The following is a 288,358-nucleotide window of genomic DNA, read 5'->3' as shown; positions in this document are numbered from 1 at the left end:
ATAAGACATACACAAAAGCATGATAGTGCGCATGCATAGCCCGATATAAAGACAAAGAAGCGATAGTTAATGAGGATGGGGGAAGCGATAAACTCGTATTGTGGGGGCAGGGGAAAACCAAGGTTACCGCACTGTTCTGTAAAGGATGGGCGCGAGCATGAGATTTAATAACTCAATTAGGGAGCGGGCTGTGGTCTAGCGGTTAGAGGGGCTTGTCTGTCATTCGGACAGGACACCCTAGATTCGGGTTCGAACCCGGCCTTGGACAGGATATTTGTAGATTTCCTCGCGACAACTACATGTGGGGCATAGTGACAATAAGCGGTCGGCAAGGCCCATGTTGCCAAGTACCTCCCAACAATATGGCGTGCATATCCTTATGTCACGTATAGGGAAGTTCGCCAGTAAACTTGCCAATTGTCACTGGTTTATCCCGCACACTCCGTTTTTCTCAACCTAAAAAACTGATCACCATCGAATATGTGAAACAATTCTTGATAGTGGCGTTAAATAAGAATCAAACTAAATATTTATTTACGAAAGCTTTGAACGACAAACTGCACGCGTGCCGTGGTAAATCACGATGTATTAGAAATGCTTGTGTAAGGGGCCTGGAGAAAAGACCATTTTTTTGTTTGCGTGAAACAATTTTGTTAACACAAGTATCCTTGTTTTTTCCACGTTTCTATGCATTGTGAAGGAATAGCTGGGAGATAAGACCTCAGGTCGAGGTCAGACGCGGGCATCATTTTGGGAGCCAAGGAACAATTTTCTACTTCATAGCAGATATTTACTTATTGATTTGATTGGGTTTTTTACGCCATACTGAAGAATATGTCACTTGTACGACGGCGGCCAGCATTATGGTAGGAGGAAACCGGACAAAACCCGGGGAAAACATAGGTTTCATAGCAGATAAAAACTACCTGAAGAGAAATAAAAGAAACTCTGGCATCCATCATGACCTAGACCTGGGTCTGTGTGATTTTGACCTCCACTATGCAGGAGAAGCGTTGCCATGAGGATGACATTGCGACATTCATCCAAAACCTTGGAAAGGCAATAAGATCTACAGACTATAAAGTAATAAATTTGATCATATAAGCTAAAAGCAAGTTACAGACCCGAATAGCGGAATCTAGGTTGATGTTCCCGGTATGTTATAATTTAGACAATATCCTTGAAGTTATTAAAAAAAAAAGGATGGTCAGTCCAACTTTTCATAGACGTTCACTTTGTAGCCTGTACTGAACAATTGTCCTTTATGGGTAGGTATGAGGAATTCCACAATTAAACCTGCCAAGTTTGCATATACTACCTTAGTTTGGCTTAAAATGGGTGTACGAGAAGCAATTCTTTATTTTCGTTCCATCAAGCAATCAGTCCTCAGCAGAGAGTAGCTGTTATCATCGAGGATACCACGTCACATTCATCTCTTCACATATATGTATACATCAGTGGAGTTAAACCTTGGAAATCAACGATGCTAAATTTCCACATTCTATTCTAACGTGTTAAGAAAGCAGTTTTTTTTTCTGGAAACCTGATTATATGCATACGATTCCAAAAATCGTTTTAACCGAAGAGCTTGTGAAGAAATGTTGTTCATAACAGAAAATTGGCACCATGCAGACTGATCTGTTGTAGTTCTGTTGTATGCGATTTGGTGTCAAGATCCGTTACATGACCGCCAAAAAATGTAATGAAGGCATATACATTGCATATAAAATTAGTGAACAAATTCACCAAAGAATTAGACACGAGACTTAAACCGACTTCATAATGGAAACAAACCTGATTGACTAATTTGATAACAATACCAATGAGTTTTCGTTTATATGATGACGGCAGTTGTTATGATTTTTGGTAAATTAAACTGACGAACTTCATGAAAGGCTAAACAAAGAGAGCACTATCGACAGTATTGCCGCTCAGAAAACAAAATGAGATAAACTTGAACTCGACGGTTGAATCACGAAAGTGTCACGAAACTAAACCACGAGGCTGTGTACAGGAGGTTATATTCCAGTTTGAAATCCTTTTGTTTTAAGTAGACAATTGAAGTTGGCGAAACGACAATGGAAAAGGTGGCAAAAAGGGGATTTGAACCAAAATTTGACTTTAGGATGCATTATTTATTTCAGTGATTGTTCACGTCATACCAGGGCTCAAGATGTCCAGTTCACTATTACATTTGTCCGCCAGATTTACGGGTTGAAGAATCCGGGAAGGGCTTACATTGAACTGCGGCCGAACAGACAGACTTGCTGATCGCCATATCTCCTTGTATTAGATATGGGGAGGGTAGTGACAACAACTATAAACTAGCCAACAGATGAGCATGATGTCCCCTGAAGGGGTCCTTATTTTATTGGTGTATAACGCCATAGCCTCTTCTTAGATGGGAGCCAGTTTTATAAGTGAAGGAAATAGAAATGCCCGGAGTAACCCACCCATATTTAGTAAACTCGTCCACGTCTGACATTGGAAAAAGGCAACACACTTCATTCACGACCACCTAAGAGAGCAACTGGAGGCAGCGAAATCAAGAAAATGCTCTCAGGCAATGGGTTCAAGCCCATCTCTAGTACGATCCACTGATTGAAAGCCAAATAAAAAAACTAACGTGAAGTACTTGTCAGATGAAAGACCAATAAACACTGTCAACAAAAATACTTGAATTTATTTTTTAGAATTTTTTTTCAAACCAGTAAAATGCATTTGAAATTTTGTATTCTACGGTGGCCTTTTCTGACCACACTGACACCACAACTGGTTTTTGCCACTCCCCAAACACGGACTACTAGATTTCATCGTTCTAAATGCATATACATGTAGAGATATGAATGTATTAACGGACTGGAGATTTCATCGTTCTAAATGCATATACATGAAGAGATATGAATGCATTCGCCGAATGGAGATTTCATCATTCTAAATGCATATACATGTAGAGATATGAATGCATTCGCCAAATGGAGATTTCATCATTCTAAATGCATATACATGTAGAGATATGAATGCATTCGCCGAATGGAGATTTCATCATTCTGAATGTATATACATGTAGAGATATGAATGCCTTCGCTGAATGGACACTGAAACGACCTATCGAACGAACAAGCAAGAAATATATGGAGGTGACGTTACTGATAAACTCTTGGTCAACACAGACCACCACAGGATCTGAGGTTTTAAAAGCATTTAACTCGGTTGGAAATATTCTAAAAAATAAATAAATCGAACTGTAAATAAACAGAACATATTTTTTTTTACTGAAAATGTTTTCTTTACTGAACAACTCTTTGTACAATACCATTTGTACACCATCTACAATGATGACAAAGATAATCACACCAATACACATTAAGTTATTATGAAGTGTTTACTATATTACAAGTGAGCCTTAAAACAGTACTGTACATCCCTAATGTAGTCCTCGAAAAGCTTCATTTGTCAGGTTCTACATTCTGTTATCAGTCACTTCGTCAGCACATAACTCACAGATTTATACTTGCGTGCATGTGCATACATTATACCCCCATTCCTTAAATAATAATAATAATAATAAAAATATAAAAAAAAATCAAGTGAAAGGCAAAAAGGGGAAGAAAGGTTTCACTATAAAGCTTTATATTATAAAGGTGGACAACATGACTTCATGCATGTGATGGGTAACTATACAGCGTTTCATACAATAAAAAGTTTTAGACTTCATTGGAAAGAGAATATAACTTTGTACACTACAGAGCTATAGACTTCATACAGGAGAGGGTTATTTAAACAGAATTTCATACAATAAATGTTTTTAGACAGCAATAGAAAGATAATATAACTGTACACTACAGAGCTATAGACTTCGCACAGGAGAGGGTCAACTAAAAAGTTTCATACAATAAAAGGTTTTAGACAGCAATAGAAAGAGAATATAACTTTGTACACTACAGAGCTATAGACTTCATACAGAAGAGGGTCAACTAAACAGAGTTTCATACAATAAAAGGTTTTAGACAGCAATAGAAAGAGAATATAACTTTGTACACTACAGAGCTATAGACTTCATACAGAAGAGGGTCAACTAAACAGAGTTTCATACAATAAAAGGTTTTAGACAGCAATGGAAAGAGAATATAACTTTGTACACTACAGAGCTATAGACTTCATACAGAAGAGGGTCAACTAAACAGAGTTTCATACAATAAAAGGTTTTAGACAGCAATGGAAAGAGAATATGACTTTGTACACTACAGAGCTATAGACTTCATACATGTACAACATGGACTACATCAACTCATTATGTACATGTGAAGGACATTTTATGCATTTATATGCAAGGTCTGTACAGTGACATGAACCATTATGTATATTATTGACAAATAATGTAATAATAATAAAGCAGAAAATGATTTTCATATGAGACAAGAAAATATAGGAAGTGGCTTGTGCAGTAAGAGTGCATACTGAACCAGACATGCCCCTTCCCACCCCGCTATCCCGCCCTCCCCCCCCCCCCCCAGCCCTGAGGGATAAATACTTCAAACAAAACAAAGGTTTCAAAATCCAAGCATACACAATACATACATCATCAGAAATTACCCCCTGATAATTTGTGCCACACTCCAAGATTTAATTGATTTAAACAAAACAGCATTTTAGACTTCATAGGTCCACAGTACATCTCAGCAAATTATTTAGGAATGACTTCTATCCTAATGTTAGTCACATTTGAGTTTGAGTTCAGTCTTTTTTTCGGTTAAACTATACATTTATTTAATTGTTGTTTAATACCACACTTTAATACTTGTATTAAAGTATTAATGATTGTTCACTATTAATACATTTACACAAGGAGGTAAACAGAGTCTCCCCACAGATAAGTTTGTGGGTAACATGAATGGCACAGAGAATTTAACGTGCACAGGCTGCGTGAAACAAATATAACATGCATGGAATGCCACTGCTTATCTGCATAAAAAATGATATCTGCATACAATCGACAGGAGGTTGCAGGAAACACACCTGGATATATTCAAATTACAGCTGTAGGAAATGAGACACTTCCATTCAGTGAGACACTTTAGAATTGCTAAGTGCTGAGAAAATAATATCAATATTACACACATCAAATTCATCTCTCTTCAAGACATATGCTGTCAGAACACCACCAGAGTTATGAGTGTGTCATACATGGACAGACAAGAGTGGGAATCAAATCAAAGCCACAATGACACTAAGCTTTTCCAAGCATTTCGCACAGCACAAAAAATTCATATGTGAATATACACATGTATAAACAATTTTCCAATCAAACACACCTGCATTGACAATCAGTTGACAGTCAATCATCCTTGTTGACTGGTTATAATTTAAGAGAGCAATCCAAATTAAGCTGTGTTTTCATGGACATGCACACATTTGCAACACTGTTACCAGAAACCTTTGATATAATTTATCTTCTTTAAATTGCAAAGGTTTTGGGTGTGCAGAAGCTCTGTGCAAACATGTGTCCACAAGTTTACAGCTGAAACATTTTTTAGTTTTCTACTCTTCCTTTGCACATGGCAACATCGTAACACTTTGCACACACGTACTTTGACTGTGTAACAAGAAGTCTCATGAAGAACCACGTAGACGTCTCATGACAAACCATGTAGATGCCTCATGATGAACCATGTAGACCTCTCATGATGAATCACGTAAACGTCTCATGATGAACCATGTAGACGTCTCATGACAAACCATGTAGATGTCTCATGATGAACCATGTAATCTCATGATGAACCATGTAGCTGTCTCATGATAAACCACGTAGATGTCTCATGATGAACCATGTAGATGTGTCATGATGAACCATGTACACGTCTCATGAGGAACCATGTAAACATCTCATGATAAACCATTTAGACATCTCATGATGAACCATGTAGACCTCCCATGATGAACCATGTAGACTTCTCATGATGAATCATGTATACATCTCATGGTGAACCATGTAGACCTCTCATGATGAACCATGTAGACCTCTCATGATGAACCATGTAGACTTCTCATGATGAATCATGTAGACTTCTCATGATGAATCATGTATACATCTCATGATGAACCATGTAGACCTCTCATGAAGAACCATGTAGACCTCTCATGATGAACCATGTAGACTTCTCATGATGAATCATGCAGACATCTCATGATGAACCATGTAGACCTCTCATGATGAACCATGTAGATATCTCATTACGAACCATGTAGACATCTCATGACGAACCATGTAGACGTCTCATGATGAACCTTGTAGACATCCCAGGATGAACCATGTAGACCTCTGATGATAAACCATGTAAACGTCTCATGATGAACCATGCAGACATCTCAGGATGAACCATGTAGACGTCTCAAGATGAACCATGTAGATGTCTCATGATGAACCCTGTGGATGTCTCATGATAAATCATGTAGACGTCTCATGATGAATCATGTAGACGTCTCATGATGAACCATGTAGCCGTCTCATGATGAACCATGTAGACGTCTCATGATAAACCCGTAGATGTCTCATGATGAACCATGTAGATGTGTCATGATGAACCATGTACACGTCTCATGATGAACCATGTAAACATCTCATGATAAACCATGTAGACATCTCATGAAGAATCATGTAGACGTCTCATGATGAACCTTGTAGACATCCCAGGATGAACCATGTAGACATCTCATGATGAACCCTGTAGACATCTCATGATGAACCCTGTAGACATCTCATGATGAACCCTGTAGACCTCTCATGATGAACCATGTAGACATCTCATGATGAACCCTGTAGACATCTCATGATAAACCATATAGACATCTCATGATGAACCATGTAGACGTCTCATGATGAACCGTGTAGACATCTCATGATAAACCATATAGACATCTCATGATGAACCATGTAGACATCTCATGATGAACCATGTAGACATCTCAGGATGAACCCTGTAGACATCTCATGATAAACCATATAGACATCTCATGATAAACCATGTAGACATCTCATGATGAATCATGTAGACGTCTCATGATGAACCTTGTAGACATCCCAGGATGAACCATGTAGACATCTCATGATGAACCATGTAGACATCTCATGATGAACCTTGTAGACATCCCAGGATGAACCATGTAGACATCTCATGATGAACCATGTAGACATCTCATGATGAACCATGTAGACATCTCATGATGAACCCTGTAGACATCTCATGATAAACCATATAGACATCTCATGATGAACCCTGTAGACATCTCATGATGAACCCTGTAGACATCTCATGATAAACCATATAGACATCTCATGATGAACCATGTAGACATCTCATGATGAACCATGTAGACATCTCATGATGAACCATGTAGACATCTCATGATGAACCCTGTAGACATCTCATGATAAACCATATAGACATCTCATGATAAACCATGTAGACATCTCATGATGAATCATGTAGACGTCTCATGATGAACCTTGTAGACATCCCAGGATGAACCATGTAGACATCTCATGATGAACCATGTAGACATCTCATGATGAACCTTGTAGACATCCCAGGATGAACCATGTAGACATCTCATGATGAACCATGTAGACATCTCATGATGAACCCTGTAGACATCTCATGATGAACCCTGTAGACATCCAAGGATGAACCATGTAGATATCTCATGATGAACCCTGTAGACGTCTCATGATGAATCATGTAGCACTCTGTTAAATGAGTTATATGAAGATTCCAGGTCAAACAGCATCTGCCTCACTTGAGTGTCATTCAACTCTTCTGATGCCTGCATGGCACTTAAAGTATCCAACCTGTAGAAAAGCAAAATATAAGTTCATATTCAAATTTCAGATGTTTCCTTGCTTGGTTTTCAGCATCAGAGAACAGACCAAGTATTGATTTGCACTGATGCTCATCTATTTTTTAACTGATTGACGTTTTACACTGTACTCTAAAAAAATTTCACTTGTGAAGTCAGCAGGAAACATGTTCAGTTGATGCCTGCTTTAGTGCAGACCCTATCTAACTTACCAACTCCTGACTTTGGATTTCCCGTCAAAGTCGGCAGGAAGCATGCTCAGTTGAGTTATTGTTTAGTGCAGACCCTATCTAACTTACCAACTCCTGACTTTATATCTGCCCATACAATTTAAAAGGAAGCATGCTCAGTTGAATTATTGTTTAGTCCAGGCCCCATCTAACTTACCCACTCCTGACTTTATATCTGCCCATAAAATTTAAAAGGAAGCACGCTCACTTGAATTATTGTTTAGTCCAGACCCTATCTAACTTACCAACTCCTGACTTTATATCTGCCCATACAATTTAAAAGGAAGCATGCTCAGTTGAATTATTGTTTAGTGCAGACCCTATCTAACTTACCAACTCCTGACTTTGGACTTGCCCATAAAATTTAAAAGGAAGCATGCTCAGTTGAATTATTGTTTAGTGCAGACCCTATCTAACTTACCAACTCCTGACTTTATATCTGCCCATAAAATTTAAAAGGAAGCATGCTCAGTTGAATTATTGTTTAGTGCAGACCCTATCTAACTTACCAACTCCTGACTTTATATCTGCCCATAAAATTTAAAAGGAAGCACGCTCACTTGAATTTTTGTTTAGTCCAGACCCTATCTAACTTACCAACTCCTGACTTTGGACTTGCCCATAAAATTTAAAAGGAAGCATGCTCAGTTGAATTATTGTTTAGTCCAGACCCTATCTAACTTACCAACTCCTGACTTTATATCTGCCCATAAAATTTAAAAGGAAGCATGCTCAGTTGAGTTATTGTTTAGTCCAGACCCTATCTAACTTACCAACTCCTGGCTTTACATCTGCCCATAAAATTTAAAAGGAAGCACGCTCAGTTGAATTATTGTTTAGTCCAGACCCTATCTAACTTACCAACTCCTGACTTTACATCTGCCCATAAAATTTAAAAGGAAGCACGCTCAGTTGAATTATTGTTTAGTCCAGACCCTATCTAACTTACCAACTCCTGACTTTGGACTTGCCCTCAAAGTCGGCAGGAAGCATGCTCAGTCTACTCATTGTCTCTGTTAGTTCTCTCAAGTCAGGCTGAATCTGCATAATATAAACAACAGTGCAGTGAAAACAACGGAAGTGTACTCAAATAAATGTGCACTACAGGCACGAATGACCATAAATACTTTTCAATACTGTCCCACCAGAAGAGTTCTACTCATTTTAGGAGGGCGTTTTGTTTAGAAGGTAGTATTATATCCTGTGAGGAAACTATGGGTTTCAGCACTGAAAGTAAAACTTCAAGACATTATATGCCTCTAAAAATGTGTCTCACCAATGTGGTCACTGTGAGTTCAAGTCCAGCTCATGCTGGCTTCCTCTCCGTCCGTACTTGGGAAGGTCTACTAGCAACCTGCAGATAGTTGTGGGTTTTCCCTGGGCTCTTCCCAGTTTCCTCCTACCATAATGCTATCCGCCGTCGTATAAGTGAAATATTCTTGAGTAAGGCGTAAAACGCCAATCAAATAAATAAATAAATAAATCTAAAAATGTGCTTTAACAACTGGTCTTTTCGTATCAATATTGTTACCAGTGTTATAAAATAAAGAAAGGAATTCTCCAAAAACTAGAGTACATAAATACACATATGGAATAATTTCAGCTGATTTTGCTGAATGTGAACTACTCATGACTTACCTCATCCATGGCTCTGATGTCCAGACGAAGCTTATCCATTATTGTAATAAACAACTGAAAGAAACAAAAATTTCATAATAAATACAAAACACAACTAATTCTGTACTCTGTGCACACTTATATCTAAATGGTGGCAAAGTACATGTAAATCTACATTCCTCTACAAAAAACAGGCAGTTGATAATCTGATAAAAAATTACATTAGCAGCTAGCCTGTTACCCTGATTTAATAGTTGATTTCTGTGTGTATGTATGCTTAGGGTACTACGTTTATTGTTTGAGTCGTATGACGATAAGGAGTCATTAGGTGTATGTAAATATATTGTCTTTCTTGTGTCAGGGCGAGTCCATGCTGCCACAGTGCTGCTGCCACCGAAGTATCATAATGAAGACACCAGACATGACACCCCACCCAGTCACATTATACTGACACTGAACCAACCAGTCCTGTTTCTCCTAACCTCTCAGTGCAGAGGGCCAAGCAAGTCAGCAACTAGTACCATTTTTAAAGTCTTTGGTGTGACCCAATCAGTTGATTTATGTGTTCATGATTTCTATGTTTTTTGATTTATAATTTACTCACTTAATTCATGCTTTACCACAGTCTAGATTATTTGACCTATATTGTATCACTTGTGATGCCCTTAAGACCTATTGCCACCAATGTCAAGAACAGTGGAGGAGGGTTATTCCTTGATTGAGACTGGGATAATGGGAATGAACTGCCTGTCCTAGCAAATAGAGTAAGAGTAGTCAGCACTCATTACAGGTCAACACACATGAAGAATGAAGAAACAATATCTGTAATTTATCTGCATGTATTTCCCTCATCAACGACACCTTCTTTCCTCCTTTATACAGGCACTTAAAATATCATAAAACTTTACCGACACAATATCTGCAGTACATCCCCTATACTTTCCTTGTTGTCCTTTAACTGAAAAGATACCTATTTCACTGCTTTATGCAGGCACTTTAAATATCATAAAAGCTCACCGAAACAATATCTGCAATACATTTGCTTGTATTTCCCTTGTCGTCCTTGATCGTAATTGGTCGGTCTTCTTTGATTCTCTCCACCGCAGCAGGACAATCAAGCTGTAATTAGAACACTACTTTTCATGACATGGAGGTAAACATTTAACAAATATGCCACCAGCTATCTCCGCTTTACTGGTCAAGAAACAGTGTCCTGGTTAGTTTTGTTGATCACCAGTTATCTTCCCTTACATATTGGTCCAAAAATTGGCCCAGTTAAATTTTTGATTTAAATGATGGAGGTCAGATGTATATCAGGCTCTGTCAGAATATTTCCAGCACCAGTCACATATGGGAACTTGATACACAATACTTTGTGAACTCTTTTGACTGAAAGTCTCATCGATCATTTACAAAATTTAAAAAATTTCTATACCTGATTTGTTTTATTCAGACAATGCCATGACTTCATTTAACACTTGTTCAATTAGGATGAGCCTGACAAAGACATTTATCAACAGTGGTCTTAAAACACAGAGAGGTTAGAACTGAACTTACTCTGTATTTTTTCATGAATGATTCCAGTGTTGGGAAATCGCTCTGCACCTGTTTAAACGCAGCCTTATACTGGACCAGCAGTTTGGAGCAAGCTGCAGTATACCTGTGGGGGCACATCATGAAGCATGACAATTTAGGAGATTTGCTTACCCCATTACAATACCTAGTCTTGGTGAATAACTTCACTTGTAAGAGTAAATACTTGTAAGCGCTTTTTTCCTTTACTCATGGCAGTGAGTGAGTGAGTGCTTGGGGTTTAATGTTGTACTTAACAATTTTTCAGTGATATGACGACGAAAGGGTCCTTAGAGTGCATGTAATGTGCTTCCTTGTTGCAGGATGGATCTCTCTTTTCTAGTCCTGCTTCACTGAGACGCCTTACCGAAGGCAAGTAAGCCTCGCCTCAATCCATTATACTGATACGGGTCAACCAGTCATTGCACTATCCCCTTCATGCTTGAACGCCAAGTGAGGAAGTTACAACTTCCTCTTTTAAGATCTTAGGTGTGACTCTACCCAGGACTGACTCTGGATCTACCACCTCCCAAAATGGATGCTCTACCAACTGCGCTATTGGGGCCGGTCATCATCATGGCAGTGCCTCTTTCAGCTGGAAGCAGGGTGTTTATAAATACAGGAGTCAAGAAAAGACCTCTAAGAATTCACATCACTCACTCTATCCACATCGTCAGCCATGTGTTCTTTACTTACTTCTCAGTAAGGGAAGTTTAACGGAACAATAATGTCAAAAATAATTATTTTATTAACCATTATCACACTTCCACTGTGGAGAATTTCTAAAATTGTTACATTAACTGAGTACATGCCAGGCAGTTCCAGATCAGGACCATAAATTATTCTTGGCTTAATCTCTCTAATTATTAATTCCACCTGCTCACTGTCCTCACCATACCTCCTATTACCCTCTACACCACCCTCCTTCTCCCTAGAACAGGACAGAGACAGGACAGAGGACAGAGGCTAAATGACAATTCTTTACACTGAAAACATCAGTGGGACTGAGACATGCCAAATGTGTTATAAAGAAGTTACTGCATTACTATACAGGAGACTTACTCTTTAGGGTGAACAGCATCCTTAATATAGGCCTTTTCCAAGCTCTGAAGGGTGTTGATTACTGCATATAGATCAGCCATGTTATCATACCTGAAAGAAAAGAACAAGCAAATACAGGACATATTAAAGTTACACTCACATCTTGGCTTCATCACAAAAGGTTATTTGCAAATAAAAACCAACAAAATTCCATTTCTGTGAAAAAAATTTTTGAGTCAGCTGAAGTTACTTTAAAATTAATGCCTGAAAACTGAAGAGTGAAAAGGCTTAAAATTTCACTAACTTACTGATCTCTCATTCAGTACACTTTATTGTCAATATCCTAGAATTCAATTATCCTAGAATTCATTTGTCCTGTGGTGTACAATGGCCGTCTGAACATGTACCTAAATTTAGAAAACTTCAGAAAATGATATCGAATTAGAAATAAATGATAACACATACACAATGTATCAAACACTTACTTTTCTCTTTCTCGAGCAGTGCGAAACAGCTTCACCTCCTTTGAACAGAAAAAACATGCATATTTACAACTGACACACATGACATGGGAGACAAGAAAAAAAACATCAACATAGACAACCAGTTTGAACAGCTCTTCTTATGCTTAAGAAATCTTTTTAGATAGCATCAGACACAATATTCCACTTTACACGGGACAACAACAGTCACGTGGGGTACAGATACATTCTTGAATCCTGCAGACGATGTCAAATGTGTCTGCTGAGTAAGTTATCTCCCTTTGTTGGGGGCCAACACTACTCACATCCCTGAAGCGAATGGCCAATACATCGGTCTTCTGCACTGAATTGATGAGTCATTGCAGAACAAATTTGTTGCAGGGTTACTCAGTAAGAGGATATGCAAATTACGGTGTTAATAATCCTCATACTGGGTAACTGAGTAACCATGGAACTAACAATTCTGGTAATTTACAAAAATGAAAACACCCAATAATTCTGATGGTAATGTTTTAAAGACATGCATGTTCATGTGCGTAGGTTACCATGCCTACACAAGAGAAGTTAATACTGCAGAGTAAAATTTATGTATAAATTATGTATAATGTATACAGTGTGTATGTGTAAGCTTATTTGGTGGATTACTCCAGAAAAATATTACAGATTATACACAACTCTGACACACAAAAAATGGGAAATGACATATATACTTGTACAGTACTATCCTTCCCATAAACTTAATTTTGTGTGACCTCTGTAGATTCAAGCCCATTCAACCGCTCTCCAATCATGCCCATATTTGTACAAGCAAACTGTATACATTCCAAAGCATGTATATCCCCATGATCAAATGACAAATCTTGTGTGAAGGACAAACACGTTGACATAAAGCTCACCTCATAAAGTTCTCGCTTGTCTGCTGGGCCTGGAAAGAAGAAAGAAACATGTACACAATACCTTCTAGAACTATAAAAGAATATATTACAGACAAAATACTGTGCCAAATAGTACAGCTTAATTAAACTCTGCAAACCAATATTTTGGAACATTCTGATAGAATTATGGGGTTTAGGTAAATACCATGCACAGTTTTATGAAGCTTGCATATTCAGTGACACAAATAAATCATTTTAGCATCACTTTCATAATAACTGTGTGCAAAATTCAAATGGAAAAAGCACTATAGAGGTAACAAAGGTTGAAGATTTACAGAAAAGTTTACTGTCACATTATTTGGCCACATTAAAGGAAAAAGAAATTTTTGTTACTGGGGCTATTATATAAGGCTGAGCGTATAGTGATTTTTGTGAGCCACTTGTTACATCTTGTTCCACCGAGAATCAAACCAGCCCGAGATGCTCTAGCCATGAAAAAAATTAACATTTCACAACTTTTGTTTATACCAGACTACATGAAATCAATTCACTGACACTAGATTTACATTTTGTCATCTTCTTAGAATATTGGTTGGAGCGCAAATGTACATAGTCTTGTAACAGATCGATCAAATTTTAATCCTTGGGAAAACAAAGCTCAAGCTGACTGTGTCCTGTTTAGTGTGTGTAAGCAACACACATTTAAGTGTCCAAACATGCCAGAGTATATAATCTCATCAGAGAATTACGCCAAATCTGTGAAATCTGGATGTTCTCATAAATTTCCCACAAACTGGTGAACTTCTGCCTTTAAATACAAACTGTAAAAAGATTCATTGGTGCAGTTTAATACTCCAGCACTGCATGATGGTCCATTGGTTACCTTCACACCAACCTATACCTGATTCTCACACGGCTCTTTTTACAGTCTCTTATCACCTTGTCTGCTCGAAAAAGTATACACCAGAAACATTCCAGAATGCTGGCATCTTTACATACCTCAAGTAAACCCCAATTCCTCAGTTTCTTGTCACCAAATATGTCCTCCATTACTGTAAAGTGTTATCTTATCATAACGTCTAGCCGAAAGTTTACCTTTGAACGATTTCCCCACAGACTGCAAACATTTCAAATTCCCATGAACTCTGAATATTCATGACAACATGGAGACAGACCAAATCTAACAATTCTAATATTTGAATGCTTCGTGCCATAAAAATTATCTTTAAGCTATCAGTCAAAAATCAGGCCAAGATTTTTTTGAGCTTTTACTATTGGGTAAGGTCAAGTTCACAGCTGCAAAGCCATCCACAGTACAATATGGGTATGGGAACAGAGACCTTCGCTGACTTGCTCAGCGGAGCGAAAATATGAGCAACAACTTACGAGTCATGGGCAAAAGTAAGGTAAATTACATCTGTCATTGGTCTCATGGTCTTCTAGACAATTACCTCATTCCCTGGCACATAAAAGGTAATTCCATGATATCTGACTTTTGAGCCCTGTTCACAAAGTCATCACAGCATCATTTACCACGTGCACCTATGGTTTTCGGCTATGGCATCTTTGTCCACCTTTGAGTGATCAACTGATTTGAATACTTAAATAATGTTGTGACATATTTTTACATTATGTCAGATTCTCACACAGACGTTAACATGACTGATGTACCAAATTGTAACACTCCTTCTCGCCTGTATCAAGACGGTTCAAAGATGTGTCACAATTATTGGTGTATGTGTGCTCATAAAACATTTATGAAGAACATGATGTGTCCTACCATCATTTGGACCTTCTGTGTATATATAGCTCATCCTCGAGTCTCCCACTGAGGTACCTGCGGATGGTCATGGGTTTTCCCCGAACTCTGCCCAATTTCCTCCCACCATGATGCTGGCCGCAGTCGTATAAGTGAAATATTCTTGAGTACGGCATAAAACATCAATGAAATAAATAAATAAATAAACCCCACTGAGGTCAGTTGGTACGTGGATAAGACGAGAAACGACAAGTTTCTCCTACTTAAATGTGTTTGTAGTAACGCAACAACCATCGATTGTTTTTCAATAATGGCACGGTGTCATTCCAAGGAAATAATAAAACGTTATGTCACAATTAGCATCAATGAATGCTTTTTTCTGCCAGCTGAGCCGAAATATTTGGACAGTTGAAAATAACATGTAGCACGGTTGATCTTTTGCGACGGTGTTACATGAAGATTTAGCACAACAGCATTAGGCTTTTATCCAATGGGAGCTCAGTCAGTTGTACTCTATGCAGGTCACTACTTCAGCATACATGTAATATCATGGACGGTGAATCGGTCTATAATTGGTTATGAAACAAAGTAAATCAGAATTGATTGAAGCTTTACATATCATCTTTGAAAGAAGATTACACAATTTCTATCACATTAATATATAGAGATATGGCCTCAAGATTTCCAAAATGTTCGTAATCAGAAAGCCATATATTAGACCCACCAATTCACCTTAGCACAAACTGTTTTGCTGTTCAGGTTTGTGCCTACTCTGCCTTTTCTCACACTGTAACATTTGGTGTATTTTAAATGAAGACGAAGAACAAAACTGTCAGAAAATAAATTTTACATTGATTAGAAATGAATGAAACTTTCTTATATAACATTCTCATGTTAGGCAAAGGATTGATGTGACAACAAACGATTAAAGTCATCAAAAAGGATAAGGTAATATGGTTTTCCTGGATAGCTCAGTGGGATATTGGAATGTTTGAAAGTCTTGTGTTCGTGGTTTCGAATCCTGCTCTACCATATACCAATCGAAGGCATACTCAGGTGGTACAAGCTGTCACCCATCACCACTCAAACCACAAACTTGCAAGTGTGGATTCTTGAAAAATAATCAAATTACAGACAATAGCTTGCAGAGAGAATTAGACGTTGTATGCTAACATTTGCATCTAATTCATGCAACATCTAATTCATGCAACATCTAATTCATTAGACTAGGGTCGGTGAAAACTGTTGAAACGTCTCACGGACACTTGACCACAGTATTACAGTTCTAACAAAACTGCGACAATGTTTACATTTGGTCAACTTAGCTGTATCTTTTTTGAAAAAACAATACTCAGTTCCATACAACAAGGTAATCATCATTTAAACCTTTGACGATAGCTTACTAACATAATGACTATCATTCCATACAAGTGATATTACGAACTCCTTTGATGTAGGCTTATAGTTGGGCGTTGTTGTTGTGATCTTACATCTGTCTGCACTCAGATTACGTCAAAGTTAAACGAAAGCCACTTCAAATTACCTGCTCCCATTCCTCCGGACTGGATTTGATGAAACATTGTGTCTTAGAACAGAGGGACACGGCTAAAGCAATATGTATGTCGGCTGCTGAACAATCAAACTGGCAACACGGGAGTATTTGTCATTCTTAAAAACGAAACTTCCGTCAACACAACATAGTTTTCACCAGATGGCGCTGTTCTTAGTCCAGTACAAAAAGGAGAAGACAAAATACGGAAAACATTTAGATAAATTCTTTGTTTGTGAACATAGAGGGAACCATTTTTACGTGATTGTCCTGATCAAACTACAAAGTATCATTTATTATTGTTAAATGTTCAGTTTAAATGTGATTTAGGTATATATATGGCGGCGGTCGGTGTTTTTTCCGTTATATATCCGGGTTATGGATTCCGTGACGGCACTGTGACACTTGCTAGGACAAGTTGTCATAACAGAAGCAAACAGGGAAGTGGGTAGAAGTTTTTGTACCACTTTAGTTTTTGACGTGTGTTACTTCTTTTTTTTAAAAAAAGGACTCTTAAAACTATGGGTTCTTCTCAAAGTGTATTTACTGAACAGGAGCTGGAAGAGTATCAGGTAAACTTAAACCACGTGAAATCTTGTTTTCCAAGAGAAGCTTCGCTGGCACTCGCACTGGAACTAGCATGCAGCGTGGTAGTTGTAACTTTTGCGTAACAGTGGCATTGCAAGTCAGTTTTTATTTTTAGTTAATTTTTGCGAATCTGAAGCTTTCCAGAAGTAAACAGTTTGAAGCTTTTTCATGGCATTAGATCTCATGTTTTCTAACAACACTCAGATGTTTTAAAACTGCGCTCGTGTGACCGGCCATCCAAGAAAGGGTTGTTAAATTTTTATTTAGGCCTATTTCTTTAACATCCTCTCTTTTTCAACAGCCACAATAATAATGAGAACAACCCCTTAAAAAAACTGTTTTTAAGGATGTCCTGAGTATTTCCAGAGGAACACTTTTCATAAAAACTAACTTTTAACTTGTTTTTGCATATTAATGTTCTTTCTGTTTGACAGGAGCTTACATACTTCACTAAAAAGGAGATACTGCAGTGAGTAAAGTTTTTTACTTATCAGTATTTTCAGATGAGATGATAGTCTGACTATATAGAACATGGTACAAACATGTAGTTCCACAAAGGTTGCAGTGTGATATAGTTAATTCAAATACTTATGTAAAACACAACTTAATCAATAAATTTTGTAACACTTTCAATTGGCATGATTGAAACCAATAATGTCAAAGTATGTTTTTTGTATTACCCAACTGCATAATCAGCCAATGAGATGAGTATGTGTACTTTATGTGAGCATATAAATAGAAATTTTAATGGTGCCTATGTATAAAGCTACGATGAATAAGTGGTAAATGTTTTCTCTTTCTATTCTGGCAGTGTTCATAAATGCTACAGACAACTTGACCCAGCATCTGTTGACACGGACAGAAATGCAAAATTGCCAATTGAGAAAATCAGAGATATTTCTGAGCTGAAGGTAATGTATTTTTATAACATCCTTTTGTTATTACATAAGAACTTTGATTCAGAGTACTGCTCATGTGCAAATTTGCCCCCCCAAAGTGGATGTCTTGTTTGTTAAACATGTTAAGATATCTTTTAGAATCATATTATTGTGTTTTTATATCATATTGTAGTTTTGCTTTATTACTTTGTGTTGTTACCGCCAAAAGTTTAGTTAAGACCACCATCTTGCTATCATATCCACAAAAAAGGATTGTCATGAGCCATGAACTGAAGGTTCTCTTTGACTCTAGACTTTTTGTTTATTTGTGTAGTTTATTTTCCTGTGTAATTGTGAAGGCACTGTTAGCATGTTTAGATAAATTGATTTTATACTCCGTTATTAGTAAATTGTATTTACGTAGGTACAAATAGAATTTTACTTTCTGTGAAGTGGTGGAGTTGGTTCACCAAACCAATGTAGTTGTATTTTTGTCACAAAATTATTAAATTCCTGAATTGAATTCAGGGAACTCTCACAGAAAGTATTATTGCTGCTGTTTTAAAGCTGCATTGTACGCTTCTTTATGCTGCATTGATTTGTGCTTTAAGCTGCATTGCTTGGTGCTTTAAGCTGCATTGCTTGGTAATTTAAGCTGCGTTGCTTGATATTTTAATCTGTATTTGGTATTTCTGGTCTGTATGCAGGTGAACCCCTTCAGTGACAGGATCTGTAAGGTGTTCTCTTCTAGTGGAGATGGACAGATGACATTTGAGGATTTTCTTGACATGATGTCTGTGTTCAGTGATGCTGCTCCCAAATCTGTCAAAGTGGAATATGCCTTCAGAATCTATGGTAAGATTATTTAATTATTTATTTGAATGATGTTTTGCATCGTACTCAAGAATATTTCACTTATGGTGGGATGACACTAGGCAAAGCCTGGTGGAAACCCTCAACCATCTGCAGGTTGTTGGCCTTCCAATGTATGGCTGGAGAGGAGGCTAGCATGAGCTGGACTCACAGCGACCACATTGGCATGCTAACCACATGGCCATGAAGGCACCAGCAGTGGAATCAAAACAGGATTTCTATGGGCATCCTTTCAGGTGATTTACCATAGACCAGACTAAATGAAAAAATATTCCACATGAAGTTTAAAAAGCATAACTTTTGTCTTTGTGATGTTGCATAACTTAGATATCACTGTTCATAGTAGGCAAAATTGCACTGTTTGAAAAATTCTTTGCAATCAATTTTTTATCAATCAGGTGTGAGTTACCTCTATTACCTGAGCACACAGCTGCTTAGCATGTGCACCTGAATCCAGATTTGCCTTTTGACCACGTGCGTGGAGTACAAGTAATGTGACATCATGTTCCCTTTTGCTTTATAAACATGGTGCATCATATTGAAGGCCTCATAAGAATTGAAGATTAAAAATTGATTTATTGAGTTGAAATGACAAAAACATCAAAAAAAAAAAAAAAAAAAAAAATGGCTGTGATGATTAAGGTCTGTTTTCACCTTTCTTGAAAAACCGGTTATGTTATTCATGGATGTCTTTTCCTTTGTTTTAAATGAATGATAAGAGTAGAAATTTTCCATGCTGTAGACTTTGATGAGGATGACATGATCTCAGAAGAAGATGTGAAGGAAGTTGTGAACCGCCTGACCGGAGACCAAAGACTCTCGGATGATCAGCTGAACCAGCTGGTCAAAAATGTATGTTTTCTTCAGTTGACACCCTCCACATGTGTTTAGTTTGTTTGTGTATCCACTTATTTTGTAATCCCCTGTCACAGCATCTGTGACTGTTGACAAGATAAAGGTGGCATTTTTTTTGTTCAGTATAAACAGAAATGGAAGTATATGATTGTATCTGTGTAAGAATGCTCATTATTCGTATTTTATGAAGTATTGAACTCAATTCAGCAATGTGTAATGTTATAACTGCAGATATTTGATGAAGCTGATCTTGATGCCGATGACTCCTTGTCTTTTGCGGAATTTGAGCATGTCATCTCAAAAGCTCCCGATTTTGTGAAGTAAGTTGACGAAGGCAATTACGAAATGCACACACATGTACATCTTGTAGGGAGCTAAATATGTAAAAGATCCTAGCAAAACAGTCATTTTTTTCTGACAAATATTTGAATACAGCACAGAATACAGAAAAGTTTGTCTTTGAGTACTACATGTACATGTACATACTGTAAGTTGCATCCACATTTCTTCCATGTCCAACAAACAGTAGTTTCTGCTAGTATTTATTTAAAAATAACACATAAATGAATACCATCATAGGTCATGGAGTTTCTGAGGATCAGTTAAGGAAAAACTGGAATCATTGACAAGCTCTGTTGTCTTTTACATGTACCAAACAGATTCATTTAATACTATATAAGTTTAGGATATTGTTTATACAGTTATTGCTTTGGCTGACCATCTTCTACATTTATCTTTCAGCTCCTTTCGAATTCGCCTGTAAACAAGACTGGATCACATATCACAGGAGACTACATATGACCAAAGACGAATTTTTTCTTTTTTTTGACAGCAGATACTTGCTTACATGTCTATAATCATGTTTGTTGTGAACTCTTGATCTGCATAATTAGAGTATTATCTATGCATTTCTGCTTTCTTCTTTTGAGAAAGTTCCCAAAGTAATGCGTCTTTCAAAATAACCAAAGTATTGTAACTATTATTCAATGGTTCAGGATGGCCTGATAGTAAAACCCAATGTTTAATTGGCATCTGTATGTCTCATGCTATTTCTACTGCTTCAAAGGATACCAAAATAATTCTACACACACACTGATTTCACAACTGAGGTATTCTCTGAAGACAGTTACAGATTCGTGTAAGGTTGTGGATAACTTAGACATCACATTTTTTATTTTATGTAGTGTGTCACATTTTAAATGGGTGCCTACATATGTTTTCATGTAATGTGACATGTTTTAGATGGGTGCCGACATATGTTTGCATGTAATGTGACACGTTTTAGAAGGATGCCTACATGTGTTTTCATGTAATGCAACACGTTTTATAAGGGTGCCTACATATGTTTTTATTTAATGTGACATGTTTTAGATAGTTGTATACATATGTTTTAATATAATGTGGTAAACATTTTAGATGCACATTTTCATAGTTTTCATTTAATATAGCAGGTTTTATATGCATGCAATTGTATACAACCAGAAATTAATATTTTCATTTAATGTTGCATACATTTTAAATTCATCACACAATGACAGCAATTTTCCTCTACACATTTATTAGATAAAGGGTATTTGCTTTAATTTAACCAGAAAGACTAATGAAAAGGTATGTGAAAATTATCTCTTTTCTAAAGCAATTGATGCAAGAAAAAATAAGATTTTTTTTGTTTTTTTACCTTAAGTGTAAAATAGTTTGGTTAGACTGATTACTTGAAACTGCATTTTTGCAATAAAATTCGGTTTAGGCTTTTTCACAGTCTGTATTTTACCAAAAACAACATATTCCTTCATGTAAGGGTCTACTGTGTTTTCCATCGAATGCATAGAAAGCCAGTTAGGCTTTGTTGTGTGTTTAGGAGGGATAACTATACTAGCTATCTCTAGCGGGCCCAGGGGAATGATCATGGTTATCCGGGGCTAGAGCTGTGGGCTTCTGTCCCATACATCATTAGTCCAAACATGGTCACCTAGCCACACTGTGTAGGCGTTTCCATGGATTCTTAATGTCTTGCACTGGGAAAGTTTGAAGGGGAGATTTTGTTTCTGTATCCCTATAGATCACGTGACCTATAGAATCAGTATTTTTGCTCCAGCTTCGGAAGTCTGGAAATACATTAAGTTGTTTAAATGATTTCTTGTGTTCATTTTTTGCTCTAGGTGGGATCTTATTTGATAATTTTTACTTAGTTCAAAACTTTGAAATTAATCTCCAGTTGCGTTTTTGTTTTCATCAGTATTAAAATGGATTGAGGCACTGAGCAGTAAGCTGTTGAAAGTGTGTTTGATGTGAAAATAGGCTTATATAGATTTCAATGTATTTGATGTTTATTTTTCTAGAAATCCTACATATCCTGTTGTTACCTGTTGTACTTTAAAAAATTGTTTTCTGGGACCTAAGTATTTCAGATCGGGGTTAAGTTTTGGTAGTGTCGAAATGTCAGGGAATTGTCTGTTACAGTTTTAGTTACAGACTACATTAAGTTACGTCACCGTATATTAAGTCGTGCAAGGACCGCTATGAAAACACTAGCGGCACGAAAGAGGTTCTGTCAATGTTTGATTTTGATGAGGCAATAATTAAGCTGGTTCTGTTCGACATGACGCTTTCATTGCATGGTTACCTCCCTTTGAGGATAACAGCCTGCAACTTTTTGGTATATACGCAAGGTTGGCAGAATTTTCAGCCATCGACCCAAGCCCACGTGCATCTGAACAGGTGCTGCAGCAGTTTGTCATGGCGTCATGACAAAAATTACCGGGCAAACACGCCTAGACAATAATAAGTTTGCAGTCACTTACGTTCATAGCATCCTTACCAGTAGATTCACCACAAGGAGGTCCACAGCAATAATAGCTTATTTCTAAAGCCGCATAATCGCGTGATACTTTGGTAATGGTCAGACTTACCCACCGTACAGCCAACTCGACATATTTGACAAAACAGGTGGTAGCTTTCTGGCGTTGGGATGAGGGTAATCTTTGGCCGAGAAAAAATTTGCTAAACCTGTAACGTTATAGTAATCTCCAGACTAAGTGGATACCAACATTTTGCTCCAATATGACGTGCTGCGATAATTTGTCCACACATTTTGTGATGTGCTTTGTTGCTATATTCCAAATGCTTATTACAAGCTAATAATTTATCGTGATAAAACAAGTTACTAAAATTTTCCAGTAAGACTTATTATAAGTATATTATAAGTGATCTTATTATCGCATATGCATTTTGAACATAGCTGTCTGAGGTTAATTTTCTACATTTTTTATAAAGCTCGTACAATAATTTCTTATCAATTTTCACACGCTTTTATTATAACATTTATACAAATAATGTTACAGTACCATAGTTTTGGGTTTGTCTCATGAATAAAGTAAGGTATCTCTTGAGTTACGTCAATCAGTTTTGTTCATATATGATTTGGAATACTATCACATTGAAAAGGCTGGTTTATCGTCACTATCCTGATTAATATCTGTTTACAAACTAGAACTAAGGTTTGGTTCTTTTCTTCCTCGACCTTAAACCCGGCACAGCCAGGTGGAGAATGTTGCATCCTTGTATATGCCAGCATTTGTCTTCACGTTGGGGAATATTCCATATCAAGGAACGAAGCAGTGTGTGTATGTTCAACGGGCTATGGCTTGCTTAATGTCTGGGATATGTATGCCAGTCATGCTTATTTGAGTGAATTTACTTTGGTTATGCTTGTAGAAAATTTTATAATTTTCTAGCTGAGCGCCTAGGAAAGGAGAAACAAACAGTATTTAGCATGACCCGACGAGGGTTTGATCTCGTGCAAGTCTTCCGACTTCGAGGCGGACGTTCCAACCATTAGGCCACCGAAGCGGTCTAAGTGACGCAGAGGTGTCAGTTTATAAACGTATAAGGAGGTTATCTACGGTGTATTATTTACTTTATGATTTTAGACATTGTCATAAGCTAAAAAGTGACACAATATACGCTACATATATTCTTCAAAACAGTATTTACCGAGTGTTAGTTTTTTCGTCATGGCCTTAGATTATTGTTATATGATACAATGTGTTGTGATATGTTGACTGATCGTTTCGATGATCCACAAGTAAGTATGCGGTTCTTCAACTGTAAGAGCTAATATCTTCCCTTCAAAGTCGAAGGCAAACCAAGCGCGTACATCTACTAAGACCCCACAGCATTCGCAGATCCCTGGAGACTAACATAACGGATACCAGTCCCAGGTTAGAATAAGCGGTCGCCGTCACAAATGCAGCGTGGTGGGCAGTCTGACATTTGTTGAATACACTAATATATGGTATAAGTAGTTTGTTCATGACAGGTGGAAGTTGTGCGTCGGTGGCTTGCCAAATACAGATTATCACTTACGGGCACTCCGGTGTCCTCCGCCTATATATAAACTGGCCGTCAGCTTGAAAGTGTAAGATTCTGCAGTATGATGTCAAAGAACAATGAAAAAGAAATAAATGACATTCATGGCAAAGTGACGAAAGGTCTGCGGAGGTCTGTCAGTTACCTGCCTAAGGTCGATCGTTTAATCCAAGCACTCCGTTGTCTTCCACCCATAGATTTGACAGCAGTTAAAATGAATATGATTATGAATATCCATGACTACTGTACGATTTCCTTGCTAATACAATTAATCATCTAGCAGTAATTTTATAATTTATAATGTATTATGTAATATTTCCGGTCGTTTTGTGTGTCTTGTCTACCCACTCTTTGGTTAAGAGAGTATCAGTGCTCTCTGTTACAGATAGACAGATGGGGATGGCTTGCCAAATTTATCAGGCGGTGGATTTACATGTGAAGGCCTTTGGCCTACCCTATTTTTAAGCTGTGAATGATCCTTGAGAGCTAGGACAAACTACTTAACCAGATTATTGCGTATTTGTCCAGAAACCGCCGACTGAAACTGGTGATGAAACCTTTGATGAATTTGCTCGTTGACTACTATCTTGAGATAAGCACAGCCGCTGTACGGAAATATAATCTGGTTTCGCTCATTTCAAAATAGATTAAGGAAGCCATCGCGAGTCACGTTAAGCAAGAAACAGGATCGACATAGAATTTGTCCCCATTGTCTGGAAGAAGGTATCACTTCACCGTCCTTGTGTAGCTGTAGAAAAACCATATCAATTTATTTACTCGAAAGCCTATTCAGATAGTGAGCCACCGTAAGAGAACTTCCATCCAGCAAAATGTTTGGGTCAGCCTACGTGTGAAAACAGACAATCTTGTAAGATCATGGCTGCATAGACAGATGAAGTGCTCACGATGTTAATGCGGAGTAAACTGAGAAACCTGCAACCCTCTTTGATTAATAAATTGACTGCAAGATTGTTTTTCGCTAGAATTTTTCATTTATAGCACGGTCGCCATGTTTATGGAATGGTCTCGTTATGCATACACGTTGATAGTTGATTTTGTTGGTTTTGTAGGAGAAATAATTTGTATATTTTCACCATGCTTATTATCCACGTGTATATTGAGTCCGAAATGTACATTGTTGAAGAAATAATGTTGCTGCTATGGGTGCCTAACGGGAATTTTAGTGAATAAGGAAGACGAGATTATTATTTTTGATAAAAAAAAACTCCTCAAAACGTTCAATGTTGATTACAAGGATTCAATAAGAAAGAGTTGCGCCATCCCCTTGTCGTATTTGAGACCGCGCACATCCGGGCGCTTTATTCGCATGAGACAATGGCAAGTAGACGAGGTTAAAGATAACTTAGGAAGGTATGAGGAAAAGGCTAACACTGGACGTTATTCTGAAAACAACGTTTACAGCTAATAATAATCGGAAATTATATACATCTGGTCGAAAGTATCGCACCACTATGGCAGCCCGGTAAGGCCATCATTTTTCTATCGTGCCATCCTTCCGTCGCCCGGCGATGGCACGAAGCGACGATATCACTGCGCAAAACGATGGCACGATGACACGAAGCGATGTACCATCATACTATCGTTCTATCGCCCGGCAATACTACGAAGCGATAACACGATGTTAGCTTCGCTTCGCGTCATCGTGCCATCGCTTCTTCCCATCGTGCTATCGTTTTGCATCATCGTGCAGTCGCTTAATCGTGCGATCGCCGGGCAATGGAACGATGGTACGACAATCTCCTTATTTAGTTTTCATACCCAAATAGTTTGATAATTAAAAAAATTGGGTGGGTAGAAACTGGAAAGGGAAACAAAAAGAGTCACCAAGTGTTACATAAGAAGATTTTTGTGAATGATAGGAAAATGCTTATGGTGGTTGTAAGCAATGAGATGGGCAGATCAGTATGCATGTGTATTATTTATATTTTACTTATATTACAGTTCAAAGATCAACAATGTGTGTCTATATCTGGCGTAACCACCCCTCACACAGATCATATCCGCAACGTTTTCTCATGCTCAACAGCAGACGTCTCATCCTCAACTGAGGGAAGTATTGCCTTTCCTCGTGCAATGGCTGGGCGAATTCTTGGAGGTTCTGTACTGGACGGTCCAATGTATGTTATATATATGTATATATGCTTGAGGTTTTACGTCGTACTTATCAATTTTTCAGTCATATGATGACGTGAAGCCATTAGGTGTGTGTGCATATATTGTACCTTCTTGTGACAGGGCGAGTCCATGTCGCCGAAGTGCTTCTGCCGTTGAAATAGCATGCCGATCCAGGCATTACATCCCATCCAGTCACATTATACTGATACTGGGCCAACTAGTCTCTGCGTATTCACGCGCCAAGCAAGGTGGCAACAAGTACAAATGCTATTTTGAAAGTCTTTGGTGTGCCCATCGAGGGCGCTTTTAGCAATCTGGAAGTTTCCTGTCCCTAACCAGTCGTCCACACTGATCTAACAGATACTCGTATGGATCCAGAGCCGGGAATGGAGCTGGCCACCACAGCCCCAATGGCGTTGTTTCGAGATTGTCAGTGACAGCTTATTCTCGGTAGGGTATTGTCGTCCATGAAGGCATGACACATGGCACTAGCATGGTGATCGACATGGAGCACAAAAAACATCCAATATGGTATCTTGGTATCTTTGTCCATTTAGTATCCACTGAATTGTGACCACATGAAGTTTTACAATTAAAAAAGCAACCACCCAATGTCATCACTGCATGGGTCCCCACCAAATGTCACGTTTTCCTGAATGTTGCCCAGAGCATAAGGAGACCCCCATTAGACATGATGTCATACCATAATTGTAGTGTAGGCCGATGAATTCTTCTCCATGACATACATCAAGTTCCTCAGTTCAACGACAACGATGCCAATGATTTGCCATCTTCGATTTTCTGGGATGGTACTTTTGAGATTTCACTTACAGTCATTTCCAGCATAGACTTCTAATTGACATAGAAGTTTCAGTCAAGAGTAAGAGCACAACTGCTTCACCGAGAATGAAATGAAAGGTAAAGTTGTCACCAGATGTGAGACATCCCGTGTTAGGGATCTATTCAGTCCGCTCTATAGATCCGTTTGTTTCATTTACTCCATTGCACGAGTGTTTGGAGTGCCCAAAGGGTAATTTTATTTATGTTATTTATGGCCTTTGGCCGACTACTCCTTAAGTAATAGCAAAACGGTTAAGCGTTATGAAATAAAGTATTTGATATAATGTGGTATCCAAGTTGGGGCCAATCTCGTTGATGCCATGCCTGCACTGTTATCTGTTGTTCAAGATGTTAATCATGCTTCGTGAGCTAAGCTAAATGTCACACCTCATTATATTGTCAATCATACCGGACGGAATGACAGAAACAGGTTTCAGGCTACATAACGCCCACGGATTTAGAGTTCTGATATGCAGCGTCTGTTTTTTTCACCGCCGGATAGTTCACTTCAGTTAGCTAAATACTGAAATGGGCCCAGTCTGTGATCGGAGGAAGTAAAATGTCTACCAATTAGAGAAGTTCCTTTTCTTTCCAGATTGACTTCTTCTGGTAATTTATATTCAAACAAATGTTCGCCATTCCGAGGGTATAAACTTATGACCGAAGATTAAAGATGATTTTTTTTTTTTTTTTTTTTTTGATTGGTGTTTTACACCGTACTCAAGAATATTTCACTTATACGACGGCGGCCAGCATTATGGTGGGCGAAAACCGGGCAGAGCCCGGGGGAAACCCACGACCATCCGCAGGTTGCCGCAGACCTTCCCACATACGGCCGGAGAGGAAGCAGCGTGAAGCTGGACTTGAACTCACAGCGACCGCATTGATGAGAGACTGGGTCATTACGCTGCGCTAGCGCGCTAACCAACTGAGCCACGGAGGCACCAAGATGAAGATGAGAAATACTCTTTTTTTCTGGAATAAGATTGATGGGTATGTATTTGTGAACATATTTGTAACGTTTCAAGGTTGGAATGCTGAAACGCAGAATTATTTTCAAATAAATGTGCCATTTGTGCCTCCATTGCACCAAGAGGGATGTCTGTTGAAAAGGTAAGTCCAGGAGAAAAGAAATAGTGTCACTAATTTATCACTGCCTGTCATTCATTCAATCATTTTATTGGATCACCCAGGGTATAACTCCAAGTTGAGAAATGAAAAGCCGAGGGATTTCAATGAGATGGCAATAGTGAATTGTTTGTGGTTTACAGTGCTGTGTGCAGGTTACGGAAAAACACGACTTTTCGTAAACACGTCATTTACTTGTAGACGATGGTCATAGTGAATCACTATCTAACTTGATCGTCCGTCGTACGTCTGTCCTCCGCTATCGAAGCGCCGAAACAGACATTCGGATACCAGCCGTCAGCCAAAAAGGACGTTCCGGGTCAATAATCGCAAGGCCAATTAAACGTTAAACGTTAGACGTTATCTTTATTCTTAAAACAAATAATGAAACTACCGTGTATCAGTAAACAAGAAATGCAGACTTTTTAACCAGGCAGAAGGGATTGTTTACCCGGCGAAAGCGATGCCCACTCTCCAAGCACAGGCACTATTCTAGTTCGTAGAGCAATGACGGTATTCATTTCTTTATTTGATTGGTGTTTTACGCCGGATACTAACAATATTTCACAGCGTTCAGCATTAGGGTGGGAGGAAACCACCACCATCCACAAATGCTGGCAGACCTTTCTACGTACAACCTGTTAATATGTGTTTTTTGAGGAGGTGTCAATGCATTAAAGTGCACTATTGGTTTTTCTCGGCCACGCGGACCACGTGACTCGAAAATTCCCGTTTGCAACAATGCTCCTATATTACAAATCTCGCGGATAGTCAACCTAGCTTTACAAGAGAGGATATATATACCGGTATATATAAAAAGATAGGCGGTGTAGTGTGAGCAACATTAGAGGAATTCTCAAAGGGAACCAGAAACGCGAAATTAGACAAAATTGTGAAGCCCAGCAGCAATGATTCTGGACGTATTTCCGTGCCGTATCTTTACTCACAGACGAATTTTACTCATAGCAAGCTGAGGGTGTGTGATGGTATATCCTGGACACACTAGCCTTTGTAGCAAACACGTTTAGCTTTGATTGAAATCGTACAACACACCTACATTTTTTGTCAAGACATGGCTGAAATATTGCCGATGTGACGTTAAGCCATAAGGGCTCATTCACATACATTTTTTGCCAAGACATGGCTGAAATATTGTCGATGTGACGTTAAGCCATAACGGTTCATTCACATACATTTCTTGCTAACATATGGCTGAAATATTGCCGATGTGACGTTAAGCCATAAGGGCTCATTCACATACATTTTTTGCCAAGACATGGCTGAAATATTGCCGATGTGACGTTAAGCCATAACGGTTCATTCACATACATTTCTTGCCAACATATGGCTGAAATATTGCCGATGTGACGTTAAGCCACAAGGGTTCATTAACATACATTTTTTGCCAAGACATGGCTGAAATATTGCCGATACGACATTAAGCCATAACGGTTCATTCACATACATTTCTTGTCAAGGTATGTCTGAAATATTGCCAATGTGACGTTAAGCCATAACGGTTCATTCGCATACATTTCTTGCCAAGATGTGGCGAGGTAGCTGTACGAGTCCGTGGCTCTATATGGATAGTAATCATTCAGTATATTCACAAAAACAGACGTTAAAATAGTCATGTTTTTATCATTGTGAAGCTGTTTCTGTACACAAACAACAATAAACTGATCCCATCCTAAAACTAGTAGCTGTCGCACAGCTACTAGTTCAAACTACTAGTTCAAACCCATTTGAAACACGTTTGATTTGGCGGGGCTGTCTTCTCTACTTACAGATATTCCGTTGTTTATTACTCAAGTCAAATACATGGTATCAGTTGTATTACGTCTTATTACAGTTCATTTACCGACGGTGTGTGACTTACCCGGCGCTTATAAGTATAGAGCTAATTAAGTTTTTCTTCCCAATTCACCACATCGCTAAATTTAATTGAGTGTATTGTCTGACTCATGCTAGACTGTTTTCTACTATTGCTACAGAATATCTGTTAAATACATCAAGCACAAAAATTCTATTAAACCAGCATAAATATTGTATGAAACTAACAGGATACTGTGTCGAATATGACACAGTATGTTTTAACAACACAATACATTCCAGCATCACTGAAACAATAGACTTTCTGCTAAAATGAATAGATTGTTTTCCTGAGTGTGTATCAGGCCATGTATAACAGGCAGATTAATCATACGACATTTTGTATAGAATTAGCTCCATTTTAGGGTGAACTGAAAGGAGGTGGTACGTTAAGCCGGACAATCGGAAAGTGCACATTTCAAAATCTCAGCACAATTCTGCAAAATTTCCAGATCAGATGTAGAGATGATCGATTTATTTATTTATTTGATTGGTGTTTTACGCCGTACTCAAGAATATTTCAATTATACGACGGCGGCCAGCATTATGGTGGGAGGAAACCGGGCAGAGCCCGGGGGAAACCCACGACCATCCGCAGGTTGCTGACAGACATTCCCACTTACGACCGGAGAGGAAGCCAGCATAAGCTGGACTTGAACTCACAGCGACCGCATTGGTGAGAGACTCCTGTGTCATTAAGCTGTGCTAGCGCGCTAACCAACTGAGCCACGGAGGATCCAATTAGAGATGATCGAAGCACCCATGAAAGTTATATGGCCATAAAAGATATGGTTGCTTAGAAATAACCCACCAAAACTGAATTCTCGATCAAAACACAAATTTTTCGTTCAAACGAGGCACTATGTTTTAATTTCGAGTATGAAGATAAACGTTAGGCAAAAAAATATCCTCACTGAAACTTTTATGTGTGTATTTCTACGTGCTGTCAAAGTTTCGTTTTGGTTAACGTTTATCTTCATTTGTAAAACATAAACTTTGTAATGTGATCAGTTTGTTGCATTTTGGCAAGTTTAAAATCCGTATTTCTGCAGTAATTTCTCCAGCATCCTTCATCGTACAATGAACAAACGAAGTTACTGTTAAGAACAGGATCCACATCAAGAAAGAGATCGAATCTTTGTGGTTCTTTCCTTTTCTTTCAAAACACAGAGACTTGTGTGAGTAAAAGAATAGGCCGTCTTGCATTAAATATGTGTTCTCATGAATTAGAATGGGTAATTGGTAAGCTAAGGTATTACGTAACGTGTGGCAACTATAGCGAAATCATACGTGAATTCTGGTTGAGAGCACATGTGGTCAGTGCATGTTTGGGGCTCTATAAGTGAGATGCTTGCCATATAACAGGAAAAGAAGAGTTAAACAGAAGTGAAAAAGAAGTAGTCTTACGGGTGTGTCAGCAAGTCACTTACAGCAATAGTCAGTCTCACTTCCTGAGGTGCACAGTTTCTTGCACTGGGGCCAATTCCCTGCCTTACATAAAAAATGGTAGAGGGAACGTCACTTCTCACAAAAGAATTAATCCGATATATACTTTGATACAAACAGCCACATAAGTAGGTCATTCAGTCGGTCGGTCGGTCGATCGGTCCTTCTGTCGGTCACTCGATCGGTCGATCAAATTTGTAACATTCCACATTTCAACCCCAGTTTTGCTGAATACAAATAGGCCTACAAAATCCAGTTCAAGGGAAGATTCCAACCCTTTCTCCAGGTGTGCGACACGTCATCACTAAAAATATGTTTATAAGGTTAGGATATAGGGTTAGGGTTAGATGTGTTTCGTTGACCTTACATAATAGACCACGCCTACCAGAGAAAGGGTCGGAATCTTTCTGCTACCTTCAACTTATTGTGTTCGTAAATCAGGAAAACAACCACAAACATCCGGGTTTTAACATGTCCGTATTCTAACAAGTTTACTCCATCCATAAACTTGACTGCCGTGATATAAGTGAACAATTCCAGAGAATGGTGCTAAACAGTAATTAATTAGTAACTCTATAACGACATGAATCGATCTTGTTAGGAAGTTAGGAAGACGGTGAGCTTGTTTTCTTGAATCCAGTGGCTGTAAATTACCAACTGACAATTTAGTGTGCCATTGAGTAATTGGGTTCATAGTTTGGACTTCGTGACGCCAGTTTTAATCAGGGCTAATAAAGATAACGAAAGTGATTATTCACTATGATGAAGTTTATACGTTTGAAGATAAGAGGTACTGTCAATGCCTACCCATGGATAATTTATGCTTGTCTTATTGTAATAAAGACGTAATTAATGTAATATTGGCATTTTATATAAATGTTTGAATTGATAAGTTTAGTTTTAGTGAACACCATAGCCTCTGTCCAGATTCCTCGCACCATAATGCTGGCCGCCTTCGTAGAAGTGAAATGTTGTTGAATATACGGCGTAATACATCAAACTCTATAGCAATATTTTCCAGAAGAAAAATGGAAAAGCATGCTGATATTTCACCTAACAATGGAAATGGACTAACCAGTTTCCTACTGGACAAGGTAATGTGACAGAATTCTCACTGGCACTTTCAGCATTCAGCTACCGCTTTATGTTAGGATGTTTGTCAGGTACCTAGCGAAGAGCGGCGGTTTCTCCATGCTCCTCTCAGGTACCTGGCGAAGAGCGGCAGTTCCTCCATGCTCGTCTCGATCTCCACCACCCATGAACATGGCTGCTGCAGTATGAGTGAAAAATTAGGCTCTGCTCGTGGCGTTTCGGTAATGCAGTTATAAAATATTAATCCAACCAAACAAAACAAATTACAGGTCTAATTCTGGATAGCAGTTGCATTCTAATATTAGATGTAGACTTACTTTAGGAGTTTCAGGAATCCGGGTTTCTAGGGCCCTTGAATATTACGTGTTTCGGAATTTTCAAGATCTTTTAGCCAGAAAAAGAAAATTGCATCAGAAGAAACCCGAATCTTCTTGCCCAACAAAATGGCATACATATACATATCAAGACTACGTTTCATATGGAAACTTACAAAAAAAGGTAATCATTTCTACAGCTTTTACAGAACTTTTATTTTATTATCACTGTAAAAACAAAATACAAGTATCACTTTCAACGTCACATGACATCCTTCATAGGCACAACTCATTTATTAAAGTAGCTAATGAAAATCATGGATTTGTTGTTGCAATTTGTTTACATTCCACACGCCAACATTTGTCAGATATTGGCAAATCGAGTTATATTTAAGTTGCTTTTATCCCTTCAAGATTTTAATGTTTGATTTTAAGTCGGATTAAATTAAATGCTGAAAATTAACTAATAAGGATGTATTTTTCTGAATTGTTCTTTCACATAATTTGTCCTATATCGATATATGTTTTTTATTAGTAAAACATATTTTCTTCCCTGAATGAGGATTTGTCTTTGAAGGTAATATTAACAGGATGCTCTAGCAGTTCATATGGATACAAGGCTTTTTGCGCAGTTCATGTGGGTTGTTTTTTCGTCTATGAAGAGGGAGACATTATTTATTCATTGATAAATTAGTTATTTATTATAATATTTGATTAGTAGGGAGGTGGCTCTGTGGCCCGGTGGTTCGCCTATTAGCGCAGCACAATGTCTCAGGAGCCTCTCACCAATGTGATTGCTGTGAATTCAAGTTTAGCTCACGTTGTCTTCCTCTCCAGCCGTACGTAACAAGGTCTGACAGCAGCCTTCGGATGGTCGTGGGCCTCTGGCCTGTTTCCTCCCACTATAATGCTGGCAGCCGTTGTATAAGTGAAATATTCTTGAGTTCGGTGTAAAAGACCAGTGAAATAAATAAAACAAAAATTGACAACAAATAATTAAATAAATCAATATATCATTTTTGTGGTTTACCCATACATTTATATAACTCCAGCCATGGTGGCCATTGGAGGAACCCTGGGATATATTCACCGCTTTTCATCAGGTACATGTACATGTGCCTTCGGTGAAGGGCCCATAGATTCGAACATGGTGATTAGTTGGTGAAGGCATGGAAAAATTCCAACTAAGGTAAATCCTTTCTGCTTCCGCTGAATCAGCGGTGTGTAAACGCGCCCATAATGGGAAGCGACGGTCCCTAGAATCAATAGTATAGGTTATGGTTGGTGTAATTCTGACTGGTCTGCATCCTGTTAACGGATATGCCTCAGACTGGCATATGGTCTTCCCATAAATCTCAAGTCAGCTAACATAGCCCAAGCTCTTTGAAAGTCACCCCGTCTAAACATCATGTCACAACTGTAGCTTAGAACACAGCAATATTCTGATTGGAAATATCCCTTAATATCTGAGGCTAATTAGAGTAAAGGCTGGGGTAAAATTCAGTCTCAAATTAAATTAGATTAGGTGTACAAATTGCCACGTCAATGAATATTTAACTTGCCAAAGGTACATTTTATTTCCATCATTTGTTTGATACAGATGTAAGGATGTTAAAGGCAAGCCGCCTGGCTTGAAACCTCAGCCGATCAGCTGTGGCGACAACAAAACCGCAGCCGCTTGAGGCTGTGACTAGCACTCCAATAAAAAGCTTGCTTCATTTGTTGAATGAATGAATGAATGATTATGTCTATATAATCAGCCATATCGTTGCGACATTTGGTGACACGTGTCAAGAATATTGCTACGATAAATTCCATCGGTGTTGCAAGTGGCTTAGATCGTTGTCAGTGCATACCATTTACACACATCCTTACTTAGATCGAGGCTATTATTGTATTGTATCAAAGGAAATTCTTGATGGTTCATAATGGTTAGGGCGCCCAGGCTTACCTCGTTGAACTTTAACATCTATGGGATTGAAGCGTCTTTCGGTTAGTCGGCCACCAGGATGAGGCTTCTAAGAAGCGTTTGCCAAATTGAAGTTTGTCAAATAACTTCACAAAGGAATTCCCAAGTCCGTAACATGCAAATAGATCTTAGGTGCGACATACAAATCCAATCGTGTTTATCATTTATGTTCATTATCTGGGAATTCATCATCCGTGAATTCACCATTATATGGTAGATACGCTTGACTGACAGTAATTAAGTTAGAACTATACATGAAACGCTTTGTTTTGACTTCTAAATATGGAGTTCTGGATTAGGCCTAATGCACAGAAGTGCAAACAACCTTCTCAGTTTTTTTTCTTGAATCATAAAATTGGTTTTAAAGTACAGTTTTCCTCAGGCTCCTGCGGTCAGTCCGGAAATTAAGTAGCCTGCTGTGGTGAGGTCAACGGTGATAGCTGTCAAACTTTGTAAGTGGAGAGCCGCATTTGGCAGCGCTAAGCTAGCACTGCGTTCCCGGTATGTTCATCGATGTCGGCATTTCCGAAAAATTTCCCGACCTAAAAGAGAGGAGTTATTGAGAAAAATAAAATATCCCTCAAAAATAAAATTTTTTTGCTAATTCTTTTGGCGTATCTTTTCAGTGTCATTAAACCATACTTTTCGATGAATAGTGCCATTTCATGTATTACCCTATTAACCCGGGTTTCACGAGAAGCTGTCATATAGATTCTCTCTTTACTTAACGTCAGTAACAAAGGAGAAGGAGAGAGTGTTCATTGTGACACGTTTATGTGGTGTCATCTCTAGTGCTAATGCAGGAAAGCAAAAAGACTCCTCTTTCTGTCGTTATACGATTGAAACAGATACATCTGTGTAAAATGTAATTATGTATGTTTATCCCCGTAACAAGTTTCCAGTCATATAACGACGAGGAATCATTAGGGGTGTGTACACACACTGTGTCTTCTTGTAGCAGGGCGAGTCCATGCTGCCAAAATACTGCCGCCATTGAAGTATCATGCTCCTAGATATGACAATCCATCCCCTCACATTATACTGACACCGGGCCAACAGGTCCTGTTTCCTTGCTCTATAACCGGGCACGACAACTGGTAGAGCGTCCGCTTCGGGAGGCGATAGATCCAGGGTCAATCCTTTGCAGGGTCGCAACTAAAACCTTAAAAGAGGGAGTTGTAACTTCCTCGCTTGGCGTTCAGCATGAAGGGATACTTCAACGACTAGCAACTTGCCGTGGTTAAGTCGTCTCACTGAAGCAGTACTAGATAAAAGAGCGTTGGAAATCGATCCTGTAACAAGAAGGCACGTTATATGTACTTCAAGCACTGCTTCGTCGTTATATGAGTGAAAAATTGTGAAGTACGACGTTAAACCCCAAGCACTCGCTCACTTCTTTCTCTGACCTCGATAGGGATAACACTGCAACATTCCGACAGGATTATGGCGCCAGTTAGTCAACTATGTGAGATTGAGACGGATGTCGCTAGTATCTCGGCTAAATCTCGCAGTGTAGTTCGTATATAGTTATTGCTAGTTTGGGAGTCGAGCCGCATCCGGCTTCCTTGCTGAAAATCATGCGTGGGAGAACAACCCAAACTTCATTAAGCTAAATATAACATTGCTCTAAGGCATCATTGATCAAATTGCGTTGCCATATTTTTGCTCGTTCTACTGTTTACTATTACGGGTTACTGTCTTCAAAAATAGATTGGTGATACATTTTCTGCATTTCCGGAATGTTTTTAGGCCTATGTATGATATAATCAGTTATGTAAGCCTTTTGCGGAAAGCTTAAAAGCTCGTACTAGCAGCTGACTGAATTGGTCATTTTTCTGTTATGGTATCCCCTATGCTATATACATACGCCTACATTTATCTCCACGGAGACAGTTTTTGAACCGGTCGTCCCTCGAGACATGCATTTTAACTGGTATTACTTAAAAGAGAATAAAATTTAAATATCAATCAAATACCTTTGAAAAGAGTATGCATTTCCTCGCAGGTGCATGCCATAGAAAAAATTGTAATATGTACCTCAAGCTGATAAATTATAAATGGAACATAACCTGTGGGCGACTGAATTTTGCCTAAGAACTAGTCCTGAAGTCTTCTGTGTAAGGAGGAGAATTGCCGTTGGAAACCGCCGAAGTGCAGTTCGTACAGTTCCTGTAGAGCTCTTCTTCCCAGAAGGTAGCGGTTTGTTTTCCGCTTGACGATCGGGAAACCGGAATGTTGGACGTAGGTTTCGAGTTTACACGAACAAGCCGCCATTTTTAACTGGCTGAGAGGCTACACACCCCCAGCATAAATTACAGGGTGTTAAAGATGGAGGATGAGATGGACTCACCGATTTATGCCAGCTTTGCCGTTTTCAGGCTTTGCGTGTATGGCGAGGAAAAATCGCAAAATTATGCAGCAGGCAGACAGTGAAACAGGACAGAAACAGAAAAATCCTCCTGCGATACCCCTGTTTACCCTTGTCAATCGAGACTACTGGTATAATTATTTATGTATTAATCTGGTTGGTGTTTACGTCGCCCTCAAGGATATTTCACTTATATATGGAAGCCGGATAAGGCTATCATAGTATACCATCATGATGATGCCAAGCCATGACACGATATCAAGATCGCATCATCGTGCCATCGGCCTTAAGACAAGTGACGTGGTGCATTATGATCCATACATTTTATTACTTCCTGTTCTCCTCCCTCTATGTACATGCTTAATGATAAACACCCGTGATCGGTGAAGCCACAAAGAAATTTGTACATTTATAATATATATTATTATATATAATATATATATATATATATATATATATATATATATATATATATATATATATATATATATATAATAATAATAATAATATAATATAATATATATAATCTATTCTTTTGAATTTTGACACCCCCCCCCCCCGCCCCCAACATGGACAAACTACGATGGCGCGGCGTGTATTTGAGCTGTAGTTTTGCCATCTTTGTCATACTGGTGCTCCTTAAAAACAAGCTGTTTGGAAAGATTTCTGTTTCTGGTGGTGCCAAAACCAATCTTCTCTTGATAAGTGGAAGACTAGTAGTATCAATTCTGGGCCCCTACAACACCCGTAAATAGGATAAAAAGGATTTCACCGTGATTCAGGTGACATCAAGCAGGGATACTGTGCAAGGGGTGCGGATCTGAAATATATCAGCCTTCAGTTAATGTCTATCGAATTCGATTTTCAAGGAAGTAAAATGTAAAAACTGTGTGCAAAGACGGCTTGAAAGCCGTGAAACTGCGAGCTGTTCTGGTTCTTGTTGAATATCATATTGAAGACATTTACACTTATAACATGGCTGTCAGTGTTATGGTTGGCGGATACCGGATTTGAACCCCATCTCGTGAATCCTGCATTAGCGACATTAACAAGTTTTTATATGAGTAGAGACAGCCAAAAAAAAGGGCAGATTTAAAATGTATAAATTTCCTATTCAAAGAATGAATGAGTGCCCGTGGCAGTTGAACTGTGTGGTCATCATTAGGCATGTATTGAAAATTTCATACTGTTATCATATTGTTGTCGTCAAAATAGCTCCTGATCGCATTTGCTAGCGTAATGTTGCGTCCGGGTGTAATACGTTATAAAAAGCACAACATCACGTATTTGAATATGAGCATAGAACCACTTGTAATTTCCTTCTCCACAAAATACACAAAGTTAAATTTCCGCTTCAGTATGTGCGCTCAACAATATAAACAATTTATTTCAACAATAAGAACGTGAAGAGAGACTTGTTGTTAATCCACGCAGAAATGGTTTGACAGAGGCTTTGCCGAAAGATAGCAGGAAATTGGGAGCTAATGAAACACTATATAGAGGACGAAAACAAAGCAGGCATACGCCGGCTGAATGGAAGAATTCTCGAATGCGTATGGCGATACTATAAACTGAAACGCCTGAATTCCTCAAGCATATATAAATACTATCGCGAAGGTACAATAGTCTTTTGTACGACATAAACAACACGAGAATGTCTCAAGAATTTCAGTTGAATTTCATTGTTACACAGGTATTTTGTTTTAGAAAGGACGGAGGCAACATTTTAATTGCTTTATGGATTTATTCACTCGTTTTGTAATGCCGTTCTCAAGATTTATACGATGGCGGTCAGTTTTATGAGTGGCTCGGGTAAAACACCGATCTTACTTTTTCCACACAACCACTTTGACTTTCATGCTTTGATAGGCCAACGGTTCCAAAGGGAAGGTAAACGTGTTCAAGTGGTCACAAGAAAGTTAATCCCCCTTACGAAATGTGAGATTGGTTTTCATAAACGTCCATGTACCTGACAGCTTACACTTGCTGTTGGCTAAAAGAATCGTGTACCAAATTGAATATGCTACCTCCCACTTCCGGCCACATTTTGTACGCGACGAAGCATTCGTTTAATATTGTACTGGTATAGTGTAGGGCATTTTTGGAATAGTTCTTTTGTAGCGGCGCGGAAGTTAAGTGGGGTGAAAGTACTCATTTTAACCTTATTCGTAATGTACTTTTTTGTAGTGATTGTGCCATCGGTGAAAATCACAGGAGAAGTACATCACAGAAGAAGTACATTTCCTACAAATAGCGGACTCAAGCTTGAAAACTGGTTTGGTAAACACATGACGCAATTCGGTTGTTAATCATACTGTAAATTTGCATTCCATTCCAGAGCAAAACCTATATCACAATCCATAAGTGCAGGCATTCATATAAGCGATGAATATAAATACACAAGCTGTTACTAAAATAATCTCTCTTTATAAATATTTCTGAAAGGTTTTGTCAGTGAAGATGTCTCGTCGAACTTTAATAGAATTTTATACGCGAGTTTGTTTTACTTTAACAAGGTCTACACTCTTACATCACAGGACCTGTGCTGAATAGACCTATCCTTGATATCTACAGAACTGCATTGGCGTAGTAAACAAAATTGTCTCCATCTAACCGGGAATTGCAAAAGGGTGTGTTGTTGTGTTATGTAACAATAACATGATTTTGCAAGGCGTTATACAGTTTTTATTGTCCAAACACCGATAATATGTGCAGCACGACATGGCCATTAGTAATCCGATAGTTGGGAGGCAAATGCGCCATGGAGGGATATTGATGATTGATGAAAGGTTAAAGTATAACGAATGCACAAAACTGTTCTTTTACTGTCTATCTATTTCTGTATCTCAAATGGCCATATTTCTTTACTCAACTTCGGAGAGGTCGTTTTCAGCCATTCTGTCGTGTTCATGTTTTTTTGTGGGTCATTTACCTGAGCGTCCGGCTTTTATGGAAGTGGGCATGTCATCATCGGCCCGCTTCTTAGTACCATAGTGGCATAAGAAACTCTTAAGGTATTTGTGAATGAGAAATGCCCAACTTTAATAAAGACCAAATTCTTGAGCATGGCCTAAAATAACAATCAAATGTCGAATCAGTTAAAGCATGCGACACTACTATATACTGGTGCTAAACCAACCGAATCCATGGAAGCATAGGCACATGTATCGGTCTGTTACTTCAACATAACTCTTCATGTAAACTACGGCCTGAAAGTTACGATCCATTTTGAACGAAGTAAATCTCCACCAGGCATACGCGAGACAGGTGTACGCAAAAATATCCCATGTTTTCTAACGTGCCGCGGTCATAATCTATAATCTGATAAAGTTTGATTGGCTGACAATTCATGTCGCTCAACAAGAAAAACGCGCTTTTATATCGCGAGATTTATTTATTCTCGTTGGACAAACGCGCTTTTATATCGTGAGATTTATTTATTCTTGTTGGACAAAAGGGCAGTTTCCACTGTTGTTGATGCTCTGGTTTCACTCTCTATGCCGTAAATTTTTTATTATTTTAATTATGCTCTGTAGTGGCCTTCTCACAGTAGTCGGCTAACTGACCTTTAACCAGCTAACAGGACTTAGACGGCTGATAAAGTTTTGTGAAACAGGTCCCTTTAATGCTATGTCCTCACAGTGTGCTCGAGGATACTTACAGGATCAGCATTGGATCAGCCAAACAAAGTACGGTTGGAGAAAAACACCTATGAAATAGTCGGCATCCAGTTACTCGTAGCCAAACTTGAATGCATTGTCGATGTCTAACTCGCCAATATTTATGGATTTATAGGTTTCTTCTTATTCAGGTGTTGATTAAAAATATGTATATATTTGTCTGAGACCCATTACAAGATTTTACTCCTTACAGTTACATAAGATGCTGGGCTTCCTGACATGGTTAATGGTGATACATGATCCGCTGTTTCTTCTGGCGACTGTCGGCGAGCAAATAAAACTAAAATTGTCAGGATGTAGACTATTTTATACATCCATTATTCATGTGGCCTGGCTTAACGTCTGTAGAATCACCCATTTATCGGTACTAAAGTGCCTTTGATCGGTCACTTCGTGCTGATTTCATTAAAGCGTGCTGGGGATACAGAACCAACAGCTGGGGAAGAGACAACAGTTATGCTGTAATAGAGGCGATATAGAACGAGCATTTGACGGAAACATTTGGCCTAGAGCTCACCAAAACGTCCAACGCTGAATAATAACTTTGTCTTTCTCATGGAACTGCTCACCGAAGCAGATATCGATGTTCTTACATCAAAGATAAGGATCGTTGACACTTGACTTTATATACCATAACTGTTTCTCTCGGGATAGACATTTTGTTCTGTGCTACATTTTGAATGCTGGGTTAGATGCTATTATTTCCATGACATCTCGAAGGTTTCTCCGTCTGGCAAGCAAATGGTATTTGTAGTGCTGTCTAACTGGAACAACAATAAATTTTGAGCCAAAACTGTTAATTACTTAAATCAGCGTAATTACAAATGGTGATGATGACGACACAGTTTTCTATTTATTGTATATTAGTAATCAATTTGTAGTTTACACTTAGCCAGAAACAAATTGATCACATGTGAACAGTCTATACTTTGCTCGAAACGCCATTGCTTGCTCCTGTTGGAATTTAGAACGTCGAAAGACGTAAAGGCAATCTACAAACAGAGAGATAAGCGATGGACATTTTCTGTACAACTCTACGATAGACATGAGTAAAGATTTATATAAAATTACTTAATGAACTATTTTCACAGAGGAAACTTCCACAGCGCTTCTTAAAATGCACGAGAAGCCTGCTGACAACAATTTAAAGCGTTGAGTTTGACATTTAAAAACTAAGAACAATGTCATTAAAGCTTGATCGCTCTTGTGAGGGAAGAATGTCCCTTCATCGTCATTTTGGTGCCTTCATTAAGTCAGTCGCAGCCCGTCCGACTAGCGAGCACAACGCGATTTTGCTGGGATATCTACGATTCCAAGATACGCACCAGTACAATATATCACGATAATGGCGCGATGTTGCTACGTATATACTTGTAGACACGAAACTGTTACAAGCAACCAAGACATCGGTACGATATGTCATGACATGCAAAGACGAATAATCTCGAGTTAAACATGACGTGTTCATTTGTAAGAATTATCATATTAAAGCACTGTTTCCTTGATTGATTAAAGCACGAAAAAGATTTGTGAAGATAACCTTACGAAGGTGCAGAAAACCAACAGAACAGCCACGATATCCTACGAATCACGAATAAAGCCGATGTATCACCACATATGAAGATGTCCCAAAAATTAAAACAATATTCATTGTCAGTAACAGGCAGTGGTTTTATTTAAAATTAGCGTCATCGGTGACTTAGTGATATAAAGCAACGAAGGTTTGTCAGAAAGTTTGTTATGTATCTGCTGAAAGGCTGTGGCTTTAATGCGGGCTCTGCCAGCTTTATCAACCAGTAAATCTAACCGCCATGATACAAGAGCATTATTCTTAATTACCTCGATCTAAATATGTCTGTAGATAAATAAATAAATAAATAAACAAAATAATAGTTATAAATAAATAGAGATAAAACATTTGTACCAGTAGAATCAATCTTCTGTTGATTTATGTAAGATGTAACACGGCAGACAGTGACAGAACGATGGTATTCATATACATTAAAGGAGAAGTACAGAGCCAAATTCTGCTATAACTATCTAACTACTACAAAAATGTTCCCTGTAAAACGATCACTTAACTTGCAAAGCCCCTATATTTCAGAAGAAACAAATATCGCTGTCCGTCTGCCGAGCCTACTCATTTATACCATTAGTCTGCCATTGTGGCATAAAATAATGATGTCATGTTGTCATTTGTACAGAAACTGTTTTCAAAGAAGTGTTCTTTTCCTTCGGGTCCGGAACATTGAAACTTACCCTTTATACGAAGACATTTGTTCAAACACTCATGGCTATCGGTTCTGACGGTACGACACCATAATGTCACAGTGACATAAGTTGTGTGTCACCAAGTACGCTTACACTGATTAGGTGCCAACAACTGTCACAGTGGAATGGGTTGAATGACATCAAGTATCACGCTGACACGGATTCGGTGCCACAGTGAGATAGTCTCATCAAGTATCACGCTGCCGTGATTTATGTCTAACGACTACCACACTGTGAGGGATTGTGTGCCATCAAGTATCGCATTGCCATGAAATGAGTGCCACAAAATATCAAACTCCCAGGGATTATGAGAGAGTATCACAATGTAATAGGTTTGTGTGAAATATATCAGGCCTTCATGGGTTTTGTGCCATCGCTATCGCCCCAACGGTTTACTCGAAGTGCTAAAAGTTTTTCTGCAATGTATCACGCTAAGTTATAACGCATGAACAGGTTCTTCCAGAAAGATATACTTTCATGTCACATTGTCGGTAATGACGAACCGTGAACATAAACCAAAATGAGCATAAAATAAACCACACTCCCCTTTTCTAAGCTTGATCTGTATAAAGGTTCCGTAATAAGCCGGATGACTTAATTTGTCCACCTTCCATCCCACAGCTGGTGCTTTTGTTTTCAAATCGAATTTTCAATTTGAAATACTAGCTCTAAGGTGTAGTTCGAGATACGCAAAAGCTCATTATTTGAAAGCTATAATAAGCATTACTTTCATAATGAACGTTACGAAAGTGTGCTGAAGTAATTTCTGGCTCATCCACCTGTTACTGTCCCCTGAGAAATGGCAATAATTCGAACGTGGCTACAGTAGTGTGAAAAGATGTGATAAAATATGCTGCTAAAATCTCAACTTAAGAAATAATTTCGCTTTTGTGGTGTAAACCTTTCACAGGTAACAAAAAATGCATGAAAAAGAGTGAAAACCCGTTTATTGGTAAACTCAATGAAAGCCTTTCACCCAGAGAAAACTTTATTTGAGGATCGTCATGTACTTAAGATCTAGGGCCATTCAGAAACTCGCCAGCCATAGCGTCCACAAAAGTAAACATTTCACCGAATACCGATGACTTACGTGTATTGATTTCCAATTTGTGGTACTCCCAGTGGAAAGATCAATTTCGATTTCAAATCTGTAAAGGAATTTTTCGGTGGAAAGCAGCGATTCAAGAAGCCTAAAATGTTAGACATTGGGATCATTCAAGCAATATTTCAATCAATGTAATGTTTTGAAAGCAGCACAAGGAGTATCCTGAGCTTAGTTTTTGTAAGGCCAGTCATTCCACTTCCAAAATTTCACACCAAACGGGAATTTGCATGGCCTAATGGACGCGGAGCAAAAAGGTCAAAACTCTTGTTTGGCACATGTCTACGGGCTAAAACTCAATTATCTGTTTCTTTCAAGGGAAAACGGGTATGAAAGCAGTTTGTACCCCAAAGGATTCTATTTGACGTTTGTCACTCAGCTATAACATCGACCATAGTGAGAAAAACGATATACACGCGTAAGTGGATTGTAAAAGCTGTGGCCACAAGGATCGTAGTTCGGGTTAGCGATCAAAAGCCACTGGCATCCAACAACCACTTAGAGTTTTAATTGATTCCCAAAGTGCTTTATTTCTACATACCTCAGTAGACTTATCTGGCTTTGTTCATGGCGACGGGCGTCGCTCTGCTCGTACATTTGTTAGTCTACATTTTTCAGACCACGTTAAAGGCTTGGGTGAAATGAATATATCTTGCTTAAATTGAGATATTCCAACAATATGTTTCTGCTTTTCGAACAAAAATCAGCACTACCTGCTCATTTAGTATTAAGGAATTGTACAAAAATAATGACGTAAATCAGGTTTAACCATCTTGGTATCTACATTTCTTGGAGATTGCGAAATGATATGATTTCATAAATGTGGATTGTTATATTCAGTGTCTTGGAAAAACCCCCGATCTGACCGATGAACTGAAACTCCCTAGTGATCAAAAAATCCCAACTTTAGATACAGTAGGGAAGATTGAAAATTGGCTGGAACAAAATAAATCTTTAAGTGTAATATGATCGTCTATTTACGGTTATAGCATATGTGGTTGTATTGGCGGGGACATATGATGGCCAAAGTACGATGGTTTTTTATTTGCTTAAAACTTTCAATATCGTAAGCATGAAATAACATTATGGACGATTTAAACCACAGAGGAAATGAATAAGCAAACCAGTGTAGCGAACTTACTAATGGGTAATATTTATGTCTTTTCTGCATATGGTCTGATCAGCCTTTTATAACCATCTATCCATTTGGTGACATTACAAATAATCAATTGATTCAGAACAAATCTGATAAACAAGCGACTGAAAATAGCCGTAGACGAGTTCTGTTCACTTGCAAACATCCGCAGATAAATGGCACAAATCCTATTTGTGGACATCGGTCAGAGACAATGTCCAGCTCGTATCGAATCATTTCCCTTTATACCAGCCTCTGCGGCTTTTCAGTTTGTATCAACGAATGGATTAATCCTGTACGGAAGCCTTCTTTATGGCGAAGCGTCGTTGACATATTTATTGTCCTCGTTTCATAGCCTAACACAGGAAGACGATGCATCACGAAAATGGATTTTCATCTATCGGGCCGGGTGGAAAACATAACGCTTTGGTCAATCTGGACAGCGTCATTCCCCTGAGGGTATCTTTTAATTGACTTAATTTATGATTAAGGGCAGATTTGGTGGATATTATCAGGTTATTTTACACTCATTTGCTGGCAACTATGATGTGGTTAGCATGTAATCTGCAAGAGTTTCGGATTTTCCCCAGTTATTCCGGGTGTGTGACAGATCTAGTCGACCTAACGACGTATGTAGTGTAAGTAGGCCTATATAGGTAACACCAGGATAAATCGGTACTGCTTTGTGGCAGTTCAGAAAAGATAGTTATGTTAGATGACTGCGTCATTCCATCGTTTGCCTGCGCTAAATAAATTATTCAGGCGTTCATTATATGGTAAGAAAATAGTTGCCTAATATTTTTGACCGGTCACATGATACAATGTGCTTCTCAGGTGCTTGGCACCGCGGCTCGCAATGTGCTTAATAAACCTAATGCAAACATGCCGCGGCTAAGTCACCATCATTGACGTCACTACTGCAATAGTTTTATTTCTCATGTAACACTGCTTAAACCATTTTGCAATTGGTTGTCCAAGTTCCTAAAATTTCAGCATTTGCGTGAACACTAATTACGTGGCAAATTACGAGAGGCCATTATTTTATGCTCTGGTTTTACTCCCTATGCTGTAGTCTTACACAGCGAGGACCGGGAAGCTAGTGACTTGGGCCCAGTTGTTCGACAGTGTATTAGTAGTTAAGCCTGGTATTAACTTTAGTCTGGAGTATCGTCCCATTGGGTTTTTATTCGGCCACGATCGATATGGAGATTTAAGCCTTACTGAAGTTTTAATACAATTTTGAAGAACTGGCCTCAGTGAAACCGAAGTGTTTATGTGAATGAGTAGAATGATTGGAAATTTCATACACAAACTAATGCTGAGAAGAATTGAGGTTTTATCACATTTGTTTCTCTTGTATGGGGTTAATTCATTCAGAGCAACCACACCAACAAGGTGTGGTTTTCTTCTGCCGCCACATCATTACATCACAAAATGCCGCAAACAAGACATGAGCACTAGATTCCGCCAACCAAGTACTATTACAAAATACCAGAAATGTATCAGTTAAAAATTCTCGAGTATGGCGTTAATATATATATCACATGTATGTATATCACAAAATGTCACGAAGATATCACCGTCACAACATGCCACCAAGAGATCACATCATAACATGCCACCAAGATATCACCGTCATGACATGCCAACAAGGGATCACCATCACACATGCCACCAAGAGATCACCATCATAACATGCCAAGAGATCACCATCATAACATACCACAAACAGATCACCATCACAACATGCCACCAACAGATCACCATCATAACATGCCAAGAGATCACCATCATAACATACCACCAACGGATCACCATCACAACATCCCACGAAGAAATCACCATCACAACATGCCAACAAGAGATCACATCACAACATACCACAAAGAGGTCATCATCATAACATGCCACCAAGAGATCACCATCATGACATGCCACCAAGAGATCACCATCATAACACGCCACCAAGAGATCACATCACAACATGCCACCAAAACATCACCATCACAACATGCCACCAACGGATCACATCACAACATGCCAAGAGATCACCATCACGACATGCCACCAAAAGATCACCATCATAACATGCCAAGAGATCACCATCATAACATACCACCAACAGATCACCATCACAACATGCCACCAAGAAATCACATCACAACATACCAAGAGATCACCATCACAACATGTCACCAAAAGATCACCATCACAACATGCCACCAAGATATCACCGTCATAACATGCCAAGAGATCACCATCATAACATACCACCAACGGATCACCATCATAACATGCCAAGAGATCATCATCATAACATACCACCAACGGATCACCATCACAACATCCCACGAAGAAATCACCATCACAACATGCCAACAAGAGATCACATCACAACATACCACAAAGAGGTCATCATCATAACATGCCACCAAGAGATCACCATCATGACATGCCACCAAGAGATCACCATCATAACATGCCACCAAAAGATCACATCACAACATGCCAAGAGATCACCATCACAACATGTCACCAAAAGATCACCATCACAACATGCCAACAAGAGATCACCATCACGACATGCCACCAAGAGATCATATCACAACATGCCATCAAGAGATCACCATCATAACATGCCAAGAGATCACCATCATGACATGCCACCAAGATATCACCATCATAACATGCCACCAACAAATCAACGTCATAACATGCCCCCAAAAGATCACCATCATTACCTGTCACCAAGAAATCACCATCACAGCATGCCAAAAAATAGTTAAATAGTTAAAGATAGACTAATGAAAATTAATTATTGTTTGTTTTGAACGATTCCTTTACCTGTAAAAACATGACTGGCATCCACGGGGAATGAGCTTCAGGCCACATTTCATCTGTCAATTAGCGGACAGGAATGACATGTAGAGCGTAATTGACCAACGCTCTTGGTGAGCATTGCGTTAGGGCTGTTATTTGATGTGAATGGTAACTGGCATCTTCTAATCTCATTTGACAGATTGCTCTGTTCATGGAGCTTGAAGCTGGCTGATGCTTCACACTGTCAGCTTTCACCCCGTAAACCTCAACCGTTGTAGTCAAGCTTATTATTCAAGTGGGTGCATTATATGACAGCCCGTAAACCGGTTTTCTGATTTAGAAGATTGGCTCGCCGTACATGTCATGGCGCGTTTATGTTCGTACCCGGGCATTTGCTTTATCTGTCCCATGTCAAAGGTTGCAAGTAAGTTCGAAACAATTCGTCTTTTTCGTTCAAACATTCAGAACAACCATATAAGTGAAAAAACAAAATGAAATTTCACAAAGATGGCTTCTGTAGCCGTACTGGTCGCTGTGGCAGTTATGGGCTTACGTAATGCCCATATAGTATTGTGAAAGTGGCTACAGAGCAGCTGTGTATGTAATAGCAGTTGGAAGGTTGTTTGCACAATAAAATTCATTTGTGAAAACATTTCTTAATTGCAATTACTTGATAAATACCAAACCAGGTGTCACAGTGAAGTCAACAGAACTTTGTTTATAATGCGTTTATAATTAATTGCATGCAAAACAATGTAAACTGTACAGAAGTAAGTAAATGTAGTCTCAGACGAAGTTTTCTCGAGGTCTGATATCAAACCCGGGTCGAGTCATACCAAAGACATTAAAAATGATACTTATTGTTACTTCGCTTAGCGATCAGAACTGACAGGTAATGCAAGGAAATATGACTTGCCGGTCCTACGTCAGTATAATGTGACTTGGCGGGGTGTCACGTCTGGTGTCTTCGGCCTTATATTTATGTGGCGTCTGCACTTTGACATCATGGACTCGCCAGCTGAGTAGACACACTATGCACACACACCTAATGACCATATGCATGAGTGAGTGAGTGAGTGCTTGAGATTTAAAGGCGTACAATCATATGACGACGATCATACGACTGAGAAATAACAAATTATATGTAAAAACGCAAGCAAACATATATACATAATTTAATTTGATTTTAGGGTCAGGGTGATGTATTTTTTATCTTATAGTTAATGCTAACCTAAAGAGATAACTTTAGGTGACAAATACATGTCAAATGATTGAAAAGCATTTACACCAAACGGGATAAGACGGAGGTAAATGTTGCATGTAATTCACAAAAGATAAGATTAGTATTGTTTGCTATATATATATATTTCTTAGATATTTGCTTGGGAATTTTTGGTTGTTTCGGAAATGGATCATGCTTTGATACTTTATGGTTTTGAAGTAGTATACGATTGTCGGAAGATTAAATTTAAAGTTTTCATACTAAATTCTACTTCGTCCCAGGTATTAAAACAGTTCACGTTTTACGTAACGGGGAAGAGATGGCGGATTACACAACATAGACACAGTAGGACATTCACCTGGCGGAAAAACTCCATACAACACTAGATTCTACTTCATTTCAAGTATTGAATACAGTTTAAGTTTTATATCACGGGAAGACGAGGGCGGAGGTATTGCATGCGATTAAACCACATAGACACTTTGGACATTTACCATCAGTCAGTTTTATGTGCTCATTTCATCATGAGAATGCACATGTTATTTTCTAAAACAGATACCTGCACTTCACGTTATAAATGATCGAGTTTCTATGATTACATTGGAGTCAGACGTGAGTGATCTCATTTAGGAAAGCCTGTAACACTGCTGCTAGTCACCTACAGGCTTGTAGCCACCAATTGCTTTTGACAAGATTGCCCAATAACCAGATTCACTGCCTCACTTGATGGGCTCTGCAATTATGATTTATTTAACGTAATCAAATATTGGTCAACTGTAGGACGGATTCCGGTTGAGCAATTCTACTTTTTTACACAAAAGCTTATCAAAGACCTTTTAAATGTGGTGTGTTTTTTTAAAAAAACAGCGTTATTTTTATTCTTTCAAAGCGTGTGTAATACGGTTTCAGTGTCTGTAGAAGTCAAAACATGGATTTATTCATTTGAAAACATTTGTGTCATTGGGAGATATAAAACCGTTAACGACCTTGTGAAATTCGGGTTAAAGTTTGTCATTCACGTTCTAAGGAAATATTTATTTATTTGATTGGTATTTTATGCAATACTCAAGAATATTTCACCTATACATCGGTGGTCAGCATTATGGTGGGAGGAAACTGGGCAGAACCCGCAGGAAATCTACGACCATCCGTAAGGGCCTCCATGGCTCAGTTGGTTAGCGCGCTAGCGAAGCGTAATGACCCAGGAGCCTCTCACCAATGCGGTCGCTGTGAGTTCAAGTCCAGCTCATGCTGGCTTTCTTTTCGGCCGTAAGTGGGAAGGTCTGCCAGCAGGCTGCGGATGGTCGTGGATTTCCCCCGGTAAAACACAAATCAAATAAATAAATAAATACGACCATCCGCAAGTTGTTGCCGGACCATCCCACTTACGGCCGGACCTTTGTAGGATATAACATGTTAATATAAAGGCATTTGTGATACCATAGTATACAAGAAAAATCAAACAATGAAATAAAATAAAAATTAAGGATCCAGAATTAGACAAAACCAGGAAACTGTGTATCCGTTCCACAGTTGCACGTTATTTTTCTAATAGTTTATGTTTTCAGACAATCTCATGTTTTGATGAAGTGATTTTTGTGAGGAAAACAGATTTTTCGCTGATTTTACACTGATGAAAAAAAAGTTAAATATAACATGGAATGAATAAGTCAGAACTAAATTAGCATGAAACAGTCGTTATTTGACTGGTTAAACCAGGAGTATTAAGTCTCTGTACGTGTAATGTGAGTTAGATTACATTGCATAACAGGAGATATCGGCAAATATTCATAATGCAAAGTCTATAATTCCTATCTATAAGTTATTACGGCTACACGGCAGGCCTGTAATGAAATGTTCGAATCATTAATTGCCCGTTGCGTGGGGGATGAACTTTGAGCCACAGGGTACCAAGGATACAACTGTTTCAAGATGGCCTCATGGACACGGACAGCATGAGGCACCGTGATTATGACAATAATATGTTTTCGGACAGACGTTTTACTTACTTTGGTTCTTCATCGACCAATGACCATCACCCCGCCATACCTCTAACAAGTCCATGTTGTTGTTATATTCACGAATCTATAACGGGCCACCTTTATTCCTCACTATTTATTTCACAGTCTCAACATTATGGCTTGTACAGCTGGTGTACAGGAAGGATTTACAAATCTTTTCTGTATTTTCTTTTATTTACAAATGTAAATTAAAATGAATACCGGATCAGTTGGTTAGCGCGCTAGCGCAGCGTAATGACCCAGGAGCCTCTCACCAATGCTGTCGATGTGAATTCAAGTCCAGCTCATGCTGGCTTCTCCTCAGGCCGTACGTGGGAAGGTCTGTCTGCAACTTGCGGATGGTCGTGGGTTTCCCCCGGGTTTTGTCCGGTTTCCTCCCACCATAATATTAGGCGCCGTCGTATAAGTGAAATACTCTTGAGTACGGCGTAAAACACCAATCAAATAAATCAATAAAATGACCCATGTTAACAAATGTGTTAATTTTTAGTCAGAATGCTATCCTGTCATTTCTCGACATGCAGCTAATATTGGCGAAGCAGTATGAAATTAATATGTCTGACATCCCGAACCTGAACGTACGGAAGCATTAGGTCTGACATCAGAGTACCGTACCAATGAGAATTTGTTCTACAATGATGTTTTCTGGTTGTATGGACACAAGGCAAGCGACCTCAAAGGGCTTAAATATCCAAATTTAGACGTATTATCGGACATTGGTGGAATTGGTGAAAGAATGACAAGAGGATGTAGACAATCTGAAGTAATAACTACGCCCAGATAATTTACTCTTCCTGGCAGAGCTTCAGATATCAGGTTTGCGTAGGATCCACTTTGCACACGATGGACGTCGAAACCGAGGCAATTTCGCTAATGTAATTGACTTGCATGTAGACTGTCAATCTAAAACAAGTGCTCATCCTTGTACATTTTGTTCTTGCCGCTAGGTTTCATCCCACTACAGCCATAAACGTAGTCATAAGAGAAACATGAAGCAAACCTAATGTGAAATCCTCTGGGTGTTAGTCACATAACCTTTGTCCAACAATCCGTATTTTCTTTTCATACCCACGCTTACGATCTTATAACACCAAATATAAACAGCTCTCAATTGTGAACTCATGTTAAGCTCAGTTTTTGAGTAAATCAATCATCGAGCTGAATTTTTACCATTTAAAGCCGTTAAAATTACAGCATGATCAGATGGCTTCGTTTAACCACTGAACTGGACAGCTGAATAATATCATCAGTCTCTGTCACTTCTGGCACAGTGTTATTAAATGAAGAACTTACGAAGTTATCAGCCAGACCTTACGTCCATACATATACTTTAAGTTTGTCCACAAAAGATACACACCCATCAAATAAACACACAGATACGTTATATATAGAGGTTATGATAGTCATTTGTTAACACTTTATGACGATGACCAATTAACATTGCTTTATGGGACTGAGGGCATTAATAAGGTCAGAGCATTACCCCGCCACTTTGAAAACTTTGATTTCATTGGCTACTTTAAGCTAGACAGCATAATTTCACTTGATTATGACAATAATAGGGTATTACTCGCGGGTGGTAATATTGGCATCGTGTGCAAGAAGAAAAAAAAAGCGTTATCCGTTAGGGTACAAATAGTACACACTTTATCTCTACAGGAGCAGTCGCTCGCTCATTCCGTGTGCCATCTAAGTCTACTTAAAGTCGAGAAATACATAAGATATTTAGTGAAGTGCACTTCCATTTCCTACTCACATCAAACCTGACAGCCGTCACACATAAGTGAAATACTCTTGAGTATAGCGTTAATAAAATATGTAAATATGTGTCGAGACGCTAAAACATTTGCTGAACAAAATTTCAATTTATTGTGCAGCTCACTTGTTTGTTCTGGAAACTCTACTACACATTAGACAAATTTCCTTTCAAACTGTCACGTATGAGTTTCCATTTGAACTACGACGATGTACAGCTATAGGAAAGCCTGAATTACAAGTGTTTATGGGATATTCATAAATATATTATTTTTTACAGAGCGTTAAAATCTGCCACACTTCAGAAAATATTGTAAAAGGATGATACATAAGAAGAGGTCATCAGAAAATACGTTGCTGTAAATTGATAACATACACTCTGTGGGCTAAACGAACACTGAGTTTACACGAAAGTATATACATGCATCGAATGTGTCAATTATTTAACACAATCTGAATAAGTGCTATGAGGTACACAATATATAAATCAGAGCAATGGGATGTTATTCAATGGGTATAAGATGTGCGTTATCAAGTATAGCCATATGTAGACCTGTACTGTATTGAAAAATCTGGGCAAAGCAATACAAATCGAACATTTCACCACATTAGAAATGTGATTGTATGTTAAATGTGATGACAACACAACATTTGGAGTAATTCTAGATCAGTGATGTCCAATAAATTGTAATTAACATCACTGCAATTTTTTTTACCTAATTCTGCTTAAGCCATGGTGATAGGGGGTGTGTAATTTTCTACTTTTTATGCATTTACATGAACAGTTAGAATAAAACTCCAACTGAGGTTAATTGAGAAGAGGCCATATTTCACAGGTTATGTGTGACCATTTGCTAGCTATCACACTGTCGTCGCTGCTCTGGTTTTTCTCTCTATGCAGTATGTCTTAACCATATCGATCAGTGCTAGCACGCTACCAACCACTGCCACGGAGTCCCCTATCAGTATATTTATGTAAAATCCCTAAATAAACAATATTAGGAGACTTAATTAATTAAGCTTGGACAGTGAACAGTCAATGAATTTAAACATGTATATAAAGCTACAAAACGAATGGGTAGCATTATTTATTTCCCTACCTAATGTTGATGGTATTGAGATGTAATTTTATAACACAAGTAAACATTGATTATTAATGAGGAAACTGACTTGGACAGTGTGTAATTCCCCGTGTTCCTTAAATCAAATATAGTTCTTGTTCTTGTCTTTGCATATAGATAGTTTGATAAGATAAAGATGATGTTTACAATTTCATCTAAATGAATGTAATAAATTTGAAACTCTTGACCACAAACATTTGATTTTTGTCGATGAACCAGAACTCTTGTATCTAAGACAACAGCTACGATGAAGTGAGCTCCATTCTAGAGTCATTCAGAAAATACAGGAGACGTCAGAAAATTGGACAGCGGAGGATAAAATGCGTGTAATATAAAACACTGTCCACATTGTGTTCTGCCATTTACACGAAAATGTTACTTCCATAACATCACTTTGGCTTATCATTCGTGATTTGTGGACCGTAGTGACAGCAATCAACATGTCATGTTGTTTTTGGGTTGCGTATAAATGAAATGAAACTGTTTTTATTTTCTTTAGATGACTACAGAACAACAATTACAGTCGCTCAAGAAAAATGACTTGTTGAGTCAATGCAGGAGAATCCATAAATCATTACTGTGAACTTCTCTCCTGTGCATAGATCCGTGACTTGCATTTGGACGTTGGTGGTGTGCGCACTCGTACCTTTACAAGCTTTCATTGGCAACGGGACAATACCGAAAGCGCGGGTTTCCACGCTAAATATGCGAATTATACATATCTAGAAAACACGGTGCAGCATTACTAAAAGGACGCATAGGGATTGCCGTTAATAGGAACCATAAACGTCTTTCCAGTAATAAAACAAAATAATGTGATGACTGCAAACAGGCGGAAAACAAGGAAGAAAGACGTCAGGGTTGATTTTAGTAGAGTGGTGTCTGAAAACCGTCATATAAGTTCAGGGCCAAAGCAATAACAAATGTCAGATCAGAGAAGTAATGAAGTCTCGGAACCCAACCTCCTCTTTACATTGTTGTACGAACAAGGGTAACTTTCAGATAGGATTCCAGGAATCAGAGCAATAAAAAATCGGCTTCACTTTTTATATCAGCAGCATGTAAATTGCGAAGTGTTAAAACAGGCTATGAAAACTAAGAATGATGTTCAATATCTTTATTTACAATTGTTTCAGTCTTGTTAGGCCATATTGAAAAATCTTTTGCTCATAAGCTAACGGTCGGATTTATGGGTGAAGGAAATCGCTTTTCGGCGTTAAGGGACTGAGCCAGCGTGTGCTCTGGAATCTAATCACACGACAAACACTTACTGTCACTGTATTTCTCCTTATTACTACACTATAGTAATACAATGACTTACCATCGTAAAGTTCAATTTGTTGGAGACTTCTGTTTGTTACATTTGTACAAATTACTTAGGCACTGAAATTCAAGTGTAATGATACAATTCACTGGATGTTGGATTGCTCTTTTATGGGGTTAGCTGCAGTTTATGTCATGAGTATGTTCATGTCATGCAAAGTGAGAAATGAGGGTGTTTGTCTTCATGTTAAAGCTATTTTCTGCATTTTGCATTTTGTGAGATGCTCAGATATCATGTCTGGTGTCTTTGACATGCAACTTCAGTGAGACTTTTGTAATGAATAGTCGACATTCAAGACAACAAAGTGAATTGCACAAGTATGGATGACGACGTGTATGAATAACTTGAATGCAAACACAAACAAGAAATTCCAGGCCATACGTTAATTTGGATCTTTGTGTGGAGTGGTTGTGTTTCATGACACACGCAGCCAGTCGCTGCTCTTAATTATATTGTATTCCTGCATACACCAGGATTCTGCTGGTGGACTAAGCATACCCGAGTCCTGGTCCCTTTGTATTGTTTTAATGAGATTGCATATTAAATCTGTGACAACACAGCATTTTGCGTAATTACAGACCAGTGACGTCTAATAAATTGTAATTAACATCACTGCATTTTTTTTTTACCTATTTCTGCTCAAGAAATGGTGCTAGGGGGCGTGTAAATTGTTACTATATATGCATTCACATGAACAGTTAGAATAAATCCCTGACTGAGGTAAACTGACTAGAGGCTATATTTCACCAATTACTTATGACAATTTGCCAGCTGTCACACTGTCGTCGATTCTCTGGTTTTTATTCCCTTTGCTGTACGTTGTTAATTATAGTTTACTATAGGCCAGATAAAAATCCTATCGGTTTTATTCACTCTTGAAAACGTGGGAATATTCAAACAGGTTTTGATATCGCTTTTATCGAAGAATCCATAATATGGTCCTAAACATCGATCATTCATTCATTCTCCGAAAATCCAGAACCCATCTACTCTCTATATTGTGTATTGGGAAAACAGCTTTTATAAAATCATATTTTTTCAATTAAATATACAAACTGGCCCGTGGAATAATAGATTTCCATTCATGTTCCATAAAACTTCTTTCGAATGTTCATGATGTTAATATTACAAAGAAACAAATTAATAGGGGTGAAAACGTTTGACCTCGAAAGAGGTCGTTCTGGTCCACAGAATACCGAAGAGATCCAACCTAACATTCTGCAACACCCAACACTGGTTGTCCATTTGCTACCTAGTGAAAGGCGTCTAGAGCCATTGTTGCTCTTTCAAAGGGACAACAAAGGGAACTAAGTCTTTTACTCGGTGTTGGATGGTCATTCCAGAGGTTCTTTAAGAACAAATCCTCGCAATACAATGATAATGAGCAGCTGTCAGCTGTCAGGATACGTAATATCAAAGACCTGTAGAACGAAAACAGACCAGCTTCCTGTACATCTGTTACTTCAGCTATGTATGCTTCCCTGCGTGATCCAGTCTGTGGTGGTTAGCCACGCAGTGTTTGTGTAAGCGCCGCAATCAGGCTTTCAAAGACAGGTTAAGTTTGGCAATTTCACCGGCCGTTACAGTGACCTGGCTGCAGGCCTGTCGGCATATAATACCAGCAATTCAATTAGATTTTGGATTTCGGAAATTGCCTACCATCTGTATAAGGGCAAATGTCGAGTCAACAGAGAAACACATCAAAGCCATTTATCTCTCAGCTTGAGAGCAACAGGCCTTTGTGACATGTATCGCTGGCAAGTTCCTTCCAACCCAGATTACACCGACCCGATCCGGCATGTCAGGGTTAGACTTTCACACAGAGTCAAGTTCAATCTTACTTTAATTTAAGCAGAATGCTACTCTCACTGAATCAAAAAAAAAATCAAATAATGTTTTACAGCCAATAGCGTAATGTATGAAAGCTTAGACCTTGGATCCGTGCAATCAAGTGATCATAAACTGTGTCCTGGTATTAGTTATTTCGTTCTTAACTGGACATGACAAATTCTCTACCAACCTCTTACACCTAGACAGTAACGAATTTGCATTGGCATACGGAAGTTTGTTTCACGTAAACTTCGAGTTGAAGTGATATAAACGAGTATGTTACAGTGAAGTAAGGTTTGTCTCGAGGTGAAGAATCATTGATATCACAGTGAAGTAACGTTGGTTTTGAAGTGATAGACCATTACTATTGCCGTGACGTTGTGTTGAGGCGAAGTACCATTGGTTTCACAGCAAAGAAGCGTTGCTACTGAGATGAAGCACCATTGACATTACAGTGTAGTTGCTTTAGCCTTGAGGTGAATTGCCACGGATATTACAGTGAGGTTGCGTTAGCGTTGAGTGCTTGGGGTTTAACGTCGTACGTTAGCGTTGAGGTGAAGCACCAGTGATATTACAGTGAAGTTGCGTAAGCGTTGAGATGAACCACCAGAGTTATTACAGAGAAGTTGCGTTAGCGTCGAGGTGAAGCACGATTGACGACGGCTCACAACGACCGCATTGGTGGTTGGCTCCTTGGCCATCGCGCGCGTTGGTTTTAAGGTGAAGCAATGATGACATTGTGTGAACGTTCAGAACTAATTTATATTTCATGCTTCTCTGCTAAAGAATAGCTTTACAGACAATTTTGTTATACTTTTGATTTTCCCATTACCTTCGACGTTGAACGTCAATGCGTCTAACATGAGAGATGCATTCATCTGAACATACTCGCGTCCAGATAAAAAATATATTATTTTTTAAACGTATATCGTTTTTTTTTTATTTGCATGTTTAATTCATGACGTGTTTTCTTTGCTTTTCAATCTTCCTATGTGTATAGGTAATTCTCCAAGCCCTGTCCTCTCCCTTCCACCTACTTCCGGTTTCTATAATTTGATTCCACGAAGTGTTGATCTATCCATATTCCTCACCATATCACCTAAATCACTACTATCATTACTGAGACGTCGAATGTGGACACCCAATAAGTTATCCCTTGTGTTAGTTTGTGCCTCATTCATCTTGACCTGGCTGGAATGTCCTTTAACCAACAGTAGTGAATGTAAGGACAGCCATTTGACGCTGGCAGACAACCTGTTCCCCGAAGACATGAATAGATGGGGGTTAGGATAGGACGTCTACAGTAGACTAAATCGAAGGCAATCATCCGCGAGGGTATAAAATGATATTAGATTGACAATAACAGTAAATGGTATTTTCATCGATTTCTTTCAGCCTTCCAGATGTTGGAATAGGCCATATTTTTTATGACGGCGGCTTTATATTTGACCTGGTAAGGGACACAATTTTTCATGAACTTCTATGAGTCCAAGTCATGATTTATAGGATGTCTGATTTGATCAGAAGGCAGTATACAAATATATATGAGAGTGCAAAACGGAATCCACCCGCTTGGTTGCTGTGTAGAATAGCGCCGGATCAAACTTGTGTTGGATGTGACTTAAAAGCCGGAGGCAAGGTTGGTGACAGTACTAAATGTCTATCTGGACATTAAACGTCGAACTGCACATTATTTATTTATTTATTTATTTGATTATGGTTTTACGCCGTACTCAAGAATATTTCAATTAATAGGACGGTTGCCAGCATTATAATGGGGGGAAAGCGGACAGAACCCGATGGAAACCAACGAGCACCCTCAACTTGGTGGCAGACCAACTGGACAATAAACTTCAACTCGAAACTAAACACCAAGTATTAAGCCGGACACTCAGCGCAAAGTCGGACACTAAGCACTGAGTCAATATATAATATGATATATTATTCCGGACGCAAAACGTAAACAAAGACACTAAAATCGAAACTGGACGCTAAAACCTTGAATGCGTACACGAACGATAAAGCCGGACATTAAACATAGAGCCATACATTAAACATCAAGCTGAATACCAAATGTCCAGAAAGAAACTTAACGTCGAGCCAGACCCTATAAAACATCAAACCGGACATTGAACGTCGAGTTGGACACTCAGCGTCAAGTTCGACCATTAACTGGAAGCCCGTACATTAACATAATCTGACTTCATTCATTCAATCTGTCACTGTATGTTAGTCGGGACACTTTTATGTTAATCCGGACACTAAGCGTTAATCCGGACACTAAAGGTCGAGCAGAAAAAAGAGTGAAGAATGTGTTGTTTTTTTTTTATAAATGGACACATTAAACTATTTGACATCTTTGCGGTATATTTACCAAAGGGAAAGGGAATGCCAATTTAGAGGAGACAGAGATTGAGAAGCCTAGTAAATTGAGATTCCATATTATCAATTTTGCAAAAACAGACAGATTAAATTACATTTTGATGGCTCACAACTCAGTCGTACATCATATTCGCATTGTTTCTTGACATCTGTGCTTCTGAAATTTATGTGAACTTTATGAATACAGGATTGGTATCTGTCATTTACAAAGTGGTTTAAGAAACAGTATAATTGTGGTTCAGAGGCTTTTACAGTACTAGAATGTACGCTTAAAGCAGAAAGGGTTAATTCCAAATAACTGATAATTCTGTTCTGAATGATTTTACACAGTTATAAATGATAATAAATCAATCGGAATTTCACAGAGTATGGTTTTAACTTTACTAGAAATTGCAGCTGTGTTTATAGTTGTAAAATGATGCTTATACTTATTTACACTCACCCATTGATAATAACCATACAACCATCAGACAAACAACTCTTCAGTTTGTAACCATACCACCATCAGACAGACAACTCTTCAGTCTGTAACCATACAACCATCAGACAAACTACTCTTCAGTATGTAACCATACAACCATCAGACAAACTACTCTTCAGTCTGTAACCATACAACCACCAAACACACAACTACAATTATAATATTGCATTAGCCATGCAACGACCTGACAAGTCACAAAGCAGACAGAAGTCAGCCAAATATACAACAACGTTCCATTCATACAACAATTATTCATTGATTAAACAGTCACAAGAGGCAAGAGTTGATCGGTACAGTCATTGGTTATAGAATATAAAACCAGTGCCAATCATTTTCCACAGTGTCAAGAAAACGTGAAGTTAGAGATCACAAGACCGCCCGCAGATTGTCATTCTCTGTTGTCTCGTTGTAAGATTAGTGAGGCCAGATTGTGGAACCTACTCATACGCAATCTAATATTATGCCGATGGAAAGCCAATAAGCAGGTTTCAGGTATTTATTAGCCTCAAACAGCTGGATAATCAAGTAAGTCTCCATTTCGATCGTACCTAGACATAAGCCGCGACATGGCGTAAATTTGCCACTGGGTTAGTTTCATCATGTCTAGGTAGCTTATTATCTGATCTTGGTTAGTTTCTCGGTACATTTACCAGGTAGGTCACTGGCGATTGTATTCAGCGTACTAATTTAAATAGTGCCAGTTAGCGCACGTCCTACCTACTAACCAATTGCCGCTAAACGCCAGACTGAGATTAGCGCTGTGGCTGACTGCATTGCCTAGGCCAAAGCGACTTGCACAACGCCCCAAATCCCCGTCTTATTCAGAACCGATGAAGGCGAATCCACGCCGAACCTTCGACAATACATTATGTCTTAATCGAGATTAAGTGGTGCTGAAGCAGAAGCGATATAAATGCGATTTGCAGTTTGAGAAAGATCGCCGATGAGGTTTGTTGATGGGAGAACAGCGTGGCTGAGCTGAAGCTACATTCATTGACAGCTCTTCCCACAATCTCTCATCACCGGGAGGACGTCAGTCTCACTACAGGCTTTGCGATCGATAATAGGGTCTAAACCACTCCGTGATGAAGTTCGGCTGTAGACGGTGAAATCGAAAGTAACAGAACACACCTAGAAGACACAGATGAAAGACACAGAATCACATTCTGAATAAGTGCATTGTCATATATTCCTTTGGCACATTGTAAATACTTTGGGGCAGTGACCATAACTACTGAAAGCGCAATGTTTAGACAAATTCATGAAATATTCTGCTGAAGAGAATTTGGCCAGTTAAGTAGACTCATGTAAGTGATTTTTAAATATAAGGAGACATGGATGACGGAAAAACTGACAAGGGCGCACGGATGAGGGAACACGGATGAGGGAACACGGGTGGGGGAAAACGCATGTGGGAACACGAATAAGGGAAAACGGATGAGGGAGCACGGATGAGGGAAAACGGATGAGGGAACACGACCCAGGGACCTCTAGCTTTAATTTACTGGCTGATTGATTGAAGCCGACTTCAAACTCACGTATACGATGGTGGTAAGTTTCATTTGTGTATGAAACCTGATTGCCAAAAATAAACCATCGACCTTTGGTCAGTTTTCTCGGGTTTTGTGCTCACATTTTATCTGGCAAAATTTGAAAAACCCACCGTAATATATATATACCATACTGGTGGAAGAAAAATGATTTCCAGAGCACTTTATGCCAAACCACTTAAACGATTTTACGACGCAAATGAAATGAAACAAGACCTTCTGTGTAACGGTATTCCAGAACGAATGAAAGATCAGTATATTTTAGCCCCGTGTCCACGACTTGCCCTTATACTGATCTTTTAACTTTCAATTTGAATCAAACGAATTCGATCTAACGAGCATTATTCTTGCAACCATCACAACTTTGCCAATATCTTTGAACAGAACGGCTATTTTCTATCGTCGTATTCTATTTTCAATACATTTACAAACGGGAAGATCTGGGTGCATCCTATATGACAGCCTGTCATGCTTTCTTCCGCGTCCATTCAAGAAGTCTATACTGCCCATGGTTAGTCGATGTCACGGACTTACTACTAGCCATTAATCCTGTCGGTTTTTGACTGGATAGTGCCTCTTGACGTCAGCCATTGGCGAACACCTTTCATCACTTATTTCAGTGGTTAACAATAGCAAAACTATGAACAAAGGAAAGCAAGGTTTAAATATTAAATATGTCCAGGGATTATGGGTTATGTGTCAGTACCACACACAGTGCTTCTTTCGGCTCACTCATATATCCGTTTGTTTCAAAACACACGTCCGCAAAGTGTTTCGTATTCCGCAAGTCTTCTTTAAACCCCAAGCAGTTCTAAAACAGGCTTTGTCGCCACTGCTCAGGCAACTACATATCGGTTTCGAGAAGTATTGACAATCTCATAGGAATCGTATGAGAAAATCGCCAGTGTATAGGGATCCCAGCTTGGGCTGGCTTTGGTTAGGTTCAGGACACTTTATTCCCAAACAGGAAATTGCACTTTTTAGCCTAAATTCCTCACGGGATTTAATGTTTTCCTCCGGTACTTTATTCAGGGGAGAAATATAATGGCCGTACTAAAAATGTGTTATTAACTGTCAAATCAGATTTGGTATATGAGACCTCTTTTTCGTAAGTCTTGCCATTTTCTTCTCTCCCACAATTCCCCACTGGGCAAACATTAGGACATAATACGGCCCTCGGGCATGAGCACGCGCTGTGAACAAAAGATGACCTTTAGATGAAGAATGTCCACGTAGAGGGACAATGCTGGCGATGTTGTCTTGATAATATATGGTATCGCACACCACCGGTGACACAGGCTCAAGGAATAAGCAGTGCCTTTTTATCAGTGGTAACAGCTGCCATAACCAAGCTTTGTGGTATCATTTAAGTGCAAACTAGGTGATTATAAATCTGAAAAAGAAAACTAGATATTTTTTTATCATTTTAAGATAGATAAGATCATAAAATATTATCGGGTTATTGTGTCGTACTGGCTCCAATTGTTGACACCCATTTTCGGATCGGCTATGTGTCATTGGCATGGGCTGAAGACATATAATTGACTGTTTGGTAATGTTTTTGAAGTATGAAGTGTGCCTCTGTTGGTTAACATACATAATGTGTATGTATACCTCAGCAATTTACAATCGTTAAAAATTAAATATGGATTTATTAGAAATTAAAAAAACTTAGAAATAGTTTTTTTCTCAGAGTTAATGTTGCAACAATTATCTTATAGAAGCTGGAAATCGACCATGGGTTATACGACACGCAAATCCACTATTGCTCATCGGCTTCATTGAAAGCTGTCAACTCCTTCACTCTTGTGAGATGATAGAAGCATTTGGCTGTACCTCTGGTAAAGGAGTTTCCTGGAAGAGAAGAGGCTTATAAAAATGTTATGGCGACCAGCTATTACTGATCGGCTTCCAGGAATGCGAAAAAGCTAACGATTACCTACTTAACGACTTAATGCAAACGCGAGGTCTATTATCTTGGTTAATCAGCTAAAAGCCGTCTTCTTTATTATTACCAGTGCTTGATTACACGTGAATAATTAAACAATAAACATTACTTGGAATTTAGACACATTTTCCGATCATGTAAGTTAAGATTGCTCTAAGCCGTTATGTTTCACGTGAATGAAATAGTCGAAGATGTTGTATGAGAGGCACATGGTCATAACATTTAAGTAAAGAACTAACACTGAGTGCCACCGTATTATCATCCCCACAATATCCCCTTGTGTGTTTATATTGTTGGCATTTTTTCAGCTGTAACTAGAACGACGTTTTTGTTGTTGTTGTGACTATAGAGATTTCGTATTGCTCTTGATCGTCGTATTTATTTTTGAATGCACATGTATTGGTAATACATGTATTTTGCTTTTGACTGTTTTATCGGGGGGGGGGGGGCTGCTTGAATTCAGTAAAATTTTACGGGAACTTTTGAGTTAAATGTCGTATTGAGGGTTGTATGAGACAAAGGCAATCTCAGAATGTATTACGAGATACATCAAAATATAAAAAAGTGAATCAGATGTAATAAGAGAATTACTATTGTATTTGATTTTTTGAGTTATACTTTCTTCCATTCTTAGACGGACATCCTTTTGAAAATCATTTACAATGGCCCTTCCTGGACTCCCATAATTTCCACTGGTTACATATGCACACGATTGTGGATGTTGAGATAAACATTAATAAATTTCAACATGCTGTTTTTGAGAAGCCATAGATCATATTTAGCTGCACGCAGCACTAACTCGTTCATAGCCTGTGGACAAGTGCACACAAAGGGTACATGTATATCAGCGACACACAACTGATACCCCTGTCGTAAGAGGAACCGCTAACACCCGTGAGCGCAACGTGAGATGAAGTGTCAACATGCTACCGCACTGATTAAATACACCATACTGTATACGAGCCAAACTTTCCCACACGGACATTAAAGATGTGAATAAAACAAATATTATATAATTCAAGTTTGTCAAGTTTGTATCCATACATGTTAATACAAATCGTTCATCTTTTCAAAATACCTCCCTGACATTGGTTTACACAGTTGTGGACTGCTCGATGGAAATCTGGGGTCAATGATGTGAAAACTAATTTCCAGTAGCGACCCTTATAGGGGGAACAGGAAACCAAATAAAGCAGAAAATCAAGTCAGAATCATGCGTGAGAAAAGCAATCAGCAGTTTTCAATATGTTGGAGAGAAACAGAAGCGTGTGATACTCAGATATACCAGGTCGTGGCCTGAGTTTATCACAAGTAGGCCTTGCGAGGCCTGGCATATCTATATCTACATCCCAAAGCGAGTGCTTAACAATAAGACCATTGATTAACTGATTTCAGGAACCGCGTCCTGTTCCGTATGTAAAAAACATACATTTGTCACGCGAGATCTGGGCAGCCGGCGTGGTAATATCGTTGTTTGTAAACATGACGTCGCAAGGTTATTTTCAATGGCGTCGGTAGAGAAAGGGGTAGCACATACACTTTATCATAAATACTGAGCTGTTAAATCTATCTGTGATTCGCAAGAGAAGGATCAGGAGAAAAATTGTGGAATGTTCGCCGTATAGAGACAAGTGAGATATAATTAAAGACGTACAGCTTAGAGAGTAAAAGCGCACCAACAGTGTGATAGCTGGCAAATGGTCACATGCAGCCTGCGAAATACGGCTTCTTGCCAATTTACATCAGTCAGGGTTTAATTCTAGCTGTTCACGTAAAATGTATAAATGGTAGCAATTTTGAAAAATCCAGTCATGTTAACTGCAATTTATTATACGTCACAGGTCTAGAATTACACCCCATAGAGACAATGAAACTAGATGCGTTTGACTTGCCAGTGGTTAAATGAAAATCAGTGGTAATATCAAGTCAGCTATGAGTCTCCTGTGGAGCTGAATTTGATAAACATATCAAAACGGAAGGCTGCCGATGATAAACACAGTACACACATCCACCATTCTCTTTTTCATAGTGCGAAGAAAAATTCAAAAAAGATAGGACGGAAAACAAATGCTGGCCAACATTTTTGTAGGCACCGTCCTGCTCAATGTTCCACACCCGAATGAGCCCTTCAAACCACTACAGAAAGACGGATAAGCTCGCAGCAACTCAGGCAACAAGGCTTCAAGCAGATTGCTATTGACAACTAACCGAAAAAGCCAGGCTGAATGTATGGCGAAAAATAGAAGAGTGGAAAAACTAAACAAAAACAGATATTAATCCGGTAAAGTGAACATTCAACTTCAAAATTCTATAGAAAGTGACCCGCCCTTCCAGGAACCATTGTTGAATCGTTGAGTATCTCATGTGGTAAGGATAAAATGCATCCGACAGAAGATACATTTGTGAAAGATGGAGGGACATGTCCTATTGAGGACTGCAGGCCTGCTTTACAAAGGCACTGAGTATTTGGTTTGGTCTGAGCTGATAACGGTGGATCCAGTTAAAACGATTATACTATATAAATTTTAGGGGAGCCTACCTTTCAAGAAATGTGTCTAGGAGTAACGGATATCCCTTTGTTTGTTTGCTCACGTGGAGTCCAAAGTCGATTTAAGAACTCTCACGAGGCTGTCTTCTTCACCTTATTTGTTTGAAATATGGACAATTTTTTCTGTTGTTCGTGATCTGAAAGGCTTCATAAACTTAAAAATCACCATACATGAAGGTCGGTGGATTCACAGTTTTATTTTTATTCCATTTTTGGATTTTCAGTGTGGCCTTGCGCCCCTAAAACCCAAAGTACAGTTGATGTGGCCTTACAAAAAGGACAAGGGGCTGTCTCACTGTAACGCAACACTGATAGCACCAGATATAACACCCCACCATTCACCGAGAAATTAGCACTGGGTGGTCGCGAGATTGACCTGCGCCCGGTTTTACAAAAGTTCAGTAAATTACTGAAGTTAGTATGCTTTTGTTCAAGTCCAACATGGAGAGCTTCTCCAAAACACTTAAGTCAAACGCCGCATAAACTGCTTATGCATATTGTAAAATATTGCTCAGGCAAAACACTTTGGCTTCAGTAAAAAAAGTGATGTCAGGATGTATTCTGTTATTCTAACACAATATTCTGTCATATGCAACATAATATGATAATAGAATTTTTATCTTCAGTTAATAGAATATGTGTATTATAAAAATAGAACAATCTGCTGCAATAACAGAATACCTTCTAGCATCACCCAGAAAACAGACTTCCTGTTAAAATTAACACAATAATTTTTTGAGTGTAAGTTTCGTGGCACCGGGCCCTGATCTCTTGTGCTGATCACTAGTACTAAGATAAGCTTATACATGAAAACAGCTTGCACGACTCTATTAACGATCTTCACAAGGTGGTATTGGATGATTAGAGTCGTGGGAGATTCAGTAGCGAAGTGTAGTGGGAGTTTAGGTGGTGTCTAATCCATCCTTTCTCCAATGGCCCCAAGGACACATTTTTTTACAGTCCAAACTGATAAACTGCCTCCACGAAGACATACTTTTTTTAACACATGGGATTTAAAATTTTATCTGTAGTGTTATTTCCGACAAAAAGGGCCTGTTATCACCCACGTTTGAGTGTCCTGGTGTCACTTTCATGTGCTCGCAAGAAGTGGAACACTGAGTCATTTCGACGCCAGGACCTGGAACACGTCTAAAATCCCGGAAGCCAAGACGATAAGCAACTTACACCATGGCGCTTAAAGTTTAACACAAGTCTTTTATTATACGCACCAGTTTGATATTACCTGGCAAGTGATGCTACAACGGCGTTGAATATCGTCAGGGGAGACTGTGTACTTTTGTTTTAACGGTATTTCTCATCTATATTATATATAGCTCTGAAACGTTAACGCGTTTTACCTCTACAATATACGCGCGGCTCAGCTTTTGTCATTCATCCTGTTGTTGGCGAATTGTACAATAATGCAAATTAATACACATGTTTGCAGCACAATAATGGATTTCATAATGATTAATAATGGATCACCTACATGTATCCTCCTGTCGATGGACATTTGCTATTACCTAACACCTTACATGCTCTATAAGAAAAAAGTTTTCTATTTTCCCCTGAAGACAAAGTCCGTCACAAATTCCGGATCAAAGTGAAATATTCTGTCTTTAAATGTAATATGGCCTCATGTAAATGATAGCAGTGCTTGTAAGAACAGATGTTAAGGGTGTATCCTTACAATCGATTTTTTTACAGAACATATGTCGCGGAAAACAACGGACGGCTTCCAAGACGATGCCTGAGCAAAACTCAGTCCTATCCTTCAACTTGTTACCATGCCAGTGCTGTTTATGTAGACATGCATGTTTAACCACTGGATTCTGTTGAGTTACAGGTCATAATACAATCTGAAAAATGTCCCCTTGACACTGACAGTTTGAACATTCAACTTACTACAACCCTTCATGAAGCAAACGACTGAACCAGCTAGCCATCTTAAACTGATTGACGGAGCATTTTCTAGGTTTAATGGAGTGTAATGGCATGGCAATAATAAGCCACAACCAAAGACATCCATATTTGCTGTGAGGTAACATCGTAACAATAAGCCCGAGGCAATATCGACATGTCCTATATAAGTAAACATCAAGGAACTCTCTTCTACCAGACAACATCGTGGCAACACACTCTTAGCAACATTAAAACTCCATTGCTTACTCTTAGTAAGCACCACGGGCTGTCCGTAATTACGCACGTAGTATTAATCTTAAAGTTTGCTTTATTTTCTAATTTTTGTTTTATATTATTTTTTTTCTTAATTTTTCTGTAATTGTTTTAACGAGGCCGCACTTAACCACCCACACTTGGCGCATAATTTGCTTTCCCGCGTGTGACACATACACCACTGCTTATTTCCACCAAGCTCCGAAAACAGTGGCGGGAGAAGAATATACCTTAGACAATTTTAAGTAACATATTTTCCTGTACGTACATGCTGAAATACGTTTGCTGGACGTACATGCTCAGATAGTTTTGCTGGACGTGCATGTTCAGATAGTTTTGCTGGACGTGCATTCTCAGATAGTTTTGCTGGACGTGCATGCTCAGATAGTTTTGCTGGACGTGCATTCTCAGATAGTTTTGCTGGACGTGCGTGTTCAAATACTTTTGCTTGACGTGCATTCTCAGATAGTTTTGCTGGACGTGCGTGTTCAAATACTTTGGCTTGACGTGCATGCTTAGGCACTTTAACTGAATGTACATGTACATGCTCATATACTTTATGTGAATATGGACGTCTAGCAAAATACATGGATGAGCATGGATGTACGCTGTACTGTATTGTCACAGAGCATGGATGTACGCTGTACTGTATTGTCACAGAGCATGGATGTACGCTGTACTGTATTGTCACAGAGCATGGATGTACGCTGTACTGTATTGCCACAGAGCATGGATGTACGCTGTACTGTATTGTCACAGAGCATGGATGTACGCCCTACTGCATTGTCACATATGTATAGACAAATTGAGACTTTCTTTAATTATGCAAAGCCACCCACATACCTGAACGACAATGGCCTGCAGTTCATCGAACTTCTTAAATGAAATAAAGTAGGGAGATATCTTTGAGTATGATACTCATATTACACTCATATTCCTCGTTTATATTCGCAAAATGACTTATGATAGCCATAATAAGACTCGTGAAAATAGAAGCATTCACTGCTCTATACAGTCATGTTATTTTATCTAACTTCAAATTACGGTTAGACTTTCTGCTAAGCGGATTCCGTTATAAATAGTGGTATTCTACCTTCTCGACTGACCGTGCTGAACTGTTATCCCTTTGTGCACATGAATACAGGCGATGTACGTAACAGTACAATTTTCTATCAGTTTTATGCATGGGTAAACGACGACTGCAAGTAAGGTAGCTTTGATGTGAATGGTAACCACAGATGATAACACTCGCTATAGCCTTTGCTGGATGGAACTGTCTATTGAATGGTTAAATCCCCTTTGATGCTGACTGGTTCACTCTTAGCGTTGCAGTGACGACGTCTGTTACGTGTGTAACGGTGGGCTCTGTGAGTTTCTGCTCCACCACATCACTGCTCCCTACCACTACCCTGCGCGCTGCCCGTATCGATCACAGCCGCTATGTAATCTGAAATGGTCACTCTGAGTAGGACGTTGACGGTTTTACTCGATTTGAGGCAAACTTTACCAAATATTTGAAAAGCTCTAGCAGATGTTTTTCCAGCTGTACCCTAACCTCCTCTGGCGCGCATATTAGATGGAGTGATTTTCGGAGAGCTAGCTGTTGATTCGGTCCGATTGCGGGGCTTCTCGTCTGAGTGCCGTAAGTGCTGCTGATTGACTGGGAACCCGAGGGCCAGCGGTGCCGGAGCACCAGTTGATGGCCTTTTCTCTGGGAGGAGCCAGACGTCAAAGCGACCATAAGGTCTGCCGATGTGCGTAAAGTCAATGTTTTTATCATTTCAAACCTTCAACAGCTCTAGTTGTACACAGTTAATTCCGGCGACAGATGCCAAGTTGGTCAACAAGTTTTAAATCTGACAACCAATGTCAGGTTTGGAATTTTATCTAGATAAATCAACAACGGACATAGTGACCACCGTCTAATAATGTAAAGGCCATTTTAGATGAAGTAGAAACCAAGGACAATTCCAAATTGGATCAATGGAAAGAAACAGCATTATTAATGATTACTTACTTTCGCGGCTGTCATCGTGGTTTAAGGATATTTCTAATTCACCGTAAACAACTGGTATTGTTCGCATTGTCAAAGTTTGGGTCTTCTGTCTTGGCTGTTTTGTATCTACTATGGCAGGGTCACTAGTTCGCCCGATCATGTCGTGGAATAATTCTGAAAGAGTCCTGGGTTATAACGATTCTCAGTCTTTGGGCAATGAAGAAAACCAGACATCGCCCGCCTTTACTGAAACCTTCTCAAATCCTTTCGACAAAAGCCTGGAGTTTCGGGTGAATTTTATCGTGAGTTATGCCATCGTCTTTGCCTGCTGCTTTTTTGGTAAGTACCTCGTTTTTCTGTTTTAAATAGATGTCTCAGGCTCATAGTCTTTTTCACAAGTTTTAAAGACGTTTGAAAAACTTTTTAAAAAAAATTAAATTGATTGCAATTTGCATTTGTTCGCTATTACATCAGGGTTAAGAGGTGTGAATTTAAATGTTTGCTACTTAAATCCATTACCAGTACCCACTGAACTCAGCTCACCGGTGGATGCACCAGAATGTGAGAAAATTGTATTATAGCAAAGTAAAGGCCTATAACACGTCTAGCCATATGGTGTAAGCAGTTTGGTCGCCGTGCTGTTCAAGGGCGCAGAGTGGTTGATCGTGTGCTAACGGGTTTTGACTAAATGGGTCGTATAGGGATCTGGTGGGCATTTCTCATAGACAACCTATCGATAGCTGAACAAACAGGGGAACCAGACTTTATCAAAGATCATCCAATTTGCGTCTAAATTTGCTCAGGGTTAGCCTTTTAGTTCCCTGTCAACACACTGGCAAACGAACTCTTTCATCAAACATTTGCTAGCCACGTATCACGTTGTTTTGTCCCCTTGGGGTCCGAACCTCGTTATTATGGAGTCTTTGCAGTCAAAGCCCACTCTTAACCACAGAGTGCGAGCCTGTATTATTTCCTTCTTAGTCTATCTATAACACCGATGATAACATCCTTTGGTTGCAGAGATTGATGTTCCGGCTCAGGCCTAATGAAAAGTTTTTGACGCGGCTTCTTACCGCCATAGGTCGTTAGAATTCCGTCTTATAAATATATCTTCCTTTGTGTTCCGATTCCGTTTGACAGAATGAGCGTTGGTTTTCAAACCCAAATAATAGGCAATATACTGGAAGTACAGATGAACACTCCAAGACGGTTACCTGGTAGATTCAAGACGCCTTTATTGTTATGAAATTGTATGATGTAATATACTCAGGCAACTCTCATCAACTGGATTATATTTACACGCTCCTTGTCAGGGACAAGATTTTTTCTTTCTTGTGGACTCTATCAAATCTGGCAATTACTACCAAAATCAGCTCAGCAAATCACTCAAGCAGTCAATCAGTGTAACGATTGCCAAGTGTGAGTAAAGCCTTTTAGCAGTCAGATGATCAGTCTGATGTGTATATCAGAAATCTGCAGGACTGTTGTTCTAAGAAAATTGCGACGAATTAGTTCTCCTGCATCGTACGTGCTACGATCTCTTTACATTGGATGACTGCCATGAGATCTCGTGAGATAAGAGCCATCACGTAATTCCCACCATCAGCCTTGACAGCTGAAAGGCGTTAACGTAGCAGCGTTCCGTTTGGTTTAGCATCTTATTGGGTTGCGGGCTATTTTCTAGTTAGAAAGTAAACAATATAATGCGGGTTTTGTTCTGATCTGACTGGTTTACTATGTACTGTTTTGTTAACAACGTTTTGTCACTGGATACAGGGCTTTCAAAAGTCATCACTGATAACAATTATTAAGCAAAAGGTAGCCACAAGAAACATTTCACCCAGTACATGTACAAGGTGCTGGCTGAAAATCGACATAAATATCGCACCATAACTTTAAACATACTGGTGTAATTGTAGTTATGAGCAAAAGGTTGCAGATGTATGATATTTAAATAAATATATAGGCAGTAATGGAAAGTCGTCAAAGTGCTACACTTCAAGTATTTGGGGGCAACATTAGCAGACAACAACTCTGACATTTCCACGTCAGTATATTTGAAGTCCATGGTAGAAATCTTCATGGGGAATGATGCCACAGCCACTCCTCGTGGAATCCTGTTAACCCGGTACCAGCTCAGATTGGAGAGTGAAGTGTTCCACTCACTGTGAGTTGGGATTAACTGGCCAGAGATGTCTTGGTTTAAATGGTTTATGCTAATGAAATAAATGTATGTCAATTTTTAGCTGTGAACACTTCACCTTAGCTAGTGTTAATTTGTCTAGGTTGACCCCAGATACTCGAAGCAATTTTCACGCGGTAAGATGGTTATAGTTCCTTATCCAAGGCTTAGCAATTAAGCCTTCCCAAGATAAAGCTTAAAGTTAAGGTTAAAGATTTTAACAGGTACAGCCTGTTACATATACATCTAAACTTTGTTTACTATGTGCCCTTATATGGCAAACAATTGTCGAAAAAATAGCTATGTAAATTCAGGTAATATATATTTACAAAATATATTGCCAAGCTCTGGTCACCACGCCTATGCATGGCAAATGTATAAGCAACTGTGGTCCAGTACAACACAACGAAAACGTATCTGTAATTAATGGAACAGTTAAATCATTAACATTTTTAATGTATTGAAAAAATCAAGATTTCTTGGGAAATCTTTAAATCACGTAAAATTTTATTGAGAGTTGTTTTCTCCGGAATAGAAAAGCAAACAACATGTAATGAACGGAAAATAAACTGACTGACATGTTCAAAGGCTGTTTCAATTAGAATGGAGCGAGAGCGTTGGTCAGAAAAAGCAGTTGTGATCAAAAACCTGAGACATTGTTCACATGGATTAAATTACCGATGACAACTCCTTGGGCAAAAAGTAGTCTGTATTTGCACAGAAACAGTTCGCTCACGAAGTACAGAAGTTAAAGCAGAGGCAGAGCTTCTCTTGGTTTATTATTTGCGATTTAGGAATGATTTTTTTTGTTGAAGTGCAACAGCAGGCGAACAAGGAGCGTCTTCTACGCTCATCCAAGCGTACGCCAGCCCTCATTTTAAGCTACTGCTTTCCTGACAGAACTTAATGCAATCTACTGGACCTGAAGGTTTTCAAATGAGAAAATATGGCTAAAATATACAGTCACCGGTGCTACACATCTGAAGTACGAAAAACCCGTGCAGCCAAAAGAGTTATAGCGCTTCGCGAGTCGCGTCATTGAATTCTACCGCGTTAAAACTGGGCGAAATAGGATAGGATTTCGTGAATTCAAGGTTTTTGCTATTTTCTCATAGTTGTAAAGAGGCTATACCCGAGATATTCGTCAAAAATCAATATTTGCCAGTCAAACAAAATTTTCTGTACTTACCAAGAAAAGCACAAAATATTGCTTTCAATTCAATATAAGATTTGTGTCTGATAGTAATTTGTATTTATAGTGTCAAAACGATACTAAAGTTTGAAAAGGTTATAATGCATGCGGCCCGCTTAATAAATCTAAGGAACAAATTTTCGAACGGTAACACGTGCACAGTTCACGTTTGGAGTTGGTCTGGAGTGAGTGAGTGCTTGGGGTTTAAGGTCGCACTTAACAAATTTTCTAGTGCTGCTTCTCTGAGATGCCTTAACGATGTCCCCGCCCGAACCATTGTACTGATACGGGTCAACCAGTCGTTGCACTATACCCTTAATGCAGATCGCCAAGCGAGGTAATTACAACTTCTTCTTTTTAAAGTCTTAGGTGTGTCTCGATCCAGGACTGACCTTGGATCTACCGCTCCCGAAGCGGACGCTCTACCAACTGTGCTATCAGGGTCGGTGATATTGTTTGAAACGTAATTACGTTTCAAACAATATAGGCTATTCTAAAATAATAGCAAGAATTTGAGTGCATTTGAGAATATTTTATAGTATCTTTGCTTGGAACTGCCTATTTCCTAAAACGAAAACGGAAGTGATGGCTTCTGTCTTGTACGCTACACCCAGGCCTACCTGAAAACCCCCAAGTCTACTCACTGACTTACTTACAGTGCATATTATATATCTGCAATGGTTCTGTGACGTTTGAAAATATAGAGGGTTTCGCCCAGCTACCTGCAATTCATTCGTAATTACTTTTCCGGAGTACTCAACACAAACAAAGTGGGGCATAAATGTTGAAGAACACTGAGACCTCATTGATTTCAGCTGCTGCACTTTGACATTCTTTTGAGGGAAACTTTGGAACCTACAACCGTTTACGATCAAGTCTTCATCATTTCTGTTTCTTAGGATTACACTTATAATATAAGTTACTGCCATCCTGTCATCGCTATCTCTTTATAGAGATTGTTCTGTGTTTATTTTTCTGTTGTGTCTGTGTTTTTCTGTTTTCTTTGTTTTTCACTTTACTGTCTTAGTCATCCATCTGTGATTTTTCATACCTAGGATTTCTTCTGTCTGTGATGTCTCGTATCGAGGTTCTGCAGTCTTCAGTTGCCGCTTCCGATTTATCTGATTAATGCCGTTATTCTTTTGTATTAGACTCGCTGCTGTAATTTATCATATACCCTTCTTAGTTGTGCAAGGTTCTAAAGCATTAGCTTTTTTAAATGTGATTTCTGGCTAAGTCTGTGATTTATTATTCTTTAGTTCTGACAGATTAGTTACCCGCCTGTGATTTATAATAGCAACATATTCTGTTGTGTTAGTTGCGCTTGTGTGACTTATTATTCCAAGATTCAGTTGTCTTAGTTGCGCTTGTAATTTATCATACCGAGATTTTGCTGTCAGTGATTTATCATAGAGGTTCTGCTGTCATAGTTACTCGTCTGTGATTTATCATACCAAAGATCTGCCTAGTACCCGTGTGTGATTTATCATCCCGACATATTCTGTTGTGTTAGTTACGCGTGTGATTTATCATACCGATGATCTGTTTAAGTCAGGATTTAAATGATGCTTTACCAAAGTCATCTGATATGCAAGTCTGTGTATACCAAAGAAACACACGTATCTAAACATGTCAAATTCATCGTATATTTATTCTGGAAGAGACGAGATATGTCAATTCACCAGAGCCTCTTTAAGCAGATGTATATTGTCACCCGGTCAGATGCTGAGCACAGTTGGCGCCGTTCTGAACATCTGTCACAAAAGTCTGTTTCATACGGCAGTATCAGCACCTGCGCCCATCATAATCACCGGAAGTGCCGGAAAACACAGAACAGAACCCTGCATTTAATTAACGCTTCACAGCTTGCTTTAATACGAGCTTATTAGCCCTTGTCCTCGACACCTGAGTGTCTTGTTCACCGGAACAATTACAGCCAGTGGCATTATATTCTCACGTCTAGAAGAATAATTGGCTGACACTTTGATGAAGGCGAGAAAATGCAAAAACATGATGTAATCAACAGTTTGGCGCGTGTGATTTAAACTCCATATGACCCGCTGCGTTTAGAAACAAAATAAGAAGAGGAACAAAAAACGTTACACAGTTAGTTTTGTCTTGTAGATATATGCTCTACGCTGAGTTCTTCAAGAATGGTTCTTCAAACTTGGAACCAAACAGTGCATTACACTTGCCGGCATTATTGACATCCAGGTGACATGTGACGTCCTCAAATGTTTTTACAGTCTGTTACACTTGTGAGACAGTGTAAACGACTGACTGGCCAGTTGCTTGGGCCCGGAAGCGCTTTCCAATAATCACACCTTTCCATATATTCCTACAAACCTGAAGAAGTTCCTACAACATGGAGATGAAATATGTAGCGTCACCTTCATCACTACATGGTACAAGAGATTTCAATCATGAAACACCAGACTATTATATTTTATTGACATCAAGGCGATCAGTTTAGGGGAAACTTCTTAATTTCATCACCACCAGGCGAAAAAAGCCTACGCATATATAAATTTAAATTTTCTTGTGTGACAGTGCTTGGGATTTGAACCCGATTCCCTCGACACGAAGCTGTAGTTCTGAAGAAAAAGAAAACTGTCAGTCCATAGTGAACATGTTCACTATGACTGTACATGTTCCTTACCTAGTGGAGCCATTCATTTGCCGGACACAGGACTTTATTATAGGAAGGTATGAGTGTGACAATTGCTAAGGTATCTTGTGGGTAACCGTTAACCAAGTTATTAAAATGTTACCAGAGTTAAAGTAGGGACAAGTGGCAGTAAATTGGCCTTCGGTAAGAGATATGTGTATCGGAAAGACAGCCTTATGAAATCTGATCAGAGGACAAAGGTGGCACGCGATGAGCAGGTGAGACGGGGTTAGCCAGGCTTGCCATTAACCAAATTAGGCCGGCTCCGATAGGCATGATTAATCACATAACGTCTGGTCAAATTAATGTTATCTGATCACAGGCCAAATACCAGGTACCTATTGGTTTATTTATGGAACCCCATCCTGAAGCCGTCTTGTCAAACGGGATAACTTGCCACCATACCTTAAAAGAGACTTATTAAGTAGACCTACGTGTAACCCTTGTATTAGTTCGATTGTTTATTTATTTGTTTTAATTGTTGTTTAAAGTCATACTCAAGAATTTTTACCTCTGCTGTGACAATGAGATTTATGGGAAGCCGAATGCCCACCATAAACCACTGATCCTTGACGTCTTACTTACGAATTTTCCCACGTGTGACCTTCAGATATCCAACCTAACGAACGATATACTTCCCAAAGCCTCCTCCGCCACTCATTGTTAACGAGATCCCACACAGAATAAAAGCGGAGGAAGGTATAAATTCCATTCCAATGTCGGGTTTGAACCTACGCCTCGTGTATCCTGAAGACTGAAAGCCATGCACTTTAAACGACTCTTACCTTCACTCTCTGTAATTTACTACTGAATGGTTTCTACCTTTTCTTTTCTCAAAGTGATACCGTGTTATAGAGTCATATCTAAGTCCTACTCATGTGCATTGCACTGTTCGAAAATTCTGTGTCCGAGGTTTATCCAGATAGAATGTTAATTCAGACAGATATATCTCACCCTAGCGGCTACAACCCTGTCTTTCCATTTCTCTCTATCTCTGTTCAACGGAAGCAAAATGCAAATTCAAGCACGATTGCACAAGAGTGAAGCCTAACACACCCAGAGCCATTATTCCGGAAATAATGGAATAATGTCTCGGAGGTATTATCTATTTCAAAATGCGCATGTATAACTGTCCTTCATTATATACATGTTCAAGAAGCACAAAGTCTGAAATTTATGTTTTTGCCTGCTATTTTCATAACTAATATAATTATGCCTCAATATTTTCACATACGGGAGCCCATTTTTTGACAGAAAGTCGAAATTTCGAGAAAAAGTGGAAATTTAGACTTAATGTGCTGGTATCACAATTAGGAGCAAACTATGCATATACACCTTGCGTATTACTGCTTACGATGTCTCCGTGTCATCAGAGTGTTTCATTGACAGGATGTCGCAATTTCGAGAAAAGAAAGTAGAAATTTCGAGACAAAAAATGATCCGACCCTGTAATATTTTTCGGTCCCACCATGCCATTCCGTTTTTTTTTTTTTTTTTGGGGGGGTTTTGTTTTGAAGTTGATCCACCTTGTCATATCAGCGTTCTAATGAATGAGAAATATCGGGTTGGCCTTAATAGGTCATCGCCAGATGTCTTTAACATATACAGCTTCAAAATGCATGATCTTATTTGGTTTGTTCGCTTTTAGTAACATTACCAGGAATTTCCCAGTTATACAGCCTCACAATGTCAAGACATGGTTACTTTACCAGAAATTTCCCAGTTATACAGCCTCACAATATCAAGACATGGTTATATTACCAGAAATTTCCAAGTTATACAGCCTCACAATGTCAAGGCATGGTTTCAGAAATTTCCAAGTTATACAGCCTCACAATGTCAAGGCATGGTCACAATATCAGAAATTTCCAAGTTATACAGCCTCACAATGTCAAGGCATTGTTACATTACCAGAAATTTCCAAGTTATACAGCCTCGCAATGTCAAGGCATGGTCACATTACCAGAAATTTCCAAGTTATACAGCCTCACAATGTCAAGGCATGGTCACAATACCAGAACGTTACAAGTTATACAGCCTCACAGTGTCAAGGTATGGTCACATTGTCAGAAATTTCCAAGTTATACAGCCTCAAAATGTCAAGGCATGGTCACAATACCAGAACGTTACAAGTTATACAGCCTCACAATGTCAAGGCATGGTCACTTTACCAGAAATTTCCAAGTTATACAGCCTCACAATGTCAAGGCATGGTTACATTACGAGAAATTTCCAAGTTATACAGCCTCACAATGTCATGGCATGGTCACATTACCAGAAATTTCCAAGTTATACAGCCTCAAAATGTCAAGGCATGGTCACAATACCAGAACGTTACAAGTTATACAGCCTCACAATGTCAAGGCATGGTCATATTATTAAAACAATCCAAGTCTTACGGCTTTTTAAGATATGGTCCTATCCGGCCAATTCCCTTTGATCATAGCTTTACAATGTCACAGTAAGATGATATTACCATAACTTCGCCAGTTAAAGTGCTTCACAATGTCACGGCATGGTCACATTACCACAACTTCGCCAGTTATACAGCTTGACAATGTCACGGCATGGTCACATTACCACAACTTCGCAAGTTATACAGCTTGACGGTGTCACGACACGGTCACATTATCACAACTTCGCAAGCTATACAGCTCAACATTGTCACTGCATGGTCACATTACCACGAGTTCGCCAGTTAAAGAGCTTCACAATGCTCGGGCAAGGTTACATTACCACAACTTCGCCAGTTATACAGCTTAACAATGTCACGGCATGGTCACATTACCACAACTTCGCCATTTATACAGCCTGACAATATCACTGCATGGTCACATTATCACAACTTCGCAACCTATACAGCTCAACAGTGTCACGGCATGGTCACATTACCACAACTTCGCCAGTTATACAGCTTTACAATGTCACGATATGAATACATTATCACAACTTTGCAAGTTATAAAGCTTCACAGTGTCACGGCATGGTCACATTACCACAACTTCGCAAGTTATACAGCTTCACAGTGTCATGGCATGGTCACATTACCACACCTTTGCAAGTTATACAGCTTCACAGTGTCACGGCATGGTCACATTACCATAATTTTGCAAGTTATACAGCTTCACAATGTCACGACATGATCACATTATAGGCCAATTCACTTTAGCAACATTACCAAAGTTTTTCAAGGTATACAGCTTTACAATGTCAATGCTTGGTCAATTTAAGTCAGTTCATTTTGGTCACATTACCAGGCTTCAATACGTAATGTCAGAGCAAATACTCCATGTTCCTCTCGTCCATGCCTTCAGCACACGAGCACTCAGGCTGTGAACGGCAATGAGAGTATAAAAACAAACCCAGTCAATGTATCTTAGGTTCTCTTCACTCTTTAGTCTAAGTCATCGAACTGGAGTGAAAATGATATAGAGGCAGCAGGAATGCCCGGTGTAAATTTCCTGATGTCGTTTCTTAATACGTGTTATCGCCTTTACATTAGAACAGAACATTGTTTCTAATGGTGCCGGAAGTGAAAACCTTTACCTGCTGCGTGGTTATGGACAATTCGTTGAAATGTTAGACGGAAACCAGTGGATTGAGTCTTCCCTTACAGCCTTTGATGCTTTGAAAACTGTACCTGCATTTGGATGATTCTGTTTGAAGACGTTTTGTAGGGGTAAATATAATGAAATATTTGGGGGGATGAACATACACATAGAAGTCTGTATCGCACTACCACGCCAGTTTAAACATCATAAACTGTCTTCTTCCACATACACTTGTGTAAGCATTAATGCGCCTGGAATTTACGAAAGGAGTTTCTTCTCCCTCTCAATTCCTAAATTATTTATTTATCCATTCCAAAGACAACAATCAGTAGGAAAAAATTTTTAACGATTAATTTGGCATATAGGGTGTTACACTAATGGTTTATAGCTGGAGTACATGTGCAGCAACTACATGTACAGCATGGTGCTATATGGTTGTAACACCGTCTCACGTACGTTACTGGACAGGCAAGTGCTCTGGTGGAGCACGGGGCTCTGCTGAGCTGACACAAAGTGTTCCAAAGAACACGGGGCTCTGATAGAGCTGACACAAAGTGTTCCGAAGAACACGGGGCTCTGATAGAGCTGACATAGGGCCTAAAGATGTTCCTAGGAAACACGGGGCTCTCAGATGGAGCAGACAAAGCGAGCTCACGGTGTAGCAGACAAACTGACAAACAAGAGGCCTAAATGTATATACTAAGATTTAATATGATAGATTAATATGGCTTTATTTTCACAAATAGAATAATTAAATAAATAGAAGTTGGATATTAAATACACTTAATGTCCAAGAGAAACTGTGAAACAGTGAAGACCCCAGAGTGAAAATAATGAAGGCAATTACACTGACCACTGGATCTGTATATTTATGGAATGTCTATAACATTGTCAAACAGTACACGACTGGTTCTAAGAATATATGACCTACTGACCGTGTTTAACAATATTCATGAGAAACATTGTGTTGTTATACAGTGTAGAGCTAAAAAGTTTCGTAAAGTAACATGTTGCAACATATTAAGGACACAATATGTCGTTTATCGGGAATACATTGACACATTTGTTGGTTAAACAGTTAAGTTTAAAAGAACGTAGCATAATACAACATTTTAATGACACAATATGTTGATGGTCGGAAGTAACTTAAACGTTGTTGCGTAAACTGTTACACAAAGAAAGTTTGTAAATATAGCAAGACGACATTGAGTACATAGTTATGCTGTATCTCAATGATTCCTTGTATCGAGTATTGTTATTCACATTATCTACAGTAACAAACTGTTAACGTTCTATTCAAAATTTTACAAAAGCAGGTACCATTGAAGATGCTAACTGAAGAAAGGCTTGCTTTGTGCACTGAACATCTTTTCTCGCATAGCTATGCGATAACCAGCGACCCAGCTTCTTTACCTGATGGCCCTGTATACCTGATTGTGTAGCCGAAGCGACTGCTCCTATACGAAATGAATGCCCAGAGTATAATTTATTATGAAGACCAGTGCGGCCTAATATTAGTGTAGGATGACTTAAGATGTAACTCGAGACAAAACATAGCCTTCTTCCTCAATAACCAATGGGGTGTTAGGGAATTCCGTCACTACACTGCGATTTCTGATGGCAAGGCATCTATATTAGGTAAGTGACAGGACAGACATGTGCATACGTTCTACATGAAGTAATGTGTGTACATTATCGGTTGGGGCCTGTTTTTGAACATTTTAATGTTAAAACAAAACAATCAATGCTTGGTGACCACAAAACATCAGAATAACATAAGTGAACAGTTGGATTAAATCAGCCTTGTACAGTAAATTCGCCACATCTTAAAAACTCAAAGAGCGCTACTGTCAAACTACTTCAGCACTGTTACCCTGCTGCAGCTTGTGTTTCAACTGAATCAACCTCGTGGCTAACGAATAGAGTTATATTAGCTTGCTGTTGATTGGTAGAATTTGGTGGTAAACCGTTAACACGCATTGTGAGGTGTACAGTGCGCGTGAAGATCCCCTGCACTTTGGATTGAACAAAACTGTATTTAATCAACCGATTGAGTTTCTATCTCTTTATTTCATAGGGGTTTTACGCCGTACTCGGGGAAAACTGACTTCCACGACATCGGTATAGTTTATCCACGGACAACGAAATAATCCCAATTAAATAAAAACATAATGAGCAAGTTGTGTGACTCAAAAGTTGCTAATGGGGAAGTTTTTCCCGCCTTGACAAATCGTTCTCAAGCCGAGAGCTGTGTTGTTCTTTATCTAACAGAGTTGCACATTCCCCGTATAGGTTTACCCATAAGGCAATGGCAGCAATACAGAAACAACAGGGCGTCTCAGCACAGGATGCCGCGTTCTCCACAGCATGAAACACGGTATAGAATTACCCAGTTTGATGACATTAGATCCCATACGAAATAAAATGTTAGAATATCAGGTCGTATGACCGTGTACTTAACAGCGAAGTGTGACCTAATTTTAACAACGATGTATGGCTTTTTTAAATTGGCTATTACACTATTTTACAAATCTTTTACGTAGACTTAGTCACAAATCCCTAACATTTCAATGTTTTGGAAGACATCAAAATGCATAGTTTTATAATATACAAGCTGTATTGCGATTTTTTTTTGCGTTTTTTTTTTATAACTACACTGAATCTTTAAAAGGAGCATTTTGGGATTTCCGTCACGCAGCTTCACGCAGGAGAATCTATTTTTTCGTGTAGTCTCGCAATGACGAGAAGAGGTTGGGGTCATCTACACAGTTAGGTTTTAATGTCGGAATTAGGAATATATGCTCAGAAGCCAACATCATCTTACGTCTGCAGTTGTTTTATAATAACTCTTCATTTTATGTTCGGAAAGAAGCGAACTTTGAAATCAAACATTAGAGATGTGTTCAACCTGCGTACTGCTAAATTTACGGACTCATACTATCTGGTATCTGTGTTTTATTTTGCGCGTATATATATAGTAATGCGGACGTCTAGTACAGTAAACTATTTTATGACTCTCATAAATCAAATGGATTTATTTCACTTTATTTTTTTTCTTCCTTTATTTGGATAGTACATAATTCATTATTGCTAAACCATAATCATAGTAAAAATACTATTGCGGTCCTTCTATTTACAAAGACACCGGTAATCCATCATGACTGATTATCTAAGCACGTTATAGAGCTATCTGGACTGGTTTAGATAATCCCGTCTTTTTCCCGTTGCACCGTGACTACTCCAACGTCTTTCACCCGTTGTTGTAGCAGGAGATACTGTTAGTTGTGGTTTGCACTGATTATACACACTCTTGGGGAAGATCAGTGGATGTCAACCACTCATATGTCGTGTATAAAGCATGCCGTGCCAGACGACCGCGTCAGATCTCTCTGTGAAGAGATAAGTGGCCAAACTCCATATTAGAGAGGAAGTATCTCGGCAGAAGTCCTTCACATGCAAAGTCCAAATATACAAACTGGCAAAACGCCGAATGAAACCAATCATCTGTAGATAACTACTATTGTACTCTCCAAGCAGACTGAAATTTACTCAGAGTTAAACGTGATTTACTATAGATTTTTTTCTTGCACGTTGGAGCCATTGATGTTAGGTGTAGTTCAGTATGCCAGCTGATGTCAGGATATACATATATACCAGCATAGCTATATCTCTGTCGCAGTTAAAGTTGTGGACTTTCTAAAACAATCGCTCATGTCTACGTTATTCTGCTCATGGGTGCCAGGTCAGATATTCTTAAGCAAAGCGTGCCGGTGGCTCTTTTGTAATCCCCACCAGAGCAAGAAAACCCTGCCCCACTGGATCAGGTTCCTTCAGCGGTCCTAACAAAGTAGTTTTAAATTGCACGGAGGGCTGATGTAGCCGAGGTGGCATTTACTTAATGTGAAGTGATGCTCCTTTTCATTGTAATCTTCACGAAGCGGCGGTACAGCAATGCCACGGCTGTGGAGATCCATCATCTCTAGGGCTATCTGGATACTGCCAATATGTTCACACACATCAAGCCGATACCAACGCGGGCCTATTTCTCCCCGGTAACCCAGTGGTCGCTTGGTGCTAAAGGCTTCTTGGACTGCGTGAAGACAAAAGGCTTCAGTTTGATTGAAAATGGTCCATTGTGCGAATTCTGTGAGTCGATGTTTTGGTGATAAAGCCCCTGCGCTGTTGCGGGCATGAGGATATACAAGAAGAAATCAGTCTGCTCGATACCCCGTCAATGGCCCGAGTACAAGGTCACCGACCTTCAGCCGGGCATAGGGGCAAACGATGAATAATTCCAACTGGAGATTAACTTTAGCAAAAGAATATTTACGGTTGGCATTCGCTCGCGGTATCTAAACTTGTGATCTTTTATACTACGTTAATAGCTTTTCACAGCTCCCCAATAACACGTATGGTGAGCCTATAAACTTTAAACGACAGATACACAGCAGTTAGTAAGTCCCATCAGCATTAACTCGCCAAGTGATGCTTAAATAGCCTGAGGTATTCGAACTTTACCTAGTAGCCTATGACGCGTGATGAGAATTTGGTGGTAGCGGAGGATAGTTGGGAATTTTCACAAATGTGTATCTCAGGAAATATATGCATTTGGCATGGGGCTAACAAAAAGTGGCGACAAGATACGTGGATTAGAAACATATTCTGACACTAATCCAAGATAGGTAACAACAAAAATTGACACACATGGTGACATCCATCCTAGACATGACACAGCAGACCCAGCCACGAAACAGGTGGTCACACCGACTGCAGACATGTGGCGACAGCAGACCTCAAAATTATGAATATGGCAACACCTATCCAAGACAAGTGGCGACAACAGTCCCAGAAGTGATAAATATGGTGACACCAATCATAGACATGTGGCGACAACATACCCACACGTCTAGGTATGACCGCAGATCCCAAAAAGATACACATGGTGACACCGCCCCTAGACACGTGGCTACAGCAGACCCCAACATGATAAATATAGTAACACCTATCCAAGACACGTGGCTACAGCAGACACCAAAATGATAAATATGGCAAGGCATAGCCAAGACACGTGGCTACAGCAGACACCAAAATGATAAATATGGCCAGGCATAGCCAAGACAAGTGGATACAGCAGACCCCAACATGATAAATATAGTAACACCTATCCAAGACACGTGGCTACAGCAAACACCAAAATGATAATTATAGTAAAATATATCCTAGACATGTGGCAACAGCAGACCCCAAAATGTAGTAACTCCTATCCTAGACTTATCTCGACAGCAGACCCCAAAAAAGAACCACATAGTGACACCAGTCCTAGAAATGTGGCGAGAGCAAGACCCATAAAGATAGATACGCTGACACCAATCCTAGACATGCGGCGAGAGTAGGACCCATAAAGATAGATATGCTGACACCAACCCTAGACATGCGGCGTGAGCAAGCCCCAAGAAGATAGCTATGATGACACATGTTGCGACAAGGGGCGAGAGCAGTTCTAGACATCAATCACACTATATCTAAGACCAACCCTGCAGGGACCTCTTGCTTGATTGTAACCTTTCTTATTTTATTGAAGGATCACCTCAAATTAAAATATATGACGTTAGTAATGCTCTCCCCACCCAGTTCTTTAACTGTTTCCCAGACAGCATTAAAAGGATGATAAAAGATAATATAATATTATCACATCAAGATAATCGAAAGGCCCGCCATGTTATCAGATTTAACCAATCAAGCGTCAGTTATTTATACAGCTAGAAGAGGCAGCTGTTTCCACTTAGGTCATCAAAACCCGTTTTGCCTTTTGACGATGTGTGCAAGGAGTGATGGGACACCATGTTTCCGGTTGTCTTAACATGGCGCATCCTATGGACTCTAATTCATGATTAATAGTTGATTTATAGAATTACCAAGCAGGTCAGAAAAAAATGTCTGTGGCCGTTAGATCTCTTTCCATCCCTCTTTTACCCGTCTTCCTATATATTATTTCTTGAATTTTCTTTTAAGCAGAATTATGTAAACAGAAAATACAGTGATGTTCGTCGCTATCTATTAGAAGTCTTCACAATCACATGAACCCAGCGCACACCAACCAGGAAGCTTGGTCACCAGTGGAATCCTGGTTGTATGCGAGAACACAATATAAAAGACAACAGCACAGAGATTAGGTCCATACAGAGACGATGGAGTAATAACTGGCAAATATGTTGAAATACGGCATCTTAGTTTAGTTTACACCTGTTAAGGGTTTATTCCAACTGTTCATGTAAATTCTAAAATAGCTACTTATATGCTCACTATCGCACCACGACGTAAGCTGAAAAAGGTAAAAACAATACAGCGATGTTAATTACGCTTTATTCAGTCGCCTATAATCACTCAGAACGATGTGCTGTCATCACGTTTAATAAACAAACACATAAAGCTAATTAAAATGACCATGCTTTGGATATGTTTAGCCCACCTGAAGAATCTTTTATACAGGAATATAATATTAAAGACTACAATACAGAGATTAAAACAAAGCACCCTCCCTAGCACACACGCTAAAGCAGAAATAAATAAAAATGGCAGTAATTTTAATTGCAATTTATTTGATCTTACTGATTTAGAATATACCGGTGTCGTTTGACCTCGTTTTACAAAAACTCTCACTTTTCTAGCCCCGGTGACAAGAAACGTGTCAAATATCCTCCTTACAAGTCCATTGGCATATTTTGTCTGCCCTGGTAATACTGTTATTTCCTCTTAGTACCGATAGACTTTATTTCAGAGTAAAGAACTAGTGTGTGGAAATGAGTGTATCAGTGTGTTTTCACAGAGGGGGCTATCGCCCAAAGAGATGTGTCTGTGAAGAATGAAAACTGTTATGTATTACGGAGGAAAGAAAGAACGCCGTTGGCAAGCGATCTTTGACAAGATTCAATATGATTGAAAGGAAAGGTGGCTGCCAGCCGCGGAACTCCCTCATGCCATGTTTTCTTTTACCATCAAAGGCAATATGTTAGTTAGAGGTCAAGTGGGGCTACCCCTTGGGATGTTCAACACAGCTTCTTTGTTCGTTTGTTCCTCTGGCATAGCTATGCAGGCATCCTTAGGCGGTTTCATTCAAGGCGAGTTTAAACATGTCGTTTGCATTCAGACAACTAGGAATCGTTTTGGTTCTCGAGGATAGCTGCGGTGCCCCAAGCATCGTGTTAATACAGGAGGAAGTAACCGTGTCTGGTTTTGATTCGAGGTTAGGCGATATGTTGGGCAATGACGTGAGAATGATCCACAGACATAATTATACATTCATACTTGTTTTTTCTTTTCTCCTCGTGATGCTTCATTTTTAACTGTATCAGTCTTCACAGAATTTTTCAGGATAACTTTGAATCAGTACACCCGAACTAAAGGTTAAAGATGAACTTCCGCAAATATTCCGTACAGGACAGAAACCATTGGTAACGGACACCAGCAAAATGAGTATATACTGAACTTTATTAGCGGATTAGTGAATTTGGGATTGTTTAATTGTCGTATCAGACATCGGTTTCCCATTCAGGCGTAAGTAAGCAGACTTACGGTATAGACAGTGGGACCAGAACAGCGACGAAATTGTGATGACTTACAAATGGTGAAATACCTCCTTAGGTCAATATACTTCAGTTCGGGTTTTATTTCAACTTTTCATGTGTACTAAAATAATAGCAAATTACCCAGCCCTACAGCATGACGGCACCTGACACCCCTAAAGCCGTAATACAAGAACAAATACATCTACGATCAGAGATCAAAATAGTGAAAAGCAGGAAAACATCAAAGAAAATGAACATTCGATACAATCCATATTTTGATCTTATGTCTTATCCACCATCCATCCTTTTGCTGTTTAAACATATGGACGTGTGACTCCATTGATGTGGTAGAAACATGTACTACTGTGATTGATTATAGATTTTAGTGTCTCAACTCGTCTTTAGTGTCTTCAGTCTTTCAATTCGGTGCATAGACCCACAAGACTCGAGTTGCCAGGTGGAGAGATGCATGAATGAAATGTTTAAGGGCGTTGGTTAATCGCCTGACCCGTTAAACGCTGGGGCTATCTTGCAGAAAATTGATTGATGTGTATTTGAAAATACATGCAAAAGATTTGAAGTAAGTATTTCTTACAATCCTTCTGTCTGTATTACTATCGTGTTAAGGAATTTTTAAATGGAGTTTCTAATCGCAAAGCCTTCAAAGGACAGAAACATTTTGTGTGATTTGTGGTTAGCTTCTAAAGTGCTCAAGGGAAATCAAAGTACACAGTTACCAAACACAGTGCTTTATATTGTTTATTAATCAAATGTAATTACTCATTTGTAGGCCATAAAATTGTCAGATCATTCGTTATTAAAAGATTTGTAACTGTTTAATGTAATTTTCATGTCTTGTGACTTTAGCTTAAACAGAGTCAGGTTATAAATGTCTATAAATTTGTTGGAAACATCTTGCCTGATCTGCTCAAGTGAAGTTAGATGAATCAGAGACGAAAACAACAGATGTGGATTTTACAGATAAATTACACATTAGGTAGTTTAATACCATATGTGCGTGATATTTAATATTTTCTCAAACTAATATTTTTTCAGCCATCTCAAAGATAATTAAACCCCATTCGGAGAAATTTTTCGGTCTTCCAGTGATTCTACAGAAAAATAGCACGTGAGTTTATTTGGTCCGGACCGAAGTTCTCATCTGCATTATCGATTGAAGGATAATAACGAATTTCCCCTCGGGACGTTTTGTCTTTCTGGACGAACGAGCGGAGTTTCAACTGTTTCCTACCCTTTTGTGGAATAAAGTCATTACTGAACTGTTTTCTGACAACTGCGTTATTGACGGTTTGACGCCTACCGAGATGAAGTCGCTTAAAAGACTGAGACAGGTGTTGATTGGTGGCTCAGTTTGACGATGGTGGCCTATATGCAATAGGCTAGGTGATAAACAAGTTTATTCATTTAATTTTAATACGTTATGTGACTGAAGGCTCAGTTTGAAGGCTTCATTAACAAGCAATCCAAAATAACAATGGCAATTTCGTTTACTTTTTCAATCAGTAATACAATTTCTTTGTTTCGGTGATTCAGATAAGCGGTGTGCAAAATTAATCAAAAACGTGGATGTTATCTATGTCCATTCTAAAGACCGACACCGATTTTCTCACCGAATATTTGTGAGTCCTCGTGTCTCTTTTAAATATTAAACCAATGAATGTAAAACTAATTATGCAAAGTAAAAAGATAGCATACTTCAAACGTAAATTTGTTAACTTACTTCACAATGTTGTTAACATTTTTGTTTACGTACTCCACAACATTAACCTGATTTGTCTGGAGGGTTATTTTATTTACTTGTTACTCCGACCACAACGTTTTTTATTCGCTCTTTGTTTACACCGCATGCAATATTATGTTTTTATTTTAGTTTCCTTACTTTACAAATTAATCAGTTGCTTCCGAATTAATAGATGTATGCATGTAATGTTTTTTTTCTTCTAAAAATCTTGAGGAGGAATCTCTCTAAATTGAAATTAAACTGAAATACTCCACAATCCTACGGAATATGTAATCAAAGAAATCCAACTAATTATATATTAATTATATATATCAGTCTTAGTCTTCAACGAATATATGGCAGATATTTTATTAATTCAGCTTATTGTATATACATGTCAGCTGTAGAAGAACACAAAACAGTCAACATCGACGTGTCTGTAGAACGAATTAATATAGTTGAATAAAATCAAGCTTCTATGTTGCCTGTTGGGACTATCTATTGATTATGAGCTTGACTTACCTTATTGAATTTACAAAATCTAATAAACGTCAAATATTTTGACCTTGAAATTAATTAGCTAGAATTATTCACGCTGCTGTCAACAACAATCTAGCCTTTCGAATGACGTTATCGTAAAGGAGTAAGCTGATTGAAATCAAATTATTTTCAGGATAATAGACATTTGTGCTAAAAATGCCTGTCATTTCGGATTGATCCACAAAATATGGATAAATATTATTACTGTATTAAGGATGTATTTGTCATGGATGTGTAATTATTGTTAAGTAATTTGCAAAAATAAAACACCCTGAAGTCAAGTCCCAGTATGGTAGAAAGTTTTCATCGTTTAAGCTTATTCAGTGAATAATAGTCTTGTCCCATCAATATATCCCTATAGAATGAATTGAGGTTATACTACATGTATTTTTTAAATTCTTTTCTTTGTCTCTAATCCTATTGATGTTCTGTTTTTTATTCGCATAGTTCACCCTACTGCCCTTTTTAGTACGATTCTTTTCGAAGGACAGGTACCCACGTCTAACTAATTACTTTGATGTGAAATAGAGATGCTTCAAAAAGGTAAAAGAATATACAGTATTAATACCAATAATTAAAGAACGACAATTACTCGGCATGTTCACATGTTGCCGTGTCTTCTCTCAGTGTGTTCAAAATCGATTACCCCAGCGCTTTGAAATGAAAAAATATCGTCCATTTTTTATTTAAATAGGTACACAGTACATTGGCGACAATTTGTCACAATGCTCTCTCTCTTTCTTTTTTTTTTTTTTTTTTTTTATACCACACATGGCTGTCTCTCAGTGGAATAATTTTGTTTAGAAGGATGAAGTAAAACAGACAACTTCTCGCACGATTTTAACATTACAGGCTTTTACGGGAGATAATAAACTCTAGCTCCGGGCATTGATTGTCACCGTGTGTAATCCTTGGCTCATTTAACTAAAGCGTTGGTCTCGAAGCAGCCGGCAGATTCGGAACCAGCTCGGTTTGTTTTCAGCGTTAAGCTGGCAACTTTGTCAGGTACTTTCTCTCAATTCATATTATACTGATTGCCGCCTTGTAGGTGATAAAATCAATTAAATGAATTGATAAATTTATTGATAAGTTTGACGCACTTGCTTTGACGCATGTCTGGCGATGAAACAGGCTGACAGTTGTTTTTATTTACACCAAACTCTGCATTCATTTAATGTCCAAACCCTTCTGGCGACCAACGCTCTCAGAAATAATTATTAATTTTGAAGTCTTTTTCATAAAATGAGCCAGATCAAAATAAACCGTTAATTATATTTTACAGATATGAGCTATAAACAACTTTAAATTGATTTAAATGAAAATATTTCATGCAAACAAACTGGACTTTGAACTCTAAATTCGTACTTTAGTTGCATGTGTTCTTCACACGTATTATATATGGATACATACATGTAAGGCTAAGCGTTAGAATTTCCCCATTCCGGTTCATTCTGTAAAATGGTTTGTCCATCCTGGTTCATTCTCTACAGTGCTAGAGAATGCTCAGGTTCATTGTGTAAGATGGTCTCCCCATTTCCGGTTTATTGTCTAAGATGATATCCCTGTTAATGTTCGTGGTATAAGATGATGACCCATTCTCGTTCATTCTGCAAAGTGCTCTTCCCATTCCGGTTAAATTGTGTGTGGGGATATCCCCATTCTGGTTCATTCGGTGGTCGCTTCGTTTTTCGTAGTATATTGTCCGATATCAAATAGGTATGTCTGGTCATGTGACCATGATACAAAGATATGTTTAGCGCAATTCAGAATCGTACAGGGAACTTTTTACTTTCAGTCCATCAGATTTTGCTGTTTAGTGCTTTACCTGATACCAAGCAATCTATTTTGAAAGGCAATGAAGGCATTGGCTTTGTGTGGCAGCAGTGCTCGATGAGATGTACAATATTACAAAATCTTTCTCATGAGTTGATCAGGTGCCACAATATACAGATTCTGATGAGAAAAACTAGCTTACACGAGACTGGTTTTAGCCTAATCGATTCTGCTGTATACGTGATACTCTGCCTGTCAAGCTTCTGTTTCTTTTGCTTCAAATTCCATCCCAATTTTTAGAGAACTTCGTCTTAAAGAGCCGGGGCACTTCGTATTATATGTCAGTTTCCTGTTTCAAATGTCGGTGTATCCATTTGGGCAATTTGAAAAATTGGCAATTAAATCAGCAAAGTTTTATCGTTGGACGGCTGACGCGTGGCTTTGTGTAAAACACTTGAATTCGCAACTCTGTAATACTGTTATTTTGCATAAGAAGTTGGAGACGTTCATGTGTCAATACTTGACTGACTGTATCACATTGCTTACCTTAGCAGCACCACATCAGTGATTTTAAGGTATCATAGGTTGGTCAGCGAGATGGAGAGCGCGCGAGATCCCCTTGACACGCCCTGGTTAAAGGCAAAAATCCACAACTGCATAATTCTATTTTAAAAAATTTTGGTCACTGCGCAAACGCAGAATAGTGGCTTGTTAATTGGCTTGTATGGGAAAGCAGCTTGGTGGTGATGGTTTAATGAGGGACGGTCAGAATACCTAGTATATAACTGGTCGGTCACACCATTCGACGTTTGAATACATTAGCGACACGCTGCACCAAATATAACACGCAATAGACAGACAGCATTTACATTTGGTAAGGATGTTGATGACTTAATTGCTCCAATTTATGGCCTTCTTCACAAATGGTAGCAGCCTTATTGGTTCCTGGACGTTCCTTCACTCTTACAGAGGAAGTGCGATTCGGCAACCTAGAGAGAAGTTGATGCCCTTCATGATAGCGAGTACCACCTGCCATAACGGCGGTAATCAATCTTATACCAGCCAATCCTGTCAGGTGATTTGACCATGGAAGACCTTTGTAAATGGCGTTTTCTCATCGCCCCAATTGGTTATGATAAAAGTACGTTGGTCTCTGAAGAGCGAGGAATTATCAATAGGCAATCTGGAAACCAAATCTCGTTTTCGAAAACCGTCGCTCTACCAAGACAATATGGTGAGGTCAGATGGAAGTTTGTTAGCCATGTACTGTCGATGTTGAGGCTCTGGAGAGTGATTCGGGCCTTGAACCGTATCTGTATTCCACTAACAAATTCAGCATTCTGTGGTAATGTCATTTTGCTTAAAACTTTGAGCTTACTTAGACCGATAAATGACCGTATACATTGAATGTCAATAGCTATTGGAGCTCCCGTCGACCGTACATATAGACGCCATTGGAACTCTTCACACTGACATCAAGGGTTTATCAAAGAAACAGAAAAACTAGTCTCCGCTATACCAAGGGTACTTGTCACAATGGTGCTATAATCAGAAAACTGGGTCACCAGTATGTGAAACAAACTGAAGTCGTTGTAAAACTTTAGGTGAACAAACGAATAAGGGAAAATTAATAATCATCATTAGAATGAATGAATAAATAACCAGAAACCAAGAAGTCTAATCGTACAGCCAACAATAAGCGCTCTCAGGAGCCGCATGCACTCGCTCACATGCCCGCACACACCCACGCATCTCAATCACCCGCTCCTCTCTTCATTCCCTCGCAGTCACCTAAATCTTTTGTGGCGGTATAGAGGTACACCAGCGCTGGGAGAGAAGTGGTTTTGACGAATAGTCGAGCTAGGTCAAACCACGAGACCTGTTTGTTATGCTCCATCAGTTTTTTCTGGTTTGATGAGCCAAGTTGCCATCCCCGCGTTTATCGAATAATGTACGAGATGATTGATTCATCAGATTCGAGAATAACACCGTTATCACGGAAGGACCCTCTATTTCCCAAACCACGGCAATCTCCTATACGCACGCCAGTTTTATAGTTAGCTGCTTGGTCTATATGCTAGTGTCCCCGCTAGTCTCCGCCGGTAATATGAGATCGTTCTGCCAAACAGGTGTCCCTAATGTAGAACTGGTTGTTACCATGAAGTATCCTTAAGCGATTGGAAAGATTCTGCAAGGGGATGTGGTTATAAACTTATAAACACAACGTATTTCAACTATTTCCAGACACACTATCGCTTAAAATGGACTGAAATCTCAGTTTCAAATCTCAAAATCTTTATTTAACGTTGATTGCAACAAATTAACAAGAAAACATGTGCGTAAATGACATCCGCAATTATTTTTGTTTCTCAGAAACATTGAAATGATTTGCATTTTGCCAAATGTATATAATAACATAAGAATAGATTTCGACAAAAAGCAATCGATACATACGATATTGCAACTAAATAATGTAAGACTGTTCTATCAAATGATCTGTGATGTCGATAGTACGCACGAGCATAATTCTCATAAATTCAGTACTGAAAAATAATAATAAAAGTAAGAATGAAATAGACTTATCACACCACACTTTCTCTGTATCCTGAGTTAACGCTCACAAGATTGCTCATTCTCAAAGAATTCATATTCTGCAGATCCAGGTGGGAATCGTTGAAGTAAGCTTGATATTTGTCCTTTACAAAGGAGTTATGTCGTTTCCCACAGTCATCTACTCTCCTAACTTTGAGGTCTCCTTATTCACGTCAAGTACACATAAGTCACAGTAAACTCTAGCAACACTATCCTCCCAGTACCATGCGCACGTGGAAGTCGACACCTTGTTCGACGGTGCAAATTCTATACTTCCAGTATCTTGCGGATACGAAAGGCGGAATTATCATCATCATGCAATACACTTTGTTTCCCATTCTTCTATATACGCACTCATTACTATCTTCCTGGTATATTACGTATCTGGAAGTCTCTGTCGACGCAGAATTGGAAGGCCAATCAATGCACATTGGCTGCTGTTAGCAACATTTCTTTCACAGCAGGTATGTGTGTGGTGAAGTAGGTGCACGTGTGTAAAAATGTTTCTTTGGAATTAAAACAATTAGATAGCACAGCATAACTACTGGTGGAAGTTAAGTAAATAACTGTTTGGATTTTATCGATTGAAAGTAAAACCTCCTCTTATTTTTCTAATCCCATACACCTGGCAGCCGTAAGACAAGTTCAATTTAAAAAATACATTCTCCTAAAAATCAAATTATTGTCGCACGGGAGAACAATATCGGGTAAACAAATTGTTTAAGTAATTACGATGATGTTATGATGAGTAAAAATGTTTAAAACACATGTTATGATCAGGCCTAGCGAGGGAGTTATTTGGTTCTTACAACTAGCGGTTGCCTTATGTGACTGAATACGCATCTTGATCTTCTAACCTATTTAGGATACCCATTAGACAACACTTTAGTGGTTTATTTTATGGTCTCCTCTGTTCCCACCACAGAACATAAAATAACAACTATGCCCACTGGTACAGGCCAGATCTCGGTAATGGTAATATTTGGAGCTCAGGGCACAGCCTGAAGAGTTATGCAGTCAAGCAATTATTCCGGCCATAAAGCTTGTCTAGAGGGGATTTATCCTTATCGTAAATCCACCCGAAGGTATGTTTAAGTGCTGTGTCAGAGTGTTATAGTTGCTGGTCATTGCTCGCCGGATTATACTTCGCTAGCATGTTTGACGACCCAGTTGTTGACTGGCATGTGACCGGACGTTGTAGTCGAAAGCTTGAAGCTGTCAATCGTGCCCATTTTCCTCTAATCTATTTCCCGGAGACTTAGCGCCAGTAATTCCCCGACTGAGTCCGGAATTTCACTGGCATGTCGGAACTGGTGATTTACGAGTGACAAACGCATAGTAATCTTGCAAGAGTAAAATTTGCACAGATGACTTCTTGATTTGGCGCTCATAATAATTTTGATCACAGCTAAAAACAAGGTGCGCCGATAACAGAAATGACGTACTTGAAGACAGAGATAATTTATAGTTGACTTGTCCACTGTGCTCTATGGGGTATGCAGTTCCGCCTAGTCGAAATTCGAAGCAGTAAAGTGCTTACACTGGCGAAAAGGATGATGTACATGAAAAGGTACTATAAAACGCGGTTTGAAGGAAAATGAAGAAAGATATGCCAGACAAATGAGACAAAAAGAATTCATTTTAAAGCATATTTTGCTTTAACTCTATTTTATGCATATTTTCCGCCAGTGATTGGAAGTACATGGAAATGACGTCATCGAAGAAAACACGGAACCAGTTTAGCGAATGAAAATGGGGCTCTCCCCTATCAAAGTTGTGAAAAGCTATCATCACAACAAGCTGCCTAATTTTTGGACATTCGGGAAATTTGTGAAAACTGTAGTTTAAAGTTTTATAGAAGAAAGCTGAGAAGCTTGATGTTGCTTTTGTATGTTAGGCCACTTCATATATCCCCTATTAAGACAAAAACTAAACTTTTCACGTATCCCATAAGCCAGAATGGAAGTTGACTAACTCATGCACTTGACTCTCGATGCAAGAATGTGTATACCTGGCTGACGACTGAGCAAGCTGGCCTTACTAACGGTCTTACTTTTACGATCACATGAAATAAAATTGTAAACGACTAGTAAGACTGTTCCCATAATCTCACGGCATAAAGGAAATCTCTTTACTCGCAATTGTTTTTTGTTCAAGATTAATTTTAGACTATTTACGCAATGTTAAAAAGGAGAGAAAACAATTCAAATAGCATAAAGAAGAAACACTTAGTTTCTCAAGAAACACATGAGACAGAAACCTTGACTTTCAACAAGTAAGGTGTAAAATGATTTATTTTCCATGTGATATATCCACAAATCTACTCGCCAACGATACCCTTACAAATGAGGTAAAATTTCTCTGGTGATAAATTGTTATAGTCTGTGGAGCAACTGTGGGGATTCAATAAAACTCATGTCGTACTTATCTCTACGAGTATTTATAGCCTCCTGGAAGCATTATGCAATAAATGGTGGAGGGCAGATCTACGTGAGGCAGAGACTCCACAAAACAATGCACAATGCTTCTGTGCCATACGACTGATGTTCATTGATTTTGCACTGACTCTATCTCATTGTCTTCATGAATCTCTGAACAAATTGTCGATTCTGGTTTGTAACAAGTAAGAGATAATAGGATAGGCGCCTTTTTCCCTCAAAACAGTTCAGTCTTGAAGAAGTGTAGCTTCCAGCTGCACTATACGTGTACAGAAGTCAGTCGTCTGCATTGGGTAATAGTGTAACACAGCCGTTCGTCTAATATTCATACAAATCAGGGTAAAATAAATGCCTTTTTCGTCAATTTGTCGTCAAACGCGTGTTGTTGAGCGCCGCTTCAAAACCCTAATAACCTATGCCCACGTTGTAACGGTTTATTTCTTCCTGCGGAAGCACTGGAAATGATTACGCCCCACATACCTTTGGTATTTCTAGAATACTGTATCAGATTTGAGTTTGGTATTTTTATTTGGTTGATATCCCTAATATCTGACCATATGAAATTAGCTGTTTTTACCCACTATTCTTATACAGAGATTCACAAATTGCTGACACTCTTTTCGAAAGTCTTCTCAGAAAAAAGTGATGCTATGAATACAAATGAGACAGTCAAGCATTCTATGTATCACTTAGACTCGCATGAATATTCTAGAAGCAATTTTCAGGTTTCTTTCCCTCCGAAGACACTGATTTTGCGCAACTGTTTGATCAATTAGTGTCATTTGTTTCAGAAATCCATTTAGACGGGACTGCAGTGATCAGTCGAGTTGAAACAGATAGGTTCTACCTTGACACGTATGCCTCTGTAGGCTTCTTCCCGACTCGGCGCGGCTTATGGTAATTACCTGCTGACACAGTTAGTCTGCACCCCGCGCAAACTTGGCTTCTCCCTCATCAACTGCAACCACTTCATAATCAACGGTATTTGACTCTACGCCAAATTTCGGATTCAGACACAGCTGGTTGATTTTCAATAATCCCCTGCTTTCATCGTCGAGGTTTTCTTTGAATGAGTCGGCACGGTTAAGATGCGAGCATGTTTTCTATTTAATGTCTGTAGACTGGTGCTACATCCATGCCAGTTCCCCAGTTAACGGCACCGCTTTGATTTTACACCAATTTTCCCCACTGTAATTGTTACAGAGCCCCAATCCGTAACATTACCTCGCTCCCTCGTACGCTGACCAGCAAACTATGGAGCCGGCATAAGGCCATCACAGTATACCATAGTTTCATCGTAATATTGCCTCACTGTGGTATGAAGCGATGGCACGATGACACGAAGCGACTGCACGACTGTACGAAGCCATGGTATGAAAACGCAAAAAGATGGTCGTCGAGCGATGCCACGATGAAACCGTGTTAGGATGATCGCCTTAACCGAGTTACATAGCGAACCCCTTCCTCCATCATAGAAGCGCATGCTTTTCCACCAACATGATACTGATAAATGGAGATCCGGATGCTAAGTGAGGCGCCCATTGTCTTCGGCGTCAGAGTTTGGTATCCATCAAATTCTCCAGCAGATCAACTTCAAAATTAGCACACATACGTAACAATGAGCCAGGTGTGACGCGGGAACTCTCAAAAAATTAGTCTGTTAAATTTAACAGAAAGTCTGTTGTCTGAGTGATGCTAGAATGTATTCTGTTATTGTAGCATATTATTCTGTTAAATGTAACAATATTCTATTTCGCGATTTTTATAGCGATTTTATTAGACCAACAGGATATTAAGTTGAATATGACACAATATTGTGTTATAATAACAGAATTCATTCTAGCATCACTCAAACAACACTTTCTGTCAATTTAAACGGATTAATATTTTGGAGAAAGGTAAACAGGAGGTCAGATATAAAAAATCGCACACATTTATTAGGGTAGTTCTGCGGGACGCCTATTGTTTTCGCTCGAATTATTATTATTCCACCGATTTTTTGATCAACATACAGCCAGACAGTTTGACCGATTGACTTGAAATTTTGCAGTAAAGTTTCCCAATACCTGAAGTTGTGCACTACGGAGTCCCATGTTTTTATATCACATACTTTCATTTCGGCGGCCATATTGGATTTTATATGAAATGGTTTAAAGATCTTCTTCTCAAGAACCAATGAACAGATTGTTCTGAAAGTTGATACGCAGATAGCCCACAGATATCGCCCGGCATTGTGCGTTTAGATATAGTTACGTTGTCTCCCATTTGAAAGTGTACAGTGATAACTACGAGAACGACACCGGCCGAAACTGCTTTGCAGTTCAAGTATATTAATGTTATTTGCATCATTTGCTATATCAAAAAGTATGTTTGGCGTAGCTCAATATTTTAATAAGGTAAATTTATAATTCAAAGAGTTGTCACAAAACTCATGTGGTAATCACAATTTCATCTTAAGTTCTCGTCTGACAGACCTATACACGTAGTTTCCTACGATTTCATCCACTTCACCTTTGCCTAATTAAAGAATGGCTAAGCAGCTCTGAAAGTACACCCTACAACGGTCTAGGTTGATTGTTACTATCTAGAAATGCCCCCGCATAATTCCACTTCTTTTACTTCTGTTGGCATCTGGCAGACTACGATACAGTCAGTAGTTCAGTGTTTATTAATCCCATGACCATATGCTACAGGGAAACAGGTGAGAAAACATTGATGAAGTGACTGCTTGATTATAGATACCGACCTATTCGCATGATAACCGTGCCAGAGTTCCGCAGATCCTGTAATTATTCCTTATGTTGAAAAGGTCAAGGATTGTACTCATGGATATTGATAGTAGCCAAACAGCTTAGTATGAGCAGCTGCTTAGAACGCGGTGGAAATATCCACGTGATTCATTTTACCAGGGACTAGGCGAGTCCCAAGCAGTGAGACAGGTAGATTATAACATTTAATTAATCTATTTACTTGAATGTTGTTTTACGCCGTATTTCACTAATACGATGAAGGTCAGCATTATGGTGGGAGCAAAACCCACGGGCATCTGCAGGTTTCTGACGGACCTTCCCACGTACGATATTTAACTGTTGGTGTGTGCTTGTACTTTAAATAATGAATGATTTTAGTCAGTCCAGATGTAGGAATCATTTGACTGCTTTTGATAGATCGCTACATCAGTTTTTGGACATCTAAAAAGTAAACTCAGCTTAACATTTGAAGTGAAATACTTGAAATGATTAACACGACGGGACGTTCATACAGGATCCTTGGCGTTCCATAGCAAACGCCTAACTCAGCTTAACTCGGGTCCAGGGGGCACTTTCACATATGGCACATATAGGGCAATGATACGTTAATAGTGACGTACAAAATACAATAAATGTCGTACGCCACTTTACGAAAATGAACCCAGGGCTTTATCTGCACAAATGGCCCGTTTGGAAATGTTGCTCTGACACCTTGACCAAGATGTATATATTGTGTGGAGGCCATAGTATGTTTTCCCTTAGGGTTTTGTGCTGAACCATGATTTAGAATTGTGTTTTGTTTTAACGGGTAATGACAACTAACTTTTCTTTATTTATCATTTCTGGAACACGCTGAAGGGTCTCATTACTCTGCCCTTTTTGTTCTGTTTCAGACAAATCTTATCACAAATATGACTATGAAGCTGATATATTCTTGATCCTCCGGCACATGATCCAGGCCAGGTGGTCTTTTAATAAGGGATACTTGCTGAAGACCCTTTACCAATACAAGACAACCACGAAATGAAATGAACAATCAAGAAGATAACTAAACACAATCGAATATAATTCTCTTTCAGCGGAATCTAAAACAATGGCTCGACAAGCTGATTATATTCGATTTCCAAAACATGGCTGTCAATATCTCGATGTTGAAAACCAATTTCCTCTTTTAGATAAAAAATATCTGTTCAATTTGCTAAAATGAAGAGAATTCCCACAAAACTAAAGACTCAATCATAAAAATATCAACGGGCTTTTAATGAGAGGAGTGACCGAGCACAGCGTAATGACCCAGAAGTCTCGCAGCAAAGCGGTCGCTGTGAGTTCAAGTACAGCTCATGCTGGCTTCCTCTCCAGCCGTAAGTGGGAAGGTCTGTCAGCAACTTGCGGATGGTCGTGGGTTTCCCCCGGGCTGTGCCCAGTTTCCACCCACCATAATGCTGACCGCCGTCGTATAAGTGAAATATTCTTGAGTATGGCTTAAAACACCAATCAAATAAATAAATAAATTAATGAGAGGAAGCAAGTACTCAACCTAAACCCAACAGAAATTATCTGTGGGATATAACGGTTGTTTTGGACGATAAAGATCTAAAGACCCTCGCATAAGTCAACCCAGCTGTTCAACATTGTGATAAACAGGCGGCATCTGAAATAAAATGGCCTGTTTAAGACGGCTATTCCCCGTGACGCGGCGTATTTCCATTAAAGCTTTATAGGCATCTTCAATGATATAGCGTATTCAAGACATCTGTCTCCAGTTAAATATCTAGACCCAGACACTTATGTCTGTTAAAGTTGCGTGTTACAGAAGCCTATTCCGCGTGTTTCAGACACCTCTCTATAGTTAAGTTATGTGTACCAGACGGTTTTCAGTGAAGTGGTATGTTCAAGACACCTGTCCCCATTGAAGTGGTGATCTCCTCATACCTATCCACATTATAGTAGTGTTCTCTAGACATCTGTCTCCTTTGAAATGGTGTTCTCTAGAATCTGTCCCCATTGAAATGATATTCTTCAGACACCTGTCCCCAATGAAAAAATTATGTTCTTCAGACACCTGTCCTCAATGGAATGATGTTCTCCAGAAACCTGTCCCCAATAAAAAAAATGATGTTTTTCAGACACCTGTCTCCAATGAAATGGTTTTCTCTAAACACCTGTCCCCATTGAAATGATATTCTTCAGACAATGAAAAAATGATGTTTTTCAGACACCTGTCCCCAATGGAATGATGTCTTCCAGAAACCTGTCCCCAATGAAAAATTTATGTTCTTGAGACACCTTTCCCCAATGAAATGGTGTTCTCTAAACACCTGTCCCCATTGAAATGATATTCTTCAGACAATGAAAAAATGATGTTTTTCAGACACCTGTCACCAATGATAAAACAGTGTTCTCTAGACACCTGTTCCCAATGGAATGATGTTCTCCAGACACCTGTCCCCAATGAAAAAAAATGGCGTTCTCTAGACACCTTTTCCCATTGAAATGATGTTCACCAAACACCTGTCTCCAATAAAATGATATTCTTCAGACACCTATCCCCAATGATAAAACAGTGTTTTCTAGACACCTGTTCCCAATGGAATGATGTTCTCCAGAGACCGGTCCCAACTGAAATGGTGTTTTCTAGGCACATATCCCGAATGAAATGAGGTACATTGCGAGATATTGTGACATGCACTAACTAAATACGGAATAATTTCTTGAAGCAATGTTTGCAATCACAACAGATTTTCTTTCAAAAACACACCAAGACTCAATTGTGCTTATTTTGTGTTCACTTTTACACACTTTGTCACGGCTCTTCGACGACGAATTGCATATAGGAGTATGCTTGAGCTTGCGTATAGGTGCTGACTTGCGTGAATTGGTTTCAACAGTATATTAAGTAAAGTCGTAAGTTATGGGGGAAATTCTCCCACTTTTCCCCATGCATCACGATCTACCCTAATGCAAATGTGATCCATATCGTTAAATATAATTAGTCTTAAGGGGGAACAAACCAGTAGTACAGTAAATTACCCCCCCCCCCCTCTTCCCCTCACCCATAGACAGGTTCTTGGAACAAGCGAAACTGGAAAGCTTGGCAATAGTTGAGCCTGCGCCTTCACTGGTCCAGCACCAATCTGCTTTTTACTATTTGTGATGCTGCGATGTGGGTGGTGATGTGACTGTCCCTGTAGGCAAGTCGGTTATGCATTCTGTCAGAGGGTCAAAAGCCAATGGGAATTTCAGGGTAGTATTAATCCACAGACACATGGGTGCTCAGATCAGTTCTGCTTGGGATACCACCAGACAGTGATATATTGCTGATAAAGGGAAGATTGTCTGCACTGTATTTAGGCAACAACACAAAATCGACTCTCAGCTAAAAGCTTGATTTTGTCTCATCTGAAACATTTCGTCTCAAATATTACAACGATGGAAGTATCATTTGTCTCTTATTTTTCATCATATGCTTCTTGTTCAATAGAGTAATGAAAGAAGCTTTGATTCGAATCCCTTGTGCTATCTTGCGTCAGCCAGAAAATAAATTATTCACCTTTGTAGCCCACTCAGCTGAGGTTCAATATTCCATTAAGCTTAACCAAGCACTTTGTTCTAGCCATTTGGGAAAAGAAAGTAAAAAAAGGACCACACACATATATACATATATAAAGAAATATCCAAGTTACGAATGTAAGCGTTAAATCCTAGTTTTCTACACCCTTTTTTTAACCAAAAAGGCTGTCTACAATTTACAACCGTGATATACATGTATCTGTTGATTAACAACACTAAGGTGCATGTCTTTCAATTTATGGGAGAAACCCACGACCATCCGCAGGTTGCTGCAGACTTTCATGTCTTTAATTGGTTAAGGCAGACGGAGTGCGGGTTCAAACCTGGTCTTTGTACAGGCAATTTGTAGATCAGCCTATGTCACCGTTCTCAGAACCCTAACTGGTGAGAATAATCAGTTAATAACTGCGGATGGTGGCGAAAAACGGCGAAAAAAAATCAATCAATAAATAAATAAATATTTTACATTCAAAGATCTGTATACCATTCATCTCCAACATAAAGACATATACGGCATCGTCCATGCCGTCCATTCAATATTGTTATTATCAATGTTTATTTCATATGTTTTTGTAGCTTTGCTGATCCTTGAATTGTTGTATTAATACATGTGGAAATGAGCGACTAACGCAGCTTAAACGCTAAAATGATTTAATCGCCGGTGGGCGGCGGCAGTAAATATATAGTTTGTAAACGCGATCTACCTGTTAAGTTAGGTCATTAAGACAGTGTAATATCCAGCTAACGTTTCACCTGTTTTGTAAAGGGAAACAAACAGCATCAGTTAAATTAAATCGGTTCAGCCGACTGATGGGTTGGTCCATTAGAACACTATATATGGCTGGACCGTTGTTAACTGGCTCATTCTGTTGACACGCCTGTGCCATTATCCCGGGGAAATAGTCGTAAAGTGTCAAAATGTTCTCCTGTTTACAGGGGATGTACCGTACATTTTACAAACCAAACCTACTTATTATACAGTCGGTCAGTTTAGAGGTAACACCACAGAGTTAGCCGTCTAAGTTAGACAAGATTTTCGCCGCAAACAAGCGAGAAAGTGCGTCATTGGTTGTTTAGTTATCTTACCTGTAAAATAATAATAACGATAACGATAATGACGCAACAACAAAACAACAACAACAATAATGATGATGATGAACATGATGATGACAATAATAATAATGACGATAATGGTCACGATAATAATAGTAACAATAATGAAGGAGAGCTTCGTGGCCGAAATGCTTCATTAAAAGTACAAAATCATTTCTCCATTGTTTATACTGATCTGTTTCTTATGGGTGTGCAACAAAGAGAACCAAGTACACATTTTTAACACGAAATTTTGCCCAAATGCACGCATTTCCATAAGTTGGTTAAGTTACCGAATCTGACGGTTCACATTTTATAAATTGATGACAGTCTTAATACAATAGTTGGTGGGCTATTTAATCCATTGTAAACGTCTACAGGTCCACATGTGAAAACCATATTGGAAGCAAATCATTATTTTATGACTTAAATTAACTTTTATAGAGCTTCTCTAGATACATCCTGCCTTACCAACACCCTACTACGCACTTCACTGGAAAAAGAACAATTTTAGCCCAGGGGATCTCTCTTGTTTAGAAACACTCGCATCTTCACGTAATCTAAAATTGTTGCTTGGAGACTTTGATCTATATATCTCAAAGATACATTCGGGAACAGAACCCGCAGGCTGCTAAAGTATCTCCACTTCTGAGGAGGCGTCTCAAATTCTGATAACGCATCTTAGCGATTTGTAGGGGCCTCGTTGCCTTAGATTGGTAGAGCACAGGCTCTCTGCGACTCTTAGAGCATTGGCCAATGAAGTCGCGTGTTGGAACCCAGCTCTCGCCACTTCGACTTTAAACCAAGCGGTTTGTGAACTACATGTACCTGTAAGTCTATTTATTTATTTTACTCCAGACTTTCCGGTTTCATTCACCATCGAACCTCATCGCCCTCATATAAGTGAAAATATCTTTACCACGGAGTTAAACACAAAAACAATGAGCCATAAGGTGCCTGGTATTCCGATAACTTATCTCGTGGATTGATGCCGTCAATTATAGTCGCATAGGGCGCTTCAGTTTTTCTTATAATTTATCTTAGGGGTTCATATAATCACTTGTAGTCTGATAAGGCGCTTGGGTTTTTCTGATAACTTATCTCGTGGGTTCATGCCGTCACTTGTAACCTTATAAAGCGCTTGGGTTTTTCTGACAACTTATATCAGGGGCACATGCCGTGAATTGTAGTTTGATAAGGCACTTCAATTTTTCTGATAACTTATATCAGGGGTTCATGCCGTCACTTGTAGTCAGATAAGGCGCTTCGGTTTTCCTGTTAACTTGTGCCAGGGGTTCATGTCGTCACTTGTAGTCTGATAAGGCATCAGGATAGTGAGACAGCACCTTAGTGAAGCAGCAGTATGGTGAGGCAGCACTTTAGTCAAACAGGAGTATAGTGAGGCACCACTTTAGTGAAGCAACAGCATAGTGAGACAACACTTTGGTGAAACAGCAGTAGAGTAAGGTAGCACTTTAGTGAAGCAGGAGTATAGGGAGGCAGCACTCCAGTCAAACAGCAGAATAGTGAGGCAGCACTTTAGTGAAGCAGCGGTATAGTGAGGTAACACTTTGGTGAACCAGTAGTAAAGTGAGGCACACCTTAGTGAAGCAGCGGTATAGGGGGGCAACACCTCAGTGAAGCAGCAGTGCAGCGAGACGGCACTTCAGTCAAACAGCAATATAGTGAGGTAGCACCTTAGTTAAGCATCTTAGTGAAGCACCAGAATAGTGGGGCAGCACTTCGGTGAAACAGATTTAGTTAGGCACGCACCTTAGTTGTCATAATTATGCACCGAGAAATATCATTATAGGAGATATGGTTGAGATTTCTCCAAAAGTCGTTTCAACAGTGGTGTGTGTTCTCTAGCGATGACCACCAGTAGAATAAGCCTGCGGTATACTAGGCGTGATGTAACAAATGATGGAGGTTCAAGGGCCGTAGATTGCTGGAGACTGGCCATTAATTGTTGTAATCACTTCGGGTTACAGAGGTTCTGACTACCGCCGACACATCCAATGCATCGGCCGGATTCATTGTTGACTGCTGTTCTCGGAGGCTAACGTCAGAGGTATTACCCATTAGTTACATATAGGTGCTCCTCCGATCGGGCCGCCTCGATAGACTGCACACACAGACTGGTAATGAGAAATAAAGCGACAGACATGGGCGGGATTTCCTCACCAACAATCTTAGGCACCTTCTCGAATAAACCTCATCGATTCTCGCGAGGTTCGGCGAGGTCAGGGTCGGGTGATTGATCAACTTCTGGAATGAAGCTTGCTGTCCGTGAGTGATAACACACCTTTCTGTAGTAACTGGACAAATCCTCGCCAGTTGTCTTAATGTGCACTGGCGACTGCGCTGACGTTTAGAATGGCTATTTCATCAAATTACCCCCAGGCTTGTCTTAAGTCTGCCGCTAATTGTCCGATCATACTCATGTTTTCCAGCCATCGTCAATCACGCCATTATCCACAATTAATAGGAAGCTTCATGTATAGGACTTGGGGAAAATTGTCCATCGTTACCACCGCGGTATCAAGATAGTTACGTCCCCTGGGCTCTGCCCGGTTTCCTTCCACCATAAGTCTGGCCGCCGTCGTATAAGTGAAATATTCTTGAGTACGGCGTAAAACATCAATCAAATAAATAAATAAAATAAATCAAGATAGTTACGAAACATTTTCCACTTGGTTTTGTTTATAAAATGTTTTATTGGTACACAAATAGTATAATCATGTGTATTCTAATCTGGATGCCGCTACACACCTAGGTATTGATGAATTTGTTGCCAGAGACAAATGAGTTACGATTGGATAAACTCCAATCAGAAGGAAATGCGCGGAGTGCTTAGTAGATCGCCTCTTCCACACCTTCCACATGCAATCACCAGTGGATGTTAGATCATATGGTTTGAGCAGATAGAGAGCGTGACACACGAAAGACGAAAGTGTTAAGCATCACAAGAAGTTGTAATGGAATGGAGCGGGGAGATGTATTCCTGAACCTAAATTTGACGGTTAACATCGCACATTTGTTCGGCTGTGACAAAAGTGTGCAAGTGTGCTAATATCTTTCGTACCCCTGAAGATAAAAAGGCAGAAATTAAAACCAATGTGACCAGAGTAAGCATCTATGACGGGGATATATCAGCCGAATTGTGCTGCTAGTACACGGTCGGAGGCCTCTATGGAAACGTGACCACTATTATGCAACTAGTAATACACGTATGAGGTTCTCTATATATCGTGGAAACGTCATCCCCGTTGTGTAGTTAGTCCATGTAAGGATACATCGTCACTGTTGTGCAGCTAGTAATACATGTATGAGGTCCGCTATGTGTTCGAGTTACATCGCCACTACACGTATGGGGGCCTCTATATGCCGGGAATTGTGCACCATGTAACACACGTACGGACACCTCTGTGTCGGGGATACATCATTCTGATTGTGCACCATGTAACACACGTACAAACGCCTCTGTGTTGGGGATACATCACTCTGATTGTGCACCATGTAACACACGTACGGACGCCTCTGTGTCGGGGATACATCATTCTGATTGTGCACCATGTAACACACGTACGGACGCCTCTATGTAGCTAAAACATCATCCCATTACGCAGTTAGTAAATGTACGGAGGCCTGTGTACATCATTCCGACAGAGCAACCAGTAGAACACGTATGAAGGGCTATATGTCGGGACTACATCGATCTAATCGCCCGATAAATACACGTATGACACAAAGCGATAAGCAGAGCTCTTGCGGGAATTTTAGTATTACAGTATTACATGAAGAAATGTTCTGTATACCTATGCGGTGTACGTAGGTTTGTTGGAGAATATGTCATTTGATAGTGTACCCACTACATGTGAAAATGTCTATGTGACGTCATGTGATTATATACCAAGTTCACGTTATAAGACCAGCAAGGGAATACGCCTTCTGATTGTGTACCCAGTGCACGAGAAAGGTTTTTAGGGGAATATGTCAGTTAATTGTATACCCTAAGCCTGTGGGAGAGTATGTCATCTGAAAAGGCCTATAGGAGAGTACAGATACATACAGGGTAGACATCGTCCTCATGGTGTATCAAATACCTTGTACACGTGAAGAAGCCTTCCTGGGAACACATCACTCGGACTGTGTGTCCGGTACACGTGAACAAGTCTACATGGGGACACTTCATTCGGATTGTGTGCCTTGTACACTTGAATAAGTCTACATGGGGACACGTCATTCGGATTGTGTGCTTTGTACACGTGAAGAAACCTTCAGGGGGACACGTCATTCGGATTGTGTGCCTTGGACACGCGAACAAGCCAACAGGGGGAGAGTTCATTCGGATTGTGTGCTGGTACATGTGAGGAAGCAAACAGTGGGACAGGTCTTTTGAAATGTGTGCCTTGTACACGTGAAGAAGCCTACAGATGGACACGTCATTCGGATTATTGTGGTAATCTCTGTATTGTGGTTCCTCTGCAGGCTTCTTCAGGTGAAGAAGCCTACAGAGGAACATTCATTCGGACTGTGTGCCTTGTACATGTGAAGAAGTCTACAGAAGGACACGTCATTCGGATTGTGTGCCCTGTACACGTGAACAAGTCTTCATGGGGACAGGTCATTCGGATTGTGTGCCCTGTATATGTGAAGAACCCCTGCACATTTTAAATACGATTTTCCTAAGAAACGGTTTTCAATTATTCTTCTTTACAGTATTGGCTTATTAAATACTAGGCGAAATTAAAGCTGAAGTGACTAACATAGTTTCAAGTACCACTTTTCCACACTACCCATTGCAAAATATGGTTAAATATTTTATTATTTTTTGAGGTTCCATCTGTCATGTGCAATAAATAACCCACCGAAAGTGTTCGATTATTTTTACATTCTTTATCTAATGTCCATAATAAAGTCCACTTTGCCATAATTCAGTCCATACGGCAATTAATATTGTATTATTGTATGTAATGTGAGAGTTAAAAGACAAATTCTATAACATTAGCATGAAAGCGTGCACTATACAGAGACCAGCTCTGCTCTTTTTGTGACACTGCTACTGTCATAGAGGGCTTATTTGAGTTTACGATAGATACCGATAACATGGAACCTTTTGTCGTTAGGTACATTCTCAGAACCGTTCACATGGACAATGTAGCTTGCTATTAGAGAAGACTGCTTAATTATTGGACTTCTTCCAGCTCCAGAGGTCGAAGCTCCTAGAGACGATCACACAGCTTTCGGATATCGAACGCCATGCCTTCGCTGTGAGAAACAACTCTATTGTCCTTGAAAAACACTTTAACGGCTGGATAATCATTCTCAATACAAAAAGTATTCGGAAAACCATTCTTCGTTTTATAACGAACTAAATTTTTGAACATCTTTTCAGAGGTGACTAGCCGAGGTGACTCCATTAGGTATAGAGCTTACACACAATGCCGTTAGTCGATATTCAAAAGTTTAATTGATGTTAAAACCTTGAAGACGACATGTCAGAAGATAACATAGCTGCCACGAGCGTCAGCTCAAGAAACGCGTGATACAAGGATTTCCAAAGCTCTGTATCAGAAATCGGGTGATTGGAATAGTACGAATTGCATGTGTTGTGGATTAGAAACAATACACACTGGCGCTCTATCAACTATGGCCACGAATGAAACATGGACCATAACGCCATCAGTAGTTCGCGTCATGATACCGTCTCACAAGGTCAATATAATAGATTATGGTAGAGCAACTGCGAATAGAAACCAACTCCACAAAGTTATTTTTTCAGTCCAGATCATTTATTCATTAGTTGCAATTATCTCTCTTCCAAACAGCCAGAGGGCACGAAATGACAGGTCAGGTCACGTGATTTAGTACCTAATGGCATTCTCACGTGACGTCTCCCACTGCTCCGCACGCAGGGAAATTTCACGAATATTGCAGACAAGGCGAACAATTCACCACATAACATTGTTCAATTGCATCATTATTTTTATCATTGACATTTAGGTGATTTATAATGAATCAAAATATTATGGTGATGTACTCAGTCGCATGCTTGAAACTGTATTGAGTTTGGTTTGGGTTTTACCGCCAAACATATATCGCACAGATCTAATTCGCATGATTAGAACATGAGCGCTCAAACTGCTGATTTCGTAAAAAAAAACGGATACATTACAGAGACAGGGAAAACATGCTGATGCTTAAGCATCAGTAAAGGAGGCAATGTACACTCCGTTTTGCAATAATTGTTACATTCTGCGTAGCACGTGTTACCAGTAAGACAATATTATTCCATCACTGGTAGCAAATTCTACCCATAGTGTTTATATATAATGGGTTGTAAACGATACCACAGTGCAATCATTACATTATGTGTAGCACTTGTTACCAGTAAGGCAATATTATTGCATAATTGGTGACAATAATAGAGTAACATTATTTATATAATGGGTTGTAAATGTTACCCATAGTGCAATAATTATTACATTGCTAGTAATAATCACCAATGTATGTTTCTGAGCATTGTATCGACTTACCCATATGAAACACACATGCAATCACTTGTCGTCCTTGCTCAAGTATGCTTTTGCCTCTGTCCCTGGTAGTTTCATCTGGTTTTGAAAAAAAAATTGTGTTGGTTACCCTGTTTTCCAAATCTGTCAATCTGCACTTCCTGTTTAAGGCTGAGAAATCCACCAATTCAAGAAGTTATTATCAAAGAACAGAAAGGGATATCCCCTGGATAAGTTGCAATTGCTCCATATACTGTAATAATTATTATATTAGGGGTTTTTATTACACCATGGGCGTCTACAATGCAACCTATTACAACAGAAGTTGTGTATTTTGGTATTTTATATAATGCTAATTAAATATTAGTCTCTATGACAACCTTAAAACGGCTAACAGTCAACTTCACAGGGATATCGTCTGGCGTAAAGCATCTGGCAAAAGAAGATTTGCTCCCGAGGATTCTTCCGCCAAGCAAGATTAAAAATTGTCATGCATTTTAATTTAACATTGTAGGCCAATGCTGGAAAATGTTCACCCATATTGTGTTATCTATCATTGCCATTTTATTGATAATGAATTATTACATATTGATGTTAACACCAAAAACACATTGTTCGGTAATGACATCTTTACATACTAGGGTAAGATCAACACTTATTCCAGCTTTCATGGCATACAAGAAGTATCGGATTACTGTGAAAAGGGTGTATAATTTGCTTTAATTAGTATTACAAGATTGTAGATCTTCGTTCCTTCACTTCTTTAATCAGTGCGCCATTTGGATACATATAGAAACTCTTTACATGCGTTGAATTTGATGAAAGAAAAAAGATTCTGGACTAGAAAATGTAAATTTTATGTTAAACTACCATGCAAATAGACTGCACTCAGACATGTCCGTCTTTAGAATAGCCTGAAGGACATTGTCATTTAAATGGCAACTTACCAGATTGTACTTAGTGTCCCAAAAGAGGGGTAAACATAACATTTCTAAATACCTTACAGTATGCTTCAACAATACCTGCCATATGTCTTTGGGGAATTGTTAAAAATGGCTTCTTTGAATACTAGAGACCTACTAAAAATAACTATAGCACAACTATGCACAGCATAATGACTCAGGAATCTATCTGGAGCAGCCGCTGTGAGTTCAAGTCCAGCTCATGATAGGTTTCCCTCCCGCCGTAGGCGGAATGGTCTTTAGATAAAATGCAGATGGTCATGACTACCCCCCGGGCTCTGCCCGGTTTCCGTTCACCATAATGTTGATCACCGTTGTATGGTGAAAGTGAAATATTCTTAGAAATATGATAGATAGAATTAGATATGAAAGTACTGCATCAAATAAATAAATAAATAAACCAAATCGTTCAACACCATGTTTCACAGCAGTCATCAGACCCATGACCATTGAAACCGCATTTTTGAATCCAGCTCTCTCTCTGCGAACTTTGTCGCGAATTCGTTGGCTCACTCTGGGCTCTCCCATTTTCTCCAATTATAGACCTGACTACTTTCATATACAACTGACAAGTGAAAATTTTCTGAATATAGCATAAAATACAAATCAATTCACTTTTCATAGTTGCTATGGGGTTGCTAGGATTTTTCTACATGACCGGAAGTCTGGCTAAACGCAGAGTAGGCTACCTGTAGTTGCGTACTATCTTTCATTGATACAGAAATTTTGAGCAAATTGCACTAGAAAGAGAAGACAACTTTGTGACCTTTAGCATGATTCCGCTGTGCGAGTAGAAGTAGTCTCCCTTCGTCTGTATAACGAACAATTGGACGAGGACGCTTATAACGTAACTTAACCACGCCAACCGCACCTTAAGGCCCAATCATATAACCCTACCCACGACCCCAATCCCTCAGAGGTTGACATGGCGCAGACCGTGACATAATATCTTTAAGCTAACTATAAATAGCTGAATACTGACAAGATCTACCTAAGCCGTCATGTCAAGATGTAATATCACTGTTTCCATGTTTCCGTTTGTTTGAGGTGAAGAACAGCTCCCTGCAGCTAGTTATCGGTTTTGATATAATTCTCGGCCATTTTTTCAGACAGCTCCTGAACATTACACCACCATTTCTCTTTGGAAGTGGAGGGCGTTTATGCCCTGTAGCGAGCTTCAAGGAAACTAAGCTCTTCTAATGTGGACCAGCTACTTACGCCTGGACATTATGGGTTTATTGGTAATGTTTCGTGTGTAATGCCCGTGGGGAGAAAAAAGACAAAAGAATACAAGGAACTTTCCTGGATCATCCACGCACAATCGAATGAAATATTGCTGATCTGCGAGGTTAATTGCAGCCGTTGACCATTCGACCCATTCAAATATTTGTAATATATAAAACTAGCTGTGATGATGTTACCGAGGGACTGGTCAGTGCCAAATCAATACACATCTGCGAGACGCGTTCACAAACAGAACTCGTCTCAGATTGCGTGCTAATTGCTAGCCTGTGGAAGCCTTACGCTCAGGTTATTCCCACGGCAGGCCCACAGGCCCTCGTTCGACACACTCCGTTAGTCACCCGTTTTCATCACATGCACAGACAAACTATAATTTAACTTGAACTGTGTACAGTTTGATTATTACCAAGGAGGAAACATCATAAAAATTACCAGAGCCTTGGTTGGCTCAGTCAAAAGGTGTAGTCTTCTGAACCGTAAGGTCGTACGTTCAAATCTCACAAATACAGTCGAGGTTTTGTCAGTATGCCTGGTCAATGGTATTGGATTTTTCTCCACCATATTCCTACAAAAAATAAGAATAAATCAGACGTCGTGTGTGCCATAGATAGGGAGAAAATAAGCTGGTAATGAATTCTTTCAATTTGATTTGTTAATCTAAGGTTTTGTTCAAGAAATGAACATATCTGTCATTTATTTCTTTCTTAGAACTAAATACGCCCCAATATAGAACATATAATATATACAATATAGAATATACCATTCCCTTCTGTAATTCTACCTGTACTTATCCATACTCTTTCGGCGACATCGCATGCGCAGTGGTGTAATTTAGCGTTTTCCCGCTGCAAGATTCACACGGAACTCTGCTCTAGTTAAAAGAACAATTCGCTATGTTTTTCGGACTAAAAGGAGTATAATTATTGCCTTTAGCTTGACATGTGGGTTGAAATAAAATTTCTCAACACAATTTTTTATATTATGGCCTGTTTTTATAAGTCACCCAGACTTTTTTTTGGACATCAAACAGAAAAGATTTCCTCTGATCGTATTCGCTGTCTTCCATCCGGAAGAGATTGTGGGTGCCATTTTGCTAATTATTCTGAAACAGCGCAGACTAGCCAGTAGGTGATATGCACTCAGTTCTGAATTCGTGTTGCCTGTTTTTCAAACACATTCTCAGGGCAACCCAGCATGTCTTGCAGCACGCCCAAGTTTAAGCTATGCTCCGTACCATGAGACACGATCATCGCATATTTGCTGTGTGTTGAATTTCAGGGCACTCATTAAAATGGGCACTTGTCGGCCAACCCGTTGCCCTGACTGGCTGTATACAGTATGGAGTTACCTAGAACACTCACACTTCAGTATTGTCCGGGAAAATTTGCCATTTAGATGGCAAATGAGAAAACCTGTTGAACAACACAATCTACATGTCTAAGTATGTACACTTACTTCGGTGACCTGTGAAATTCTTAAGTACACTAACCCCACTTACCTGGTCTAGGTAAACCTTTAGCCCAACAAGTTAAGATAGCTCTAACGTGATGAGTGATGATTCCATTAGTGAAATCCACTGAGTACCCTGCGAAATAAACCAAGGCTGACTTGGGGAAGTGATAATCCATTGTTTGTAAAAATAATGATACAGAATCTAGAATGGAACTATATGCCTCCTACCCCTGAACAAGCAAATGTATCACTGCTACCATAAAATGTTGGATAAAGTGTCAGATAAATATTGGGTTAAAGCCAGAAGATTGGTATATTCATGTATACATAACCCATGACACTGGGCTGGTCATCATACACTGATGCAATAAGGTCATTGTTGATGGACATGTCACGCATAAATCGTTCATTACTTGTGTGACAGTCAATGGGTATATCACAGACAAATCGTTCATTACTTGTATGATTTCTGATGGACATGTCACGCATAAATCGTTCACTACTTGTGTGGTTGCTGATGGACATGTCATGCATAAATCGTTCATTACTGTGCGACAGCTGATGGACATGTTACACACAAATTGTTCATTACTTGTGTGCTTGCTGATGGACCTGTCACCCATAAATAGCTATTACTTGTGTGATTGCTGATGGACAAGTCACGCATAAATCGTTCATTCCTTGTGTGATTGCTGATGGGCATGTTACAGAAATCGTTCATTCCTCGTTTGATTACTGATGCACATGTCACGCATAAATCGTTCATTCCTTGTGTGATTACTGATGGACAACCCACGTATAAATCGTTCAATACTTGTGTGATTGCTGATGGACATGTCACACACAAATCATTCACTACTTGAGTGATTGCTGATGCACATTTCAGGCATAAATCGTTCATTACCGGCGTGACTGATGATGGACATGATACACAGAAATCGTCCATAATTTGTGCGATTGCTGATGACCATGTTACACACAAATCGTTCATTACTTGTGTAATTGCTGATGGACATGTTATACATAAATCGTTCATTCATTATGTGATTGCTGATGGACATGTCACTCAAAAATCGTTCACTACTTGTGTGGTTGCAGATGGACATGTTACAAAGAAATCGTTCATTACTGTGCGATTGATGATGAACAGGTAACACACAAACCGTTCATTACTTGTGGGATCGCTGATAGACATGTTACACACAAATCGTTCAGTACTTGTGTGATTACTGATGGACATGTTACCCACAAATCGTTTATTACTTGTACGATTGCTCATGCATACGTTACACACTTGTCGTTCATTACTTGTGTGTGCCTCCATAGCCGAGACGCTTACTAGCGTCATATAAGTGAAATATTCTTGAGTACGGCGTAAATCACCAATTAAATCAATAAATAAATTGTGCGATTGCTGATGGACATGTTACACACAAATCGTTCATTCCTTGTGTGACTGCTGGTGGACATGTTACAGAAATCGTTCATTCCTTGTGTGATTGCTGATGGACATGTTACACAGAAATCAATCATTACTTGTGCGATTTGCCGATGGACATGTTACACACAAATCGTTCCTTACTGTGCGATTGCTGATGGACATGTCACATACTAATCGTTCATTACTTGTGTGATTGCTGATGGACATGTTACACAGAAATCAATCATTACTTGTGCGATTTGCTGATGGACATGTTACACACAAATCGTTCCTTACTGTGCGATTGCTGATGGACATGTCACATACTAATCGTTCATTACTTGTGTGATTGCTGACGGACATGTTACACAGAAGTCGTCCATAATAAGACTGCGTATTGGAACGAACCTCGCGGTACAGAAAAGGATACGTTTCTTGGTATCATTTTAACTGCGACATGTAGCTCTGTAAATTACTCTGTCTGTCTGTTGATCAGGTCAGTGGATCAGATGTTTGAAATCCTAACACGGGCAGGTCTGTCACGTTTGTTTACATCCCATCCTTTTACACGGGTCAACCACTTTAGAGTGTGGCATACAAAGCTATTGCACAATTTCGATTTTTGTTCGTAACATCATGAGTGTGCCAAGAAATATGTTGCTTGCATGTAAACTTTGAAGGCAGTATGAATATACATAAAGCAGACCTTTCACATATTTCAAACCGTGTTTCCTGTAAATTAAACATTATTCCCATCTGACGAGAAAAAATGGAAACAAAGAGAACTAAACCGTATTGAAGTTTTGATATCATAATTCGTAGCTGTACTTAGACGTGTTGTCCGTGGGAGATGACAGACGATGACAGCTTTGATCATGGCTTGTTTCCCGCCGTAGTGTTGTCTGAGACTGACTCTCAGATCAACCCTGCCACTGCTAGACCACCACATCCCACCCCCACCGCACGTTGACAATAATGTGGCTTCGCGTCTTTGAAAGGTGACTCTTTCAGTACATGCATATATATATATATACATATTATTTAAAAATATTATTTATATGTTGTACAGTTATATAATTGGAAACTTGGATGTGTGTTTTTGTAATGGATTTTCTGTGTATTGATCTTACTTCAGCGTATATAGACTCTAACACAATACGCTAATAGAAAACACACGCTTTTTACACATTATACAAGACACGACCCACGCCTAAAGTGGCAAGACAAAAAACGTGCACGTCCATTACCCTTATGTGCTGCGCCAGATATATGGAGTTAAACACGATCGCTTTGACACGTAATCTCTGTCAGGTGCTTCGCACTGCCCAGAGCAATAGCAAAACGTAGCAGTGAGCATCCCCATTTAAGACTAGGCGCACGTAACCCTGTATTTTTTATTCCATAGATGTCTCATCCGAATCACACGATGTCAAAAAGCCCTGTCTCATAGAATATTATACTATCAGGGATTAAGGTATGTCCAGGGAGAATGTAACACTGTCACAGGTTATGCTGAGGAGAACAGTATGCTGTCATGAGCTTTCCTTGTGTACATAAGAGAATATAACAATGGCACGGGCTTACCTTGTTTACAGGAGAGAATATAATATCGCCACCGGTTTACCTTGTGTTCAGAAGAGAATATAACATAATAACGGGTTTAATTTGTATACAGAACAATATAACATCATCCCGTATTTACCTTGTGTACAGAACAGAATATAACATCATCTCGGGTTTACCTTGTGTACAGAAGAGAATATTACTATGTTGCAAGTTTACCTTGGGAACACAGGGAACATATTACACTCTCACGGGTTTACCTTGTGTATAGAAGAGAATATTACACTGCTACGGGTTTACCTTGTTTATAGAAGAGAATAGTACGCTGTCACGGGTTTACCTTTTGTACAGGACGAGAATATCAGGTACATTTGATCAGTTTGCCAGTGGAGCGTTTCAACCGCAGCACAAATGCTTTTCTAAAAGGCGATTACGTTAGAGACCTGTAATTCTAGGGAAGCTTACATTTATTTATTTATTTGATTGGTGCATTACGCCGTACTCAAGAATATTTCACTTATCTAAAGACCAAATTTTACTTATACGACGGCAGACCTTCCGACTTATAGTTGCATCGGTGAGAGGCTCCTGTGTCAATGCGCCGCGCTTGCGTGCTAACTCCCTCAGCCATAAAAAAACAAACAAACAAACAAGTAAAAAAAAAAAAAAGCCAGGCCGCGTGCACAAAGTGATCGCAGGCTAAGTTTATTTTAACTATTACGGAGAAACGTGTTAAAAATATATGGTGCCAATGTAGTCACAATCAGCTTAACCTACAATCACTTGGTCTAAGAGGCCCCTGATCATGGAGTAAAGGCTATGTAGCGAAGATCAGTTAGAATCCACTGTCGCTATTGCACTTCCGGTCTGTTTGATGTTGATATACATGTACTTTCGTTTTAACTTTCTTGGTTATGCGTTGACTAAATCTCTACATTCCGGTTTCAGGTGGAATCCATCCTTAAGGCATTATAAAACCTTATTTATAAGGCCTTTATTTATTAAGGCCTTATATGTAGCTTTACCATGATTCAGCCAGTAACAAGTTTAGTGTGGGGGGTCTGCCTTCATCTTAACATGTCAGCTACCTCCTGCGTGGGTGTTTCCGTCAATTTCCGGACATTTCTGAGAGTTTACGCAACAACACGGGGGCACACGTGGAGCAATTTCTCATTTTGAAAATGGGTTATTTCTGTATCCTGTGTAAAATCATTCCTTTTATCCCTGTCTCCCGCCACCCCCTGTATAAGCTAAGAACTCTCCCCTTCCCCAATGAATCTGCTTGTCCTTAAGACGCACCCGCTGCGAGCGACTCTGTGGATGTTATGGAGTTGGAATCGAGCCTCATGACGTTGTCTTAAGCCTCTGGTTTCAGGCAAGCATTCGCAACGTGATATCAGAGGTGTTCCTGGGAATTAATCAATGACCGTGTTCACCATTCCCCGAGGAGCGGCAGCCAGGAAGCTGCGCCCACTAACAAACACTTATCTGTGTTCAAAGCTCTATGTTGACTTAGGCCCTGAAAAAGCTTTACTGGCAGGGAACGGCTAATTCGGGTTAGGCAACCAGTAAATACATCCCCCAATTCAATCAATATTCTATCATAAGGCAAATATTAATTAAGACAATCAGGGTGGCGCCACTCCAGGGAAATAACTTCCGATATAGACGGAGAAGACAGGTCAGAACAGATCGAAGAACAGCTCACGATTCACTGGTACACAGTTTGCCTTGGAACACGAACTTTACACATAGAAATATTGAACGTTGCACCGAAAATTTTGAATATGATCAGTGAGTTTCAAGAAATATGGAAATTTAAAGAAATGAAAACTATGAAATATCAAGCATGGTATTGCGGACAGGATTATTGATATTCTGATTTCACCGTTTTCTTTAGATAAGATCAGACAAAAGGTAAACGGTGGGGCAAAGGTGCACACCAGAGTAATAGGAAGTACTGTAAGCGTTAAGAAATGCATTAAATCCACTTGAAGCTCACTAACATTTAATATGTAGTGGAAACGCGTTGTTGTTCCTTTCTGCCACAAGAAGAACCGTGCGGCAAAGATAGTGTAAACACTATATCGTTCGTAGCGTTTGAGTAAAGACACTGTAATGCCCACTTACATAATGCAGTGTGATTTTTGAAATGTAATAGTATATGGAAAATGTTAGAAATCGCAAGCGTAGTGTTATACACAATGCTCTGGGATGAAACCTGCGACACAGTAATGGTAATCGCCTCTGGTACATGTAGCAAACATGTTTCAGACTTAAAGAGTTAAGCAAATATATTTATGTGGTGATACTTTGCTATCACGCCAAGCGATAATTTACAACTTCCGCAGCAGAAATCTGGAGAACCGGAGCACTGACAGCCTAACAGATTATAGGTTACCGCTTTATTGACCCTAATGGAATGTTTTACCTGACTCCATTAGCTCGGTTCCCTGCAACGTTCGATGTTAGTTTAGATTTGTCGTTGTAGATGCGCATTCACAAGTCGTGTCGATTTTCCTGTCAAACAACTTCCTCTTGTTGTTCATGATACGGTGTGAATCTGGCCGTCGGAAACAATGGCGGGTAATCGTGACAGAGGTTATTCTGGCAAAATCCCAAGGGCGTAGGCATGTGTCAGATCATTGGAATGGCCTTGGCTTCACTGATTAATAGATAATTGTTTTCGGTTTCCTCATGAAAGGAGATATTCGTACAGAACAAAAACTATCAAACATCCTATCAGACATTCACCTAAGCGACCAATAGGGAAATGCCGAGAAAAGCTGTGCACTTATCAGACACACGCGACTGTCAACGCCTTGTTGGTGTCTTTTATATCACCTTCATCAAATATAATTGTCGAGATATCACTTGTTGAAGAATACACATGTCATTATTACGTGCTTCTAAGCAACGGAAAGAAAGAATTTACTCTCCTTTACATAACAAATAACAACTGCGCGGGTGTCATCTGTGAGAAGAATTACACCGGGAAGCAAAAATGGTTGATACTTGTTTTTTGACAGCAAATGATTTGGGAAGCATTCCGGTAGAAAAAAAAGGTTAACGCTAACACCGATCTTTTTATTGAAACATTCTTTTCTGCATGATAAATTCAATATATATATATTTGTTTATTTATTTGGTGGTTAAGATTTTAAGTTTTTGTTATCTTTACGATGCAACTTGGAGAAAACCAGAGGACCTCGTGCTGTCAAACTTCTAACTTTAAACGTCAGTGGAGCAAGCAAGAGGTTCGCTATGACGAAAGCAACGTTGCAGAAAACATAGCCAGCGTAGACCCGATGCTATACGTAAGAGATATTGTTCTAACGAACTGACATAGTGATGAGTCAAATAGTAAAACGATCATTTAAGTATCATGTACACCATATATGTATATATTCTTCGGATTTTATATCGAATTTAGCAGATTTCTATGAAGACAAGGAGCCATTAGGAATGTTGTATACCATATAAGTTGCCGTCTCTAATTTATTACGTCTTGGGTCGTGCTCAACCAAGGTTTAACTTGAGCCAAAGCTTGGGGACACGCTGAACGGTGTTGGCTTTGTCAGGGAGAGCTTCTAGACAATCAGCCCAATCAGCTTTCCAAATCCATTACCCACGACATTTTCCAGAAGACTAGATTGTCGTGGGGGCCATATCCAATAAACATTGCAACGGTTGCGGAAGAGAAGAGGCTTTTGTCAGACCACACTGGACGTTATGGCCGCTACGTGATTAAGGTGAACTGGGCTAGCCTGAGCTATTAACAGGCAAATATCAGGTTCTCTTCCCCTCCATTACCATGACATGTGATGAGAGATCTGGGGCTTCTTTCCGCTGTATTGTAGTCATTAGTTCAATTCCATTTCGTAGGATTTCGTCTGAAATAGCGAGGCTTTTACTTTTTTGTTAAATAGCCAAGGTTTAAGAGTCAGTCTACATTACAGAGCCGTCTTTTAGACATCAGGCGTCTCCAGAACGTTAATCTCATCAGAGATGTAGAAAAAGAGCTCATTTCAGCTACAATCATATCAGGCGCTGTAGTCAACGGAGTGTCTTCATCCAACATTCGAGCTATGCAAATATTTGTCAGTTCAGTCAAAAAAAAAACTCTTTGCAGCAATACAATTAAAGAAATAATTTAGTTACTGGACTGTAAGCTTGTCAACAAAGTTTGTGTTAATAATTTTAATATGCAGATAATTTCAAACAATAAATTTTTGGCAGTAATTGAAACTGACAATTACTAGAAAATAGGCAAACAGCTTCTCAATTCTATGTATTCTAAAATAACTTATTAGGAGTCCATCTTCATACAACAGCGGGGCATCCGTGGCTCAGTTGGTTAGCGCGCTAGCGCAGCATAATGACCCAGGAGCCTCTCAATGCGGTCTCTGTGAGTTCAAGTCCAGTTCATGCTGGCTACCCACCATAATGCTGACCGCCGTCGTATAAGTGAAATATTCTTGAGTACGGCGTAAAACACCAATCAAATAAATAAATAAATAAATCATACAACAGCCATTTTATAACAACAATCGTATACTCACGCCTTAGACACATTTGCTTGGCATGATCTGCGACCTAAGTCAAATATAGGTCATACGGTAAGAATATCCGCTATTGCCTTTTCGACATTTTCAAAAGCTACCAACCTCTCTTAAAACAAATTTAATTGCTGCTCCTTATAGGACGACTTTGAGGCATTGGCGTTTCCCTGCCCGTCTGGCCGATGACAAAACCTAAGTACCAACCAGATTCGTTATGTCAAAACATAAATTATTGATATTTTTTAGATCTAGTGAACCGAAATCCTTTGAGATTGGGAAATATAGCTACTGAACATAATTTACACAAATAATGTTACATATTTCTGATATGAGAGTGTAAGTAAGGCTTCGAGCAAATATGAGGCTCATACATGCTGTTGGAATATCTCTGGCCCCGTTCTCGGCCTCAGCTATTGAGCGGGTCAGTGTAAATCATGCTGAACCCGTGACAGGAAATAGTGTACGTTACAGCTCTTGTGAGCATAATGCGAGCAGAGCGACAACGTACTTTAATAACAGAGAGCGCTCATGCACACTGTGCTTTATTTCAGCGAAGATATTAAAACCCATTTCAGCTATTGCAGTTTACTACAGTAAGTTACATATGGTTTGGATAAGTGCAGTACTTCTGTACTACAGCTGCGGCCGCTTGTCCGGTATATTCGATTTTCATTGTATAATGTCAACGTTTTATTTAATTGTTTTATTTATTTATTTATTTATTTGATGGGTGTTTTACGCCGTACTCAAGAACAATATCACTAATACGACGGCGGCCAGCATTATGGTGGGAGGACACCGGGCAGAGCCCGGCGGAAACCCACGACCATCCGCAGGTTGCTGCCAGACCGCTCCACGTACGGCCGGAGAGGAATCCAGCAGTCTCTACCCGGTTTCCTTCCACCATAAAATTCTTTCGGCCGTCGTATAACTGAAATATTATTGAGCACGGCGTAAAGCTCTAATCAAATGAATGAAAATAAAGATTCTCTTGTCTAATCAGCCATTATATGTACATGATATTTTGCCTGAAACGAAATGTTAAAAGGACAGACACCATATTAATTTGTCTTAGTAACAGAACTCGACTTTCACCTTCGGGATTCACTTGTTGACTGTATTTGTTGGTTGGTCGTGTTGAGAAAACGTCCGTGATGGATGTGTGATCTATTATCTTGCTTGTCACCAATCTTCCTGGCACACGGACCACGCTCCTTTTGCTACACCGGTTATTTTAACAGGATGATCAATAGCTGACCGGGTATATAGAAATAATTGGCTTCTTTGTCGAAATGGACACATTAAATTGACTTGACATTTCTAGACTGCTGCCTCACATACCAGTCAGCAAATCTCTGATCGATTAGATTTTCTCTTCGGGGGATGGGGCGATGGGATGGGGTGGAGATTTTGATATCTGACGAAGATCAAGTACTAATTTGATACAATGCTCTCCCTCTTACAGCTGATATAATTTGTTGAGCTTTGTTTAATTGGTGTTTCTGTGGAAAATGATGATTTCCTACAGAAACCCAGAGAAAAATGTTTTGTGACGTCCCGGGCACTTCCGTTCCCCCTATCTGATCTTACCACAGTCAAGCAAATGATATTGTCTTGAACACGGTGTTACACACGAAAAAAAAAAACAACTGACAAAAAAAACCCCAAAACAATCAATCATAGCTTTATTACGTAACTTACACTGTAATAAATAATCTTGTATTTCACAGTAAAATTGGCTGGCAGTTTCGGCTTCAGAGAATTTGTCTGTAGATAAATAGCTCTCTGTAAATTAACTGTCACTTGCGTTGCAACAAAGGCATCACCTCATGCTTTCTCAAAGTGTAAATGTACAAACAGTAAAATCAAATATACTGAAAAGTAGGTATTTTAAACCTAAAACAGGTAAACCAACTCGGGTAGTTCTTTGTAAGTTCTTTTGCTTTTCCCTGATACAAAATCTTGAAAAGTATTGTGCACATATTCAGACATTTTATGAAATGCAATCTTGTGAGGAATCCAAGGTAAATCAACATTACTTTTTTCCGTTGGTCTGTCATGTCTAACTGAAATTATTCCATTTTACACGTCGATATGCTATGTAATACGAGGCCATGTTAAACTATTTCTTACCATCTTATTCCAGAAGGGAATCGGATCTAACGGTTTCTTAAATCCACAGCTTTCGTTAAACAACATGTTTGTTGAACAGTAAATAGATGACAGGCCCTAAATATCACCCACAATAAAACATTAGTTAAACGTTACAAACAGCTATTTATTATGTATTGACTGGCATGTTAAGAAACCCGAAAATCAATATAGTCATACCATTCTTTCCATCTACAGTTTTTTCAATTATGAAGCCTACCATTTTCCCTTAAATACGTCAGCTGGACAATAGATGGAGATGGTTGAATAGAAAATACCATGGAAACTACTAATGCAAGGTGGCAGAAATTAGTTCAGCCAGTCAGAATCCCATGTTGTGGCTTCCAGACCCATTACTTGATGTAGAAAATACCATCTCAGAACAACTGGGTGTTTTTTTTTCAACACCATCTCCCAGCTACGACAAACCTGTATCCTTGGTCTGTTTTCCTATGAGAGGAAGTGTAGATATTCGCTGTTTCGTCACTTAGTGACTGTAGAAAATCCCTTCTCTTGGTCTCTTGGAGGAGGTGTTCTGGAATCCACATTTCTGACTCAGGACAAAATTTTAGCGTAATAAAGCGTAATTTAGGCTAATGGAAATTAAAATTTTGTCCGGCTCATTCAATGCTATATTAAGACATATATGTCCTAATGTTAACTTTCAGTAACACAAACTAAATATCTTAAGTTAAGCCTGAAACGACTTTTATGGAATCCTCACAAGGACTCATTCGTTAAACACCATTAAATACCATTCTTTATCATTAAAAAAAGTGAAAAAAGAGATCACAAAAACTGGATAGGTCAGTATCAGGATAAGGCTTGTGAATAAGTAAGATTAAAATTACGGAAATTAAGCAGTTTTACCACGGAGATATGAGAGTAGTAAATGTAGTCCACTAATTATACTAGTCCACTAATTATAGTGAAATAAGACAGGGAAAAAATATCAAATGAAAATGTATCATTTTGTGAATCCCCACAAAAGGCAGGAAAAGTCCACAAGAAGAGGCGACCAAGGCCACAACATGAGTAGGACAAGGCAACAATTTCAGGCGAGAAGCCGATTTCTCGCCTCAACTTTTCGGCTCCTTGCCTCATGAATGGGTGGTTTTCTTGCCTCGTGAGTGCAGGTTTTTCTTGCATAGAGTGCTGGTTTATTCCTGGTCTTGGGGGGTTGCACAACAATGTAAATTATTTAATCCAGTCATATTGTTTTTGTCGGCTTACCTTAGTGGGCCAGACATGATATGTCTGGCCTTTTAGTGAAATATAAAGCTGAGTGATATATATGTGTGATCTTCGTGAAATGATGCAAAGCCTGTTCCAGTCAATAGGTTCTCATAAACCTTAGGACACAATCTTGTCAGCTTCAGCTGCTGAAAGGATTGGTCTTAGGATTTTATTCAATGCACAGTGCAATTCCCTGTCCCTTTTTATGCTTACTCTGTGTGAAAATTTATCTTGACGATCAATCTTACAGATGTCACTTAAGATAAATGTACAAATGTGTTTGTAACAACAGTGTACACATATCGATAGGAATAAGATAAGGGCAACCCTCTGCGTCCACACACGAAGAAACTGCTGATTTGCTGTCCACGTCTTAATTTGCAGATGTACACATGCGAAACCTCTCTTATGACACATTTGTCTCATGATATTAAGCATGGAATGTACCACTATGTGAATCTCAATTTTCAGATTTAAAAACTAAAAAAAAACGTTACTGTTAAACTTTCTTAATTAGAAATAACGACAGCAGTGCACTGATTCTCGTTTTGATTTTTCTTTTTATCACAGGAAACGTGGTCGTTCTGTTGGTGATACTGCGGAACACACGGATGAGATCGAGAACGAATTTCTTCCTGGCAAACCTTGCAGTGGCTGACCTCTGTGTGGGGCTCTTCTGCGTAATTCCAAAGCTCTGTACCTTCCTGTCCACGACATGGTTCCTTGGACGGGTATGTAGATAACACCAGATTCTCATTAACTGCAAGTTTACAACTCATCAAATATGTCAACTATACGACATTTGTTTGGGCTTACTTAGTATGGAATGCTAGATAATGACATCGGAAATTATTGATGGCGTATTTGGATTAAAATATATAAAAACGCTTTTCAGATAATCCCAGGAAATAGCGTTTCCATTTTCATACTGTCTTGATTGGTGAACAATTTTTAGTACCTGTTCTGAAATGTCCTGTTTCTTGCCTTAAATGAGCGTGTGTAGAGCTGTTCAGCCGGCATGACTGAAAGCCCTGAACGTTTATTCCACTAACTTTAGATAGAAAAATTGACAGTAAACAAAGTTTCGGTAAGTTTTTCAAAAGGATTGGACATATCTGAACACAATGGATTCCTTAACTCGTACACACGTTTGCACCTGTACCAGCAACCTGCGGATGGTCATGGGTTTCTCCCATGCTCTGTCTGATTCCTTAATTATGGCCGCCGTCGTATTAGTGAGATGTTCTTGAATAGGGCGTACAAAACCAACCAAAAATAAATCGCACTAGATAATCAATGATCTAATCTATGAACAAGTTTGTAGCGCTGACAATACAGATGCAACGAAACTTCCTGGAAGCTGACCTCGAATGTTATTTCTCCTTTCCTACTGGGCAGTTGGGTGAATTGATTTCTCGTGTTACGGGGGATTATTTCTCCCATCGATTCGGGGTAGGGCATGATCAGTTGTATCACGGCATTTTATTGTTTTGTATCATGCGAGGTTGGGTGCTCGCCTCGTGGAAGGTTGGTCGGATAAATTATGAGATGTTAAATTATGTCAGGATATATTTGTTTGTATTAAATGGCTTAGAGCACTCAGTGCCATCTCATCATTTCAGAATCATCGTGGTCACGTAATGAAAACAAACCCTACATAAGTAATGCAAAGATGGGGTCGAGCTTGTAGCAGAGTTACAAAAAAAATACAAAAATAAAGTTTAAATGAAAAAGTATTTCTTTAAAAAGAAATATTAATCTGAGAGAGATTTTTATTAAAAAGTTTTTGCTGTTAATGTGTTCAGTATTGTCACGTACATTGATGATTTCAAAATATCACTTTTTCTTTTAGGTAATGTGTAAGGTATACTACTTCGTTCACCAGATGAGCTACACGGCCTCCATCTCGCTGCTGACTGTGATTTCTATGGAACGCTACATCGCCATCATGCATCCCCTCAAAGCCCAGAGGCTCATTACAGTCCGCCGACTCAAAGTGTCACTGGTGCTTATTTGGTTTGTGTCGGCTGTTTATAACGTACCAGCACTCGTTATATTCGACACGGTGGATTTTCCCAGCCCGGACGGCAGTGTTGTCTACTGTTTTTTGACCATGCAGTTGATTGATCAAAGAGCATACCACACGGCCAATTTCATTGTTTGGTACATTTTACCCCTGATGTTAATGTCCTTCATGTACACCCGAATATCTATTGCGTTATGGCGAAGCAGCAGTCAAATGAACTTGAACGCCTCTATTCGGAAACGATCCGCTCATGGCTCTCAAATTTCTAGAAACGCTGGCAGTCAAAGACTTACTTTCCCGACGAAAGTTTCATTCAGCAAACGCGGAGCCAGCCCAAAGCCGTCGTCAAGAAGATCAGGTGGAATAGTTTTGCGATCTCCGGAAAACCATAACACGGTGTCCTTCGAGGCGTCAAAACGAGCCAACAGACAACGGCGCTGGGGAGGACATTCCAGATTAGGCGGCTTCTTGGACAGAACTAAACGATGGGCTGCTTATAAGGTTCGCAGTTTCTCGATGGAAAGTGACAATGATTACCTGTCTGACGACGACTGCGAGACAAAATGTGACCGACTTGACGAATTGGCCGACTGTGCCGACGACATGGATATGTCCATGGACCAGTCTCTGGAAAGAATCAATGAGCAGTCTCCGACAAGCGCAGAAACCATGGTCAGCATTCCTGATAGTTTATCCGTGGATAATACCGAAACGGAAACATCTGTAATGGGGAAAAGGAAGCGCGGCAGTTCCCAGAGTCAACGGATATCCGGAATCAAGGCGCCCAGGTCACAAAGGACGCGGCACAGTGCTTTGACAGCACGGAAGAAGGTTATAAGACTTCTGGTCGCCGTGGTAGGTTCGTTCGCTATGTGTGTCTTACCATACCATGTTCTAAAGCTCATGCAGAACTGGGCGACGTCCACAGAAACGACGTCAATCAGTCGCCTCTTCCCGCCGCTCTCATTTGTTATCCTTTATCTAAACAGTGGCCTAAATCCAATTCTTTACGCCCTGTTATCCGATAACTTTCGGCGAAGCTTGCGGGAAACCATAACATGTCGACGAAATTGAGTTAGCACCCGCAAAAATGCCCTAAAGCACGGGAACATACAAATATCTCACTGACATAATCTGGCCGTACGTAGGTGATCCATTCACTAACAGTTACCCTGTGAATATCATTCAAATTGGTGACAACATTCGTTTTTGTGCTTTGGTAAAATAACAAGAGAAAAATAACGAGTGAACGAAGCGATCTGCATACCTATATTTGTATCGATCAATAATTGGCGTTATTTTTCCATAGAACTGTTTACGCCAAAACTGACCAAAAGTATAGTTGAGGTACCGATAAATATTTGGTTTTGTAACATATAATCTGAAAGGTGGGGTGGGGGGGGGGGGGGGGGGGTGGGGGCTGCGTGGCTCAGTCGGTTAGCGCATTGTAATGAAACAGGAGTCTCTCACCAATGCGGTCGCTGTGAGCTCATGTCCAGCTCATGCTGGCTTCCTCTCCGGCCGTACGTGGGAAGGTCTTCCACCAACCTGCGGATGGCCGTGGGTTTCCGCCGGGCTGTGCCCGGATTCCTCTCACCATAATGCTGGCCGCCGTCGTATAAGTGAAATATTCTTGAGTACAGCGTAAAACACCAATCAAATAAGTAAATAAATATAATCCAAAAGAAAATGTCTGTGACAGTTTAAACATTTTTCAACGCATCCCTGAGGTGTCCATTGTGTGTGCACCATGTCTGTAAGTGACGCAGAACCAAATCTCATCGGAATTTTGATCGATATTCTTTACCTATAACATGCACAATGATGTAAAATGTTATCCTGTTGTATTCAGTTTGTTACTTTGATGTATAACATATGTGATTAGCTCGTATAGAATTCGTAATAAAAAAAAATAAGTCATATGATATATGATCAGTTGCATGGTAAATGTATTGTTGGACAAATATATAATTTCAAACCTAATTACGTAGTTGTGGAGCGGGAAAAAAAAACAGAAATGGATTAAATCACAGGAATGAATCGACGTATTAAAGCCGAGAACGGAAAGCTGATACTTTGTGATGTTCATGCTTAGTCATGGAGCTCAAATAATGGAGAACTCTTGTAAGCCAAGCAAGCAATGGCGCGTGCTCGAATCCATCTCCGGATGGCACCTTGCCGGCTAAAACTCACTGTTAATTGTCTGCATACTTTATCAGACTTTCCGTTGCTCCCAGCTAAAAAAAGTGGAATATTCTGAAATATGGGGCGAAAAATGTCAGGTAAATAAATATACGAATTAAGGCGGTATACAAACCTTGTCAAATTCCTGGTTTTCTGTAATACTTTTTAGTACTTTAGACGCATTGGAACTGTGAAGAATTGCATGTGTAAATTAAACCAGATCGTATACGTAAATCATTGCAAGGCTATGAACAACAATCTAAATTTAAATACGATCATCACAGCCTCTTGTTCAGATTTTGTAGCTTTTTTGAGCCAAGCTGACAAAATAGAAGTGAAACTGGTAACAACTATAGTTCAGGTGGCAGAGGTATTGTTAGCCTTGTGGCATTGTGAACATCTTGATGAGATTCTAGGTGATTGAAACTTTCAAGTCATTAACCTATGAAGGTAAACCACTTGTTATTCGTAGACCATATATGCCCTTATAAAAACTGTGCTTTAGCATTAAATCGCAGCACAGTGAGCCAACAACCTCTCACCAATACGATTGCCGTAAGCTCAAGCCCCCCCCATGCCAGCTTCCTGCACGTAGGAAGTTTTCCTAACAATCTGTGGATGATCGTGGGTTTTCTTCAAGCTCTGCCTGATTGCTTCCGAAAAAACTGCTGATCGTCGTCGTATAAGTAAAGTATTGTAATTCTTTAATTTGTTTAATGAGAATTTCCCAAAGCTCTATAACCACGAGGGGATCTCCTCAACAATAAAAGTACATGTATTCTTTAGTACGGTGTAAAATATCAATCAAATAAATGCATAAATAAATAAATAAATTTATGCATTATGTAGCAGAAGAGAATCCAAGTTGGTAGGAACACGTAGAATTCTGTTCTCACTGAGTAAGTCGTATTTACGTCGAAACGCGAGCGTCCAAATACACGATCATATTTTTCCAATTTAAGGATGTGAACAAAGTGACACGGCGCATGGGCGGAACTATTTATTTGCTAAAAACAAGATGGCCATGAAGAATGCTGTTGTCTCAGTCTTAAGGAAATGAGTGGGGTCGATTCTGTGTAAGAATGAATTGGTCGTTCCCCTCTCCGTCGACTGATATTGACCGATCAAAAGAGTCCTTGATATTCTCTCTTAAATGTCGTCCCTATTCGTCAGTGAACTTCACCAGAGGTCGAGTTAGTTTGTTTAGAATTCGAAATATTGGATGCTGTACAGAAATCAACATTATTTTTATACTTGAAACTTGTAACAAAACAACATTCACTGATTCAAAGAGATGTATTCCTTTGCTACAAACGGTTAAAGTCTTTAAATACCATTAATCTGTCATGTAAATCGACGTTTCCGGCAGCAAGTTTAAGCTATGTCAGCAACGGATATGTATATGTATAAATATGTACGTCCACCAGAATTTTTACGTTTTGAGGTCAAATATTCTAGGTTTATTCTCAGTTTTTCATCTCAGACTGAGACTGCGTGCTTATAAATACGGTTCAACTAATGCCACCCACTGAAGGAACGTGGTCAACCATCAGATATGGGGAAATAATGTCTTGGATTCTCCTCCATTAGCCCTCTTTAGTTTCGGTGTAGTTATACTAATCAACATCTACAAAGGAACGGTGAGTAAAAGTGACATATTGAAATGGCATCAATTCGCCTGGTTGGGGTCTTCCGCACTGAGCCCTTGGTCTGCTGACAATTTGCCAGTAACGACATCCTGTCAGCGTAAAGTAACAAACGACACGGTCTGTCCTTAGCGGTTTCGCTCATGATAACACAATCGACCTTAGGGTTTCTAGCATTCTACTCACACATCGCTCTCTGCTCCAGGGACGGTCGGCAAAATGAAAATTTCTTCATCCAAGGCGACCTTTGTAGTCCCTCGTGTTCAGAAAAAAAAGGTAGCAGTAAAATAAAATTTCTGCAGTGTAAAGTAAGGCATTGCGCTGATTTCGCCATTTCCACACACACAAAACAGAATTGCGATATTTTTTCTTAGATCCAGACCATTAATGCTTGAAAGAGTAAGCACTTGTGCTCAGATAAGATGAAAGATCAGTTCCCATCAACCCGCGCTGCTGTCTGACTAAGGAGCAATGCTAAAGTTTCATCTGATGAATGTTTTTTTTTTTAGTGACACTGGCGTTGGGTGTCTCGTACTTTGCTTATGTAGTTCCCATTGTATGGCCTCAGCCTGTCAGGAAAATGTGCAACTTAAGCTGAAGAGTACATAAAATAAACATGTCAGTCTAGCTTGGCTATTATGGAAATGCTATGGTTTCCACTCCATGTTAGGTAGTGCCGTGAAAGAGCAGTGAGAATGCGTGCAAGGAGTTTGTGAGGAATAGAGGAAAAGCGGGCGGAGCGTAAAGTTTACGAGCTTCGGCGCATGGAGAGCAGTGGATCTAATGCAACTCTCATTTGACACTTTTTCCCCATTAGCTGGAAGGTCATGGGCTGTTTGTTGCACAGCGCAGGCTATCCTCGCAGCAGGGACCTGACAGCATGGAGCCTACTGCTGTTGGTTACTGTAATGTTTTCATACAATGCCCTCCTGATTATCTTTCTCAGGAGGCGCTCCACCTGAACCTCAATCGATGCCACAGTCTCCTGCAAGTCAATAAAGAAAAGCACAATCTTCTTTCTCATGTTGCAACGTATCAAAAGAAAGAGACTAAAGAGGAAGGCTTGTCTAGGAGTTACCAAGTCATCTACTTGGGCTATTTCAAGATGCACTTCCGTTCTGGTAAACCGCTCCTATTTAAACTTTATGTTGTTAACACAGCCAATCCTAAGCGTTGAAAGGACATATCTAATTCTGATAGCTGTGGTACGCGGTTTCTGGGCGCTCAGGCTTGACATTCAAGTAGTTAAGTATCTATCACAACGAAGCTATGTTATGTAAGTGGACAGAAGTCATACATGTGCGCATGCCTCATATACATGGATCTAAGCGTCAAATTATACATTCACATGCTAGCCGTCAACATAAATGGACGTTCCGGGTCAATATTCGCCAGTCCAGTTTCCAAAACAACAAACCACTGAATCATTAATTGAATGATAAATTGATAGGGATGTGTTGTAGAATATTTGAATTATACGATGGAGATAAATGTGTTGGTTACCCGAAGTAACCATCGGCCTTTCACACGTTGAGTAATTCTGGAATAGTGACGTCCAATAAATTGCAGTTATCATCACAGTACTTTTGTCAACCAACTCTGCGTCCACCATCGTGCTCGGGGACGCCCAAGTTACCACAATTTACGCATTCACAAGAACAGAATTAAATGCTATCTGACGTATTAATTTGGCAAGAGGCTACGGATTTCACCGGATATGTACGACTATTTATCACACCTTGGTTTTACTCCCGATTCTATAGTGTTTCAGATTTAGCAAGTAACTGACGAACTTTCCAAGAAGACTTTTCGAGATTGCAAATTATCCTTACAACAATGCTAGACAACAATGTACCAAATGGTCCTGGCTTCGTGACCTTTGTTAGATCTTGTGTTGTTATGTGGGGATTTTATTCAAGTTATCACTGCAAAAACGGCTGTGTCCACGTTATACCTTGAAACGCCTTCTCTGTAAGATTCTTAAGTTTTACACTGAGTATAATTATCTTGTAAGTCAATATTGACAGAGTGTCCAGAATCTCTGGTACTCTGCGCCATGTTGTGTCTAATTCCGCTTAACCTTGGTCCAAGGGCTGTATATTCAGCGCGTTGAATTATATCGCCAAGTTGGACATATGAACTATTACAATCAAAGCGCAACTGAGATACATATATTGATTTCCGACAAACTATAAACTAGAATGATTCACCTTTTGGATGTTTTCTTTATTTTCGTCGTTCTGAACATTCCTGACATCTTTCCATCATCGAAAAAACTGTTGACTACGTGCGTCTCTTTGCACGAATCCGTCCTAATTTCGTACTTTATATACTTTCTTAGAGTTCTTTGTGGTTTGTGTTAAACGTTGTTTTGCTCTTATTGATAAGAACGCCTATTTGGTTTAAGGTGTACGCAATACTGTTGGAAGGCAAGTCATCGACAAAGAACTGCTCAAGCAGATGTTTATCGGATTCAAAATATTTGGTATGGAAAATAACTTGTTGACCTGTGTAAAGGAAAGCTGTAATCACTGGACGGGAAGAGATAGTGTTAAGAACCATAGATGCATTGTCAGTTTGAGGCCATCCTCATGGTGGCATCGATCTTATAGCTATCAACTAAGCAGCACTGTAATCACTGGTATGTTGTATATTGGCCATTACAGAGAGTTTTGACTGCCAAAAAGCCCAATATCTGTTGAGATAACATACGCTACATGTGTGGTCCGCTTCCTAAAATATAATCAATAGCAGAGTTTCGAGTTAGAACTCTTCTATCATTCAAGGTAAACAAAGTCCTACTGTGTCATGTTACATGTCAGAAATGTTAGGCAACTATTATTGATCGCATGAATTATACCATGGGCATCTGGAAAAACTTTCAGGAAAAGTTATTTGTAGTAGAGGAAAGATGGAAATAATTGAAGAGTTAAACATTTGTGGACATGAGCAGTTTCTAAAGGAAAAAGGTGTCATCTGGAACATGTGAGATAAGTGAATGGTAAACAAATGTCAACAAAGGTTGCCTAACATATTCACAAGTCGCTTGATACAGTACGACTGTTTTTACCTTTAACTACAAGAGAGCTCGAACTCGAAACTCCCCTATTCTATTGCATTTTGGCGTGTTTGAATGTTGTCGGTGTTACGTGTACTTTCCTTCGCCTAGGTTAACCTGTCAGGAGCCAAACCTACTTTGGTAAGGAGTGTTTTTAAAGATCGTACGCTCCTCCTACGGTCCGTAAGCTTCCTTATCTGGTGTGTGCTTCTGTACAGCTAGATCGTTTTGATGGGTTTAAACTAACTAACAGACAATCTGAGTGGACTTAGCCGTGATATTAACCTATATCGGCGAAGGAAGAAGCGTGCTCAAAGCCAGAGCTAACATGGCTAAAGAGTAAGTGTTTGTACCATGGCCGTTTATGAAACATACGTTTACACTGTTATCCACTAAAATACGCTAAAGAGTAAGTGTTTGTACCATGGCCGTTTATGAAACATACGTTTACACTGTTATCCACTAAAATACATGTTTTACCGAGAGGAGGTAGCGTTGGATCTTAGTCAACTAGAAACGTGGAAATTAATTGAGCTGTATTTTCCTGTTTTAAACACTGAAACTATGAGGATATCTTTACAAAATGATTATGCTATATTACCTTGAACGCGCCGTGAGAACCTAGAAATGTCTTGATCCATGTTTATGTAAAAGAAAAGCCGAAGATACATAGAGTTAACTCTATGGGGCGAGAGGTTTTATGAAAAGGTCGACTGAAAAGTATGAATTGTTTGATTATAATACGTTAATTAATAACTGAGCAGGAATGTTCAAGGCGCACTACTCTCACTGAGTATGTTCCGTCATATTATTCCATGCTTGTCTTCACTGGTTGTAGACAGGACAGACGAGGTCACGGAGTGCAAACAACCTCGACATCCCGGGCACCAGGCCAACGAATGAGGCGCCAGTAGACTTGACAGCCAAACTGAAAGCTTCTAACGCAGGATATATTTACCTTCGCTATCATAACAGAGCCTTTCTGATTGGTTGCACAATCGATGGTGGTTGCATGTTGGGAACATGTAAAATTTTAACTCATAAGTCTTTAAAAGAACAAATGACACACATTGTTTTGTGCACTTCAACAGAATGTAAGGGCCTCTAAAAACGAGAAGATAAATGAACGAAGCAAACTGAGTAGCAATGCCTTCACTGACTCCAGTATGTGACAGGTTAATCAGGGTTGTATATACATCGTGTTGAATAAAATCACCACGTTGTGCACAAATACCAGTTTCAATTAAAGCACACCTGAGACACATAGATTTGATTGACTTCAACTAATAAACTTTAGCAATGTACACGATTTGGATACTTATGAAATTTCACGCACAGGCATAAATGAAAACTGTTGAATACTTCCCAACATCTTATATAATTCCATTCTAATTTCCTACTTTATATATGCCTGTGTACATGCTTAGTTCTTTTGTGATGTGTGTGTGTTTGGCGTTATTTTATTTATAGGTGTTGCGATTACTGGCTTTGTGCATCCATTACTGGTATTATGAATGAATATCAATAATGTCAAAAGCATTCCTCTCAAGCGTTTTATACAATGTGTTAGTAAGCGTGTCCAAAAATTGCAGTTACTTTCAGTCACAAATACAAAACTGTATTGAAAAGAATCCGACATATAGGCCGAGGCGTGTCCGAAAATTGCGGTGGCAATCAGGCATATGTAGGTCTACTGGAGGGAAAGTTGATCGGTGAATGCTGCACTGAGCAGAGGAAAAACATATCCTAGACCGGAAGAAAAGGAAGAAAAAAATTCATACAAAGTGAACTGCAAAACGTCCACATTCGCTTGATGATGAAACGGTTAAAAAGCGAAATTGTGGAGCTCAATTAGGAAGGAATTGCTTTCGTTGGCACAAAACATCAGGACAAGAAGGGAGAACGTGATAAATTGTCATCATGTTCACGCATATGTGCGTGGCAAAGTAATATCTTAAAAAAAGGTTTTAATGGCCGTTCCTTCACTTAGCACACATATTGCTCCTTTATGTTCGTCATCTGATCACACAGGTTCAAAATGTATCATTACTTGAGTTCATTCATGTGTGCCCACGATGTTTGCCCTGTTGCATAATGAGAGATAATGGGCAGTTTAGATACAGTGGTTATCAATGCGTGTCCTTCAAAAGCTTGTTTATCATGAGATTTCTATAAACTTCAATTCGCTTATTAAATAATACTACCATCGTCGCAACCGTCGAATTTAGTGTAAATCACTGTAAAACCTAGCTCGAAAAACATTGGCAGTGTAGATTTCAACGACTGTTGAGGCTTCAACAACCTCAGTTTTCTACCAACACTTCCATACTCCTCATAACTGAGGATGGAAGAGGCTTCCATTATTTGTGGCGAATGCCACTTGTTAATTAGTGTACTTTATACCCAATCTCTGATTACGTTTTTCTGGCTAAGCTATACATATTTCATTCACTAGCTCACGGTTCCGAATACTTTTAGAAACCGTTCTTCCTGATATGCCTCCATTCAACGTATTGAGACATACGTCACCATAACAATGGCTTATCTACAGGCTAGGTTTTCGGCAGGAAATACAAAACCTTTGAAGCAAAGGTAGAGCCTGAGATCAGTTTTCTCCTATGACGGAAACAACATACACGAGAAGGTACTCCCCATTAGGTTTTGATTATCGTTAACTACACCGTACACGAAATGACCAACAGTCCTCTAATTACGCTACATGACGATTAACTGCCGTAGCACACGCAAGGGAAAAGTTGCTAAGCTCGTCAACTGTTAGCTATTTGATGTTTCTATAAACACTGACCCCATAGCTAGACAGAGAATGGAGACAGTGGGTTAGGTCGCGATGACTTGATATGATCATCGGACGATGTCATAAAGAAACGTCGATTAATATATGTAGTTTTGACATTCTGTGCCGAACAAAGGCATCAGTCTTTTTGTGAGTTTTATATAGTTGCCCTCAGACACAACCTAAAATAGGTAACTTACGGGGGCCTCGATGACCGAGGTGGTTAACGTGTCAACTGTGAGTTCAAGTACAGCTGGCCGCCTTCGTATAAGTGAAATATTCTAGAGTAAGGCGTAAAACACCGATCAAAAATAAATAAATGAAATAAGGAACTTTATTTAAATATTAGCTTTACTTACTATATAGACATATAACATTACATGTTAATCATGAGTAATATGTAGATGATCATGCACAAATTAATTATGGAATATCGCCCACTCTAAGTAACAAGGTAGTAAAACGAGAAATATTGTCCACGTTAAACAGTCAGGTCCCAAGCACGAGATATTGCCTACCGTACACCATTCAGATCTCAAACGTACATTATTACTCAGCACAACCTATGAGACCTCAGAGGGTAATATTGCCCGCCACCAACAATCAACAATCAAACGAGGAAAACGATTAGAAACAACCTGGTCTTAAACCTATATCAACAATCAGTACATAAACAAATAAAACCACTATAAACAATCATACAACAACCATACGACGAATATTGCCCACGTTGAACAAGCAGGTCTCAAACGTGCACTATTGCTCAACATAAAACAAGTCTCAGATCTGGAATATTGTCCACAAAAGTCTCAAAGGATGTTTGTATGCCTTAAAAAACAGGGCCCAAAGGGATATAGTCTTTAGGTCTTTTGTACGACATGAAGTTCATTTTGCTGTCCTGGTTAACTCTTACATAAACCGACCTCTTCAAAAGCAAAACAGTTATGCCACATATAACACGCTTCATCACGACATAAATCTCGGTCTAAGTACGAATTCACATTTTTTGCGCTGTCGAATTTGCATACACATCAAATCCGGGTACATGTAACAGTTGGCATTGTTTTTTGATGCAATCATCTCCATCATCCTTATTATGTATTTTTTTTCATCTGTACCCAGACAGATTTGGGACTGAGAGCAATATAGATGGCTGTATAACCGCCATTACTTTTCCACTGGCACATAGTATGTATAGATAGACAATTCGACTTGGTGTATCCACAGCAGGCAGGGTATACTGACCTGATCCTGGGCTACATCACGTACAGATCACAGCTATGTACCATACATCTGACGGATTCGCAACGTGAATATGAGTGAACGGCCTTACATGTGACTGAGAGAGCCTTCAAAAGGGCATGGCAAACAGAAAGCAAGGATCGATTGTCGCAAATATCGTATCTGGTATGAAATTAGATGTTTGGTAATGAAAGATAAAATGATGATGAATGTGTTACGATGGTGACTGTGTTACGATGGTGACTGTGTTACGATTTATTTATTTATTTATTTATTTATTTGACTGGAGTTTACGTCCTACTCAAGAATATTTCATTTATACGACGACGGCCAACATTAAGCTGGGAATGAAGACTGGGACATGATCGCGACGGCTTTATGATCGTGTCTGGGTTATGATCGTGACTGGGTTATGACCGTCATTGGGTTATGAACGTGACTGAGGTATTATTGTGACTGGGTTATGGTCGTGACTGAGTTATGATTATGACTGGGCCATTTTTGTGACAGGGTTATAATCGTGATCGGGTTATGGTCGTTATTAGGTTTAGATTGTGACTGGGTTGTGATCAGTCACAATGATCATGAATGGGTTATGACCGTGAATGCTTTATTATTGCGACTGCGTTATGATCGTGACCGGGCTAAGTTTGTGGCTGAGTTATGACCGTGACTGGGTTATAATCGTAACTGGGTTAAGATTGTGATTAGGTTATGATCGTGAATAGGTTACGGTTGTGACTGAGTTATTATCATGGATAGGTTATTATTGTGACTGGGTTATAATCGTGACCCGGCTGTGAATGTGATTGGGTTATGATCATGACTGGGCTATTATTGCGACTGGATTACAATCGTGACTGGGTTATAATCGTGACTGGGTTATAATCGTGATAAGGCTTTAATCGTGCCTAGTCACGATTGTTACTTTGCTATCATAGTAGAAATGAAAACCCAAAGCACACATAGGTGGAGGTGTTATCCTCATGGCCACGTTATCATGGTGATTGGTATATTACCTCGTAAAAATTGTTTTACTTGTACCACAGCGGTCCGAATTGTAGTGAGAGGAGACCGGACACAACTCTGAGGAAACCCACGGCGATTCACAAGTCGTTGACATCTGCTTAGTTATTGTGCTGCGCTAGCACGCTAACCACTCGGTCATTTGGTACATGGTAAAAGGCGATCTTTTACTTCCCGTACTTCTAGACTTTCCAACCATAACTTTGACCGGTTGTATAAGTGCGAAAGTCTTCAGTGCGGCGTTAAATATTAATCCTATAATTATTTATTTATTTGATTGGTGTTTTATTTCACCTATACGACGGCGGCCAGTATTATGGTGGGAGGAAACCGGGCAGAGCCCGGGGGAAACCCACGACCATCCACAGGTTGCTGGCAAACCTTCCCACTTACGGCACATTGGTGAGAGGCTCCTGGGTCATTACGCTGCGCTAGCGGGCTAACCAACTGAGCCGCGGTGTCCCCTAATCCTATGATTACACGACACCTTGCAACTAAATAAAAACTCGTGCACCAGGGAGGTGTAATTTTTTTCATGTAGAAAAACAAGTGAAACTTACTTGAACATGATGTACAATTACTAAAGAACATGTGTGAAAAACTGTAGTGATGCGATTGATCATATAAAAAACAAAAGCAGATTTTGTTGTTTTAAGAGAAAGCCCGCTGGATAACGCTTTAATAATAAAAATATGATGACCTGATTCAAAATCATTTCCACATATTTGGTGTGTAGTGAAGGAGAGGTAAGGTATAACGAAGCAATCATATATTTTATAAATCAAAAAAAAAAATAATTTAGAAGCTCAGAGGAACTCTACATTCACCATAATATTTCATAGTTTCTGACGCATTGTCCGCATTTGTCCAGTGGTAACATGCGTGCGTAGAAACCATGGAGTTCAATAGGATAAGGAGTTCGATTCCTATATAATGGCATCTAAATGGTTATGTATTTTACGAACCTGTTCAAATCCTACATGTTTATCATAAGCACCTTAATGAAATCCTACAGCTTTATCATATGCATCTTAATGATATCCTACAGGTTTATCATATGCATCTTAATGATATCCTACAGGTTTATCATAAGCACCTTAATGAAATCCTACAGCTTTATCATAAGCATCTTAATGAAATCCTACAGCTTTATCATAAGCATCTTAATGATATCCTACAGGTTTATCATATGCATCTTAATGCTTGAACAAGATAATATCCTGAATGCATGATTCGTCAAGCGGTAAAATTTGAACTGACGAGAAACAGTTTTCTCCGTGAAAAATAACCCATTACATAACTGTAAACATAAAATGGGTTAAACTATAGTTTTTCTTTGTTTTTATGTTATTCTTGTTTTTTGTGTTTTTTTAATTTTGTTTACTTTTTGGTTTTTTACTATTCGATGTTCAAAAAGTTGGCAAGTCAGCTACGTGGAAGTAAAATGAGTATTCAATGAAATTCCAAAGTTGTCACTTGAGATATCCCAACATACAGCGTCAAGACAAACCGTCTCTCTCACTATAATTTAAACATTTCACTCTACCTCGAACCGAATCCATCCGTCATGTGTCACGAAAACAAATACCTGGCAGTAATCGTCAATGTCTTATCGTATAAAATGACACAACCGAGTAAGCCACACAAGACAAAACGAAACATTCGACAGAATTGATCTTATATTTATCTGAAGCTGAAAACATTCCTCTGAGTATGTATCTTAATGGCCTTTATTCATTCAAGTTATTTCTTAATATCCCAGCGATGTCAGCTTTCTCGTCTGGGCTTTTGCTGGCCAGAATTAGTTGCAGCTACGGTAGACGTACTCAACATCGCCGGCAAAACACTGTAAGCCTTCACTGACGACTTCCTCTATTAAGAGCGAACACCAACAGCCTTGAGGCCTGGCTACACATTCTACTTCAAGACGGTCTTATTCACCCAGCCAAGGACTATCGTCTCTCAGTATTGACTTTTGCGTCTGGAGGCTCATAGTAGCCAATGGTTAATCCCATACTTTTTTCTTCATGCAATATTGCCAAGTCTGAAAATCTACTGGTCATTGAAGGCATTCTCTCATCGTATCAAGATAATAGACAGGCGCTTAATCAAAGAACAGGCAGTTTGTCGTGTGTAAATCAAAATGTTAATAAGTGTTTTTTTCAAAAAGTAAAAAGAATACTCAATTTTGCTGATTAACCAGTTGCTTTGTTTCCTTTAAAGAAATGAGAAACAAATTACGTAAGAACGTAGATCGGTGTCATATAATTGACACATTGGCGATGTTCCAGGCGCATAATTTTCTATTTATTTTTATTATTTATTTAATTGGTGTTTTACGCCTTACTGAAGAATATTTCACCTATACGACAGTGGACATAATTATGGTATATCCGAAGATCCAGATTATATATAATTATATTCCTATTGGGTTTTAGAAAAAAATTTATATTGAATCTCATGAGTTATTTATCTAGTACAGATATACAGTGTGTGGGCTTACCACGTTGACATTTGGCAGCAACTATCACATTACCATAATAAATGAGAAATCCATTCCACAAATACGATGTATTAATATTCGTAAACTGATGCCTAACCGGGACATCTGGGGCCATTTGCTCGTAAATGTATTAATCATTAGTTTAATTTAATGGTGAACTGTACAGACAGATTTGTGATCATTATACCATAATATGGGTGTTGTCCGGGAAACAGGCAAGTGGTATTTTCTATTGCATACCTGTTAGATTCATGGCTATTACGATTAAATGATTATATCCCCGTCAACAGAATCATGGTCATTATGAGTAAATGATCATATCCCCGTCAGCAGATTCATGGTTATTACGATTAAATGATTATATCCCAATCAACAGATTCATGGTTATTACGATTAAATGATTATATCCCCGTCAACAGATTCATGATCACTTTATTAATCATGTCTCTCGAAATATTATTTATTTATTTAATTGTTGTTTTACGCTGCACTCAAGAATATTTCACTTATATGAGCGCGACACAAAAGATTAATGGTCATTGCTCTTACATTATTATGTCCTCCACAACAGAAAAATAGCCATTTCAATTACATTACTTTATATCTGGTATGGTTATGGCGAATACAAGCCATAACTCGGTTAACACATTAATGGTCTTTGTGATTATATATCGTCATGTGCAATGTTAATGCGGACCAAGCCAAATAGAATGGGCAGACAAAATGACCGGATGCCAACTCGTGTTCGTGTTCTACATGTTCGCCTTACAACCATTGGCCAGGATTTGCTCCCATTGCCGTCATGATCAAGTTCAAATCTCGGATATGTCGCCTGGGGTGATAACTATAGTTAAGAAACGTATAATGTAGCTAGTCTATAGCTTCGCTAATCACGGCGAGTGTCTATTCACCATCATTTCTTAAAGGAGAACCTTTAATTACTGCCTAAAGCCATTCCAATCCAATTTTTGCGGCCTTGCTCTTTTCTGTATACTAGTTCGCATTTCCATTGTCATTACCCGTATTTCAAGTGATTAGACGGCGCATGCGTATTGTAGAAGAATAATGGTCATGTCCTACTGGCATTCAAATTGTCTCTGCGTGTGGAAACGTATTTCCATCACACATGCTACTTTCTACACTGATTATTGTAACGGTTCGGCAAGGCTACCGACATTTGACATTTTAGTGCAACTGTATATAGTTGAGTCTCGTCATCATAATAAAGGAACCATGGTACAATTGACACATCCTCGGCCGTATTTTTATTGATTGATTTATTTATTTGACTCTTGCTTAACGCAGTATTCACTTATATACGACTGTGATCTGTGATATGGGTGTAGAAAACGGAGTGTTCGGGGTAAACCACCGGCCTTTGGCAAGCTGCTCATGAATCTTTCCACGTGATGTACACATATGAACAACATATTGGTGGAAGACAGGTGGTCTTCAACGAACTTTAGACTCTGCGAACGCGGCCACAGGAGCTAACTGACACGATGGCACAACGAAGGCACAACACGCAGTGAGGGCGCGGTGCCAGATGATATTTATACACATTGCTAACAACAGTAACTATAAGGGTTACTTACTTTTAAATACTTGTTTTTTTTGTCTTTGATATTCGATTTATAGTATGAATAAAAATTTTAAACGTATTTAGGAATGTATTTTATGCCAGAAAAAGCAGATTACAATCTCAAACCAAGTTGACTATTTTTTTAAGAATATAGTTTTGCATAGGACATAATATATTTAATTATGATGTAATCATACTGTTTCAAGAATATGATTTGGTTTGTTGACCAAGTGCTGGTGCTCAATATTGAAACTCAAATATAAAGTCTGAAGTAGATTTGAAGCGTTTTAGCATAAAACATTAAAGTGTTATAGTATATATTTATGATTCTCGTTGTCGTATAGGATTGTGCAAGATTCTCCGAAGATAAAAGCCTGCCGCTTTCTGGGAAGTAGTTATGGCATCGCAAAAAAGAGAGTTCAGTCGCCAACAAATCTGAAATTCTGGTTTCTTGTTTTCAAAACCATATTAAACAGTTTGTTGTTGCTTCAATGCAAAACACAGTGTATGATCTGTGGATTCAGGATTACGTGATTTTATGTAATGTTCACACACAGCTGCTGCATCATTTCCATTGTTTACAGGTATTATCATCTGTTCAGCGATTAGAAAATGACCAAAATTACAAAATCTGCAACATTTCCTTTTTAATCACAGAGAATACATTGCTTGGATGATATTATATCCTTACAGTTTGACTTTTTTGTTTACTGGCGGCACAAACCTCACTTCGGCTAGACCACTCTTGTCAGCGCAGCCGATGGACTCTTGGCAAAGACTTGAATCCAGCCTTCAATGGTTTTTTTGCGGTTTTAAGACAGGAGATTGGTCAGGTACCTGGCGATGGTTTACACATGCCACTCCAGTCTGTTCCGGCCATAACCTTTAACCCCGTCGTATATGCAAACAATTCCTGGGTTAATCATCAATCAAACAGATTAATAAATACGTGATTCTATATATGGAAAAAGATAACATTTTGAAAGATATTTCACCTATGAAATCTATTAATGTTATGTTGAGCTATCGCACGTGATGTTATCGTATTTCTTGTGAAATCTGCTATGGTCATTAGTACCACTTATAAATGCCGATACACGTGAACCATTATAGCATTTTTGAGGACATGAAATTTAGTTTTGAGTTGAGTTCCTTTATGGACTGCAGTATATCATCTGAAACAATGTATATCTAATACCCGTATACCACATTTGTACAATCAATCATAACTGTACGAAATATGCAATATGAAAACTCCTGCACCACACCAAATATGGAAATGTTGAACAACAAACAGCCGTAAGAAGGAAAAAAAATGCTAACACAATAATCTTTACGATATCCTACTGAACATATAACGGTACATAGCCGCACAATTGGCACATATGACAGTGCACAACCGCAATACTGCACAGAAATCAGGGGCACCCTAATTCATATATACACTGTAAGAATATACAAGCGCCCTAATTCATATAGAACATTATACAAGCGCCCTATTTCACATACAACAGTATACAAGCGCCCTAATTCACATACAACATTACACAAGCGCTCTAATTTACATAGAGCATTATACAAGCGTCCAAATTCACATAGAACATTATACAAGCGCCCTATTTCACATACTACAGTATACAAGCGCCCTAATTCACATACAACATTACACAAGTGCTCTAATTTACATAGAACATTATACAAGCGCTATAATTTACATTAATATTATAGAGCCGTATCAGTAAATATATGTTTCAGTAAACAACCTTCAGGAGGCTCAGCATACGACTATAACCACAAAAATACAGAAAATCACCCGGTTTCACACATAAATCAGCCTATATCTTGCAGTCACACTACCGCATGCTAAACAGTATAGAGCCATGCAACTACACACATGACAGTTTGCAACCATGCAACTACTTGTAGAATGGATATATGTCACTGGAGTGGGCCTTGTACAGCTTGTTGGTGCGTAGACCCGACTGGGATCCGAGACCAGTGTGAAAAATTATAAAGAGTTAATAGACAAAATTATGAAAATTCGGGAATGAAAATTATAATTTTAGGCTGAAGTGAGAATACATAACAGTTTCAAGCCAATGAATTTGCTTCAATTTAGGCAGTTTTATGAACTGTTTAATATCTTATCTGTTTCGATTGTGATATTTGTTGGTTTGGAATTGTAAACATATCCTTCTTGAACGGTCTGGAATAAATGTGCGATGATCTTAAGTGACGCTTGAGTGAAAGGTTCATTAGCTTAATAAAGATATATGTTTTTGCTTCTAAAGAATATTTGGAGACGGTGGATATTTTTATAGTCATTCGGATAGCATGGATCTTTTCCGATGTCTTTGTTGCAATCAATGCATACGTCTGAGGTCTGCATCTATTACTCTACCTGAGAGCAGAACTCGAGAGTCCGAGAGGAACACAATCATTGGATGACTTTGTTGTTCAAAGGAAAAACTCTCGTACCAGGGTTGTTAAGGTCTCCAAACTCTTCCAAAGCTTCCAACATGAGCAGTCAGTTGTTTATCCAGGGCCTCAAAGGATCGCCTGGTATGACCCCGGGGTGCTTCACGTTGTGGTAACTCAACAATCGGCTTGGAGAGGCAAAGAAAATCGACAGAGAAAAGAGCGCTTCAAAGTTGCGATGGGTCGTCCTAAAATCAATACTACATCTCACAAATTTTCTGCCCGGTAGATTTATTGGTTTCCAGTTACACGAAATTTTTGTCTCAAGCAAACGATTGTGAGCGGATAAAAGAAAAAATAGATGATACTGAATCAGCACTGAGTCTTGGATGGAGCTCTTTCCGAGAATTAATACTTGTCATTTCAACAATCTGAGACACTCTCACCCGTTATGCATTGGTGTACTTAAGGGGTGATTTCATATTACTAGTAACATACAACCACTGAAAGACTGATTCCAGATTTGACCATGCACAATTAACATTATATGCTTTTCTGAATTTCATACAGCAGTTTAACCACAAACATAAATAATATAATATATTCATATATTTATAAAAGATAACATTTACATTCCTCGCCAACAAATGGTTTTTCTAAACACCTATGGGCTTAAAGTCACATTCACGAAGTAAATCAGCGCTCCACAATATGTTTAGTTTTCGCATGGAAATATGGACCCGAGTGTTTGTCACAGTATGTATCACTCAATGAGCGATTTTAACAGAGGATCAAGATACATTCTTTAACTTAATGCTTTCAACGTTCTCACGTGTTCCCTCCCATTAATACAGTTCACACGCAATCAAGTTAAGCGATAGCTGGACAAGCTTTTAACCATCCCGATTTCTACATTTAAATGCTTCCGCTAAGCTACGTCTAAAGTTGTCCGAGAACAAGGCATATAGCATGGGATTGAGCCCACTGTTGAGGTATAATATCAGATAGGAAACTGGAGGGAATAAACTGAAAATAGATGTAGCCGTCGATGACGTTGCCCAGTCTTTCATGAGAATAAGGACGTGATACGGCAAAACGCAGACAGCAAAGGATACGACGACTGCTACAAGCAAGCGGATCACCTTTCGTCTGGCGTGTAGAGCGCTATATTTGGTCTTGTCCCTTCGACGGCCAGATCCTTTCCTCTTTAGTTCCGGCCGTACAACTTGAGTGACGTATGCAGACTCATCCACTGACTGTCCTGGCCAGTTTCTCCCGCATTTATTTTTACGGTTGACAATAAGCGATACGCGCATGCGCGGAGAAGGCGTGCTGCTTCGGTCGCTGCGGTCAGTTTCCGATGCAGCCGACAAAGAGTCCTCCAAATGATCAAATTTCGTCTCACTTTCTATATCTTCAGAGACTTGGTGTACGTCATACTCGTGACAACGCTCTTTCGGAACATTAAACTTCTTTCCGACTCCTCTCAGTTCCAGGCAACGAAGCCTTCCGTTTGAACGAGCCGAAGGCGTTTCTTTCACCTTGTTGTTGAGTTCGTTTTCTTTCAGATACGTGCACTCATTGCAGTTTTTCTTGAACGAGATCCTCAATGGAAGAGGTGAATAGGTCATACTGTGAAGATTAATGGAGGTGGTTTGCTCCTCTGGGTCCCTGCCAGCGGCGGATAGTAAAATGCCCTCGACCACTCGTTCTCCACAGAATGATAGATATCCGCGTGTAGACAAACGACATGAGCATAAGCGGCAGAACGTACCAGATGACAAAATTCGCCGTGTGGTACACTCTCATATCCACCACCTGAACGGTGGTGTAGCAAAAGGTGACATCGCCATCGGGAAAGTAGACAGTGTCAAACATGATTAGCTGAGGCACGTTGTATGCTGCCGAGAGTAGCCATATGACAACCAAAGCTGCCCTCAGCTTACGTTTCGTAATCAGACGCTGTGCTTTGAGCGGATGCATAATGGCCAAGTACCTCTCCATGGAAATGACAGTGAGAAGAGTGATGGAGGCCGTGTAACTCATCTGGTGTACGAAGTAATATACTTTACACATCGCCTGAAAAGCAACAAAGGAAGATTTCTCAAAGGAAAGGCAAAGCCAGTGTGCGGCCCAGACGGCCTTCAAGTCCATCCCCGTTACAAGCTCCGCTTAGCGCCTCTTCATTAATATAAGCTTAAGCCGTCTACCAGACACAAGAGTAATACAACTGGCTTAGGTCTGTTGGAAACATTTAAAAATACTTGTTATTTCGTAGAGAAATATATTGATATTATAGTAATCGTTTTCGTTCCCTAACAAGATGATGGATGATTTCATAGATAAGTGGGCGGAAAATGGTATCTACAGAATTATCGTCAAGCCAGTCTGTTCAGATGTCGAACTTACCCTGCCAAGAATCCAGGTAGGAGAGAGGAAAGTCGACATATTGGGGAAGACACAGAAGAGCCCCACACACAGATCTGCCAATGCCAGGTTTGCCAGGAAGAAGTTCGTCCGAGACCGCATTCGGATGTTTCGTAAGATTACAAAGAGCACCAACAGGTTTCCTGTGTAAACAAAATGTCAGACGCTAAACGTATACGACTGTGATGACCATTTTTTTCATAGAGCTGACTGGAGTCATTCAGGATTAATCAATCCTCTATATCCATGCGCCCCTCCCCTCCCCCTCCCCTCCCCCTCCCCCTTACAACATTACTTACTACAACTTTTTGTATCAGCTAATTTTTGCATGCGTTTCCAGGACATGGGTTCGACCACAATCTCATAGAAATATAACACTGGTTGACTTTCTAGCAATATCTCACCGAGCGAATCTAACTGCACCTGACTTAAGATTCTCCAATAGCTGGATAAAATGGTTCAAAAACCCAAACTAATGAGATATTTCAAGTAGAAATGCTAAATTACTAATGCTGACAAGACTAAGCGTTGCAAATGTGTCGTTTTGTTATAGTAACAGTTAGTGAGATATACAAATCCATTATAACAGGAGCTACAGTGCCACTTCGTAGGTTCTGGACAGTCTATGAAGACGCCCAACATTATTGGAGTAAAAGAGCTGCAACATTAAACGAAGGAGTAGTAAGATTGTCAAGGCAGGAGGCTATGTCCCCAAAGTTATATGCACCGGTATTCCAAATGTGGACATACCAATTGTCTTACATGTCCATCATTTGATACATCCGCCACTTTTATTTCTTCACTGACTGGTAAATGTTATTCGGTTAATTCCTACGTTAACTTAAGTTGTATTGCGTCCAATTGTATTTACTTGGAAACATGCAAGAAGTGTGGTCAGCAGTATGTTGAGAAGACCACCCAGAAACTACATTTACGGGTGAACGGGCATCGTAAGTCTGTGCGCAAGAAACAATTGCTAATAGGCGAGCATTTCTCTGCCTCCGACCATGACTGGGACCATTTCAGCATTCAAATAATAGAATCGGTTTATCCATCAATAAATGAGACTGATGTCGAATTTGAACGTAAAATCCGTGACCGTGAGCTTTTCTGGATGCTAGAGATTGGTTCAGTCTTCCCATATGGGTTGAACGATAACGTTATGGGAATCGGCAATGTAACATCTAGCCAACCATATGACTCCATCGTAACAAATTTATTCAAATACCATAAACGTAGACCTCACAGTCATGGTAGGAGGAAGTTCAACAGAAACATGATTCACAAACACGTTACAGTTATCTATTTAGTAGGATTGTCGTATGACACCAACAGCATGCATGCTCTACGCACAGTATTATATGCACTGCCATTGAACTTACTAAACAGGTCGTTCAAGACGTATCCAGTAACATACACAATTTTAATGTTCCACTTCACCTTGTACGTCTGTGTCAAGACATATCGTATTTTCAATTGTATCGCCCTGTAACTACAATTGAAACTCAACACGATCGACTCTTTCTGAAGATAAAGTATTTAGACAGTGGCCTTGATTTAATTAACCTACCACGCATCTTTAATGAACCTGATGTTCGTAGTGCTGTGCCTAATTATTTTAATATCCAAGAGCCACCTTGCATATCCTATGAGTATAGAAAGCCTATCGCTTCCAAAATTTTCAATTATTCCCAGGCCATCAAGGAGTTCGATTTGGCGACGTATACTTCTGGCGGCTATAACTGTGATTGTGAATCCTCAGTTTTTACCTACGACAAATGTAAACATGTCCTGACTGGTGACCTTAATATTATTAAGAATCATGATCTAAGGAATCTCTTTGTGAGGGGTCCTAAGTATAGAGAAGAGAGTAATGTCACCATTCGATCAAACAAAAACAATATCATCTCGGCACTTGAGGAGTATGTTAAAAAATGGTCAAAACGGGAGAAAGTGGATTCTTCGGTACTTAACGATTGGCTTGAGATTGTCAAAAAGAAAGTTAGTTTAACTATACACCGTCTGGACATTGATGCTTTACCTAAAGTTAAACAGGTTCTGAAGGACCCCACTGTGCAAGAAACACTCGCTGACCTTCATAGTAAATTTGTCATCACTGTAGCAGACAAGGCTCCTAATAATGTCATCTTTATTTGCAAGAATTATTATTATCAAATTCTTGTTCAAGAGCTATGTGCATCTACAACGACATCCACGTATTCTGCTACTACATGTACTCTGGAGGAACTTTTTAACAAACACAAAACCTTTCTTAAAGAAAGGCGCATAAATATACCTACCCGTCACACAGAAATACCACAACTTTACTGGACTCCTAAAATGCATAAATCCCCATACAAGGCTCGATTTATTGCAGGTTCAAGAAGCTGTACCACCAAACTCTTGTCAACCCTACTTACGAGAGCGTTACAAGAAGTAAAGTCATTTTGGACTTTTGTTGTGCCATAAAAAATTCAGGTGTCAACTGCATGTGGATTCTTAACAACTCCAAACGTCTTACAGAAGAACTCGATGCTCATATGCATATACTGTACAAAGACATATCTACATGGGATTTCTCTACTCTCTATACTACGATTCCTCACAAAGATCTTATTGAAAGAATATCGCCGTTAATTGTCTCGGTATTTACTAAAACTGGTCACCGTTACATTAACGTCAGAAGCAATAAGGCTTTCTTTAGTTCTACTCTTTATAAAGGTTAACACTCATGGGATGTTACAGTATTTATTGAATTACTTGAATTTCTCATTAACAACATGTGAAATTCGGAGATACCATTTACCAACAGTGCAAAAGGTATTCCAATGGGTACCAATTGTGCGCCTCTTTTGGTAGACCTATACCTGTTTTCATATGAATACGACTATATGAAGAAATTACTTAAATGTAATATCTTTACAGCTCGATCCTTTTCATTTACCAAGCGGTATATTGATGATCTACTGGCGTTAAATAATCCCCATATTGCTGAAGCGGTGAAGGAAATCCATCCGCCTTCATTGGATTTAAAGGAGACAACAGATAGTCCTGATGGTACATCTTATTTGGATCTATATCTGTACAAAGACGGACAAGGTCTCCTTTTACGCCGCCTTTACGACAAAGGGATAATTTCAATTTTGATATTTTAAATTATCCTTATTTAGATAGCAATATACCAAAGGGTCCTGCATATGGTGTATACATATCTCGCCTTGTAGCATTTGTCAGATCTTGCGTTAATTGTGATGACTTTAATCTGCATCACAAGTTGCTAGTTCAAAAACTAGTTTGTCAAGGATACTCCATCAAACGCCTTCATTCTAAGTTTCTCAAATTTTACAATGAATATAACACTATCGTTGGCAGGTATGGACAGAGCGTTCAGAACCTCTGGCGATCTGCATTGTGATCAACCACATAGACGGCGCTGTTATCCCTATGTACATATCTATCACGTACATGGTATTTAACAACATAGATGGCGCAGGTTGCCCAGTGTAACCGTCTATCTTGTATGCCATGTGTAACATCATAGATGCCGCCTCTTGTAGCATGAGATCTTTACATATTAACGGGAAAGACGTAATCGTCCGTTACTTTTGAATCATAATCTGATCGGTTAGGGTGTGTAACGCTCGTCATTTTCAAACTGTATCTAATACCGACCGCTTAACCTGGGGCTAGGGACCGTAAAGGTAGCCATGCTAATTACATCAGCATGATGCCTTTATGAACAGTTGCAATGAAAGCGCGACTGAGATACTTGTTTAGCTGTTATTTGACATGGAACTCATTCACGGACTACGAATTTGAACTTTGATATGGAATTCATGCCTGGAATATTCATTGTCTGCCCGGCATCATTGAAAACTGATGACCGCTTCTCTCTTGTGTGTTACCGGCTTTATTTCTTATTTGTATAATTTCTTACATACCTTTGTCTTCGGGAGGTAGTGTTAAACGTTGTTGTGGAAATGGATCTTGCGATTATCGACTTGGAACGCCCTTTACGGACTACGAATGGTATAGGAATGTCGGACTTGACGCTTATACTAATAAGGTTGATCCCCAGAGTGCAAGTAGTTCTTCCTCAGCACATTTTTAATAGCAATCGTTACTAAATGGCTCGCACTGAGCGCCCCTGAGTGGAGGTTAATTAGGTGTGAGCCGTGCAACAGAAATCTTCTTCTAACCCAAATTTAAAAGTGCCCTCATTTAACACTTTAACAAATACACACAATCCGCATTCATTCAGAGTTGTTTGTTAATACATTAAGCACTAATCATGCCCGGAGTTATGATTTAGCTCTCTTCTGTCTTGACCCATTTAACGTAAAAATATAAATGTCAACTATTGCCGGCACAGTCGCGTGGTACAGACTACTCAGGGTGGCACTGGCTTGACATTTTCGTCAATCACATAATGACAAAGAGCAGTATTCCCAAGGCACCCGGAAATCAAAATTTTCCAGCCCTGGCCAAGCAATACCGGATAAAGTCACCATACACTTCATCCAGATATAATATTTCAGTCGTTGTAACAACAATGTTTTGTGAAATAATATTTCATTTACATTGATTGAATACTGAAATAACTATGTCAGTTTGCAAGTGAGAAGAGAATATAGCACTGACATGAAATTTGAAGACACAGAGAGCCCTTTGCGATGAGGTAGCAATATTTCCTTTCATTTTAAAAGTGTGTGAGCTAGCGCATTCAGCCGACGGTTTCACCCGGCGGTTGCCGGGTTTCAACTGACAATGAGATCAGGTGTGGGAATCCAACTCTCAAAGAGGCAACAAGCGGAGGTTGGGGAAAAATTCATACTCGCATGCATGTGTGAATAATTGGGGTTTTACCTCATGCTTAGCAATTCTATGACTGAACCTGCGAATGGTTCCCCCCGGGCTCTGCCCGGTTTCCTCCCACTATAATGCTGGCCACCGTCGTATAGGCGAAATATTCTTGAGTACGGTGTAAAACACCAATGAAATAAATAAATAAATAAATCATATGACAGAAAAACTGTTAAGTATAATGCAAAACCCCAAGCATTCATTCATTCATTCTTAACAATTCTTCACTCATGAAGTATCCTGAAGTATCATGTCGCCACTACTGAAGTATCATGCCGAAGACACAAGACATGACACCCCCACCCAGCCCTGTTTCATTGCTCTAGCCTCTCAGCGCTGATCGTCAAACCAGGCAGCAACAGTTGCTATTTTTAATCTTTAGTATGACCCGACTCCGGTTTGGTCATGGGTCTCTTGACTTCGACGCGGACGCTCTAATCATTAGGCCAAAGAAAGGGGTTTAAATGTGATGTTCATAGTAATGAGACGATTATCTGGATGCCATTGTTATATTGATGAGATAGCATCGCTGGCTCAAATAGTTAAAGTACTGGTTCACTGGCACTGACAGACCTTTGGCAAGTGATATCGCGTGTTGCAACCCAACTCCTAAAGAGACTATATCGGAGAGTTTGGCAAAACAATCCGTATTCATTAATCAAGTCAAATTTTCTGTATTTGTAAATGTTGTGTTTAAGAAAATATTAAAATCGTTCCTGGACCCGTATTTATCAAACAACTTAACAATTAAGTCATAAATTTCAAGTGCTCAAGAAGTCAAACCTAGAGGAGGAAAGGACTCAAAGTGTGGTTGGTACTTCGGGCCTGCAGTAAACACTCAGTGTGCATATTTTGAACTCCTTAGAGAGAAACCTTTTAATTCTAGCCATGTTTGAATTTGTGACTTAAGTCTTAAGACGTGTGATAAATACGGCCCCTGTATTATTTATAGTGTTAAAATGATTTTAAAGTATTAATGGGGCCCAATTTATAAATTTTAGCAAATGTATTACGGTTTTAAATGATACCACGTGCACAGATCAAGCTCATATTTTATGACAGGTAATTAATTGGGCTATTCTAAAATGATATCAAAAATTCAATTGGATTTGCGCTGATCGATAAAAAATCACCGACAAGCCTCTTTAAGTCAGGAGGTTGATGACATACCTGACGAACGTCCGTGGTTTATTCCGGCCGCTCCAGTTTCCTCCACCCTGAACCCTGACCTTTGTCATTGTGAACAGTTCTTGAATACAGCGTTAAACACCAATCAAACGAATAAATATACTGATGAGATGGTAATATTGATCATATAGTCCAATAAATGCTAATCCTGATTCTGACTACAGGCCTGTCCACTGAAATATCAACAATGCTTCCTTAGCATCACTGTCAAGGGATGACTGCTTTTTTTCACATGTAACAAGCCTTATTTGGATGTTTCCTGTTTGGTTATTGACATTAATGGATGTGTGGGAAATGGGTTTTGCCATTATCGATCCGGAAACGCCTTTTGGTTTTCGGTTGAAGTGTGGTATGCAAATATCGAACTTAACGCTTGAATTTGAAAGTCAGCAGGTTTAAGCAGGACATTAGTCAATCAAGGTAGCCGGATCTGCATTCCTGTAAATCCTATAATTGCACTCATTTCATGTGAGTATATTTACCATTGATCGTGAGTTCCGGTGACTGGTGAAACAAATTCTATTCTGATTTCTGTTTAAAGAGACATTTAAAAAAACTTCTGGCAGCTCTACTTCCAGGGAATATAAATTATATGCTCAACAGTGACTTCTGTTTTCCTTGTTGCTGGGGTGGTTTTTAAAACTTGATTTTTTATAGATGTTATAAATCTATAAAAGATGTCTAAACTCTGGAAAGTGTGCCTCTGTGCTGCTTTCAAGGAGAAAGTGTTACCATTTATTAAAAAAAAACCTTGAAAATTGTTTTATATTGTCACACCAGCATAATAGTATCACTTGTCATTTATTCTTATACCAGTTCAGCTCGCGCTATGCTTGATACGCTTTGCCCTCTAAATATGAAGGGCATTATAACTGTGAAAAAGACGGTTGAGAAGCCACAGCTACGATCTTGAAAGCTGCAGATCTGGTACATTTCCGATACATTTATTGATTGTTTGTGTTTTTATTATTTGACTTTTCCCTTACACCATTACTCAGGAAGTTTTCACTATTATGGTTTCTGGGGCATGCGATTTTTCTGCAGATACAGATCTTTTGTACAGGTATGCAAAGGCTTTTTGCATGATAAGTTGACTTAAACGAACATTACACTCGCAAAAGGCACTATAAGCCTTGTCGACTCCTTATTGTCACAAAAGCTTCAGGAATAGTGAGAGCGGGGAAAGGTAAAATCCCTGTCCAAGGCCAGATTTGGAGTTCACATTTACGGGTTTAGCATACACAAATATGGACACAATGCAGCTTAATTAGCGTACGAACATGACAAATCTCCTTCCAGGCGGACAGACAGTAAAGGATAATTTCACACGGTCGCTGACAAATGTTTCTCTTTTCTGTGCTAACATCAAACTCTGCGGTTAACTTGTGAATTGTATGGGTGTTCTTTTACTGGACTGATATCAGTGAACATACAAAAATGTATGCTATGTACATACGTGCACAATGACTTCTTGTGAATTTAACTCCGATTTCAGTATTACTGCGGTCACTATCACGACGTGTCTCCTTATAACAGGCTATTCCAATACACGTCGAAGTATTTATGGTGCTGTCTCAGTGAAACGCCAAGCCGAAAACACTTTAACACAATGGTATATATACCTGCCTGATATTTTTGTTAAATGCAATATTTTGAGCTATTCGTGGTATCTGTTTAAATATCGAATATGGATTTTTTTCTAAAACCTAAAGTAAAAGATTTTTAAACTCGGAACTAACAAAACAAAACGTGGCAAGAGAGCTTTTCTGACTAAACCAATTTCTTTTATGTTTTAGGGACCATTTACAATTCCATTTTAGACAATGACGATGAGTGAAAAGCAGTATATCTGAAAATTCCAAATCTCGGGAACTAGTTAGAATAATATGGTTAGATAACTGAAAAACACCATCCTGAAAAAGTGCAATCGTGCTTTTATGAAATTTTATTTTCAATATTGTATAATCTTTAATGAGTTCAAAGGAACATTAAATCGTCAGCAAAATGACATTTTGTCTGTTTTTTCTCACATCATTTTTTATTATCTTACCTTCTTTTGACAGACACACATATGTTTGCAGTCTGCATGTAGTTTAAAGAGCTCTGTCGTCGCCAATTCAGCAACTTTGCTCTACAATGGTTGTCAATGGCTAACAAGGCTAGGTTCATCAGTGTTGAATAGGATAACTTGGTTAAATGTTCGCTTTCTTTGATTACAAGGCGCGTAAAACAATCGTATTAGAATTACACAGCATTCATTCAAAGTGTAAGGTGAATTACACTCTGGTACAATCATTAAAAAATTGAAGACAAAAATATGCACACTTTTATGATTCACTATTTAGCTTGTTTTCCGACAACCGGGGCCTAATTTCCTGTTGTTAGAATTAGCGAATTTTGGAATGACACTTGACTGATAACAAGAAAAACAGTGTCTCCACTGGACTTAAGCTTGGCATCCTTACCCTGGCCCACATAATATGGTATTGTAGAAATCGATAGCACTAGGTCGATAGCTAACAGTTCCCATACCCGGGGGGTCTAAGGTCAGAAAACGAGTCTTTCTGGGTCAGCTAACGAGGTATATTTGAGAGTGGCCCGACAGTCAACGGTTGTTCACTGAGGGGTACAAGGTGTGGAGCACATTAGCATTTCTAAACTCTCTTTTCAAAAGGCCCGATTTAGCCCAGATGACCACAAGTCTCGGCTCTCTACTCCACTGTTTCGCATCTATCACTTAATCACTTGTCCGATATTCTGAGCCTTTTTTTGGCAGAATTCTGGCAAAATCTAAGTCCCCTGGCTGTCTGATGTTATTACAAACCAACTTTATATAATAAACGAATTACAGAGAGTAGAGTAGCGATGACAGTGTGATTACTGGCAAATGCTCACACGTGACCGTTGAAATATGGCCTCTTGTCAGTCAGTTTACAAGATTTAGCGTTTTATTATAACAGTTCATGCAAATGCTTACACATTAGCAAATTACCCCCCCCCCACCCCGCCCCAAGTCAAGAATTAAGTATAAAAATACGGTGATCGCAAATTATTAAAATGGTTTCAAACATTAAACATATTCAAACAGACTGATTAACGAAAACGGATAACATTTTTATCATTATGGTATCTTTTGCAGTACTCACGTGGTTTTATTGATGAGTCACCGTCATGAATAGAGAATATCCACGTTTGAATAAATTACACGAAATACACGAGGAAATGGGATTAAAAAGAGCTCTTCAAATCGAAGGTCTCTGTCTGCATTTACCGCGACCTTGCCCGGCCAACATCAGACATACTATGTTATATATCTGGATATAGTTCTACTAGCATAAGAATGCTGTAGTATTTACTCTCTCTTGGGATTTCCTGTTGTTTGTTCTCCTGCAGGCCACATGCTCAATGCCGCTTTGAATTCATTTATCTTTTCCACAGGCTTCCTTATCCAATATCTGTGCTTGACATATGTGAGTCACGAGATCTTAGAGTTTTGAGATTCTTTTCAGTTTCACGACCCAAAAAGCGCCACAAATTGTAAGCTTATAGTCTCCATGCTTTTAAGGCGCATATTACGTTAATCTAAGCATATTTCACCAACTTAAGAATCGGATGGTTGGGAAGATTGTCTTCTGCCTGTAACAGAGGCTTTTATGTTTGAAATGCCATTTATATGGGCACAATTGTCTTTCCTATGATGTAAAGGTAGGCGATTGATCGTTATTTCAGTCAGCTTTTGAAATAACTATTTTCCCACACAATACCGGAGACTAACTAGTATTGAGCATGCTTCAGTGCAGCCCTTATGCGACGACTTAACAAACGGCTGACAATATGATGGTGAGTAAATTGCCGGGTAGGAAAGTCAATGTAGAGTCAAATTCAGACAATTTCTAATTTCACAGAAAGAATGTATATACGACCTAGAAATTCACAATAAAGCTGTGAAACTCTACAAAAAATGCTGATTTTGAACATGAACTTTGAAACTACAGTTGGAATATAACAGAATTCAGAAAGTTAAGAAGGCGTTTTATTATTTTTTTTCCTATATATATATATATATAGTTTCACGACCCCCCCCCCAAAAAAAAAAATATATATATATATATATATATATATATATATATATATATATATATATTATATATATATATATATATATATATATATATATATATATATATATATATATATATAGGAAAAAAATAATAAAACGCCTTCTTAACTTTCTGAATTCTGTTATATTCCAACTGTAGTTTCAAAGTTCATGTTATTTTCAAGGAATATGAATATGAATGTCCAAAGATTTCTTTATATCGGATATGACTTGTGTTACCAGTAACTAAGGAACATGTTATGTACATGTCAAAACAGGCAGTGGTTTAGTTACATGGCATAATACATGGATAAATATAATATAAGAATGAATGATTATGGCTTAACGCCAATATAATATAAGATATTCCTTATATATGTTTTGTACACTGACTTTACGGCGTGCAAATTATTGGATTTGTGGGCTGTGACTACCACTCTATTCTTCGCTTCCTCCGGATGTATCCCTCAAGTTGACGGCTTAACACTATGCAGAAGACCGTTATAATCGTTTAGGAGTAGAGCGTTTATTACAGTTACTCACCTGAGCAGGTGTTAGCAGCCCTCAATAATGACGTCTGTCGCGGAGGGCAATCGATCTGGCCAACCTCAATCACTTTGGTTTAATTTCTCAAGGGACATATTAAACGTGAAAGCGTACACGCTATACAAATACTCCCCACGTCGATCAAAGGATATTCCAAACACGTGACCAAGACTTTGCATTTTGTGCGATATTGTCACCGTTATATTGCAATGGTGCTTGGTCGAAGAAAGCCAACGACAAAGGCCCACAGTGTCGCGCTGACTTTTTGATTCTTTGACCCACTTGGAGTGAGCAGGTAGAGGGTTACTTAAAATAAGAAGAACACATTCGAGTCGGGAAAGGTCAGTTGAAGGTTTAGAAGTTGTAGAAGTTATAGGTTGTGGAGGAGAATAGACGAAGGTCTTAGTAAACTAGACCCTGTTCTAACTCGGGTTTCCGTGACAAAGGTCACTTGCTGCGAGATAATTCCATACACCCTGAAACATCCACCTTCTTAAAGTGTAAAGAAATACATAAGGAAAATGTACTTTTGAACACAAATAATTTGTAGCTCTCACTCAATGCAGAAGAAGCACGGCTGTAGGAGGTTGAATTAAAATGGTCTTGAATGATGTCAGTAGCATTTTTTTCTGCACTACTTGGCAATCAAAATGGAGGGATGCAGCGATCTGATGGCGCCACCTGTACACAGTTTAATAAGTGCATTCCAAACACCAACCAGGTTTTCAAAGGAAACAACAGCTTTCAGAACGTTTTAACCAAAATTAGGCTTATGTCATCTCTCACAATTGAACATTGATTTCCACATGCTTCTTAGCTACCGCCTGAACAAAACGCCTTGAACGCAGTTTTCAATTCTCCTCACAGCAGCCATGAAACCAGGGTCGTTGGTTGAATATCATCAACTTACGAACTTATTTTTAATCATCTCTCACTGGAATTTTGGAATGGCGACATCATCATTTGAGTATTCTAAACTCCCACATCACGTCTGTCTAAACACATCTTCAAAATTTAAAGAACTGGAGAATTATTTCACTAATATTAGACAAATATAATATTTCAAAAGTCATTATATTTTTACATCCCAGTCCTAAGGCTAGAAATGTGTAATAACCGTACACATCCTAATCATTTTCTAGAAGCTATAATTAAGCGAAAACATCTATAGGCCTACGTGGGAAAAATCTGCTTCCCTCATAAATCGGATCGAATGTAAAAAAGGAAGGAAAAATTTGGCATTAAGTAATATATAATTTTGTTTGCAAATCTGCGGAAAGAATCAGACTGGTGAAAAGGCTATAAGTTATAACGATACTCTAAAATTCCTTTCTTCTTATACTTAGTAACGTCATCAACATTTAAACCATCGTCGTCAATATTTTCATTACAGACCATTTTCATGTGTCTTCAAACTTCTTAAGGGATTATCAAAGCTTCCGTGTTTTCCAAACCTCTGTCGTTCTAGGTTCAAATTCAATCCCTACTTTGAACATGGGTTTTCTAAATTCTCTCGTTATCATCATTCATTAGATCTTGGTCATTCATTACCTCAAGACTATTTGTCTTCCACCTGTATGCTGTTAACGCCTGTACAATACACGTGGGAAAGTTCGTCCGTAACTTGCCGAAAGTCAGTGGTTTACCTTGGCCAATCTATATAAAGTTTTTGTAATGTCGTTAAACGACAGTCCGTAAATAAATCGACTTCACTATACCCTCTTTCAGAGAGTGTTTGATAAGGTGACCGGAATTACGGGGGGAATTTCGGGAGATTATTCTGTTTTGATGACGTAGTGAATTTTTCCTCATTGCAAAACCTGTACAGAAATGTCCATCATAGAGTAAAAATACTACTCATTTCTGTCCTGCTTATCTCAACCTCAAGAGAAAGTGTTTCGAATATGGGATAAATGAAAACATCCATGGACTATAGGCATTTTGCCCAGACAACCTAGACGTTTTTATATTACCAATGTACAAATATGAACTCGCAGGTGAAGCCTCAATGTACGTCAAGACTGGATTAAATAAGAGCCGTGTGTGACAAAAAGATGAAGTGTTCAAAGGTCTGATTTGGTTGCCATGGCAAGACAGCCGGGTTTTTTTTGCACAAATCTACATCTGAGTCCTATAAGGAGCCCGCCGCTAAGCTGCAAATGAAACTTGTTCCATTCTTATAAAATCAGAAAACCACGCCAGGCTGTAAATGGAAAGCCTTAGGAGCAAAGTAACCTTCGAATGACTGACGATTATAGATCACAGGAACAACTGTGCGTATATCTGAAATTTGAATGATATGTTTAAATTTTTGTAAATGTAATATATTTGTAACAAAGTTTTTGTTACCAGATGGTTCAATGTGAATTAATAGTACCTTGGAAATTGGACGTTAAGTTAACAAAACAAAGGAACAGATTTTTTATTGTAAATACACTGTAAATATTACAGGTGCAAAAACAACACCCGTAAATCAGGGCCCAGTTTCACTAAGATGTCATACAGGTACGATAATCGCATAAATAGGACGATGGTACGGTAATAGTGACGCAAAAATATCGTACGACAAATGTGCGATAAAAAATGTCGTATGTCGCTTTGTGAAACCGAGCCCTGACTGCAGAAATTATCAAACATTACTACAGTTGTTTTTCCCGCTGGTAAATTTCCTGATTTTAATTTTCCTTTTTTTCTATGGTTTAGCTCAATGACATCGTATATCATCATCTACGCCTACACCTAAACATTCACAAGAAACATGAATCCAATCTTCAAAAGCCAATCCAACGGTCATCTTTGATGACTGAATGCTTAACCCGTACTAGGCTTTAGATATTCCCGATTAGCTTTGATATCGCCAAGGTTGTACCTGGATCGGCCTTTTCGTTTTCAGATAGCAATTTTTTCTGCTTTTCTTTAGAGTATTTCTAAGGACAAATATATTTTTTTCATCCAAAAGAAGCATATTCGTGACAAGAATGTTGTATATATATATTTTATGTTAGAGGCGCTACTGTCTTTTTATATGTACAGTTCGACATGATACATTGATCTAAAACTGGCGGATCACGACAAAACTTGCCAGTTGTAAATATCTTTTTTGAATTAGAAGCAAGATGAACCGTGTTTCATGAAGACATTGTCTACACCGTTCAGATTGCAACTGCCTTTCTGAATAACTGCCTTTCCGGTACTGACTTTCTGCCTTGCAAACATCTATATTTTCAACAATCACAACTGAATAAATAATTCTATACGCATTATTTTTGTATCTATAGGAGTGGACAGAGGAGATAAATTGATATGGTCTATTCATGCACTCGAGGGAATCACAATGCAACAGGCAAACAGTGATCTTAAACCATCAAATATTGTCCTGAGGCTTTATATATCTCACTACGTCTATAAAGTGGAAATTGCTAGGTTGGTACTTGGATTCGACCATTATGTACAAACTGCAGATACACATCGTGATCTGTCTTCCACACATTATGTCTCAGAATTTCGCTAGACATAATTTTTTGTATTAATGTGCAACATCCTCAGTACACCATCTAGTTTACTTCTGATGTAAATGCTGTGCTTGTACGGGGCATGCTCTAAGAGTGATACATAAATGTTTGTCGAGTCTGATTACTTATTCATTTACACCGCAGATATTTACACAGCAGACTGGTAATCTGTATAACATTCCAATAACCTCAAATCACGCAAGCATGACGTTTATTGTAGAGAACTTTTGTTTTCTAGATAGTCTACTGACCTTACTGACCTTAAGGATGAACGAAGTATAGAGCTACATATTTATTGACCATACGACAATATTCATCCGTACGAATAATTACACACCACACTTTATTTCTGATAAATCCAGGCTGCGCTGAGCTTATCCATTAAGGTTAATGCGTGATGTGTCTTTCAATATTATATGATCTCCAATATCGCAAACAAACAAATGAAACTTCCTTCGTTTACCGAATTCATTTGTGTAAAGAATTATGACCATTGTGGCATCAAGAAGGTTCAAGCGATCGGCTAAGTCTGGAGCCGTCTAGATGGTCGTGCTGGAAGTCAACTAGTCCGAAACTGAAGATATTGCGTACTTGGAATGTGCCCTCGTCAAACTGACCGTGGATTTGGGTCAACCAGTTTGTGAAGTACCTGGCAATGTTCGGAGGACTTTTCCTAGCTCTGCCCAGTTTCTTAAAGTATTAAACCAGAACATCCACATACAAGGGATTTTCCTGATCATGAAGAAATGTTCCCTCTCTCTGAATGCAGTAAAATTCTGACTTAGGTTTATTGAAACATATAAATACACATGAAATTTGAATCTTGACCAAAACGATGCTTGTGTCGATAAGGAACACAAAGCATACATACGAGACGTTAATACGTATTTTGTCAAAAGATAAATGGATATTAATTTAAATTGCCGTAATCAAGTAATACAATGCTTAATAATATGAAACTTGGCTTCAAAAGTTCTATTTCCAGAAAACCGTCAACTGGACAGTTTGTGTCAGTCATTGATGGCTGATGTGCCAAGTTCCAATGTAGAAAATCAAGTATATTGACATTAGACTGTTGCAAAAAGTGGCAGATGAAGTTAAGATATCGAACCCTTTCTTTCAAGTTCTAATAGCCGAACTTCAAAGTCAAAACCAATTACTTCAGTCTTTGACACCATAACCAGTTAGGCGTCATATTTTGAGATTTGTATGCTCTCATGGGCAGATATGAAGGTGACGATTTGATCCAGTATTGGGTTACTTTATATCTCGGATGTCTTTACGCTGCCTGCAACGCCAATTGTATTTATTGATTTTAATCGTTTAAAATAAAGTTTTTAGACCACGCATTTCAAATATCTTTGATATCTTTGACCTTAAACAAAGACAAAGACAAAATATAGGATGTCTCTCTGACTGATCATTTGTCCACTTAACAACGTCTTCCCAACGTAAACCTATCCATTGTTCACTTAAAAAAATGAGAAGTTTTCGATCGCTAATGCATCGAATCCAGCTTTTGGAAATGTGGAACAAGAACGAGAGGTAGCGCATTTGTTGTAGGTTCCAAGAAAGTTATTTAAGAAAAAGAATCCATGTTTTTTTCTTGTAGAAAACGGTCAGGCCATTCTGGGATAACTACCCATCGAGCGTCTCGTCTAACAATTGAAGGAGACGTTACAGCCAACCAGGTCTTTATTTTGCACATATATACAGCACTGTGCTATTGTCAGGCTATTTCACCAGTGTAAAAACTATAGCCCCTACACATTACACACATGCTTCATGTCAGATATGAACACAGGATAATATTTACAAATGTTGGGACACATGTAATCAAAGTATCAAGGAGAAAAAGCTAAGACATCTGACTTCCTGCCCAGAGCATTGCATGCTAAGACGTTCTGATTGGTTAGTACTGATACCGATAGAGATCATGTCACTCTTGGCCTGTGTTTGTGCATAGTGTTTTTTATTGACTTTCAGAAAATCAGACAACTTTTGTAACTGCTGCTCTTTTAAATGGACTTGTCTAGGGTATACTATATATCTTTTTTTGACTGGCCACATCGCACTCCAATAAAGTTAGCTATAATGCCATCGGCCAGTGGACCTATGCGTAATGAGTGTTCATATTATTTCGTGACCAAATAAATTATGTTGATTTAACGGTCACACTAATGAATAATGAATAGTAATACTATTAGATACAATTTAGCCCATGTCATTAGCAGTAGAGCTAATTATAAAGCCTAATACACAAGATGTGGATATTTTATTTACTTATTTCATTAGATACTCATTAAAAGCAAGAAATTATTTACGTGTTGCGCACAGATATGATCGTCATGTTTGGGCAAGGCAAGAAATCTTTAGCAAACGTCAGATAGCTGAAAGGGTCACATAAGCCTCATAAACTGTTTACATTATCAACAAGGTCATACTAACGATGTGTGCATAAATTTGATGTACTAGGCCGGGATTGAACCCAAACCTTGCCAAGATGTGCGTTTTAGGTGACAAATGGAACCGCGTCTTCGTGAAATTATGTAGGGTACACCACAAATATCACTTGTCTGGCAGTCTTTGGTTTGTAATAACCAGATATCGACCTTATAGAAGCAGACTCACATATATCCACCACATCCTTCAGTGAAATTACACAGATAGCACATCTGTAGACAGTGTGTTCAGGTTGGGGACCACGTGGGCAAAAGTAATTACGCTCTGTAATGGAAATATGTCATATAGGTAAAATAGCTGCGAGCAAAGCTGGTAATATTTCACGGTTCAGCATGCCACTGGTTATTCGATGTACAAGACAATCAGAATCAATAATCGCAATTTGAAATCTGATCGGGTCTTTTCCCCTAGAATAACCGTATGTCCCACCTGACAACATTGAAAATGGACGACTTTCTGGCATGTTACCAGCTTAGTTTATAACTGTGTACTGGGGACTCTCCCCAGTTTCTTGCCACCACAATACTGGCCGACGTCGTATAAGTGAAATATCTCATTATCCAGGTCTAATTCCAGGTTAATAAACAGACAAACAAAGAAATAAATAAGTAAGTAAATAAATACATAAATAAATATAAATCTGTACTCAAATATGTATTGCACTGTTTTCAATACACACACATTATACGCATAAAATATAGGTGTGATAAAATTCCAAACAGAGCAAGTCATCCGTTTCAGTGATGTCAGAGAAACTTTATAGGTATTCCAGTCCGTAAATTTAAAATTGAATGCTCATGTATTAACAAGGTTTAATATAAAGAGATATATCTCAGTCAACCTTCATTTGCCTCTGTTTGTATCTATATAAGCATCATATAGGTGTTAAAGCAGTGGTGCCTAAATGACACATTATGGTTGTCCTCTATAAAATAGACTTAAGCACTAAAATACAGAAAAGAACACCAGAGGATCAGCCCGCTATGTCCACAACCACCATATTGATTGCAAAAAAACATAAATGAAAACGTTTGATGAAATATTCTTTACGGACCATAGTTTCTGAGCCAAGTATGTAACGTGTGACCTTTAGAATGAAACCATTACCTACATCACAGGATGCATGAGGAAGAACTTTTAAAAGTAAACGCCGTATGCTGGACTCCAAGAAAGGAGAATTTAGGAGGAAAAAGCTGTAATGACCTCTACTGTCACCATGGCGACGTCAGTGTAGACGATTAATGTATCTTGCTGGTATATGTAACGCTGATGTACCATATGGCTTATCGAGAACTTTCGATCTACAGACGAATTATAAAACAAAAGGCTGGTTGATGACAAACGCGTCTGGATCGTGCAGTGAGCTATTGTGAATGATGTACTGTCTGATGACACGCCCAGATAATAACCTGAACATAACATAACCCTTCCTCACATGTTAAATATGCTTCTTCTACATTGCGTAATGTTTCTTATCTTAACTAAAGCATCTCGCCTATATAGTTTATGTTCAAACCGGGAACAATAATTTGCTCGTTGTTTGTCAGAAACCAGGCCTTCAAATGACCAATAACAAAGCGATATTTTTTTAAAAAAATACTCTGTGTGTATTAATCAAAGAGCTATTGTCTAAGGAGTCTTCCGTTTATGTCCATTACAGCATTAAAGCGGCTACAGCATTTAGCTGATAAACTCATAGAAAACGACATATTATACATCTTTCACCAGGATTCGAACACAGGGAATCTCAGCAGCATATAGCATGCCACACCGCCAACGTATAAGTGAAATATTCTTGAGTACAGCATAGAACACCAATCAAATAAATAGATAAACAAATATAGCATGGCACAGTTCAAAAGAAAAGTCCTACGACATGCAGAAAACAATAAGTATGACCTGAATGGGGCTAATTGCATCTGTTAAAGTTGCCCTTCCCTCAGCTTTACAGTCACGCCACACATGCGCATTAAAAAAGTACACTACATAAAATATTCAATATTACTATTGTGGAATTTATGAGATTTTTGAAATTTTTTTCAAAAAGATCAGCGAACTGCAATTTTATTGTTGCAGACATTTTTATTCCGGCAAAGGCGGCTCTATCCATAGGTCAGATATTGAAATTTGATATCAAATTTTCTTACATTCATCCGGAGTGAAAATAATGTACGTCTACAGACTCTACAGGTCCCATCTTATGAAACAATCTCCGATGTTTACATATTAAAACTGATCTGCGAACAAACTCAATTTACACTGCTGTATATTAGTTCTGTTTTCAGCAAAGCAATACAACGACTAAATAACTGTTCTATGTAACGATGGCTGTATATCTTCTAGCACAAAAAAGATTAAATATGGAAATTTGTGCCAAAATGTCCAAAATGACTCAAACGCTCAAACGTGTGTACATGTAGGTCTACTTAGGATGCCTGAGTTTCTCGCGTGGCCTCTGGGCATTTGCCAAATTGGCTACCATAGTAGCCCCCGCCCTTTTTTTGTTTCCCTCTTCCCTACCCAATACTCTTCCCTACCCAATAGCCCTTTGCAGACAGAAATTATAGTTTTACACAGTTTAATGTATGGCTGAAACCAAATACATTCTCCTACAAGAACAAACACACATGTGCAACGTTAGGCAATATTGCACATTCTACAGAACCACTGCTGCTACTGTGGTTACATTAATCAAACGGTACTAGACAGTCGGAGAAGATAACCTGCCAGAACCTTGGAGGGAGAGGACCATGCCATGTGATAAGACCTCCCCAGTGAGATAATGATATAGTCAGCTGGTACAGGATCAGATGCACAAACCCAGATACAAATCCTCCTTGTTGCAGGACGGTTTAGATGCTAACATACGTATACTGGTGCATCACTGGAATGCCAAGGCTTGGACAATCTGTACTTGGTTAATCGCTCTATGCTGAATATCAACCTTAGTATCATTTATTTGTTTGATTGGTGTTTTACGACGTAGTCAAGAATATTTCACTTATACGGCTACAACAGCGGTCGGTATTATGGTGGGAGGAAACAGGACAGAGCCCAGTGAAACCCACGACCACTCAAAGGCTGCTCTTCCTTAGGACTTCCCCTGAATGAACTTACAACGGCACTTGTTCCCGAGCCATTGTGTTACGCTAGCATCCTTAACCACTCGATCACGGAGACCCCTCAAGCCTAGCAAATCAAGAAACCATAAAGATTCATTCCCACTTTAAAGAAGACATATCTAGCACATCATGAAGGGCTCTTCCTTAACACATAGATCGTGACTGTCTGTTCCTCAGCACATAGATCATGACGGGCTCTTCCTTAACACATGACTGTCTGTTCCCGAGCACATGCATCATGACCGGCTGTTCCTTACTCAGAGATCATGCCTGGGTCTTCCTTAGCACGTCGACCATGACTGGTTGTTCCTTAGCACATAGATCATTACTGCCTGTTCCTTAGCACATAGAACATGACTGATATTTATTACACAGATCATGGCGTGTTGTTCCCTGTTACACAGTACATGGAAGGTTATTTCTTATTACATGTATCATGCTACACTGTTCCATATTACACATGTCGAGGCTTTCATTTCAGCATGTCGTTGGGCAGCGAATTTTTAAATTCTCCCGCTTTTAATAATCAATAAACTAAGATAAGCGAACCATTTGTGTCCCTAGGCACAAATATCTCGGGTCATGTATCACGAGCTAACATGTATATAAAGACGGATTGCTCTACGGTACACACATATCATGACAGGCCCGTCCTGAGCGAGTATATCATAACGGATTTTTTCTCACAACACACATATCATGGAGTATAACTCCCTAGAACACAAATGATGACAATTTGTTTCCTAACACACATATATATATCACGAGGAATAATCGCTTAGCGCTCAAATGATGACAGCTTGTTCCTTAAAGCATATATCATCACGGGTTATTCTTTAACACACAAATTATCAGAGCTTGTTCCTTAACACATACATTATCATGACATGTTCTTCCTAAGCACATGAATCACGGCTCTTTTTCTCCTGTGAGACCGGCGGAAGATTTTTTTACTTGATTGGTGTTTATAACTGAAGAATTGTTCGCTTAGGTTTATTGTGGAGCAACCCCAGACATAAGAAGATTTCTTTATTTATTTGATTGGTGTTTTTACGCCGTACTCAACGTACTTATACGTCAGCATTATGGTGGGTGGGAACCGGGCAGAGCCACGACCATCCGGAGGTTGCTGGCACACCTTCCCACGTACGGCCGGAGAGGAAGCCAGCATGAGTTGGACTTAAACTCACAGAGACCGCATTGGTGAGAGACTCCTGGGTCATTACGCTGCGCTAGGGCGCTAACCAACTGAGCCACGGAGGCCCCCGAATAAAGAAGATGATTTATCCTGCTACTCATCTGTTCATTCCACGTTTCGTTACGTTAATCTTCATGAATGTATACAGTACTGCTCGCAAAATTTCATGTTTTTCGCCGTGACACGGATTAAATGTAAACAAAGACGCAAAACTTTCGAGGGTCGTTGCCTGTAAATCAATGAGGAGAACATACAGTTACTGTTGTTAACAGATGATTGTGTGTTACCGATAAGGAGAATCATTGTATGTTTTAGAATGGAATACTAAAACAATACCAAAATAAGATGTATTTATTTATTTGATTGGTGCTTTACGTCGTACTCAAGAATATTTCACTTATACGACAGCGGCCAGCATTATGATGAGAGGAAACCAGGCAAAGCCCGGGGGAAACCCATGACCATCCGGATGGTTGCTGAATGCTCATAAGAAGGGAGTAAATAAAAAGGTAGATGTTAAATCGCATAAGAAGACAAACTCAGAGATTAAGAGTTTGACAAGTCCCAGAAATCACAGAATGAGACTAGAAAAGCAGTTGGTAAGTCTTGGAACCCTATAACTTGCCATAACTGTAAGAAAAAAGGTCACGTTAAATCAGTTTGTACGAAAATTAAAGGCGGACACTCAAGGAAACAAGCCTGCAGCTTTCGCCAGAACCAAAACTACCCTGCCTTTGTCCGAATTGGGTGTGCATGTCAAAATGTAAATAATAATGTAGACGAAGAGAGGGCAATTAAGTCTTCTTTGTGAAGGTAAGGTGTCTTTAGCAACTTCTGGGTCAGTATCCACTCCAGTAACTATCCTTTGGGATGCTGAGTCATCACAGTCACTAATGTTGGCCAGCGTCTATTCTTTGCGGTGTCAATGATTTAGGGCTTAGATGTGAAGTATCTTCATTAAGATCAATCTGCGGTAATTTAGCAATGGTGAAGATGGCCGTGGGTTTAGTACCTATCCTTTACCTATTAATGGTGTTATGGTGCTTCTATAGACCTAAAGAACGTTTTCCATGTATATTCTCTGAATGTGTGTGCCATCCAGTGAAGATAAACATGATGTAACTACGTAGGACAATATTGGTGAAAACAAAACTTTTGCTTAAACAAAACATTATTCTTACAGTTAAACACTATAATTACCAGCGACTAAGCATCCCCGATGTCAATTCCTTGTGCATTCATTTCATTTTATTATTTCTTAATTATGACGACAACACAGTATTTTGAGCAATTCTACAGCAATGGCGTACGCATAAAGTGCTTAATTCTGTTTAAGTTATGGAGTGTCTAAATTAATATTATGGAAGCATTTACACGAACAGTTAGAAATGAATTAAACTGACAAGAGCCTGAAATCGCCGGTTACGCGTGACCATTTGCCAATTACCACACTGTCGTCGCTCGAGATCTCGATCTGCGAGTTTTTGACATGGCGAGAATAAGAATAAGAGTAGATAAAACAAGGAGATGTTATAGATGTTGTTTTTGCATCCATCTTCCACAGTCGCTACTCTCGTTTCATTCGTTAAACACTTGTTCGTTATAATGTAGCCTACATGTAGATGAGTTTACTGTGTCTCCCGTAATTAAAGGATTGACTAACAGAGCTTTGTCGGCGGATGAAGCTGTGAACATGACTTGAGTATTTTTTAAAGTCTCGCGTGCTTGTGTCGCCACGGTATGGCTGAAATATTGCCGATGTGGCGTTAAGCCATAATCATTCATTCATTCGCGTGCTTGTGAGAGAATGGCTGCTAACCCACTAACCCAGAGACCAGCTATTGAAACATGGGTACTGAAACTGATTCCCGAGACAATTACATTCAAGACTATAGTTACTTAGTCAATTGTCGGGACAAGAGAATTGTTTTTCGCAGGAAAAATTAGTCTGACAAGGTATCTGGATTATATGAAGACGTCATGTCAGCTGAGAATAAGCAGTGAAACACTATAGAAAAGACCATACGCTAAGGACTACAGAAAAGCCAAGGCTGGTTATGTTATTATCATGTTATTTGTATTTAGGAATTTAGGCTTAAATTGATGTGGATGAGCCTGGAGAAAATGAGATGTTTAATGTGGGTGAGACGCTTACGCAGCCCCTAGCAGATTGGAAATTAGATCATTTGTCAGAACAGCAGAAACAGGATGTAAAACAACTGTTACTTAAGTAAACGGCGTTATTTTCCGATGAGACATGCAAAACTTCTTCAGCTGTACATGATTTACGTGTTGGCAATGCCAAGGCATTTCAGCAGCCTTCGGTAAACTGCCCCAAATACAGCTTTATTGTCGTTACCTTCATACAAATGAAAATTAGATTTTTCACAGTTTGCCAACACAAATTTTTAGCTGTATGTTTTTATTTGTTTGGTGTCGTGCGTCGTACTCTAGTATATTGAACTTATGCAAGGGCGGCCAACATTGTGATGGGAGAAAACCAGGCAGAGCCTAGGGGAAACCCACGACTGTCTGCAGTTTTCTGCCAGACCTTCTCATGTCCGATCGGAAAGGAAGTCAGTAGTTATATAAAAAATGCCACAGTTACCCAGCTATTGACTGTTACCGTTTACATAAACCAGATGCTTCATAATGGCTTGCATTGATTATTGTAATGCCAATGCTGATCTATAGCGGCAGCTGATTCTTTTAACATGATCGATATGTTTCAAATGGTTATTCTACAATGATAAAATTCCTTAGTTTTCTAAAGGGAAGAGGCCACGAACAATATATCCTCAGTTATTTTGGATGAGGAAATTATAAAAAACACTTATCCTTCCCTCAGCCATTTTGTTCTGACCTGCTTGGTAACTATAGATCAACTTTAATCCGGCATTTGTACGAGTCCATGGGATATGCTTTGGTAGAGAAATCGGAAACACGATGTTGTGTCACTTGTACTCCACGCTGATATGGTTAAAATGCAAGGCAGTGAACACATGACGCCGATGGAAATAGGTGAGTCCTCAGGTTATAGAAATAGCTCACGCCTGATTGGTTAAGATCTGTAACATGGCGGAGCATTGGAATTTCTTCATGTCCACGACTTGTTTTGAACTACAATATCTCGGTGAACCAACATCACAAGAAATACAAATGCCAGCTGTGTACACATTAAATTGGTCACTTCATTGATGCACACACACATCTGCTCTAGTGTTGTGTTCTAGTGTTTTATTCTAAAGAAATTTAAAACTAAGACTGAGAGATTGTTTCGTGACAAGGGTTAAGTGTCAAAAACTTACAGAACTGTCGAGATCAATTGTTTATATTTAAACTCCAAGTAGATCCGGGTTTTACTTTGTTACATTGACTTACAGCCGAAAATATTGTTCATTATTTTACTCTCTTACATTATAGCAGAAGTCCATTACCTAGAAATATGCACTTTACTCTCTTCTTCGATCTCTAACACATTATGTGACGTATCTGCGCAGCCATGTATTTTTCTTTCTCTCTACTGCGCAGCAAATGTTTGTGAAAAGGCTGATGCATTTTGGGTTCAAGCGCGGTTGTTTTGAAATAGCCTTAAACAAATTACGACAACCGAAAGTTTGGTAAAGCCACAACAATGTATTTGTCGTATTTGTCCACCAGGGGGCGTGAGCTCCTACAGATGACCTCACATGTATACTGTGCTAGAGGGACTAGCTATATGGAAGTTGTATACTTCTGGGTAATGAACGTCTGAATATAGGTAACAAATGTGTGTGTTTAATTCCCTTCCCATGAGCCAGTCCTAATTTCGTACTTTATTTTCATTCTTTTTTCTCTCGTGCTTTGTTTTGATTAATGACCTTGAACATCCATTTCTGTTTTGTTTTCTCATACGAATGTCTGGTTTGAGGCCTCGATTGGTATTAATGTTACACTGTGCGTCGAATTGATATGTGCTTGTTTCTGAGTATTGCACCGAGGTGCTAATATTGTAACACACCTGAATTCACATGGGAGGACCACGATCAATGATAACGGCCCTGCTTAAATCTGTTTTCAACTTTTTTGGTTTCTCTACCCTTACCTTGTGATATTCCGAAGGTCCTCTGGGAAATTTTGAAAGGGCGTTGTTATCCTTTATTAAGCATAACTGGCTTGTTTTCCATACAGTTTTATTCTCCTTGCCTTCATCATATAATGAAAAACGAATTTCTTCAAAATTTGCCAACATAAAAGTTTTGAAGCTATTGTAATGACTAAAGTGTGGCTTACGTATAACTTTCTACGTCACTACTTACGCCAATTCATTAATTCTTCCCTGAATGAGACCCTTTTCAGATGTGGTCTTCGTGACAAAAGCATGTGACACAAGCACATGCGCATTCAACTCTTACCATGTTCATCTGTCTTAAAAACGTCAAAAAAGCATACTACATCACAACTGACGGCGTCTAGGAACTTTGACGTCACATCACCTTTTTTCCTGATGTTCACTAGGAGGAAGGAATTTTTGGGAACATTATTTCAGTAATTTTTCACTCATGAGTTATTCCAACATTCAGTGTCGTGATTAGAGGTTTTAGATTTTTTTAGAGGTTTTTTCTTTAAGCATCCGGCTAAGGACACAATATGCTGTCTGATGTAAGTTCGAATCCTTTTCAAAACAAAGAAAAATCAGTGAAAGCACATCAGCGTGGGAAAAATGACTTCAGAAGGCACGTGGAAATTTAACACGTAAATAGCACCCTAGTCTTCACAAATCACGGGAAACACAAAATGTAAAACTCACTCCGACAGCGAATTCGACCTTAAGTAGATATATATATCAACTCTTCAGGTTTCAATTCACATAAATATTGTTCAGAAGTAAACAAATATTATTACACAATGGGCACAAGTTGAGTAATCACTACCAATAGTGCAATACAGCAGAATCATTACACTGTGAGTATCACTTGTTACAGATAATGTAATAATGTTCCCATACGAATAGCAAGAGCCATCGATATTGTAATATTTCTACATTACAAGATTTATTACACTACTTGCATCAACGTGTACAAGCTTGTACGTCATGTGAACGATATTTCTGAACTTTCGGTCGGTGGTTTTAATGTGCAGTGTGTCTTTTGTGGATATATTTTATGTATAGACGAAAGGTCCGGCCGAGGAATTGGTATTTATTTATTTATTTGATTGGTGATGATTGATTGCTGGCTAATCTGCCCGCGTATGGTCAGAGAGGAAACCAGCATGAGCTGGGCTTGAACTCACAGCGACCGCATTGGTGAGAGATCCCTAGGTTATTGCGCGAGAATTTATAATTATTTATGTATTTATTTATTTATTCATTTTATTTATTTATGAACATCCTTAGGCTGCTAGCGGACTTTCCCACGTACGGCCAGAGGATGCCACCTTGAGCTGGATTTGAAGTCACAGCGACCGCACTGCGACCCCGACGAATGAGGCCCCGAGAACTTTGTACGTTCTCTTAATAATAACACCATGCCAGAAGTGACAGGTGACTGATGGTAACACGCAGTTGTCCAGTTCATTGCCCCAGTGTAACTCTTTCGTGATGAAAGACTAAAAGTACAATATTCAGGAAGTATCATTGCCTTGCCACAGAATGTTCAAGAAAGCTGAATTCAACCGGTACAAAAGGCCCCGCTAGAACTGTCCTAGAACATTTGCATAGTCATTATGAAACACTGCTGACATGGATTCCTCTGGTGTTGCAATTCTGTTTGTTAAACAGAAGCTGCCTCGTGGATTAATTTGATCAAAGTCAGCTTACACTGAGCTTGTATTAGAAAGCAGTTTATACCTAATGTTACTGGATCTTTACCCATACAGGCTTAGCTTTGACGCATAGAACTCCGTCAAATCGTTACTGCTAAATAATTCACCACTGCATGGTCCTTGCATAAAATGCAGAAGGTGCGTATAGCCTTCTGTATATGTAAGGCCTTGAATATGTAAGGAAGCAATTTGAAAAGGTCATAACCCCAAAAAGTGATCAGTTTGATCATTCTGATTTATCTGTCCTCATGTTTAAGCCCGGAAAGAAAAAAACTGAGTGAAAATGATTCCTGCAAAATACTAAGGTTGTACCATTCTTTAACGAAACCAATTACACAAACAAGATAGCAAATCACCTTTTTCTTAACCACCCATGAAATTTGATCAGTTCATAGGTTATTTTTCATGTTATCCTTCATTATCATATGTCAACACTTAACTCGTGACACTGGTTGGGCTCTCCGCACACGGCATGGCGTTAAGTAGAGTAACTGCTTACGGTGGTATTCTGAAAAGCAGAGGCCTAATAACTTACAGTCATACAACAAGAGCGCCAAAGCTGATAGGTCGCTGTGACTTTCCTCGCCTAACCCAACGGCCAGCAAATGATTTTCACCGTGAAATGGAGACATAGAAATGGGGGCTTCAAAAATAAGAACATTTTGAAAGAAATAAAGAAAATCTTTTATCTAGGTAAGCTTCTAAGGCTGCAGAATTGAATTGTAAACAATCGTCATGGCTGTCCGTTGCGAGTCAGAAGCAGGATCCCCCATATATTTTTGTAAGAAACATTTTCTCCTGTGCGAAAATAAATGCCAATGGTAAACCTTTTCATTGATACAGTTTCAGTTTCTTGCGTCAAATTAGTCTTGGTGTCAAGCTAGCCTCATGCCGCATTGAATATAGATTATAGAATCAAAGGATAACACCTGTCTGTGCGTATGCTGATATGTGTATGAATAGAATATTTGTACGAAGCTTGTCTGGTAAGTTATTCCTCCCGCTTGTCTTTCGCACTGCTTACCATGTTACAAACAAAACTTGCAGGTTCCCTCCGACAAGATGATATTGTTTGTTCAGGAGCCTTCATATGCTCAGATCCTTTTGACAAAATGATAGAGAGTATTCAATAAATGAACGTTTTTTTATTATAAGTTTTTTCAAGCGCCTATAAAAATATTTGATAAATTGACTCAAGGCACCACACTGAAACTTTGTCATTGTGCATAAGTTTACTGAGAAATGATTGCCAAAATAAAATATTTAAAGATTTAAACTGTAAGCAGTTAATGAGAAAAACTGGTTACATACTTCAATAACTGTCTTCCGTTCAACATCCAAGCGGTCTACACGAATAGCTGTCAACATCTCCTTCAGTACAGACAAGTTTACGGCATGATAAGTTCGAACTTCTAAAGTTTTTAACTAACTAATGTACATACATATGAAAGTACAGGAGGATCCGTCCATTGCGTCTTGAGAAGAAGATATTCAAAGGTTTTGCTCCAAATTCAATATGGCCACCAAACCAAGTGGCAATCTTCAAAGATCTTTTAACATTATTTGCAGATCTTTTCCTGCTAAATTTCAAACATGTTTGATTTGAAGTTCTCTAAAAAAATGACAAAACCACTGTCCGAAAGAAATAATTTTAATATTCTGAGCCAGAACATTAGGCTTCCAGAACCCTGATAATAAAAAAGATAATGCCTTTGTCAGCATATTGTCAACATCTAGAAGGACGCCACTGCGCTCAGCTTACTAATAAAGTTTTGTCAAATGAATAATGTCTGACAAGAAGCAGTCGGTGGTGCCCTCTTGGGAAATCTTACTTGGGGACAACTTACCAATATCATTCTACCAATATCATTATATGTTACACCTGGAGATGTTTGTTAGTAACTTGTCAAAGAACAGTGGTTTACACCGGACTCTCCAGTTTCCTCCCTTCATACAACTGACCACCAATCGTATAAATGAAAAGCTCTTGAATGTGGCGTTGAAATACAACCTAAAACAAATGATTTCTGTGCGATGGCGAGTCGGCTGTTTCCCGAGTATGTTTCCCGTAGCATTAGAGACGTCCTACCCATCGGCGACTACCCAGTCACAGAACGGATGATCCCACAATTGACTTTCATGATTTTAATAATAACCACGTTTATCTCTGATCAGATATGCAGTTGTTCCTTAACTTCATACGTATTTCATGCTTCACAACTTGCGTTATTTTTTATTTCTCCAACATAAGTGGCGTTAACACTGACTGATTTCGGCTTTGATACTTTATCCAGTGCAACCAGAATTAAAGATCTGAACATGTTTTTGTAGAGAAAGATAGATATTTACAGCAGATTTAACAAAATTTGTTTTCCTTGCAGATAACATAAACGAGTTTAAATTATTAAACTGCACACAGAGATAAAACAATGCAGTTGTAGTTTTTTTGTAATCTCTGGAGATAAACATGTGTGTGCGGAGATAGAATATGACTGAACAAGTCATAATGCACATAGCTCAAAGTAGTGCGGAACTTGTTATCTCCGAAAGCATTAATTTCATATCTGATAACTGCATAACTGGCGACATTTGTTGTTTGTTTTACTCTTGTCATGCACTTTCATCGTAGCAACGTTAAATTGCAAGCCTCATTTGACCTGTTGAACACAGTGTAATAGCATTTAAGCTGACTGCTTCGGGTTGCAATGCAGCAAGACATGCACTGACGGACGAATGGGTAGAACACACAGCATCAGCGGTACACAGAACAGATGCTACAGACCAGGGATGCTGTACCATCCCCATGCATGCAAATGTCCTAAATATTGTTAAATGATTACGGGACTCCGGAGAGAAAAACTAATAAGTAATGAAGTTATGTCGTCTGTTGGCTGGACCTGATCAGGCCACGGGCAGCATAATTCTGCTCCATCAGCCGTAAGGATTAGGTGTTTTTAGATTAGCCTCAGCATGAGGTTTCGTCCCTCCACGGGAATTAACACTTAAGCCGTTCGGTAATGCGCTGCGATATAGGGAAACAGAACGTGTGGAACTGAATGCCTTGACAGGAATCCCAGCTATGGCTAATCTACTTGATGACGCTAGATATGTATCAGTCGGCCTAGCCATTATTCTAGGAGGCAGTGTTTACCAAAACAAAATCAGAGTTGTATCAGTCCTACACATCTCAATGTTTTAACAATTATTACATGAGGTACTTGTACTTTCAATGGGGAACCATTAATGCCTTATTTCTTAGGCTTTAGTTCGGGTTTAATCTTGGAGCGAGTTTCAGCTGTATGACATCGTGCCGAGAAGCACGTCTAATACAAGACATTCTGCCACGTGGCACTCTTTGTCTTCATCGTGTTTACTCAACTGATCACCAGTTCTCCCTTTTCTAACGTAAAAGCTATTTTGAACATTTATTGATTGTTTAGTCTGTTTTGTGTTTAACGTTAATTCCAGTCCTGGTTCGAACGCACCCAGACGAGGACTGATCGTAGAACAGTCATTTGTGGATATCATCACTTTACACATTAAAAATCTAGACACCAAGAGACAGGAATAAATTATTCTCGAGTTTAAAGTCTATCAATTCTATATCACTTTTTAAATCTAAAGTGACAAATCATTTTCTTGTTAACTAAGGGTTTGATTTCTGTGTTTTACACTATCTTCTTGTTGCTTATCATAATTATTCACCCTGTATAGTTGTTGCATGTCACTATCAGTGTTTCCTGAATTTGGGATGGAACAAGGTCTGTCGAAGTTTACTTAAGCCGAAATACATATGTATGTGTACACTTTCGTTAGATTGACGTGGTGAATAAAAATGAAATAGAATGTTCTATCATTTAGATTACTGAAGACTCGCGACGTGATGTCTTATCGTTTCCCTACCGACACGCACGTATCCTTTTCGAACACTAGCCCGATACCATATCGACCATGACAGCCTGGTTTATGGTTAACTTGAAACAATGTAACAAATGATAAGACTAAACATAGTTCTCTCTGTAGACGATTTACCCATCACAAATGAGGTTACCTTTCACCTCTCACTAGTAAGGATGAGGCTTTACGTCAGGGGGTATTCAAGGTACCTGCGAAGTGGGGTTGTCTCACTCCAGCTGTGATTCCTATACCAGAAAATGTGAAAATACCTTCAGAATATACTTAATAAGTAATAAAATAAATCATTCCGAACATCCGGTCTGTGACTCTTAATGAACATTTTCACTACCATTAACAGTGAAAACTTCTTTCACACGTTAGTCAATGTAATAGTATTGCTCATACACACACACACACACACATTAATTATTTCCCAGTTATTTTATTATTCTTGCGTGTCATTTCATGCTATCGTGGACAATAAAGTCTTGAGTGTCATTTCATGCCATCGTGGACAGTAAAGTCTTGCGTGTCATGTCATGCTATCGTGGACAATAAAGTCTTGTGTGTCATGGCTTGCTATCGTGGACAGTAAATTCTTGCGTGTCATTTCATGCCATCGTGGACAGTAAAGTCTTGCGTGTCATGTCTTGCTATCGTGGACAGTAAATTCTTGCGTGTCATTTCATGCTATCGTGAACAATAAAGTCTTCTGTGTCATTTCATGCCATCGTGGACAGTAAAGTCTTGCGTGTCATGTCTTGCTATCGTGGACAGTAAAGTCTTGCGTGTCATTTCATGCCATCGTGGACAGTAAAGTCTTGCGTGTCATGTCATGCTATCATGGACAGTAAAGTCTTGCATGTCGTTTCATGCTGTCGTGGACAGTAAAGTCTTGCGTATCACTTCATGCTATTGTGGACAGTAAAGTCTTGCATGTCGTTTCATGCTGTCGTGGACAGTAAAGTCTTGCGTATCACTTCATGCTATTGTGGACAGTAAAGTCTTGCGTGTCATTTCATGCTATCGTGGACAGTAAAGCCTTGCGTGTCATTTCATGCTATTGTGGACAGTAAAGTCTTTCGTGCCATTTCATGCTATCGTGGACAGTAAAGTCTTGCGTGTCATTTCATGCTATTGTGGACCGTAAAGTCTTGCGTGTCATTTCATGCTATCGTGGACAGTAAAACCCAATTAAGTTTATCGTTCCGTCATTTGGAGTAGAAATGTTGTTTTTATGGATTGTTTTTTTTTTCACAAAATGATGAAAAAAATGAAATAAAATGATTCATTGGAGTATTATTGTCGTTACTAATGAATATCTTCTGATTCACGTCGACAAGACTGTTCTCTACTGCAATCATCATAATTCATTACATTAGAAGTACTGTTCTTCCACATGGTCAGTACGATGACCTAAAACAAACCTAGTCAACCAAACTACTACCGTGCAATCAGTATAAATCATACCGAAACAGGAAAATTTATGACAACGTCAGTTAAATCAAGCATGATGACAGTTGGATAATTGGTATTTGGTCCAACATAACTGGAAAGCATTACATGCCTTCTTTTATCTTAATACGGGTTTCTCAAGGTGTTATCCTCAGACTGTGGCACTGAGCAGGCCACTTAACAACATCGTTTGAACGAAATTAGGGAAAATATAAAAAGTAAAATGCCTTGATAAAATATTGCTTTTTACTTTAAGACAAGCCGCGCAGAAAATTAGTTACCTGACTGGTATACAAATAAGACAATATGGTCTCTAGTGTATATACATCATCAGCTCCGTATTTTGTGGCCACAGACACACTTAATATGATTAACATCTTATTTCTACTAATAATAGTCTGAAAGAAGGGAGACGATACAAAGTCCGCAATTTATCGTCCAAATACCAAAATCTTGTGTTTAACACCGTTTCAAGAGAAAGATGATGTAATTAAAAGAAAAAACAACAAATAACATGACTTAAGTTATTTCGGAATAGAAGTGGAAACAAGCCTAAACGACAACAATGATTTTTTTCCTGACGTCATTGGTAACTCTGTGTTAACCCGATGTCGCGATAGTCGTGCTTCAAGCTCATTCGGTAAAATCCTGACGTGACTGGTAACTCTGTGTTAACACGATGTTGCGTCAGTCTTGCTTCAAGCTCATTCGGCTAAAATCAAACCAATGTTCGGGTGCATTCTCAAATAACAGAAATAACTTGCCGCTATCTGCTAAAATTGGTAACATGACGGCGGTTTCGATTTTGTCAATGTGTGCTTTTTAGCTGACTTTGAACTGCAATATATCGGTTATTCAACATCATAAAAAACACAGAACACTTAACTTTAAACTTTATGTGGGATACTTTATCTATATAAACACATTTGGTCTACTGCTGTCTTTTCTTTTAAAGAAAGGAACGTACGATTGTTTCAACTTTGGGAATACTTAAATACTGTAAATGTTGAAAACCTTGTCTATCTGGGAAATATTTATTTATTCCTTATTAGTTTTTTTGAACACATCTTTCTGGTGGTATGCTGAGCAAAATAGTCACACGGGCTTTTTGACTTAGCACAGCATACGGGCTTTTTGACTTAGCACAGCACACGGGCTTTTTGACTTAGCACAGGTACCAGGTCTCACCTAGCAAAACATTCGGACTTTTACGTTCCGAAAGGCAGTTTTTTGCATCTCTTAACAGAGACAACATGCTTTTGTATCACTTAACAAAGCAACCAGCTTTGGGGATTACTGAACATGAACACAATGCCTTGAATGAGTTAATTAGAACAGGCCTCAAGCTCTTCGATCACTCAGAATAACACCAATACCGTGTAAGCAGAGAGCAGGCTTATCTATAACCTAACAAAGCACCGGGCTTCTGGATTACTTGGCACAGACACAAGGCTTTTGTATTACTTACACAACGGTAAAAAGTTCCTGGGTCACTCAGAACAGACACCAGATTCTTAGAACACTTTGATATAAAACCGATACTAAAACATGGCCGATTATACTTCCCCACTGGAAGTCCGGGAATCACCAGTCTTGCTTCATGGAAAGTTAAAACCACACACATCGTATGCTTACGACAGCCACTTGACCTCGAGGTCAGCTGATTTGAAACACTCATTTACTTGTTGAGACGTGTCAGGTTCTTTTTGCTGCGACATACGAGTTCCTAAGTGGACGGAATCGATGATCTGCTAACGTGTTGAATGCCTCGTTACAGGCGATAGTTGCAAATTTTTATTTTTTTAAGATCGTTCAACAAGCTTTTTTATGAAATGATAGTGTCATTACAGTGTAGAGATATCCAGGCATGGCGAGTGATGCCGACCAGGAAGACCGGAAGTAGAACACTCCCGAGAGATAAGGACAGCAAAATGTAACATATCCATGGAAGAAAAATGAAAATCATCTGACTTTAGCACGAAAACGTAGTATTGTAAAAACATTTTAATGACTATAAGGCTGAAACTGGTTTGATTTCTATTTCTTTTTAACTTCCGAGATTTAGAGGACTTGCTACACCGTTAAAGTCACCTTCAAATGCTTTGAAATTTATCTTGTATTCGCAGTTCTTCCTCGTGGCCAATCCCTCTTCTAATCATAGGCGCAGATTTAATGTACTCTCGTGATAGGCCACCTCTTTCTCAGTCAGTTCAAGTTGATATCTTTGCAAATTCTGTGACACCAACTTGTTACATACCTGTATCCTAAATCACTTATGGTCTAATTTGCTACATACATATGGACTTGCCGCATACTACATACTTACTTGTACTGCTACTTGCTACATACTTGAGGTCTAACTTACTTATGGTTAACTTGCTACACATACTAACAATGGAGGAAAACTTAGAACGCAAATAGTCTATGTTTCAAATATTATACCGGATAACCAGGATATATTCCCATATTTTATATTATTATATTTTATGGATTTTTTCATTTTATAGATTTTTATTTTATGGATAAATTTTGTTTCATGGATAAATTATATTTTATGCATAAATTTTAAGATTGCTTGAGAATGCAGGATCTAATTCAAGATAACAACGTAAATTAACGGATTCTGTCGACAGATAACTAACCCTTATCCATTGGTGTAGCATGTTAGAATTCAGCTCCAGCCGTCAGGCGTGGGTTTAACGTTGACGTTCTGTCTGACATCGGTGAGGCGTGACTTCTCACCTGATTTGAGTGAGTGAGTGCTTGGGGTTTAACGTCGTACTCACACCTGATTTGAGCTGTCCGACACGACTGGGGTCATCGGAAAGTCTAGAAGAAGGTGATACTCGCATCTTGTTATTGACAAGTCCCTACAGGGAGCAGCCACTACAAGCAGATCTGGCTTTGGTGAGCTTGCAAATTCATTTAATCGTCAAAATCGAGTTTTAATGCTTGTCATCTTCGTCTGAGTTCTCTTCTTGAAACTATAAATTTGACAGATGTTTTTTCAAATTTCTGGGAAACCCGCTATTGTCCAAGAAAATCGTCTTTATGTATGTATTTTAAGCCGTGCTTGTCAATTTTACGGTCATGTGACTACCAGGAGTAATTTGTGTGTCTACATATACTGTGTCCTCTTATTGCAGGGCGAGTCCAAAACTTCTGCTGCCACTAAATTATCATGCTGAAGAAACCAGAAATGACACCCCACCCTGTCACATTATACTGACATCGGGCCAACTAGTCATTTATTTGATTTATTTGATTTGTGTTTGAGGTCGTACCAGATCAAGAATATTTCACCCCGGCCAGCATTATGGACAGAGGCAGATCCCGGGGGAAACCAGTTAGTCATGTTTCATGTTTATTTCCTCTAACCTGTCAGTGTTGAGCGCTGAGCGAGGCAACACTAAGTACTACAGTCTTCTACATCGATGTTTCAAAGATTGCCTTTAAATAACAAGATAATGTGTCAGTGTGCACAGGGTTTTAGGTAGTATTCCTCCAAAATTAGCAGTGTATTTAAAAGAGCGATCTACTTGTATTTAATAACATAGTAAAGCTGGCTTACCATCTTCTATCTGCGTGTTTTCACGCTCCGATGGGAAATTTACTGAATCCTTTACATAATGACACATGTCTGCAGAAGTTATTGGAAATGTGGTTTATGGGAGCAAAAATGAGTATAGATCTGGCGTTTAACAGAAGACAGCATGAAACTGTCACATAACGGATGTTGAAAATACCGTATATGTTCAGAGAAAACGCTACCATGTCCATGAAGCTGCAAAACATGTAACCCAGTGGCGGCAGTGGCTGTATAACATATACCGTATCATTGCGCAACGAGCCTATATTAACTTATCTATATTAAATAAATGATAAACTGATTTATACTGATTTAAACTGATTTATACTTTGCTCTCAGGTCAGATAACATCGGTTGTTGAAATAAATCTCGTACTTTCTGAGGAACATTCTGCGGGGTAAAGTTGGAAGCGTACTAATTTGTTCCAGCGAGGGATTTAAATTGTTTTATATACGATTCCTGGTAAATTTCGCTGTCAGTATTCTACGTTTGCAATATTCCTAGATGCCACGTTAACAAAAAGTCCCAGTTTGTGTCGCCAGGTTAATGGCACCATCCCATTAGGACATGGTGTCAAAGATACAGTAGTTCACACAAAACCATTAACAAATTATAGTACATTAACACTGGGCCGATTCATGACTCGCGTCATGTACTCAGTTTCTTTACAACGTTTAAGGGTTTATGCTCAGCGATGTTTTCCCGTTCAAATATTGTTGCGAAAAAAGTCCATTTAACAGTGTTTAATAGCGGCATATAAATGTGTCTGGCACAATGTGTTAACCTAGTCATGTCACTCTGAATACGCAACACCTAATCATGTCATTCTGAATACACAACACCTAGACGTGTGATTGTGAATACGCAACACCTAATCATGTCATTCTGAATACGCAACACCTGACGAATTACCAGCCAAAACTATAGTTTGAACAGATAACATATACTAAGGAGTATTCATATACCCAGAGAAAAGCTGAATGTGTCAAATCTATGAGCTACACTTTTTTTGCACATTTTTTGGTACTCTTAACACTACTGATATATAATTTTACTGGATATGATATGAAAAAGCAAGTTTGTCAGCTTAAGTGTTCAGTTCATTTTTAAATGTGCACTCACGTGTGATGCTCAGATGTCACCACATGTACTTTGGATGTTTGCTGTGTTAGAGAACCGATTGGTTCACGGATTAGACATTCAATCGGAATGGTAAGTTGTCATGTTAAGTCCTCTTTACAGCGGTATGGAATGACGCATATGCTTTAGCGAAATCACCTGTCAAACACCTCTCTAATCTTCACCAACCGAGACAAGTCTACGCCTTGTCTTTTGTGGGATTTCATAGCCACTGACATACCGCCAATGCTATATAGCCACAAATGAAAGATACGACATAAAGCATAATACTGCGGTTGTCCATAAAGCCAGGCGGGAGCTCTCCGTATCTGCGCTATTCAAGAACGCGCACATCCGGGCAAATCATTCGATTGTGCAATAGCCGGTAGACGACGTGTTAAAGTAAAGAAGAACAATAGATGATATCCTGAGAGGTATGCCTAATAATAGCCGGAAATGATAGTATGTCCAAGAACATCCTGCACAGCCAGCTCAAAATGTGAAATCTAATAATCGAAGTGTAGCTGTTTTATATTGAAGGATACATGAAAAGCTTGGGTTTCTTTTCTAAATATGGGCCTTAGGATATGACCTAACATATAAAAGTACAAAAACTTCTCGCTTTCTTCTTGTGCTGTAAAATTGGCTTTAAACTACAGTTTTCCTAAAGCCCCAGCGATCAGTCCGGAAATTAACTAGCCTGTTGTGGTGACGTCAACGGTGATAGCTGTCAAAACAACTTGAGAGGGCGATAAGCTGGTTCCAGGTTCCAATTATGTTCGTCGATGACTTCATTTCCGAATATTCCCGACCATTGACGGAAAATGTCTATAAAAAGTAGGGGTAGTTAAGAAATATAAAATATGCCTAAACACTTTCTTTCTCCTTTTTATTTGCATTTCCTTCTTTATTTTCCTTAGACTATTCGTTTTATAGTACCTTTTCGTGCATCCTTTTACTTTCTTTTAATATTTAGACAAGATTTTCATCGCCTTGTCTGCGCGAGTAAGCTTGTAGGCTCGAATAAAACGGCAATCGCCCGGATGTCTGCGATCTTGAATAAGAGACATAGGGGAAATGCCATGTGCCCATCATGCTTAGCGCATGGGAGAAAACGATAACAAATCCATATCGATCACTCATAAGGTCTATGGGCTCTAATCCAACCCTGCAGGCTACGTAACAGGCAGTTCTGGCTGAAATCAGTATAGCTGAGAGTTGTGACAAACTAATCAAAGTGTTAGAATTTACTTCATAAAATGAGATAGCTCTGATCCTCTTGTGTGTCTGGTTTGTGGGGGAATGAGAGAGGCGACATTGAGGATACATGGACACACCATCTCCTTTGGTCTACCAAATAACCATGTTTTGTCTCGGGATACATGAAAGGACTTTTCTACGGAATGGATGTGCCTCTCACAACACATACGAAAGAACACGAGAATTTAAATCATGTGAATGTTCATTGATTTACAAGCCAAGTTGCTAAGAGAAATTTACGCTCCGTTATTCAACATTTCTGCAACTGGCCTAATCGAACTTATGTTTGAACGCATTAGGATTCTGGTCATACTGCTGGATTCATTGACCCTGTCTAAACGTTACCGCGTTATTCTCAGATACTGATACGTCATTGCTCTCTGAGTAAACACGACAACAAATCAGATATCGCCATTTTAGACGTTTGCGCTCTACATTCTTATTAACTAGAATCCGACACTAATAAAGACACATTAACTAGTCTATGGTACGGACACGGATCAATTTCATTCTAATGTGAATGTCGCCTTGGTGCCTACGGTCTGATAACTAACTCTGTTTGCGACATGCTTAGTGAACAGCTTTAAGCTGAACCATAATTTCAAGCTCAAATTGGCTAGGTTATATGCGTTTACAGCTGCTAACAGAAGCACCTGATGTAGTACTGCTACTAAGTTTGCAACAACAGAGATAAGAGGAATACTGAATCATTTTTTTATGCTTTAATAAGACATCTTTCAAAATCCTGGCGTGCAATGTGAAAAAAAACGTTTTTTGAAATTTACAACTAAAACTGCTGGCAATTTGAGGACTTTTTAGAAATCAACTGTATAATACCTGCGCAGCGGTGTAAAAACTCAGCAACCATTAATATATAAACAGATTAAGCTCTGTAGATGCTCTAATATAGTCTGTATATACTGATACATAAATAAATAAATATATATATGTGTGTGTGTGTGTGTGTGTGTGTGTGTGTGTGTGTGTGTGTGTGTGTGTGTGTGTTTATTTTACATAGCTTCTGTACTGTCTCGAAATTGCTAGAACATCTAGCAGTAAATTTACATTTCTTCACAGAGTAGGCCTAGGCCTACTTACGTCCTTGCCCACAACAACATAAAACTTTATAATGTGAAAGTCGAATAGCATGTAATGGATCTTCCTCCAGACACACACACACATATATATATACAAATGTGACATTCAGATTGAAGCTTAAAATCCCATGGTTTACGATGGGAAGGGATTTGTGGTAAGTGTAGGGTGTCTAAAGACAATTGCTAATATCACCTTCTCCACTAATTCTCTTGCAAAATTGCTATTGTTATCGATGTTCCGGTCACGGGGGAAGTTATTGACGTCAGTGTTTCACCACGCATACGATTAAGCCCAACTACGCTCTTGGCACCATTCTTGTCAAAGCAATACCAGCAAATATTGAAGAAGGTAGATTTGCTCAGTTTTTTATTCAAGAAATGAAACACAGAACCTTTTATAGCAGCAAATAAAATGAGGTAACCTAATTGACTTTGTGAGAGATTCCTCTACCGTTAAGGATAAGGCCACAAGAGAGAGTGTTTTACAGACAGCATTGACATGTATATACCTGCACATGTTGGATTCTATGTTGCAGTAGGTTTTCAGTGGTTGTAAAATAGTTGATTTTGCAATCAACCACTCAGGGTATGATACCACTGGCCTTAACATTTAGCGATTGGGAGCAGAGGACAACTCACTGGACTAACTCCACTACAAGTTAAAATGCAACCAAGAACTTTCCTGTGACAAAATGTCACAAGTAACAGTTTCGTAACGTCACTTCAGTGAGACATAACTTTATCGGCATGTTGACATTAGAATTCTCATGCTACCAGGAGAGATATGACAGAAGTACCTTGCAGGGTGGGGTTAAAACTCGAACTGACTTCAAGGTGCACCTAGGAGATATTTGGATTCCTCCCCGATGACATTGTTTACAATCTGGCAATCGGAAAAGGCTTTTAAGCGGAATGGGTTACGTTATGCTAACAACCATAAAGGTTAAACGGCGTGTAAATTCGCAGCACCGCTCTTCCTGTTGGACAGGAAAGCCGGAGAGGCACAGTTAGCATTAAGTGCCACGTAACAATTTGGCAAATGTCGCAACGCTCAAGTCTTGCAGAAGAAAGTCATCTACTTTCTTCTGTATTTATCCAACAAATAGGCTTTCGAATAAAGCAAAATCTTCAACCTGGGATAAATTGTGATTTACATATTTGATAGATATTTTATGCCGTAATCCAGAATATTCGCTTGAATGTCAGGTTTCAGATTTATGAAATGTTAGAAATCGTAGAGAGTGGCAGAGAATCCTTAAATATCACTGTTACATTACACACTCTAACTTCTCTGGTCTAATATAGGCCTGTTTAAGCTCATAACAGAACCTCTCAGGCATAACTTTCTGACTTAAGTCGAATTCGTTATTTTTGTATTTAAGTATCATACTGTGAGAAGTTTGGTAAACTTTCGATAAAAACAGTTAACTGAAAGAATGAACATTATTAGCGAGGAGTGGTTCTTGAGGTACACGTTGAGCATGGATGTTACAAAAGATAGTTAATACCCTGTGGCAGGTCCGTTTTGGTTTCCTGAATAAATATTATTAGCGAGGAGTGGTTCTTGAAGTACACGTTGGGCATGGACGTAACAAAAGATAGATCATACCCCGTGGTATGTCCGTTTTGATTTCCTGAATGAACAGTATTAGCGAGGAGTGGTTCTTGAGATACACGTTGAGCATAGATGTTACAAAAGATAAATCGTACGTGGGAAGGCCTTACAGCAACCTGCGGATGGTCGTGGACTTCCCCGGGCTCTGCTCGGGTTCCTCCCACCATAATACTGGCCGCCCTCGTATAAGTGAAATATTCTTGAGAATGGCGTAAAACACCAATGAAATAAATAAACACAAAAGATAGATCATACCCCGTGGCAGGTCCGTTTTGGTTTCCTGAATGAATATTATTAGCGAGGAGTGGTTCTTGAAGTACACGTTAGGCATGGACGTAACAAAAGAAAGATCATACCCCGGGGCAGGTCCGTTGTGGTTTCCTGTCCATTCATTAGTTTCCTACAGTGTGTAGTTATACTTGCTACTTGGAGTAGCATATTCAGGAACTGAAATCTGACCAATCGCAGGGAGTGAGCTTTGCTCTCTTGTGACACTTAGGCCTGTCGAAGTGACAACCAGTATATATACTTGGCGTTCAGAAGATTAGACACTTGGGTGTGGGTGTCTTATCCGGCGTAAGTCATCTGGTTCCAGCAAGGCGGCACTTTGGATATGTCAGTTGTTTTAAGTAGATATTCCGTCGCTATATATGACGTAACTCATTTTGAAAGTTACAACAAGGGTCTTGCCATACTCCTTACAGCTCATGCGGCGCTCTCTGCGTTCACTTTACATCACTGCTACCTCTGGTAAATTTTGTACAGAAATTTTGAGCAACGCCGAAGTCACTGAGGTCACGGTGATGAGACAAGAAGTGATGTCAAAAAACACAAACAATCCCTTTGTAAATTGACAGGTAGAGAGCGACTTATGTGCTGTAAGGAGTACAGGATCTTGCAAATACACTTCTTACAGTTAACTGTAGCGAGATCAAAGGCTTGTCATATTCAACGACAAGAAAATGAAATGGTAAATTAAATAATCAGGCAAAAGATGCCGAAACTAATTAAATGAAGGAAGCTGATGACGTGTTTAAAACAACAGATGGCTTTTTATGCATCATAAGCAGAGATAATCAATTGGCCAATGTGCTACAGATTTGACTTAAGGTGTACTCAGGAGTGCGCCACTCAGTCAGGTTCATGATTGGAGAAACAACCGCTTTTCACGGAAAACTCCAAAAACAAAAAAAAAACATTTTTCGTCTTGTGTTATGCTTAGTGTAAACATGTTCAAATGTCTCATTTTTTTCAACACAGATTGCCAGAAACCCCACACTCAAACCTATTCCCGAAGTCCTCAACCCCGATAACGCCTATTTCAAATCGCAATGTCTACATTCAGTCTTAATATTCCCCTTATTTATTGGCCAATGCGAAATATACATTCACAACACCCATCATCAATACCCCTCACCAACACACTTCCCCAACGTCCATCCACGACATTGTACCTAACACCCGTTCTTAACACCTAACTCTAACATCCATTCTCAACATGCACCTCAATATCATTTCCCAATCTAACATCCATTCTCCACATCCACCTCAGTATCATTTCCCAATCTTACATCCATTCTCAACATCCACCTCAGTATCATTTCCCAATCTTACATCCATTCTCCACATCCACCCCAGTATCATTTCCCAATCTAACATCTTTTCTCCACATCCACTTCAGTATCATTTCCCAATCTAACATCTTTTCTCCACATCCACTTCAATATCATTTCCCAATCTAACATCCATTCTCCACATCCACCTCAGTATCATTTCCCAATCTAATATCCATTCTCAACATCCACCTCAATATCATTTCCCAATCTAATATCTAATCTCAACAACCACCTCAGTATCATTTTCCAATCTAACATCCATTCTCAACATCCACCTCAATATCATTTCCCAATCTAATATCTAATCTCAACAACCACCTCAGTATCATTTCCCAATCTAACATCCATTCTCAACATCCACTTCAATATCATTCCCAATCTAACATCTAATCTCACCAACCACCTCAGTATCATTTCCCAATCTAACATCCATTCTCAACATCCACCTCAATATCATTTCCCAATCTAACATCCATTCTCAACATCCACCTCAGTATCATTTCCCAATCTAATATCCATTCTCAACATCCACCTCAGTATCATTTCCCAATCTAACATCCATTCTCAACATCCACCTCAGTATCATTTCCCAATCTAACATCCATTCTCAACATCCACTTCAATATCATTTCCCAATCTAACATCTAATCTCACCAACCACCTCAGTATCATTTCCCAATCTAACATCCATTCTCAACATCCACCTCAATATCATTTCCCAATCTAACATCCATTCTCAACATCCACCTCAGTATCATTTCCCAATCTAATATCCATTCTCAACATCCACCTCAATATCATTTCCCAATCTAACATCCATTCTCAACATCCACCTCAGTATCATTTCCCAATCTAACATCTAATCTCACCAACCACCTCTGTATCATTTCCCAATCTAACATCCATTCTCAACATACACCTCAATATCATTTCCCAATCTAACATCCATTCTCAACATCCACTTCAATATCATTTCCCAATCTAACATCCATTCTCAACATCCACCTCAATATCATTTCCCAATCTAACATCCATTCTCAACATCCACCTCAGTATCATTTCCCAATCTAACATCCACTCTCAACATCCACCTCAGTATCATTTCCCAATCTAACATCCATTCGCGACAACCCCATCAGTATCATTTCCCAATCTAACATCTAATCTCACCAACCACCTCTGTATCATTTCCCAATCTAATATCCATTCTCAACATCCACCTCAATATCATTTCCCAATCTAACATCCATTCTCAACATCCACCTCAATATCATTTCCCAATCTAACATCTAATCTCACCAACCACCTCTGTATCATTCCCAATCTAACATCCATTCTCAACATACACCTCAATATCATTTCCCAATCTAACATCCATTCTCAACATACACCTCAATATCATTTCCCAATCTAACATCCATTCTCAACATCCACTTCAATATCATTTCCCAATCTAACATCCATTCTCAACATCCACCTCAATATCATTTCCCAATCTAACATCCATTCTCAACATCCACCTCAGTATCATTTCCCAATCTAACATCCACTCTCAACATCCACCTCAGTATCATTTCCCAATCTAACATCCATTCTCGACAACCCCATCAGTATCATTTCCCGATCTAACATCCATTCTCAACATCCACCTGTGTATCATTTCCCAATCTAATATCCATTCTCAACATGCACCTCAATATCATTTCCCAATCTAACATCCATTCTTAACATCCACCTCAGTATCATTTCCCAATCTAACATCCATTCTCAACATTCACCTCAATATCCATCCATACCCACCCTTTGTCACATCAATACTCAGCATCGAACTTAATATCTATCCATACCTATCCTTTGTCACATCAATACTCAACATCGAACTTAATATCTATCCATACCTATCCTTTGTCACGTCAATACTCAACATCCACCTCAATATCCATCCATACCTATCTTTTGTCACAACAATACTCAACATCCACCTCAGTATCCATTCATACCTATCTTTTGTCACAAAAATACTCAACATCCACCTTAATATCCATCCATAACTATCTTTTGTCGCATCAATACTCAACATCCACCTTAGTATCCATTCATACCTATCTTTTGTCACAACAATACTCAACATCCACCTCAATATCCATCCATAACTATCTTTCGTCGCATCAATACTCAACATCCACCTCAGTATCCATTCATACCTATCTTTTGTCACAACAATACTCAACATCCATCTTAGTATCCATCCATAACTATCTTTTGTCACAACAATACTTAACATCCTCCTCAGTATCCATCCATACCTAGCTTTGGTCACAACAATACTCAACATCCACCTCAATATCCATCCATAACTATCTTTTGTCGCATCAATACTCAACATCCACCTCAATATCCATCCATACCTATCTTTTGTCACAACAATACTCAACATCCACCTCAATATCCATCCATGCCTATCTTTTGTCATATCAGTACTCAATATCCACCTCCATATCCATCCATACCTATCTTTTGTCACAACAATACTCAACATCCACCTCAATATCCATTCATACATATCTTCTGTAACACCCATACTCAACATCCACCTCAGTATCCATTCATATCTATCCTTTATAACATCCATACTCAACATCCACCTCAATATCCATTCATACCTATCTTTTGTCACATCAATACTCAATATCCACCTCAGTATCCATCCATACCTATCTTTTGTCGCATCAATACTCAACATCCACCTCAATATCCATCCATACCTATCTTTTGTCACAACAATACTCAACATCCACCTTAATATCCATCCATGCCTATCTTTTGTCATATCAGTACTCAATATCCACCTCAGGTATCCATCCATACCTATCATTTGTCACAACAATACTCAACATCCACCTCAATATCCATTCATACATATCTTTTGTAACACCCATACTCAACATCCACCTCAATATCCATTCATATCTATCCTTTATAACATCATACTCAACATCCACCTCAATATCCATTCATACCTATCTTTTGTCACAACAATACTCAACACCCACCTCAGTATCCATCCATACCTATCTTTTGTCGCATCAGTACTCAACATCCACCTCAATATCCATCCATACCTATCTTTTGTCGCATCAATACTCAACATCCACCTCAATATCCATCCATAACTATCTTTTGTCACAACAATACTCAACATCCACCTTAATATCCATCCATAACTATCTTTTGTCACAACAATAGTCAACATCCACCTTAATATCCATTCATACCTATCTTTTGTCACAACAATACTCAACATCCACCTCAATATCCATTCATACCTTTTTTTATAACATTCATACTCAACATGGGCTAAAATCAAAAATTAAACAAATCACTTCATGAAATGTCCAGGGATATCCAGAAGAATACCCAATCGTCCAAAAAATTAATTGTAATTCGTCTCTTTCATTCGAGTGAGTTTGCATTCTACTTCATTACATTATTTAAATTGGTTCTCAGTGCACTGATACTCGGCTAAGTAAAGCTCGCATGCAAATAAGCCTGTATGACAAAATTAATTTGCAATAAATAGGAACACAGATACTGATATCATTTCCGCCTACAAAAATACAATTGTTTCTGTCTCATTATTCATTGAATATACTTTTTCAAAATGTGTGTGTACAGTAACTGAAAATATTGGCTTTCATCGCCGAAACCAATCATGGGGTATCACCTTTGAAACAAAAAGTAATAAGAGAACAATTTTCGTTTAATATTTGTTTGAAAAAAGGTACAGCCAACAAACATGCATCTTGCAAGATTTACAATCTTGATATAACTGAAAACTTCGACATTTTCCCGCCATGAAACTTAAAACATGTCCTAGTAATTTGGTTTAGTTATGGCAGACAAATTTTGTGGAATAGAGTTATAACATTAAGCTATCTTTGAAAACATTTACGAGGGGGGCTTCGAGAATTGCGTAATCTCAAACACAGTAAGACAATTTGCTGTGCTACCCAGCGCTGCGATTTGCCTTTCCTTTTTGAGAAATTTAGACCACCTGCAGGAATATGAAGAGAGTTTTTGTAGCATTAAAGAAATGTAGTTTTATGAACAAATGTTTTGTATTATTCTGTTTGTCTATTAGTGTTTTCATCATTGTCATGACGTACCCAAATCTCATCACACGAGCGTCATACATTAATGTAAAAATAATTTAAATGCTTTTTGCACTAGTATCCTTCATGAACAAGCAAAAAAGCTCGCAGACTGGGCTTGTACCGGCGTACTGAAGTATCTTTGTTGTGTTTCAATGTGTTTGTGTTTCAATGTGTTTGTGTTTCAATGTGTTTTTGTTTCAATGGGCAAGGTATTGACACTTTTCCTTTATGTGCTATCGACACGTGGTTACCATAGCAACTGGTGTTCTTGTCATGGCGTCGACATAAACGCATCCTAAAAATGAACCCTCAGACGAAGGCCTTAGCATTTTAAATTGTCATCTTATTTCTTCATGTAAGGAATCCTGGTAATCAACGTCAGACGTCAACTGAGCGCAACAGTTTTCTGTCATCGAAGATTTCTCTCCTTACTGAAAGTTTTTGTAATGGCTTACGTTAAAAGAAATCCACCTGTGTATGTTTAAGGGGAAGAAAAAAAACGTGTGGTAAATCTCACCAAGATCTCAACGAAAACGGAAAAAGCCTAGCGATATCTTAATCTGATACGAAGCTGGGCACGGGATCACAAGTGCCAAACTCCTTGTGAAAAGACTGCTTGCTGAACCTAGAAAGATTAGCGTTCTGTAACAGTTTTGTAAGTCTGGTAATTCTTTTTCAATAAAGTGATATCGGCTTGTATATGTTTACGTGTTAGCAAAAGCCTGTGGCAAATCTCACCAAGATCTCAACGAAAACGGAAAAAGCCTAGCGATATCTTAATCTGATACGAAGCTGGGCACGGGATCACAAGTGCCAAACTCCTTGTGAAAAGACTGCTTGCTGAACCTAGAAAGATTAGCGTTCTGTAACAGTTTTGTAAGTCTGGTAATTCTTTTTCAATAAAGTGATATCGGCTTGTATATGTTTACGTGTTAGCAAAAGCCTGTGGAAAATCTCACCAAGATCTCAACGAAAACGGAAAAAGCCTAGCGATATCCTAATCTGATACGAAGCTGGGCACGGGATCACAAATGCCACGAACCTTGTGAAAAAACCTTTCTTTGCAATAAAGTGGCTTCCCTCCAATCCGATTCCGTGATTGGTGTATTTTTAATTTCAACACCTTACACGTAGATTGCTTTATTTGTTTGATTAGTGTTCAACACCATGATTTAGGATCCCTTATTTATACGACGCCGGACGGAGGGTGGTTTAAATGATGAAAAGAAGGTGTTGAGTTTGGCCTTAAATAATAATCATACAAGTTGGTTATATGAATATGGGACGCACTCTCTGCTATCCAATCTGTTTTTGACTAAGATGCTCGCACAATTTTCACTTAATGGGTAAAGAAAACGGTGGTTCTAAGAGAAAACCACTGATCTTCGGCAAGTCAGTGGCGAATTTTACCACAAATAAAAACAGTGGCCTTTAACAAGTGTTAGTTTGTGTAAGAAGTGACATGTAAGTTGCCGACGGCTTATTGTGGCCAATGGGAATTTTTACATTCTAAAATACGCCCTTAAATCACATTTCAGAATTTGACACACGTCAAAACTGGCTTCGTGGAAATCAGGCACATGTCTCTTACTCTCTTGAGTCAAGTCTGCCAATGTTACTGTCCTCACCAATCTCAACTTTTAGAATATCGATGATTCTGTTTATACAAATCTAGACAGTCTAGATTTTGTCGGGGTTTTGTCACATTTACTGATGTAATAAAACAGAAGTAACCAAATTTATGGTTAAAAGTTCTGGGTGGTCTCATTAATTAGATGCTGACGGCAATGTTCATTTAATTTCTACATACCCCAGACAATTAAATAGCAGATCAACAAAAAAACACCAAAAGACTGCCAAATGCGATTCAATGAAGCTTTCAAATAAATCACCCAAGTGACATTGAGTCGTTCTAATCAGGCTTAAAATAAGTCCTCTGAATCAACGACGGGAGAGGCTATCGACCTTAGGTGAGTCTATGGCCAATCATTAAGCTATACCTTTCGACTCCAACAGAGCAAGACCGGGGTATCAGCCTACCCAGTCGTGTACAGAGCCCTTCATCCAAGTCGTCAGGGGAACAACAACACATAACTGCCTATATCGACCTCTCGTCTCCCGCTGTAATCGCTGAGAGATTGACGCCGAATTAGCACCTGTATAGGGCGGTTATTGGACGACTTACTCCGGATAACGACAACGGTGAACGACGACGCGTTAACACGTCGTGAGCCTACACTTATTAAAAAGAAGTTGATCATGTTTAACATAGTTACACATCAGCTTTGCGCACAAAATCTTGTGGGAATTTTTCACCTAAGATAAAGCACTTCAAAAAGTTTGGCTCGTTGAGAGATATCGCACATAACCTATACACGAGAAACTGTACACACGACGGCCTGTACACACAAAGGACTGTACACGTTAGGGACTGTTGGTACAAGAGAGACAACACGCTTCAGAGGTTGTTAGTACACAATAGAGACTGTACACTAGAGGGATTGCACATTTAGGGACTGTTACTGCAGGGGAGACTGTACGTATGAGGGGCTGTACACTTGAGGGACTGTACACTTTAGGGATTATTAATGCAGGAGGGACTGTTACTGCAGGGGAGACTGTACACATGAGGGATTTTACATTTTAGGGGCTGTTAATAATTGTGGGACTGTCCACTTTAGGAACAGTTAATACATGTGGGACAGTACACTTTAGGGACTGTTAATACATGCGGGACTGTACACTTTAGGGACTGTTAATGCATGTGAGGCTGTACACTTTAGGGATTGTTAATGCATGTGGGCCTGTACACTTTAGGGATTGTTAATGCATGTGGGACTGTACACTTTAGAGGCTCTTAATATATCTAGGACTGTACACTTTAGGGACTGTTAATGTATGTGGGGCTGTACACTTTAGGGACTGTTAATACATGAAGGGCTGTACACTTTAGGGACTGTTAATACATGTGGAGCTGTACACTTTAGGAGCTGCTAGTTAAGGCGGACTGTACACTAGAGGAACTGTACAATTTAGGGACTGTTAGTGCAGGAGGAAATGTACACATGAGGGATTGTACACTTTAGAGGCTGTACACCTGAGACACTTTAGGGACAGTTAGTATATGATGGACTGTACACCTTAGGGACTGTTAATACATGTGGGACTGTACACTTTAGGGGCTCTCGATATATGGTGGACTGTAGACTATAGGCGTGCTTAATACATGTGGGACTGTACACTTTAGGGGCTGTTAATACATGCGTGGATAATAATATGTGGATAAGGTTTTCTCCAGAACGTAATATTTACAACGATGTTATATTTTAATAGGCTAAATATCAATTCCTTCAACAACATGCCTTGGCTTTCAATCGACTGAGACATCTCGTTGGATGCCTTTGTGCTGTAGGTGCTGCGTTCGTCTGTCTGGGAGAAAGAAGCAAATTGCATTTGATAGGACTGGCTGGCTCTGAGGGGCTCGCCAAAAACAAAGGCCTAAGTCATCAGTTAACAAATCTAAGCACGTCTGGACAGAATTTGTGACCATTAAGTATATATTTAGTAAAAGTTTTAAAAATTTAAAATATATCTTTATCTCAAAGGCAGTAAATACATTTCGTGCCTTATCATTGAAAGCAATGTATCAAATGGCTCCGTAGATAACCTTTAAGCTACCCAGTTTAATCCAGTTTAACTTTTTCAGCAAAGAACATCTGCTGTTTACTTTATAATTAGGCTTCGCAGAGATGATTTTCAATACATGGATTCGTTTCGCTGTCGATTAATTCAGCGCCTTCGTGGAGCCAACAGATGTTCTTTTTACCCACTATAATGAGAAACTGTTATGGATGATCTTGAAGAAAAACAACGGCTGTCAAAGTGGACGGATCGGTCAAAATGTCCGCAAGATCGTGATTCAGAGCTCTGAAGGTTGTCAAGCGAAGAAATATGATATATAACCTGTACCAGTACCAAATAATCCGTCACCTTTACAGGTTCACTCGACCATTCAAGGAACACTTACACTTATGTCGAACAACAACGATGTCGGGAGTTCGAATCCAGTTCTTTTTGTTTCCCTTCCGAGACGGCCCCTGGTTTTCCGCGTTGATACAAACGACATGGTTTTGAGAGCAGCTAAACAATGGAACACAAAGAGGTGCGGATTTATTTTTTGATTTATTTTGTTTTATTTTTGCACTCAAGAATATTTCACTCATATGATTGCAGCCAGCATTATGGCGGAAAGAAACTGGACAGAACGCGGAGGAAATCCACGACCATTCGCAGGTTGCTGACAGAAGGACTTCAGTTCACAGTAATGGAGAGGCTCCTGGGTCATGGCGCCCCGCTGGCGCGATAACCATATCGGAAATGGAGGGCAAAGATGTGCAAAAGCCAGTGAAATAATGTAATAAAAACGCTAACGGTAGCAGTGTAGTGAATTTACATCCTTGCAAATTACATTCACGTTTGTAATCTTTAGTTTAAAGTTTGAACTTCCTATAAACGTCACTTATTCAGAACAGCAATATCCCCGAATTTCAGTGAAGAAAGAACCAACGATTATTGGTTAAAATATGACACTGGTGGTCCAGGAGTCAAGCACTTGACCTTTGGCCATACCTGAATGTAATAGAATTTCCAAAATTTAGTTTAACCTAGGCTTTTTCATATGACACAGCATTCAATCTGTGTCGAACATTAAGGTTTAAAAAGTTGATACTGGGATAAAAGGACAGCGAGAGTACAAATGTGTTTGAACTGAGCAGACACTGGAAGACGCTGTGCATATCTGGCCTTACTTTAGCTAGAGATCAATTATTATAGCGTTTTATGGAAGTGAAATGTCGTCTTTATTACGACTATTGTCTAATAAACAGATAAAGTTTCACTTTAACTAATGAATGATGGGATTGTCCAACTTTTACAGCGTCCATATCCAACAGCATTACGCACATAAGTGAATGGCAGTGGGAATGCTTCTAGCCTTCTGAGGTTTGCCAGGTTTAGTATCAGTAGAGAAGGCATGAGATCGAAGTTATGCACCGATACTCTCAGGCTACTGGGTGGAAACGACGTTATCCTGAATGCGTCTGTTATTGCTGTCCTTGCTCGAACCACATTTGCTAATCTAAATACAAGTTGAGTACTTTCGACGAAGTGCGCTGCTTTCAGTCAAACACGTTCTCAAGGGTTAGCTGATACAGTAAAACCTCTTGGCATAAAACTATAATGAAGGCATCCATTTACGACATCAAACTAATTAACACGGACCGGACTTAGCCCGATGCCATCTTGGCAATAGACGCCTGTATCGTGTTAAATCCGAAGAGTGAGATATCTAACACAAGTTTGAGCATGTGGGTCATTTTACGAAATAATAACTAAATATGAGGAGATAATGTTCGATTGTTACACCGATCTTGATGTTGGCTCTCGCGCGGTACAATCCAGTGTTTGAAACAAATCCTCTTAGAATTCTTAACACCAACAGTAGGCAATGTTTACGCTGACGTCCCTACCCCGTTTAGTGTTTTGTGGCACTGAAAAAAGTAACTTTGTTTTACACCTAAAAACTCGGGTATATTTATTTATTTGATTGGTGTTTAATGTTGTACTCGATTATATTTGACTTGCACAACGGCGTAAGGTTTATAAGTGGATGAAATCTTGAGAGCTCTGACTGAACCGCTGTCATTTGACAAGTACCTTACAACCCTTTTACCGAACATTTGTCAAAGACCAATCAACAACGGAGAGAACAACGCGTTAAGGGAACGAGTAAGAGAGGGTCAAAGACGTTCTAGATTCAAGATAATGTTTCATTACTGCATATGCCGTAAACTTTGTTCCTGAAGTTTTTGTAGCCTTGGAAATTGTTAAAAACCATGACACGTGAAACAAGCTTGACATTAGCGAAAAACTTGAATATAGCTAATTCATGTCGGTTGTAGACGAAAAATGCTTGTTGAAGCAAAAGAAATACATATGGAAAGTTATAAAAACATTCAGGACATGTTTTGCTGCAATCCAGGGGCAGAGCACACATAGACAGCCTGAATTGTTACATAGTTATTCTTGAGAATTTGACTTATAAACACATCCGGCTCTGACAGTGTTCATTTAAAGATAAAGCGATATGGCTGTATCGCACAAGAAACTTTATCCAGTATGAGGTTTTAGTTTGAGAAAGATATTTTGCCAGTATTGTATTCCGCTGTCCATTTACTAATATGAATCTGTGTCGCCTAGAAATATTTCATTAGAAGCATTCCAGTAATTACATTTGTTGAAATACCATACTTCGAAGATACCCGAAGCGTTTCGTGTTTTTTCTCCCTTTTTTGTGAGCGTGTGTCTGTCAATAAGTGGAAAGTCGTGTCAGCGCACACTCCCCAGGGAGTTGAATTAGTTTACAAAAGATCAACCGAGCAAAGATGAAAACGGATTCGCCGAGAAACAGCCATGGTATCCATTAGATTAACAGTTCGTGGCGAATTATCCAGGCTTATCGACAGATGCCCATTTATGCACAGGGAAATCCTTATAATGTGAATCTTACAACAAGCCAAGGTTGGACTTTTGTTTGGTCGCCTGCCTCATATAAGATAGAGAGACGTTCAGTCCCGTATTGAGTGATCCAAAAGAGTTTAAAATGATTAAAATTAGCAGAATATCACAAGGACTGTAGTAGGGTTGGTGTCAATCTGATTTAATTTGTGAGGCATCCTTTTTTGTTCCTCTGTTATTTTGTGTTGATAATTTTCTCCTCTTATCAAATACACGATGTTTACTGCTGCAGGTAAAAAGGCCAAAAAAGCAAAATAAAATTGACATCTTATAATGTTAACCAGATTGATTTTCGCAGCATTGGAAGAAAGCCTATAATAAAATAGAGAGGCTAATTATTATCAAGAATTTCCTAGAGCACGATGATAAAGCTTATTATAGCGAACAACAGCCTTGGCTGAGAAGGCGGGTAGCAATTTTTCCCTCAAGCCAATCACCCAACGTTTTACTGGACTTGAGAGGTGTCAGCGCACAATTGGCTGTCGATCGGAGTACTTTGTTCATCTATATGTGCTATTCTCATTCCAGTGCTGCTGCCGTTTGCCGAAGAAAGAAAATAAAAAGTGCCTGGAGATGGGAGCAATTGGAGCAGAGCTCTTCAGTCCAGTCGGGTAATTAAGGGTACCTTTGCCGTGGTCAGAGAACTGTTGTCCATCGCCCAGCTACCTCACACTTCTAACCAATAAATTCTATAATCTCAGTCTGACATCGGCATTCATGGACATTAGGTTCAGATTCAACCTCTTGACAGCCACTTCAGTTCGGCCGCTTGAAGCTGCAAGGCTGAACTGCTACATGGATGTGTTAGAGAAATTGTCAGACATAACCTAGGGCCCGTGCCGCCAAAATGGTGGTTTCGTGTTCGCGGAAGAGTGGATCCGAGACATTGGCAACTTATCGTTCGTTATTAACTTCGAGGCTGGACTGATGGCCCACGCTTTGTAAACGTGTAGGCCTGCAGCATAAAACGTAACCAGAAACATGTAATAGGATACTTTGCCAGCCTTTAACACAGCGATCGCAAAACGTGGATTATGTGGTCCCCTTTTGGGTGTCTTCCCCCTTCCGTGAATATCTGAGATTGGTGGGTTTCTACATGTGCACATCCCAGGACTTCGCTAACTCCTTCTTACGGCCTCTGATAGTGTGATTCTTAATTAATTGGCATCATATTTAATCAAATCTACAGCTGTAAAATTTTTTCCCATCTTTACTCCAGCAAAGAAATAATGCTATAACTCTTCTATTCCAACAGATCTTAAAAAATATCTTCGTCGTCAAAGTTACAGGACGCTTCTATTTCGCTAATAAGTTCATGGCTGTGCTATCGGGCTGTCTGGTTTCGGTAAAGTATGACAGCTATGGCATTTTTTCAAAATGACACATAAATACGTGTCCGTCCGTCATATCAACCCAACTTGATCATATACCTTTATTTTAACGACACGATTTCGTGGGTTTTAACTTTGTACTCAATCTACATACGTCAACACTGGTAACAATTCCCAATGTGACACTGAGTAAATTTCCCTCTTGGAATCCAAAACTCCTCCACGTTTGCGAGACGCTCGGAATATACAACTGGTCCATGGATTAACAGTCTGGCACAGGTATCATGTTCGTGAGCTAATAATTAATGTATGATATGTGGCGCCTAAGGTGTAAATTACATGTAAAACAGGAAGAAATTCCAGTAAGCGAAAGTCAATTTCCCGAAATTCACGAAAAAAAGGTTTGAAAAAATTGATTCGTTGTGAAGGTCAAAAAGATGGGATTGGTTGGGTTTTTTTTGTACTTATATTGTTCAAATGTGTTATTTCATTGTCGTATCTTACATAACATTCCTGTAGTTTCAGAGGTTACCCAAGCAGAAAGCATTTACCTAAAGCAACACGCCTTGAAGTAGCTCGCTAGCAAGACCATTTGAAGCAGTACAAACAGAGAGTAGTTAAAATACCATCGTCTTGTTGGATGATTCACATGTACATTAATGATCACAGACCAGCTTTCTGGTCGTCAGGAAATAAAGACGTGAGCATTTTGGAGTGTTTTGAATCCATGGAAAGAAAACTGTGCAGATCTGAGATCTCTTTCATTCTTCCCAGCTTAGTTTACAGGTATACAGATCTATACTCTTTCATTGACTAATCTGAGTGTTTTGTCCTCAATATGTAAAAACTGTACGATACAAAGACCTGTTTTCTTTAACCCGACAGTAGTTTTGACTTCATATCACCTTATTATTTGTGATTTTATAATAAATACCAAAACTTCACAATTAACACAAATGTATCTGGTGCATGCCAAACTTCAGCAGCACTAGGAAAAACATAAATTCGTGAAAGGCTTTGATTGAAACAAAGATGATGTACTTCATAAAAAGGGTGACAATTTATTTAGGAGTATTTTAATTTGTGTTTCGATAATGCAGAGAATGAACCATAAGCAACTACTGTGAAAAAGATTATCTTAATTTTGAGGAGAGCAGTAGAGTCCACTATAGTCCATAGCAACGGAGTAACGCGATTGTGTCTGTGTATGAGTGGATGTGTCTATTACATTTTTGTTAATTGCAACGTTACGGTCTTATGGTAGTTATTCTTCTCGCATAATAAGGTAATCAGCCGTGAACATCTTTGACAATTTTAGGACTGAGTCCCAGTTTAATAGTGAATGCAACGACGGTTAATGTGGAAGCTAATCTGGGAACTTGACCAGTTGATCTCAGATCTAAATACAGTTTCTTTTTTTAAACAATTGATTTTAATCAAGTTGTGCATTACATGTTCGAGATTGTGAAACTAATTTTATTAACATAACAGATCGTCAGGAATCCGATTTTAGCCTCTTTCCTAGAAATCATTATCCAGCGTTGAGAAAGAAATTGTTTAACGTGATAAGAAAAATAAACTATTTAAAAGTAATCCGGATGCATACTGAAGCAATCATTGTCATAAAATTTCACAGTGGTGATGATGAGTGTGAGAGCTAAACTAAAGTTGTAAAATGAAACTCTTGTATACAAAGCAGCAAGCAATTTAGCGGTAATGCGATACTGTTTCGGTATGTCGAATCTATCTTGGTAAAATTCTGTTATAAGCAAATAAGCGATTGATTAATGGTTGGCTGGAGGCAGTTATTGCCGAATAAATGGTGGGACTCGAATGACGGGTCAGGGATGTTCAAAGAGAGGGTATTTGATGATAGATCTTAGTAAAAAAAATAAGAGGTGAGTAGGACTAGATCAATACATAGTTTCACTGCATATATTTTACTATTTACTATTTACTATTTTGAAGGACGGCCAGTATTGTGGGTAGAATTAGCCGACAAGGCACGTAGTAAATCTCGACCTGTATTTGGCAAACTTCCCGGCATACATGGTTATCTGGTCCAGACGAGCTGGCGCAAACTCTAGATTTGATGCCATGTATTATCTTTTAAGCTTGTCACATCATGATGGCCGCCATTGAAAAGAGGTGACCTAACCTGCCGACTTGTGAAGTAACCCTTGAGGTATAAAAATGAATAACTTTAACAAGTAGGCTTAACCGTATAATGAGGTTACACGAGCGCATTGATTTTCCTTACTATTTATGTAGTAACTTCAAACTCAGAACTGTATATCCCCTAACTTTCGCATAGCAACACGCCATACCGTTTCATGCAGCTTGCAACTTCTCTGCAACATATAAAAAAAATCAACCTAGTATGACCACCATTTTAAGGTGTGGTTGCGTAAGTAAAGTCAGAGCATTTTGTCAGCTTGGTGGCCTCCAAGGGGTGAGTAGTAACAGTAGGTAAAAAGTTTTCAGTTCTGTTCAAAACAGATAAAATTCTTATATTTTTTCGCTAGGTGCAAAATAGAAGTGCAGGAATTTACGGTGTATCAACAACCTAAAATATTTGTGTGGTAATTATTGTCCAATCAGCTCTCCTTTACTCTTCATTTCGGAGGCAGATATTGTATCCATTTGCTCGAATTGCACATAAACGCAAACGGCCACCCCAAGCTTGTCCACCGCCCACGAACAGCGATAACGGGGAGAATCGAGATCTACCTGTCCGGGACAGTGATTTCGCGTATTTGCGATTGAAAGCCAAGAATCTCTCTGCCACGGCCCTTTCCCCTAGAAATGTATAAAGCGATTTTTTGCCTCAAGAGGGCCTCACTAGTCTTGAGTGCGGCGTAAAACACCAATCAACTAAAGTACGGATTGCTTCAAAGATGTTTGAGACCATCTCGTGAACTGGATCAGAGCATATTGCGCTTCATCCAGAACGTCAAGACGGTTGAAGTGAAAGTCGTTTCATTGTAGTAGTCTGTTACCAAAGTATATTTAAGCCCACTGGCGATATTACGCATACCTGTAATCGTCTACATAAATTCCACTGATCCATCAGAGAAGGTCAGTGCTGCCAACAGCTAAACGAATTTCGGCTTGTGACGAGCTAAAGTGTTGACAGCAGATCGTATAGGCCTTGGCCTTTACATCGTAAGGATTAGAATGACTGCCTCTAGAGCTTCCGGTCATATGTCAGCGGTACCTGCCTTCAAAGGACAGTCTCCAGCGACATTTTGTGGCAGAAATTACCTGTTGCATTATGCAATATGATAAGGGATTTTTAGAGTATGACGCAGATAGCGTCCACACTCTATTACATCAAGTTTTAATATGAAGCCAATTACAATCGAGAGACAGAAAATTTGCTCACAAGTATTCACATAACTTTCCTATAGAACTTTTTTTCCTGTTGGCATGGCTATTAGCCTGCCGGCCATTTGGAAGGCTTCTGGAAGAAGGTACACCTAACACAATAAAACAATTACAGCACAGAGAGTAAGTCATATCTACAAACAAAACTATTCGAGGCATATATTTACTGAATATATATATATGTAATTGTCTTCCGATCAGCCACATGTAGTTTTGAAAACCTTTTTGCGTGCTCATCAAGCACTGAGACAATGGTTAACAACATTTAAGTACAAAATATTGTGCTTACGACTTGGCCTGACTGACCTCCTTGACTTGCGTTTACGCTAAACAGTTAAAACAACAAGTTGCAAGTTATAGCCAGTATGTCGGTTTGGCTACGGTTAAACACGACATTATAGGAAGAAAGTACTTACCGAAGAAACAGCAGGCAAAGACTGTCACGTAACATACGACAAATATGACAAAAACGTGAGTATAAACAAAAGGATTACTGAATCCATCCCCCGGGGGGTGAAACGTAAGATTAGTGCTGTCAAATCCCGATATGTTGGTAATATCCACCCGGCCGGCAAATGTTGTTTCCCTGGTTTCCATATCCAGAAACAGAACTGAATAAACAGCCAAGAAGTATCGGTCTATCGGAGATTCGACATCGCTCTACCTCTTCAAAAGCTGTATCCGCTTACTCCTCCAGCTTTCTGCTTAATACAGCTATTATTATTATGTCCGAACGAGTTTTTTTCTTTTTCACACTCTCCTTTACACAGTGTGATATAGAGTAATGAACCGGGTCGATGGTTTGCGCCGGCTCTGTGAGAAGGCATAGTGTTGGCTTATCGCACTGCCCACTGCAGTCAGTTTACAGCGGTGTGATCTCGGGATAAAACCAGTGCACGGCCATCGACTATTGGTTAACGCAAGCATGCACCTAGTTTCTAGTTCACGATTCCATGTCGTCTTGTCGCAACTGTATTATTCCTTGCCCGTCATCTGCCACGGGCTGCACCAAGCACCTTTTATATACTGACTGAAACAGGACAAGCAGTTTGGCTGCAACCACGGAGTCGCCTTTCATTCTCTTTGGCTCGCTCACAAAGCTCTAGTCTTATACAATATCAGCCTGTCACACAAAAGATGTTAGTTTATTACTCATATTCGCAATAAATTGGTTTTTCTTAGAATTTTTTAAATTCCACAAACACTAGCCTTTATTAATTTTGTCAGTGTATTCACCCATATCATAAGATCTATTAAAAACGTTTTCTTTTTTTTTGGAAGGCACTTGAATGATATTGGTTATTGGTTCGTTTCATTATTCCCAGCTTCCCCTTAAGAAATACAGATCTGCACTCTTCAAACTCACTAATCTGGAACTCATTCTTTTTGAGTGTGCTGTGGTCAACATGGGAAAGCTGTATACACTACAAATCCAAGTTTCATTTATTCCTACTGAAATTCTGACATCGTATCACCTATTTATTTGCAAATAGTAAATACCATAACACCACAATTAACACAAATGTACCTGGCGCATGGAAGGCAAGCCAAACTTCGCTGTTCCCCATTTTTAATTCCAGTCAGCCGCCTAGGTATTGTCCGGAACGTTTGGATCTAAACCAAGAAATATCCACCATAAAAGGGCTGGTTTTAACCTTAATTTTTGCTACAATAATGAACGCAAGAAAAAATATGCAGCTGTTGTGAACAAAGACTACCCTAATTTTTGGAAGCGCTATCGAGTGCACCCTAGCAACGGGAGCCAAGTGATTCGAAAATGGCGGGTTGCGAACTTTGAAAGTTGTCCAACTGGATGCATTCGTTATATTTGATTTTAATTCTGACTTCATGATCTTTAATATTTCCGCACAATCAGGTGATTACGGGAGACCTGTTTTTGTTGCATACAACTTTGACACTTTGAGGACTGCGCAAGTGACAGGACCGAGTTCCAGGTCATTTATTGTTAGAGTTTAGAGCGGTAAATGTGAAAGAGAAGCTGGGAACATGACCAACCGATCTCAGAACTAGAGTTTTGTGCAAACAGCTATATGTCGTCATGAGAAAGCTTTTAGTTACACGTGCGACAAAGTGACCGGGGCCTCCGTGGCTCAGTCGGTTAGCGCGCTAGCGCAGCGCAATGACCTAGGAGCCTTTCACCAATGCGGTCGCTGTGAGTTCAAGTCCAGCTCATGCTGGCTTTCTCTCCGGCCGTAAGTGGGAAGGTCTGCCAGCAACCTTCTTGAGTACGGCGTAAAACACCAATGAAAAAAAAAAAAAAAAAGTAACCATGGAGAATAGTGTTCACACATGTTCTCAGTGTGTAAAGATGATGAGCCTTAACAATATTTCAACATTATATAACTTAAAATTTCGTCCATAACTACGCCACTGATTTATCCCGATTCTGAGAGATTTATTGTTTGGTAGAAAGGTGTTTTGGGGTTTTATTTATTTACTTGATCGGTGTTTTACGCCGTATTCAAAAATATTTCACTTATACGACGATGGCCAGCAATATGGTGAGAGGAAACCGGGCAGAAAACGGGAGAAACCCACTACCATGCGCAGGCTGCTGACAGACCTTCCCAAGTACACACGGAAAGGAAGCCAGCATGAGGTGGGCTTAAACTCACAGCGACCGCAATGGTGGGAGGCTCCTGAGTCATTGCTCCGCGCTGGCCACGGAGGTCCCTGTTGGGGGTTTTAATACTATGTTGTAATTTTGTATAACCTTTGTACTTTGTGGGCAAATTTTTATAAACAAATACAGTATACTTTAGTCACAAGTAAACTCGGGGCATACTATTGCTATTGGTGGTGGGGAGTGGGATTGAGACACTCAGCATAATCAGTAGGAAATAACGGCACAGTTAACAAACCTCCGGAAACAAATCTTCAGTCAGTTCCTCGCGCGATGTATTGTAATACTCATCGGTATTTATCAAGACATAGGTGGCTTAATACGATGACGGTGAGTACTATGGGTGGAGGAAACCTGGGTGTCACACTTTCTCACATTTGACGTAGCCTATAGTCTTGCACGACATAATTGTACAAGACAGTAACAGTGGGCTCAAATTTTACAAATGTAGTGGTAGAATTATTGGTACTTATTAATTGCATTGATACGTACATGTATGACTATTTGCTATACTGATATCATACAACATTATACTCGATTTGGAATGCACAGATTATTCAGTATCATAATATTTTTTTGTTTGTTTGATTGTTGTTTAATACCATCCTCATGAAATGTTCCCTTATATGATGACATTCAGTTTCGTGGGAGGAGGAAACCGTAATGATTGGGATAAACCACCGAGCTTTGACAAGTTACTGACCAATTTTCCCCCAAGTACTGGGGAAGAACGTCTGACTACAAAAACGGCCAGACGAGCGTCCTCGAACGCTTACTGATATCCCCCAAGAACCCGCAAGCAGTAAGAAAATCTGCAAATTCCCTGTTCAAGGCCGGAGTTGAACCCTCATGCACCTTGTGTGTCGTAGCGATTGATTGTACTTTCAAGAATTAAACCACGGCCCCCAACATAAGAATGAAACTTTCTGTTCAAGACCTTTATCAAATAAGTACACCTTGGGTTCTCTCCGGTTTCCCCCACTGATAAAACAGACAGCCTTCGTAATAGATCAAATCTACGTATAAAATAATATTTTAATAATATTAGACGAATAATTAAATAAATCTATAAATGAATAAACAAAGAACAGAGGCAGATATGTAACCGAGCATATAAGAGCATGACCAGTCCTTTTTTCTGTTAATATAGTTGGAAACTCACAAATCTTCTCTTGGATCGATCCCAATCAGAATATCCGTTTGAATCGATCCCGATCAAAATCCTCTTTAACTTTCACACAAATAAATGTTAAACATCATTAAATTTTTTTCCACATCTTGGTACCTCCTGACTTTAAATATTCAGTAATATGACCATAGGTTAAGTACTCAACATTAGGCCATGGGGTAAAGCCATAAGTTCAGTGCCGCGCTCAACATAAGGCAATGGAGGGCGAGGCATTAGGTTAAGTACCGTACTCAAACTAAGGTAAATGGAAGGTAAGGCATTAAGTTAAGTACGGTTCTCAACATAAAGCAATGGAAGGTAAGGCCATAAGTAAGTACCGTTCTCAACATAAGGCAATGGAAGGTAAGGCCATAAATTAACACTGTTATATCTTGCCAGGTTATATCTTAATAGTGGATAGGAAAAAGACCCTGCTCCACCCCCACCACACTCCCACATCCCACAACACCCCACCCCACCCCACCTCCGCCTTCAAATAACTCGTTGGCCTGATGTCAGTCTTAACAACGATTGGATTTGCCTCATGGGCGCGTTTTCCAGAATGAGAGCTCTTTGAATTTATCAACTTACGGATCTACATGTGTCTGCTTAAGGACACTCGTTCGCCGTACAACCGAAATTACTATGAAAGTGACGTTTAAGTCAAATCAATAAAACAAAGCGATCTTACAGCTATTATCCGTACACATATAAGCTTAATGATTATTTTCTGAATTAGTATAAGGACATTAAAACTTACCAGCTTCTTTTTAAATATACTGTATCCTACTATTACCGATCAGAATGTTGTAATGAAAAAGTGAAAAAGAATATATAGGACGATGACTTCTACATCCACTGAGTATACATCAATTGAGTCTACATCCACTGAGTCTACATCAATTGAGTCTACATTCACTGAGTCTACATCAATTGAGTCTACATCCACTGAGTCTACACCCAGCGATGTCGCTGTGGACGCCGATTAAATCTTGTGGTATACCACGTACGTGTATTTAAATTTAACATATGGGAAAATCATCATAATAACGAAGCCAAAAAAGGTAATTAATTGAAGACTGAGTGCAGGCTTATCATCAGGTATGCCACTGATTAAACAACTAGCCATACAGAGTTAAAGCTGTTGTGGCCTTGGATAACAATACTGACACTGTCAGATATAATCTGATTTAAATAACGAATACGAAGATGGCCGCTGAATTGAAGGCTGATAATGGAGTGTAACAATGGATTCGGATTACAACGTTGCTTCACACATGATAGTAATTACTATAACGGGGCATGTCTGGAAAGTATATCCCCATTGTCATTAAGAAGATTCTTTAGATTGTGATGAGAGTCAGAGAGTTTTTTATTATACTAACTCCTTGGTAAAAGTATTAAAGATATACAAGCTGTATAAGTCGACTTATAGCCATGCAACAGGAAGATGCAGAATGGTCAAGTTGTAGGGCTACTAGTGCTGATTTGATGCACAGATTCTGCAGATCTTACTGGTTTGCTCTATGGACGTTAATTCATTTTCATGTATTATCCAATATTTATTTATTCATCTGTGTAATAATATGTTTGTTTGTTTGTTTTTTATTTTAACATCATAGTGACGAATTTTTACCACGGCGATCAGGTTTATGAGTCGGCAAAGCGCGATGCTCGGATAAAATCAACGCCCTGCTCCACGTAACTGAAAAAACTCCTGACTCAAAAACAAAACTGAACTAGCGAGAGTTGGATTCGAACCTGCGGACTTAGTGATCGGGAGACGATCGACCGCTACGCGAATAACACCTAAGTTGACTGAGCCATTAAATACTCCTCTATTAAAAACCTATTTGCCTAGTGTTCTTCGCGTTCGCCATATGCTCATCTTTCTAGAGAAAAACATTTCATTTGTTTTTTGAAAATAGGTTACAGTAGTGCGAAAGCATAGTGAATTATCTAGTGAGTAATGTCTACATCATTTCGCAAAAATTAAGCACCATCTGAGTCTATAATAGTATTCAATGTGCATTTGTGTTAGCGAAGATGATAAAATTGTGCCTGCATTCCACTGCACGTAATACCATGTAAATTAAATATAGTATACAAGTTGTTATTAAAAAAATGTATAACATGTCATCACTGACCTATATAACACATACATGATTTAATGTCATATTACAGGTTCAAAACATGTTGAATCGTGCTGACTCCCTCTAAAACCGCAAGTAAATGAAAAAGAAATATTTTGAGAGTTTTGTCTTATACCTTTTCTGTTTTCTGTGTGCGTGTTGTTTGCTATTTACAGATACTAATTTTTGTCATAAAAATCTTGTATTCTAACGATCTGAACCTCTTTTAATGATATTTTAACGATGAACGATTTTAAAAAATGGTTAGACTTCAGTTCGGTTTCTTAACTTTGTGGAAATTTTATTATTATCATTTATTCATTTAATAGAAGTTTTAGGCCGTGGTGAAGCATGTTCCACTCACATAACGGCTGTACATCCACAGTGCAATTCATATTAACACGTTTATTGTATTTATGTATTTTATTTTTGTTTTATATTTACTTATTTTTTTTGTTGGGGTTTATAAACATCGTAAAGGCCTACTCGAAAATATCTTGCTTATATGACTGTGGTCTGGTTTCTGGGTAGGGGTACCTGACCCTTAACTCGCCAGTTATACCTAATAAACCTTCTTGTTCGATATGGTTTCTTGAGGCTCAAGTACGCAATCAAATACCCTTATATTGAAACAAGAAGGACGGACATCTCACTCAAGGACTGCTATACACTGCGGCATGCATCCACATCTGAGTTTAGAAAAAAAAATATTCGATGAACCCTTCTGAGAGCATCTAAAACTAAACATGTCAGCTCGCCGCATATACCGGACAAGTCGTTTTCTAGATGTCTCTTCCATCACAAGTCTAGCAGCCTGTGTGCCAAAAGCGTTCGACAAAGCACGTATAACCTCTAAGGTAATATTAAAGATTTTGGGTTAAAAATCAGTATTCGTCAATCAAATAAAATTTCTGTGCCTCTAGTTTCCTTGAATAGCTTAAGTTCATGCCTTTCAGAAAATCCCATCCAATCAATTCCATACCTGTATACTATATTTATAGTGCTAAAATGTTAAAAACAAAAATTAAAAGCGACCCTCGTTAAAAATTTTACGAGTTTTATTACCGATTTTGAAATTTATCACGTGCACTCTTGTCAAAGCAATCATTTGGGCTATTCTAAAATACCAGCAAACATTCGACTGGGTTTGTGTTGATCGATCTTTTCCAAATATTTCCGGTGTAGTCTCTCTAAACCATTTTTTTTACTGCATTGGCTTACAGTTTGTTTTCCACCATTTGAACCTGGAAATCAATGCTTTTTATACGTGGGAAAGCTCCTCAGTTACTTGTCTAAAGGCTGATGTTTTTTTCCACCCACGAAACTAATTGCCATCGTACAAGTAAAGTATGCTTCAGTGTCTCGCTAAATCAATCTCCATCTGTAGCACAAGCGTCATCGTCAGCTTCTCCTGAAATATACTTGATTTTGTTACGATCGCGGAAAAAAAAATCAAATATTGTCTTTTTCCTAATAATCACTTCAGCCGATTCGACAAGTGAAACAAAATTCTCGAAGTCTAAGACAAACGTTCGCCGTGTAAACATTTTCCTCTCCTCTTTCGGATTATAATTCTTTTATTGTACAACGAGAAATTTATGACATGAGTAAATGCATGTCTAAAAGTTAATTGCAGTCATATATGAAAACATCGTTTTATGATTCACTGGTCCGCCGTAGTCTGACAACGTATCTTCACTTTCAACGATTTTTTTTTAACTTTCTTTCTAAAGAATTTCACTGGTTTAATGTAACATTATTTCATTATAAATCTTTACCCACTTGTACTTTTAAGTTGATTCCAAGTCTCAACCCCAAGCAAGAGTCCACAAGTAACTTGGATTATTGAACGGCCGATGGAACAGGCAATGGCCGAGTGGTCAGTCTGATCGCTTTTCATTACCTGAATCATGCGTAGTCCGTGATTAAACAAGAAACCTTACAAAGGTAATTTGTAGATTCCCCCGTTCTCACTGTTCTTAGGGCCTTGATGACGCTAAGAGGTCGACAATGCTCGGATGAACATTGTGCAGTTTCCTGTGAGCGTATAGCTGTACGACACATGTAGGGAATTTAGTCAATAACTTACCAAAGGTGAATGGTTTTTGCGGGGCCTCCAATTCTTTCCAACCATGAGACTGAACACCATTGTATAGGCCTATATATAGGTGCAATATTAATGAGTATGGAGTAGAACAACAATCAAATAAATTAATGCATAAATAGAATTTGCAAGTGAGGTATACGTGTTGCCAACACATATACATGCTTAGTACTTACTGTAGTCAGGAAAAAATTGGAGAATGTATTGAATACATATCGATGATTAAATTTTGAGGTAAAGATTGGCAGAAGTAAACTGTCGGTGACATCAACCTACATAGCGATACGTCCTTCCTTTTATAAGAACTGACTGCTGTGCTTGGTTTTAGCCTATGAACTGATTACTGCGCCTAATCTATATAATGTGATTGCTGCCCTTGGTTCTTATGAACGGATTTCTGTGCTTGGTTCTTATGGACGGATTTCTGTGCTTGGTTCTTATGAACGGATTTCTGTGCTTGGTTCTTATGAACGGATTCCTGTGCTTGGTTTATATGGACTGATTGTTGTACTTGTAAACATATAAACCTCCATCCTGTCACAAAAAAGTCGATAGATGGATTCAGCCTCATGACGACCATTGCTTGTTTGGTCACTAGTGGACTCGAGCGGACTCGCAACTATTTATCTGCCATTGTCCTTCATATGTGAACCAGAACATGTATAAAATAACCTGTACGTGTACATAAGCCAAACAATACAAGGGAGGTAATTTTGATAGACTGACTGGTACAGTTTGCCAGACTGTTAGTGGCCTCCCCTTGTGCATACCACTCAACAGGATCGGTGAAAACCCGTTTGCTTTACAATCAGGCGACATTGGCTGGATGAACGAATTGACTGATTGATCGATTGATTGATTAAGATCTCATAGTGCATAGACAGACGGTTTAAGGTGGCACGTTGAGACTACAACATCTAACATGGTCATCCATGAGCGTGCATGTGCCAATCATCCAGGCTAAATCGAGGTACTACAATAAGTAAAGTGTAACACCATATATGCCGAGCTAATAGGCTTGTAGGCTACTGGGTAGATGGACATCTTGGTGAGATTGTTCACAGGTTTGGTGGTGTGAACTGTCAAGACAATAATATTATGCTGGTTGGGGTTCTTTTTTTTTTTTTGGCGCGGGGGGGGGGGGGGGGGGCGGATTTGTAGACCACAAAAAATCGTGAAACATTTTTAACATACTGTATAGATCAAGAAAAATCAGAAAACATAAAACAAGCGCTATTTCGCAATAGCTATGACATCCCACAAAATGTCCTTGTTACCTTGCACTCAGGACGCCCGTATAAGTGGATAACATTTTAAAAGCCAGCCAGATGTCAAAAATTTTACCCATGTTATAAGATAGCTAGAATGCTAATTTAACCTACCGAATGACCCGCCAGTGTGGTGACTGGCGATTTTACATCTACATGGCAGGTGATTGCATTCAAATAATGCTTTTTCACTTCAAAGTTGATATAATTCATGTTGATGTTGGGTAAGGCAGCTAGTGGCGTAGGTAAATGGAAGCTGTTTCAGACACCTGTCAAAATTAGAGAGCTGGAAACTTTTTGCTCTTTACTGTGGCCCTTTTGCCGTTCAAATTGGAAATAACAGGGTATACAGTAAGACAGTAAGTCTTCACTGAAACTCTTTATGTAGATGGATAATTGAAAGTTAGGTTCACCTAAAGAAGGGCACTGGGGTCTTTCAAGTTTATGGGGTAACTTTCATCATGTTTTTTTTTTTGTTTGTTTGTTTGTTTGTTTTTTGTTGTGTTTTTTTTTAGTCACTATATGATTTATTTGTTTAAAGATCATTTTAAAGAGCGTCTGTCTCCACTTCGTGTGAACTTTATTTGTTCATTTGGTATGGGTTCATCGCAGTGTTCAAGAATGTGAGGGATAATCCCCCGGCCTTCGACAAATACCTCGCAAACTTTCCTATGTATGACACACTCACAGATCAGTCCTCGTACTGCTGGGTTTCAGGAATATGTTGAGTTTATTGGCGCTGAACGCCGCACTCGAGAATATCTCGCTCATTTGACGACAGTTAGGGTTTATGGCGAAATACACAGGACTAAACCTTCGAAGAAAATGTGCCTATCGCACGTCACCAAGCAGGTCACATTTACACAGATCCTGATTACCAACAAATCGTCCTTACATTGACCACGTTTTGTACCTCTGGGTGCAATATTAAGAGCAGAATATCATAATAAACAAGTTAGCTCCCAGTTCGATATTCAGCTTTGAATATCCAACCAGGAAACGGGAGCTGTGAGCTAAGTTCACATCTGAACGTCGAACCAGGAACTAGGAACTCAGGGCTAACTTCACTGACATGAAGTGTTGGGAGAGTCACGGAGAATAACTGTTTCTAGTGTGTCGGATCGACGGTAAGCCACATTTACCGCATCTTCACCCGCGCATTTAGTTTTCCCTAGAGTAAATCGATGTCCACCGAGTGGTTCCCGAACCAAAAACGATCCACGACAACCGCATAAATTCACCAAAGGAAATACATTTTCAGACGCTACATCCACTGGTGCCGTAAGCCGTCTGTCACCATTTTGATCACTTGCGAGAACGAACGAGGCTGAAGCGATTGGCGCCTTCTGACAACGGGGGGAGTGAACCAGCCAAATGGACGACTAGACTCGCCTAGTGTTACTATAATGATTGCAATAGGTATTATGTCCCTTTAATAATCTTTTTTCTTTCTTTGTGAATTTGTGCGACCGTCATGATTCGTTCTTGATTCGGCGAGAATCAGTAGAGGTTAGTTGATTATGGGGACCACTCGGCTGACATCGATTTACGCTAGTTAAGATTTCATGCGCGTGTGAAGAGTAAATGAGCGAGTACTTGGGGTTTAACGTCGTACTTAACAATTTTTCAGTCATATGACGACGAAGGAATCCTTAGAGTGCGTGTAATGTGCCTCCTTGTTGCAGGACGGATTTCCACCGCTCTTTTATCTAGTGCTGCTTCACTGAGACGACTTACCGAAGGCAAGTAAGCTGCCATTGTACTGATACAGCTCAATCAGTCGTTGCACTATCACCTTCATTCTGAACCCCAGTCGATGAAGTTACAGCTTCCACCTTTAAGATCTTAGGTGTGACTCGACCCAGAATTGACCCTGGATCTACCGCTCCCTACACGGACCGCATGTGAAGATGCGGTAAATGTGACTCGATCGGACACATTAGAAGCAGTTATTCCGCGTAGCTCGACCCACACGAAATCCATACAGAGAGTTATATTCAGCAACAATATAGCTTCTTACCTCACGTTTATCCCTGCCCCCGTATTAAGTAAAAGTTTAAATTATCCTAATGAGACATAGGCCTACCTCTAAATGAACTAAAACTGCGTCCATGACTAAGTTGCTAATTTTCCACATTCTGGGAGTTCTTTCGATTTAAGAAAAGTGTTTTGAGGTTTGTTTGGAAGGTAATGTCATATTGTAATGGGAAAATATCAATTTTAGCGCCAGAGGTAATATCTTATGACATTTTTTTGCCTCTAAAAATGCTCTTTTGTGGTCAGATTTTTAGGTCATTTCGGGTAAATTCTAAAACCTTATCTCCTCTTCCTTTGTCAAACGTACATTTGAAACACGGCATGATGTAGATGTTCTCTTTCCAACAGTCTTGCATAAGGCCTATGCACTTGTACTGAGGTTCCCTACAAAATAAAGCGACGAGCTCTAGAAATACCTACATTCTTCTCATTATATCTGCACATCTAGACACTAATTGACTAGAATTCCCATGTACATTTTAAAATTTGTATCTTACGATGGTCAGTAACCACTTCGTTGGCATAATTATTCGAAGTCAGGGGACCCGACTTTAAAAAGGGTACTTGTTGCTGCCCCGTTTGGTGCTCAACCTCACTGAGAGGTTAGAGCAAAGAAACAGGACCGGTTGGCCCGGTTCAGACTAATGTGTCTGGGTGAGGTGTCTGGGTGGGGTGTCTGGGTGGGGGTGTCGTCGGCATGATACAAGCCTTATGAAAACCGCAGTGAAATTATGACATCAAAGTCCACTGACAATGCTTCGGTCAGCACGAAGGCAGTAGCACAGATCATGTAAATTTAACTCTGGTCGCTACAGGTTACAGATGTGCCATTCGTGCAATAGGAAGCTTGCCTGGGCACTAGTTACATAATATGCGACACAGGCATCATGGTTTATTAATACACTATAAATTTATGAGCTATTATTTTTCACCCAGTTAAAGATATTACATTTTTGTCGGTTTTGAATAGATAGAACACATTTAAAACACATTTTGCCCAGGGTTACTGTATCCACCCTTTTGGCGCCAAGGTGACAAAATGCTAAGACTTCGCCTCCAGCGGTCACAGTTAATAGATGGTGGTGACGCTCGGATGATGTTTGTATATGCTGTTGAAGTGCTATCTGCGCGTGGTAGTATGGCATGCCATCATGGTTGTAACTCCTCGTCTGTTACGTAACCGCTTACCAGGTGCATAACCGTTATATCAAACACTTCAGACACAGGCGATAGCTTTTATATCAAGGATATGCTCACGCAGACAGAAAAGAGCAACACCAAAGATACGTGTTATGTTTGTTCGTTTATGTAGTTTTAACTTCATGCCCAACGCATTTCTGCGTGACAACAATCGTGTCTCTTTGTTTGTCTCGCAGCCTTTACTTTAATTCTGCTTCCCTACAAAACATGACGGTTTACTTAGACACCAGATCACCTATTTCCCTTTATACCGCGCGGCAAAACAGGAACTACTTACACACAGGCTTCCATACAACTCAACTTTAGGACTGAAAAAGGGTCCCACAATCTGGCGCGACGTGGACGTCTTTAAAAGCGGCCATCCCTTCAAGGCTGGGCTTACACAGGTGGGCATTTTCAGGACATGATGAAAATATTAAGCTTTTTAATGGTAAGACTGTGACCATGGGATTTACTACTGATTACATCATTGTGAAAGAGACACTGGGCCTAAATTTTAGTTTAAAATGCAGTACAAATAGTACATAGAAGCCAAATGGTTGTTCAAAACATTTGCTGTTTTGTTTTTGTTTTTTGTTTTTTTTGTTTTTTTTTTGGGGGGGGGGGTGTTGTTTTTTTCTGTTGTTTTTTTTTTGCGTGTGTGTGTGTGTGTTTTGAGGGCGTGTGTTTGTGTTTTCATTTATTTATTTATTTACTTTTTTGTTTTTTGTTGCTGTGGAATTTTCTCCCTCGGGATAATTTAAAAAGTTGTCTAATGAATCCATTTCATCTGAGACGCATTAAGTTAGGGGTAATCTTTAATAAACATAGTGAGCAGCAGTTCTAACACTTCATCAAGGCAAGTTAGCACTTCTAAGAACAGTTGTTGTCTATTAGCGGTGCAAAATTTAAGGTAACAAAATGTTGCAAAAATGTGTATACAGTTGATTATATCATATCAATTATATTATATCAACAATAATGTGGTAGTGCGCTTTTTAACAGAACTGTACACCTACAACTAAATATGTACTCAGGTTTACTAGAAATAGCGTTATACCATTTTATTTATACCAAACAAAGTGAATCACATAACGGCGGCTCAGAAGATCAGATGAAACTTCACACATATATGTATATCAGAATGTTCCACAAGACCAATGCATCTTGTTAATAGTAACTAAACAGTTGTAGTCCTACAGGGAAAGCCTTGATCATCCTGTCGGGTTGTCAACGCATACATCCTCTTGACGAAATCAACTGACAACATTCAAGCCAAATATATATATATATATATATATATATATATATATATATAAACCACATATTTCCTCTTTCTCTCTCTCTCTCTCTCTCTCTCTCTCTCTATATATATATATATATATATATATATATATATAAACCACAGATTTCCTCAAGGCTATACATTCCATTGATATCGTAGTTTTGCTATGTCATTCTCCCGAGTACTAAAAATAGAAAATCTCATCGATCTCGCGATACATATATTCTGGGCGTGCTCCCTGCAGTTAAACAGGTCAACTTTATTATCACTTCAAGGTGCATTTATATCATTACGGTACAGAAATAAATAAGAAATACCGTACAATGATGTTTTGACTGACTTGCAGATTACTTTTCTAGCTGGTCTAAGATGACATCGCCATTCTGTTGAGCTGTGCTAGCAAATACTGGCAAATGATAGCCTGGATCGATCTTGCGTGTGCAGCATTTGAGCGACTCTGGGCGCTATATGTCTACGTGCATACACACAAGGCACTTATTACCAGGTATACAAACATGTATACATTATGTAGTCTTTATACGAATGCATACATAGCGTAACAAGGACAGGTAGCAGCCATGCGTGTTCATACGACCGGCCCGGTTTACGGATCACTGGCTCAACGCGTTTTAAATATGAACACATCTGTGCGTTTGGAATCTACATAGAAAGGTGCTGAATCACGCTAGTGCCTCGAGCTACGATGACCCGGATGGTTGTAGATCAAGTTGACAAACTGATTGTTACAATCGTGTTACCGGCACGAACGTAATCTGGAGTTCCAGATAAACGTGGGGAAATTTATCTCCCTTCTGCTTTGGATGACTGCTATGGATGTACGCCAGCTAAATTTGGGCCAAATGCATGGCTGCATTAGGCGGGCATAGTTTATGCCAGGATGTCAGATCATAGTAACATACAGTACCACGACATAGTCTGATCTACCTGACGGAGGTCCCGCGCCTTCACACGGAAGTCTCAAACTGCCAGTATGCGGTATCGTCGTATATCACGGTGACTCGGGCCGACGATAGTTTCGTTATTAAGTATACAGAGTGGCCTACAGCTCACTGGTATTATATGCGTGTCTGGGGAGGATAGCTTAACCTTTTCATATCCGCAGCGTAAGTATCATTCACATATTATCTGTGATTCATTCTGTGAAAATCTTCAGACGAGTTGACCGATATTAGGTGTGTGTACGGTAATTCACCTGTTCAGTCTTACCGGCCTCAGTAGGCCAGTCACAAAGCACTACAAACTACGCTAGCTGTTTACATGGTTCCTAAGAATATCCATAAGCAGTTATTTGAGGGTTTGGCGTTCTTTATTGATCAGATTTAATCATTGTCGTATGTACAGCTCGACACATACACAATATTGCTGTGTTGCTATGCAAAGAGAGCTTGTCATACTTTCGCATTCATACGAGCATTCCATATCCCAGCTGTAGGCCTGTGATTGAATCGGAGGAAATGTAGGATCATTCGCATTAGTGTTTACCAAGATCACCAAGTATTCCATGCCGTTACGTGATAACCTTGGTTAAGGCTAAACCTGGACAGTAGCGTTAACGTATAGAGGCTTAGACAGTTAAGGGTTTAACCTCAGGATTAGAAGAACGATAACAGCTGTGAGAGCAAAACAGTAGTTGCATCACCTTTTGTTGTCATACTTCCTCAGTTACATGCGCTCAGGCGAAAACTATCAACATTTCATTGCAGAATTTTTGCACAAATTCTACTGGTCTGACATTCACCATGGACATGTAATAAAGTCACGGCGGAGTTGGCGTTTGAACGCAGTTCCAAGTTACTCTGTTTCAGCTAAATTTTGAGACACCTGGTCTGCTCATTTTAGGCAATATATATGTAATTCTGGCAGGAATATTGAGTTTCTTTTTTTTCACATGGTTAGACCATCTAATGAACAAAATACTCATATCTTTACTTTTCCAAAAGGGCGGTAAAACAATATAATATTCTACTTTCCGATCTAAAATTGCATACCCTGCAACATCGTTTGATAGACTTACATGTATGAAAATTAGAATGTTCCAGTAGAGCACGAATAGACTATTACAATAGAGCAAGAATAGACTGTTACAGTGTAGCAAGTTTAGACTGTTACAGTAGAGCAAGAATACACTGTTGCAGTAGGGCAAGAGTAGACTATTACAGAGGAGCAAGAATACATTGTTACAGTAGAGCAAAAATAGAATGTTACAGCAGAACGAGGATGGCGTGTTGCAGTAGAGCAAGAATAGAGTGTATAGCAGAGCACGAATAGACTGTTACAGTAGAGCTAAAGAAGAGCAAGAACAGACTGTTACAGGAAAGACAAATGTCTAGCACTGACAATTCTCACATCTGGCTGTATTGTGGCACAGGCTGATGAAGCGTGGCCAGAATATCTTGTAAGATGGAAGATAAAACTAGTTTAAAGCTAAGAAAACAGGAAAAAGTAGTTGAAAGACCTTTAAAATCTTTAAAGTCTACCTGAATACGTTATCAAGGAGTATTGGCTTCAGATGTTGATGCTGCGATTTTTAATTTCATACAGAATATAGTGCCATGCAGATAGGTATTGCAGGAAAAGAAGTTTAGAACTATAAACAAAAATAACATTATAGGCCTGTCTTTCATGCATTCATCTGTTTTTCATTTATTCAGCAAAAAGATTCAGGGTCTAAAATTTCATTTTGAAATGTTTCAAATGAAGAATGGGCCAGTAACCAAAAATAAGGCTTATATGTACCTGATGTTTACTTCGTTAATACTAAAATTACAGCACGCAGCCGGTGAAATGCGGCTTGACCTCAGTGTACCTTAGTTGGGGCTTTTATTTTCACTATCCATGCAAATGCTTAAATAGTACCAACTTACGCACACCGCCTAGTATCACGGCTTAACCTCAATTAGATGATACAAAAAAATCATGTTCTTTGCAATTTATTGGATGTCACTGAAGAAATCAGGCGTCTTATCAATTTAGGGTATTAATCTAGCTGTTCGTAGTGAATGGGGCAATATTTATAATGTAACATATTGTAGAGGAGTGTTTTGTTTTTATTCAACATGTAAGTTAATCAATATCCTGTACCTAGTGCACGTAAGCATGGATTGCTGTGATTTTCCTTTCGTCAATGTTCATAACAATATATATGACATATATGCTTAAGACTCATAGTCGTACGTACCTTCAGTAGTATTAATAATGAAGTCGAAGCATAATGATAATAATGTGATTCCGATCGAAAACATATGAAGCCTTTTACGTGGTGATGTCTTGACTTCATTATTATTAATATTTATGATGGCGTCTCTCTTCGGGTCATTCGACGTTGGTAAAACGCTTGGTAATTCCCACCACCGAAACAGCAGTAATATGATGTAGTCATGAATGGAGTAGTAGTTGATGACATCAAATCGCGTGTGAACGATTCGTGAATCCGAAGACATATGTACCGCTTCTGCGCCTTAGGGCTAGAGCGCTCACCCCTCGAAGTCGGGAGACCTGGGATCAAACCCGGGTCGGGTCATACCAAAGACTTGGTAAAAAATGGTAGTTATTGCTGCCTCGCTTGGCACTCAGCACTGGGAGGTTAAAGCACGGAAATAAGACTTGTTGGCCCGGTGTTAGTATAATGTGACTTGGTGGGGTGGTGTGTCTGGTGTCTTTGGTATGATGCTCCAGCTGCAGAAGCACTTTGGCGGTATGGACTTGCCCTGCCACAAGAAGACACGATAGATAAGTAAACACCAAATGGCTCCTCGTCGTCATATGAAATTGTTAATTTCCAAAGTCCCAAGTATACTTACATACCTATATACACACTGGTACTTCATGTGGGAGTGTATATCTCATTCAGATTTTGTCTGTGTCCTATCTAGCCATGTAATCAGCCACTCAATGCCAAATTGCCCAGATTAAAACGTTACACGACACGTTCATAACAAATCTTCTTCCAAAAATTCTAGAAAATTTCATCCGTGTTATCAACTTTTTTCTTGACGTGTAACACATTTGTTTTGTGTACATTCCATCCGTGTTATTAGTCAGCAGTTTTACAGAGCACATAACGCATTCATTATATACTTAGCACATTATCCGTGATTCGGTATTTTAAACTTACGACAGAGAAAGGATATCGTATATAGCGAGGTGGTTGCTTCTCAACGCAATGGTGCATACGTTCCGTTTTTTGGAAGGATGGTATAGGTGTCAAAATTTCACATTGGAAGACAAATTCACAACCATGCGTTTACTCACAATTTAAGAAACACATATTGCCATGTATAGAATGTATGTAGTCATGTTGATCTGCCCGATTTCCTTCCCCCTTAATGATGGCCTCCGTCGTATAAGTGAAACATTCTTGAGTTTGGCGTAAAACTCAGTCCAATCAAATAAATAAATATATTAGATATGTGACCTGTCGAGCACAATAAGACTGTTCACCTGCGGGTTCATAATGTTCAATGGTTAGGTGTTTTGACAAAGGTTAGTGTGTCGTGCTACCTCCTCCGGCCTGGCGCTTGGCCAAGCTCCGTTGACCATTATATACAGTTACACCATCAGGCATGTACAGCGCCGCTGTTTTGTTAACCAGCCACTTTTAGTGGGTGCGTGACCTGAAACTGCCCAATCACAAAATATTTGAAAAAAAACCATCATTAAATTATAGTCAATTATTTCGGTTTTTCATATCAACAATCGATATAGAACTAACCGCAAAAGAGATTCCTTAATAATCTATATTTATTTTGTTGCTTTTAACGTTTTAACGTGTTCTAACGTTTTTAAAAATTTGTGGCGTATATAACGGTGATGAAGTTTATACTTCATGAAGAAAACTTCTGCTTTATGTAGAAAAACCCGCTGTACACAATAGCCCTTCAACTGTATCTGACAAATACGCTTGAGTTAAAGCCCCCACCATGCTAGCGAGAGCTATATTCGAGCAGGCGACCTCTTTGGCCATGTACCGATCTCTACAGCTAGGCCAGTGAACACTTTTTTTAAATGCGCCAGCGAAACACCCCTTGATGATATAACCATAAGTACACCATACAAAATATAAATATCGAATGAGATGCATTATCATTTGATGTAGAACATGGTGGCCTTCATTTGTTAGATAACACCCATATTTACTTATTTATTTGAGTTTAACGCCGTACTCAAGAATATTTCACTTATTCAACATCGACCATGTAGCATTATGGTGGAAGAAAACCACCTGTGTACCTGCATATCTGAAGTGCAGTGACGCTCAGTGGTATTGGAATAATGTAATGGTGTTAATGGGAAAACACCTGGTTTGTGTTATAATATACACACATATATCCGGTTCTCGCGGCATATTTCCAGCATATTCCAATTAGCCTGCGTCAATAGGTATATACGCCTTTAAATCTCTGTACAGGCCCAGTTCCATTGTTCGTAAGGACCTAATAACTCCACAATACTGTCTGGAATGAAACGATTAAATGTCTTGGTATAGTCGAACAGAATAAGACTTATAAAACAAATAGTCTACTTCAGAATATATGACGTGTCACGTCTATTGTTGGTGTCTACTCGATCAGTGTTGCAAGATGTCTTGGTCTTTCTGTAGAGTTAAATGCCGGACTTTGGGGCAGCGATTTTGTCCCGGAGCACTTGTCAGACGAAACTCTCTGTCATTTAAATGCACCCCTACACGTTTAATCAAGGCTGTATATTTTGCCTGACATGTACTTCGAATATCAGTGATTTGACTATCAGTAATTTTAAATGAACAGTCGTATATGCAGTAAAAACCTGAAGACGTCGGGTATTGGCGACATACGCCACTTTGGTACATGCGACCGGCCTAACGTTATGACCACTTGAGAAACAGCCCCTTGATCAACAACCGCGTTCTTGTAGTTGTATATTGCCTAAGTATACAGACTGAAGTTTAGACGGTCCGCATTGATGTCCATATCTATGTCATGTATTAGCGTCACTATATATGTAACTAATGAAAGGAAGGAAACATATCCACCGTACTTGTCACAAGATCATATATTTGTGCCACCTTATATATTTCTAATGAAAGGAACTAAACATATCAGCTATTCTTGTTACATGACTATATATTTGTGTCACCTTGCATCTTCCTCATGAAAGGAAGAAAACAATCCCACTTTTCTTGTGGCAAAACATATATTTCTTAGAACAGCTTAACAGCGAGAGCGCTGGCATTACCAAGGGATAACCAAACTCCGTTAAGTTTAGTTTAAACCTTGCGTTAAGTTGTACAATTTATTATGCACTTGACAGAGGTTGTACCACATAGTCATGAATATTATACTGATACAACAATAGTGATATTTATAGTTGGAGGAAACCGCTGTGGGAACCGACCGAAGTTCGTCTAGTACATAAAGTTAAATAGATAAAGTAGATAAAGTTACTGACATAACGCCGATCCCCACAGTATCACACAAGCTTTCTTATCGGTGAGGATTTAGTGATGGACCACTCGACTCAAAGCCCCCTCAAAGCTACCTCCCACTAATGCAGTTGCTGTGAGTTCAAGTGCAGCTCATCTTAGCTTCCTCTCCAATCTTACATGGTGAGGGTTTCGAGCAACCCGTGGATGGTTTGGGTTTCCCTCAGCTTCTGCCCGGTTTCCTCCCACCATAATGCTGGCAACCGGCGTGTTAGTGATACATTCTCGAGTACGGCATAAAACACTAATCAAATAAATGAATAAATTAGTGATTGTCCTTCTTGCTTCGACCCAGAGCCCAGGATAATGCCAGTTAAAAAGCTATTCCAGTTTAAAAGTGTTTTGGGAGCCGCCGTGGCCGAGTGATTAGCGTGTTAACACAACATGATATCTCCAGACCCTCGGACCATTGCGCTCGTTGTGAGCTCAAGTCCAGTTCATCCTGGCCTCCTCTCTGGTTGTTCCTAAGGCATCCTTCGTATAATTGTAAAAATTCAGCCAAGATTTCCAGGGAAGCAGAATATCATAAAAGACTTACAGCACATAGAGTAAAACTAGAACAGCGACGACAGTGTGATAGCTGGCAAATGGTCACAAGTAACCTGTGAAACACAGCCTCTTGTTTGTTTAAATTCAGTCGGGGTATTATTCTAAATGTCTTTGTAAACGCATAAATAGTCGCAAAGTACACGCCCCCTAGCACATGGCTTAAGCAGAATTAGCTTTCAAAAAGGTGGTGATGTTAACTGCAATTTATTAGACATCCCTGGTCGGTGTTGTCATCACATTTAACATTCAACAACATTAAGATCATATCAAGGCACAGGCCTGCCTGTTTTAATATACCATTGTGTCATTTTATGCAAATTTGGATCGCACATGGACTTGGGCCCAGTTTTACAATTGTGTCGTACATGTACGATAATCGCACATATAGGACAATGGGTACGACAAATGTACTATAAAAAAAATGTCGTACGCCGCTTTGTGAAACTGGGCCCTGTTTATTCCACCAGTGACAGAAGATTGTTGTTGATGATTGTAGGTGAATTCGGGGCGCTGGTAGCTCTTGCAGCACATCAGTCTTCAGGATGTCCTCTCAGGGAAGTGGCGGAACAACGCGGTCTAATTCCCTCGGATCCAGGAGTGGCAGGTACGCCGAGGAAACTATGCACTTTGCTATTACCAAGCATTCAAAACAGATCTTAGACGTCATGCACACGTTACGCGTCGGCAAGAAACTCTGTGATATTACACTGCGAGTTGGAGAGGATGAAATTTACGCGCACAAAATAGTTCTGGCAGCAGCAAGTCCTTACTTCCAGGGAATGTTCACAAGTGGTATGAAGGAAGAAAGAATGAACAGCGTGAAGATGGTCAGTATACTGCCGTGTACGCTGGGAGTTTTAGTCGACTTCGCATATACCTCGGAAATTTCCATCAACAGACGAAATGTTCAGCATCTTTTACCAGGAGCCGTCATGCTTGGGATGAATTCTGTTATTGAGTCGTGTTGTGCGTTTTTAGAGCGTCAGCTTGATCCAAACAATGCCATAGAGATTGCTGATTTTGCTGGAGAATTCGGTTGTACGGATCTTCAGAAGAAAGCAATGGACCACATTTATCAGCATTTTGCCGAGGTTGCCGAAAGTGAGGATTTTCTCAAATTGACTGCGGAACAACTGCGGCGGATTATAGAATGTGACGCTCTCAATGTGCAATGCGAGTCCGCAGTGTATGACTCTGTCTGTCGATGGGTGTACCACGATCAAAACACTCGCCTTGATTACATGTTAAACTTATTACAAGCCGTAAGATGCCACTATTTACCGCCAAAGTACATCGATGACAAAATTAAGCACTGCAAACTTTTGCAATCAAATAAAAAGGTTGCTGAGTATGTGAAGCGAGTGCTCAGCGAGCTAAGCACGGTTAGACCCACTAGATTTCTTGTTAAACCGCGCAAATCGTGCACCCCTTCCATTATCTATGTGGCAGGGGGCTACTTCAGACGGTCGCTCAATACATTTGAAAGTTTTTACCCCAAGAGTCGAGAATGGAGGAGCTTGAGCGACATCCCCGTGGCCCGTAGCGGTCTGGGGCTGTGTGTAGTGTATGGCCGTTTCTTTGCCGTGGGTGGCCGCCGAACTGACAAACACGGTAATGAAGATTGTGCCAGTCTAGATTACTACGATTTGCCCACGAACTCCTGGCACATGGCCCCGCCCATGTCTGTCCCACGCGGCAGGGTCGGGGTGGGCGTCATAGATTGGATGATATATGCTGTTGGCGGATCAAATGGGGCCACGTACCACAATTCCGTTGAACGGTAAGGTTTGCATTCGCCCAGTATATAAATATAACCTAGCCACATTTGTCTGACTCGGAACCCATTTTGTCACCTAAATCATTTTAGTTTTGCTGCAGACGACATGTCACGTCCTGAAATCCAACTAGATCCGTTTTAGACATTTACTTTACAGAGTATTCCCTTTGATTGCACGTGTAGTTCTTCTTAAAAACTTATATGAATCACGGACGATTTAAATGACATTCTGTCGACACAGTTAACAAGACACAGTTAACAAAACAATGACCCAGATGCACAGCACGATCGTACGCTAAGTTGAATGTAACTACCGTTGCAACGTGGACATGTGTTGCAATGGTAGTTACAGTCAACTTAACTTGCTGTTGCATTTTGGAGCGGGATCCTGATGTGGCGTTTTGATACATAAATACGATTAGATTTTCAGCGATTTTAAAGAACTGAAAAAACTGAAACTAATGAATGGTCATTTTTGAAAATATATAATTCTCTCTCAGGTAATGAGTGTGAGGTAATGCTTTCTTCATGTACACGCCAGAATATCCAAAACAACTCAGAAATTTAGTTATTTATTTGATGGTGTTTTTGGTGTTTTACGCTGTACTTAAGGAAACCCACGACCATTCGCAGGTTGCTGACAGGCCTTCCCACATACGGCCGGAGAGGAAGCCAGCATGAGCTGGACTTGAATTCACAGCGACCGCATTGGTGAGAGACTCCTGGGTCATTACGCTGCGCTAGCGCGCTAACAGACTGACAGCTCAGAAAAGTTATACAGTTTATTACCGTATGTGTCAATGTACGAGTCAATATAAGTCAGGTTAATATTCACTTCGAAATGGAGACGGAAATTTCTTTTTTTTTTTTCAACTTCGTATAGTCACGTGATTATATATCTCTCAAACGCTTACAAAATCACATTATTTGATATATGATGGAATTATCTGAAATTTTCTATTGTTCACACATGGCATACTTTTGCAATACGCAGAGCAATGCTGCTGTCTCCAACTATTATCCAAATGAGATGGCCATCAATTGAAGACAAAACACATAATCATATTTACAAACAGGTATGAATATAGTCCTTAATCTAACAGAGAGGTTGATTTTAAAACCAAGAACATACTTTGCAAGAACACGCCTTTCCTTAAAATGGATGAAAATTAAAAAATAAAATAAATAACATTTTTTTAGATTTTTTTCCAGGAGACTTAATGCATTCAAATTTTTCAATTCTAATGTAGGCCTAGTATACTAGTAAAGGTTACTAAAATAATGTTTTCAAAAAGTTCGCCTCAAGGTGAATATAAACAGAGAAAATGTGATATGACGTCAGAATACACGTACCTTGTCACTAGTAGTATGATCTGCATAAAGCCCACTTCATGATTCTAACATTTGATTGCAACTGATTGGGGGTGGGGGGCGGGGGGAATAATGAAAATAAGTGAACATATTTTCAGAGACAGTTTTTAGTGTTTTTTCTAACCAATGAATGAATTGAAGTGAACATAATATTTACAACTGTATGTACTCAGAAAAAAGTAGTAAACGAAAGGCACCACAGAAAAATATTTATAAGCCTATAAAGTATGATAGCCGAGAATATGAATACAAGATTGCTTAAATGACATTGAAGGACAATTTGCTCTCATTAGCCATGTTGTTGAAGCCCTTAGGGGATTGCATGGCTGATCAAAGGCATTGGCTGCGACGTCACGTCACGTATCTGGGGCCGTTTGCACAAAGGGGTCGTAAGCTTCAGTTGATTGTAAATAGCTAAGATCTCGATCGTAGCCTTACTTTACAATCGATACCCACTTGGACGAAGGGATTATAAGCACAACTTAGATTCAAATCAAAAATTTGAATTAACCCGGTTGACCGTGTTGTACATATAACACTTGCCTTAGCTACACTGTTAGTACTTTTCAACCCGGTTTGCAAAGAAATGCAATACACAGGCCACCTCTATGTACGAGTCAAATATGGCTACTACAATAGCGATTGTAACTTCAAAAATTCACGAACAACCAAATTCAAAGTAACTTCGGTGTTTGAAAACAGAGCAGAGCTCAAATTCTTTAGCTTGGTGTTTTTCTATTTTCCTCGACGTCGTTTAGTAGCGATTGTACAGGAGAGCTCCTGAGTGACGTGATGTCTCTCTAGATGACTAGCATTGCTATGTAAATTAAATGAGTGGCTATGTAGTAAAGATCGTTGGCCATTTACACTGTTAATAGAATTATCTCAACATTTTAGAGCACCTCCAGAAAACTTCTTTGGAATATAGGGTTTCGTCAAATTTGTGTGCTTATTTTATGGTCACTTTAATTAAAACTTATTTTCTAGACGAGCGTAAGATTCAAGGTTTACTCCGTTGTTTCAAACAATACTTTCGGCAGCTGTATAACTGAATGTGCAACTGTGTATTTTTCCCTGTTACGTAAAAGGATCTTAGGTCTTATTTACATAAACAACCTTTTGAAAGCGGTTCATACAAATTTGTGGGCTCTGAAAATACCAAAAGATTGTTATTTGAAATTTGGGCCTAAAAAACCAAAAGAAAATATTTCCACTTAACATATTTTTGCAGTTCAAGAACATAATAAAAAAGAGATCTTATTTATATTTATTTATATACACAGTTTCTATTAGTCATCACCTAACTAACCATTCCCCCGGGCTCTGCCCGGTTTCCTCCCACCATAATGCTGGCCGCCGTCGTATAAGTGAAATATTCTTCAGTACGGCGTAAAACACCAATCAAATAAATAAATAAATAAATAAATAAACTTAACCAACCATATGCTATTGTGCTAGTGGAAGGCGACAGTTAATAGTCCTTCTCGTTTTCTTTTTGGTTTTCTGTTTTTTGCTGTTACCGCATTTTTGTCTGCTTAGTCCAGCTTTCAACGAACAACTTTCGGCTTCTGTTTAATCCATGTGGAATGAAACATATCATTGACACCGGTCGCTTACTGCAGTTACCGGACATTTGACATACCGGAATCCTCTCGACACCGGGCGCTTTCTGCAGTTACCGGACACTTGACATACCGGAATCCTCTTTACAACGGACGCTTTCTGCAGTTACCTGACACTTGACATACCGGAATCCTCTCGACACCGGCCGCTTTCTGCAGTTACCGGACACTTGACATACCGGAATCCTCTCGACACCGGGCGCTTTCGGCAGTTACCGGACCCTTGACATGCTGGAATCCTCTCGACACCGGCCGCTTTCTGCAGTTACCGGACACTTGACATCCCGGAATCCTCTCGACACCGGCCGCTTTCTGCAGTTACCGGACACTTGACATCCCGAAATCCTCTCGACACCGGCCGCTTTCTGCAGTTACCGGACACTTGACATCCCGGAATCCTCTCGACTCCGGCCGCTTTCTGCAGTTACCGGACACTTGACATACCGGAACCCTCTCAACACCGGACGCTTTCTGCAGTTACCGGACCCTCGACATACCGGAATCCTCTCGACACCAGCCGCTTTCTGCTGTTACCGAACCCTTTACATACCGGAATCCTCTCGACTCCGGCCGCTTTCTGCGGTTATCGGACCCTTGACATGCTGGAATCATTTCGACACCGGCCGCTTTCTGCAGTTATGCACTTTCTAAAACACCTCCTACTCGATGGCAAGCAAAAACATGATGACCACCAAAAATGTGATGGCTACCAAAACACAAGCCAAACCGCCCTGGGCCCGGTTGTTCGAAACTGTTTGAAGACTTGGTACCAGATTTAACTTTAAACCAAGTCTTCAATTTTGTACTTAGCCAAAAAATAATTTCATGTTATACTAGATTTTGGCCAACTGTATTAGTTGCAGAAGTTGACCAAAATCTTAATTATAAAATCTGACTTAATACCAGAAGAGTATTAGCTAATACACTTTTGAACAACTGCGCGGTATAAAGTCATATTTTATATTTAAATTTTTAGCCAAACTCAGCAGTCAATGCAGTTCTCCAAGGTCAGACTATAACAGCAGCAGTTTTAGCTCCTATTTAATATAATTACACAGTTTTTTAGGCTAAGTAAAAAACTGAAGACTTGGTTTAAAGTTAAATGTGGTATTAGGTCTTAACCCATTAATGAACTATTGGGCCCTGGGAGCTAAGCACTGTGGTCACAATAGTCTCAGCTGGTCCAGACGTTAGATTTTGTATTTAAATGACGCGAGGTATTGCCTTAGAAATGGGAAAATATACATTAATATCCAGCAGGTAACACTCCTTTCAGCTGAAATATTTCAAACCAACATGCCCTCCATAACACTACTGTTTCCAGGCTTCCTGTCCAATGTTGCCATATTGTCTTTAAATTACATTGACCTATAGTTTCAATTACAGCAGGAGCAAATCAAATACATCGTGTTATTGGTCAAGAACTAGTTGGAACTTTGACCTTTGACTTTATGCCTTCGAATATTTCAAAACACAGGTCACGTCTCAATATGCGAGTCAGATATATGAAGAGACAGTAAAATTTAGTTATTTGTTTATAGTTACACGTGAAAATCATTAAGGAATGAGGATCTGGCTCATTCATTGCACTGAGAAAAAAAATCAAACGTTACCGTAACGTAATCAACACTGATTGGCTGGTTCTGTGAGACTGACAAGTCTAGGCTCATATGTATTTGCTTATACTCTTAATTTAGGAAGTGTATGAGCAATGAGCAGTCAAGTGTGGCAAACAGGAAAGCTTACACCTAAGATTTCCTGTCTGCACCGTCAGCAAATTACCGTTTTCCCTGCAGTCCCTGTCATTACCAGTTTATAGATGAATGACTTCTGTCGAGTCATGCGCCTGTGATATACATTGTTGAACCTAAGCGACAAAAGAGAGAGGAACACGGTTTTATTCGAGAAATCAGGTCATTTGTCATGAATAGTTCTATCTGGCTTTAACCTGAGATATTTGTAAAGCTATTGACATCTGTGTACCCTTCAAACAGGTATATGTTGCTTTCGTTATCAAATGTTGCTTATTATTTGATAGTTCCATATGGTCAGCCTGCTACAAATACACATTTCATGTTCCAAAACGGTCAAATATAACAGGATGGTAAAGTTACTTAGGATTTATTTATTTAACTGATTACGCTGTATTCAACAATTTCACTTACATGACTGCGCCTAGCATTATATGGTGGTGGTTGGGGGGGGGGGGGGGGGGGCGGAGGGGGAGGGAAGAGACGAATAGGGCCCGGGGAAATCTTCTACCATCAGAAGGTTGCTGGTAGACCTTTCGATGTACATGTTTTGCCAGGTATATATTTCACCTGACCTTTCAGTCCTTCACCAGTGATATTACAACCAAAACTACGTCTGAAAGAAACACCAGCAAAAGAACTTTGATTCCACATTGTTTTTTATAGCCTTGTACGCCAAAAACCAGATCGCTCAGGTCAATAGTATAGGGTAGAACCAACACCCTTAAATTACTGGACTTTCATTTTTCCTCAATTAATAACCCATGCGCTATTCTTAATTCGTGATGTTGTTTTGTATAATAAGACGGCACATTTCATTTAGTAAGTCGTTTACCCTAGTATACAGTAGTATTTCTCTTTTATGTTCTGGCATAAACCAGGATTCTGCTGGTGCACTAAGCATTCCCGAGGCCTAGTCCCTCTGCATTGTTTTATTGGGTTTGTATATTAAATGTGATGACAATACAATATTTTGATCACGGTAATTCATTACCAGGGACGCCTAATATATTGCAATTAACATCACTGCGTTTTTCTTTAAAATCTAGGTCTGCGTAAGAAATGTTGCCAGGGGGCGTGGACTTTGCTACTATCAAAGCATTTACGTTAATAGTTACAATAAAACCCTATATAACAGAGGTAATTCACGAAAGGTGGTATGTCACCTGTTACGTCTGACCATTTGCCTGCTATTACACCGTTGTCCCTGCTCTGGTTTTACTCTGTACGCTCTAGTCTTTTATATTAAAAAACGCCTCTATCCATACTCCTTACAGCGCATTTAGCACTCACTGCGTTCGCTTTACATCACTGCCCCCACTAGCAAATTTTGTACAGAAATCTTGAACATCGCCGAGGTCACTGGGGTCATTGTGATGAGGCAGGAAGTGATGTCAGGAAACATAAAAACACTATCTCAACTTTTGCCTCAGGAAGTATTTCATGCATGTACATTCTCTTTATAAAAAGTATGCACAACACGATTCTAACAAACACCCGAAACAATTTTATTAATGAATACGAGGACATCAGTGCTGAGGCCATAGCCTAAAAAAGCCTATGTGCGTTGGATAGGCTCCAACGGATAGGTTCCAAAGGCGAAACAAATCTGGTGGGGCAATGGTGTAAAGCGAGCGTAGAGAGCAGCACATGCGCTGTAATGAGAATGCTGGACGATATCCGGTGGAAGACAATTCATGTATATACCACGTTATTGATTAGTAGAGGTAACATTCAGAAAACGAGGGATACCGGTACAACGAGGTATCAGTACCTTCCTCTTCGTTTAGTTAACGACTATAAGAAATACTGATTTTATTTTGGATTGTCCCTCCAGGTATGACGTGGAAACAGAGGAGTGGGCATTGGTGGCGCCCATGCGCACTCGGCGTATTGGCGTGGGCGTGGCTGTCATCAATCATATGCTGTACGCGGCGGGAGGCTACGATGGTGTTAATCGGCTTAGAAGTGTCGAAGCTTACGATTCTATCCGCAATGAGTGGCGCTATGTGTGTCCGATGAACACGGCTAGGAGTGGAGCAGGTAAGAGCTGCCAAAATACGGTTGATCCACCAACAAGCTTAAAGGGTAATGCAGACGCATATGTATATATATATATATATATATATATATATATATATATATATATATATATATATATAGGACAGTTAAATTTCTCTGATTTCATTCGTTCTTCCCGTTGCCATTGTATAACCTAATTCGATTAACGCAAAGAAATATATTAATATACTTAAGACATCATTCTGCATATCCAATATTTTATCCACCAACACTGGTGATTTGATTGGTGTTTATATGCCGTACTCAACCCACGACCATCCGCAGATTGCTGAAAGATCTTCCCGTGTACGGGACCGGCCCGGATAGCACAGTTGGTAGAGCGTCCGCTTCGGGACCGGTAGATCCAGGATCAATCCTTGATCGAGTCACACCTAAGACTTTAAAAGAGGAAGTTGTAACCTCGCTTGGCGTTCAGCATGAAGTTGATAGTGCAACGACTGGTTGACACGAATCAGTATAAAGGCTCGAGCGGGGCAGCTTACTTGCCTTCGGTAAGTCGTCTCAGTGAAGCAGCACTAAATAAAAGAGCGGTGGAAATCCGTCCTGCAACAAGGAGGTACATTACACGTACATGCACCCTAATGATTCCTTCGTCGTCATATGACTGAAAAATTGTTGAGTACGACGTTAAACCCCAAGCACTCACTCACTCACTTCCGTGTACGGCCGGAGAGGTAGCCAGCAACAGCTGGACTTGAACTCACAGCGACCGCATTGATGAGAGGCTCCTGGGTCATTACACTGTGCTAGCGCGCAAACCAACTGAGCCACGGAGGCCCCCTGTCCTCCCTCCACCCCCCACCCCCACCACCACCACCACCACTGGCACATCTGTCTTACTATACATTACTCAAGTTTCGATGTTTTTTTTTTTCACTTTCCTCCCTAATTTGATTTTGCTCAGGCTTCACTGTTTATTGATATTGTGTATATATACAGGTTAGGCCTACGTTTGTTCTAACATTTACGTCTCCTATAAATGACAAAAGAAACATCTTTAGTTTAGCATTATGCTAAGGAGGTCCTCTTTCGTAGATTTTAAATTATTAATTTAGTTTTTGTTTAATGCGATGAGGGGCTGGATTAGAACATGTTATCAAGGGCTCGTTGTTTGAAATGGAACCGTTTATACCACTCTGTGTAATAGTTCTTCAACAGACCGCTTACCTGTCTCTCACCGGTTTGCACAATAAGTCTGGGAATGCGTCCAGGAAGGTCAATCCACCCCTGGGGTCTGTCGCAAAATGCGCCTAGCCTAACTTCCATGGTAACACATAATGAAGAGATACGTCACCATAGCCAATTAGCTTGGCGTACTCAAGAAACTTCCATGGCAACACATAATGAAGAGATTCGTCACCATAACAAATGCCCCTGACGTACTCAAGTAACTTCCATGGCAACACATAATGAAGAGATACGTCACCTTGGCCAATTAGCTTGGCGTACTCAAGTAACTTCCATGGCAACACATAATGAAGAGATTCGTCACCATAACAAATGCCCCTGACGTACTCAAGTAACTTCCATGGCAACACATAATGAAGAGATACGTCACCTTAGCCAATTAGCTTGGCGTACTCAAGTAACTTCCATGATAACACATAATGAAGAGATTTGTCACCATAACAAATGCGATTGGTGTATACATGAAACTTCCATGGCAACATATAATGAAGAGATACGTCACCATGTTCTGAATTTAACGGCCTGTGGGGCCAAAGTCTTTGGTATAGTCGGATATGATTTATCAATAAAGGAATACTCCAACACTACACTGGTGCAATAACTGTGATATCTTACATTTTTGATATACAATTTTTTACCCTTATCACGAAGTCCTGTTAACAATATATCCGCCACTTGAAGATAAACCTCTCACTTTTTGTGATCACTTTTGTTTCCTGCAGGAAATCTTTAATATGTTGCAGTGTACTTTTCATCTTTTTCATTTCTGTACTTTGTTTACAATAGCAACTTTACGATCTTTTGTGTGTGATTATATTAAACTATAGTTTATTATGGAGTATACAAGTATGATTTCAGTTGCCCTCCATTTTAATGTTGTGAACTGTTGGTAATGATTTCACCCAGTTTGGTAATACACTTAAGCCAAATTTCGCCCAACATATTGTTAGTTATTGGCAACAATTATATACTTAAAGCAAACTGAAATTGTTACAGTGTTTGCACGTTTATAGCCAGTTTTCTTGAAAATGGTTTCTCACAAATTACGCACTTGGTGATATTGATGTGTCGCGGAACTAAATCATTGAAAATTCTATTATATATATTTGCAGGGGTGGTGGCACTGAATAGCCTGGTGTACGCTGTAGGTGGCTTCGATGGAGACTCGCAGCTAAAATCTGTGGAGCGATACCATCCAAACACCAACTCCTGGGAGTTCATCCGCTCCATGAACAGCCCACGAAGTGCTCTCGGTGTGGCCGTCCTGAATGGAAAGGTGTATGCTCTAGGTAAATAACCTAATACTTCCTCAGCTTCCTTGATTTTGTCAATGAAACCCAAGTAAAAACTGAGGTCAGCTGAATGAAGTGGCAAGTAGCCTTTATCGACGCCCACTTCACGTTTGCCACATACTTGCTGTTGTTTCATGAAGGTCACGCAGCTAAGTATACATACAAGCCCCTAAGTACAATAACGTAGCTACAGGATGTGCACTATATAACCAGCCGATGCACGTCATAAGGCACTGTAATTATAGAATCCGGTTAGCATAACTAGTTTGCCTGCAGATGATTTCTAGGTTTGTTTGTCTTAATTTGAAACCGTGACAATGGGAATGATTTGCACAGGGACTATGTTGTCACGACGTTCGTCCAAACATCCGTCCGTCAACTTGAAATCTTGTGCAGAAAATAAGATAGACGCTATATGCTGTTTGACTTCTTGCGTCCCTAATTTACTACTCATTTGTGGTAAATTATGTATATCCTACCGAGGGACATAAATATTTTGCTTTGGTGTCTTCTACTTTCTTTTTGGCGAGGTTTGATGGATGGGTAGGGGGAGAGGGGTGTTTTTTTGAGGACAAAAATGAACTTGTGATACCTATCTTGCTATCCAACCTACATCCGGCAGTGGACAAAGGGATAGATTTCGCTGTTGTCATGTATGTATGTATGCTTGGGTTTTTACGTCGTACTTAACAATGTTTCAGTCATATGACAGCGAGGAGTCATTAGGTGTGTGTACATATACTGTGTCTTCTTGTGGCAGTACATCCAGTCACGTTATACTGACACCAGCCCAAGAAGACCTGTTTCCTTGCTCTAACCTCTCAGTGCTGAGCGCCAAGCAAGGAAGCAACAAGTACCATTTTTCAAATCTTTGACGTGACCCGACCCCGTGCCCGACTTCGAGGCAGACGCTCTAATCAGAATGCCAACGAAGCGTTCCCAGTTGCCATGTGCATCTACCACACTGTCATCACTGTGCTGCTTTTGCCCTTCATGGTGTAGTCTTTTCTATTGCTTCCAGTCAACTGACTCAAACAGATACGTGTGAGCTTTCCATTGGTGGAACATACTCGGATTGTGACTTAATCATCCAGTCAGTGATTGCGTTATAGATTCATATTTCCGGCCGTGTGTAACAAAACGCGTCTGATCATAATTAATCGCACCGCGAGATGGTTTTGTCAGTTTGCCAGATAAATCTGGATTTTTTTTCCTCTGACGGCCCAAGAAAAAAAATCCAATAGATTTTACTTAGACATCCACTTTGCTATCACCCGGATAAATCTCGATTTGTTTCATGAATTCATGGACATCGGGTCTCAGTTTTTTTATCATGATAACGTGTGGCCATAAACCAGCAGACAAATTGATTGTGGTACCTGATTTATGGTGGATTTAATACATCTGACCACATTGGTTCATGTTGATTGAAGTATTACTGTTGTAATCCATGCTAGTCACCAGTATAGTGATTTGTATTCCCAGTAACCCCCGTCGATGCCTACATCAAGTAGCACATGGTATTTTATCAGAACAAAGTTTTCCATAACTACAATGAAAGCAGGTAGGTCTTCTGGAAAATTAATGTCGGCATGCCTATTTGTTTCGATTCCTGTCGATTTCATTTGTTTCATTTGCTGGTATAATGGTAAATGGAAATCGGACAGGGCCTGGGGAACCTGTAGATTTCAGTTAGGGCAAGAAAATATTTATATATGATTGTTTTCAGTGGAAATGATGTAAACCACTGGCAAGGCCATGAACATGGTACCCTGTCTAAGGTCAAATATGTTAACAATTGACAATTTCTTTTATCTCTTGCACCAGGTGGCTTTGATGGCGAAGAATTTTTAGCATCGATTGAAGTTTACGACCCTCAAACAGATGTATGGACGTTGATAGGTGGTATGACCTGCGGAAGGAGCGGTCACGCTGTGGCCGTGGGAAGTGAGCCTTGCTGATTTTGAATTCCTGGGGCCGACTTGATTCGAAAGGGATTGGAAGAAAATCTTCCAGATGACCTACAGCTTGGCTACAAATGTCTCACAAGGGCTTTTGAAATTAGAAGAGTTCAAATCGAGTGTACAGAAGAGTTGATAAATCGAGTTGATCTCGAGGATGTGACGAAATGTCATGTGACTAACTATCCAACAGTTGTCTCTGCCATCAGGTGATGCCATTTTGTCTGCAATCAGGAATTCTCTATTCCATGTACATGTGAGTGAGCTAACAGAGCTCTGTTCTTCTGGTTTACTCGATAAAGTATATACAGTGGGCCAAATGTAATTACAGTGAAAGTGAAAAAAGATGTGTCTGAGTATTTTTATGCCAGGAACTGTTGTCTATGTAGTGTGTTTAGTACGGTGATTCGTTGGAAATCATTGAACCCTGTTCCAAGATGCTTAGAAATCAGCACGTTCAAATTGCTGAATGTTTCTATCCATTTAAATTTAAATTTGTCACTTAGACCCTTCTTTGTAACGTATTATCCAACATGGAATAAAACATCACAAAAATATCCTTTGAAATTGGGACTTATCGTTGAAGGTTAAAAAAGTCCGCTTTATCATGCGACCTGTAAAAAATGCTAGGCAACTATTTTGATCACATTCACAAAAACATGAGCTTCTACAAAAAGTGTCATACAAAGTATTTTAGAGTGGAGGAATGATAGAGAAGATTGAGAATCTGAATGTTTGTGAACTTGAGAAGTTTTTAGACGAAAAAGGCGTCATTTGTGCCTCAGGAAAAGGGCGAGACAGGTGATCAGTAAATTAATGTCAACAAAGGATGTCTAACATCTTTCACCATTCACATGACACAGTTGGACTGTTTTTACTTTTGATGACAAGAGTTCCAACTCGAAACTCCCCTATTGTCTGCAAATTGAATTGTATCCTCATCCTTCACACTTTTTGATAGATAAATTGTCTTCAGTTTGTATTTCGGAAGCTAGCATTGTATCACGTTTTTCTTCAACAGTCTGAGATTCATGCAACAGATAGACTATTCAACCAACCAACTTCTCGTTCAGCACTAATCAGGCCGACATTTTTGTTCATGTGTGACGTCATATGTACTTGTTATTGTCATATGCGACAAGAATCATGATTTATAGCCCACTTTTGTATAATTATGGTTGTTATTTTGTTTGGTTTTGGTGCACTTGTGATAAACAAAAATCTTGAATCTAATAATTCCTACGAAGATCTTTATGCACATCATTATGTTGGTTGTAAGTAGCACATAACCGATCTGACCTCCATTTATATATGCCTTCCACCAGAAGAGAAAGGGAAATGCTGAATTCACTACTCCCAACAAAATAATCTGTTAAATTTAACAGAAAGTCTGCAGCAGATTTTTCTGTTAAACACAGCACACATATTCTATTAATTCGGCATATATATTCTATAAGACTAACATGATATAACGATGAATGTGGCAGAATATTGTGTTGTGATAACTGAATACATTTTAGCATCACTCACACAAGAGACTTTCTGTTAAAATTAACAGACTATATTTTTGGAGTGTATATACAGTTGATTACGTTAAAGCAAACATGGTCTTTCATGCCCTAACGTAACAATTCCTCTGTCATCACCCAAATGTTTCACAAAACTGTCATCTTCGTGTTTCATCTTCACTATACGTCTTTAGATTTACCTCTAAATCTTTGACCTGAAAGTTTTGCTTCCTTCCATATAGTGTTTCGGTATGCTGCAAAAGAGCACAATCAACAATAATAGAAAAAAAAAAACAATCATTGGATTCATTGGATAGAGGAACCTATATCTGGCCAATAAATGTAAGATCGTGCGATTCAAATTTGAAATCATTTAGCATGCGTGTGAAATTTCATGAAAACACATATAGGGAACGAAAGTAATAGGATCAATCCTATTTTAGGGTGGCTCCCTTTGTGGCTGCCTGGCTTGCTTACTGACGCCTCTCAAAGAGGTGGTAAGTTAAATAATATATGAGGATAACGATCTCTGGTTAGGTGGTTTCAAGCAATTCTCCTGAAAGGAGGTGAACATGTCTTTCTTTACGTTATGAGTGTATCAAATCTCAAGTTGCAACTGATTTTAGAAATGGAGCAAGTAATTCGGCTCTAGTATAAACATCATTTTTATTCTTTGAAAGTATTCTGTGATACACTATGTTAATCACCTGGATATGGTAAAAATTTAGGTTAGCCTAGGAATACTGTTTAATATGAGTTATTGTACTGTGCCCCTAGAAAGCACGCAAGCATGTGTCGTGTAAGCGTAATGCCTTTTTGTATCAACCGACCAACTTGTGTTGGAGCTATTGGTTGCTCACTGTATCTGTGGTGTGAATGTAGATTACCTGTGAAATGCACTTAACGTTGATATTAGTTGATAAATCTGTGATATTTGAACAGCGCTCTGTGATACCGTGAAAACTGTTGCTGTGATAAATGTACAAAATAACCTCAGAGAATAATGAGTTCTGTTGATATGTATGACAATAGCCTGATGTTTTGCTATGTTTAAACAATAAAAATGTGTATTTTTGTATCATATAGCAACTAAGCCCAGTGTTACTTATTCATTCCTTTATTCAATATTTATACACTTCTGTTCTCATTCCAAGAGAAAAGTTTTCATTTAGGCCTATATAGTTAATATCTTGGTTATGTGCGCTGAGAAAACCGTAGGGGAAATGCTACATTGCACTATGTCTTCGAGTAATACGTACGTTGATCCAGCGTAGGTCCTATATAGCATTAGGCTGATATTGGCGTTTCAATATTACTAATCCATCGGCCAAACGAAGTCGAAGTGATGTCAAACTGCATCACCAGCATTACTTCGTCAGGCTATAACCATGTTCAGAAGGTGCATTTTGTAGTCATCGAATTCAAACAGTTTGCACATATCAACTAATTGAACAATTCACACGTTCAGAAAGCACGAGTGTGGAACTTGTGGTTTGATGATTTTCATTGCAAACACGAAAAAAGCACTGTGTTCATGACTGTTTTTCACTATAAAGAAAATACTAGACTTCTTTGGGTAAAGCAATCCTGTGAGGCAGAAGGTGTTCGAACTGAAACCGATCTGTCATCACATGTGCACATCTAAATAAATGTTGAAAGCGATGTCAAACCTGGGAGAAACAAAGTAAGTCGCATTTGTCAAGCAAAGGAGAACATTTGGGACTGGCAATCGCAAAACGGTTAAATGATAGTTTGCTTGATTGTTTTTTAACGCAGTACTCAGGAATTTCAGGCGTTCGTATAGGCCCTATACGGGAGGAAGGAACCTGTCTCGTCTTCAGACGATGTTACTATTAAAGGAGAAGAAAATTTCAGCGCCAAAATCCGCTGTGGGCGACTCCATTTTGCCTAAGAACTAGTCCGGAAGGCTTCATTGTTAGGAGGAGAATTGCCGTCAGAAACTGCCGAAGTAGAACATTTCCAGTAGAACTCTTCTTGCCAGAAGGTAGCGAACAGTACAGTTCGTTTTTCGCTTGACGATCGGGAAACCGGAATGTTGGACGTAGGTTCCGAGTTTACACGAACAAGCCGGCAGCTTTAACGACTGGACGCGAAAATGGAGGACGCGATGGACTTAGCTATTTATGGCAGCTTTGCCATTTTCAGGTTTTACGTTTATGGCGATGAAAAATCGCAAAATTATGCAGCAGGCATCACCAGATAGGCAAAAATGTGTACTTTTCAGCCTCTAGTGTCATTTTTTTAAGTTTTCTTCTCCTTTAAAGTGTTGATGCTTATACGTGTAAACGGTAATTAAAGGGAGACAACTGCAAAACATAACTCCAGAAAGCCTGAAAGTTCTTATCCACGTATATCAGTGCAATTAAGAATTTTTACTGGTTTACATAAAGACAGAAATTCTCGTTATCAGACACACGACTGAAAGCTGTAGCTAAAATAAATGGAGAACTACAATACCCAAAACCCAGCTTAGCCTTGATTCATATATTTCTCACACCGATTAATCAGCGACGATTCTCTACGAAAAATCCAAAAAAATTCCAACATTGCTGCCACTGAGAAAAGGAATGCTTTCTCCTTTAACGAAAATATTTCCAATGATCCAAGCTTCTGGGAATTTCTCCCTGAAGACCTAAGGCTTCTTGAGACTGAATGTAGATGTAGAGTCTCCTCCGACTCCTGCCTGCTCTACCATGGTAAGAAATATTCGGAGATACACCAACAGTGTCATCATTACACTTAGCACTCCAGAAAAAACAATTCCAGTGTCGGACTAGCCAGCCTCGTGTATCTCCACAATTTTGTTAACCCATCATTGTGTCAACAAGCAAGCATCCGCAGCTATATGTACGAAACCATAAGGAAATTGTTCACGCAAACGTTGTTTTAAAAAGCCTTTAGAATGAAGTCCAGAAACTAAGTTCAAGAACTAAGAGACACTCCACTGAAAGTCAATCAGTTACAAAAGAATATGCCAAACAAGCAAGAGAACTGGACAAAACAGAAGCTGACACACAAAAGGGCTCAACCTCAACACTGGCGAAGAAAATGGATTCGGATTGTCCGTAGTAAAAAAAAAAAGCCACAACTATACTATGTACAGCTGGATTCGACCTCATTGTCAAATGAATCCCATGTAAATGTTTAGATGATATCTTAAAGTCATCGACAAACAGGCAGACACACTTTCGTATAAAACTAATCGTATATGAACGTTATGTATCAGCACTCGCACGCCAAACCCCCGAAACGACGTTTAACACAAACCACCAAAGATATAACTAAGTTAATAAAGTACAAAATTAAGACGAAACCCTGCAAATAGAGGCAGTCAGCAGTTTTCAATGATGTTTGAAAGGCGCATGGAATGTTCTAGGTGAATGATAGCAACGATGATGGCGATGGTAAAGATAATGGTAATGACGCAAGCATCTTTAAAAATCTCACAAAAGTTCATATGGAGAATCCTGGACAAAGAAGTGCTCAAAAGATTCAGAACAGTATGACACTTGGGGATTGGAACAAAGAAAAAGTTCCGTGGAGTTTTGGTAAAGCTCATGTATGAATCCTGTGCTCTCTGTGTAAACTATTTCCTTGAGTGAGGCGGTTTGTCAGGTAGCTGGTGAGGTAATGTTTTGTATCTGTAGGGCTCTCTTTGGTTTCCTATCGCGATGAAATAACTTTTAAATATGATATAAAGTAAATAAACTAAAGAACATTAGATGATGTTTAAGTAATGCTAGCACATGCAGAATTCTCATGTTTCACTTATTTTCCAATATGATTTAACAATAATGTTGGAAGGAAAACTAATAGCACGAACATATCAAGGTATAGAGAAAATACAAAGAGAAGGTCATTAAAATATGTGTACCGGAGAGCGTTGCCTCGTGGTTAACTTGCTGTGTAGTGAGCATGGAGCCTCTCACCTATGGGGCCCTTATGGGTTCAAGTTTAGCTCATGCTGGTTTCCTCTGAGGTCGTACGTCGGAAGGGCTGCAGCAACCTGCGGATGTTCATGGATTTCTCCCGGGCTCTGTACGTCCGGTTTCCTCCCGCCATAATACTGGCAGCCGTTGTATAAGTGAAATATTCTCATGTGTGTGGTAAACCTCCAGTCAGATAAATAAACAAATATATCTGGTATGTGTTTTGTATGAAATCTGTCGTTTTTGTTTTTTTTAAATAGACTGGATTTGAAATAGAAGACAGATTATCTTCGGGGTATGGACGGTTTGCCTATACCTGCAATTACAGCGGGTAAACTTGACATCCACCACAGCGGGCCTACTCTGTGACAGCGTATGGTTTGAGGCGTGCTTGGCTATATATTATCTTTAACATGTATGGAATTATCACGGATTGGATAATAATTATTCGCATATAGTAATATCACAACAAATCTGGAAATTCCTAACTAATATTAGTCTTAAGTTTTTTACATACTATCAGTGACATAAGGATTTCGTCACATACATCAATTAAAATGGTTGAAGAGTTACCTCTCCATGCACGTTTTCTCCTAACGACCGCTTTACAAAAACTTCTATCGTGCCTACTGTAACGTCTGTACCTGTATAGAAGTACGTTTTGAAAAGCTGAAATATTAAAGAGCATTGTCATTTATTTTATTTGTTTTACTCGCCCGCTCGATATACTCGGTTACTATGCGATGTGGATCCATGCGTGTTTTTTTTCTAAACTACAATAAAAATGTTTAATTAACAATTTCTAATAATGTTCTCCACGGCATATTAAACTATATTATGACGAAAGATAACTTCATCCATCCATATCGTCATTTTCTGGTTAGCGATGATCTTCATATTGTAAATTAAGAACACAGTGGCTCGTTTGAACGAAAATTGGCACTTTTGATCGAGAGTGCATTTTTGGAGGGTTGTTACTAAGCAACCATCTGTTTTATGGCATTATAGCTTTCCTGAGCGCTTCGACCAAGTTTTATACTTCCTATTCCGAAATTTACAGAATTGAGGTGGGATTTTGAAATTTGCACTTTCTAATCGTATGTCTCTGGGGCCGATTCTCCATCTTTCCGTACCACTTTGTTTCAGGTTTGTATATTGCGCGTGTTTGGTAATAAAGTAATAATTATATGTTTACAATCAAATCTTTAAAAATATTTTATGGAACCGTGATATAGGGACATACTGGCAAAGAAAGATGTCCTTCGTGTATTATATATTATGTCTTCTTTAAAAGTAATGTGTTGTTGTTGTTGGCACATCTATGGATTCTGAACAAAGATTTACTGCTTAGAGCAGTTTCCAGAACAAAGTTCGATCCACCCATACATAGGACTATAAGCGTATATAGCAATCATCACGTAAATTTTGTAAAGAATTTTGAGCACGGGGTAAAATACGAACTTAAAATATTATATACCCGCTGTTTCTTATGGTTGGGTCATACCAGAGACTTTAAAAATGGCGATTATTGCTGCCTGGCTTGACATTCAGCACTGTGAGGTTAGAGCAACGAAACATGACTCGGTGGCCCTGTGTCCGTCTAATGTAACTGGGTGGGGTGTCATGGCTGGTGTCTTCTTCAATGGCTGCATGGACTCACTCTGTCACAAGAATACATGATATATACATGTGTACACACACCTAAGGAATTCCCGTTGTCATATGACTGAAACCTTGTTAAATATGACGTTAAGTCCCAAGCATACATGCATACATAGGCCTACCCAGTGGCCTGAACAACCCTATTTTACCAAATAGACAAAATTTGTTATTTAGGCCAGACTTAATCCCTGGAATAAAGTACATGATCCATGAATGCACCATGAAAATGCACTTATTATGCTAAACCATTAAGTGTTCAGCATGGTGTCCATAGTTATTTCAGAGAATAATAATGAATTATGGCTATTTTCTTTATGGTTAAGTACACCTGTAAACCGGGAGCATGAATATGTGTAACGTCTTTTTCCGTTTAAGGTTTCGTTTTTTAAACAGACTACTATTTCTAAATTTACATTCAACCAAACCACTGATTTTAGCCGAGCCGCAAATCGTAGTCATCCCGTTAAAGAAAAAGACTTTATTTTTTGTTTTTGCTGAATACTCAATATATGTTGCTTAATTTAAGTCAAATAAACGAGCTTAGAATGGATTAGAACGCGACTGGTTAGCAGATAGCTATATACGTTTACGTAAAAGGAGTACGGCAGTGTCCTATTGATAGCATAAGGACCCAGAATTAATGCATGCTGCCATCACGATTGGCGGCTGTTAACCCAGATTCAAGATTATTTGGGAGGAAAAAACCCCTCTCAGGAATGTCGATGGCACTGAAAGTTTTGATCGACGGGTATAAACCTTCAAACTCAGAGGAGCAGGAAGCAAAGGCTGTTGGCAAAGTGTTCCCGGTCGATTATACTCCTGAGTAAGTGCATAGATCTTTTTAGTTGCTATAGAATTATCACAGGGTGAAAGTTCTTAAGTTGACCTCATTTTTGCGAAGTTATCAACGGGGGTTCAGAACAACCTGTGTGATCACAGCACCTATGTTGTCGTTGTAAACCCTTAAGACGGGCAGAACGAAGCGTTTCGCTCCACTAATTTTGCCGTGAAGATACAGGTAGCGTCAGAAAGACGACCTGTGCGGGAAGATGTACCTCTGGATCTCCAAATATTCCCTGTATGTGTGTTTGTAAATAAATTCATGGCAATGTTATTGGTAACTTAATACTCGGTATTGCTGTTTGGATATGGGTAACATACATTCTATGCATTACACGTACCGAGGCCGTAATTCGTGACAGTGGTCATAGTCATAACCGTTATATATCAAGAGGACCAGGGGCGTGAGGGTACAGATCCGTACAGAGCTTTCTAACCAGTTCCTGACACTTCTCAGCATATCATCTATCTAGGCCATATGCATGTAGGTATGAGTGCATAACCCACGTTTGATGCATTACAGTATGGACTATGATAGATTGCTATTTTATGTGTATCAGACGTACTCTGAAAGAGGCTAACTGTGGAGTGTTCTGTAGGCAAGTGTCATTTGGTTTAAGTAGTGTAGTGCGATATGGTTGGATGTACATGTGTACATGTACCAGTGCATGTAAGCCATACCAGGTGGCTTAACCTGATATTTTAGTCTACCTCTAACAGCAACTACCTTACAAAGAATACAGTGTTAACAGACCTTTTGCCTTTCTAAACAGTTACAAATCGGTAGACACAGTTGGAATTTGTGATATCATTTGTCAGGAAAAGGAAGAGGGTTTTATTTACTGCCTGTTTACTGCCTATTATGTATGACAAGGAAAATATGATCTGTGAATTTACTTAGGGAACCTTTCTATTAAATAAGCAATAGTGACATGTCTGTATCATTGGTTAGTCTGCCGATTTAAACTGTATGTATATCATTATCTTCCCTGTATGTCACATGTTATGATAGCCACAATAATAGTCATGTATTTTCTGAGGTTCCCTATTGTCAAGCATGTAGTTTCTGAGGTTCCCTATTGTCAAGAAATTCCCAGTAGAAAACATAAGCATATATACTTACTCTTTACTGAATGTTTAACTTTTCATTTGAGTGGAATATTTTTTGCCTTACTCAAGAATATTTCACTTATATGACAGTGGCCAGCATTATTGCTGGCAGACCTCCCCACGTATTGCCGTTGAGGAAGACAGCATGAGCTGGACTTGAACTCACAGAGACTGCATCAGTGATATGTTTCTGACTCATTTTGCCACACTGGCACACTAATCATCTGGGCCACATACAGGGGACTGTATACACGGTACTCTTTGTATATGTGTCACAGAAGCATGGGCTTGATCATTTATATAAGCCTACATATTAATTGCTCTACAAAGACAGTAATTTTATATATCTGTCAACTTCCTCCACGCATTTAACTAATGAAGACCACTTTCGAGGTTTGAGAATCAAATGAGATACCGCTATAAAATGTGAACTGTGAAATCATTTAAGGTTCCACTTCCATTTAAGGTTAAGAAATCAGAGATCTCAGGCATCAGATTTATGTTGCCCTGATTTGTGAGAAATATGCAGTCACCTATCATCTCCAGTCAGCTATTAGCTAAACATACATGTAGGTGTCAGTTATGCATGATGAATAAGTACATGTACTTCTGAATGCATACATGTAATGTTCAGTTGTATAAAACAAATGGATGTGAAGCCTACATGAAGCTGTCATCGTTGAAAATATGACCTATATGTACATCGGACTAGGTAAACACACATGCAGGTAGATATGACAAATCGCAGGTCATATGTAATTACATTCTATTAAATATTGATTCAAGCTGTACCAGGATAGTCACATCCCATAAAATGGAACTGAATTTGAATTTTCATCATCTCGTGTTTTAAAAGAAAAGACAAAACTTGACTAAATGTATATAAATACATATAATGAAGTGTCCCCTATACAGTTTAGAAAGCATTATTTACATACATGTATATGTACAGTGTACCTTATTTCATCTTGTTTTTCGTTAGTGTGTGATGTTTCTGCATTATTTTTTTACTTTTATAAGTATGACATACTTTTCCTGGACAAGATTGCCATCTTATTCTTACTTTCTATTCAGTGTCACGTTACATTAGATATACATGTATCTGTGATAAAACCTGCTTGTAACTAGCACAGAAAGCTTTTTTCTTATGGAGCTGAATGATGGTAATGGTTCAGCTGAAAACAGTTCAGCTCAGGTAAGAAGTTTAGAACATGTATTGGTTCACTGATGACAAAATGACTACTATCACATGATGAACTGTATATTCGTGTACAGTATGGCTAAGGAAAAGGTAATATTTCTTGTTGCAATGGCTAGCATATCACACATTCACCAGGACCACTCGGGTGGCCTAATGTTTAGAGCGTCCGCGTCGAAGTTGGGAGACCTCGGGATCAAACCCGGGTTGGGTCATAGCAGAGACTTTAAAAGTGGTGCTTATTGCTGCCTGGCTTGGCATTCAGCACTGTGAGGTTAGAGCAACGAAAACATGGGCGGCATGATGCTAGCCAGACACCAGTCCACCCGTCCAACTGGACAGGCAATCCAGCCAAAAGGGGTATTTTGGACGGGCAAAATTTTGAATCAACATTTTTTTGGGGGGGGTTAAAAACAAAATAAATATATTTAAGATCGTTCCATCGAAACATACGTGAGGTTGTGTTGCTGTTGTTGTCTGCATTGGCGCTCGTAATCAGTGACAAAATCATCTGCAAATGACCAAGTAAGGATATGGATCCGAACTACTTTCGTCAAAATATGATATTTTAAGGTACAATAATAGTAAAGTTCGCGGGTTAATTTTGAGAAAGGCTTCAGACTCGCGCTCTGTACACAGTGCCGACCGGAAAGGATCGGGAAAACCTGAAGATTGACGATTGGGATTGCAACTGCGTCATCCGAGAACTTTTTCTTTCACTCGTGCTCATTAAATTGTCAGTTTGTGCGATCGGTTTTTACTAGTTGTAGGCATGTTGGAAGGGAAAATTACGGACTTTTTTCGGTCAAAAGAAATAGCAAATCCCAGTAGCAGCAGTAGCCATGTCGATGTCAGCAGCGAGAGTGACGGCGATGAAGAAATTGTAGACGACCCACGAGACAGGAGTCCCATTAAGCGCGCGACAGGCACGGCGAGTCCCAGCCCACAGCCCAGTACATTGTTTCAAAGTGTATTAACATTATATGTATGTATACTAGATTGTGAATATTTTTCTAACATGTAAGTTTTCAAAGTGTATTCATATATGTATTCAGATGACAGAAATGATGTTTGACATGCACTACTGTGTCACAGTGCCAAGAGTTAATTTCTCGACATAGATATGTGACTGATAGTACATGTGTTTGAATTGTTTTTTGTTTTGTTTTGTTTTTTGTATTTTACAAAGTGTATTTCTACCTACTGTGACTTAGCTGCTCAAATCTTATGGTGATTGGTGACACTACTCTTTTTAGTGAGTGACAGTCACAGATTCATTGGTGATAATTTTGCCTGTTCTCAGTCTCAGTTGTAAGAGCTATGTATACTGTATTCTGATTTGGTTCCGTTGCATTTTAATGTGAAGTAGTGTAACTGTGAGTGACATGCACCTGCTGTGCCAAATTACCATGCATTTTGATTGTTTTCCTTTTATATGTATTTTTGTGTATTTTATTGTTCACAGTTTATTTATTTCTACCTCCTGATTCACAGCATTCACACTTGAACTGTCAGAACTGCTGTGCCAAATTGCCATTGTTTTCCTTGCATCTGTATTGAATTATGTATTTTACAGTTCAATTTCTTTTTCTACCTCCTGTTTCACACTTGGTTGTCCAAAGCATAACAGATTGTAACCTTACATAGTTTAATATAAAATTTATGTACTCTTTTTAGTGATTCGCCCTCAGTGTCAGTCATTGGTGGGAAAAGTGTGATATATTGGGTGCCCCTAAAAACTGTCAATTTCTTGGGTCCAATAGTAATACATTATTTCCAGTGATATAATGGCAATTAAAGCTATTAAAAGGTCTTGATTTTCAATGATACAGTGGCGATAAAATGTCTCCGGCGGCAGACCCCCTGCTTATTTACGGGGGCCTCAAGTGGCGGCCCCCAAACCCCCTACCTTTTGGACGCCCTATTGTCAGATCCTGGCTAATGCCCTGCTGGGCGGCCTGGTGTCCGTCTAATGTGACTGGGTGGGGTGTCATGTCTGGTGTCTTCTTCATTGGCTGCATGGACTCACCCTGTCACAAGAATACACGATATATACATGTGTACACACACCTAAGGACTTCCCGTTGTCATATGACTGAAACCTTGTTAAATATGACGTTAAGTCCCAAGCATACATGCATACATACCCAGTGGCCTGAACAGCCCTATTTTACCATTCTGCAAGATTCAAGAGTGCATTGGTTGTAGGTGGTGTATTTTTTCCTATATGCCAGTATTAGTCTCTCAAGGGAGAAGAATATTAGACTTTGACTAACTCATACGCGGGCCATTAAATAGACAACACTTAAAAGGCTGTATGCATACCACTATGTTTTTACACATGTCAACAGCTTAACAGGTTCGGGGCTGAAACTGATTTGTACTGAAACAGAAGCCAAAACCCAGGTGTGAAGAACACATGTTCTTTGAAGCCATGGAACTGAATGCGGTTTTAGTTACATAAGTTGTAAGTTATATAAAGTATAGTTCAACTTGTTGTATAACTGAGATATCACAGTTCAAAGTATGCAGAAGCACGCACAGTGAGAAATCTAAAGCTATTTTGTTATCAGTTTTCTCCAACCAGGCAGAAGTTACTTCTGTAACCTCTGAACCCACCTGTTTTCACTGACGTCACCTCCACACTGCTTTGCCCTTTAGCCGTTTGAATATGGGCTATGACAATACAAGTAACTTGATATTGCAGATGAGGTTTCTCTAACATTGCATACGGCATGGTCTAGTATTCCAGATTAATAGTTGATTTACTTTCCAAACCACTTCAGAACAAAATGGCTGTGGCCATTTAGGTCTGTTTCCACCCCTCCAACAAAATAACTAAGGTTATGTTATTTCGTTGTCTTTTCTTTCAAAAGTACATGTTGGCCTCTGGCTCTAGATGCCGTTGTGCAGTCCTTTTTCATTTTAGCATAGGCATTATAGATTTGTAGCGGTTTTGTTCCACTGTCATGGCTGTCAAGGTACAAACCACTTTTACACACATTTTTAACACTGCTGGATTCTAATTGGTAATCTAAAACACTACTATAAATATAATTAGAGAATAAATACTAAAACGGCACATATCCACAAGCTGCCAAGCTGCATGCAGCAAGAAAATGTCTGGATTGTGGTGTTAAGCACTACAATAGCACATGCAAATACCATTACTACTATTCAACAGTGTCAGTCAGATATTTAAATAAGGAGGTGTGACCACAACTCTGATGGCATTGCCATAATGACTGCACAATATTTGACATCTTATTTGCCTCTAAAAAAGCAATTTTTCAGTCAAAATTTTTACCATAGTACATAAAGTAGATTCAGCATGCCGCAAGAGTGTATTGACTGTGGTCATCTTTCTAAATTTATTTATTGGATTGGTGTTTTACTCTGTACTCAAGAATATTTCACTTATTTGATGGCGAACAGCATTATGGTGGGAGAAAACTGGGTAGAGCTTGGGGGAACCCAGGACCATCTGCAGGTTGCTGGAAGACCTTCCCACGTACGTCTGAATATTTAACCAGCACGAGCTGGATCATTTTAAGGGTCGGCTGATGTTCAGTTAACTACAGATTTATTTTTGACTATATCTTGCTTTATACTAAGTGTAGAACACAAATACATGTAAAGAGCTCAAAACAACCCTGGGGCCTCCGTGGCTCAGTCGGTTAGCGTGCTAGCGCAGCGCAATGACCCTGGAGTCTCTCACCAATGCGGTCGCTGTGAGTTCAAGTCCAGCTCATGCTGGCTTCCTCTCCGGCCGTACGTGGGAAGGTCTGTCAGCAACCTGCGGATGATCGTGGGTTTCCCCCGGGCTCTGCCCGGTTTCCTCCCACCATAATGCTGGCCGCCGTCGTATAAGTGAAATATTCTTGAGAATGGCCTAAAACACCAATCAAATAAATAAATAAATAAATAAATCTAAACAATCCTTATCAAACAGTGACTATGTTCAACACAAATAAAACCTCCAGTAAGTAGGATTAATCCAATTATCGTATAAGACAATGGCATGGAATAAAACTTGCATATCTCTTTCTGTTTCTCATATAGATGTATAAAATATAATGCAAAACAATCCTCATGTGTCAGGTGCTTGTTGAAAATATCATATTTTATACCACTAAATGGGTAAGAAATGTAATTAACATCAACATTAAATTGCGAATGATTAATTTGGCATGGCTTTTGTCAGAAATTTGCAAAAAATGTGGGTAGGGTGCCCTGGAGGCATACACAAGGCTGGTTTTGTGTCATAGTATGAGTCATTAATTTGAAAATTTGAGAACTTTTGCATGTTCTGGTCCATATGACATTGTCTTACAAGATAATGCCCTATAATCTAGAGGATTTAATGAGTACATAGTCTTAATATGCCCTGTATTCTCTGTGATCTGAGGATTATTTCGATGGGTTGGTTGTTGTGCTGTGTAAAATAGTGAAAACTATACAGTCAAATAAAGATATGCACATTTTCTGACAAATGTCAGGTCGGGAGACCCTTAAATCCATGGGAATAGATGAATGAAAGAAATAGCAAGAAGTAAAAAAAATGCTGTGTGTTCCCGATAATTTATTCTTGTTAAATTAATAGTCCGGGCTGTTTCAAATGCTTCAGTCTACCCATAGTAGACCTCTCAGCCTCTGAAATGTACATGTGGTAATATTAACACCTTTATATCTGTATGGAGGGTGAAACAAGTTTTAAAGATTCACAGGTAAACGTGTTGTTAGATGTATCCAGTGTTAAAAATTAATCTTTTTCGTACATAGCAGGCATGTACGAGATATAATTTGTGGAGTGAAGTTTTTTCTATTGTATACCAACAGGGATACATATTTCTAGATTGTGTGCTAAAATGTGAAGAAAATAAACTTGCTAACACATTAGGATATCATTGATTAATGTTTATTTTTCCTAAGCTCAGTCTCCCTGCATGTAATTTCATTTGTCTTATTTCAGATGGCTGTGAGTGGAACAGGGAGCTGGACGTGAGAGTTTCACAATCAAGTTTCCTTGACAACAGACATGTCCTTACAATTAGGTCAGAACATTCATTCAAATTTCCTCGTAAAACTTCTTTCAACTGTTGCAGTGAAACGGAAATTAAAGATGAAGAAGGTTTTCTTGCTTTGTCGTCATTCAACATCTTTGCTCAGTGTGATGTAATGTAGCCATGTTTAGTAATACATGTATAACAGGTAGTATAATTTTTAGGAAAGAGAGATTTTCTTGATTTTCTTGCTTTAATATATTACAAACGTAGCAGGCAGTCTTGTAATCCCAGAACTAAGCCATTGAAGATGAGTCTGGAAGAAGACAACCATTAATTAAATACATGTATATATTAACACGAGCAGTATTTGTACAACAATAATTTGCATGGCAAAGGAAAGTTAAGTAAGTTTGCAGTGTGCTAGTCCTTGTATGTGTATGTACATGTACATGTATGTAGCCGTGGCTAGTCCTTGTATATATATGTACATGTATATAGGCGTGGCATTGTAGCACATGTAGGGTTTAAATGGTGTGTTTAGGTGTGTATATGTACATGTACATAGCCAAGGCATTGTAGCACATGCAGAGTTTAAATGTCGCGTGGTATCTGGTGATTTACTGTACATCTACATTGCACTGTGCTCTTCCCAGTTTTCCTCCACCCATAAACTTTACAGACTGAATAAAAGTGAAATTTATTTTTTCAGTCTGATATAAAACCCTCAATTTGAAAAACATTTCTTTATATAGTGTTTTGTTTGTATTTTACAGAATTTCATTTTCTTGTTGTTGTTTTCAGAATCTCAGAAGGTTTCTCGCATTATTGAGTCTCTTCAGGCCAAAATTGGTGGTGGGGACCTGTGTGCTGATGAACTGTCTTCCATTGTGTGTATGTTACGGAGTCCTGGCTTCCAAAAGTTGTTGACGTTACAAGATTCCATTCAAGAGCTTCAGCACTTGGCTTCAGTACAGGGAATTTCTGAAGAGGATTTTGACTTCTCCCCATGTGGCGAGCTATTAATCAGTGATAACCCAGATGGAGCAGTCATAAAACCTGTTGAGGACAACCAACTAGAATCTGACCCTTCCGGTGAACAGGCTTATGCTGGACCTGGCGGTGCCATATCAACTCATAAATATAACATCGAATTCCAGAGAGCTATAGAAAAGTCTGCCCAAGGCAGAGAAGTGGAAACTATTCAGCTTGTGAAAGAAGAAAACAAGAGTTTGGGATTCAGCGTGGTGGGACTCAAAAGTGAAAACCAAGGCGACCTTGGCATTTTTGTGCAAGGAATTCAACCAGGTGGAATTGCACACAAGTAAGAACTAACTTATTTTATTTTTGTTTCTTGCTTATGTTCCTCATATTTTTTATGATCTTTAAGAACTAAGAAAGTTCTAACATTGAAAAGTGGAAAGTTATTGGGGTCTATTAGCACAAGTGGATTTCAGCCAAGAAGTTTTTTTATTAAAGAAAGACAGTTTGACTTTTTTTTTAGAAGAGGACTGCTCTTGCACCATACCTGCAAGAGAGGGTTTTATTTCAAAAACAGCTGACTTTGTACCCATCAGTTCCAGCAACAATATGGGTGATAAAAAAAGAATTTCCTGGTAATGTGCTGCCTTTAAATAGAGATAAATATATACATCTTATTATTTGCCTCATCCACATGCTTAAACCCCTTTCATTTAAATATAGAGCATTTGTATGTGTATAGTCATAGGGATACATTATTATCTCCCTTGGCTTGTAACAAAGCATGTATATTGTAACCACAAATCTCTGCTATACCTGTATACATGTATGTATATTGGTCATATGCAAACTGTATTCCATCTGCAGGTTAGATAAAAAAAAAATGCACATATATTTACAGTTGTATATAGAACTCTTATAACAGTTTTTCTGAATGACAAATCAGCGTAACACATGAAAGATGAGGGTAAATTTCAGTTTTAGGTTTGAAGAATTTATCTGTTAACTGAAGGGGCATTTTAAATATACACATTTCGTTTATCATTTATTTATTTGTTTATTTGTATTGTTTTATGCATCATATTCCAGAATATTTCACTTATTTAGTTACTGAAAAGCTGAAGGCAAGCACACAATTTCAAGGGTCAACTGCTTCCATGTGAGGTTTTCTGTGAGAACCCTCTCCAGAAATTTCTGGGGCCTGTTTCACAAGACTTTTGTAGCCGTCTAAGGTCTGTTAGTTGGTTAAGGGTTATTTAGACAACTACCGTAGGCAGGCAGAAGCTGAAAAAAAAAAATGACTATGACATTTCTCAAAGGCAGAACAGTCTATTGCCCACAGCATTGCACCGATATTATTGGTTGAATCAGTGATGATAATTTTTGAATTATCATCAAAATATAAATAAATTTTACTTGTGCTGATAAAGCCTGATTTATTCCTTCTATTTTGTCCATCCAATAAGTTGTCTTTCAAAAATGGGGCACATAATAAGTAAATTTAATCTGTCTTAGCCACCTGTGAATGTGACTAAGGATCTAAGTCAAAAAATCTGAATAATAACCAAAAATTTTCTTTATGAAAATGGCTAGACAAAATTTTTAGGCTTATATTATAGATATTTTGTGGAACAGGCTGCAGAGGATGTCTTATATACTTCTAGTCAGGCCTCTTTATGTGAGTGTAGCATCTTGACCCTTTTGTCAGACACGATATCAAATAGGCAATAATTTCCCCTTTTGAGGGGTACATTTGCCTGGGGCATTCTGCAAAGACAGCTGGAATCTGCACAGTAATAATGCAAAATGCAATAGTACAAATAACCCAGTGAAATCCCACATACATAAAATGACTTTGTTGAATCTTTATTCTTAGTACATGTAGATCATCCTTGTATTTGCTACATTCTTTGTGTTAAAGATGTTACATGTACACATTTTGATTATATAGGACTGCTAGGCACAAGATGACAGACGACAAACTACCACCTTACTCTGTTAGTGTAATACATCTTGGGCCTGAAGTCCTTTAAGCAGGAAAAGTTCCCCATTTGCTAATCAGGATATCATATATGTTTTATATCCTAGCTTACATTGTTTTGTGATGAAGCAGAACATATTAAGAATGTATTAAATAATGCACTTCATGTGAATGTGTGTGCTATAGATGCGTCTTATCTGTGAAAAGATCATTAAGTTTCGTCCACGTGCCCAGCATGTATCAAGGAGGAGAAAGTGGTGTCAAGAGGCGGTTTCTACATCACTGTACATGTAACCAAAGATATGAGTTACAGTAAAACCTGTAAAAACTATGCACTTGTAGTGTCAAGATTTTCAAAGAAAAGACAACAAATGATATAACCGTAGCTATTTCAGAAGAATGGTGACAACAAGCATCATTTAGTTATTTTATTCTCACGTGCTTAGTTGCTCCATCAACTTTTTAATGTGGAAATCTCATGAGGTCAAGGGATAGGCCATGTTAGATAAAGCGGAAACGCAGAAAATTTTTACATTGATTTCTGATCTCTTATTGACCATGAACTGCTTGTTTTTGTCATGCATTGTGTCATTTTTGACCTTGAATAGATATTTTGCCTCATATTGATGCTGTTCAGACTGATTTTGTGTCTCCCAAACTGCTTTTCATGTGATCATTTTCAAGATCATTTTGACCATGATCAGATTTCTTGCCTAGTATTCATTGATTTCGTTCAAACTTATTTCTTATCTTGTACTGGCCCCGAACTGAATGCTTTTCACATGTAATGTGGTTTTTTTTTACGTTATCAGATTTCTTGCCTTGTATTGATACTGTTTAAAGTCATTTCTTGTCTCATGATGGCGCTAAACGGAATTCTTGTCTGATATTGACCCTATTCAGACTGATTTCTTGTCTCATTTTGGCCCTAAACTGATTGCTATTCGCACACATGTGTAATGTGTTTTTTTGGACAGGAACAGATTTCTTGCTGCCTATTGATTGCTGTTTAAACTGATTTATTGTCTCATATTGACCCTAAACTGATTTCTTGGACAGCTGTTCAAACTGATTTCTTGCCTCATATTGACCCTGAACTAACTTTGTGCCTCATATCGACACTGTTCAAACCAATTTCTTCTCTCATATTGACCCTGAACAGATTTCTTTCCTCGTATCAATTCTGTTCAAACCGATTTTTTGTCTCGTATTGACCCTGAACTGATTGCGTTTTTCCTACGATGTGCCATATTGATCCCAAACTGATTTCTTTTCTCCTACGTTGATGACATTGAGTCATATTGATCCTGAACAGAGTTTTCTCCTCATACATTATACAGATACAGTGGTGCATGATATGGGATGGGATATCTTCACACATGTTGAACATCTCTTGTCTTGAGCTCACAATTCCTGATATCCCGTCCAAAGGCATGCACTTTATGTTTTATTACACCCAAGAAGGAAATGAAAGGGAATCTCCAGTGTCACTAGCTGAGAGAGCCATAGCTTGTTTATTTGCTTTGCAAACAAATAAGAGATAGCTGTTCTGGTAGTAGAATGTCTTCATGATATTGTTGGCTATTGCGGTGTGAACTTCATCATGAAATGTTATTTTTGAGTGGTGATTTACTTGAGCTGGACATAGTTGCATATCAGATTTTGGGAATCCTTTGGACTTTGTATTGACCAATGGAAACCAGCAGTAACGGTGTTTCCGTACCCATTCTGTTATATATGTATATAGGGGATGCGTTTGAAGTTCAGAACTCTTCTAAATAGGAAAATATCCGAACCATCTTTGTGATTACCAAACTAATAATCTGTGCTTTACAGTTTCACGTAATTAATAATTCCAATATTCATCAAAACTTTTGGCATTTTAAGGATCGCCAAAAACAAAGGTGAATAATGGCTGTTAAAATTAGCCTGATGCATTCCAAACGTTTGTCTCGGTAACTGTTGTACATTTTTAGTAATAGTTTTGTGGATATGAAATGCTTGTGTATATTTTCTGATTCGTTGGTGGTAAGTATATTCTTGAGTTCGAAGACGACATCATGCCGTGTTCCTATAAACTGGGGGATTACTGGTGATGCTGTGGATTACTGCATGGAGCGAAGGCCTTATTTAGATGGATTATCCCTTATTATCGGCACTCAAAACACAAGACTATTATTCCAGAATTTTCTCATTACTACATCTGTTACGTCATGTTGATGAATGCAAAACATGTGCATGCAAGATAGATTTAATAGATTTCACAACGGCTTAGGTCTGTATGCATTCTCCGATGTTTTTTTACTTCTGATTTCCAAGTATCTGTACAATAAAACTCTCTTTATTTGCACCTAGGTAAAAACGAAAACATCCCTTCAATGTTGTTTCTCCCCCAAATGCCGGATGTATTTCGTGTTCATAACCCTTTCCATTGAAATGGAAATAGTTGAACGATCTTTTCTGGCAACACGACTAACAGTATATGCTTTGCCATCTTCTGGAATCATTTAGTCTGCATTAGGCAAAACTTTACACGTGTTATCTGTAGTTTAAACTAGCCTTGTGTTTCATGAATGTGTAAGTCTTCCAAAGCTGCGGTATACATATTCACCGAATTTCTGTGTATATTGCAATATGTTTGTCAGTGATTTAATGATTTGCCGTTAAAATACAAGTACTTCCTTTGTGGTGGTTGAGATGGGGGAGGGTGCAACAATTTGATAACAGCGATTCCGTTTACAAAAGCTAAGTCAAATGATCAAGCGTGGCTAATTATCCGGGCTAATTGAGCACAGTTGGTTGTACACCAAGTCACTGTGGGACTCCCGGATCTTAAAGCAAAAGAACAGCGTCTTTCAAGAGGAATAATATAAAAAGTGCAGTCCAAAGAAGAAGAGATCATAATTTCTCTTGCTCTTGCCTTGACTCATACCCTGCCTTACACCACTACGTTTTGCGGATTTAGCTACATACCGAGGACAATTTTTTTGGCATTGTGCACTTCGACGAAATCCCCTTGACCCTCTAGTTCGTCATAGCTGTATCCATCCAGGACTGAAAATGTCTCTCCGTAACGAACTTAAAGGTAAGTATATGTGTTTTGGCTTTAAAAGGCATGTCCCGACGTTAACATCGTTTATTGAAATAATGTAAGCATATCTGATCTAGTTATTTATTCACTCGCACTAGAACTGCATTTGTTTATCCATTTATCCATAATTTTACTGCATATATTGATATTTGTCACTTTGTCAGTTTTGCTTTCCTTTGTGATGACCATGTATCCTTTGCACGTATGTAAACCTTTCTTCCCAGTTCCTAAGTACACTTTTATAAAGTTTGCTTGTGACGGTAAGACTTTGTAGACCAAGACGAAAGACAATACTGGGATTATCTGGTGGGTATTTGTCTTCGGAGACCTTAAATATTGTTCACCTATATTCACCGAAATTTTGTATTTTTTGGAATGTTTTCTTTATTTTTGTAACAAAGTATTCCTGTCGGGAGTAAAGAACGAATACTACATTGCAATATACCACCAATGACTTAATACCCAATTTATTTCACACAGACGACCCAACAATTCTAACGGATATTGAGAGGAAGTATATGAAATCCTTGAAAACGAAAACCCCGTCAAAACAAACAGAGGGTAAGTTGTTTAGTTCAAATTTTATATTAAATTGTAGAATTCCATAAATATATCAAGAAAGTACTTGTGTGTAGTGTCTTGAAACTTGCCAGATATACACTGTATACAGCCATGCCTGCTAGTTCGACATTAACTCTCATGTTCAAGTTTTTGTATGCAAACGATTTTTTTTGTGTCAGGTATGGGATGACAGGCGTCTCCTATCTTATGTTCAACCTTTGTGTACATGACCATTTCTCTTTTTCTGCTTTTCAGGTACATGTACTCGTCTACCAGCTGCTCACCCGTTGAAAAGAAACATTGCCAGGAAAACAATCACTATTAAAGACAGGTTGAAAAGAAAAGCAACATTGCCAGGAAAACAATCACTATTAAAGACAGGTTGAAAAGAAAAGCAACATTGCCAGGAAAACAATCACTATTAAAGACAGGTTGAAAAGAAAAGCAACATTGCCAGGAAAACAATCACTATTAAAGACAGGTTGAAAAGAAAAAGAAACATTGCCAGGAAAACAATCACTATTAAAGACCGGTTGAAAAGGAAAGCAACACAGGTTAGTATGTTTATGCAAGTTTCTCCTTTTAAATAGTGATTTTATATCTAACCTTCACTACCACGCCGGCATGTTTTACTGAACATTGGCTTAATTTATTTATTTTTTTGTTGTATACAGGATATTGTCTTCCACCCTAACAAACTGAACAGGCCATCTCCATCAGTGCCATCCAAGACCAAGGAGCATGCCTTTGACTTTAGCCGTTTAACAGGAGATATGGTGGACAAGGTCCAGCGTCTGGTGGAGAAAATCTGGTCAGGTTGCTATGCTAACCTATTGCCAAACACAACTCTCTCATCTCCATCCTCTACCGACTCTCCTGCACAAACTTTCACCTCTCCTATTGACTTCGCTCTTTCTACTCTGATGCGACTGACTTCCCCCTCTGTCACACCTTCCTCCACTATCAGACCCACGCCTACTCCTGTCTATTCACCCCCACCTGTGTTTCCTGTTCTCTCCCCCACCTCGGATCTCCCTTCAGATAACCAACCGCCACCCTTTCTATCACTGTTAACATCCTCAGACTTTTCCGTCAACTTACCCACCTCTGACTGCCCTACTGTCTTTAACATGGATAGGTGTGAACTAACCCCCGGCTCGCCCACTGATCCTCTTCCCTTCTCTGTAACTCCTCCAACCAGCGACCATGGAATTCTCCCCAACAATGGACCTTCCCATGGCCTAGATATATTCTTAGCCAAGTTTGACTTCTCGACCACGTTCGAAGACTTGAATCAGAGGTATTCATTTATTATATTCATTAAAAAATGGATATAATAAATGAATATTATAAATATATAATATGTGTTAACGAAAAAAAAGATTCATTTGAGACTTTTCTTGTTCAATTTTTCGAACTTCCTTTACAATAGAAAACATACATATTTTTCCGATGTCCTGTGGACGGTCTTGAATGCAAGCATGTTTGTGAAAGTGACCCGAACAATCGCCCCCTAGTCGAAACCAGGTCGTTTGGGACTCAGACAGATGTAGAACCTCGGTTGAGACCCGAACCAGAGCCTGTACAGAGCCTGTCTACCCCCCATAACCCAACAGACAAGGATGCCAGCCCGTCGCCCGTGTACTTACCTTTACCGAAATTCACTGACGTCAGGTTCTGGCAACTGAGGCCTTGTCAGCTCAACGATGACAAAGTCACACCTCGACGCCTCGCAACACTGATTGAAGACATTATAGACAGATCACCTAAGCCTGGTATTGCCACTGACGGGCCAGAGCTGGCAAAGATTTTGAAAGTTTCGCATGGGCTTGCCCATATTGCCAACAATTTGTTGTTTGCCGGTTTCAGTTTGGGGGAACTGTACGGCTGGAATGCTTCCGGCATAAACTTTGGTGGCTGACACAAAGAACCCCTAAACGAAGTTAAGATGAAGAGGATCGTCGATGTTGTGCGGCTGCATTACAAGAAGACAACATAGAGAAAAAAGTAGCCACGTCGTTAAACTCTGCCATACGCTACCTATGGAACCAGCGCCTGCATCACGTGTGGCTTCCACTGGATAGATTGTTTACCAGATTGTAGTATTGTCAGTGAATTTATGTGTTTATATTTGTAATAATTTCTGTTATATAAATTAATATAATATTGTTAATATGACAACAATAAAACAAATTTGTTCATAAATGTTCTTGCTTTATTCTTTGAAATACATATATGGTAGTCGTATATGCACTTGAAAACATGAGGTTATCAATAACCTGTGGCTGCCCCATCAAAAGCAATCACGGCGGGTACAACCTTATAAATGTGGTTAATATACCTTTCGCATGTTTCGGCACTCAGGTTATTCCAAAATTGCTCAATCCCTTCTGTAAGCTGATCTTTGGTGGTTGGTCTTGCATTCTTTCGAATGTGGTACTTTGTCGAAGCCCACATCATTTTTATGGGATTCAGGTCCGGAGATTCAGGGGGAGCCGGCATCACATTAATGTTGTTCTCATTTAACCATGCTTTTGTTGATTTACTGGTGTGTTTCGGATCATTATCCTGGTAGAGTCTGTAGTCATCAGGGTACACCTCTCTGACGAATGGCTGTAACAATTTAAATCATTTTCAAAAAGTCGAAAACAAAATGGTAACAAAAATTGCGAGATCTTAAATTAGTGATAATGACTTTTACGTAAATATGACAGCTTACCATCAAGTACTTTTCCAGAATTGTTTGGTACCCATCACTCTTCAACTTTCCCATAAAGATGGTGATCTGTGTGGCTCCTCTCCGTGATATGCTTGCCCAGACATGGACCTGCAAAAATTGGATTTTCAAATCAGGAACATAGTCTGTGTTTCTAACTTGAAACTCTATTTAGAATACGACTACTTTGAGGTACAGAAGCAAGTTGATGGGTAGTATTAAGCACAAATAATAAGAAATAACTTACTTGATACGGGTGTTTGGGTATCCCTTACAGTCGGCGTCGCTGGAATGACAATCTGACGTGCGACTGCATTTTTACAGTACTCTCGTCTGTGAATATCACATCGTCAAATTGTTTCCTTGTTGGCCATCATGTCTAGGCAGAACAGCATACGTTTTTCTTTGTTCACATCCCGTACAATCTGACAATAGCGCGAGCTTGCACTTGTCCATCCAAGTTGCTGACGGGCTATCTTGACTGTAGAACGGGACACTTCAACGGCATACTGCTTTTTCAATTCACGCTGAAGCTCCGGTGCTGTTACTTCATCGTTCGCTTCAATGCATCCCTCAATGAAGGCCAGATGCTCAGGGTTCAACTTTCGCTTCTCTGGCCGTGGTTTAACTGCTGACAACCGTTTTCCAGGAGATATTTCCCGTTCTCTTCTCGCGATATATAACTTTATAGCCTGTGTGCTAATGCTCACGTTGTTCTCTGCCAAATGTCGTTTCCGGATCAGCAGAGGTGATACATTCTCTGCGTGCAGGTCGTCAATTCTCACACGATAAAACTCGGAAATTCGTTTTATCTTATGGGGCTCCATGTTTGATTGTGTGAATTAAACTTTTTCACTCTTTATATAAAGGAATCAGGCTCACTACACTGACAGTATTCCATTACTCAATGTCAGTGGATTAAAATACCATAGGATTAGGATTAACGCTACAAAGGTTTCATGAGTGACACTTGAGCTGTGTTGCCCAAAATGCAGACTGAAGCCATTCTCAAAACTCCAACAATGAAGGCATGTATTTGAACACAGCTGGTTTCAAAAAGATGACTTCAAGAATATTTATTCTAGAACACTCTTTTATTTTTCGTAGGTTGCCTCTGTATGTATTTACAACTAGAAAACATTATTAACACATATAATCGTGATTCACAGGCAAGATCCGAGATGAAGTATTGCTGTACAAATACACACAGGCGTACATGTATGTGCTCTCCTTAAAATTTAATTCCTTACATTTATGAAGCCCATATTGGGTAGCGTTTATATAAAATTCAGTCGACATCTTTCAATATTTTTAAAGATTTGCAAATCGTATGTGCTCCATTCTGCTTTATTTGTTGAAGTAGATTAGGCCTTTTTTGAGCGATATAATATGGACGTATAAATACGAGTTGCCGAAGAAGGTTTTATTTTAAATTTTCATTCATTTGAAACAGAACCGGAGGTTTATTGACAAAATTTAAAAATTGACATAAATATGTTCATACACTACTGTATTTGTAGATTTAAACCCGAAAATTTGGCTCTTTAAAAATTCAAGGACTTTTGCAAGGTCATCCTTATTGCGGTAAGCAGATTACTCGTTTACGTCTGCCGTGTTCAATATCCTATGGTCGTTTCCATATATCCTTTTTAATTTTACTGTATATTAGTGAAAGCGAGACTGAAGAATATCTAGCAATGACCGATGACAGACATACCGGTAGGTCATATGCCATGTTAACCCGACTTGTGGATTCATCGTGCGCCGTCGGACCACATGTGGAGCATTGCAGTCTGTAAACACAGGCGACGTACAGCCGGACTACATTTTCACCGAGTGATGTACTCGTGAGCCCGCCGAATGGGGGGGATATCCCCTTCTCTCCGCACGAGATATCGCATTGTTACCGCCTGTCTATGGACTATCTATCCTCTATCTACCGAGGGTCTAACGTGTTAGACTTCCCTTTTGATGTGGGCTGTACTGTATGGCATGTGCTTCATTATCTCCAGGTCAAAGTGGTTGGTTGAGGCAAAATAGCATCAGCCTTGTCAGTTTTTCTTTGTTCGTCTGGTTTACCTTTTTGTTCATTTTTTTTCTCCATATTGTCACTTGCATGACTTCTTGCCCACTGTGTTTATATTTTTGCCAAACAAATTTCTTACTTACTTACGTGTATATTTAAAATTCATTGAATGTTGTTGGTGTCACTTTGGCACAAATGGAACTTGGTTCAGTTTGAAGTTTAAGGAAAAGTCAATCAGTAGCATGAACTACGTACTATATGTATTTCTGTATCTGACATTTTCGGTCATAAAGGCAAATATGATCAAGATATAGGTGAACATTAATTGGAAAGCCAGTGACATGGTGCCAGTGGGATTTTCGCTGATCTGTTGGAAATCAGATGGTTTTGATCAAACCTGGGCAGCCAACCTGGGGTGGTTCCCAGTAGATTAAAAATTGGGGCAATATGATTGACCAAAAGCAGAACATAAACATTATTAGCTGCTGTTGTACCTTGTAAAAGAGTATGAAACGCGTTTTTTTTTTTTTTATTAATTTTTTTTTTGAGAGAGTAAACAAAGTGTAAATTTCTGGTAACACATGGTACATGTATGTAAAATCCTTTAGCGGTAGTTGTCTTTCCCTGTAACAAATGTAAATATAGAGCGTGTAGAGGTAGATATGTGTGACTTGGATTTTGCACCAAGGGACCTGGTCTGTCCACCATCATTGCCATAAAACTGTAATCATTTCTAATTAAGCTAATGACCTGCGCAGGAACTAATGGCTGGTATCAGTTTTCAGTGCCTTCCTGGTGAAATAGACAAGTAACATAAATGAAATAAACAATATATGATCTCTCTCCTCAGCAACTGACGAGACTGTTTGCATTATTGTATACAGATGTCTCATTTTTCTCTGTATCACTCCTACTCTAAACACCTATGTCATGTTCTGACTATTTTTCTGGTATGGTTTTTTTGTCCCTGTGGCATGGGTTAACTTTCTTCTTCATGACATGTGCAAAGGTTTTTCTTCCTGAAAGTCAAAATTATCAGAATATAAATACATGTTGATTCACTTTCATTGTGTTACATTATTCTTGTTATTTTGTATATATGTGTATGTAATGTGTAGTTTTTGTTTAACCAGAAATAAATCGCACAAATCTGGACAATCTAGGATTTCACAAAATGCCATGGCTTGTTCCCCTTGGATTTTGGAGCAAAACGGTGTTGGATCATTCTTTGGATTGTCTATCAAAACAACAGCTTTTGAATATGCCCCTTAAGGACCTTAAAATGATACTTTTGATGCCAGCACTTTAGTTTTTCTAGTAAGAAATTAATCAAATTACACAAAAAGGCCCTCAGGTGACCTTATCTTAGATAAATCAGTGAGAAAGATGTCATCTGAAATGCTAATGAAATACAGTACCGCTGACAATCTTCTTGATAAGATTTCTCAAAAACTAATTAAGATAGGGCTTAGGGAATCGAAAATAATTGCAAAAATTTGATTGGATTTGCATTGATTGATTTTTTGCCAAACATCTCCTGAATAGCCTGTTTAACGACCAAATCTGTTAGTATACGGAGTACAGATTCAGTATTTACACGTAGAGGATACGTGTGTCAGGTAATGGGCTGCTCATTACTTGGTTATTGCTTCTTGGTCGGTATAGAGTTATTTAATAAAACACATGTGACCTGCATATAGATATGCGTACATTTATGTGTATTATAAGAGGAACAGGAAACAATGGTTTAAACTCTTCCTGTACCCAGAATTTTTGTGTATAAGACTTGAATGATGTTTACATGCCAAGAGATCTGTAATCAGAGGCGCGGCATAAACTGTATCAGAGTCCACATGTAGGAAATTTATGAGAACAGCCATTGAGGGAGTGGGTTGTGACCATGTGACCCTCGGGAAAATTAAGTGGGTTGAGCCCACATGTACAAGTTTGAAAAACATTGGGCAAATATAATTGGCCAAAAACATTATTTGAAGAATGGTGGCCTTTACATACATGAGTTATTCCAAAAAAGTTTGAGTCACCCTTTAGTTAATCCTGAGACTATTTGAGTAGTAGATAGAAGATAACCTCCACTACAATATTATATATACGTGTACATATTGTATGCCCAGCAAATTATGTTGATGGACTATCATTCATGAATTGCCTACTGGATCTATCATTTTGAATTGACACATAGTACATGCCTTCATAATGCCAATTTACAGACCAAGTTTCAATTGTGGGAGATCTCAGCTTGACAAGATTATGGCTGACTTCGTCCACTCTTAACCATGTTAACATTGCTATTATTGTGAACAGTCACACCAGTAGGGGACATTTATTATGAAAGCAATACTTTTAGAATGATTGTTTTGATGTATTCTATACTTTAAGTGATTATGTTCATGTCAACTCGAAAGCGTGAAAAAAAATGTCATTTTTGAGCATACATACATGTATATCACTGTTCAGTTGGGAATTTTATTTATTCAGTCTACAATTGCTTTTCTCTGTATTATGTTTCCTGTGTTTATTTGGGGAATTGAGGGTGGGTGGGGGTGTGATGGCATAGCACAGTTGTAAAATGCCCGACTCCAACCACAAGGCTGGGGATCAATCCTGGCCTCAGACAGGACATTTTGATATTTTCCGTTGGTCTCATTGTGCAGTGGAATTACTGGCAGTATAAGCTACGGGAGATTTGTGCAGTTTTATACATGTACATTATATGACTTGGTTGAAAGTGTTATGCAGATCGGTTGAGAAATGTGGAAGCTCGCTATTGGTCTTTTTAGTCACGTGATAACCTGGATGTATTTTGAAAAAAACAAGATAGCAATTAGGTGTTTGGCCTGCTGAATACAACCGTGGTTTTAGTTTTTCCTACGATGTATAGTTTTTCTTTCAATTGCAATTATAGGTCATTTCAGTGTCATTTTTTAAATGTCACGTGACCGCACACCGTAATAGCAATGGAGCTGAAAATTGGTCAGTAGATAGATCAACCACAGATCTTCATTCTTGACTGAAGGACTGCACAGCTACGACTGATAGTTTTGCCATTAAAATGTGTTTAAGAAATTATTTTTATTCATAGTCAGCTCATAAAATTGCAATATCTCCAGAACTGGTAAAGGTAGAAAAAACAAACTTAGAATTTTTAATAGCCAACGTATGAGGCACCTTTCGTGCTGCTTTGTGCTGTATAGCCAGGCCCGTGGTTTAGCAGCCATTTTGAGTTTTTATTGATAAGCTTAAACCATCTTTTTCCGTAAATCCATTGATGATCTTTGGATGAAACTTGCAAGTTTTAGGTGGATCACCGTACCTGTATTGTACAAAAACTTTTTGTTTGGCATACAAGTTGTGCTGTAACTGACCAATGAAATTGGCTTAAAAGTAGGTCAAGTCTAAAAACTTCTCAAATTGTTTAAATAAACACACTGTCTAGTTCTGCTTGACATCTGGATTACAAATCTGTAAGATTTATTTTTGTACTTGGTATAGTTTTCAGATTATGACTATAAAAACATCGAAAATGTAGCTGCTAAAGCAGCGATGCCGGGGTTCAAGCCAGTATTGCCGGTCTATGCCTTGTCACTCCGGGTTACCTTAATGGAATGCACATATAGATATATAACCATCTTAATCAGAAAGCCTACATTCTTCATAGTCATTAATGCATTTTAAGTACACTATGTATCATATGTATGTAGGTGTGTCAACTGGAGTAAATCTACCTTTGGGCAATATTTGAGTGAGTGAGTGAGTGCTTGGGGTTTAACGTCGTACTCAACAATTTTTCAGTCATATGACGACGAAGGAATCATTAGGGTGCATGCACGTGTAATGTGCCTCCTTGTTGCAGGACGGATTTCCACCGCTCTTTTATTTAGTGCTGCATCACTGAGACGACTTACCGAAGGCAAGTAAGCCGCCCCGCCCGAGCCATTATACTGATACGGGTCAACCAGTCGTTGCACTATCCCCTTCATGCTGAACGCCAAACGAGGAAGTTACAACTTCCTCTTTTAAAGTCTTAGGTGTGACTCGACCAAGGATTGATCCTGGATCTACCGGTCCCAAAGCGGACGCTCTACCAACTGTGCTATCCGGGCCGGTCGGCAATATTTGAAGGCGTGCATGTCTCTTCTTTTCTGACACAACACAGCTCAAGTATTTTCAGCATACATGGAGTACATGTATTGCACTTTGCACTCAGTGATTTTCAGCTTTACAGCTGTAACAGTTTCCGTGACGTGACTGCTAAATATGGTGGAAATGGTGCTTTTTCGCAATTTGCCGCAAAACTATACATCGCAGTCTGCCTAATGTCAATTTCCCGATGTCAATCATCTTTGCCGTTCAACTGCCCGAGACACATCTGTGTCATACTACACCAACCGGGATACGGTTAGTGTTAAATCCTTCTGTAATCAGGTCAAGTCGGGGGAAATTTCGACAGCATCTCCTCTGCCATCCACTCTATTATATATATCAATCTATAAGTCCACGAGGCAGTCACAATTTCCATACTCATTTTCTGTACACATATCTTTCATATGAGAGGATGAACTATTGGTCAAAAATAAATACATAAGCAGATACACAGCTTTGAAACTTTCAGTGCGATCTTACACCATTTATCATCGAGGCAGATGGCCAGTCATTCACTTCCCGTGAATATATCAGCGACCTTGATGATGCTGTGGTATGCCCAGTGAAAAACAGTGATCCCATCTCACACTTAGGATGCCTGTTTGTGAGAAATAACTCAAAAAGCTTGGCCGTTGTAACAGCAAGTTTATACTTTTATGTGTGAATCCACAGATTGACTGCATTACTAATAGCTCTGCTGTTGTCAGAGAACTAACACCTGAACCATGGCACATGTAGATATCTGTCAATCACCGGGGCCTGGTTAGCGTGTAGTAAAGAAGACAAGGTTTGCGCAAAACAAAGCTGACTTTCAGAAATACACGCAGAACATTGGGTTGCAATGACACCGGGTGACCCAATCGCAACTGCAGTGCAAACCAGATAATTAAGAGAACATATACATTATATATATTCTTCGTAGCCATCCATACATTGTATTACACTATATAGTATGTATATGTAAATGTGCCAAATGTGGTAAATCTGGATTTGGACATTACTCAAAAGTGTGCATGTGCAAAAAATAAGACCTGAGTCATGATCAGGACATCAAACTACGTCAGGTGGCATACATACAATATTTCTACATTCATCACAGTCATGAATAGAGTGTATATATGCATTATATAACATACAATGAGACAAAATATAGTACATCAGCCTTTGGTCAAATTTTGAAGCCTTGTATATCCTGTATTTATTGAGACAGCTCACAGATTTTCATCATACATACAATACATATATAGCTCCTTCCACTTAGCAATTTTGAACTCTACAATTGTATTAGTTTTTTGTTACGTGATGTACAAATATGGTGGAAAATTCCAAATTTTTGATTTCTGATGGCAGTTTGCGACGTAAGTACATATTGCAGGGAAAAATACGTCCAGATTCATGATCGGGAAGTCATGTTACATACAGTTCTCTTGTGCGGAAAGTTTACTGTCTAATATGGATTACGTTTATTTTCTTGCTCGTATTAGACAAATCTGGGATCTTTTCATAAGAGCACAAAACTAATAGATTTGAACCGTCTGTGGTGCAGAAAGTGGAAAATTAAAGAGAGTGGACGGTAAAAGCTGTGTATACAGGCCGCTTGGAAGCCGTACAACTGCAGTTCTAGTTGTGTTTTGAAGAGCTATTTTGAAAATATTTCTTTTTTATGTTTTATTGATTTATTTATTGTAATTAAAAATGTTCATTAAATGGCCTAAGAATGTATAAGGTGGACTACTTGTAGTTTACCTCATTTAACTTCATTTTTGAAAACAAAAAGTCAGTATGGCATGTGGGTATACATGTACCAGCAGTTAAAAAGTTGTCATTCAGATTGTTTGCTCTGGTCTTTAAAGAAAATCCATGCTTGATTTGTATTTGGGAAATGCCAATATTTACCTGTGGTATTGGTCCAATATGTTACATCATTGCAGCTACACAAATCTGCTTGTGTCAGCGATTGTATGAAGATAGTGTGGGTTACTTGCATATTAATCAAGCTGGGAGTGCAGTGGCAGCCTGCTGAAGTGTGCTGTGTGTTGCTATTGTGCTAGCATTTAATCAATACCTTTAGCAGCAAGCGGGCCAACACCACCAGGAAAGAAGTCATTGTGCCAGCAAGACCCACTCCTTGCCCGTCTACTCCCTGTACATTTACTTGCAAGCATTTATGATAGCTGGTTGGCACAACACTGCTGGGGCATAAAAGGTCACTAAATGAGATGTGTAAGAGAGCCTTCAGTAATGGCGGCAGAACTAATATTATGGGATGCTACTATGGATTATTTATAAGCTAGGTGGTTGGCTGTCCCTCCCACTCAGCCGGTATGCCTGGAGCGTGCCACTGGTCTTGCTTCATTCCTATGTGTGAAAAATAGCATGTGCTTGCAGGCTAGTAGTATAAATGGTGGGTGGAATCCATCCGGCAAGAACGGACCTTACAAATGTCCCTCCCGTTCCCACAAGTTATAGCCGTGCAACATCTTCTGTCTCTAATGCCATTACACAGGCGCCTAATAATTTGTACTTGAAACGCGGACAAGAGCGAAAACGCCGATGAACCGCTGTAAACTGGGAATTCAGCTTAGGTACATGTGGTGGATGATTCACGGCTGATGGCTGCAGGCTTAAAGATGTACACATGTATGTAGCTCATGCAGAAGCTGGTGTTCATCGGCACTTGCCAGGAGGGGAGAGAGAGAGAGCATATAACAGGGAGATCTACCAGTGCAAATGTGTTCTATTTTGGTGCAGTCGGCAATGGCCTGGAAGTTCTACTACCATAGACAGCTATTTGATTCACAGCGGTTGTGTTTGTATTGTGTGAACTAACTGGCTGTGCTGGGCTGCATGTGAATCCTGCCGCTCACTTGATTCACCTGATTAGCTGTGGATATGGGGCTGTGTCACTGCAATCTACTGCATGTACACATCACTCCTCAGCACTGAGAGCTTAACAGGTCTATAATATTGAGGGGAAGGATGGGGATACATTAGTACTACAGCCTGTAGCTGAGGTATGTACACTATATTGTATACAGGCTGTATGCTGGGAACCCAGTGTTGTGTGCGTGGCTAATGGAGATAACTGCTGGTAGACTTCACATGACATAACATAGCTAGACATCTAGCTGGCTAGGTTTGTACTCTGCATACTACCAATCAACCACCTACAGAAATAACTGCTAGAGACAAATCTGTACCAACATGCTGATGCGTGAGGGACAACTACAAGGTGCTACAACTGCAGTTAACCATCGCATAGCAGCTTTGGACCTAAACTTGTGGACTCTATGGATCTACTTTGTTGTCACACTCTAGTCTGCACTCAATTTTTTCTAATGGATCCACACGAGGAATACTGTTCTGGCTGTCACAGTCTTCAAAACATGCATATGTGTGTGCTCTTGTAGTACTATTGATATGGTTTACATGCATGTACTATTTGCCCTGACAAGGTGTTCCGTGTAGACAGGTAAACGAATGGTGTTGTTGTTGTTCACAGTGGGATGGAGCAGTAAAGCTCCCTGTACATTTATAACTACCTGTGAAAGTGAGTTGGTGTGCGTAGTACAGAACAGGGTAAATCTCCTATTACATCGAGCAGAGACCAGTGTAAACACATGTTGAAGGTATATACACTCGTGCCGGTCTTAACCAGGTGTCGCTCTGTAATGCGATGTCCACAGGTATAGTCTAACGATTTTACACATATGACGGAGTTGATGGGGATCAGTTTGAGCCGAGTTTCAGCTCGCAGGCAGGATTACTTACTGCTGGACTGTAAACCGTCTTGACGAATCTACATGACCTGATCACGCATATATATCAGGGCAGAAAACTTTGTGATCTCAAGTTTGCCCAACAACCAAGTTATCCAGATTTATACACAGGTGAGCCCAAGTCTACATGCACGTGCACTTGTTGTTTGTCTCGTCGTGTTGATCTCATGCCATAATGTGTGCCTTATTGACTAGGCATAAACCATGTAGATGCAAAGAAGGTTATGTGTCTGGGAATATACTTTGCATACTTGTCTGCATATCTGTGTAAATGTCTTTTTGTAATAGCAGTGAGCAAGATCATAGTGGCAAGCTAGGTGTTGTACAGACCTGGGGTGTTTTACTGACACAGCAGAAGGGAGCGTGGGGTGAGGAGAGGAGGGTAGCCTCAGTTCCCGATGGTTATTATGACACCCTGGTTTCAATTTCTGACCGAACCATTAAACCAGTTTTGTCTGTAGAGATGTTTGCGCATGAATTTAGCTTAATCAGTGAATGTATATAGCATACAAGGAACTGAAACTCCTACATTGTGATGCAGAAATCATAAGTTCACACCTACAAAATAAAGGTCGGTAAAATTGTTCTCAGAACACATGCAATTGAATACATGTAGTTGATATAAAAAGTTGCAAGAGTGTCTTTCATGCATCAGCTGAGTTGACATCAGTTGTAATTGTTGGGAATGGTCACATGAATGATGTTGCTAAAATTTTCAGGGTGAAAATGCTATGTTATGTTGCACAAGAACTGTTAGAATTTGCACCATTTCTTAATTTCTTACTTTTTATAACACCTGGCTAGGAAGAATAGCGATATCTGTCTACTGTTTGATTGGTCAGACAACTTGTATGACAAGTACAGAGATATGTTATTATATATACTATACATGGCTTTATACATGTGTAATTGAATTGCTGAAATGTGTCACCAGGCCTTCGTGTTTGTCTTTGAGCAGATGTGTGCTCCTTAACACTCCTGGCACAAGTGTCATTAATTCATTCCCACCTTTTCTCAGACTCTAGCTCTTGTGTCATGCGTCCATTTTTAGAACAATTCACTTTTCCTTCATTAGTGCAAAGGCGTTGGAATGCAGGTGATAGCAAGCCTGAGATACAGAGGCCAGTGTCACAGATGGTACTTGTCGCCCTGCATTCTGTGGAAGGTTCAGAGGGACATACTGTGGAAGGTTCAGAGGGATATACTGTGGAAGGTTCAGAGGGACATACTGTGGAAGGTTCAGAGGGATATACTGTGGAAGGTTCAGAGGGACATGCTGTGGAAAGAAATTCAGAATTGTTAAGCCAGTTCAGCAAAATACAAAAATGAGTTGCATTTGACTCGTAACAAAATGCCCATGGGCCTATATTTTTCTAAAAATATCTACATTAAAAGAATTAGAATGGGAAATCTGTCACTGGTGTAAACTGTCCATCCAATGAGATAAAATGCCGATGAGGCAGCACAAAGATTCTCATAATGCAGGGTTTGTTCGTGGATCAAGCATGTAAATAGTATGAACTATAAATCTAGTAAACCAAATATGGTCTTCCTTTCTATTGATAATGGTTTATATAGTATTCGTAATTCTCAATGATCTGTGTGGTGAACTGAAGTTTCATGGTACACATAGGTAAAATCACAATACAGTGTCTGATATTTGAAGTTCACTGAACATCTCCTGTCGTCTACACTACAAGGTCGAAAAAGTCAATCTTCGGTCATGTCTCTAAAATAGCGATTTGAGTGAGTTGATGGCTGAAGGGAAAACATGGATAAAACTGCACATTTGATTGTTCAATCAAAGTGAGATACATATCAGTGGACCTCTGGAAACCTTCATTTTATGCAGATGTTTAAAATGGCAGCACCATTGTTTATACAATACTATTGTTGACACTATATCTCTTTAAGTGGCATATATAATCTTGACCCAGCATTTAAAAATGTTCATACATGTACATGTGTGTCAGCTGTATTGTAACCATGAAAACAGGCTGTGGCCACGTGAGCAAAAATGCAGGCTCAAACCCTCAGCCTCAGACAAGGGAGCTGGTAGAGCCCCCTACTGTCACGATGTCAATGACGCTTTTTTAGTTGTTTGTACAGTCTAAAAGCGTCATTTAAGACTAAAAGAACCATTTGCGCACTAATGTGGTACCTAATATTCTTAGATATGGAGTTCAAGCAACAGTGAAAATAAACAAAGAGGCTATACAGAGATTTTTACTGTTAAAATGTTTGTAAAGTTTGTGAAAGTTACAGCGCAACACCGTTTATAAATTTTGGAACTTCATTACCTATTTTTGGACATTAACACATGCCCAGACGACACTGAAATTTTGTGAAAGGTAATTATTTGAGCTATTCTAAAATAATAGCATGATCTCATAAACCGCTTCAACAAATCAAATTATTTATGAAGGCAAAGACATACTAAGGGATGCCTCTTCGGCTGCATCAACCCCGTCACCCCCCCCACCCCCCACCCCCAAATTTTGTAATGTTTCCACGCTCTTGAAACATGTATCTTGTCAGCTCATATATTATGATCTGTTACTCTATATGTGTCATTATTTCAATTTACATGCATCTGCTCTGTACGAAACGTGTTAATTTGATCTTGAAGCCAATATTAGCAATTGCTTGGTAATGTATGGTAGCTGCTATGCCTCATGAGACCCAAGTAATTTGGTCTACCTATACATTCATGCGCACACTATTGTTAAGTGTGACACATGATAATGGTTGGTGTCTGGTAAAGACAATTGTATTAAAACTTCATTCACTGTTATATCACCAATTAATTATGATGCAACATGAGGGAATACTGTATTGACACAGCCACGTCAAGCAATTTTACATAACAAACGATAATTGGTTCACTTTTCCTTATATAGACCAAAGTACCATGGCTTAATTAAGAGTTTCTCTATACGTATGATAAAGCTTCTCTTTATGCCGCGTGGTTGTAATCTACATTGCTGTAGGCTATTACAAGCAAGACTATGAAGCGATTTGATAAGAATGGTTTCCTTTTCTTAATGTTCTGATGTACTCCTGAATGGTTGGACTGTGAACTGTACTCCAGGAATGATTATACACTGGTGATACACACATACTGTAAATGGTCATATATCGTAAAAGTGTTCTCACATATTTGAATGAATGGATGGATTTTTGATGTTTGTGAGCCTTGCACTTGAATACAATGTTTCAAATCCAGAGACCTACAAAATGACATAGGCCATAAGTGTAAAAGTCTGCAGCCAGCTGTGGATGGTTGTGGGTTTCCCTTGGGCTCTGTCCAGTTTTCTCTCACCATAATGCCGGCGGCCGTTGCATATGAAAGGGAAATATTCTTAAGTACGGTGTAAAACACCAATCAGAATAAATAAATAAATACAAAGTAACAAGTATACTGTATATATTTGTTCAAGTGACTTTAATAGACTAGTAACATCATGAACATAAAAGAATACAATCTTGTCAGAGAAATGTAGATTGTATGGACTTCTGTCATGACTGTCTTAAATCTTCCAAATGTGTGGATCATTACAGGATGAAACTGATCCTCAGCTTGCTTTGAATGACACCTAATACAGTATCTGGTGTCTGGGAATCCCTATAAAAACCACCAGAATCCCAGAAGGTGGTGGTTCTCGGCAATTTGGCAGCATGTCATTGATACACTGCAAAATCGAAGAGGACTGAACAAAGATACGTGTACATAATAGAAGCATCTGAGTCAAATCTTCGCAGGCTTTTGACATCTGAGGCTTATAAGGCATTGGTTTTGCCTACAAATGCAATGAGCTTGTCTAGATGGTTCTGGTGGAACCATTAATATCAATATTGAGAATGGCATTTGTATGATTCACAGGCTGCTGTAATAATGAGTTTTATGTACGTGTGCTAATCAAAAGTGTAAATTGAGCTTTTGTATGAGCCAGTAGCTGTCAGTGTTGTCGCAGTTCAGATGTGACTTTGTGAAAGCGATTGAGAATATTGCATAAAGGCCAATTAACAGTTCATAAAGCCAGAGACATATCTGCACTTTGCCAAACTTTGCAGGACTTTCTGCCTCCTAGTGTGGGTTAGAGTTGAAAATTTTCCCAGCTATTACACTTTCACCGTAAGTAGGCCACTGTATTTCACGTAAAGTTTAGCGTTTTTCAAGCATCGCTGTTTGCTTGATTCTGATTGATTCCTTCACTTTGTAGTTCCATTTAAGTTTTTTGGTAAAGTTTAATTTCTTATCAGAAATGTCATTTTAAGGCCTTTATGTGCTTCTGAAAGTGCTCATTAACAAGCCAAGCTTTAGGTGAAATACCGTCATAATGGGTCACTCACAAAGTAAATCACATTTTTAGTTGTGATATCAAATTTTTTACATGAAACTTTCTCACGGTCAGAGAGAATACAAACGTTATGCATATTTTTCTTTTATGTTGTAATAGTATAGTACCCTGGGTCCATTTTTAGAATTTTTTTTTTTTTTTTTTTTTTTCAAACTTTTCTCTTAAATCATGTCACCTTAATATGGTGCTAAAACCAAGATGTCTGTTATGAAAGCAATTACAAGAAGTATTACGTACAACAGTGAAAAAGATCCCAGTAGAGTATTTTCCCCTCATGCGTTTAAGGGTGGTAGTGTTATGTAGTGATGGGAATTGGAGTTATTTATTTATTTATTTATTTATTTGATTGGTGTTTTACACCGTACTCAAGAATTTTTCATTTATATGATGGCGGCCAGTATTATGGTGGGAGGTAACCGGGCACAGGCCAGGGGAAACCCACAACCATCCGCAGGTTGCTGGCAGACCTTCCCATGTATGTGGGAATTTGTATTCAGTATAGTTACACTTAACTAGGGTGGAGGTTTGCACACTCAGAATGCCTTAATGTATAGTTTACATTATATTGCTTGAACAAAGTGTATAACTATATACGTTTAGGACGTCAGAATAATTTCCACTTTAACAATAACTTCTTACCACAATACTGGACTGTATAGTTAATTGAGATTTATATTGACTTCTGACTTGTGAAATAGTTTCAAAGACGTGACATTGGTATTGGGGGGATAGGTCATCTTCTCGAGAAAGACTTATCTAATTAATTCGGAACTTATACATTAAATAATTGGTTTCAAAACTAGGAAACTGGTAATGTTAGGCACTGTTCAACCTACAATATGGCTGCCGCAGTTATTTTGGCGAGGCATTGTGCATTCGATTTTCAAAAAGCCTTTTTGTTTTGTGTATATTCATGCAGTTTAGCTCAGGTGTGTAGAGGTTATAATTATTAAATGTACATTGGAATATTAAAAAAAGTCTGATTCAAGTTCTGCCGAAATCTTACAAATTAAAATCAGATTATTTTGTGAGTTAAGATAATAGATTGCCAGAAGACCTGTTACTTTACATTGAATTTGTACGGACCCCAGCCCGTCTTCTTGTTCTTAACCAGTCAACTCATCCAAACATAGAAATGCATTAGGTATGTCATTAGCTACTTTGTAGACGTGAACAGACAGAAGCAGGATAATTAATGTTCTAATATCAATTCACAGCTGGTGATTGCAATGTAAGTGACAGGTCTTCCCGCAGTGTGTTGCCCCTAACTCGTAAACTCCTGTGGCTCTCCTGAGATTTCCACAGGACCCCAGTAGGGCTTATTGACTGATTCCCAATCATCTCTCCAAAGTATCTGTAGTCTATAAGAGTAAGCACACTTAAAATAGCTCAGCCAAGTCTATAATGTTTTCTCTACCAAACATCACAAAAGACAATTTTCGAAAGTAGATGATTTGATCAAGGCGATTCTCTCGATCTTCCCGGCTGTGGGGTTTTGGTGGCAATAAGCAGTTTGTGAGGCTTGTGGGGTTTTGGTGGCAATAAGCAGTTCGTGAGGCTTGTGGGGTTTTGGTTGCAATAAGCAGTTCGTGGGGCTTGTGGGGTTTTGGTTGCAATAAGCAATTCGTGAGGCTTGTGGGGTTTTGGTTACAATAAGCAGTTCGTGAGGCTTGTCTGGAGATTGTCTTTATGACGCTCATTGAACATTTGTCTTCCACCAGTATGGTATGTATATGCATCAGTATGTCACATGTGGAAAAGTTTGTCAGCAACTTGCCAAAGGTCTGTGGCACTTCCCTTTCCTCCACCCATAAAACACACCCTTGTATACATGAACATGTATGTGAAACTTTCTGGAGCACAGCATGTAAGAGGCTATGCCAGAAATTTCTTGCAAAAACGTCAAAATTTGCTAGTCAGATGAAATTTTCTGTCATTACCAAGGACAACTCAATTGAATTCTGGCCTTTCAGTAAATATCAACTCGTACCTGTACTATTTTAAAATACACCGTTAGAATAATTTTAAAATTTGAAAAAGTTATAATGGGACTTGTTGCATAAATTTTAGGAACTTCAAAATGAGGTGGGTGTTTTTGTGAAAGGCAGTTGTTTAGGCTATTCTAAAATAATTGCAAAAATTTGGCTGGTTTTGCACTGATTGATTTTTTTCCAAAAATCTTCGGAATACATGTAGCCTTTTGAAGCAATAATCAAATGAATAAATTTACCAATTGAAGCGATATATCATTTGTTCAATTGCCAAAACTTGGCAGGAGTGTTGTAGAGTGTATTAAGTGAGTATGATCTTGATCACCAGCTTATCATCAACATCTTGAATGGACAGAAAATAGCCCAAAACAGCATTTTGAATGGCCAAAGAATGATTAATTTTGTTCTGGATTTCAGTTTAAAAAGTGAACAGGAAACTAAACTGCTGAGTCAAACCATACCAATGTGCCCAGTCTTATGTGTGAAATTGTGGTGAAAAGTGGTACATATAGTGACAATCTCAACAATTAAGTTTTATGTGATGGGTTTGGTTAACTGGCATCATCAATTGCCAGCCAGAAGTCGATAAATTAAAATTGAAAAAATGCTAATAGCCCAAGCAATAGCCCTTCATGAAATATTAGCTTCGGCTCTTAACTTGTTACCGCTCAAAATCAGTAATAAAGCTTGTAAAATTTATAATGCATGTTGGCTTTTATAAAATTTTCAAAATCTGCAGTCATTTTAATGCTATAAATAGTACATGTATGTGTGTGGTATTGTGTGAAAGGCAATGATTTGTACTATTCTTGGTCATTCAGAAATTTTCAGTGGATTTAATAGAGGGTATAGATTTTTTTGTTAAATCTTGAGAGTATAGCGTCTTCTAAATAAAATCATGAAGGAGAAATAATCCTGACTTTCTATTTGTTTAGATGTTCTATGTTCACAATTTGAAAGTAAGTGTTCGGGGGAATTCATTGGTTTAATTTTGTTTTTTTTTTCTGTGATATTTTAAAAAAACTTCTTTGTAAACTGTGGCGAAGAAATTGGCGGAAAGCAAAGCATACTAATGTCAGTAAACATAAGATTTTGATAGAGATTGATTGCTTATTGGGTGTATTTTTGGTGGAAGTAATTGTACATGTCTTTCACAAGATGATACTTAGACACGTTCTAATTGCTAGGTTGTCATAACAATACAAATGGACCTGGAGCTCTTTGACATGATTGCTTACACTGGATGATTGCCTCTCACAAATCAACAGGAGTTGTCTTACACCACTTTCATTGTCTTTTATCTTTATATAATAAACAATAATTCATCAAATTCCTGCTTATCATGCTGACCTTGCTGACATTTTTGCAATTATTTCCTTGTCGACAGTAAATTATCGTTCAGTAATAAAAATATCAATAATACATGTACTGATATTTAGAGGGAATTTCCCTTTAGCTAAGTTAGTAGAGCGCGGACTTTGGCTGCAGAGGCCCAAGTTCAAATGCCTGAGTGACAAAACCGACGAGGTAGAGAATCTACAAATTCCCTCGCCAAGACTGGCTTTGAACCACCCACCTTGTGGATTTTAATGTAACATTGCGAAAAGAAGAAAAGCTTGGACTACGATGACAGTAGTGGGACTGTAAAGCATGAAAAATGGAATGCATGTATAAATCATGACCTTGGAGGGTTTTTCTACCAGAGATCTACAAAACAGGTCGTATTTTTCAGTGCGTAGGGAATGTTGTCTAGTTTTTCTCTTTGTATGTTCAGCTAGATTCTTTATGATACATGTACTATATACGACACATGTACTGTTAAATTGGTATGACTGTGCCCTACATGTGATCATTTTGCTCTCTGCATGTGCTACTGTTCTGTACACCTAACTGCTAACACTCCTGACTTCAGTCTGCTATCAAACCAGCAATAGCTGGGTTTGAGCATGCGACCTCACTAGCCTGAGGAGGATCAAATACAGTAAAAAACAGCACTGTATAAAGTGGAATAGGTGAGCTACTTGTATATGTACATTGATTGTAGAGTGATCTGATACAGGTGAACATGTATTAATTGGTATATGTATTTGTATGTATAGTATACTTGACGTGTTTGTCTTTGATTGTAGAGATGGCAGGCTACAGGAAGGGGATCAGATCCTTGCTATTGATGGCCAACCATTAGACATCTCCCATCACCAGGCCATCAAGATCCTGCAGAGTGCAAGCGGCTTTGTGGAGGTAGTGGTTGCTCGCGGTTCTATTCCTGCTTTTGAGCAGTCTGAGAGTGAGACAACAGAGCCTGCTAACACTGGCGCCTCGGATCAGTCTGCGGATATGGTGGTAAGTTTTCATTTGCTTTCTACATTTTGTCATACAGAAAAAAAACCATTCAAGATCACGCATCAAAGAAACAGCGGGGGGTTAAACATTCTTTGAAATTTTTAACTTCACGTTTGCATAGCCTTCATGCTATTTAATTAATATGTTACTAAGTGTTTCAAAATTCCTGGTTTAATGAAAGCAGTTGTTTAAAAATTTGAAATTCTGTTAATTATATTGTGGATAAATACATTTGTACACGTCTTCATTATATCTGTGATCCTGAATCTTTTTCTCATTTGGCAGTGAACAAATGAACAAAATGTCTATTACGTGTTCCTGCTTGTATTATGTTTAGTCACCCTTTAGGCCGTCATTTTTATGGGGCCTCTGTGGCTCAGTTGGTTAGTGCACTAGGGCAGTGTAATGACCCAGGAGCCTCTCACCGATGAGGTTGCTGTGAGTTCATGTCCAGCTCATGATGGTTTCCTCTCTTGTCATAGGTGGAAAAGTCATTCAGCAACCTGCAGATGGTCATGGGTTTCTCCATGCTCTGCCCGGTTTCCTCCAACCATAATGCTGGCCGCAGTCGTATAAGTGAAATATTCTTGAGTAGGGTGTAAAACACCAATAAAAAAAAATATGTGATTGCTTTGACTGTCAGATTGTCATGTTATTTGAATTTTTCTCTTAAATGTATTAATACATGTACATGCATCTATGTGATGTATGTGGCAGGTAAACAAATGAAAAAAACAAAAGAGGAAAAATCAATGACAAATTATGACAGATTGTAATAGTATTGTGTTGAGAGATATTGTTTTTGTTGTGTACTAGGAATCAGTTAACTTATGATTACACCCCCTGAACAGTGATGTTTACATACCTTGAGGGTATTCAACAAAGCTCTTTCTGACTTTCAAAATTTATAAGCTCTGTACAGTGCTTAGTTTTTGGTAGCTGGAGTTGACATTTTGACACATTTGTCTTAGGATATTAAACATTGATGAGGGGTACAACATTTCAATTTCTAAAACCCCAAAAATAAGCTTTGAGATCGTATTTTAAATTTTGACTAAGTCAGAAATGGCTTTGTGGAATCGGTCCAGCTCAATTCCATTACTGCTGAGAGTTGCATATTATGGCCTTTCTGATAGCCACTCTTCTGGCCCATATCCATTAAATTAAGGTTGTTTTGAAAGTATTTCACAACTTCAATTAACTCTGAGTCGATCAAATGATGTGGTGATTATGATACCTTATTATTATAGTGCAGTGCATCATAACAATCATGTAGCCTGCGGTCGTTGCAATTTTTACATGTGTATAAAAGACAACAGTGTTTTAATAGGTAATGTTATTGGCTGGTGCCCTGTGCTCTTGAGTCACCGGCAGCAAAAACACATTTGCTGGCAAAATCATTTACAATTTTGCAAACAGTGTTGTGTTGAAGTACATATGTGGACCATTTTGAGCTCTGAGCTGTTGGTTGTAATTTCATGGTTATTACAGTGTATCTTACATAATAAGGGTCTGCGGGCTTGATAATTAAGGTACCCTAATTCCTCGACTTTTTTGCATATAAAGAGCAACTTTCAGTGCAAGTAATGCACTTTTATAATTAGATGTTAGGGACATAGTTACATTGGTTGGATTGGCCAATTTCAGGTCTTCGCAAAATGTAGTATTTTATCACTGTACACATAGCAGTGCCAGAATACGCTTGAATAAACACCTTACAGACATAAAAAAGGTTGAAGAATTACAGTATTAAAACAAAGCATTCAGAGAATACCAGTAGTTCGCCTGATGGAGCAGTTCATAAAACTGCATAATGTTCAATTCATGTGATACATTCAAATATTGACTTCTAAACCAAAATAAAGTAAAATGATTGACACTGTCATACACAGATATTACTCTCTAATTAGACAGTGCTAAGATCTTGCCATTAAACCAACAAGAAAGGCCAAGATTATTATACTGTCACAACTATATCTGTTTATCGTATGAATAAGGACTTTGTATGTTATGCAGATGTAAATCATTTCAGTGGTAAAAGACACTGTGGGGGGTTCGTGCGCAAATTTAGGTCTTTGATATGCAAATCACAAACTGCATTTGGATACCCATGTTCTATGGGTGGCAACTGCAACCCTGGGAATGGATGAGGAAATCTTGATCTTGGTCTTTGATATGCAAACAGCTACTGACAGTTGGCTATCCATGTTGTATGGCTGGCAACTGCAAGCCTGTGAATGGCTGAGGAAATGTTGATCTTGGTCTTTGATATGCAAATCACAAACTGCATTTGGATACCCATGTTTTATGGGTTGTAACTGCAAGCCTGTGAATGGCTGAGGAAATGTTGATCTTGGTCTTTGATATGCAAACCGCTATTGACAGTTGGCTATCCATGTTCTATGGGTGGCAACTGCAAGCCTGTGAATGGCTGAGGAAATGTTGATCTTGGTCTTTGATATGCAAATCCCTACTGACAGCTGGCTATCCATGTTCTATTGGTGGCAACTGCAAGCCTGTGAATGGCTGAGGAAATGTTGATCTTGGTCTTTGATATGCAAATCCCTACTGACAGCTGGCTATCCATGTTCTATGGGTGGCAACTGCAAACCTGTGAATGGCTGAGGAAATGTTGATCTTGGTCTTTGATATGCAAACCCCTACTGACAGTTGGCTGTCCATGTTCTATGGGTGGCAACTGCAAGCCTGTGAATGGCTGAGGAAGTGTTGATCTTGGTCTTTGATATGCAAATCCCTACTGACAGCTGGCTATCCATGTTCTATTGGTGGCAACTGCAAGCCTGTGAATGGCTGAGGAAATGTTGATCTTGGTCTTTGATATGCAAATCCCTGCTGACAGTTGGCTATCCATGTTCTATGGGTGGCAACTGCAAGTGTGGAAAATAATGTGTGAAGTGTTTTGTAACAGTGAAACATTCATGGGCACCGATCTGCTTGTAATCTTCAACACTGGCATGTTTCTCACAGTGAAATGAACACTGTTACCAGGTTTTGTTTTATACTGCCATACATTCATTTGATCTTCCTGTGATGTAATTGCCTTGACCCAAAATGAAATACAAAGTTGCAAATCGTTCACCATATACTGGTTACGAATGTGTAACCTTTCTGTGACGTCATGCGGCCACCATAGCAAATGAAAGCAACAATGTTCTGAGGCATTGTTCTGCTGCATCTGCCATGTGATGACCATCCGACTATTCCATTGGCATCATCAGATGAGCATTTTGCATGCGCAACAAAGGGAATAAAACATTACATTTATTGTCTTTGAGCATCGCCTTTTTATGTAATATCAAAACTTTCAAGGGTTATACAATGTCAGTTTTGGCTCTAAAAGTAATATTTCATGCCATTTGTTCGCCTCAGAAAATGCAGTTTTTGGAGCGAAATTTAGGTTTATTTACCATACATCCAAGTGTACTTAGTGTATGATAATATAAAGTTGTCACACTTTCTGGTTGCATGCATCTGGTATATTAGTGAGGTTAGACCACATATTACAGGCTACTCAAGAGCATGCAAGAACAGCAGCCCGTTGGTCAAGTTGGCCTTGATCCTAGCATTGGACAGGAATTGCTGCCCCCAATTCAGTTAGGGAGCAGAGTCCTAGTCAAATGAATGTGTGACCCCTAGCTTGAGTCAAGTCTTTCATCAATTATATATCAAAATTTGTCCCTTGAAATCACTTTCACTCGAGTCAGTCGCATTTGTCTAAAGGATGAGAGAGATCCTATTAGTGGCAATTGACTGACTTTCCCTTCCGTTTGCATGCAAAGAGTAATTTTCATTGATTGAATTCTTGGGCCATTTCAGAACAGTTGACGGTCAAGGCATGTACTAAACGGACATCAAGTCACCTTGACATTGTTAAGATAGAATACTTGTAGCTGTGCCTCAGGAAAGCAGCAACAAGATATAATAGGTTTGAATTGTATTAGCATGGGAAAGTGTAGAGAATATATGTAGTGTATGTCTTAAGTTGTTTAGCCTGGGGAACAGGAGATAATATGTTTAATTTACTTACCTTGGGGAAGAGAAGAGAAATATTTTTTAATTTAATTACACTAATTAGAACTTAGTCTTAATTTGCGTATCGCTTGTGGAACAGAAAAGAATTGGTTTAATTTTTGCTTAGTTTGGACAACAGGAGAGAATATGTCTCTCAGGAGTGAATATGATATGAATATGCTGTAATAGCTTCGGATCCAGTTTATTAACATATGTTTAAACAGACAGTATATTTTTCAATACAAGCTTACACATTTGTATAATAATGATTTGTCATGGTTTAGAGGTTTTTTAATAGGATAAATCGAGTTCTTCATGTCTTAAGCATTCGGCCAACAAGATCACCTGCAAATGATTGTGATAACGCTGGCCGCTGCTGTATAGGTGAAATACTCTTAGAATACAGTGTAAAACACGAGTTAAATAAATAAATAAATAAATATAACATGGAGCTGTAGGCTATATTAGCATCCATGTTTATGAACTTACATCAGTTTGTGTTCTTGAACAGTTGCAATCAAAGTGCATTTGATATACTGATATATATT

The 288,358-nt window shown here is 39.0% G+C and overlaps 7 protein-coding genes across 12 annotated transcripts in view; 5 read left to right on the top strand and 2 right to left on the bottom strand.

Annotated features, from left to right (window-relative positions):
• Window positions 1–7,294: 7,294 nt before the first annotated feature.
• Window positions 7,295–17,138, bottom strand: LOC135471964 (vacuolar protein sorting-associated protein 28 homolog). The gene is made up of 9 exons (XM_064751432.1): window positions 16,977–17,138; window positions 13,696–13,724; window positions 12,803–12,840; window positions 12,339–12,428; window positions 11,262–11,364; window positions 10,722–10,823; window positions 9,726–9,779; window positions 9,037–9,128; window positions 7,295–7,849 (listed from the first exon to the last, which is right to left on the bottom strand). Exons 1-9 carry the CDS (start codon window positions 17,011–17,013, stop codon window positions 7,726–7,728), a joined length of 669 nt encoding a protein of 222 aa, XP_064607502.1. The 5' UTR covers window positions 17,014–17,138; the 3' UTR covers window positions 7,295–7,725.
• Window positions 17,139–17,397: 259 nt separating this feature from the next.
• On the top strand, window positions 17,398–24,156 carry LOC135470365 (calcium and integrin-binding protein 1-like). Its single transcript, XM_064749257.1, has 7 exons — window positions 17,398–17,554; window positions 18,005–18,039; window positions 18,382–18,481; window positions 19,156–19,303; window positions 20,064–20,173; window positions 20,408–20,496; window positions 20,918–24,156. The coding sequence occupies exons 1-7, from the start codon at window positions 17,504–17,506 to the stop codon at window positions 20,937–20,939; spliced, it is 555 nt and encodes a 184-aa protein (XP_064605327.1). The 5' UTR covers window positions 17,398–17,503; the 3' UTR covers window positions 20,940–24,156.
• A 47,072-nt stretch (window positions 24,157–71,228) lies between these two features.
• LOC135470844 (trissin receptor-like) lies at window positions 71,229–129,090 on the top strand. The gene is made up of 3 exons (XM_064749891.1): window positions 71,229–71,409; window positions 126,398–126,558; window positions 127,680–129,090. The coding sequence occupies exons 1-3, from the start codon at window positions 71,229–71,231 to the stop codon at window positions 128,925–128,927; spliced, it is 1,590 nt and encodes a 529-aa protein (XP_064605961.1). The 3' UTR covers window positions 128,928–129,090.
• A 17,857-nt stretch (window positions 129,091–146,947) lies between these two features.
• On the bottom strand, window positions 146,948–217,742 carry LOC135470843 (trissin receptor-like). Its single transcript, XM_064749890.1, has 4 exons — window positions 217,679–217,742; window positions 148,716–148,876; window positions 148,081–148,385; window positions 146,948–147,911 (listed from the first exon to the last, which is right to left on the bottom strand). The coding sequence occupies exons 1-4, from the start codon at window positions 217,740–217,742 to the stop codon at window positions 147,200–147,202; spliced, it is 1,242 nt and encodes a 413-aa protein (XP_064605960.1). The 3' UTR covers window positions 146,948–147,199.
• Window positions 217,743–228,137: 10,395 nt separating this feature from the next.
• On the top strand, window positions 228,138–240,516 carry LOC135470842 (kelch-like ECH-associated protein 1). The gene is made up of 4 exons (XM_064749888.1): window positions 228,138–229,252; window positions 235,831–236,036; window positions 238,376–238,552; window positions 240,383–240,516. Exons 1-4 carry the CDS (start codon window positions 228,138–228,140, stop codon window positions 240,514–240,516), a joined length of 1,632 nt encoding a protein of 543 aa, XP_064605958.1.
• Window positions 240,517–248,320: 7,804 nt separating this feature from the next.
• The window catches only part of LOC135470011 (multiple PDZ domain protein-like), a 120,644-nt gene continuing 80,606 nt past the window's right edge, over window positions 248,321–288,358 (top strand). For 4 of the 6 annotated variants that reach the window (XM_064748698.1, XM_064748695.1, XM_064748694.1 and 1 more), the window contains exons 1-4: window positions 248,321–248,459; window positions 255,757–255,838; window positions 256,592–257,111; window positions 283,565–283,778. In XM_064748698.1, coding sequence (XP_064604768.1) covers window positions 255,823–255,838; window positions 256,592–257,111; window positions 283,565–283,778 — 750 coding nt within the window. In that variant the 5' untranslated portion in view covers window positions 248,321–248,459; window positions 255,757–255,822. Of the gene's footprint in view, window positions 248,460–255,756; window positions 255,839–256,591; window positions 257,112–275,138; window positions 275,195–283,320; window positions 283,448–283,564; window positions 283,779–288,358 lie in introns of those variants that run through there. The other 2 variants (XM_064748696.1, XM_064748697.1) reach the window with 2 other exon arrangements.
• Window positions 262,840–264,381, top strand: LOC135470012 (uncharacterized). The gene is made up of 2 exons (XM_064748699.1): window positions 262,840–262,955; window positions 263,076–264,381. The coding sequence occupies exon 2, from the start codon at window positions 263,175–263,177 to the stop codon at window positions 263,736–263,738; it is 564 nt and encodes a 187-aa protein (XP_064604769.1). The 5' UTR covers window positions 262,840–262,955; window positions 263,076–263,174; the 3' UTR covers window positions 263,739–264,381.

The sequence above is a fragment of the Liolophura sinensis genome, chromosome 7, assembly GCF_032854445.1.
Source record: "Liolophura sinensis isolate JHLJ2023 chromosome 7, CUHK_Ljap_v2, whole genome shotgun sequence".
NCBI classification, from domain to species: Eukaryota; Metazoa; Mollusca; class Polyplacophora; order Chitonida; family Chitonidae; genus Liolophura; species Liolophura sinensis.
This window is presented reverse-complemented; position numbering and strand designations above follow the sequence as displayed.

Bases quoted from the DNA above. Each gene is read 5' to 3' on its own strand.
- LOC135470365 (XM_064749257.1), top strand. From the start codon at position 17,504: ATGGGTTCTTCTCAAAGTGTATTTACTGAACAGGAGCTGGAAGAGTAT. The intron at 19,304-20,063 runs GTAAGATTATTT...TCCATGCTGTAG, and splicing joins ATATGCCTTCAGAATCTATG to ACTTTGATGAGGATGACATG. The intron at 20,174-20,407 runs GTATGTTTTCTT...TTATAACTGCAG, and splicing joins TGAACCAGCTGGTCAAAAAT to ATATTTGATGAAGCTGATCT.
- LOC135470843 (XM_064749890.1), bottom strand. From the start codon at position 217,742: ATGAAGGTGATAGTGCAACGACTGATTGAGCTGTATCAGTACAATGGC. The intron at 148,386-148,715 runs GTAAGTTCGACA...GTTGCTTTTCAG, and splicing joins CTACCTGGATTCTTGGCAGG to GCGATGTGTAAAGTATATTA. The intron at 147,912-148,080 runs GTACGTTCTGCC...TCTTCCATTGAG, and splicing joins ACGGCGAATTTTGTCATCTG to GATCTCGTTCAAGAAAAACT.
- LOC135470844 (XM_064749891.1), top strand. From the start codon at position 71,229: ATGTCGTGGAATAATTCTGAAAGAGTCCTGGGTTATAACGATTCTCAG. The intron at 71,410-126,397 runs GTAAGTACCTCG...TTTTTATCACAG, and splicing joins CTTTGCCTGCTGCTTTTTTG to GAAACGTGGTCGTTCTGTTG. The intron at 126,559-127,679 runs GTATGTAGATAA...TTTTTCTTTTAG, and splicing joins CGACATGGTTCCTTGGACGG to GTAATGTGTAAGGTATACTA.
- LOC135471964 (XM_064751432.1), bottom strand. From the start codon at position 17,013: ATGTTTCATCAAATCCAGTCCGGAGGAATGGGAGCAG. The intron at 13,725-16,976 runs GTAATTTGAAGT...TCTTCTTTCCAG, and splicing joins GTCCGGAGGAATGGGAGCAG to GCCCAGCAGACAAGCGAGAA. The intron at 10,824-11,261 runs GTAAGTTCAGTT...TTCTAATTACAG, and splicing joins CATTCATGAAAAAATACAGA to CTTGATTGTCCTGCTGCGGT.
- LOC135470012 (XM_064748699.1), top strand. From the start codon at position 263,175: ATGGTGGACAAGGTCCAGCGTCTGGTGGAGAAAATCTGGTCAGGTTGC.
- LOC135470842 (XM_064749888.1), top strand. From the start codon at position 228,138: ATGCACACGTTACGCGTCGGCAAGAAACTCTGTGATATTACACTGCGA. The intron at 229,253-235,830 runs GTAAGGTTTGCA...TTGTCCCTCCAG, and splicing joins TACCACAATTCCGTTGAACG to GTATGACGTGGAAACAGAGG. The intron at 238,553-240,382 runs GTAAATAACCTA...CTCTTGCACCAG, and splicing joins TGGAAAGGTGTATGCTCTAG to GTGGCTTTGATGGCGAAGAA.